The sequence below is a fragment of the Leptidea sinapis genome, chromosome 33 (assembly GCF_905404315.1).
Source record: "Leptidea sinapis chromosome 33, ilLepSina1.1, whole genome shotgun sequence".
Lineage (NCBI taxonomy): Eukaryota > Metazoa > Arthropoda > Insecta > Lepidoptera > Pieridae > Leptidea > Leptidea sinapis.
In genome coordinates this window covers 7,245,566-7,457,471 of record NC_066297.1, presented here as the reverse complement: position 1 = coordinate 7,457,471, position 211,906 = coordinate 7,245,566, and the positions used below count along the sequence as shown (strand labels likewise).

Below are 211,906 nucleotides of genomic sequence, written 5' to 3'. Positions count from 1 at the left end.
ATACTTGCTGGTGTTAGACTAGGCATCTGTAATATAATTCTTGGTTAAAACTTAGTATCCCTTAGCACGAATTTGGATGTAAAAAAATATTGTAGTTGATAGAGCTTTAGTCCACGATTACAATGATACCACTCTTATTACAAGGTAATGCACCGTTTTCGAGAAAATAACGATAAAAAATCTAACCTAAAACAGATAAATCACGTAAATAAACACTACTGACATTGCGGCGGGAGTCTAGAAACTGTCATAAAATGATTTTGGCTTCTTCCTAAAATATTTGGACAAGCAAAGGGTGTAAGCCCATACAGCCAAAAATTGTATGAAAAACAGTGAAATGAAATGTAAAAAATAGTCTATGACAGATTAGACGGCTTCATCAATAATTATTTTTAGATAAAAGGAAAACATTTATAAAAGGGTTTATTGTTCATGTTCATCAATTCCCAAACATCTATCGCCGCTGCCGCGGCACGCTACGCTCGGCTCGTGCGTTAATTTAACTGTTCTAACATAACTTAACCTAACCAATTTTAATCAATTGTAGTTGATAGAGCTTTGGTCCACGATTATAGTGCTACCACTCTTATTACAACGTAATACACAGTTTACAAGAAAAACCAAAATAAAAGTCTACCCTCCCCCCTCCCTAATTTGTTTATGGGGGGAAACGCCTACTATTTGGTTCTGGCACTCGCCGGCCGCTGCCGCGGCACGCTACGCTCGGCTCGTGCGTTGGTTTAACTGTTCTAACATAACCAATTTTAATGAATTGTATATGATAGAGCTTTGGTCCACGATTATAGTGCTACCACTCTTATTACAACGTAGTACACAGTTTTCAAGAAAAACCAAAATAAAAGTCTAAACTCCCCCCTCCCTAATTTGTTAATGGGGGGAACGCCTACAATTTGGTTCTGGCACTCGCCGGCCGCTGCCGCGGCACGCTACGCTCGCCTCGTGCGTTGTTCTAACTGTTCTAACATAACCTTTTTTTTTTTTTTTTTTTTTTAACGAGGAGGAAATACATTTACGTACTACCCCTGTGCACTATGTGGCACAGGGAGTGTGGGACTCAACCACTTAGACCATCTTCTACGTAGCTAGAAGTTGGCCAAGTTTGGTAATACCCACTAAAACCTCCTCGAAAGCAGACAGTTCCCCTTTTTGAGAGGTTCTCCGGGATCTTTGCAGGGCATTTCACCGGAGAACAACATAACCTAACCTAACCAATTTTAATGAATTGTATATGACAGAGCTTTGGTCCACGATTATAGTGCTACCACTCTTATTACAACGTAATACACAGTTTTCAAGAAAAACCAAAATAAAAGTCTACCCTCCCCCGTCCCTAATTTGTTAATGGGGGGAAACGCCTTCAATTTGGTCCTGGCACTCGCCGGCCGCTGCCGCGGCACGCTACGCTCGTGCGTTGTTTTAACTGTTCTAACATAACCCAACCTAACCAATTTTAATGAATTGCAGTTGATAGAGCTTTGGGGATTTATTACTTTTACTAATTTATGGCTGTATGAGCTTGAACCCTTTGCCTGTACTCATATTTTACTAAGAAACCAAAATCATTTTATGACAGTTTTTAGCCTCCCGCCGCGATGGCAGCGCTCATCTAGTGTTTATTTACGTGATTTATCTGTTTTAGGTTAGAATTTTTTTCGTTATTTTTTTGGAAACGGTGCATTACCTTGTAATAAGAGTGGTATCATTATAATCGTGGACTAGAGCTCTATCACCTACAATATTTTTTACCACCAGGTCTGAAGGGCGCCGTAGCTAGTGAAATTAATGGGCAAATGAGACTTAACATCTTATATCTCAAGGTTGAGAGTTTGCGCACTTGTAGTGCCGCTCATAATAATATTTTATAATCCTGAGCGGCACTGCTTTAAAATGGGCAGGGCGTATCAATTACCATCAGCTGAACGTCCTGCTCGTATCGTCCCTTATTTTCATAAAAAAAAAATGTTTCCGTATCCGCTCACACACAACGCAACAAAAGAGCTGGGTCGCTTACCTGCGCTTGCGCCTGTAAGTAAAGCGGTGTATTTGATCAACAATAACTCTTAATTTATTAGACCAAGAGCAATGTTTCACATAACATATATTTCTCAAATGTAATTATGATTTTAGAAAAAAAAAAGATGGCTTAATACTGTAGTTTGGGCACAATTTTTATAAAGTGCTAAAATACTGTAAAAAATAAACATTCTCCTTTCGCCAATCACAAAAAACACTCTTTTACCATCTTTTTTATAGACCTTCTCTACACCTTTGCCTTTAAATATAACAAACATTGAGCCCCTACAAGAGGAAGAAGTTAAACCGCCGTTGTTTTACAAATTAAGGTGATTTTTGATAAAATAAAAATAAAAGTAGCTACAGACTGGTAGATATTTAGAATTGACCCCCTAAGGGGTCGGCAGAAATAGGCATACTTTTGTAGCAAGTAAGAATTAGGGTTGGACTTAGTATCCCTTAGCACGAATTTGGATGAAAAAAAGATTGTAGTTGATAGAGCTTTAGTCCACGATTATAGTGCTACCACTCTTATTACAACGTTATACACAGTTTTCAAGAAAAACCAAAATAAAAGTCTACCCTCCCCCCTCCCTAATTTGTTAATGGGGGGGAACGCCTACAATTTGGTTCTGGCACTATATATTGGCCCTATATGGGGTTTTTTGTCAATGATTTAGTTTAAAGTTACTATTCCTAAAGTTTAACAGTGGGAGGCTCCTTTGCACAGGATGCCGGCTGGATTATGCGCACCACAACGGCGCCTATTTCTGCCGTGAAGCAGTAATGTGTAAACATTATTGTGTTTCGGTCTGAAGAGCGCCGTAGCTAGTGAAATTACTGGCCAAATGAGACTTAACATCTTATGTCTCAAGGTGACGAGTGTCGTTTAGAATTTTTTGGTTTGTCAAGAATCCTGAGCATGGAATCCGGAGCAGAAGTATGGATATTTGAATTATGTGTGTTGCATATTAAAGAAGTAACATCCTCACCTTGTATCACATGGGAGGAAGTGTGATAACCGTTACTCTGATGGGTAATATATTGAACCCATTAGCTTCGTCTCGTGCCTTCAAACCTCACCCCCTACGAATTCATATTCAAATTCAAATTCAAATATTTTGATTCAAAATAGGATTTATAATCACTTATTGAAAATCTATCACCCATTCTAAAGAGACTGCCTCAGACCTGAGAAGAATGGGCGCAAGAAACTCAGAGGGCCTTTTTTTATATAAAATATGGATTACAATGTAATATCGTACAATAAACATTTATAATTTAAGAGCCTGAGGGTGTTCGCTTTAATCCCAGTCCGTGATGTCATTAAGAAAATCGTTTATGCTATAATAACCTTTCCCACACACGTTTTTTAACAATTCTTTTAAATTTCGTAACACATTTGTTTTGTACATTTTCTGGGATTATATTGTAGAAGCAAATACATCGCCCAACAATAGACTTACTAACTCGACCCAACCGAGTAGTAGGCATAACAAGTTTATGTTTGTTCCTCGTGTTAACATTATGAATGTCACAGTTTCTAGAAAATTCATCAATGTGCTTATGAACATACAAAACATTATCAAAAATGTATTGAGAAGCTTACTTTCCCCGCTTGGGCAAACAATGTTCTTATTATGATGTAAAGTATCAGGTATATGCCGGCTGTTATCGACCAAGGAATCATCCGGTACCCATGTTGAGTACTGAAGAGTGAGCTGAGCATGTAAGATGATAAGAGAAAGAAAAAATTGTTTATTTGTAACGCAAAGGACACTAAAAAATGTAATGAAACAATTGACGTTGAAATAAATAAGCTGTGGAATATTGTTACTTACTATCACAAATTAAAACAAAATACAAGTTTTCTGGTTGGTAAATCAGTCGGTCTTGTCAGGAAATATAATACTCACAGTTATAACAGCATTTATTCCACTCTTTACAAAATCAATACTTACTTTTTAAATACGGTATAACTTTATAGGTAAGTTTTTATTAAATTACACTTGTATTTTCATGAGAACCTTTCAGTTCGAGCGCTCGATAAGATCTGCCTAAAAACTGAACCTCTACACCTAACATTGACACTTAAACGAAAATGGCCGCTAATTACCGAATATCAAATCATTTCTTTCGTTACTTTTGCAAATCAAATGAGATACTCTTATTATAAATTAAATTAAAATATTGTAATAAAATTATTACTACCATAAATAATAATGTTTTAATTATAAGTACTATTTGAAATTCATAAGAGTCATAATATATTAAAGCAAATATTGTCTATACATACTTATAGCGTACATAATATTATGTAAGACATGTTTTTATGCGAATAAAACTGAATTGAATTGATCGCTTGCAATTATTCAAATTTTCTTGAATACAAACATCACCGTGACATCCGGATGTCTTATTACGACATAAATTGTATCATAGGCGAGACTTTTGATCGCGGCTACGTCCGCATAGTAATTGGTTCGATAAATCTCGCATGCTAGGGATGTCCTTCAATTTTATTATATGCATTTTCATTCATCATTAGCCGGAAGACGTCTACTGCCTGACAAAGGCCTCCCCAAAAGATTTCTTGGTCTTGCGCTGCCCTCATCCAACGTATTCCGGCGATCATGACCAGATCGTCGGTCCATCTTGTGGGGGACCTACCAACACTGCGTTTTTCGGGTACGTGGTCGAAGACTTTACTGCCTCAACAGCCATCTGTCCTTTGAACTATGTGCCCTGCCCACTGCTACTTTAGTTTCGCAATCATTTGGGCTATGTCGGTAACTTTGGTTCCCCTACAGATCTTCTCATTTCTGATTCGATCTCTCAGGGAATCTCCGAGCATAGCTGTCTTCATTGCCCTCTGAGCGACAATGAGCTCCCTCATAAGGCCTATAGTTAGCGACCACGTCTGCGACCGTAAGTCATCACTGGCAACACACATTAATTGAAAACCTTCGTCTTCAGACGCTGTGGTATATATTTGTAATATTAGTAAGCAGATTTTCATCCTATTTCCTCCATAAAGTGTTAAGAGCAATAAGATATAATTTTTATTTACAAAATTTCGGTCGATGCGTTACTTCGACGGTTGGCTCAGTTGGTAAGAGCGCTCGGACGGAACCCAAAAGGTATTTTAGTACAAATCTAAATTTGTATATTTAATCTCAGAAGTGAGGGATATCACTTAATAATAACAAACGTCTTAGATTTTTAACAACGACATCTCAAGTCAGTTTCCTAATATGCAATTATTGGGGTTGAGCAGGTTATCAACTGTAAAGTAGAATCTGTATATGGAGCCACAACTCGCATTGTCCACGAATTTTGATACAAATGAAATTTGTATAAAATGACAATGTTTCATGTGCCTGTTTTACCATAGACTGTTGTAAGATACCTGATCATCCTGCTTGTACGTTTTGGCCTCAGATTGTCAGTATCATTTTAGATTCGTTGTAGGTGGCTGTGATTCCCACGAGAGCGTATGTTAGTGCAGTATAAGGTTGAGTCGTGACCGATGCTCGATTGCTGCAAAAAGTCGGTAATTAATTGTAAGGCTGAGTACACAACCGATATTGATAAATAATTTATTTAAGACAATATTCAATACGAATCTCCGCTGAGAAAGGGACAGACCGCAATTCGTGACGTTTTTTTCAAACAAACCACTATCCCCTAGTGGGTTAGTGGTTCAGACTAAAACCATGAAGCCTAATCGTACTTTTCCTATAGTATTAAGAGGAAGACACTGTCTCCTTGTTTTCTTTAATTAATCAAATGTTATTTTGTTATGAATTTATTTAATCAATCACAATATCTCTTAACCAAATGATTTTTTTATCTGTGCCGTCAACAGTAGTTTTTACATTTCCCCGCCGCCCGCCTTCGCTGTGTTATAAATACCCTGCTCGAGGGGGAAGGCGCTGTGTTCGTCAAATTTTTTTTAAATAAATAAATTCTTTATTTTGCTAGAAAACATGTAACAATGGGTGTAAGTAGTTTTAATGTATCAATGTTATCGGCCATTTCTGGCATGCAAAATTATTATTAACAAAATTCTAGTTATTATTATAATTGATTAACAAACTCTATATTTTAAGCACTTAGGTTAATTTAAATTATAATTATTATTTTAAATGTCATTATTTAAAGACTAGAATTAATATATATTTTAAAGTCAATTTAATTTAACCTAATGTGTCAACATTTCATTTATGGAATAAAAACATTTATCTATAAGCCATGTAAAAAGATCCTTTTTAAATCGTTGGACGGGTAATACGCGTAAGCTTGGAGGGAGTTTATTAAATATTTTTATACACATGACAGCTACATTTTCCGTAGGATGCATTATGAAATTTGTGTGCAATCACCAGTCTGTCACCGTTTCTTGTATTTCTCGGATAAATATCTCTTGCTTTTGTAAATAAATGGTCATGTTGTTTGACAAAGATACATATTTCGTATATATACATACAGGGAAATGGAAGAATACGTAATTCTTTAAACAGTGGTTCACACGAATCTAAGTAAAAAGCTCCTGTCATAGCTCTTAAGCATCTCTTTTGGGCTATGAAAGCCCTATTAGCCTCGCTAGAGTTTCCCCACAAGATTAGTCCATATCGAAGTACTGATGCGACATAACCATGATAAGCTGCCAGGACTGTACTTTGTAAAGCCGTTTTACGCAATCTATATAACACATAAACATATCTATCAATTTTTTGACATACCATGTCTACATGCTCTTTCCATTTTAGATTTTTATCTAGAAGTACTCCTAAAAATTTAACATGCAGAGCTTCTTCTATTTGGGTATTTGTATAATTTATCTTAAGGCTATAGTTATTAGAGCGGTTACTTAAACTAAATTGCATAAATGAGGTTTTTTTAATATTAACTTGAAGATTATTATCCTCTAGCCAATTTACCACTGTATTAATTTCATTATTAATTTCACTTTCATAAATATCAATCTCATTTTTATTATTACATGTCATAATTATTGATATATCATCGGCAAATAAATAACAGTCATTTTTTGTCACACTAGGCAGGTCATTAATATAAATTAAAAATAATAATGGTCCAAGGACGCTTCCTTGCGGAACACCAAATCTATTTAATTTAAAGTTTGATTGTTGGGCAATTATGGTAGCCTTTTCGTCGATAGAATTGATCTCCACACATTGCTTACGGTCTTTTAAGTAGGACTCCATCCAGTTAAGAGCTGGTCCTCTAACGCCATTTTGCTCCAACTTATCCAACAAGATGGTGTGTGATACGAAGTCAAAAGCCTTGCTCATATCAAAAAATATTACACACGTTGGTTTTTTTGAATCTATATTTTCTGCTATTTTGTTAACCAGTTTAAATGCAGCTAATGTTGTCGACTTGTTTTTTTGAAAGCCAAATTGTTGCTTGTTTATTATATTATTTTTTGTAAAAAAAATTGTTAAACGGCCATACATTGCTTTCTCAAAGACTTTTGAAAAAATAGATACGAGTGCAATTGGGCGGTAGTTATTAAGTTGTTTTTTATCGTCTTTTTTATGTAGTGGCTTGACCACCGATAATTTTAGTGCGTCTGGGAATTCACCAGTTTCAAACGACAAATTGATTAGGTATGTTATAACTGGTACTAGTTCATCTTTGCATATTTTAATAATTTTTGTGAGAATTTCATCATAGCCTACTGCTTTAGTATTCCTCAACAATTGTATTATTTTTAATGTTTCGTTTTCCGTTACTGGATTGAGAAAAATACTACTTCCAGTTTTATTTTGATTTATACAAGGTTTCAACTTTCGCTTTGTCAGACATTTATCACTGCTGTTAGTCAAATTTATCCAATAATCATTAAAACTGTTTGCTATATCTTTAGTGTTATTAATCTCATTATTATTTACTATAACTGATTCTATACAAGTGTCACTATTGTTACTTTTTGTTTCATTTTTAATAATTCTCCACGTCGCATAGCATATGTTTTTACTGTTTGCTACATAATGGGTATTACTCAATTTTTTTGATGTGGCAATACAATATTTAAGTGTTCTTGCATATTTCAAATAATTATTCTTATTGCTATCGTCTTTTTTTCTACATTTTCTATATCTTAATACTCTTTTTATTTTACAGCTTATTCGAATACCTTTACTTATCCATTTGGGCTTTCCATTGGATTCCATATTTTTAATTTTTATTCTCGGAAAACAAAGTCTATATAATAGAGTTACTAAGGAATGAAATTTGCTAAAAGCGTTATTGAAATTTTTTTCTTCATAGACTTCATTGAACGACAAGCTTTTTAGGTAATTTTTGAATATCTCAATATTATAATTACTATAATTACGTTTGTACATAAACATAGATATTTTATTTTTAATGTTAACACTTTCGAAACTTAGAATTTGTGCTGTGTTATGGTCAGAAATATCGTAATTATGTAAAGAACCTATAGCGCCATAAATATTACTTATTATATGATCAATGCATGTGCTATTTCTCGTTGGTAGATTAATGTGTAATCTAAAGTTAAAGTTTTGCACGATTTGCTTTAACTGTTGAGAGATTTTATTACAATTCAGTGTATTAATATTAAAATCTCCTGATATAATAATTTTTTTATTCTTTTTACAGTATTTCTGAAGCACGTTTCTTAGTTTTTCAAAAAATATACTTACATCAGAATCAGGTGTCCTGTAGATACAAATGATAAACAAATTTTTGTCCACTATGTCTATCCCACAACATTCAAATGCTTTCGGTTCACACAAAGTATGTAGGTATTCTAAATTTTTTGATCCTATCCCTTGTGATGTTAATATACAAACACCACCCCTTCTTTTTATTCTACTGTAATTTGATGCTAACAGATACCCATTTAGTTTTATATTACTTTCATGCCCTTTTGGAATGAATGTTTCCGTGAAGCATAGTATGTCAATTTTATCTGTATTTTGCAGATCTTCAACCATGATTTCTATTAAGTCTTTCTTTGCTAGAAAGCCAGCAACATTTTGGTGAAGAACTTTACAAGTGCATGTTGAATTATTAATTTTTGGCACGAAAAAACAGTTTTTCCCCATTTTTGCTGTCATCAACTTTATTTGGTTTAAAATAAAAAGGAATTGTTCCCTTCTTTGGTGCATCCTGAGATGAATTTAAAGTTTGATCATTTTTTGAAGTTACGCCATGAGTCACATTCTTAAAATAATATGGTATCGTTCCTTTTAGTGTGGAACGATTTATGTGTCTTTGTTTTTTGAAATCCAAAAACCTTTTATTGTAGTATATTTGGTCAATTACGAGATTTATTTTATGGCATATATTATAATACGGCGTCTTATTTCGATAAATGTTTTCATCGAGATTAAGAAACGTACAATTAGGAAACTTGTTACATATCAATCGCAACATGTCATTAAGTTTCAGTTCATTCAAATGCCTACTGAAAGTCACACTAGTTACAATAATATGAACTTGTGGTAGAGAATTTATTTTTGTATATAAGTCAGATGATATTTTAATTGGATCACTGTCATTTTCACCTACAGTTAATATTAATTTGTCGTTACAGGAAAAATCATACAACTCACAAGATTTGAGGATGTCCCCTGTCGTTGCATCGGGTTTGATGAACGCTTCAATTGTATATTTTTCATACGGATTAGTTCTTCTCGACTGAATGAGCGCTGAGGATAAATTTTTAGATTGTTGGCTTCCTATAATGTAAATTTTTCTTCCTGATTTTCTTTGAATATTGGTACTTTTTTGAGCGAGTTTTTTATTCAATTCTGAATTTAGTGGTACTGCTGGTGCATTTTCTAAATTAATTGGTATTTGTTCTATTGCTTTATGAGATATTATATTGTTCTGTATAGAGGATTTTACTGACGGTGTGCATTTAGATTTCTTTGTTTTTGTTCGTAGCGGTGTGGAGTTGATTGAAGAATTACCGTCGCTTAGCAATGTTTTAAGTAATTTTATTTGTTTTTCATTTTCTTCAATTAACTTTCTTTGTTTTGTGTTTTCTATATTTAGTTTGGCAATTTCTTCATGAGCACTTTCTAATTGCCCAGATAGGGTTGCTAAGTCCTGTTTAAGGTCTAAAACCTGTGAGCTTTCGACAGTACCAAGATCTGGTAAACTACATGTGCTGACATCTCTGAATGTTTTGTACGATATTGCAATAAATGAATATTGTTTCTAACCACATAAATGCTAGTACTCTTATACTGATAAATAAAACAATTAGCGAAACTAAGCGAAATGATTCCCGAACTATTCCAAAATATTCAAAAATGCACAACGTTAATGTTCAAGTTTTCAATTCAACCGGCACTAGAGGAGAGCATCCCATTATTTTTTTGCGTAGGACCCAAAATTTCAATCATAAATGTCCACACTAGAAACAGACTGCCAAACTGCTTATATGCCAACATTTGGTGTTCACTGATAAGGTACTTTTCAATAAACTAATACCACAGTAGACATATGCACGTCTACTGTGCTAATACATAATTTTAAAGCGGACATCTTACTCAACTTGTTTTTACTCAACTTACCAACTTACTCAACTTGTTTCTAATTTCATACTTAGCTAAACTCTAGTTTTATCTTTATTTTATAGATTCAATTCAATTAGTTTATTTATTCAAAATAGGAATTTGAAATAGTATAATAATGGAACCATCCATTCGAACATGTATGCCTCAGACACGAGAAGAACAGGCGAAAGAAAGTCATTATTAAAAGTTTTTCATCACGTACGCTAGGGGCGCTATATTCGTATTAAGAATGGCATTCATGGTATAGTAACTTACGCTACAATTCCTTTGAATTTCTTAATAAAATGTTATTAAATGTTGTAAATTTTCTGGAATAATGTTGTAAAAGCGTATAGACTGCCCAACAAAAGACTTTTCGGCTTATCCGAGTACTAGGCATAACAAGTTTATGTTTATAAATATGTTTCTAAGATTATCACATATGTTGTGTTGAGAAGCCCTAATATGGAAAATAATTAACTTAATGTTCATATTTATTTATGGAAATTAAAATTTTATGAAAATTTAATATACGTTCATAAAAATCGTCACCGTTTTGCTCTAAATGGTGAAATAACAGATAGAAATTAAACTAACACTAACACTAGAAATAACGGATTGCATATAACTAATTCTAGTAGGCTTCATATGATACCTACATAATAACTTTAAGGGTAAATGTATACACTTTTATAATAAAGTCCCAGCCACTGTTCAGGCATTATCTATAAATATATTAAATGTTTTATTAAAAAATGGGTCTGTCGTAAATCCTACTACTCCACAGCTAGTGAATATTGTATATTTTATTTAAAAGAGCGCACAAAAAGAATGCTGGGAGTGGTTCTTGCGCCGCTTCAAGTCTCTCAGAGCGCCATTTGTTATTTTGTTGTATTAGAAATTACATCAAAAAGAATTGTAATGGAATCAATTTTGAGAAAATGAATGCCTTTTCATACAGTGCAGACTATGCCTTACAATAAGGCGTGCCGCTCATCTCTAACAGCGACCTTCACCTAGTCTGCAGCGTGTACCTTGTCACGAACCGGCGTTACACATAGCTCTGTAGTCAGTACTCTGGTCAAGATAATATTATGTTTGGCGCATTATGAACACACAACTAATAGTGCCCCGCGGTTTCAACTGCTTATGTTTTAAGTCACATTTATGTCACAGCTTTTGGCTAAAAAGCAGTTGTTTTGAACTGGGAACCAGTGGGAGGCACCTTTGCGTAGGGTGCCAGCCAGATTATGGGTACCATAACCGCGCCTATTTCTGCCGTGAAGCAGTAATGTGTAAATATTATTGTGTTTCGGTCTGAAGGGCACTGTAGCTGGTGAAATTACTGGGCAAATGAGACTTAACATCTTGTCGCATTGTAACGAGTGCAGTTTTAGTGCCGCTCAGAATATTTGGGTTTTTCAAGAATCCTAAGCGGTACTACATTGTCATGGGCAAGGCGTATCAGTTACCACCAGCTGAACGTCCTGCTCGTCTTATTTTCATAAAAAAAATAGAACTTAATTTACGACGACCCATATAGCCCAGTGGCTCTGCCCACTGAGCCAGAGGTCCCGGGTTCGAATGCAAATATTTATATGATGAATATGGATAAATTTATGTCTGTTCCTAGTATTAACATTATGGTTGTACCTAACAGTTTTTAGCAAATTCTCTTATGTGCCTATGTACATACATAACATTATCATTATTATGTTTAAGTAAGTATATTGTATTAAATATATCATTTGCCTTGCACGCATAGTACAGGCTATGCCTAGTTTGCGGCAAGATTTCTGTAAAAGTGTGTCAATATTATTATTATTAATTCACTTACTCGACTAAAACAATGAAATAAAAATGGGGAGTCGTATGAAATTGCACTTTGCTACTTCACATTTCGGTATAATAAAGAACGAGAAGTGATGCTAACATTCCACACTCTTAAAATAAAAGTACCCACCTTCCACACATCCGCATTTCGTGGTAACTTTCGCTACGTAGCCACTAAGTGTTGGAAAAACCTGCCACTACCTCTTCGAAATTTGCACTCAAAGGAATCTTTTAATTATTATAAACACTTCTTGTGATGTTTTTCTATCATTTTCTGTGCATTTGGATGAGATGTATTTTTGATAACCAATCAGATTTCGTTATTTCCACATCTCCTCTCCGTTTATCGTCGGTGGAAATGGATCAAGCGGAGAGGAGATGTCTCATTTGTCTATAGAGTTTTGTGTCGCGTCGAGCGATCAAGTGGCGCGGCGGAGTGGAGATGCGTGTACCCCTACGCCTCGCACACCCGAAACCGTTGCTATAAACACAGCTCAATCTCCTCTCCGCTCTGGTCGAAATAACCTGACAGCTTCGGGGCTTATCTCCTCTCGTCTCCGCTTTGGTGGATACCGGGCCTTATGCCGCATAATGCGCTTTTGTGAAGTAATTGGAAAACTACCTAAATGAACACACGGGTAGACCACTACTAACACTAAATATTCAAATTTTCAAATGATATATTTAGGAAAAAAAAAAAATCATCCTTACGTGGTCTCACAACTTCACAAGATGGCACGAAGTAGTTGTCAGTATCTACGATACCGCGCGGCTAATAGATTACTTACAGGTCATTTCGAAATAATATTATGGAAAATAGATTTATTTAGGTGTATTTTTTTTTAATATTTTTTTATGTGATTACAGTTAAGTAATGGGGGTAGTTTAATAGAGGTTTATTTTAAGTCGCCATTGCAGCGCCAAATTTTATATGCTAGTATGTTCTAGTTATTTGTAGCTCTTTCTCTTTCGTTCGACGCGGTATGTTAATCATTTTAGTTAATGGATCACCAATATAAGAAAGAGTAGTCACAGTGTTAATGTTTATATCTTATATCTTTAAACGAGCAATTCTTGTATATATATATATATATATATATAATTTGAATCTCGGAAACGGCTCCAACGATTTTAATGAAATTTAGTATACCGGAAGTTTCGGGGGCGAGACATCGATCTAGCAAGGTTTCAATTTAAAAAAAAATGTTTTATCCGTGTTTTAATGAGAAACTGCTACAATAATATTAGAATACAATGGTAAATTTCGCCACTATATACCAGACTATAATAGCTGGGCGAACCGGAAAGTAGAAGACCCCGGTTCGAGAATCAAGATATTCTATTAGTTTGTTTTTTGTTAAAATTTTGTACTTTCTTAAAAAGCCGAGCAAAGCTCGGTCGTCCAGGTACTTATATTATTTATAAAATCGAACTTTTCCTACAATTAAAGGTAACAGCACGCTTTGTTTTACAAAATATATGAATAAGGAGAACTCAAGAGAAATCTAATATATAAAATTCTCGTGTCACGGTGTGCGGGACTGAACTCCTCCGAAACGGCTTGACCGATTCTCATGAAATTTTGAGTGCAAATTGGGTAGGTCTGAGAATCGAACAACATCTATTTTTGATCCCCCTAAATGGTAAGGGTGGTCCACACGATTTTTTTTGTATTTTTTGACATTTTTTTTTAAATTTGTTTGATTATGGGTCAGCATTAAAAAATACATACAATTTCAAATTTTCACCCATCTACGATCAACACTTACTTTTGTATCGCGATTTTAATATTATTCTAATCCATCCACAGACACGCAATAGAGTTGCAATATGGCAATCGAATATAATGATTATTATAGTACCATAGATTTTATGTACGATATATTTGGTAGGTCTGAGAATCGGTCGTCATCTATTTTTATACCCTATAAATATTAATTATTGAATTTTTTTATTACTTTATATGGCAATACAACGTTTGCTGGGCCAGTTAGTATTGTATATATTAGTAAATTACGAGTTATATATATATTTAATTACAGCGAAAACAGCATTAATATTATTCAGAATTATCTCGCTAAAGTCGGCAGCTTCACTAGCGCTTAAAGGCATCTTACTGTTCATTACATCCGTTAATCCAATCAATAACTATTCCGTCAAAAATTTATCAGCCTGTGATGCGGTGGCGCAATTCGGCAGCACGATTCAAGTAAAACAGACCGTTGGAACACCAGACGCATTGAATTGACGTACACTTAACAACTAAACTTCCAATTGCCTATTGAAAAGTCGTCAAAAAATGTTCGAGCGATTCCTGCCGCCGATTTCCACATTCGCACGACACGTCACAAATTAGGATATCATCAAATCAAATAAATTCATTTATTAATAATTAGATAGTTAGGGAAGTAACTCACTCACATACAACATGTAATAGTTGTTATGTTATATAAAAAAAAGAATATTTTTTACGTATTGTAAAATAAGTGTACCTATGTAAGTATTAAATAGTCAAATAACTGGCATCTTGTAAAACTCTTCGAAATTGTGTCTTAAATACCGTTCTTGATCGTGTTCGGCAGCCTGTCAAAGACAGATGGACTCGTCATATAAACTGATCTCTCCGATTTTCGCAGCTTATGGTCTGGCGTGATCAGTAAGTGTGCGAGATTGTTGCTGCGTAGAGATTTGGGTATATTAACGCCTTTTCGCCGAAAGAGGTTTGTATTTCGAAACGAGTACAGCGCTGTTTGATAAATTCCATCCGCACCATCTGGATGTGTGGTGTTCCTACGCAGTGCGGTTTTCAAAGAACTTTCTTCCCGTACGATCAAGCTGTGGAATGAGCTTCCTTGTGCGGTGTTTCCAGGACGATATGACATGAGTAACTTCAAAAAAAGCGCGTACACCTTTCTCAAAGGCCAGCAACGCTCTTGTACACACTTGCACGAGAGGTGCGAACTCCTACAACTCATCATGATGGGAAAATTTGCCGGAAGAAGAGGCGTAGGTCGCAGAAAAAGGTATTGGCTGCGCAACATCCGAGAGTGGACATAAATCGCGAGTGCGGCAGAACTGTTTCGCCTCGCAAAGAACAAAAAGTTAAATTTACAAAGCTGACTGTCAACCTTCGCTAGTCCTAGAGGCACGTGAAGAAGAAGAAGAAGAAACGCTCTTGTGATTACTCTGCTCTTGCAAGAGAGTATGTCTTCCTGTTTAAAAAAAAGTGTGTGTGTACGTACTTATGTATGTACGCAAAACGTTATACTTCTTAGGCCTAACGAAGTAAAAATCATTAAAATGATTTGTTTCTCGTGCTATTCTAAGTTTTTAGAAAGAACCATTTTGTAAAAATCTTGCCAAGATAGCTTTGACAATTAAATATTAAATAATTAATACGGCTGTATATGCTTGGCCCTTTGCCTGTCCTAATAATGGACGAAAAAGCCAAAAAAAAAAAAATTGAGACGCAAACGCCAGAAAATTGTAGGAACCAACTTCACCATGTTACTTTTGTGTTAAAATCATCGCATGCGCGCATCTTAAAATTTCACTCTCATCATTTCTTCATAACGTGCCTAAAGAAGTATAACTTCAAAAATGGTATGTTGAAGCGTATGCCAAGTTCCATCAACATTCGCTCTTCATAAATGTTCTTTTCTTTCAAATATTAATGTGTACAATTTTATTGCAGCCTGTATAATGTATTGATATCGAGTGCGTAATATTTTTAAAGGGACACGAAGCGATCGTTTCATCACTAAATGCTAAGTTCCCACGGAGCGTCTACGTTCACCGTGCAAGGACGGTGCGATGTCCAACGTGCTCTATTTAGCGCCTTTCTCTTGTTCGCCGTTTGGGCACTTTCAATAAACCACCGAGCGTTTCCTTGTCTATGCTATACAGGGTGTTTGAATTTCATTTAATATTAATTCAACGACTTTGATTGAATGTTTGGATGTTCGGTACCCAATAGCAAGTAGTTTTAAAATTGAATTTATATTTAAATACTAGTTGGTGATTGGTGTGCTTCGCTTCACCTAAACAAATATTTCATATCAAAATTTGAATCAAATCAAAAGTTAAATATAAAATTTCAAAGTGTGGTTGTGGCTTCATCTACAGGATCTACTTTACAGTTGATAACCTGCTCAACCACAATATTAGGAAATTGACTTGAGATGTCGCCCTATCAAATCTTACCTGTTTAACAAGACATACAAGATTTATCAACGATACGTCACTCGAACGGTTGGCTAAGTGGAAAGAGCGCTCGTACGGAACGCGGAGGTCGCGGGTTCGAGTGCCGCATCGTTCATAAATTTTATTATCAAATTTAATTTTCAATCAAATGGAATTCTAAAGGAATCAATTTTGAGAAAATAAATGCCTTTTTTTTTCCGAAGTAATGATCTATTGATTTTACTCAGTCCCTGTATGACATAATGCTTAGATATGCTGTAGACCTAAGGATTAAACTTATAGAACGTATTATACTTTTCACAGACTTTACTTACGTAAAACTTAGCTGAGTGTGATAAAACGCGAACTTGAATTTTACATTTGGCTGTCTTAGCTTAAGCTCAGCATATTTTCAGCTGTTAAATCACTATCTTAATATATTATATAAATTACGTGACACGTTGTTTGTCCGCGATGGACTCCTAAACTAATGAACGGATTTTAATGGGGATTACTTCATGCAGTGCAGTTTGGTCCAACTTGAGAGATAGGATAGTTTTTATTTCGATTTAGGACCCATAATTAATTTATTTCCAATATTTGTTTTGTTTGGACATATTTTCTGTGAGAGTATTTTTGACGCGCGGTTTGACAGTTCTGCTGTGAAACAATTTCATTATAAGAACAAGGAACATATTATTATGTTACAATGAAAAATTATTGACAAATTCATCAAAAATGGTATTTTATTTATTATGTACAGAACAACGTCTGTCTGGGCAGCTAGTATATTATATAAATTACGTAACACGTTGTTTGTCCGCGATGGACTCCTAAACTAATGAACGGATTTTAATGGGGATTACTTCATGCAGTGCAGTTTGGTCCAACTTGAGAGATAGGATAGTTTTTATTTCGATTTAGGACCCATAATTATTTTTATTTTCAATATTTGTTTTGCATGGACCTATTTTCTATGAGAGAATTTAGTGACGCACGGTTTGACAGTTGCGTTGTGAAACAATTTCATTATAACAACAGGGAGCATATTTTGCGAAATAATTATTGAGGTTTTGAAATATTATTGGTAAATTCCTATGAAACAGTATTTTGTTATATAAAGAACAACGCCTGTCGGGGCAGCTAGTAAACATATATATTAAAGATAATGCTAAGCTTACACACTACAGCTCTATAGATCTCAGCCTAATGCCCCGATACTGAAACGTTACTCAAATCAGTCATCAGTTGACGGCCTCTCAGCTTTAAGGCGAAGAGTAAGCAGGAAACACGCAAAGATGGTGTTTTTAGACAAGTTTTGTGGTGAAAGTATAGCATTTCGAGTTATGAACACTACTTAGTCCTGTAACACATATCCTTAAGTCTTATTTGTAGGTTGCTAATGCGTGCTGTTGCTTATAGTTAACACTGCCGAGCCTCTTTGAACTACCACTTTTCTTTGAAGTTAAACAAGTTTTTTGACATGGCGTGACGCATTTTCTGGTACTTCTCTCATATAAGTTATTCTTATAGCTTGTACTTTTTTGTGTAGGTTCATTTATTCAGATTAGTATTGAATAACGAGGATTGTAAGCATATAAACTGTTTTCCACGCAAGAATTTTGAAAATATTGGCTTTCTTACATAGATGGCGGGCCGGCAGCCGTGAACTCATATAACTCAAGGTAGCTGGCATTTAGTGTCGCCTTAAGCGTCCTCTCATTTTTGAACGGGGTACTCGAACATAACACAGTCATATTGAGATCTTGATCTACTGAGATGCTCTCACGCTACTTCATAATGGCAACATTTACGGAAAACAATGTAAAAACCGGTATAAACCTGAATTCTCAATGGTAAAAAGGAAAACTGTCTATGTGTAGAACAAAAAAAAAAGTTAATACATCTGTTGTATATCTCAATTATCTAAATGGTACAAGTAGCGCCATCTAATTTCTTAAAGAATAAACATAGGTGTGATTGGTGGCGTTCCATCTATACTAATAATTTATTAAATGCAAAAAGTAACTGTCTAACGTTTTTCACATTTTGGCCGAATTGCGTTTCCAAATACAATACGAAAGAAACTGTATTGGCTCAATTCCTACGAGAAACATTATTTTCCTCGTCCGGAAAGTGAGAAAAGAAAAGAAAAAGACATTTTTGCCCTTTAATAACACAACGCGACTAAACAAATAAATTTGAGATAGGTCCTCTTAAATTTGAAGGCTGCTCAACTTACATAAGTAGTTCATTTGACAACAATCATAGCAGAGTAGGTGCTAATTTCCTCGTAATTTGAAAAGCCCTGTACTTTCCCCGGGGCGTACAAATAATAGGGGAGTCCCAGGCCCATGGGTGTCGTAAGCAGCGACTAAGGGCTCTTTAGAAGTCACGCTGCCGTCTTTTGACGTAAGCACAATCGGGCCAGACTCGTCCGGGTTAATTACCACACTCGCACAAAATACCGGCGTGAAGTAGCGGCCTAGTGCCGCTATGTTTCGCATAGGTTAATGTCGAGGACCGGTGGCCATCCCATTACGAACCTTAACAGACGGTTCAGTATTCGGGCGTGAGTGTTTTAGGGTAAAAGGAATGTCATGTGGTTTATGCACCCATTCAGCTTTTATCTATTTTGAAGGCATACCCTTAATAATTTATAATTTTTGCTTCAGGACGCAGTAAAGGGCGACAAATGCCCTAGAGATGCCAAGCTGCCAAATACCATGGAAGTAAGTACGCATACCATTACATATTATTATTAGAATACGTCATTATTTCAAGTGTGGTCGGCTAGGAGTCTCGGAGCCGTTAGTGGAAAGATGTATGGTAAATTTTATCAACAAATCATCCCCCATAAGTCGTTGTTCTCCGATAGAAAAATTGTTGCGGAATGAGCTTCCTTGTGCGGTGCCGGGTATTGAGTACCTTCAAAAAGCGCGTAAACCTTCCATAACCGCAAGAGAATGTGGGCGGCGGTGATCACTTAACACCATGTGACGCGTACGCTCTTTTGGTCCGCCTTTTCCATAAAAATAATATTGAGTCATAACTATCCATCAAAACACTAAAGAGGACTCATTAAATAACTTATAATGTAGACATCTCAACAGTCGGGATATAATATTTTCCGGTTTCGGGGGTCAGATTCACAATGACGGTGGAACAATAGGCCTACAAGCTTTCATTTTCACCGGTGGTCAATCGCTAGTTGAAACTGATAACTACCCGGCACAGAAACGTATGAAAAGGCATTGAGAGGAAAAATTAAACTATCGAATATGTATATTGTATTTATTTTATAATTAATCTCTAACGCTGTGAATGGTTGTTTACACTAGGTGAGCATTTGTGGGAAGTGTCGTAAGAAAAGTCGGGTTTATAAAAATAAAACAATATTTTTTTATCTTAAAATAGGTATATATAGAAAATAAATACCCAAATACCACAGTGCCTGAAGCGAAGGTTTTCAACCAGTGTGTGCTAGTGCTGGCTTACGGTACGTAGACTTGGTCGCTAACTATGGTCCCAATGAGAAAGCTCGTGGTCGCTCAGAGGGCTATGCTCGGAGTTTCTCTGCGAGATCGAATCAGAAATGATGAGATCCTTAGGAAAACCAAAGCCACCGACATGGCCCAACTGATTGCAATACTATAGTGGCAGTGGGTAGGGCACATAGTTGACCGACGATCTGGTCAAGTTCGTCGGAGGACATTGGATGAGGGCAGCGCACAACCGATTGTCGTGGAGGCCTTTGTCCAGCAGTGAACGTCTTCCGGCTGAAATGATGATATACCTATCTGAATTAGGTATCTATTAAATATTTTAATCAAAATAATACTCTTTTTAAAGATACTATTAAACAAGATTATTACCCCGAGAGGCGCGGGTTTGAATCCCGCTTCGTCCTTTAATTTTGGTGCAAATTATAAGTGTGTATATAAATGTGTTATACATAATTGCGTTACTAAAAAAATACGACATACTAATTACAACAATGATGAGGAGCTGATTGGGTTGATACCACCGGCCGAATTCCACCACCGGACATAACGTCAAAATGCAAAATACCACCCACATCACGTTGACTTCTGGCATTCCACAACCGCGCGTTTGGCAAGAAATTTCTTGCCACAGCCACTTTGGAGAGTCAATTACCGGCTGCTGTTTACCCAAATCGATATGACTTAGAGACCTTCAAGTAAAGAACATGCTCCCACCATAAAGGCCGGCAACGCATTTCTTGACACCTGTTGTTGCGATGTCCATGTGTGGTTAGCTCCCCCCCATCCCGTGAACCTCTTGCCCCCTCTTGTATAAAATAAAAACAACATTGATAAGCTAATTAAAAAACCTCGCCTTCCTTTGCTCCGCGTGTTTTTAAGGGGTCACTTCAATACAAGGAAATAAACGATGCTTATCTCGGCTCAGACTAACAAGGCATTGTATACCACTCGGACTCAAACCGGCGTTAATTTGACACGAGATGCTTATCCATTGATACCTTTTATCCATAGCTGTGTCGCTTCGATATTTGTATGAATATACTCTATAATCTCAAAAATATGTAGCTAATTATCACTGACATAAATTTATTGAAACAAAACAAACCTTATAACTATATTTACAATACTATGATTCCATTAAATTAAAATTATCATCACGGGGAAGCGTACCAAGATAATTTCCGCGGTAGATAGCTGGGCTGATCCGTTGACTGAAATAGCTGCCAGCGCTTGTAGCCCTATAGAGGTGAGGAGATACTACTTTGTACATTCTCCGCGCCTCTGGGCCCCACGGGTCAAGTGTCTCGACACCAAATGGCACAAAGGTGTAAGACTCACTGAGACCGATATATTTGCTGTCTTCAGCAGGCGAAGCAGCAGCCCCAGCACCAACATTGGACATGAGAAGGAGCCATAGTATCGACGCAAGTACAGTGTTCCCGTGTCCCAGCTGGTGGCTTAAGGTGGTGGGTAATTCCATCAGTAATATCATTTGGCTATAAAACAGCTGGTATGTTAAGAGCGGCAAATACCCTGCAGGGATGACTTCATTAATGCCTGCGTGCCGACTGATACGGCCTGTTGATTTTAGGCAGGAAAGCCTGTAACGCCCAAGAGCACCTGAATGCTGCATCGACATTGATGTGGATCATTCAGTTTCTTACCTAGCCGGAGTGATAAGCATATTGACAGTGTCATATTGTCATGTAGCGTTCCAATCGGCGCAGAAGGCAACGCTTGTTACCAAAAGCCCGACTCATTTTGTGTCACGGCCAAAAGACGAGCACGCTCTGTTCTGTCAGTAGATGTGATCAAAAGCTGACTTACAAAGAATTGCGTCCCATGCTTTTTGACACTTCATTTGGAAAATTTTGAATATTGTGCCAAGCATTGTTAGCTTCATTTATTGAATGAGGCGTTACTTTGCGGAAATCCATAATTATACAAATGATTTAAGTTTTCTTTAGTGTTAATTCCGCCAATATTTGTTTTTAAAACAATTCGACACGTGTTTCGCCTCTACACGAGGCATCCTCAGGACGTGTTGTCTCGCAAAAATCTCCAAAGTCTCGTGCCAGAACTTTGTGCCAGAAAACTTAAATCATTTGTATTGTTAGCTTCGTTCAAATACATAATTTCTGAGTTACCTGGTACATGATCTACGATTATAGTAACCCAACTGCTGCGTAATATGATCTGAAGATAGAAATGCTGGTAAACCGCCCGAAGCTTTACGAGTACCCAAACCACCAAACCGTATCGGTAAAGAGTCAAATACCAATCACATCTAGTAAACTTGAGAATTTTCTTAGACATCTTTACATCTTACCTAATTTTGTTAATTTAAAGGGGTACTTACCCGAAATACGACATTCCATTCGTTATTTGGACAGTTTTTCACTGAACGCTTTGTCATTGCGCGGCCTTGTATTCAAAGCGCGGTCATAACACAACTGAACGAAAACTCTACTAATAGACGCGTAAGCAGAGTTTTGCTTCAGACAATTTTTAAGCGTGATTTTGAGCCTAGTTGTTTATTGTACGTCAATGTATATCTTAGAAAGCGCGTTACGACTACCTTTAAGGGCAGCAGCTGTCATGCCATTCGTCTGGTATCGTAAGAGAGCATGCACACTAGTTAGTCCTCTTCTTCCAAAAAAAAATCATATAAAGAACTTTCTCTAGGGAAATGATTTCTATTATATTTCAACTAGCCACTAGGTGGCACTACAAGTACTACATATTTTTTCATCGTTTTACCAGATTACCATCATTTGACTTCACTATGAAAATGAATGTTTAACTATGGTAAGTGATATATCTTACTCACTACAGTTGCTGCTGAGGATTCTTGCAGACCCAAAATAGTGGTGAGTGATAGCGCGATTGCGTTCGCTTCATTCATACATAGTATGATGTTGTCTTCAATATCGCAGTTAGCCTAAAATGGTGCGAGGAAAGGGTTGATCCGCAGAGCTGCAATACTAGTACTGGACAAAGAGAAAACTAATATAATATACTATGTTTCGTGTTAGATTGCAAGTTGAGCCGGTAAGTATGGAAACATCGGAAGTTACGAAAGTAGACGCGCCCGCGACACGCCTGTTTAGTGACGGGACATAGCTTATCGACTGTCGATGTAAAGCGGCCCATAACAGTAACATTATATTATATCAAATTGTTACACGACTTCTTGTACGTTTATATTATTTAATTAAACATATTCTATATGTGTGTATCAATTTTCTTTGAGATCTATTCGGAAATTTTAGCGTGTCTGAGTAACAAACATACTATAACGTCGTAACATATAGCATACATTTTCTCGTTAATAGTATTAGTATCGATGCGTCGCGTCACTGTCGCAATACGACCTCGATCTGATCATACTGCTCCCGTCACCCTGAAACTTATAGATGTAATAACTACACGTGCATATGCATTCCGCATCTAGAACGGACAGGGAGTGGTAGCAGGCCACAGTACTTTCCTAGCACTAAGCAAGTATTTTACTTGAGTAGCTAAAAATGTGAAGTACAAAAATTATTAACTAAACGTGTGTGAACCAGAATATTTAGTCGTTAAGTAGTAGTAGTCGTTTTACCCCCATATTCATAATGGTCCGCCAATTTTTAAACAGCCGCTTAGGAGTGCTTTTTCTCATTCTGACTTAGGTCAATAGAAGAAGACAGAGAGAATTAGCAATGCTTTAAGGTAGCAGACTATTATGAATAAGGGGTTAGTAGTTAAATAAAAGATTTCTTAGAGATGCGCCCCTACCAGTCAACATGAATTCATCGACTTATCACGGCCCAACATAATAAATATTTTTTCGAGTGGGGTGCATTCGTTGCCGCAAAAATGCATTCCGCTGGAGCGAATATTTAATTTTAAAATTAGCTTCTTAATATGTAGAACATTAATGATTACGGGATATATAACTGAAACATCTGAAGGTGTTGGCATAGATAGATTTAATAACTTTATCATTCGGCTCTTCTAAAATATCCGTCACTATAAGCTTTATCATATAATTGCGTTCCACTCCGTTCATTTTGAAAAAAACACACTCGCTCTTCGATTAAAACACTAGCCTAGTTCGAAAAAGCCTTTAGTTTAATTGCAATTGCTTTTATACCATCAACATCATCGTTTAGTGAAGGATGTTAATAGACGTCTGCTTTTTCTCAAATATATGAAACAATATAATTATGCCTGTTTTACAGAGGACAGGCTGAGATTTCAGGGCTTCCTTAATTACGCGTCTAAGAAGCATAACGCTTCTGTAAACTCTGTAAAGGTAATTTTGTACGTATTCCTTAGAACGGAGTACTGATATGTACAAAGCAACCTGTGGTATATGTAGGTATATTCGTTGGAATATTCTTATAAAAGCATCGGCGGTTAAATATGTAGCATCGGTGACTCTTACAACGAAGCCCTAGGTTTTATTTTTTCGGCTTTCGAATTCTTATGTACGTTTAGCTTCGAATCTTTATAAGGTCGCTCTTGTGATTCCCCTGATGCTAAAAGAGAGTACGGGCCGCGGTGATTGCATTCCATCAGGTGACCCTTATGTACCCTGTTGGTCTTGCTTTTCCAGTTAAAGCTTTCATAAAGCTAAGAAAGTATGTTGTGGAGATGGAGATCAAAAATACTGCAAAACTCTTTTACAAGAGACTAAGGAATTTCGATTACCGTTAATATTACATTAATTATTTTCTGTGCTGGGAGTTTCACCATGAAATTTTAATGATTGCGTCGGTCTTAATCGATACTGCAAATAAGCATAACAACACTACAGACTGTAGTTAATTCAAATTGAACTAATCATTTCTAGACATAAATAATAATATTTTTTGCATCTATAATCTGAGCTTAAGATATCTGTTTACGTGAGTAAAACTAGTATGGTACATTGGCAATATGAAAGTGCCGCGCCCGCGACACGCCTACGATAGTGATGTGTTGGGTACTAGCTATGAATAATATTTTATCGATAATTTATTTTATTGGGGCCGTTATTTGTCAACATAAATACTTCTGACGTAATTGTAGCTTACATTAAAGTAGTAAGGTTTAGTTTTTATTAGTAGATATTTATATGGTATTAATAACTATATGTGAAAACCAATTGAGGACAATATGAAGCGTAATTGTCGACCTATGATTCAGACAGTCTTATATAGTATTATATCAGTTATCCTTAGGCGGCGTCCTACAATTGATGTCGCCTGCGCCATGACACTGCTCGCGAGATAAAAAGTCGTGTAATTTATGTTACAATGTGTCTACTATTGGGCAGTAATTCTGTAATAGCTAATATCATTGAAATTAAATCGTAGAACACACGTATAAATTCTATAAAAACAGAAATTAACTCAGTGAATTTCAAAATCAGTATTACCACGTTCGGAAAGACGAAAAAGACTTAAATGAAAGTTCTTATATCGACAGAAACATTTGATTATTATTGATATTGAATCCGCAGTGATTCTAAGCCTAAATAGTTCGATCGAATCGCATGATCGCGCGACCTTCAATAGGGCATTCATTAGTTATCAGATTCAACGCACGATCGCACGATCATTTTCATCGGATGCACTCAATGGCGCACGAGCGATGGCAATTGGACCGCACCTTAATCGTCTTAACAGTGCTCGGTTATATCACTATTTTGATTTATGTGAGTAATTGGATGACGAAATAAAGGCTCAACTACTACTCACCTCATCGAGGCTATTTTTATAATAATTTAATTGAATCTATCGATAATTAGGTGTCACATTACTACGTGCGTGCTAGCGCCCGGCGGAGTGTGAACGGTACAACGCAAGTGCGAGTAATTTGTGTTTATTATTATACTTATGACATACAGACCGACGTTGGAGAAAATATATAATCACTAACCAGTGGGAGGCTCCTTTGCTCAGTATGCCGGCTAGTTGGGTACAACAGCGTCGCTTTTTATTGCGAAGCTCTAGTCTGCAAGCATTAGTTTGTTTCGGTTTGATGGGCGCATGGGGCAGTGCCGACAAAGCTATTGGCACTGTGAGTTTTTTTTCATCAAGGGTATGCGTCATAGCGCATACCGAGATTGTGCATGCCCTTAACGCATGCTCGTTTTTAAAAGAAGACTGATAACCACTGATGCACAGTGGTTAACAAATAAGTGCTTCTATAGCTTAAATGAATTTTTCAACACAAAATGAATTAGTCTATTTGATAATAATATATGTAAATTAATATACTTTTATGACATTGAATTTGTTAATATTATACTAAATAGGTACTAAATGAATTATTAAGTTATTTACGTCTCATATTATAATATCTTAAAATTTCATTTTATAAATATTATTGATATCATTCTGAAATCCGACATGTTTCAATATAACACTACGATTAGTGTTTAGACAATTTTGTAACATATTTTGCATGTCAATTGACGAAACATATTGGATTATCCATTATATTGTTAACACCTTAAGTACAATGTTTCCTGAAAATAAAATTTCATTTCATTTCATTTCGTAACGCATGCACGATGTCGGTTTAAATCGAAGCGCGCGCTGTGACACCCTTTTCTCCCGCATCGGGTGGATTTCTGTTCTACAAAACGTTAAAACAACAACGACGGTACTCAATGACTATCGGCCGTTTTCAATAACGTATCTCTAGTGACGGATACATTGCTATCACCGTTAAATGACAAGATCTTATCTATCCATAGTTATGTCCAATATAGATTAATTGTTAGTAATTAATTAATTAATTATTAATTTATAGTCCAATGCTTTATGTCGATAGGTTATTGAAATGTAAGTAAGCGTAAAAGGATAGATTTGTCTACTTCTTATAATATAAGTTATTATTATGTTAAACTAATAGACCAGTGCCGATGCCTTTGAAAATGATAAAAAGTGAAAAAAAATTAATAGTAGAATGAAACCCATTGGAAAAGGACGAACATATAACAAAAGTGAAAGGAAAAATGGAAGTGGAAAAGGGCACCCCCCTTTTCCACTTCCCGACATCAGATCGCCCTAAGGGTAAAAAACGGTTTATATAAAAATAAAAAACCAAAATCTTGGTTTTTTGAACTTTTTAGAAAACTTTGAGGTCAAGTGAAAAAAGTGTGAAAACAAAAGTAGTAGATCTCTTTATTACCTACAACTTTGCCATTTAAATTTTGGCCCTAGGACTTGTAGTTTTGCCGGAAATCGAGATAAACCGTTTTTCACCCTAAAACACCCCCCTTTTCCACTTCCCGACCTCAGATCGCCCGTAATTTATTTTTCCTTTCATTTTTGTTATATTCTCTTCCTTTACCAAGGTTTCTACCTTTTTTTTTTTTTTTTTTTTGGTTTCAAAAATTATCGAGCCTGGTCTATAAGGATAGGTAATTGAATACGGCCGTATATTAACGTATAGCGCCAAACGAAAGTTTGGTTGAGATTTTATTGAATTATCGCCTTGATATAAATATTTCTGGCAACCCAACTCAGTCGCTATATATTTTTTAATATAATCAATTTGATATATTATTTTATTTATGTATTTTGTATGTGGATGATGCAGCTACTGTACTCAATAACTTTTGTATTAATTTACATTTACTTTTTTGACTTACTCGTGTAAGACATTCACTATTTGACGTTTGAGTGTGTTTGTTGCATCATTTTACATTTTACTTATTATATTGTAATTGAAATGATTTGTAAATCGATGTAAATGTAAATCTTGATATAATAGAGTGGCAATGAGTTTCTTGCTACTTCTTCTCATTAGCTCAACCCTTTACGAACTAGCGGTAGATTCAATAAGATTTTTTTTTGACATTCATAAGTGTCATTTCCGTGACCTACGTGAATAAACTGATTTTGATTTCATTTGATTTATAAAATACATTTGAACCAGTAAACGGATATGTTAAGGTCTATTTCCATTCGAATCTTAAACTAATAAAGCTTATATAATCTGAGCTTAAAGATGAGTTCTGTCGTAATAGCTTTATTCTGTAGTAATAAACGTGAGGTAAGGCACGCCTAGTGAATGTAAATTTGTATTAGTGTCTGATGGATTTAACATATCGTTTGTGGGATATTTTGAAACGAACATTAATTTTTGAAGTTATATTTGCTTAGGCGCGTAATGAAAAAATGATGAGAGTGAAATTTTAAGATGCGCGCGCATCACTGTAACCTTAAAGTAACAGGATGAAGTTGGTTACTAAAATTTACTGACGTTTGCGACATTCGTTATTTTTTTTTGTTTTCTTCGTCCATTATTAGGCAAAGGGTTCAAGGCCGTACAGCCGTATTCGTTATTTATTAATTGATTGTCAAAGTCATCGTTGCAAGATTTTTGCAATTTTCCGATTTTCGTGATTCTTCTTTAGTTTGATGCGGAATGTTTGCCATTTGGTCCAAATTAATTTTTTTCTTTATTAAGTCATTTTATACTTCTCAGTTCTTGAAGTCGGTTTTTTAAACGTAGTTTTTTTCAACTTTTATGTTAATAGCTCTAGAAATAAGACTATTTATTTGTATTATTATCTTTACAATGAAATCTACTCGAATTCTAGGTAGGATTCGAATTAGAAATAACCCAATTGAGCGATGTTTGAATATGTGTTATGACGGTTAGGCTAATCTGTCGTCCGTTCCATTTACAAAACCAAAACACCGTTGACATTCCGATTTACGGCCGTTTTCAATAATGTATCTCTAGTTACGGATACATTGCTGTCACCGTTTAATGACAAGATCTTATCTTTCCATAGTTATGTCCAATATAGTTTTAGTCCAATGCTTTATCTTGATAGGTTATTGAAAATGTAAGTAAGAGTAAAAGGATAGATTTGTCTACTTCTAGTTAGTTAAACTAAGGACAGATAGGATATTGAAAACGGCCGTAACCCGTTCCGTTGCCGAAGGGTAACGGACAGTAAAAATGTTCGGAATCCTTGGTGTTGCGAATACGACTCGCACTCGACTGGTTTTTGAAGTGAAAACTTCTTTAGCGTCGTTGAGCACTTTTCTTGGGATGGGTAAAAAATGTTAAACACGCGTCAGGACACGTGGCCGGATCGAAAATTCGTAAGAGTCGTTGAAATTATGGATTAAAGATTTATACTTCTAACTTAATATAGTTCGACTATTCTAACGTAATTAGGGAAGGGATTTTTTACTGTATAGACTAAATATTAGGCTATGATATTACCATATTCACCTTATATGTCTGTTTTTGTTCTAGGCCTCCATACCACCGATACAAGTTGAGCCCGTCGACTTAAGTTTGAAACGGTCAAGCGCGGCGCGGAAACTTAACCGATCTGGTAAGTAACTAATTTATATGTGGTTCAAGTTATGTTAAGAAAGGCGATCCTGTTGCCCCTTCGGGAAGAAGTTTACGTAAACTTTTCTGAAAGGCCGGCGGCGCTCCTGTTTTCCCCTGGTGTTGCAAGATAATCTGGAACGCGGTGATTTCAACTTGCGACTAATTCATTCATTCATACACGCCTTGTTCCCGTTGGGATAGGCAGAGATATGAGAATGCCACTTGCTTCTATCCTTACAAACTCTACATACATGCTCGCCGGTCGCGGGTGCTCCGAACCTTTCCTTTTCTCAAAACGTCCCCAATTTGGTCGACGAATGTTCTAGGAGGTCTCCCGCGATCCACTTGCCTTATATATTTGATGCGTCATTCTTTCTTCACTCATTCGCTCCGCGTGGCCAAACCATTTCAGCATTCCTTTTTCAGTCCTTGGCACAACGTCCTCTTTCAAACCACAGCGCGCTCGTATTACCGCATTCTTGCGACTAAGTCTTAATGAATTTCAGTTAGATGGGACATCTTTAATATTTCAGGGTAAAATACAGCGTAATATGTTCATCATAGTACCTTGACCTATAGCAATACTATCTTCTTAGGGAGATGTTATGAAGTGCGAGTAACCTGAGTACAATTCGGTTGTACTATGCTCCCCAGCGATATTTTCTATATATTTTCGAGTTTAGGTTCAGAATATCTTTATTCTTAAAATCACATTTATCACATTAAAACGTGAATCTTTAAACAATATTAATTGCATTAAACGAGTAGTTATACAGTTTCACTGTATTCTAAATGAGCCATATCTTAACCTAACCAAAGGGCATTGACATTGTTAACCTGTCATTGCGAGCTGAAAAGGGTAAACCCCATTAAACCCCTTACCTTCAAATGTGCCTAAACATGTTTTTTAGGGCAGAAGTAATGATATACGAGATTCCTTGCGACTTTCCCTCGACCACCTTTCTTGTCATACCCTGCAGTCCCGCACCACGCAGGTAAGGTCTAATACAATCGATTTACTTAGGTATAACCCCAAAGATTGCCACAAGATAATCCACAGACCACAGTCACTTAATCCACAGAGCAAGCGGACCTTACGTCAAAATGCGAATTTTACCCGCATGATATTGCCATTTGTACATGATACATAGTTCTTTTCCTCGCACATCCACTTTGTGGAATCAATTACCGGGTGCAGTTTTGCCGAACCGTCTTCCCGAAACTCGTATGTCTCGGGGATCTTCAAGAAAAGACCATACTCCCAACTTAATGACTGGTAACGCAACTCATGACACCTGGTGATGCGGATGTCCATGGACGTTTGCTTCACCACTCCCCACCACGTAATGTTACCTCATACCCAAATCAAAACTCGACTGCGGAAAAAAAACCACTTGGAAAGTATAGAGAAACAAGTATTCAGGCCAACAAAAGGTCTGTTTCGGTCGCATCAAAGAGGTTTGTCGGCAACCTGATCAGAGTTTAGAGGGTTGTAAGCAAAATTGTACATATTATAAACCCGCCATTGTCCCTCATGTATGGGATGTATGGAAGCAAAAAAAGCAACAGTCCTTACGAAGTGCAAGAGGTCTGGAGGAACAACAGTCACTAAACTTCCGATCCCCCGCATCGTTCCTAAACACCTACAACATTCTGAAAAAGCTGCTCACTTTCTGGTATGGTCTGGGCTAATTTGAGTATGGAAAAAAGCAGGCACGACCAATGGCCCAATCAAGAGGCTACGGGCTGTATTTCACCGGGACACCACGGTGGCGCAACCAGTCGTGCCCCCGTGGTGTCCGTACGCTACCAAACTAGGCACCATACAGATACCAGAGTCATGACGCGTCCGAGTGAGTCGCGCCACAAATTGATTGCGCAATAAAACGAACACAAGGTGAATAATTCCCTATAGAGTATATATTTTGTTGGTAGCGTGTCCCAGAGAAATATAGCCCTTAGGGCACAACCAGTGGTGTCCGTAAGCTTCCAAACTAGACACCATACATACACCAGAGTCATAACGCGTCCTAGTGAGTTGCGCCACCTTGGTACCCCGGTGAAATACAGCCTTTAGTGTATAACAGTCCAGACTAACTATAGTCATCATTAACCAGTATAGGCGTATAGATTAAATAATCGTTTGTAAAGCCAGGCGTAAGTCGCTCCGTGATATGTCTAGGTTGGCGAGATGTTACGGATACTTAGAAGGATATTGTAAGGTCGAGGCTGTAGAACGTTCCACGTGGACTGGCAATTGGCCATTTATTGCGGATACACTGTATAGGCTACTTCAGCTTGGTTGTGTGATCTCTACCGCATTTACCACTATGAGTTTTTGGAGTGTGCTCCTTACAAACTTAAATTATTCCCGTCCATTCATACGCGAACAAGTCACACTCTGGGTTTTCGTTCAGAAGAGCGTTGAGATTGCTCGGTATTGGACTGCGCATGCGCTACTGTGCGCCTCTACGGAACCGCAAGCAGTTTATGTCTACGGTTATTTACGCTTATCACTTAAATCGGGAGCATCGATCTTACCATGAAAAACTTTACAGGCAGGAGAACGTTGTCGATACTGTCGCTAAACTTCCAATGAATAATTATGTGGAGTAACATCATGCATTGTACAAAAGTTGCATGTTACGTTACTTGTCTCTTTTCGATTGGATATGGGTATTGGTGACAAGGTTGTCGGAGTGTCAGAGAATCTATATATATAAAAATGAATTGCTGTTCGTTAGTCTCGCTAAAACTCGAGAACGGCTGGACCGATTTGGCCAATTTAGGTCTTGAATTATTTGTGGAAGTCCAGGGAAGGTTTAAAAGGTGAATAAATAATAATATAAATTCCTCTGATGTGTCCATACATAATTTCTATGGTAGAATTTATTGACGCACGTTTTGACAGTTCTGCTGTGAAATAATTTCATTACGACAGCAGGGTGCATATTTTACGAAGTAATTTTTGATGTTATGATATATTATTGACAAATTCATATAAAACATTATTTTATTTATTACTAGCTGACCCAGCAAACGTTGTATTGCCGATATTCAAATCGCGATACAAAAGTAACTGTTGATCGAAGATGGGTGAAAATTTGAAGTTGTATGTATTTTTCAATGCTGACTCATAATCAAACAAATTTAAAAAAAAAATGTCAAAAAAATTAAAAAAAAATCATGTGGACCACCCTTAACATTTAGGGGTATGAAAAATACATGTTGGCCGATTCTCAGACCTACTCAATATGCTCACAAAATTTCATGAGAATCGGTCAAGCCGTTTCGGAGGAGTACGGGAAAGACCATTGTGACACGAGAATTTTATATATAAGATATACAGAACAACGTCTGTCGGGTCCGCTAGTATATAATAAATATATTAAATTTGGGAAAGTCCCGGATAGCCGCTACGCAAATATATCTTTATATATATGTCGTTTTCAAGCTTCTTAGGGTGGGGTATAATTAATTTAGGATTAGTTATGAAATGCAAGATGGCGTCGGCGCAAAACTGTCATTGGAACAGTATGGATATTGTTCTCAAGGGTCTCAGGCTGTTGGAGAATGAATTTTGGAATTATTATTTTTGTAATACAGCGAGAAAATAGCACTACTCTTCGTACGTATATACTCTTTTCTGGTTCATGGCACCCTTATATCCGGTAGAACCATTTAAAACGTGCACCAACGCAAAGTTTCTAGAACTGTCGGAGTAATGTGTTAGCATTATAGTTTCGGTTTGAAGAGCGCTATGAAATTACTGGGATAATGAGAGTGAACATCTTATGTGTCAAAGTGGCAAGCGCAGTTCCGCTCATTACAGTTTGTGTATGCAAGTAAGCGGATTTAAAATGACAATTTGACCACAGCATAGAAAGTTAAAACGGTTTTTAAATACAAAACTAAAGAAATCTAATGTCTTGGTTACCATAACCACCTGTTGTTGCTAACAGTGTCACTAAATAATTAACTTGAATAGAGATGTCACTTTACACTATACTAGATGTAGATTAATCGACTAACTGCCAAACATTACAGTCTGAAAAGCGTATCGCTCGCTGTCCGCTAGCATCGAGGTCAAAAATACCTCATAGCAAAATATTCGCCAGGATCTTCCTCCTATATTAAATAAAACAATTAGGAATAGAAGGGAATCGATCGTAAAGCGAACTAACAAGACGACATTTACATATTAAATATCTACATGCATCGGAGATTCGCTAGGGTTGTCAACCGTAATAATTATAATTTATATTGCATGCGAGCTACAAACGCGCTAAGACTATGCTACTTTATTGCCTAAAAATATATCTTATAGTCACAATATACATGCAAATCAGAATAAATTAAACTTTTTACGAGCTTTTTTTTCAGTCGGTTATATTTATAGGTTTTCATACTTTTATAGTACATTGTTCACCAAGCGGAGAAAATTATGGATTACAAACGAAGATATAATTTGAAGTTTGAGGCATAGTAATACATCCGAGTGGAAGTGAAATTGCAGTTTTCCGGAGTAATGCAGGTGCTTTACTTACTACACCTACAGTAAAAAAACAAATTTTCTTAGCTTTAAATGTGCAATTATAAATGAAGAGTATCGCAGTGTGTCAAACATTCATTATCCATATAAAAAATAAATAAGGAAATTTTTGCTAACGGATTTTTATAGAAGCTTTCTGTCCGCTAGAACACGTTAGTAATGAATTTACATAAAAATTTTCAAATCTAAAATTGATGCCGGAGTACGTACTTCCGACCGTGCTTTATAAAGAAAAAGTATTTAATGCTGATGTAAGTGAGGTAGCCCTAGCCATTGCGTACAACTGTTAATTAAATAGAGAGGAGCGAGTGAAAGGGACAGGGCTACGCTGCGGTTAGATATGACGATAAGTCGTTATGGAGATGTCCAGTTTGGTAACGTATTGTTCGCCGTGTTTGGTGTGTGGGATTGTGGATTTTTGCACATGGAATGTGGTGATGAAAGTTGCGCTGTTGTTATCATAAAGTCATCTGGATAGAAATTTTCAATATTTATAATAGTAATATTATGATTGTTATAAAAGTGGTCCTGAGAGGACAAAATCTTTTACTACATACAAAATGAAATTATAAATACCTTCTTCATCCGCCAGTCGCAGTAAGGGATTTTCTGAATGGTTCAAACAAACTATAAAATAATCTTCCTAGGGTGTGTGTGTATAAGGGCTGTTGCTTTAAGTTTTGATGGAGAAATAACAGCCTATGTAATTCCTCTGCTGATAAATATATTGTCGTGTGATTTGGCCGATTCTTTAACTGCAATTCAAGCAGAAATTAGGGACACTTGTATGGATGTATCCCCTAAATTTGTTAATAACCTGGTTAATTCTCACTCAATTTATTTAAGTCGGATTAGAAAAAAATATAAAATAACTTTTAGCCAACATTCAAATCAAATCAAAATCACTTTATTCATTTATGTCCAAAAAATGGCACTTATGAATGTCAAAAGTTTACCAATTATGACCACTTTGGAAAAATTTGACTTTTAATGAGAACTAGTGGCAAGAAACTCATTGCCACTCCTTTAAATCAACATTTACAGTGATGCAACAAACATACCAAAGTGTCAAATACTCCGTCACTGAATAAGTAGGTTAAAATAACAAATGTACATTAATAAAAAAAAACCATTAGAGCTATTGAGTAAAGTAGAAATATCATTCAATTTTAAACTCATGGGATTTGCAAAAATTGTCAACCCGTATTCTTCAATCATTAAAAGTAAGATCGGTAGTCACATTGCTACGAAATATTAACCCACCGAAACAACAATAATTCCAACAGGAAAATATAAGGGAGAAGAAGTGTTGATATGCCGCATCCCAATGATAATTACTGCAATTTTAAGTGCAGTTATAATCATTGGTAATTGCTTACGCAATGACAGGTTCAGTATTTAAGTACTCGCGGAGTTAATCTTGAACACCCATGCTTATCTCATGGACTTTGTTAACGTCAGCTTTATTTGTTTATGCGCAAATTAATCAAACAAACATATGGTATACCATAAAGCATTACAATGAGTATTATCAAGTTTATAAAGCATAGTACTCTACGACATAGAAAACTTATTATTGTAAGTAATTGTCGTTAATTGTTGTGACATAAATAACGGCCCCACTCGACATCATGGAAATATAAATAAATAAATTAAATTTATTAAATTTTTTCTATCAACTTTTGACAGAAGGAAATCTATCCGGGCAGCTAGTTACTAATCGAAACAGATGACATCAAAAATCGTATCTATATTCAATGTTATGGCTGACAACGCTCATATCGGCAACATTTCTCCGATGTTGGATATTGAGATGCGCGGCAATTATCATTTAACATCTAGCGAGGCGTATTTTTGTTTGTCTCCTCCTCTCTATAAAAAAAATAGCATGAAGGGCGGCAACGATTACCATCGGGTGATTTGCAACCTTTTTTTTTATTTTAACTTTGTTAATGGATTAAGATTATTTAAACGAACTATACGGTAATCTACAAAGAACAAAAGGCGAAAGATGGTTCAAAGTAGTAATGAACTGGTACCCTATAAATAGGAAACGTAATCGAGACAGGCGTAGTAACAGATGGAGCGAAGACATAGTAGAAACAGCAGGAAAGATGTGGATAAGAATTGCAAGAGATAGGAACGAGTGGAAATTAATGGAGGATTACCGCTAAAGGCGGTCCTTATATCGAAAATAATGACTGACAATACTAAAACAGTGAAACATTAACACATACTAATATGTACAATTTATAAGTCAATACCTAAATGTATAGACATAAAGCAATAAAGCTCTAAATAAGTAAATAATACGAAAATCCAACCACACTTTAATGAATGGCCATTACAATAACTGCCCGGATTCAAACTTGCGCAACAACATGATTCAGTTGTTGTTAGGCTGTGTACGCACGCATCGACACGAAAGATTTATGGGTCACTTGTATCTTACATGCTTTAGGCCTTAGAGATTGCCTGGACTAGTTTTGTCGTTGTTACTTCGTATAATGGCTAAGTTTTGTGCGTTGTAGGTTCTTGCCTTAGATAATTTATACGTCTAGATAGAGCCTCTTGCTGCCAGACGACCGATGAAAGTCTTGGTTTATTGCTTAAGTGTGCGTGACAAGCTACGTCCTTAACTCGCGATTTGTATGTCACCTGTATAAGTATGCGTAAATTGCTCAAAATAGAAGTTAACTGTCAACCTCAATTTTTTTTTGACGTTTGCACAACTGTCACAGTCTATCTATACGATCATCCAATTTCAAAGTGTGCGTGATAAGCTACGTCTTATAATAGAGAAGACATTCTAAAATTATCTAACACCTGGGATCCAATTATGACACTGTTAGTAAATTTTCCCAAAAACCATCTGTCTACAGCAAATACCACCTCCGAGGCAATAAATGGCACTAAACTTCATAATGACAGCTACCTTTCTTTAATACATATTTGTTAAAGTTACTTCAAAGCTTCAAAGTCATTAGATTCACTTATAATAACATTTATGCGCTAAATATATTTCAAGTTTATGTTTTAATTCCCTTATAGGCCAGTTTCTCACATACTCTGGTAATTTATTATTTAAAATTTGTTATGCCATGCAGATTACACTTTGGCTGAAGACTCCACTCCTTTTCCACAAAAATTAAGCTCTATAACTTCTTCATAAGAAACTCCCACCAAACGCCGAGAGTACGATATACGTACATACAACTGATACCTAGCTTTTGAAGTGTCTTAAAGATGACGGCTGGCTCCACACCCTTTTCTGCAGCTCTAGATAGCCGACAGCACATAATTCTATGACAATAACTAAAGGTTTCACTTCAAAAAAAAAACAGTTTATTTTATTTTTTTATTTTATTTAGTTTTGGGAAACAAACAGTATTTTAAACATTTACAAAAATACATATAAAATTGTACACAAACCAATAATATTTCCACTAATATGCATATCACGTGAGCAGTCAAAAAAAGGATAAACAAAATAAAAAACTTACTAAACTTTAGAAGAAAAAAAACCAAACGGATTATTGCTTACTTAAATGAAATTATGTATACAAGTATTCTCTAATATGTTTCTTAGACTGTTTGATCGAACAAGTATGGAAATCAATATTATTAAATTTTATATTATACTTAATAGCAGCAAAACCCGGCTTTGCTCGGGTTAAATTACATCGCATGTTTAATTATTATTATCAGTTGCACGCATTTTGGAACTTCCCAGATCATTTCAGAAATTTTTAGAATTTTCTAGACAGTTTCGCACCAATTTCATCAATTGCAGACATTTTGGAACTTTCTAGTTCATTTAAATTAAACACTTTTAAAGGATTAAAACGAGTGTAATTGTAACTGGTTTTACATTATATTTTTGCTTTTTAAATTTGATTTTTTCTAGATCATTCCAGAAAGCCTTAGAACTTTCTAGATTGATTACATCAGTTGCACACATTCTGGAACTTTCTAGATCATTCCCGAGATATTCAGAATTTTACAGAAGTTTACATTAGTTAGAGAAGGAACGATGTATATAATTTCACATTTTTGCCACCCACAACCACGCACTTCCATCCATCCTGACCAAAACTCCAGCACCAGGAGACCGAGGGGAATTTGCCATTCCCACGGGAATTTGATCGAAGTTGCGGATGAAAGAGAAAACCGTGGACATACGTACGAACATTAGCATTTTATATAATATATATATTACAATCTTGATATATAAAAGTATTTTGAACATATTTACTACTTGCCTGTTGGTTGAACATAAAACATTGACTTATTTCTAGTGCCAACCTAAGGACATCTGAAGTAAATATTACTTAACAAAAATGGAGAGTATATAAAAAAGTTAAGAATTTTGTACAAATTTCGAAAAAAAAATTTTTTAACATGTCGAGAGTACAGCACTATCTCAACGCTTCGCTAATGGGCGTGAAATAAGTTTCCTATCAAAGTGTCATAACCTTAAAAAAGTCGAAGTAATTCTTTATATATATAATTCTTGTGTGTGTGTGTATGTCACTGAACTCCTCCTAGACGGCTGGACCGATTTTATTGAAACTTTCTGTGTGTCTTCAGGTGGATTCGAGAATGGTTTAGATTCACAATTGAACTACCTCCTGAACGGCTGGACCGATTTTAATGAGATTTTTGTGTGTTCCAGTGAATTTGAGATTGATGTGTGGCTTCGGGTGGATTCAAGAATGGTTTACATTCACAATTGAACTACCTCCAAAACGGCTAGACCGATTTTGATGATATTTTTGTGTATGTATTTATGTATTTGAGATTGGTTTAGATTCTCAATTCCGTCCATATGTGTATTTTAGTGGACTCCTCCTAACCGCTGGACCGATTTTTCATATTTAAGACGTGTGTCCGAAATTTCCGACAGGACAACGTCTGTTGGGTCCACTGTATATAATGATCTCGATTAATTAAAATATTATTTCTATATGAAATTTTCGGTCGATAACGAACGCAATAACGATAAGGCTGATGCCCCATTAGCAGTCGTTTAATTTTAAATTGAATATGTAAGTGTGAAGAAGGGATACGCGTCATGGTCGAATTTGTAACGACTTGCCGTTGTGTGGTACAAGGTACAAGCGATGGCATGAAGTAAAAATTAATTGCGCAAAGGCCTATAAAAGTGAAAATTTTTATAAGGCGCTTAGTTAAGTTTAAGTCGGCTTAATTCGAGTAGGGGATCGCAATTATTTTTTTTAGAGTAAATTTTGCCGGAGTATTGTATTGTATAGAAGTTAATTTATAACTATATATTATAAAAATATTATAAATTTGTGAGTATATACCAAAAATAGTTATATTACGAATTGTTAAACACCCAGTTTATGAATTTCCCCTCACTCGCTTGTATTAGCTTCATGATGTATCTATGTAATGGAATCTTAGAACATGATTTTCATACACTTTATAGCGTCGGATTGAAGTGAAAATTGCTACACGAGTCAAGGACCGATGCAATTATTAAAATAGTCAGTCCCACTTTTATTAGCTTCGTATGTTCGTTTGTTTGTATGTAACGTAATATTTATACTTGAATTTCGACCCCTTCATAACGTTTAAACTGTAACTTTGCACACTTATCAACGAACAGTGAAAAACCAATAAATTAAATAGTATTACCCATTATACTCAACAGCATGTTCAGGAATAGCTATTTTCATGTACGTTTCCGGTAGTCTTTATGCCAAAGAACATAACGTGTGCTAATACGTTTGCACACTTAAAATTCGATTATTCGTTGCAACAAAATTATCTCTTTTTTTAAGACTAACACACTTTATGCTTTTTAATAGATGAAAGTTAAATAAAACACGTTTATCAATAAGTTTAAATTTTGAATAGTGAAATTAACAAAAATATTTGTTTGATTGAAAAAGAAAAAGGATTTTTGAATCGTTTGAAGAAGATTTAGTTTTTCTAAGAATTTTCGCATATGAAAACATAATATTATTTAACCCCACTAACACATTCACAAGATTTCCAAGCCCGGTTTGCTAATGAATATAAAAGTTTGTTTAAACTTCTATACGACCTGTATAGCCGAGTGGTTAGCGATCCTACCTACTAAGCTAGAGGTCCCGGGTTCGAATCCCGGTAGGTGCAAGCATTTATATGATGAATATTGATGTTTGTTTCCGAGTCATGGATGTTAATATGTATTTATGTATGTTTAAGTAAGTACTGGAGAGCAAAAAAATCGACTCAATTCATACTTTCGCACTCAAAGTGCTCTAGGTTTAAAATTAAGACCTAAATCTCAATTTAGGTCATAAATTCTTAAAGTTTTAGGTCTAGCCTTAAAAATAAAAACAATGATGGCAGAGTTAACTTTTAGACAACGTCACAATAGTCGAGGAATGGTCACTGTATGATTTCGTACTCGTTTACTCAGTTAGCATTGCGCGACCTTAGGGCGTACAATGGGTATAAAAGGTGACCTACCCCTGTCACCCTTATCAGTTGACCGTGAAACGTCAACAGGTACACATCGTCTCAATCCCCAAGGAAGAAAATTTCCCGGAAATGGATACAACAGCAGAAGTAGCGGCTCAAGCAGTTACGCTTTTGCAACAGGGCTGGACGACGACAAGTGGCTCGTACTTTGCAGATAAGCCAGTCAGCTGTATCAAGAATATACCGACGGCATCAGGAGACTGGTGGCTTTCACCGACGAAGAGGTTCCGGTAGAATTCGGTCCACTTCGGAGCGAGACGATCGCTTTATCGTCTGTACTTCGCTGAGGAAATCGTTCTCTCACCGGGGTTCAAGTTCAACGGGAGCTTCGAGAAACACGTGGGGTAGTTGTAAGTTCTTGGACAGTGAGAAGAAGACTCAAGGCAGCAACCCTCACTTCAAAAAGACCAGCAACGGGTCACAAATTGACTGCAGCTCATCGAGCAGCCCGGCTACGTTTTGCAAGAGAACACGTCGATTGGACTGAGGACCAATGGCGCTCAGTTCTCTTCTCGGATGAAAGCAGAGTATGCCTACATGGTAGCGACAGAAGGAGAAGGGTGTACAGAAGGCCGGGGGAGCGATACGGACAATGCTGCATAGCAGAAACTGTTGCGTATGGAGGAGGTTCCTGCATGGTGTGGGCTGGCATTTCAATGGATGCAAAAACCGAACTGGTTTTTATCGAAACTGGCCGCCATGTGGGAGGTTTGACTGCAAATCGGTATATTGAAGAAATCTTGGGAGACCACGTCATCCCATACGCTGGTTTTATTGAAGAAAACTTCATCCTGATGCAGGATAATGCCCGTCCACACAGTGCAAATGTCGTGCGTGAGTATCTACGGGACGTGGGTATCGCTGTTATGGACTGGCCAGCTCGTAGTCCGGACTTAAATCCTATCGAGCATTTATGGGATGAGGTAAAGAGAAGAGTCCGGGCTAGAGATCCTGCACCAGATTCAAGAGCTGACCTACAAGCGGCTCTGACCGAAGAATGGGAGGGCATACCACAAGACGCAGTGAAGCACCTCATTGGATCAATGAGGAACCGATTAGAAGCTGTAATCAGAGCAAGAGGGGGTAACACCAGGTATTAAAGCTGTTATCATGTTTAATAAAGTTTATTTTAAAATGTTATGTTGTTTTTTCTTTTAAATATTTATCCTTAATTTTTCAAGTTTCAGTACTCGCAAAGTTTAAAAGCATTTATTCGTCAAAAAAAATTGTGCAAGATAAGAGTATTTGTACTCATTATAAAGCTAACATCTAGAAATTAAAGATTTTAAGACCTAAATTGAGATTTAGGTCTTAATTTTAAACCTAGAGCTCTTTGCTCTCCAGTGTATATTGTATTAAATATATCGTCGTCTTGTAACCCATAACACATGCTATATGCTTAATTTGGGGCAAGATAATTTGTGTAAAAGTGTGTCAATATTATAATTATATGGGTGTAGAGTGATTGACGCTGCGATACCGTATCATAACATTTGGGGAAGCAAAATAAAGTCCCAGTACCGACCTCATAGCCTAGTTACTCCTTAGCAACCCTAACTTTAACAGCTGAAATATTCCCTTGTAGGAATCCTGGTAGGCAGAAACATTCACATTGTGGATATGTTTATTTTCTACTCGTGCTTACATTTATGTACTTAGTATTTTTTTTATTGAAAATTTATTCAATTAGTTATTTTGCAGAATTCCGTAATTATTCAAATGTTTTCTTAAGTGTACATTCCGGAGTCTCGCCAGATTTGGCCAGTCAACATCTCCTGAGGATGCCCCGTGTAGATGCGAAACAGTGTTGAGTTGAAGACAACTCTTAGCGGAATTTACACTCGAGAAGACTCACAACTATATGTTTTATTCATTGTATTGTCGCAAGGCACAAAAGATTGAAAATATTTAATTAACCGCTACTCGCTCATGTTCTGCGCCGTGCGTGAACGGCTGCACTTCTCGTGATATTATCAGCCTCGGCAGCTCTAAACGACCAATTAACATCAATCGATTATCTGTTGAAATGCGCGGCCTGTTTAACTGTTTGTTTTTGTATAATGGCAGCATTTTGCAATTATTTCCACTTTTTTTCGATCTCGTGTTTCTGAGATAGTATGGAAAAATTTATAAAATAGTGTAGAGAGATGATAGTAGGTTAGATGTATTATGTTCTTACGTGCTCAGGCCAACCAGAATGTCTTTATTTTTATTTCTTTCTTTCAGGAAACAAACAGTCATATTCAAGCATAATTTCATAGTATATAGTTCAAACAGAACTTTCATATCAATATCAATTAATATATATATTAATTATTTAGAAGTAAACATTACTTACTTGTTAACTTAAAACATGTTTGATGGCAAAGTAGCAAATGTGAAAATAATTGAACATAAACTACACTGGCCTTCAAAAGTAAGTATCACACTTTTAAAATTGGGATAACGTTTTAAGTTCACAAGATATGCTTTCGAAATAAAAAGGACTCCAAAGAGAATTTAATTTTGTACATAAAAACTTTATAGTCGGTAACCTTCTTTTAAGAATTGGCTGAAAAAAAACTTCAAAACCATTCCTTTTTCAAAGTGGACGTTTCCGAATTACAATATTACCATTCACATTTTTCTTTGTTTTAAATTTTTTTTCAAGATCGATGGGTCTTGTTTTAAAAATTTATGCTAAAAAGCACATAACATTTATTTATCATGCCTCTTTCAGTTGAAAAATGTGCTAGGATCATGGCTTTTCTGGAACTAGGCATCAGTATGCGTCGCACTGCAAGAATGGTGGGTGTGACGTCCAGAAGGTAAAGCGAAGGTACAAAGAGACTGGACACCATCTGAGGAGACCTTGTAATGGCAGACCCAGGTGTACCAGTGCCCGAGAAGATCGTTATATTATTTCCACTGTGTTAAGAAATCGCCACCAAAATGCAGTTGAAGTCCAGCAACAGCTATTTCAGACCCGGAGGGACTACATTAGTGACAGTGCAGTGAGAAGAAGACTTGCTGAAGCAAATTTGAAACCGCGAAGACCAGCGAGTGGCCCAAAACTCGAGAGACAGCATCGAGTAGCGAGACTGCGATACGCCCGTGAACACATGCAGTGGGATGAAGAAGAATGGTCAAGAATTTTGTTTGCAGATGAGTCTCGATTCTCCCTTTACACTTCTGATGGAAGGCGAAGTGTTTACAGGCGACCTGGTGAGCGATACCTTCAAGCCTGCATCTCAGAAAGAGTCCAATACGGTGGAGGCAGTGTACATGTATGGGCTGGCATATCTTCAGAAGGACGCACAGAGCTAGTAGCCATAGAAAATGGCACCCTCACTGGGCAAAGATATGCTCAAGAGATTCTCAATGAGTATGCAGGGCCGTATATAGCAAATATGGGTGATGGATCGATGCTGATGCATGATAATGCCCGGCCACACACGGCTCATATCGTACAAGAGTATATTCAGGAGGTCGGTATCAGCGTGATGGCATGGGCATCAAGAAGTCCTGATCTCAACCCGATTGAACACGCCTGGGATGAGCTTGGGAGGCTAGTCAGAAATCGCAGACCACCACCTACTACCCTCAGGGCACTAAAGCAGGCCCTGGTAGAAGAATGGGAGAATATTCCCCAACATCGACTCCGAAACCTAGTGTTCAGTATGCCAAACCGGCTCGAAGCTGTAATCAGAGCTCGAGGAGGCAATACCAGTTATTAAAAATTAAATAACATGTAATACATTGTTATAGACATTTTAGTTGATTTTTTTTACACTAAACTGAAAATGTCTATTTTCATTGTTTTATCTTTTTTAAGTTAAAAATGTTACTAATGTATAATTTTAGTTTCTAAGAATTAAAGCCTATAAAATTTGCAACAAAACGTTTTTAATCTTAAATCTCTACCTTCTATAGTTAAGAAAAAAATTTAATTTGAAAAGTGTGATACTTACTTTTGCAGGCCAGTGTATAAGCTAAGGAATATAATATTATTTTATTATTTATATAATTATTTACGTGTACATTTTCGTAAATATTTTTTAAAGACAGTCAAAAGAGTAAAACTTATATACATATATATATTTACGAGAGGATGAAAATACATTTACATATTGAAGACCCCGAAACTGGGCCCATATGTGGAGCTCGGGTGTAAACACCCCCAACCGACTAAAAACCTCCTCTGTGCTGATAGCCCAAAAGGCTTTTACAGCGAAGCCGGGTGGGGGCCTTGGAGGCCGGGTAATAATAAAAGGTAATGAAAGATGACATAAAACTGGTTGGAGCAAGTGTTTAGCAATATTGGATATATATTTTGAAATGGGTAACGAAAACATAACAAAGCAGCTTAATGAAAAAGTATTGTAGAGAAATTTCACTTGTAAAATGTATTATATTTATTTATTAATAGATTATGATTTGTTAAACTATTAAATGTATGAATTGTATAATAATACTAGCTGACCCAGCAAACGTTGTATTGCCGATATTAAAATCGCGATACAAAAGTAACTGTTGATCGTAGATGGGTGAAAATTTGAAGTTGTGTGTATTTTCTAATGCTGACTCATAATCAAAAAAATTTAAAAAAAAATCGTGTGGACCACCCTTAACATTTAGGGGGATGAAAAATAGACGTTGTCCGATTGGGTAGGTCTGACAAGCCAAGACACTGAGCCTCGAGAGTCGACGCATGGCCTAACGACTTTATACAAAATACTCGATGGCACAATTTCTACTACCCTCTTGTCAGATATTCATGTAAGAGTTCCCAATCGGTCTTCAAGACATGAAAAGCCTTTTACCATTCCGTTCTGTAATAATAACGTGTCCTTCCATAACCCTATGCATGACCCTACTACTCGAAATCGGTGAAGTACCTAACATCCACAGTACATCTGTTTGTAAGTGGAAATCTAGTTTATATAAATTCCTTAATTAGTTTAAATTATTTAAAAAATTCTAAATATTATTACCATAATTATTAACGTCTATTTGTCCAAATATATATTTTCTCTGTCTTTTTCTTATATAATATTACATTACCTAAAGCTAGTTTTGAAATTTCTATTATTACTGTATTTTAATAGTTATTGATTTATGCTAAACATGCTGTGTACACACCCTCGTGGAGTTGCAGCCTATCTTGTATTGAGCTGATAGTTTTTTTTATTCTGTTATGTGTACCTATTAAATAAATAATATAAATGTATGTAATACTATTAAATCTGTGTATTTATCATGTTTTTGTCTTACATAATATATTCATTTTTCACTTGAACTTAGCAATAGTACATACTGTATAGCTGAGCTATCCTACCTACTAAGATAGAGGTCCCGCGTTCGAATCCCGGTAGGTGCAAGCTTTTATATGATGAATATGGATGTTTCTTTCCGAGTGATGGATGTGTAAATATATTTATGTATGTTTAAGTAAGTATATTGTATTAAATATGTCATTGTCTTGTAACCTATAACACAGGCTATATATGCTTAACTTGGGGCAAGATAATTAGTGTAAAAAGTGTGTCAATACTCAATATTATTATTATTATACTTTCTTAATTAATTTAGAATATTTTTTCACATACATGAGAAAAGATACATCATGATTACATGATGATCTCTCACTATATAGTTGATAAAGCCGTTGTCTGCTCCTATGAATACCAGGTGTCGCTCTGTCATTAAATGACAAGAGACCACCTGATTTGACTGTCTTTGAAGTAAATATAGAAGCAAACTCTGTTTTAATTATTTTAAATAACATACTATACATCTTATTTGGAGTACTGTTATAATTCAATGCAAATTTGACAGTTTTTCCGAAACATTGCCTCTATATTTCTCCATTCGCCTATTGTTTACCGGAACAAACATAAACTTTTTAATTGAAGTACATTTGTCTACTTCAATATTAACAGAGGCTAATTGATCAAAGTGGTCTGATCTCAGTTTATACTAATTTTTGACTGAGAAATAGGTTTATAATTAGTAAAAATATTATCAATACAGCTTTTAGAGGTGCTAGTAGGTTCAAAGAAAATATTTGATAAATTATATGATTTTAACAAAGATCTAAATCTAAACTAGTGGTGGATTTTTCTAATAAATTAATATTAAAGTGAGAACAAATCATAATATATTTCTTAGATTCTGATAATTTTGATAGAACTTCCTCCAATACACTCTCAAATAACTCATATAATGCATTTTTTTATGAAAATAAGGGAGGAGCGGGACGTTCAGCTGATGGTTATTGATATGCCCATAACAATGCAGTGCCGCTCAGGATTCTTGAAGAACCCAAAAATTCTGAGCGGCACTACAATTGCGCTCGTCACCAGCTTGAGATATAAGATGTTAAGTCTGATTTGCCCAGTGATTTCTCTACCTACGGCGCCCTTTAGAGCGAATAACAGTAATGTTTACACATTACTGCTTCACAGCAGAAATACCGTTGTGGTACCCATAATCTATCCACATTCCTGTGCAAAGAAGCCTCAGCGTGAGGGTACAGCGATGCGCATCTAAGTATATGTGTGACACTGTTGGCGAACCACAATAAGTAAATAAATAGCAAAATTGATTGAATTAGGCGTTACTTTGCGGAAATCCATAATTATACAAATGATTTGAGTTTTCTTTAGTGTTAATTCCGAGACAACACGTCCTGAGGATGCCTCGTGTAGAGGCGAAACACGTGTCGAATTGTTTAAAGACAAATATTGACGGAATTAACACTAAAGAAAACTCAAATCATTTGTATAATCAAAAATCAGTTTTTTGACTTTCAATAAGTGATTTCACATCCTATTTTGAATAAAAATATTTGAATTTGAATTTATAAATAAATAGCATACCAGTTTGAACTGGTAAAGTTAAATTATTTCAAGATACAGGCGCGGCCAATACGTAATAGAGAACCGTGTGTAATTAATTATTCTGAGCGGCGATGCGTTGCAAATAATCGGATATCCATTATGAGGTACGTTCTACTTTATGAAATCGTGCAATACTTACCTTATATATCAACTGAGTCCGGTATTTTCTTTTTTTATTGATGTATGCTTGACTCGATAATCATACAATTGAAGTATTACTTCATTATAATTTTCATTATTTTCGAAGTTAAAACTTCGGTATAAAATGTTAAACTCGAGTCAGAACACGTGGCCTGATCGAAAATTCGTAAGAATTCGTTGAAATTATGGATGAAATTTGATTTTTCTGAGAGATAAAATTTTTAGTGTAGAATAATGAAGTCATCCGCAGGGCATTTGCCGCTCTTAATATACCAGCTGTTTTAGAGCCAAATGGTATTACCCGCCGCGATGGCAAGCGTCCTGATGGAATGACGCTGGTGGCTTGGGCACGGGGAAGGGCGCTGGTGTGGGACGCTACTTGCGTCGACACTCTGGCTCCTTCTCATGTCCAAGTTACGTCAGTTGGTGCTGGGGCTGCTGCTTCGACTGCCGAAGACGGCAAGCGTCGCAAATATGTTGGTCTCAGTGAGTCATACATCTTTGTGCCGTTTGGTGTCGAGACACTTGGCCCGTGGGGCCCAGAGGCGCGGAGAATGTTCAAAATACTATCTTCGCGCCTCAATAAGGCTACTGGAAACCCAAGTGCTGGCAGCTATTTCGGTCAACGGATCAGCCTTGCTATCCAACGGGGTAATGCTGCCAGTATTCTTGGTACGCTTCCACGTAATGATAGTTTTAATTTTATGTAGTCGTAGTATTGTAAATATAGTTATAAGATTTGTTTTGATTAAATAATATAATTACAAAGTAGAATAATTGTAATAATTCTGAAGTTTTAATTTTTCTATGTAATATAAATTGTCATTTTTGTCGCGTTATGAATGAATATTGCATTCAACCACAAAAATGCTAGTATTTTTATACTAATTAAGAAAGCAATTCGTACGAAATTTATCCCTAACTATTTCAAAAAATTCAAAAATACACAACGTTAATGTTCAAGTATTTCGTTACCCGTATTTTTACTGAATACCTGAGCCAGTAATGAAGGAGCAAATACATTCATAGAGATATATATACATACAGACGCATACTACGTGTAAAAAATTCAAACAGATCGGCGAAGAACTGCTAGAGAATATCGATTTTGAACAAACGCACATTCGATTTTAATATGTATTGATCAGATTTAGAAATCACTGCAAAGTCAAAATCTACTGTTCATTCTGATACTATATAATATGCATGCATTTATTGAGATGGGGAAAAAACCATTGATCTTGATGACCTGTTACCTCTGTATATAAGTATGTACTTACATGCTTGTTGGTATTTTTTTTTACGAAAAGAGACTAGAAGAGAATGACGTTCAGCTGATGGTAATTGATACGGCCTGCCCATTACAATGCAGTGCCGCTCAGGATTCTTGAAAATCCCAAAAATTCTGAGCGTCACTACAATTGCGCTTGTCACCTTCAGACATAAGATGTTAAGTCTCATTTGCCCAGCTATGACGCCTTTCAGACCGAAACACAGTAATGCTTACACATTACTGTTTCACGGCAGAAATAGGCGCCGTAGTGGTACCCATAACCTAGCTGGCATCGTGTGCAAAGGCTAGCATTAACAAAACAATAAAGTACTTCCTGACGATTCAAATATTTAAATTCAAAAATTCACACCTATGTTTCAAGTTTTCATTTCTGTCCGCACTCTCAGAGTGCCACTGTTTTTCTTAGCAAATTGTTTTACATATCTTAACAAAGCATCAGCTTGATGACAACCTTTTTTAGCGTATTTATAGCTGGGATTGCGTTCTTGATCTTATCCGCTTCTTCTTTGGTCGCATGACTTATTAAGTATAAAGATTGGTAACTGTGTGAGTTCGTTTTGAATGCGCTAGGTACTATGTTCTGTCTGACTGTGGCCCTTGCTAATTATTGTTCCGCGTGTTTCTCTTCTGCTGTCGCCTTTTAAGGCAGCGCTCGCGTATAAGCTTAGCGTTTTAAATATTTCAAATTTCATTTTAGGTATCCAAAAACGAACAGAGTAGTATATGTATGCATGAACGGTCAAGTCTTATGAAGCAGAATAAGTATCTTTCGATACTCCTTTGTCATCGTCATTGAATGAAGAAATCCTCACCATTTGAATACTTGCCTGGCTTCCATCCAGAGAAACGTTTTGAAGTAGGGTTTCCAATCTCGGTATTCTGAGATCGCGATCGCTGGCGCACTGGCAATGTCTGTGTGCGAACACTGCAATAACTGCACTTTTCACCTATCTTCAAAATCCCTGCAGTTACCAAGCGAAACTGTGGTTTCAATCACTACCTCTATATCTGCACATCGCTCTCTAATTACATTATGTCTCAAAGAAACTCCACACATACTTCGCAATAATCTCATACGACTAGTAAGACGTGAGATTTCCTTGAGATTCTGACTACATATAAACGCAAGTTAAGGTATGACTATGTCACTCGGCTGCCCACTTTCTAACATAATAATCATCTTTAAATATTTCCATCTGTGGTAGACATGACTTCCCTGGTTTTCAAACTCTTATACTTATATCCTGTCTCGGTGATCAGACTTGTATTAAATAAAGAGCAGGCTTTTACACATAAAACTCTTCGTATGTACTAATAGCACAACGATTCGAGTATCTTTTAGTTTTCTGATAGAAATTTTCGACGCAATTGATGTGATATAATCTATGTAAAACGCTGCCGCTTATGAACAATGTCTCACCCGAACTCCTTAAGCCGCAATACGGATTAAGTTATAAATAAAATCGAATGACAGCTACAAGAAACGCTATCGAACTGCACTGTTTATCTTTTGTTTGTCGCTCTTTGTGTTACAGAGCCTTATAAGGCTTTACTGGTTGTGTTTGAAAGCTGGAATATTATGTAGGAGATAACGTTAGTAAGGCTTAAGCGAAGTTTAGCGCTATGTATACAAGTTTCATGCAATTTTACAGCTAAATTTCTTATGGCGAGTCTGGGAAAACTTTTTTTTTTTATGGAATAGGAGGACAAACGAGCGTACGGGTCACCTGGTGTTAAGTGATCACCGCCGCCCACACTCTCCTGCAACGCCAGAGGAATCACAGGAGCGTTGCCGGCCTTTAAGGAAGGTGTACGCGCTTTTCTTGAAGATACCCATGTCGTATCGTCCCGAAAACACCGCACAAGGAAGCTCATTCCACAGCTTCGTAGTGCGAGGAAGAAAGCTCCTTGAAAACCGCACTGTGGAGGACCGCCACACATCCAGATGGTGGAGTGATATCGTGACTCGTGGCGTGTCGTGCGAAGGTGAAATTCGGCGGCAGGAATCAGGTTGAACAGCTCTTCGGAACACTCCCCGTGATAAATGCGGTAGAAGACACACAATGAAGCGACGTCTCTACGCAACGCCAAGTGATCCAGCCATTCACAGAGCGCTAGGTCCCCGACAATTCGAGCTGCTCTGCGTTGCACGCGGTCAAATGGATCGAGCTGATACTGGGGTGCGCCAGACCAGAGATGACAGCAATACTCCATGTGAGGCCGGACCTGCGCTTTGTAGAGCGCTAGAATGTGGGCCGGCTTGAAGTATTGCCGTGCTCTATTTATGACGCCCAGTTTCTTCGAAGCCAATTTGGCTTTGCCCTCCAGATGGCCACGGAATTGGCAATCGCTCGAGATTTCGAGACCCAGTATTCCGATACTAGGCGAGGCTTTCAGGGAAGCGTTCTCGAAGAGCGGTGATACGGCAAATGGGGTTTTTTTAGTGGTAAACGCGCAAACTTGAGTCTTCTGGGGGTTAAATTGGACAAGGTTCAACTTACCCCATTCCGCGACCTTCTCGAGAGAGGACTCGATAGAAGACACAAGTTTCTCCCGGCACTGCTCGACGTTTTCCCGAGAGAGACCTGCATGGCCCGTGTATACGGCATCACCAGTGCTGTCGTCTGCATAGCAATGCATGTTGGCGGTGTCCAACATATCATTGATATGCAGAAGAAACAGCTTGGGAGATAGCACACAGCCTTGGGGCACTCCAGCGTTCACGGGCTTGGGATTCGAGCAATAACCGTCGACAACGACCTGTATGCTGCACCCAGTGAGGAAGCTGGAGGTCCACTTGCATAAGCTCTCGGGAAGCCCAAATGATGGAAGTTTTGCTAGGAGCGCCTTGTGCCATACACGATCAAAGGCCTTCGCTATATCCAGACCAACTGCCAGGCCTTCCCCCTTGCTTTCAATAGCCGCCGCCCATCTATGTGTTAGGTATACCAGAAGATCGCCAGTCGACCGACCATGGCGAAAGCCGTATTGCCGGTCGTTGATCAACTGGTGACCCTCAAGGTATACCAAGAGCTGGCGGTTAATTATGCTCTCCATGATTTAGGAGAGTAGGGAGGTAATAGCAATAGGCCTGTAGTTTGCCGGATCCGAACTGTCTCCTTTTTTTGGGATTGGATGGACAAGGGCTGACTTCCATGAATCAGGGACTACGCCTTTTGAATAAGAGTGCCGGAATAAACGCGTTAGCACCGGCGTCAACTCAGGGGCACACGTTCTAAGCACGATTGGAGAAATGCCATCCGGCCCGCTCGACTTCCTGACGTCCAACGAAAACAGAGCTCGCCTAACAGTCTTCTGTCGGAACTGTACTTCAGGCATGGAGCTCTGACATCGCGGGATGGTCAGCGGTGTTTTTCCGTTGTCGTCAAGAGTCGAGTTGGAAGCAAAAAGAGTGCACAGGAGATCGGCTTTCTCTTTTGCCGTATGGGCCAGGGTGTCATTCCTCATGTGCAACGGCGGCATGGACGGCTGGTTAAAGTTACCAAGAGCAGCTATCGACAACGACCAGAACTTGCGTGTCCCGGTCGGGTAGCTGGAAAGCTGCTCGCCAATTTTGACGACGTGCTTCGATTTCGCACGGGCGATTTGCCGCTTAAAAAATCTGGAGGCACGGTTATATTTCCTCTTCAGAACTTTGCAGTTCGGATCCTTTGAGCCCAGCGCCGCAACCCAAGTTCGATACGCCCGTTTTTTGCAGTCAGATGCTGCTTTAACTGACGCATCGAACCTGGGCTGTGATCTGCCACCGATCGGTACTACTACGGAGCTTGGTATAAAAATATCCATGCCCTGCAGTATCACATCGGCTACTGCAACGGCGCAGGCACTAGGATCATCCGAAGGGAAAGAAACCCTGCCCCAAGGGTAGGATGCAAAAAAGGAACGCATCCTATCCCAATCTGCTGACTTGTAGTGCCATACGCGGCGGGTCGCTGGTGGTCTGCGACGTTGGCGTCGGATAGGCACTACACTCCTGACCAGGCAATGGTCGGACGTTCCAAGAGGGGCGTCGACAGAGACCTGGTAACCATCGTGATGTGTAGTCAGCAGAAGATCCAATAAGGACGGCATGTGGCTATCCACATCCGGGAGCCGCGTTGGCGACTCAACCAATTGGGACAGACGCCAATGCAAAATTATGCACAGATCGCCCTGCGTAGTCTGTAGTACGTGATCCAAGCCATTCGGCATTGTGCCCGTTGAAATCACCCAAGACTACGATTTCAGCGGAGGGGATCTGAGCAAGCACGTCATCAAATGCCGCTTGAACGCAGCCCATGAGGTGATCCGTTTCTGCGTTACCACTATGGGACCTGTAGACACACGCATAGATGCGGACGCGGTCCTCTAAATCTACGCGGAGCCAGAGACCGTTCAATCTGTTGAACGTTAAAATAGACACCCTCCTACCTACACGAAGTAAAACAAAAAAACAACCGACTTACAAATTAGAATAGATATAATATGCACTAAAAAGTAAAAAAAATATATTGCATTTTTTTATACAATCTATTTAATCTAATTCTAGTTACATACATTTTATCCCGGAAAAATCCATGGTTCCCTCGAGATTTGTGAAATACTGAAATTTACTTCCATGAGCTATAACTATACCAATAGTAGGTTTAGTTTGGCATAGCAATCTTCCCCGAAATAAGATTCATATAGTATGTTGGGAAGGGGAGCGAAAACGGGAACCGGAACTGGAATAGGACATGAGATAGTCTTCAATTCCAAACTTGCTTATTATTTTAAAAACGCTCATCAGCTAGGTATGGATATAAAATAAAAAGTTTTTTTTTATTATTATTGGAGAGTATGAGATTACGCCGACGAGACTGTTCTGTCACCGACCTATAACGTCGCGTGCATAGTGATTTAAATTAGAAGGTTATAAAAATGTTATAAAACCTAATTGCTTGCGGAACGACCGTTCCCTTTATATACATTACATTGCTGTGTAAACTTGCAACGCTCCGGTCGGACGAGAAACTTGTGCAGCAATGGTGTGCAGAATGACGGTAATACGGATAAATTACGAATCTCACAGTGAAAACTAATTGGCGGGTTAATACAGGGTGAATTTTTCAAGTAGGCGTAAATGGCCAAATCTGAAACTACGAGGATTTTGCCCGATTTTGATGAAACCTAAAACTGCATCATTGGATTTTTAGAAAATCGTTGATTTTGAAAAAATGTACACTGCATTATTGCACCATTCGATAGTGTCACTAATAAGGAACGATCTCACGAACGAGGAACGAGGATTTTTGTATGACTATAAGAGACGAGATGAGCAGGACGTTCAGCTGATGGTAATTGATACACGCTGCCCATTACAAAGCAGTGCCGCTCAGGATTCTTGAAAGACACAAAAATTCTGAGCGGACAAAAATCTTGAGACATAAGATTTCCATCTTATCTCAGTATCAGAGTCTCATTTATCCAGTAATTTCACTAGCTACGGCGCCCTTCAGACCGAAACACAAAATGCTGCACAGCAAAAATAGGCACCGTTGTGGTACCCATAATCTAGCCGGCATCCTATGCAAAGGAGCCTCCCACTGGTACTTGTTTCATGTAAGTAGAACCTGTAGTATTTCTCAGTATATTCTGATGGAGCATCGTTGAAGAGGCATCAAACTCCCATTGAATTGTGGTTTTTATCTGACTATTTTTTGGCCTTGATGTGTCTGTTTTAGTTGCTTGAGAACGCTCAGCATCTCACCAAGCAAGGAAGATTCATAGTTATTTATGCAACTGTTGTGTAATAAGAGGTATTAAAACACGAATGTGTATTTATCTCACGAGGCGAAGCCGAGTGTGATAATAGTATCATATGAGTGTTTTAATACCTAATTATCTACAGTTGCATACAAGACTTTTATCTACACCCAGAATTTGAATCCTCTAAAAGATTCTAATACTGTTAGCTTACTGCAAATAGGAGTGTTGTTATGAAATTCAGTACAACATTACAACACTCGTTTGCATGATGTAATTGTTATTAGAACATTGGTTGTTTTAATGTTGGCAATAAGCTAACTGTTTCAGATTATTTAATAGAGGATTTAAAGCATGGGTGTAGATAAAAAAATTACGAAAGATTCGTGCACTGAGATCCGTTTCTCGACACTATCCTATTTCAAAGTTGTCGGAATGCTACTTTACCCGGTTTTTCACATCGTGACACTAATTCGGTCCGATCTGCCCGTTTGTACCATAGTCTTGAAGTCGATAATGTGACGGTTCAGTACATATTTTTTTCAGTAGAGACAGTCGACTCTGAGCGAAGATGATGGTAGGATTGCTTACTTTAACGCCATTATAAATGAATTTTCTAGTTCTTAACCTGTCTAAGACAAGTTCATATTGTATTTTACTCAAAACAGATTTTTACAATCACTTATTGAAGGTTAGAACTTAGAATCCGGTATCGGTAGGGAAATATCTCAGGGTGTCAAAGCGCCTTAGTATTTATTTTAAGCGCCATATTGGGTTATATTTTAAACTTATTTTATTAAAGAGCCTGGTGGATATCACCCCATTCCGAAGGATTAATTAATGTAACAGGTCCAAATAGAAAGTTTATTTTCTCAAAAATAATTTCACCAAGTCTTACACCCTGTATAGATTATAGTTCTAAATCTTTGCACGTAAGAATCGAATAATGTAAGTACGCGATATGGCTCTTGTTCAAATAAATCGTTTGATTTGTAAGGTGTACGTCCAACAATAGCTATGATATTTCATATAATTTTTCATAATATCAGAGGAGTGTAAGTATAAAAAAATACGGGTTGCACTCCAGAAGTGCCGGCAGAAGTGAAAACTTGAACATTAACGTTGTGCATTTTTGAATATTTGGGAATAATTTCGCACGAATTCCTTTATTTATCAGAATAAAAATACTAGCATTTATGTGGTTAATCACAATATTCATTTATTGCGCTATCGTACACAAAAAACGAGAATTTATATTACAGAAAAAAATTAACGATTTAGAATTACTATTGCAATTATTTTACATTAAAAAGTTAATCTCAGACAGTTAAAGCTTTAGGATATAAAAGCTGGGAGTGGATAGCGTACTTTAAGCCCTTTCTTAAACACAAGCTTCCATCAATATTAACTGCGAAGTCTAAACTGTTGAGTGAGAATTTATTAAACTATTGTGTACTGCTCTCTCTAATACTCAGCTATCTGTTAGATAAACGGTAGATAACGCTAGATAAACTGTATATTGTGACAGGGCTTGTGTGGAGTGAAAGTTGCACAAAGCGAATAGATTTACTTGGAAAGACAAAATGTGGGTTTAGTAATTTTTTATATGGAAGAGTACGGGTCACCTGATGTTAAGTGTTCACCGCCGCCCACATTCTCTTGCAATACGAGAGGAATCTCAGGAGTGTTGCCGGCCTTTTAGAAAGGTGTACTTACGCGCTTTTTTTGAAGGTGCCCATGTCGTAATGTCTTAGAAACACCGCACAAGGTAGCTCATTCCACAGCATAGTTGTATGTGGGAGAAAGTTCCTTGAAAACCGCACTGTGGAGAACGCCACACATCCAGATGAAAGATGATAGATCCACTAATTAAAATTGTTTCTTTTATCAGGTAATCACTGTCGAGCTTCTGCCAGGAGTAGAACAGAAGAAACTGCGAGCCTGACGAAAGAGTAAGTTATTTATTTTATTACTACCGAAATCTTACAGTATATTTATACTAATGCTACAGCGTTGAGGGAAGCGGGTTGAGCTACTGAACCGAAACCATAAAAAATAAATTAGTAAAAAAAGCATAATTCATCAAAATAAATCAATTTTCCATATTATAATTTCGGAACACCCTGTAAGTTATCTAGTAGCCGCGCGCTAGCGTATGCACTGGCGACATAAACGTTCAATATTGGTAGGTGAATAGCGCCAACGTAAGAATGATTATTTTTTTTAAATTAAATGCAATCTTTCGAATTCTCGAGCGATTACCAATTCCGCGGTCATATGGAGGGCAAAGCCAAATTGGCTTCGAAGAAGCTGGACGTCATAAATAGATCACGGTAGTACTTCAAGCCGGCCCATATTCTAGCACTCTACAAAGTGCAGGTCCGGTCACATATTATAGAGTATATAGAATATAAATCATCTCTGGTCTGGCGCACCCCAGTATCAGCTCGAACCATTTGACCACCGCGTGCAACGCAGAGCTGTTCGAATTGTCAAATCTAAATCTATTCAAAAAATAGTTTAAATAAGAAGGTTCTACACAGCTAAATTATCTCTAGACCTCGCTGGAACGTGAAGCCCCCTTTCTGCCCCTTGCGTTCCTCTTTCACCCCCTCGTGTTCCTGTTTCACCCCCTCGCGTTTCTTTTTCACCCCCTCGCGCTCGTCATGTTGGCTTGCAGTTTCATTACCGTTAGGTACATGTCGTGATATTTTCGTGATATCACTTCGTTGTTTTTGAAGTTTTCGTTGTGTTAAGTATTGACTTATCCTAGTGATGCTTGTTTTGCACACCGTATCGACGTAATTAACCGGCCCACATAATGTGGCCATACCTTCTTATTTAAAATTTAATTAATTTTTGAATAGATATTTACTCAATATGATATTAAAATAGAGTTAATAATATAGTAAATCACATTAAATTCTATAGCCTGATATTTATTTGACTTTATATAAAGATAATAAATCATAAATAAAATAAATAATAAATGGTTAATTAATTCCAGATCATATCACGAAGTGCCTAAAGTTAAAACTGAAACCGATCTTCATATTACAAAGAAATTAAAATCGCACCATATTCGGTAAGTATTTTAAACTGTCAATGCCTATAATAGCTCACAGAAATAATTGTTAATACCACGGGTATAGTCATACTTTTGCCCAACAGTTTGCGTGTGACCAAGTTCAAAAGTTATTTATTAACATAGTTCAAAAATGATTCTTATGGATGTCTACAAATTAACAATTATAAAAAAAAACTAATCAGGCCATAAATATTTTTCAAACATAAAAACTTCTTGTTTTTCGAATTCAAATTTGGACTGCCTCAATTCCCGCCATTTCAAATACTTTTCTATTTGGGGTTAATATTGAATCACAATAATGAAGTGGGGTGTTTAAAGAAAAAAGAATTACAGCAATCAACTTGCAGAAAGCGTGTGGTGAGCCGTCGCGTCGGTCATTTCCAAGATACTCAAAAGATTCGACAGATACCTAGGTCGTATATTGGTATATATTATAATATCGATAGATATGCTGAAACTTTCTGTAACGAAGACCATAAAATATCGGGGTGTCCGTGTGCTCTTTAAACTTAGAACGCTGTTAATGTTCTATAACTTAAGTTACGATATCATCCCCACCATTTGGACGTGTGGCGGTCCACCACAGTGCGGTTTTCAAGGAGCTTTCTTCCTCGTACTACGAAGCTGTGGAATGAGCTTCCTTGTGCGGTGTATCCGGGACGATACGACATGGGTACCTTCAAGAAAAGCGCGTACACCTTGTGATTCCTCTGGTGTTGCAAGAGAGTGTGGGCGGCGGTGATCACTTAACACCAGGTGACTCGTACGCTTGTTTGTCCTCCTATTCCATAAAAAAAAACTTTATATAATTCGACGAAATCCTTTCAGGGTGTGGAACAAAATTTAATAAAGTATGTAGATATATTTTATTTATTTATAATAACTCCTACTGATCTAAATGAATGCATTAGATAGATAACAAAAATAAAATAATGTATATTTCAAACTAAAATTTTCCATAGTAATTATTAGGTCTTAAAAATTTGATACCGAACTACATTTCGAGGGCTAATCTTGCTTAAGTGTGTTTTAGAACAGTTATGTCATTCTGTACCAATTCACTTTGCATATGCGTTAGTGAAGCTTAAAAGTGCAATACGCATTTCGGGGATTTACGAACATGTTGGTATGGGATTTAATTTATCAATCTACTGACCAAAAACTGCTTGAAATATCTTAATTCCTAAAAAATTTTTTATTATTATCAAAATTAATAATCAGATCAGGTCAATAAATAAACACAATCTATGAATCTTTGTAAATAAAGTTTTTTGTTTATTCCAGAATAAAACCGACTATCGAACCTCAATCGAACACACAGATGACAATAGAAACATCAAACAAAACGTCATTTTTGCCGCCAACTCTGCCCTTCCCGTTACCACAGATTAAAGACACCATTTCGAAATTTGAAAACTTCATCCTGAACACTGCGGTCCAGACAGCTTTAGACGTCACACTGGCACAAAGAGCATATGCGATGAACGAGGATAGCGACGAAAGAGACCGGAGTAGGAAGCGACTGCATAAGTGTGACGTTGTGGGTTGCCAGAAGGTTTACACGAAAAGTTCCCATTTGAAGGCGCATAAACGCACACATACAGGTAACTTTTTTTAAACTTCACTTTCCCTTTTGTGAGGGCCTGACAAAAACAGTAAAACCAACATTCTGTGAAAAAAGCATTTTGATTACGGTTACCAACTCCAAACGGATGTAAATAAGATATAGACGTTAACAAATGCTCTTATTAGGTACTGTTTCTCTTCTATTGAATTACACTATTATTTTCAACGTTGGGGAAAAGTGTTCACTTTCTTTGGACAATCTAAATTATAACGAATTAACATCAATGTTTCTAAGCTAAGTACAAATTGCAGTCCCTTAATAATTTTATGAATAAATATAGGCGCCGGTCGTTTACTTTGTGCTTCTCAACAGCTGTGTCCCCCGTACCACAACGCACTGTTGCAATTAAAGTTGTGTTTTTTTTATGGAATAGGAGGACAAACGAGCGTACGGGTCACCTGGTGTTAAGTGATCACCGCCGCCCACATTCTCTTGCAACACCAGAGGAATCACAAGAGCGTTGCCGGCCTTTCAGGAAGGTGTACGCGCTTTTTTTTAAGGTACCCATGTCGTATCGTCTCGGAAACACCGCACAAGGAAGCTCATTCCACAGCTTAGTAGTACGAGGGAGAAAGCTCCTTGAAAACCGCACTGTGGAGGACCGCCACACATCCAGATGGTGGGAATGATATCCTAATTTGAGACGTGTCGTGCGAAGGTGGAATTCAGCGGCAGGAATAAGGTTGAACAGCTCTTCGGAACACTCCACGTGATAAATGCGGTAGAAGACACACAATGAAGCGACGTCTCTACGCAACGCCAAGTGATCCAGCCGTTCACAGAGCACTGGGTCCCAGACAATTCGAGCTGCTCTGCGTTGCACGCGGTCAAATGGATCGAGCAGATACTGGGGTGCGCCAGATCAGAGATGACAGCAATAATCCATGTGTGGCTGGACCTGCGCTTTGTAGAGTGCTAGAATGTGGGCCGGCTTGAAGTATTGCCGTGCTCTCGTGTTTAAATTACTCTGGTAAATTGTACTCTGACTTATTGCTGTCTCTTAATCGACTTCACCAGAAATTGTGTTACATACAGCCATCAGCTCAGTCTCGCTCAATGTCGGCATAAGAAAGTATATAATATATGAATCACACTGTGATAATATATTCTAGGAAATAAGATCAAAAAGGGTTATTGTTATAACAAATTTTAATACCCCCGACTAAAAATACAAACAAGCTAACATCTAAATAATTATTGTAAAATTGAATAGCTTTAAAAGAAATAAACTCAAAGCTTCTAAGAACAAATTACGAATACTGTTGAACTGTTAACTCGTCAACGGTTGCAGCGGAAGTGTGTTGACGCCAGAGCTTTACAAGTGGGAGGCTCCTTTACACAGGATGCCGGCTAGATTATGGGTACCACAATGGCGCCTATTTTTGCCGTGAAGCAGTGATGTGTAAAAATTACTATGTTTCGGTCTGAAGGGCGCCATAGCTAGTCAAATTACGGGGCAAATGAGACTTAACATCTTATGTCGCAAGGTGACGAGCGCAATTGTAGTACCTCTCAAAATTTTTGGGTTTTTCAAGAATCCTGAGGTTTCATTACCATCAGCTGAACGTCCTGCTCCTCTCATCCCTTATTTTCATAAAAAATATATCATATACTGAAGTGTTTTTTCTTTCAGGTGAAAAGCCGTATAGTTGTAACTGGGCGGGGTGTGGTTGGAGATTTGCCCGCTCCGATGAGTTGACCAGACATACACGCAAACATACCGGACATCGGCCATTCTCTTGTCCAATGTGTAGACGAACGTTCGCACGATCCGATCACTTAGGCCTGCATATGCGGAGACACTAACCATCACGTGCATTTATCCGTAATCTGCATATGCAGAGACAACCGATCGCATGGATGTACCGAATAAATTTTATACCTATATATTTTCTAAGAAAACTTGTAACATTAGATCCGTGACAATACCTGTTTAAAAATAAATCTAGATACGTAAGGAGATGATTTGCTAAAGCGCTGGCACCAAGTGTCGCATGGATGCATCCCTTTGACTATATGTAGTTCTGCATATGCATGACTAGTTGTCGCATGCGTGTATCTGTTGTGAAATAGACGTGTTTTTATATAAAAAGACTGCCAATTTTATAATCTCAACTATATTTTGGCGCTTTTTTACGACTTCCTATTTTTTTTTTCTGTTCGACCGTTTTGGGTAAAGAATTTAAAAATTCTGATTTGATTGTTACTTCATGAGTGTTTTGAAATATTTAGTATTAGTTATCAAGTTAGTTTAAGCGATGAAATTGTGGCATTATTGTACTTAAGGGCCAGTAAACCTTTACACATTTAGTAGTTTTAGTTATCGATACGTAGGCACATTTTTTCGTGTTGGCAATACTAGGAGTAGTAAGATAATAATAGTATTAATTCTTATTTAAGGAGGTTTTTCCTTCTTCAGACACTATGAGGATATGTTAAAAAATAAAAGGTAACACGTGAAAATATTTGAATATCTTTTTTTTTTGCTTTCGTCGTTGCGTTGGTAATTTTTTTATACTTATATATGAATTTTGCTAAAAATTTAAAAAAAAAACTGAAATAAGAATTACTCGTGAATGTAGTACTTCTTGCCGAGTTCCTAAATTTATAAAACCATCACTGACTGCAAGTAAACATAAAGACACTGACATATTTATGTACGGCATAAAAAAAGAGATGCTAGTTGTAAAAAAATAAATATGTTATTTTTTTTATTGTACAGAAAGTTAGTTTCTCTGTTGTCAATTAAGTATTGTACCTAGAACTTTATTAGTTTATTTTTTTTAGTATCCTCAAAGTGGTATTTAGATTATGCTCAAAAACTTCAATAGTAACAAATACAGGGTGAATGTAGCAATACTGTGTTACTGATAAATAGTTGAAGTTTTAATTTTTATAAATACATTTATAATAGCGTTGTGTTTTTCAAATGTTTATCTTATGTTTTTAATGTTAAATATTGTTCAACATTGGGCTATTTTCGGTGATATTATCTTCATTTTATTCGTTAAAAAATGTAATAACACCCATTTTTTTACTTATTTGGTTGGAGGTTGGCTTGAATGCTCTAAGTAGTGGATGAGGCTTCAAATTTGTTAAGGACACCACACACAACCTACCCCAAATGTTGATCAGCACAATGAGTATTAAAATAGTTACAAAATTTTAAACTTTCACTATGCCTTAACTATATTTGTTATTCTAGGGATTGTACCATAATATGGACCATTATATTATATAGTATTAATAAAGTAAGAAATAGTATTTAGTACGAAACAAGTTATTTTATATTTATAAAATTTTGTTAATTAATTAGTTTAATTAACAGACGATACGTCTGTGCATATGCGCGTGCCACGAGCTTTTGCGATATTTTATATTAAGATATATTAATGTGGGTATATAAGGGCCAGTATAAAGAAGATATTAAGATAAGTCTGTAAGAATATATTTTAGATTTTTTATTAGGTTTAAGCAAAAATCGTTAAACTGTCTGATCTCAAATTTCGGTGATTCATTCCTCTCTTGATTGATCTCAAATCAAAACGATCTTATCAAAATACGACCTATTAAGTGTACTTAAAATTTATATATTTAGAAATAAATAAATTGCAGTGGTTTTCATGCCAATTTCGCTTAGTTTTACTACTGTATTTACATTTACTAATAAATATATTTATTGTGTCTTAGTTTTTAAAATGACTTCCATTCGTTTCATAAAAGCATGCTCAAAGTAAAGGCATAATTTTTTACTATCTTTTGTCATGATATGCAAAAACTGTTTGATAAAAACTCGCAACAATAAGACAAATTATGGCACTTATTATCCGGATCATACGGTCATAAAGCACCGAATTTAATATATCCGAACGAAACAGGACTTTCTTTTGAAACGTAAACTAATATTTGTTTCAGTTTGGTCAAAATTAAATCTTTTCAGTATTTTTGAAATTTATTGTTAAATAAAATTCGTCTTATTTTTTTCACAGAAATTTAAAAAAAATAATAAACTATTTTGATGTATCTGCTATAAAATTAACAACCATTTCATCGCCTCTTGGAACAAATATTTGTCAATCAATTCACGAATGCAAAGTTTTGGTGCGGCCGTAGTTTTGAAATAACCAAAACTTAACATAGCTAGATTTTATTGCCTTCACTTCTTCAACGCCTATTTTGATAAAGATATATTTATTAGGTGTACACATTTGCATTTCATATAATATGTGTCATAGATATAGTCATGATTTGTTTCAAAATAGTTTTTGCAATATCTGTTCGATTGATCGATCGATCAAATAAATTATTAAATCGAGAAATTTTCACGTACACTAAGTTATATGAAATAATTATCAAATAATATAATTACTTAAAAGGAATGTTATTTTTTATATATTTCTCAATGTAAATGTAAAGGGCATTTTGCCGGCCAGTAAATAGATTTTAGAAGTAAGCATAATTTCACAAAATAAATAAATAGATAACTAATATAATATTATAGTTGAATATTTACAGAAAAATACATTCAGGGATAGGTTGATTTTTTTGTTCTTAGTTAAAAGTATAAGGCCTAAACTGGGATATTTACCCTATAGCCTTAATAAATCGCAATACCCTATTTCTTGAGATAGGCTGGTTTTGGGATGAAATCAGTCCCTTCATTACATTAAAAATTGTTAAATGTGAAATAACTTCGTTAAGATGTGATATTTTTATTGCATTATGTATTAAGAATAGTATTTTAATTGGTTTATATACGTAAATGCTCAATTTAGGATAGTTTAGATTTAAATGGTGCTTATATGTAATGAAATTAACAGACTTTGAAGAAATAGTTATATTTTTATATGAATTTTTGAAATTTTATTTTTCAGTATGTTTTAATAAAAATTTAATTCATAAGGTCACAAGGTTTAGTTTGCAAGTTCCGCTGTCAGTTTAACATTAACAATTCTATCAAGCAAGTAATAAAATGAAGGATTTGTACAATAATAGCGAATATGCATTACGTTTTAAATAAAGCCTACATCAATATTTCTGATTTATATCTTGAGCATGAAGTTCACTTTCAAAAAGGGCAATAAATTCTGGGGAGTTATAGTATTTGAAAAGCGTCGCTATTGATCAGAGCGAATTCGAAGTAAAAAATTGGCGACAAATGTCAATTTTTAACCAATCCATGTATGTTAATAACATGAACTATGACGTCACGATTCGTGCTCACCAAGCTCGCAAAACTGGGAGGCGTATAAAGTGTCTTCATCGTTTGGCTATTTTCAACATTTTTAATACTCGGCTTTGAATTCGAATTGCTTTTACGGCGTTTAGTTTTTATAGATTAAATTATATAGTGACGTAAACTATCGAATAAAAACATTGATAAAATATGCATATTCCCTATTCTGACTGAGAAAAAGCGCTTATATTAAAAATCATAAAGTAAATTTTGTATCTCGATTTATAACTCCTCATATTGTCATTGAAACATTTTCATTATTTATGTAGAGTAAAAAGATATTTTTTAATTCAACGCCATTTTGTTACGTCATTTTGTACGTTTGATTATTATTATCAAGAGTTGTCAACGTAGAAAGGTTATATCAGAGATTATTTTAGTGTTAAATTACTTTTTGAATTGGTTTAATAAATTGTTTTTCGTATGAGTTCTTTGATTTTATTTCCACAAATAGATTTAATTTGGATCATTAAATCAAACATACCAAATACTATATGACGGGACTACCACAAATTAATTAAAATTATCAATTTGTCGTCAATCGTCTTCAGTTTTCGAATTCGTATTCCAAATATGATAACCCATGTAGAAAGTACAAATTTTCTTGGTGTGACTATCGATAGAGATCTAAGTTGGCAACATCGAGTAAGCAAAGTTTGTAGCGAAATAAACAGTTTCTCCTTTGCACTTTATAAGTTGACGAAAGTTAGTTCGAGACAAACGGCCTTAATTACGTACCATGCGTATGTTGAGTCCATATCTAAGTCTCATACTGTGGGGCAACTCTTCAATAATAAACAAAGCATTTATTGCACAGAAAAAGTGCATCAGATCTATCTGTGGTATTCAGCCTGACGTTTCATGCAAGCCCTTTTTCAAGTCACTGAAACTATTGACACTGCCCGATCTATACATTTACGAGATGGCAAAATTTGTAAAGGAAAATCACAGTGTGCTATACTTACAGCAAATGCATATGACCCACAGTACTAGAATACTTAGGAAAGCTGATAGGTTAGTGACTAGAGTCGTTCCACATAGCACTTTATTTCAGAAAAATTGCTTCTGGATGGGCATGAAAATTTTCAATAAGATCCCTGATTCATTTAAGTTGTTACCTTTTTCAAGATTTAAAGTATCCTTACACAGTTGGCTTCTTCAAAACACATTTTATTCAATAGAAGAGTTTTTTGACCACAAAGAGTAAAGGATTTTGACATTGCATTGTAAGTGGATTATTCTTATATTGACTTCAATATTGTTTTTGTATTGTATAAAATTATGATTTTGTGTTATATAAAATAAATTAATTTATATTATAATAAAATTTTTGCCCAAGACCAAGTTTGCATGCTATTGGTAATGGCTAAATAGGAGATACTTTAAGCTATTGTAAGACAAATTTGTACCACCCTATTTAATAGCAAATAAATGAATATGAATATGAAATATCCAATCGCAATTTTATTCCTTAACTACACATGACAGCGATACAGCATGTTATGAAACATTTGGATGCATAGACTTGGAATACTAATAGCGTAATAGACGACCTAACAACCCGATAATGGATGACCAATTTTGATTTGTGAATGTTTGCGCAGGTGCATTCCATATAGGCAATGCCTACATTAATAATAACCGAAATTAATAATATACCACATGTATTAAAGTTAATTTAGTTTCCTTATTCTGTAACCCAGTAAGTTTTACCTTATCTAACCTTTGATAGTACAGGTATAGATAGGGAATTCAGTCTGAATAATTGTGATCCAGGGACCACATTTCTCTGAGATAGTGATGGCAGAAGATAGATATTTATAAGATTAATAAGACTGGGTTTCTTAGGATGTAGGCTTCTGGTGTTCTATTGCAGAATAGACACTGGGGCCATGAAGGTTACTTAGGGACTTTGTGATATTTGCTGGGCAGAGTTGGACGGTAAGCTAAGAGTACTTTTTTATATTAGATATGAAATTATGATGGAGACTAGAATCTATAAGAAGTTATGATCCAGTGTTATGAAGAAAAAATGAAATGATGAATTGGTAGGTACTGAACGATTCAGGAAGGTTGAAGGAACATCAGCAATGATAGCCTGGTGAACAGCTCTAACATATGATTTAAATACCTACGTAACTAAGTAGACGAATACGAAATACACCAATAATATACTTAAAAGTTGTATACCAATTAGTAAAATTTTTCATGGACATTTTGGATAAAGTCAGAATCCATATCCGTTTTATCCGAAACTGTTTTTTTTAAATGGTGCATTGTCTTTGACTACAGGAATATCCAATGTGATTTTGATTTTGATCAGGAGTGAAAATTAGTAAGTTAATAGTTAAAATTAGAAAGCACATAACTATTGTCTGAGCAAAATCGCTAATAACCACTCAACAAAGTAAAATGGTATACCAACAATAAGAGAAAAGAAAATTGTTGTATGTAATCAAACTTATAACAGGCTGTAGAAAAAGCCCTAAAAATTATTACAAAAACTTGACTCACGCGTGATAGATACTCGTCTTATTGTAGTATGGTCAAAACTTTAATTGGCTAGTATTAAAAAATTGGAATTGTCAATGACACGTACAATCCTTTTTTTCGAGAGGGAGAAAATACATTTATGTATTTAGATTTTAGGCTCGGTTGCCATAAGTCGGGCTTGACTAAAAACCTCCTGTATGCTGGTAGGTACATAGGTTTTACAGCGAAACGGGTGGGAGAATTGTTCTTGAATTATTCTTGCTGCTCTGCCTTCGCGTTTCAAATATAAGAAGAAGATTTAAAAAAATGTTCTATCACATTTATATCCTCTTTGGTTTGCATTTCGAAAATTGGAATTATTGGCATTTTGTTACACAAAGGTCCTTAACTCTTAGCTACCAAGTCATAAAATTAAAAAAAAAATGCATTGTTGTTAATTGTTATTGTTTTTATACTAATGTTATGCTTGCAACGTTTTTACTATTGTAAACTTTTAAATTAAAAACTTATGAATTCAATATTTGATATATCAGTCTGGAAGCAAAGCTCCAGCGATGAGTGATTCTTGTAGTTCACATTTCTATGTATCGTGATTTATTTGAACGAGTTAAGACACCGGACAACCCCCAAGAGTCCTCCTTAAAATGTCCCAAACTAGGAATGTAAATGGTATTTGCCGATGCTGTCATACCCAAGGTATATTTAAAAGGCTGGACGAGACTTATGTTTATGAAGGGCATAAAGAAGTTTATGAAAACATGTTATTAGAAACATTCAACTTAAACGTAAGTAAATAAAGAAATCCTGATTTACTCCGCTCTGAATTTCTTGTTTTTAAGGCTAATTTGAATTATTTATCTGTCAGTGTGCCACATTTCACAAAAAACTTCTCCGTATGTTTGTTTGTTGCTAGTTAATATTGACTGTGTGATACTTGTAATCAATAAGCTGTATATATTTATTTAAGAGTGCCAATGAGTTTCTTGCCCGATTCAATTTCAACTTTTCATTCAGGCCTTTGTAGTTATCTGGACAAAAGCTATTAAGAAAAAAAAAAATTTAATTGTGTTGGTTCATCCCTGACTTGCTTCATTATACCTATACTAGCTGACCCTGCAAACATTGTTTTGCCATATAAATTGTATTGATCTTTTCCTTTCTAGTTGATAAGAGATGGCGCTAGTTGTATTAATTAGTAACAATCACACTTCTTTTATATTTTGTATAATTCACACTATAGTTTTATAAATTATAGCCTATTTGTTATTCTGGTGTGTAAGCTATATTATTGTAAAGTTTCATCAAAATCTATTCAGTAGATTTTGTGTTAAAGAAGTTCAAACATACATCCAGACATACAAACTTTCACATTTATAATATTAGTAGGATTGTATATTATAATCTTTTGAATAAGATAATAATAATGAATAAGATAATAATCTTATAAAATTTCAGATAGTACCAGTTCTAGACAATGTAAAGATGTTTTATGCAATTTGTGATATGTGCTTACCAAGACTAAGAGATGCTCAGCACTTTAGGAATCAAGTTGTGCTGTGTGAAAATAGCTTTTTGAAGTACTACACTGACTATATGAAAAAAGGTAAGACACAAATATCAGTGGCATAATAACAAGATCCAATGCCAAAGAGGATGTAAATACTACATAATAAGAGGCGGGACTGCCTAAGTAAAAATTTAAATATAGTTTAACGTTAGTTTAATGAAACATGTAGTTATTTGATATGAGTTTGAAGTAGTAATTACAATATGGTGACAAAGTAAAATCCGGCTAAGTTGCTTAAAATATTGTGGATTGAAATAAAATAAAACAGAGATAGCTGACGTGCATGTTTCATACAATCACTTTGCCTTAGAGAGTTTTGCTAGGATGGCCAATGCCTCTAATCTGGGAGGCACATGTTTGATCCCCTCCTTTTATCAATGTGTTTTTTGTTTGACTATGAAATTAATATCACCATGCAATACTGAATGTTGAAGTTATAAGACAGGAATTCAATGACATTGACCAACACATACTGAACCATCATGGTCAGCCAAGCTGTTAACCTTACCAAATTGGCAGTGCGCCAGGGCACCAGATTTTTCAGAAACACCAAAACCAAGTGTGCCATACATTTCCCTACTCCCTCACCAAGTTCGGTCCCTTATTTTGTTTATAAGATGGTTAATTTTGCATGGTATTATAGTTTGTTTAAATAATTCTAATTGTAAGCAATCTACTGCTGCATGTAACATATTATACATTGACAGAACTCTGTGTGAGCGCCACAATAGCGACAATCAGAGTTTCCCGGAATAGAAAAGTTAATAACACAATTACATTCTATAATGAAATAGACACAAATATAAACTAGTAAAATAGGATTTTATATTAAAGGTCACACAGACAGAGAGAGAGACACTATAAGTGAGAAAACAACATGAATGTGGAAGTTGATTGTCATATTTAACAAACACAAAACTGACATTTCGAAGTAATATGGATGATTGTATTTTGAAGCTTGAATTAATTGGATAGTTTTTTTTAATAGTGTTATTTTTTATGTGTGACAAAGCATACATTTAGGACACCTCATAGTATGTGATCACCACATATACTCTCTCTTCTTACAATATAAGAACATGAATAAACATATCAAGTTAAAAACTGAAACCACATTACTATTAGTACTTAGCTGGCCAGTAATATGGTAATATTCAATTATTGGACCGTTATTGTATATCTATATATATCACAATATCTCTGGCACCATAAGGCTTAGAGACCTGAAAAATGGTGGGAATGTTCTTTTTGCTGAGTCAGACGTCAGCTAGGATTGGATTACACGACATTCCAACAAGTGTTGTTTTTTATTGTGAACAGAACAACATCTGTTGAGTCAGCTATTACTATACATAAACATGTAAAATATATTTTTGTTAAATAGGTTGGAAATTCTATTAGTGTAAGTACCAAATTATGTTACATTATTTTTTATTTCCTCTGCATACAAAAAGTTTCTAACAGTTACAATGGAAATTGTATATATTATGTTAAAATTAAATTTACAGAGGATATATTTTTTGTAATTAAAACGAAGGTTGTCTCCAAGTCTGTGGCAAGTCCGAGACTTGGAAAATATGATTCAGTTCTTACGAATATCAAGTTCATATTTTTATTATCTGTTTCAGACATTAAGAAAGAAATCCTTCATAACGAAGAAAATACAGGGAATGACTACAGTGAGTATTTCTGGAGTTTGAAATTATTAGGTAAAACTGGTAAAATTTAAGCATTGTTTAAATTATAGTATTATTACTAAATAGTATTATTAGTAATTATACTCCTGATTATAGTCATCAATTATAATTAGTTCACAGCACTATCACATTACTGAACTGTACCAGTTCTTCTTTGCACATGATGCCATATAGATTATGAGTACCACAACAGCGCCTATTTCTGCCGTGAAGCAGTAATGTGTAAGAATTATTGTGTTTCGGTCTGAAGGGCACTGTACATACATACATACATAAAATCACGCCTCTTTCCCGTAGGGGTAGGCAGAGACCACTTCTTTCCACTTGCTACGATCCTTACATACTTCTTTCGCTTCGTCCACTTTCATTATTCCTTTCATACATGCTCTCCGGTTTAGGGTACTCTTGACCTGGCCTTTTTTCAAGACGTCCCTGATTTGATCTTGAAACGTCCGCCTAGAAAGTATTGGAAGGGGTAGACCCCCTTCCAACACTTTCATTCACACTGGCCTTATACACTTTCTTCGTCAATCGTTCTTCATTCATTCTCTCGACATGTCCAAACCATCTCAGCATACCTTTCTCAATTTTTGTCACAGCATCTTCTTTCAGACCACAACGTTTTCTTATCTCACTATTTCTTATCTTGTCACTCAGTGTAACTCCTATCATACTTCTCAACGCTCTCATCTCAACTGCATTTACTCTGCTTTCATGTTTCTTCTGCCATACCCAACTTTCACTTCCGTACATGAGTGTTGGAACCAACACCCCCTCATGCACAGCCAAGCGAGCCTTATTAGACACCTTCTGCCTGTTCATAAAGGAGTGCAAAGCTCCATTCACCATGTTTCCTGCATTCACTCTTCTTTCAATATCACTCTCATACTTTCCTTTGAAGGGCACTGTAGCTAGTGAAATTACTGGGCAAACGAAACTTTACATCTTATGTCTCAAGGAGACGAGCGCAATAATTGTAGTGCCTCATTATTGGGTTTTTCAAGAATTCTGGGTGGCACTGCATTGTAATGGGCAGGGCGTATCAATTACCATCAGCTGAATGTCCTGCTCGTCTCGTCCCTTATTGTAAAAAAAACTCTACATTCAACTCACACGTTATCTATTCGTATGTTGCTGAAAATATTTCAGTGGTTACATAATTTTTTTTTCTATCAAAGAGCAAACATGTAGTCACCAGTTGTCAGTATGTGATATACTCTATTATAACACTAGAGGAATCACAAGAGCGTTACCGACCTTATAAAGTGTCAAATAAACGTACATATGAATTGGAAAACGGAAAACACATTGATGGTTAGAGCAGGGGCGTGCATACCATAAAGGCATTTAGGCAGTGCCTACCTCGTAAAGAACTTAGTTTTTTTTTATATAAGAGGGGGCAAACGGGCAAGAACCTCACGTGATGGGGAGTGGTTTGGCAACTGTCCATGGACATACGCAATAACAGTTGTTAAGAGATGCGTTGCCAGCCTCTCAGGAGGAAGTGTGCTATTTTCTTGAAGGTACCTAAGACGTATCGTTTAATTGATAAGTTTAATTTGGTTCTGTAATTCTATAACCAAACTTTTATTGAACAACCACTCATAATTTTTTTCCTTACCCTAGATCCTAAAAAGCTACGGTAATATCCAGACTGCATATTCGTTATACAATAACAATATTTAGACCTCAAAATCTAGTATTGTCGAACTAAAACAACGCAACTACGACTAGTTAAATCTAGAGTACCTACCTTGCTAGAAAACCAATCTACGCCCCTGGGTGAGAGTGTAGGGTTCAACCTGTAGCAACACCGACGCTAACTTCTTCAAGTATTTAATGAACACACGGTTAAAGTTAAAAAATTCGCCTAAATAAACCAATTTTCACTTAACATCATTACGGAAAATCCTATAAAGTAATCTAATAGCCGCAAGCTAGAGTAGGCAAGAAAAACTTATTATACCAGCGTAATAGACAAACACTTTCCACATTACGGCGAGACTAAATTTAAAGTGTTCATGTGTGATAGTTTTACAGATGTGTTAGTGAGCTAGTAAAGTGTGTAGTATTTTGTTTTTGGTCAATCCCTATGACAAAATTTGATAAACGGCGTCATATTCACGTATACATTTCATTTTCTCACGCATATTTTTTTAAATTAATATCATCATCATCAGCCGGAAGACGTCCACTGCTTGACAACGGCCTCCCCCAAAGATTTCCACGACGATCGGTCCTGCGCTGCCCTCATCCAACGTATTCCGGCGATCTTGACCAGATCGTCGGTCCATCTTGTGGGGGGCCTACCAACGCTGCGTCTCCCGCTACGAGGTCACCATTCGAGGTCTTTACTGCCCTAACAGCCATCTGTCCGTCCGTTTATTTAATATAATCTTTAGAAAATAGAGTTAGTTAATTACCCCCTTATTCATAATAGCCTGCTAACTTAAAGCATTGCTAATTCGCACTCTGTCTTCTTCTATTGATATGTTTTCTTATTCTTGACTCCTAAGTCAGAATGAGAAAAAACACTCCTTTGCGGCTGTTTAAAGTTAGCGGACCATTATGAATAAGGGGGTTAGTGTTTATGGCGTATATAAAATGTAATACAAAGTATTTTAGGGAAGTTTCTTTATTTGGATTGTTGCTGTACAAAACAACACAATCTAACACAGAACACGACAACATTATATTTTTTGATTAATATCCGTTATAAAACAGAACAAAATACGATAAAAATACTAAAATGCGGTCAAATTTGACAGGAGACTAATGGACACTAAATTGTTTCATAATGGTTTCATGGTCTACATCTATTCCGTCACATTCTCACACCTAGGTTTTTATGTAAGTATAGTTATCTCACTTACACACAGGGTTCGTCTATTACGGTATTATACTAAGTTTATCGTAGGCATTTACACCTACTTTTGCCACGCCGCGCCGCGCGTAGTCGTCAGAACTCATAGGTGAATAGCGCCTACAAGTAAGTTTTTTTTCATAAATGTATAATTTCTTTGTTTGAAAATTTCAATTATTTACTTTATTTTTTGATTTTTTTTAGTTGAAGGTATACCCGTGTGTTCATTTAATGTCGCCATTTTAGCGCCACACTGTATATTCTGGTATGATTGTTTTAATGCATAATTTTAGATGATAGTCAGCACTCAGATATTTGTGATGGAGATGATGATGATGAACCGTTATCAAAGTTGAAGACGGAGGAAATAAAGCCGGATTATGATGGAGCAATGCCTACAAATAATATAGGTATGTAAGTGTTTTTTGTTTTATTTTTGTATATTAAAATTATCTTAAATTAATTTTACATCTAACATAGTAAACATATTAACATTTGATATTTACTCTAAACGTCAATTTTAATGGTTAGATTAGTGAAACTAATAAATAGTTAAATTAAGGTCAAACTGAAATATTTTTATTTAAAATCTATAGAATGTCAAACAGTTTAAAGAAAATTAAATTGAGTCTAGACTCTATATATAATTTATAAATAATTTATTGTTTAGATCAATAAACAATACCCACGAATGTCCAAGTTATATATATGCATTTCGGAAAAGTTTTTTTCGCCTAATGCTAAGTGATCACCGGCTTCATTCTCCTGCAACACTACAGGGATTCTAAAGTGTTTGAAGGGTATCTTGCAAGAAACTCATTCGCTACACTTTCATAGCTGTGCGGCGTCAATCAAGTAATGGACGTTTTGAAACACACATGGCGTGTTTAACAGCACAGTTGTGTTGTACACAATTTACAATAACAATATTATTAGATTTAAATATTTTTCTTTTCAAATTTTATTCAATATAAATATTGCACCTCTCATTTTTTACAAACAGCATTGCATTATCTTCATTTCTTTCAGATGGTACTAAGCCAGATAATAAGAAAACGAAACAGCACAACTGCCACATTTGTCACAAGCAATTCACGTACTTCGGATCACTAGAGATGCACATAAAAACGCACAGCAACGTAAAAACGTACAAGTGCCTCTTGTGCCCTTTTACGTCCAAAAAGAACAAAGATCTGGTGCGACATATTGAAAGTGATCATAAAGTTGACGGGCAATTTTCGTGCAGTGTTTGTCACAGTGTGTTCGATACCGCCCGTCTGTTAAAGAACCATTTCTCTCACCATTTAGATAGGTTTAAGTGTGAATATTGTGGTAAAGAATTTCTGAGAAAGAAGGGATTGAAAGAGCATTTGATAACACACACGGGGGAAAGAAAGTTTAGTTGCAGCATCTGCAGTAAGTCGTTTGGACAGAATCATACGTTGAAATCGCATATTTTGACGCATACAGGTTTGTCGTATTAAATAATACATAAAAATGTGTCAGCATTATTGTTATTTTGATAATTTTCTGTCACGTTTTTGTCCGATTTTGATTCAATTGACTTTAATCAAATGTGTCACCAGCTAAAGCAGAATTCTTTATGACAAGATTTGATCGAAATCCCAGGTCGTCTTGTCACTATTTTGAGTAGATCACACTGCTTAACATTATATACTTCCTATAGCTGTGTTTCCAGGATGATATAACACGGGTACCGTCCGAACAGAGCGTACACCTACCTTACCTTAAACGCCGGCAACGTTCCTGTGATTCCTCTGGCAAGAGTGTGTGGGTTACCCGTTACCTCGCTTGTCAACTTTTCCTGTTCTACTCCATACAAAATAACTTTCAAACAACCTCTTTACCTTCCACGTACTGGATGACTCAGTATTGGTAGGCCGGTAGGTCAATAGTTCGGATGGTCAATGGATCGCTGGAATAGTTTGGATGAAGGCAGTGCAGGACAAATCGCCGTGGAGATCTTTGGGGGATAAGCCTTTGTCCAGCAGTGGGTTTGGTTTTTGGCTGAAATTAATAATAATGACTGTTTATTTATTTCAGGTGAAAGGCCGTATGTGTGCGATGTATGTGGGCGTCGATTCCCACAGCGATCGCATCTGAAGCGACACATGTATATAATACACACGGGCATAAAACCTCACTCTTGCAAAGTATGCAACAAAAAATTCTCAAGTAAAAGCTACTTAAACGTACACGAAAGACTACACACAGGAGAGAAACCGCACGCATGTAGGGTCTGCAAAAAAAATTTCACGGCGTACACAACACTAAAAGTACACATGCGTATTCATACCGGTGTAAAACCGTACATCTGCTCGTTTTGTGACAGACAGTTCGCGCAGATGGCAAGTTTTAAGCTCCACGAACGGACACATACTGGCGAACGACCGTTCTCGTGCGCTGTTTGCAAGAAAACATTCACTAACAACGGTTATTTAAAGATTCATATGCGGGTGCATACGGGTGAAAAGCCGTATTTATGCGAGATTTGCAAAAGGACGTTTAGAGAAAGCGGCCAATTGAAGCGGCATATGCGAATTCATACCGGCGTAAAGCCGTACAAGTGCAAAGTGTGCAATAAACAAATTGGTAATCTGACAAAACACATGCGTGTCCATTCAGACGCAAAACAGTTCAACTGCAATTTCTGCGATAAACAGTTCTCGATTAATAGCAACCTGAAGTTGCATTTGCGTGTTCATGGAGACAAAGCGTTTTGCCAGACTAATTGTAATAGTCAGCTGAGTCAAAGTGGCTTGAAAAGGCACAAGTGTGAGTTAGAGAATAAAGTTAGAGATTTTTCAGCAACCAAAATGGATTAAATGTTCTAGAAAGATCTAAAATAGCTGTGCGATGTCGAGCATGCTACGTTTAAACCAATTCAAACACGCATAGCGCGTTTCACAGCACAGTTGTATTGTACCGAATTAAATTCAAAATCAAATATTTTTATTCAAAATAAGTTATGAAATCACTTATAGAAAGTCAAAAACTACGTACCAGCCATTTTTCACTCGTCCGTGGTTCAGACATGTCAAATAACAGTTGTCAACAAGTGAGTTAAAAGCGATAAAGTTGAAAGATTGCAAAGTTTTATCGAACCTAAATTTGTCTGTTGAGGCAGTTGTAGCAGTTGACGAACTTAATTCGAACATAACACCGCTTACATATTACTCAATTTTATGACCAGTCATCAGCTTCAAAGGTGCCTCGTAAGCGCAGGCCACACCTAAATTGCCACTAGGAAAAAATGGACAAAAATAACCAGAGCCATATTAAGTATATAAAATTGTAACCATAATTTATGAACGATGCGGGACTCAAACCTGCGACCTCTCGGAATCCGTTCGAGCATAATAATTTGATAATATAAATTTACTTGGTTTTCCAGGCAAGATTATTATATTAGGCTATCGCGCTCAGAATACGGAGAAAAACACTATAATATGTGAAAAGCGATATTATTAAAAAAAAGATTACCTATCTACATTTTATTACAGAATACTGTTCTATCTTGTTTATGAATTTCAAACAAATGCGATTTATTTAATGAAATGTTAATAAAAATATTTATGATTTGTATTTGTCGGCATAAAATTATAGCTGACCTGAAAAGTATGCAATTTCGAATTGATACCTTATGCCCATGATAAACAAAATTTGATTCATCAGCATGATATTAAATATTGTAGACTTTTGTGTGGGTATGAATATGAATAGCCATGTTGTGAGAGAGCGAGAGGTCATGATCAGTTCCGCCATTTTGAAAGAATTTTGGCGGCTTTTATGCATAGGTGCAGATAGTACGTAGGTATATTTTAAATTCATTTTAATATTAGAGATGTTTTGTATAATTGTAAATTTAATGTGTTCTTAATTTATTTGAAATAAATTATTTTATAATTATGGTTTTTTATCTTCACGCAAATCCCTGACGCAGTTGGCAAAAAAGACAGCAAGGCTTACATGCTTTTCCAACCGGTAGATGGCAGCAGACGTACGTAATGACATACGCGGCGTAGATCAAAAATATGTACCATCGACAAAATTGATACTTTAATGTAAATAATTATTTTAAAATCGTAATAACAATTATATGTTTATATTTGCACGAAAAATATTGTATGGAAATAATTTGGTTGACTGTCAGTGTCTCATAAAATAGAAAAAATGACTTAGGAAAGGTTTGTTCAAGCGAATTTCAACCTACTTGTTTATTATGAATGTAGGAAAATGAACTTAAGGTGGGTGACGATTCAACTCTTTCGATAGTACTAGATAGATCTACAAGACCACAGAAGTAAAAACGGCAGAATAAATATACAGTCCATAAAACAGAGTGTATCACTATTTGTGTAAAGTATGGTCAAACCAGACACAATATACAGTAATCCAGTCCAAATGTGGACTGGATCATATCGCCCACATTTTTTTAATGGAATACGAGGACAAACGAGCGTACCTGGTGTTAAGTGATCACCGCCGCCCACATTCTCTTGCAACACCAGAGGAATCACAATAGCATTGCCAGCCTTTAAGGAAGGTGCACGCGCTTATTTTTGAAGATACCCATGTCGTATCGTCCCGGAAACACCGCACAATGAGCTTCATTCCACAGCTTTGTAGTACGAGGATGAAAGCTCCTTGAAAACCGCACTGTGGAGGACCGCCACATATCCAGATGGTGGGGATGACATCCTAACTTGTGGCGTGTCGTGCCATTATTATTATTATTCCAGTCATTCAAAAATTTTAAGATCAGTTACACTATGGTGACAATGCTTTCAAGAAAGAAGTTTAGAAATTGTTTTAAAACTGTTCTATTATTACTGTTAGAAGAAATAACTGACGAAGTTAAAAAAGAAAAACAGCTGACTTGAGTGAGACATTTTATAACCGAAAGAAACGAAAAAGGTGGCTTAACGATGCCTTTGTAACAGCTGAAATCAGAAGACGTCTTTGAATACAGATTGGCAATGAGAATAACAGCAGGAAATTTTGAAGTGTTGTTATCATTATAGCGCTATTATAGTTGTTATATTAGAGCCCCCCCCCTAATAAAGATGCTGAATAAGAGATTTCCACCTATGCCCTATTCATCACGATATCTCCGGAATCATCAGGCCCGAAGACTTGAAATTTAGTAGGAATATTCCTTTCGAGTATAGGCCAGCTACGAATTTTACTCGACAGGGTTGCGGGGTCATTATACGTTATACGGGAATCTAAACTGACGGCACTTTTTTAGTGTATTGGCATAGTCTAGTCTATGCCACAAGCATACCTACTAGCAACTACTACAAACAAGAAAGAGAGAGAAAAACATCTCTAACGGAGATACAGTAAAATAGAAAAGAAGAATCTATTGTTACTGTAACCGTTTTTGATTGTCAAGTCGTAAACAGTCAGCCGCGCATTGCATTAGCACCTTAGTACTTTGTATATTACACCGATAGCTCACGCACACGAGATAAAATTCATATATTTTTATTCAAAATAGAATATGGTATCACTTGAAAGTCAAAATCCACCCATTCGAAAAAGTATGCCTCAGACCCGAGAAGAACGGGCAGGATGATCTAAGATTGAGAAGCAACAGTTAAGATGTTTATTTCTTTAAATTTTGCTCTCAGTGATTCTTTAGGACCTAGGTCAGGGGTGCTCAAGCTTGAAGTGCTGGCGATCTACGTCAAAATTGTTAGACTACGATCGATCGGCTCTGAGAGGCTTCAAGTATGTGTGATGAAGGATTGTCGTCTAGGTAGAGTGTCACGATGACATAGATATTAGTTTTGCGCAAAATATGCATTTTTTTAGTCAAGGTAAGTGTAGGTCTGCTCTTAAATGTCAATGAAAAAACTCATAATTATTATTCAAAATTGCGAGTTTATTGGTTCTTACAAAACAAATGCGTTCTAAAGTTCTAAGCTTAACTAAACAGTGACTTTGGATGTTGAAGCGTGACACTGCATATCCTGAGCATACTTTTCATAAGATGGTACGTAATTACCGATTTTAGTTTATTATACCGGATTTTTTTCTCGAGATCGACTCAAAAAGCACTCGCGATCGACCTGTCGATCCCGATCGACCATTTGAGCACCCCTGACCTAAGTAATAAATAATGCGAATAGCACTCTTCTGCAACACAAAGATGGTATTAATATCGGCAGCATTGCCCCAGAGCAATTGACATACGAAGTACTAGTATAAGATTAAAGATTGCTCCAACTAGATGCCGGACTACCTAAGAACAATAGCTTTTTTATTAAGGTAACTATAAGATGCTTGTGTGCGTGGCATCTTGACACTCAATGTGTCATTTTACGTGTCTTTCTCATTTCTTGTAGTACTTTTTTATAAAGTTGTACTACGCAACCCTGCATTTTACTTTCAATTATTAGCAGAGTATAACAGAAAATGTCAACGTCACACATTGTTCGAGACTGGCTCGAGCACGCCCACTAAGGCGTAGTATTAGTTGCCGCACTTTGAGACTATGCCTGGGGTATCTAGTAGGGGCGCAGCGGAGACCAATCCTTAATCTAAGGAAGTAGTATATTCTAACCCCCTTATTCATAATAGTCTGCTAACTTAAGCATTGCTAATTCTCACTCTGTCTTCTTCTATTCACCTAAGTCAGAATGAGAAAAAACACTCCTTAGCGGCTGTTTTAAGTTAGTTGACCATTATGAATAAGGGGGTAAGTCTATCGATTGTAGTGAAGCATCAAATGATTTACAATCAAGTAAAAGCAATCTTTCTATTATAATGATCAATGTTTTTATATCATGGCGTCGACCACGGCGCTGTATAATGTACGCGGTGACCAGTATGTTTACGTATGACACGCTTTCCAATTTAATTATTGTTCTGCGACGCCTGATGGTATAAAGGTAAGCGCTCACAGAACGGTGATATACTCGAACTGACAATTATGAAGTGAAATCTGTAGGTGGACTGAGATCTTTATTTGTAGTGGATATTGAATGAGTCTAGACCAAATCGATACGACTTGAGAGGAAACATTAGTGGCCAGCCATTTCTCTATAAAAATGTTCTCAATTTTTATTCTTCATTTTTTAACCCTATAACAAAATTATTTTCAAATATCAATATCATCATTATCTCTGTTTATTTTTGTCGTTTTTTTTGGATAATTGAGAACAAAACTTAAAGAAATTAACATCTGTTGACTGTTGCTTTTCAATATTGTAGGAGCTACCTATTATATTGAGAAGCAACGGACCTAACTATGGTAGGATAGCCACACATCTGGCCTGGATGATATCCTAATTTATGGCGTGTCATGCGAAGGTGGATTTCGGTGGTAGGAATCAGGAGAAACAGCTCTTCGGAACACTCCCCGTGATAAATGAGGTAGAAGACACATAATGAAGCGACGTCTCTACGCATCGCCATGTGATCCAGCCGTATTGGTTTGGATCTACAGCAGCTGGCACAAGATTCGACAAAACGTACCAGAAAATTTCTTGCTGAGGCGCAGCTGTGGACCTGAACCGGAATACCGGACATGAACATGATGTGAAGTTTGTCTGCTGGTTCCTGAACAGTAAACATATATGTCTACTGTATCGCGGGGCTCCAATGACGTACATGTAGAACGTCATTGCGGAGCACAGATAGTTTAAAATAAATTGAAATTGAATTTAAGAAAGAATGAATTGACTCAGATAAGTTGAATTGAAGTCGACTAAAACTAATTAAGAAAGGTTCTAAAGTCTCTTCATGCGCAACGTGACTGCAGAAACTCAATAAGACTTTATTAGTAAGCTGAAGCTGTGAAATCGTTAATTAGTGGAATCAGCTGTTTATGGTCGCTATCCCAAGAAATCGCCAAAATAACACATAATTGAAACCATTTCTTAAAGGTTTATATAAAGTTTATATTTATATAAAAAATAATTATATGCCTGCAGAATATGAGAAGAAAATTCAGTTTTCCTTACATTTCTATCTTTAATAGACATTGCGAAAAAAATCACCAAAGTACCTACCCTAAGTTTACAGTTGCAGCCATGTTAATCATTCAATTTTCAAAATTTCAAATAGATTTAACATGAAATAGTTTTGTTATTTTTGTAAAGAAAAATATATAATGTTTCTTAATAAATTAAAAATGCTTCTAATTCTTAATTAAAACTATGGCGATCTTATGGCGAGAGACGTAACCTAGCTTCAGTCGATTCCTCAAGGCCGTTGGCTCTGTCACCAGCCTTAACAACAACCCTACAATTCTAGGAATGCAAGTTTTGTAACCTACAAAATATATAAGAGACGCATGACGCATTGTAAGTGGGTACGTAAAATAAAATATATAATGATTAACCGTACTGGCGCAACAGGACGCTTGCGAGGGGGTGAAAGAGGAACGCGAGGGGGCTTCACGTTCCAGCGAGGTACAGAGATAATGTGGCCGTGTATGTAATATATAAAAACACCTCCAACAGTCCATGTCAAGTCACACCATGAACCATATAAATATAGCGTTGTATTCTAACAGCTCGGCTTCCTTGCACCGGATGCCGGCTAGATTATGGGTAACACAACGGCGCCTATTTCTGCAGCGAAGCAATAATGTGTAAAAACTACTGTGTTTTGGTCCTAAGGGCGCCTCAGCTAGTGAAATTACTGGGCAAATGAGACTTAACATCTTACGTCTCAAGGTGACGAACGCAATTGTGGTGCCACTGAGAATTTTTGGGTTTTTCTAGAGTCCTGAGCGGCACTGCATTGTAATGGATTTGATCCATTTCAATGATTGATTCCATAAAAAAAGCCATTTTATCTCGAATTGCATAAGAAAGCTAGGAAACAAAAGTGGCGAGGGAATGAGATCGTTTGTACTGCTTAAAGTCTAAACAAAGGATAGTTTCGAAAAATATAAAAAAAAGATAAAAGTTTGTACTATCTTCTAAAAAAATTTAAAGTTTCTATCTATCTTTTATGTTACGATTACTTAGGTTGATATGATGTTCATGTTGATATTATTATAATATCACTTCTTATATGTCTCCTCGCTTTCTATATTTTGATACTGCGTTGCTTGTCGCGTATCTACAGCACAGGTGTATCACAAAAGTGAAAGCCGCGGCATTTTATCAGTTTTACTATGGGGTAAATTCTGTTCACTATGAACTCCGAGCTCCATCCTAAAATGATTTACATATACTCGCCCAGTTTACTCTATAATGCTAATTGGAGGCTACAGCTAAAATAATCTATTTATAGATTTGAGAGAGACGGTCTACTCTCAATAACTAATTCTAGTAGGCTTCATAAGATACATAATAGCTTTAAGGGTAAATGTATACACTTCTACAATAAAGTCCCAGCCACTGTTCAGGCATTATCTATAAATAAATTTAAATGTTTTATAAAAAAATGGCTCTGTCGTAAATCCTATTACTCTACTGCTGAATATCTAAATGATCGGACAGCCTGGGACTAGATTGTGATTATTTTATAGCAACTGTACAATATTGTATATTTTTATTGAAAAGAGCGCAAAAAAAAGAATGCTGGGAGAGTTTCTTGCGCCGCTTCTTCTCTCTCAGAGCGCCATTTGTTTCCGAAGCGGTAGTAGTATTTAGTAGTATAAGAAATGACATCAAAAAGAATTCTAAAGGAATCAATTTTGAGAAAATAAATGCCTTTTATGCCTTTTATGACATAAAACGTTTAAATTGACACTTGAAAGATAAAGCTTTGGAAAAAAAAATAATACTCTGTGAGTGTATTGTTAGCATGTACAAATGCGATAAATACAAAAAATATGTGTATTTATTTATAAAACAAAAAATTCATCGAATCCTTACTAAAATAAACATAAAATTATTAGATTTTTAGATGATAGTCATAGTGATATTCAAATGTTTTTTTTTGTGAAAACGCAGGTGTTTAAAATTATTTTAATCATTAAATAACGCTAGATTGGAAGGCCTTAATCTAAAAAACTTTCTCTTATAAAGTTAAAAAAATAAAAATATTAAAAGACAACTTACGGACAAATCTTTTGTAACCAAAATTTATGAGCGATACGGGACCCGAGAGGTCGCGGGTTCGAGTCCCGCATCGTTCATCAATCAATATTGGTTACAAATTTAAATTTTTCATGTTTTGTTTTTAAATTATATTTTATGACTCACTGGTCTGGTGGTTTTCAATTTAAGGTTGTTATTTATAATAGGTAGTTTTAAGAACCTTATAACGCAGTTTTGCTTCTTTCTCAGATGCTTCCTTTCCTTATCACATATCTAAGACCTCTAGTATTGCAGAAGTCTTGCCCATTGGCCCCTTAAAAAATAGTCATATGCTTATTGTGATTTTTCGTTTGCTTGTGATCTAAAAGCCCTATCATTTATATACATCTACTTACCACTTTTTCCCGTCGCCTAACCAGAGACAACAGAACGCCACTTTTTTTTAAATGACAGTAAGGGACGAAACGAGCAGACGTTACAATACAGTGCAGCTCAGGTTTCTTGAGAAACCGAAAAATTCGTAAAGACACTACAATTGCGCTCATCACCTTAAAACATGAGATGTTAAGACTCATTTGCCCAGTAATTTCACTAGCTACGGCGCCCTTCTGACCGAAACACAAATATGTTTACACATTACTGCTTCGCGGCAGAAAAAGGCGCCGTTGTGATACCCATAATCTAGCCGGCATCCTGTGCAAAGGAACCTCCCACTGGTAAGATGCACTTGCTTCTATCCTTACAAAACTCACGCGCTTCCTCTACACTCATTACTATATTTCATACATCCTCGCCGATTGCGGGTGCTTTACATGTTACAAAAATTACAAGACGTCAGTGGCGCAATAGGTAGCACTGTTGACTCTCACCACAGAGACCCCGGTTCGATACCCATCCGCCACGTACAAATTTGATTTTCAGTTTTCAATTTCAAATTTCTTGGACGCTTTATAAGATCGGCAACGCTCTTGTGATTCCTCTGGTATTAAGCTTGTGGTGCCTGGTCGACCTGTTAATTTCATATAATTAATAAATCATTGTATTTGTTGGATGCGATTACTAATTATGACAGTAATCACGACCATCATATTCACGAAGCATCCTTACATAAACAATGAGTTCAAGCTCTAAAGGTTGACGAATCTTTTAGTAGTAATTGTTACAGCATGTCTGTGAAAATATATAATAAATTGCCCAATGAATTGAAAGATTTACCGTTCAAAGTTTTTAAAAGAAGACTGCATCAGTGGTTAACAAATAAGTGCTTCTATAGTTTAAATGAATTTTTCAATACAAAATGAATTAGTCTATTTGATAATAATATATATATATATATATATATATATATGTAAATTAATATACTTTTATGACATTGAATTTGTTAATATTATACATAGGTACTAAATGAATTATTAAGTTATTTACGTCTCATATTATAATATCTTAAAATTTCATATTATAAATATTATTGATATCATTGTGAAATCCGACATGTTTCGGTATAACAGTACGAGTAGTGTTTCGACAATTTTGTAACATATTTTGCATGTCAATTGACGAAACATATTGGATTATCCATTATATTGTTAACATCTTAAGTACAATGTTTCCTGCAAATAAAATTTCATTTCATTTAATTTCATCCAATATACGATAATTTATACGGTTTATTATTTACTAGCTGACCCGGCAAACGTTGTTTTGCCATATAAAGTATAATTCACGCGATAGTTTTATAAGTAATAAAATATTGCCAATATTATAGCCTGTACATCATTTTGTTCTATTGTCAATAGTTTTTGCAGCGCACGCAAAAATAGGTTTTCGATTTTACACCTTGTGTTACAAAATGGCAATTTTATTACGGATCCCTAATTTTGAAAAAAAAAACATAGCCTATAGCCTTCCTCGATAAATGGACTACCCAACACTGAAATAATCATTCAAATCGGACCAGTAGTACCAGAGATTAGCGCGTTCAAACAAACAAACAAACAAACAGACAAACACTGCAGCTTTATAATATTAAGTATAGATTACTATTTCTGAAATATTTAATATAATTTAAACACGATTAATTGGCACCGAGCAGCGAATAATACCGGGCACAGAATAGTGGCTCTTCAGTTTCTTGTATGTTCTTCTCACGATCTCTACTTTTTCCGATCATAAGATTCAGTAATTTAAAAAAAAATTGGAAAGAGTTGGATGAACGCTGTCATGGCGATCTTTATGGGAGGCCTTTGTCCAGCAGTGGACGTCTTCCAGCTGAAGCAATTTATAGTGATAATTCATAAGCGCTAAGTTTAAGCTTAATTGAATAAAGTTTATTTGGCTTTGACCCAGAGAGTATGAGTTGCGGTGGTTCACATACACATGTGACCCGTACACTTGTATGTCTTTCTCTGCCATAAAAAAAATATTTGGTTGGTCCTCAGCGTGCCCTCCATAATTGCCTTAAGCAATTAAAATCCGTCATAACACTATTATTGCCAGATATTTTGATATTACAGTAAAAGCGTAAAATCTTGCAACTTGTTTTTACAATTCGCACGACCAGTGAGCGACATTCTTAAGATTGGAAAGTGGTCACTCACTTAGTCTCTGCGGTGACGCTAGCCACAGCGGATGTACGAAGGAGTTCTTAATCACACGAACTGGCGGGTTTTTCAAAAAAAAAAAATCCGTGGCGGGAACATTTGACAACTGTCAACATTTTTCGTTGTGAATGAGAAATTGTTAGTGAATTTATTTGTGCAGCCAAGTGATTTGAGTTGTGAAAGATATTGCGGTCAGTAGTCGAGGTAAGATGGCTTCGTGTGGTTTTTAAGTTATGCTAAGTTAAGTTATGTTAAGTGGATTCTATTTCCGATCGCTGTGCAGTTACTGGTAGGTAGGTTCGTTCACCGTATATTAAATAAATTCCACTGAAGAATTTTATTATTCCAGCTAAGTAAAACAGGATCAGCTCATGTTTTTAAATTGAAATACATTCTGAAGCCGTTATTTTGAATTTTCATATATTAATAGTAATTTGTTTTATATTAATAGCATTGTTGTCATACCGCTTACCTACTTACTGTTATTTTTTGTTAATTTTACCAATTACATGTATATATAATAAGAAAAGCCTAGCGTGGGATTCAATATAAAACTATAATATAGTTATATAAATTTCCGAAATAGACGAAGTGTATTGTATATAAAATTATATTTTAACGTCTTTTATGTAACTTTTTTTATGAATAATGCTTGAGGGCTTAGATAAATAATACGTCTAGATAGACAAGCGATAAAAACAAGTCAGGAATATTAGTTTAGACTGCGTGACAAGCTACGTCTTACACTCGCGATTTGTATGACATTTGTGTTAGTTGCGTGCATTTCTTAAAAATAGAGGTTAGTCCTAAACACAATTTTTTTCAACGTTTTCACAGCTGTCATTGTCTGTCTAGCGCTATATATGATTTAAAGTTTTAGGCATAGAACGGTCCATTTAGTATCGAAATTATTAAGGGTTTTTAAAGATAAATCTTCTATAGGCACGCTAAGCATTCATATTTTAGGAGTATTGAATGAGACTGAGCTGTCAAGGTCGACTATGTAACGCTCTTTAGAGTAAAGCCAACTAAGGTAGCACGATCCTTCAGAGTAAACAGATTTATTTATCTTAGATTGAAATTGAAAAAAAAATGAGTTGTGAACGAACCTCTATTTAGATCAATGCACGCACACTAACACAATGTGACATACAAATCGCGAGTGTAAGACGTTGCTTGTCACGCTCACTAAACCAATATTCCTGGCCTGTTTTGATTGGTTTTCTAACAGCATGAGATTATCTAGAACTAGCTGACCCGGCAAACGTTGTTTTGCCATATAAAGTATAATTCACGCGATAGTTTTATAAGTAATAAAATATTGCCTATATTATAGCCTGTACATCATTTTGTTCTATTGTCAATAGTTTTTGCAGCGCACGCAAAAATAGGTTTTCGATTTTACACCTTGTGTAATTTAGAAAAAAAGCATAGCCTATAGCCTTCCTCGATAAATGGACTACCCAACACTGAAAGAATCATTCAAATCGGACCAGTAGTACCAGAGATTAGCGCGTTCAAACAAACAAACACTGCAGCTTTATAATATTATAGTATAGATTATTAATTATCTAAGTAACTTATTTATACATAGTCAACGATATATATATGTCGACTTAAAGGTAGGTTCCTACTCATGGAACTTTTTGCCGCGTTCAAACAAAATGTGGAATTCAATCTAACATTTGACAGTTAAAATTATGCTGAGATTAAGCCAAGACAGTCCAATGGAAAAGTCTAGCTCGATTTTTATCACACTAGCTTAACAGCTCGATATAATTGGTCCAATTTTGATTTGTCAATTGGTGCGTTTGCTATTAGATATTTATTAGTAAAATCACAAGATGTGACTTCCAATAGATTTTTCTGTTCCGTGGTTTTAAAATACTGCCCCAAACGTTCCCCCTTATCTACTAACGGCCGTTCCCAATATACTGTCTACAGATGGAGATAAATTACCACCTTCTACTTTCAGTAATCCCAATATACCCGATAAGTCATTCTTATCGCCTTATATTGGAACGCGTGAATTGCAATTTCCACACAAACTTCTATCGCTGGTAAGCTATACGTCATCCCATTGACAGACAGCGTGTACGGATAAGGTGAGTTACCGTCGATAAGTTTACTGGGACAGAAAAGTCATCGATAGTTACGATTTTTATCTCAAGTAGGCCACAATAATAATTGTTGTTTTTTTAATTAATGTCATGACAATGGATGTTGCCACCTTGTATTCAAATTCATATTATTTTATTCACATAACTTATGATATCACTAATAGAAAGTGAAATACTACCACCCATTCGGAAATATATGCCTCAGACATGAGAAGAACGGGCGCAAGAAACTCGGCGGACTTCCTTTTTATATAAAATTTCATTACGATCTAATTTATATTGTATAAGTCTGAGGGCGGTCCCTCTATTCCCAATCTGCGGTATCATTAAGAAATTCATTTATGTTATAGTAACCTTTACCACATGAACGTCTTTTAACAATGCTGTTGAATTTAAAACATTTGTTGGGAACATTTTCTGGGATCTTGTGAATACTTACATTGTTTATTTTACTAAAGTTTAAAAACTTTTAAAAAAGTAAGTAAATGATGATATATCTTGATACAATGATAGGTCGATGCGCACTTCCTTAAAGGCCGGCAACCCTCCTGTGATTCCTCTGGTGTTGCAAGAGAATGTGGGCGGCGGTGATCACCCGTGAAGTCGTTTGTCCTCCTTTCCCATAAACTTGACCCGTTTCTTATCTGCCCTATGAAGGAGGCCTTATTTTGGGTTTACGTTTAAATAAATTTATTATGAATCGCTAATTAGACATGGATGTTTTAAAACAAGTCTTTCGAAACCTGATATTAAAAATAGCAATTAGTAATTGAGTTTCGCAATAACAATAATGATTGATTGAACCGGATTCTGTTATAAATTAGATTTGACAACTGCCACCTGGAATATTGCCTTATGTGCATTTTTTTAGGACAAGACGAACAACACTTGGTGGTAAGTGACACCCTGCCCATTATAATGCTATGCTGTTAAGTTGTAATTCATAAAAAGCTGAAATTCCAACTTATTTTTTAATGAAAATAAGGGACGAGATGAGTAAGACGTTCAGCTGAAGGTTATTGATGCGCCCTGCCCATTACAATGCAGTGCCGCTCAAGATTGTTGAAAAACCCAAAAATTATAATCGGCACTATAACTGCGCTCGTCTCCTTGAGACATAAGATGTTAAGTCTGATATGCCCAGTAATTTCACTAGCTACGGCGCCCTACGGAACACAATAATGCTTACACATTACTGCTTCACCCTGTTGTGGTACCCATAATCTAGCCGGCATCCGGTGCAAAGGAGCCCCCCACTGGTATAACTGGCAAAGAGTTTACGTTGGTACTTTGAAACATAAGATTATATTTGATGTTATTATTATATTATATATTCTTGATAGTGTTATGTATGTACAAACGCACATAAGTGTATTCGCTAGAAACTGTCATAGCCATGATGTTAACACCAGGAACAGATATAAACTTATAATGCCGACTACTCGGCTATGTCGAGTTAGTAAGTCTTTTGTAGGGCGATGTATATGCTTTAACAACAAGATCCCAGAAAATGTTCAAAACAAAAGTATTACGAAATTCAAAAGAATTAAAAAAAAAAACGTTTGTGTGGTAAAGGTTTATATAACATAAATGACTTTTTTAATGGTAACACTGATTGTAAATGGAGCGACCGCCCTCAGGCTATTAAATAATAAGTGTTATTGTTTATTGTACGACATTACATTGATATTTTTATGAAAGAAAAAAGAACCCTGTTGAGTTTCTTGCGCCCGTTCTTTACAGGTATGCTGCTTAGATAATTTTTACGTCTAGATAGAGCCTCTTGCTGTGAGACAACGAATGGAAACAGGCCAGGTTTATAACATAGATAACTGTGCGTGGGAAAGGGACAGGAGGATTACCAAGAAGACTAAAGTCAGATTGATGAAATGCCTTGTGTTTCCAATCTTTCTCTATGGAGCCGAAACTTGGTCTCTGAGACTGCAGGACCGCTGTAAAATCGATGCATTAGAGATGTGCTGCTGGAGACGCCTCCTAAAGATCCCGTGGACGGCATTTCACACCAATGTATCCATCCTCAAAGAGCTTCGTATTAAAGACAGACTATCGTCAATTGTGCAACTAAGAATACTGAAGTTCTTTGGTCACGTTTCTAGAAATGAGAACTCGATGGAGAGACTGGTAGTTCAGGGCCAGGTGGAAGGCAAGAGAGCACGCGGTCGATCGCCAACCCGCTGGATAGACGCCATCACAAAGGCTACTGAGTCCACCATAGTCCAGTGTACTCGCAACGCCTCTAACCGTCAGAAATGGAAGCACATCGCCAGGAGATCTACCCTCAGAAAGGATGTTGACCCACCGAACACTCCACCATGTACCTCGTCAGCGGAACCACGACCATTCTGACAAGAGTGTCCGACTAAGAAGAACTGTGCGTGACAAGCTACGTCCTTAACTCGCGATTTGCATGTCATTTGTATAAGTATGAGTAAATTGCTCAAAATAGAAGTTAACCTCAATTTTTTTTTGAAGTTTGCATAACTGTCACAGTCTATCTAGACGTATAAATCATCCAAGTTCCAATCATCACAGTAGTTTTTTACTTTTAATAAGTATTTCATGTCCTATTTTGAATAAAAATATTTGATTTTGAATATTATTATTAAAACTGAAACTTACGAGCGTCGGCTAAACCTACCAGGCTACCACCTAGTAGAGCATTTACATGCACACCCAGCCCTGTGCTTCCCCGGGGTATAAAAAGAACAGGGAGGTCCTAGGCCCAAGGGTGTCGTAAGAGGCGACGAAGGGCTGAAACCTTCAGACCGAAATACAATAATGCTTACACATTACTTCTTCACGGCAGAAGTAGGCGCCGTTGTGGAACCTATAATCTAGCCGGCATCCTGTGCAAAGGAGCCTCCCACCCAGGGGCGTGCATTGGTTTTCTAGTAAGGTAGGTACTGTGGATCTAACTAGTCGTAGTTGAGCTTTGGAATAAGCAAAGATTGCTTACCGTAGGTATTTAGTGTCTAGCGCAAGGAAAACTTTTATGAGTGGGTGTTCAATAGAAGTTTGGTAATAAAATAACGGCACCAAATTAAACTAAATTAACTTTAACACTAGTGCTATATTTATTTAGGTTAAAAACGAGGTAGGCATTGCCTAATTGCCTTAACTATAACAGCTAAAACGATGCAACAATTTTTGTCAGTTTGTTCGATCATACTATTCTAAAAAGCAGAAACGGTTTTCAATGATACTTTGTAAGCAACCCAGCCTTATTGTAAAATTGTGCGGGCACGCTAAATATCGGCAAAAGTGTTTTACAGTGATAATTTGTAACCTACTCATAACACTTAAGTCTTAGATCATACATACGTCTAGATGCTATGACAGCTACTGTGAAAACGTCGAAAATGTTTAGAACTAACCTCTATTTTGAGAAAATCACGCACAATAACACAAAGTGTCATATAAATCGCGAGAGTAAGACGTAGCTTGTCACGCACACTAAACTAGTATTGCAATATGCAAGTGATTCTATCTCGACGTATAAATTATATAAGATTAAGTGTATGTTTCATTTTAATCAAGTAAATAAACAAAGTAAAGTAAATTCAAGTCACGGGCACACTATAATAAAATGTGTTAATGTTTAAGAGTTTATATGCAAAAAAGGCGCTTTAGAGCTAAATTATTTCTATAAATAACCATTTTAAAAGCTAAAAGCTTCAAAACGAAATAAAACATGATGCAAATTAAATGTTTACCAGTTCTACGAAACAAAACTGGATAAATGCGGTTCTGTTATTTTTATGTTATTTAAGCTCGGCAGAGATTCTGCTCGAATGTGAAGTTTTTTGTTATATTAAATAGTTAAATACATATAGTATCTACAACTATATACCCGATTGACTTGAAATTAGGCATACTAACTCATTTCGCGATGTAGAACAGTTTTTATCAGTGGGAGACTCCTTTGCAACTTTGTCCTTTGCAATAAAATAAGTAACGAAAGTACTTCTTTTTACATTAGTGTAACATGAAGAAGTAAAAAACTTCTACTCCCTCAGAAAACCGCCACGTTTTCAAAGACAAACACAACGGTTAAATTTTTATTGAGCATTTAATAATTGTGTAAAATACACAGCACAAACATAACAATATAAATTTATCAACTGTTTTAATTAAGCTGTCGATTTGGATAATAAACAATTCCTTGGAAATGCCCTTTTCGAATCTCGTTTATATTTCCGCTTTTGTAGCTATATTTTGTAGCTATTTCTCACAAGTTCACTTGGCCGTTTACAAATAATATTTTTAACTGCAAAATAATAAAAAACCTGTAATAGCCTTAATGTTAGTAGCGCCAACAAGTATGCAAGACAAACGAAACTAATAAAACGCTACAACTTGTTTCAGCACCACTTTATGTGTATCGAAAGGCTATTTTTACAACACGTATACCTAATAACTTGAGATTGTTTTTTTATGACAATAAGGGACGAGACGAGCAGGACGTTCAGTTGATGGTAATTGATACGCCCAGCCTATTTTATATATATTACAATGCAGTGCCGCTCAGGATTCTTAAAAAACCCAAAAATTCTGAGCGGCACTACAACTAACTGTGCTTGTCACTTTGAGACATAAGATATTAAGTCTCATTTGCCCAGTAATTTCACTAGCTACGTACGGCGCCCTTCAGACTGAAATACAGTAATGATTACACATTACTGCTTTACGGAAGAAATAGGCCCAGTTGTGGTACCCATAATCAGGCCGGCATCCTGTGCAAAGGAGCCTAAAAATAACACCAGTGGAGGATTCAGCAGAGAATTGTTAAAAAGCAGTGCGAAAATTGCAGAAATAACGTCATTATAGTCATATCATAATATTTGGCCCAATTTAATAGCTCTCATTTGTAGAATTTACTTTGGTACGCAGAACGCCGACTAATAGATCAATAGGGATTCAACCGATGAAATTGACCTTAGGCTTCAACAATAAGGTGGCTACGAAAGTGTATCAAATAAGAAAAAGTACCAGGATATCATAAATGTTATCGGGTTTTTTTCACAATTCATGTTAAAGAAACACGTCCGGCGAGTATTTACGTAATGGTGTGTTGTAATGTAACGTGCACAGGTACAGAAGAAAAAATGTGTATTATCTCATATCCATTCTAATTGCCTGGTACTTTTACTCGTAAAACTTTTGTTACTCCTGGAGTCAGGGAGCAAAGGAGCGGTCACTTGCTAGCAGACTCTGAAAAAGTTAACAATTGGTAGCGTTTTCTATAAAAAAAATAGACATACTTATGATCCTGTAAGCCCGAGCTGGGGCGAAGAGCATCCAGACTGTATCTTCATTGCGAATAATCCTGAGCATTCGTCCTCTTCGCCAATTACGGTTCACCGCCAAGTTTGCCTATACGACTGCATTTGCGTTTTCCTAGTGGATTCAAGGCTAGCCAATAATCCACGTATTGCAGTTGATAAGGCTGCCCGTGTTAGTCTTAAACATTTTCTCCCAACTCTCTACATATATATATATATAAATTAATTGGTGTTCGTTAGTCTCGCTAAAACTCGAGAACGGCTGGCTAATTTTGGTCTTGAATTATTTGTGGAAGTCCAGGGAAGGTTTAAAAAGTGAATAAATAGTAAAATGCTCGGAGTTAAATAAAAACAACAAATTTATTTTTCCTTTGATGTCAAAAAACAAATTGAAAGAATAGTTTCTTATTATGAATAACTAATTAGAATTTTTATATCTTTCCTGACTATTGGTAGATTAACTACAGTTGTTAACATAGGTTTCCATTTGTGCGCGCATCATGCATAAATTATTGGATATATTAAAAACATAAGTGTGTTGTTATCTTAATTAAGTAAAATTCTGTGCATGCTGTGATGTCCTGTAAGTGATGTATATTAGTGTACTTGTTGTTGGAAATCCTAATAAATAAAAAAAAATATTAAGTCTTCTTAGTTTTATTCCTTAGACACTTGGCATTTTTCCTTGGCCAGAAATATAGCGATATCTTCATTGAATATAAAGTTAATAAAGTTTTAAGAAATAAAGATTTTTTTAAGTACTACGTGCTTAGTCATGTGTATACGCGGGTATCAGCTGGTAATCATCAAAATATCAAGCAATTACTTAAAAATACTATGAATGCAGTATTTTTTTTATAAATAAAAAAAAGTCTTTTTTGCAGTAAAATGTTATATCTACCATATTTAAGGTACTTCTCCTCTATGTCGCATAGCCGCGGGACACCTGTATGTGTGTACCTACATGCACCAAAAGCAATCATTTACAAGTTTGTCCTTGAGTAATGCTCAAGCAGTTGTTTGCAACCGTTGGAGCATTGAAAGTACTCAGCAGTTGCAAGATGGGTATTGAGAAACAGAACTCGTTCTAGCATCTGGGGTAAATCAATACCAGCCTATTTGCGATGTTCTTTTCCAGATCCTGTTTGAAAAGTTCTTAAAAATATCTCTTGATACACGTTTTCATTTTCTATAAACCATTTTATGCCTAAATCGTTATCTCCAAATAATACTTTAGTATTAATTGATGACGGCTTAACACATTTTGATGGATATTTTTGTGTATTCTCGTATTGTTTAAAATTACAATCAGATCCTGCGGATACTTTTAGGCAAAATTTCATCCCACAACTCATCATTATTTTCTTACTGTGCTATTTAAAGAACAGGACACCTATCGGCATTACATATATTGCAGCCATTTGGTTAATTCAGCCATTCCATTTAAATGCCTGAGCCGTCGTTGACTGGACTAGCATCGTTCAAGGCTTAAAAGTTGACTAATCCCTAGTTAGCCGGTTGGAGATGGACGATTTATGCAGGAGTTCAATAATATTTAGTTTGCTTTTTTATTTTGCAATGCTTTTAACATAACATCATCAATAGTAGACTACCTAAATGGCTAAAAGACGTTTAGCCATCTAGTTCAACGTTTTGTATTTTAGCTAAAACATTAATTGAGTATTTAATGAACTTCAATTGACTGGCCTATTTATTCAGCTGGCTATGATGGATACATTCTTATACTTACCTAAGCCTGTTTAATATTAAGTCTATGTCAAACTAGCCTTATGACACAGTTTGCGGTTTGCGTCACTGAGCGATGGCTCAGGAGATTGTCGCAATGAAGACGCGACCTTAGCGAAGCCTTCATTCAATAATTGTGTGACATAATGCCTTCAACAATCGCTCTAGTATAAAACGGTGTGACATTAATCAAATTATTTTTATTACTCGGTTGTTTATCTAACCCACTGTGATCACACACAGCTGGTTTTAATACAATTGTTCGAGAACTTCAAATTTTGAGGACATTTAATCTTTAATTTCTCGTGTGCGAGAATATTACACTGGACTTTATAAGAAGACCGATTGCTACACACCTCATGCCAAGTGCCATTTTTATTTTAGCCGTATATTCGTCAAAATAAGTCCGACATATATAATATAATATAATATATATATATATATATATATATATATATATATACATGATTATTGTGCCAAATTGCCCAACCCAACTACTTGCATTAGCGGAACAAAGTCGCCGCAGAATAAGAAGTAAAAAATACATTTAAAATAAACCTCTGCAGTACTTCAGACGTCCTGGTACCATAATTACCTGTTGCTATATATTGGTGCTGGGCAGGTCATGTGGCAAGATTCATGGAGAAAAGATGGACAATCGAAACGACAATTTGGGAAGGACCATATGGCAAAAGAAGAAGAGGCCGTCCAAGAAACAGATGGATGGATGAAATAATAAAATGGCAGGAAAATAATGCAGAGGTAGATAACAGAAGAGGGGATACGTGGAGTAAGGAGGAGACCTATACCCAGAGTTAGGTTCAAATAACATAACTTTTATATTATACGCGTAATCTTAAGATAATATTATGTATTTAATTTTTGTCTTACATACATATATTCGTATATAATATGTATTGTGAGTGGAGGGTTAGGATTTTTATCGACTTGAATGTTTGTTGATGTATAACTCAAATGTTTGAATAAACAATAGTTGAGTCGCAATACAGTAATTGAACACTATTTTAACTTTATACTAAAGCTTCTGAATCGACACACTCACACATACACACGATTTACACGGACGCTAAGCAATCTTGGGAAGACAAAACGCCGCCGAGACTGGTCACTGCCCGAGTTATGCGACACAGCAAGTGGCGCGTTGCTTATGTATACGTATATTTATTGTTAAATTTATAGAATTTTATCTTCGACATTTTGAAATTAGTGTGAAATCGTTCAAAGTCATTGAGAAGGCGAGGAAACAAATAGTGTAATTCGCGAGTTATTGATAGCGTGACCTTGGTATGTCTATAAATGAGGTACCGTCGAGCGACGTGAAACAAAGAGCCGCGCAGCGCCGCTTAAATGCTTAAGGCCCGGTTTCCACCACAGCAGGGGGGAGAGGACACGAGAGGAGATAAGCCGCGAAGCGGTCAGGCTATTCCCACCAAAGCGGAAAGGAGATGCGTAGTGTGGAGATGTGAGCTGTGAGACCTCGAAATCAAGGAAGAGGTCATACCATTACAATAGTTATATTTTAATTTGCTTGAGGAAGAAGAAGTTGAGGTTGAAGAAATACAATTAATTCTTCAATATTTAAACTATCGACGGAAACATGTTCGTCATCCAATTGCAAACTTAGCTGAAAAAATTAAAAAAACCGACTTGAATAACAACAAACACTAAAAGTGAAAAAATTATTTAATTTACGCTTTTTTAAATGACGTTTTCGGGTGTGCGAGACGCGGGGAGAGGGGAGCGCGAGCGCGGACGCCGCGCCAACTGACTTAAGTCTTTAAAAGACATCTCACATTTATGCCACCTTCGCACGACACGCCACAAGTTAGGATATCATCCCCACCATCTGGATGCGTGGCGGTCCTCCACAGTGCGGTTTTCAAGGAGCTTTCTTCCACGTACTATAAAGCTGTGGAATGAGCTTCCTTATGCGGTGTTTCCGCGACGATACGACATGGGTACCTTAAAAAAAAGCGCATACTCCTTCCTTAAGGGATGGCAACGCTCCTGTGATTCCTAGTGATTCCAAGTGTTGCAGGAGATTTTGGGCGGCGGTGATCACTTCACACCATGTGACCCGTACGCTCGTTTGTCCTCCTATTCCATAAAAAAAAAATATGCGCTCTGCCGCGCCGCTTGCTCGCTCGCGGCACAAAGTTCTGAACATTCTGTAGAAAAATGAGACATCTCCTCTCCTCTCCGCTTGATCCATTTCCACCGAAGCTAAGCGGATAGGAGATGTGAAAATAACGAAGTTTGATTGGTTATCAAAACGCAACTCCTCTCCGCTTTGGTGGATACCGGGCCTTAAAATGGCACCGTCCGAGTCGTCAATATTTATGTATGTACCAACCCTAACGTTACATGCAAAGTACCATCCGCATCACGTAGACGTCTGGCATTCCGCAACCGCGCGTTTTGTTCAAAATGTCTTGCCTCGCACAGCCACTTTGTGGAATCAACTACCGGCAGCGGTCTTCCCGAACAGATACGACTTAGGGACCTTCAAGAAAAAAGCATACTCCCACCTTAAAGGCCGGCAACGCATTTCTTGTCACACCTGTTGTTGCGGATGTCCATGGGTGGTTGCCTCACCTCTCCCCATCCCGTGAGCCTCTTGCCCGTTTGCCCCCTCTCATATAAAAAAAAACGCTCCGCCCAGATGTAGGAATAAATTTAAAGGAGACCGCGCTGAGTTACGCTTCTGTTCTATTACTTGTACTGTGGTTGAGTGAAGCCTGCCTGTCGACATAAGAAGCGTTTTAGTTGTCGTGTCACGAGACGATTGTAGGTTACGGCCCTGTGACCACGCGACCATTACGAAACGATGTCTCCTCACAAGGTCGCCCATCATTCACTTAGCCTTATATAGACCATATTCTATCACCTTCGGCCGTGCCACATATTTTCATATCATCCTCGTGATCTGGTGTATTTTTTATAACATTAAGGGACGCGATTTCTAAAAGGATCAAATCGCGTGTAATCAACTATATAATTAATATTTTCCCTAATGTTAATGCTAAAATTCAATAGAGCTTCTTCTTGTCCATGAGACGTCAAAAAGATTTTTTTTTGTAAGTAATTTCAATAACTACCGCATAATATCTGCCGTTTCTAGAAATCACGTGGCAATTTTTTTTATGATTATAAGGGAAGAGACGAGCTGGACTTTCAGCTAATGGTAATTGATACACCCTGCCCATAGCAATGCAGTGCCGCTCAGGATTCTTGAAGAACCCAAAAATTCTGAGCGGCCCTACAATAAATGCGTTCGTCACCTTGAGACATAAGATTTTAAGTCTCAATTGCCCAGTAATTTCACTAGCTACGGCGCCTTTACTGCTTCACGGTAGAAAAAGGCGCCGTTGTGGTACTCATAATGTGTACCCTGCGTAAAGGAGTCTCCCACTGGTAATGTTGTTGGGTAATCCTCTCATATCACTGGCAGTGGTGGGAGAAATTGTTGTGATTAATACCAGCAGTTGATAAAATGCAATAGTATACCCACACCACGTTTAAAGTGCTTTAACACACATACACTATGACAGATGTGAGAACGTCGAAAAAAATTGAGACAGGGCTGTCAAGTTCGACTATGTAATTGCTTACTAACTGTTTAACGTTTAGGTTATAAGCAACTAAGGTAGCACGATCCGTCAGAGTAAACGAGTAATTTATCTAAGATTGAAATTGAAAAAAAAATTGAGTTCAAAACTAACCTCTATTTCGATCAATGCAATGAACAGAAAGTGACATACAATTCGAAGTGTAAGACGTAGCTTGTCACGCACAGTAAAGTTTTAACTTTTTTTTATATAAATAAATTTACTTTATTGAAATAAAATACTTTTTAAAGGATTAAAACGCGTGTTTTTGTAACTGTATTAAACACAAACGTTACTTTCGATCAGCAGTATGTGAACACTTAATCAGACCGTCCATACCGATACATCCTCTTCCAATAACCAAAACTTTTGGCAAAGAGAATAGATTTCTTCCAAAAATGGTACGTGAAGCCATTGAAATAAAAAAAAAAACATTCAAATCTCTATCAAGATGGGCTAAATTTATCTAACACTTGGAGTCCAATAATCTCAAATCAAATTAACACCCAAAGGTACACATACAAAAAAGAACATTGTCAGTGAATTTTTCCAAAAACCATCCACACGAGGGGACTTTTTTCAGTCTTAAATCAAATCGAATTCAAATCACTTTTTTCATATAGATTGAGGAAATGACACTTATGAATGGCAAAATAACTTAACATCTCTCATATCTCAAGGTGGCGAGCGCAATTGTAGGGCCGGTCAGAATTTTTGGGCTTTTCAAGAATCTTGAGCGGAACTGCATTGTAAGGGCAGGTCGTTCTAACGGTTCTATCAGCTGAACGTGCTGCTCGTCTCTTCCCGTATTTTCATTAAAATATACACTTTGGAATAGCTTGCGCTTAAATGAGAATAAGTGGCAGGAAAATCATTGCCACTCTTTTAAGTCAACATTTACAGCTTCATCGTTTAAGGAATCATTTTAATTACAATATACATAATTATGTAAAGTGATGCAACAAAATACACAAACCTCAAATACTGAATGGCTTAAACGAGTTATTAAAAAAAATATATATAAATGAAAGAAAATAAATAAAGATATAAGAATTATTGAGTTCAGTATGTTTTGTTCAAACACTGCAAATAAATATAGGTGTCATGCGAGCATTTCATTAGAGATTATAAACAATATTTATATATATATATATAACTATAAATTCGCGATTCCAAGATCATCCAGTCACCATAAGTAGCGCCAGGCATCGCCTCCCGACCATATTTTAGAGAAAGGAATGACCCGACCTACGACGCCGCCACAAGCAGTGGCATTTTAGCGTTGTTCCCTTCGGTCCGCTCCGATATATCGTGGCATTTGTCGTGTCTTAGTTACATCGTATTCAATGTCGAAAAGATGATTGAACGAACGAAACATTATTCGGTATTATCTGTCCTAACCCTACTCTTAGTTGAAAATGTCAGAGACGAATATTCGAATTTGACAAATAATCAAACGTCACTTACAATAATCTCAACGACACCTCCTAGGCTGTCGTTGCTATTATCGTTTCAAGTATAGATATATTTTCCATACAATATACATATTTAATAAATATTATTAAAATAATTATATGTGATTTACTATTCAACCGGATTTTTTTACTACCAAGTAATATAAGTCATTTTGTTGATCGTTTATGCGTAGAAAGTAATGCAAATGGCCGCCTGAAAAACAGGAAGTCGACGAGAAGGGTTGTGTTACTTTTTTTTACATTTGATTATCCGCGAGTTTTGTATTATTAATTCAATTTAAAGTGGTCATATTATATTCATTACATAATTTTTGAATATTTACATTTTGTGTAAATGATATCAAATTGGTGGTACAGAGTCTGGCATGATCCTTAGCGCCTAAACTGTGTTTTGACTTTTGACACTTAACAGCGACATAGCACAGATAATATTTAGTTTTTCAAGGTTTGCGCATAATTCATTCACTCTAACATCGTTAAAAAAATCAAAATATTAGTCTATGATTACGATAAACGATAAGGAATTCCAACATTTGTCAGAGTAGGGTGTTTGTGATATATTCGGAGTATTGTCGTATCGTTCCGAATGTATCGTTGTCGTATTTGCGAGTTGACCTCCAGAGCAATATTCAAGTAATTTTCGTGCATTTTCAAAAATACAGAGCTACATATCCAGTTGTACCAAGGCAAGTCTGCCATAGTAAATATTATTATATCTTGAAAGACACTCAGCTCTTTCAACGTCGCTTTTTCGTAACCGTATGTCAAAATAGTTACGTAACAACCTCCACAGTTACATGTGTATTTAATGTTACGAGAGTTGCACATCTGTGATGTACACGGGCTTCAATGGATGGTGGTAAACTTGTTTTTATGATAATTATGGGGACATTTGCCTGGATATACTTAATAAAAGGAGATGGACAAAATATGTATGGACCTGTGCCCCAGAATGTCTTTACCTACTACTTTAATATTTTGAATGTGAATGTAAGTTTGTTTGTAACGCTATGACGCCGGAGCTACTGTACCGATTTTGATGAAATCTGGTACAGCGATAGACTAGAGCTTGGGAAGGGACATAGGTTTCATTTTATCCCGGATTGTTTTTTTTAATCTGACGTCGACGAGCTATAACTATACCAATAGTAGGTTTAGTTTAGCAATCTTCCTCGAAATAAGAATAATATAATATGTTGGAAACGGGAGCGAAAAATGGAACCGGAACTGGAATAGGACATGAGATAATCTTCAGTTCTAAAAGCGGACGAAGTCGCGGGCGTCAGCTAGTGTTATAAATAAAATTAGACATATTCTAGAACAATAGTAAAAGGGGTTCTATATTGCTTAGCAGTTGTGGACAAAAGCTATGGAGGTTTAAAGAAGTTGTGTAACTACGGCAAAATTGTTGTTATAGATATACTAGCTGACCCAGCGAACGTACGCGTTGTATTGCCAAATAAAGTAATAAAAAAATGTAATACTTATATAAAATTATTGCGGCATAAGAAATATATGACGACCGATTCTCAGACCTACCAAATATATCGTACATAAAATTTATCGTACTACAATAATTATTATATTCGGTTGCCATCTTGCAACCCTATTGCTGATCTGTGGATGGAACAGAATAATATAAAAAGGTAGGTAGGTGTTGATCGTAGATGGGTGAAAATTTGAAGTTGTATGTATTTTTTAATGCTAAATCATAATAAAATTAAATAATAATAAAATAAATTTTTAAGGGTGAACAACCCTTAGCACCCTTATCATGAAAAATAGATAGTAGCCGATTCTCAGACCTACTGAATATGCATATAAAATTTGGTAAAAATCAGTAAAGCCGTTTCGGAGGAGTACCTAAGGTAACTAACATTGTGACACGAGAATTTTATGTATATAAAATTATGTTCTGTTGTTATATATCGATACCTCAGTTTAAAAGAATAACAATTCAGAAAAGTGTCCCAAAAGAAAACAACTCGGGTTGTAAATGTATGAAACGAAATACATTTCTGACATTAGGTATCAACAAAAACATAAATTTACGGCCGTTTTCAATAACCTATCTAACCTTAGTTTAACTTACTATAGGTAGACAAATCTATCCTTTTACGCTTACTTACATTTCAATAACATATCGACAGATAGCATTCGACTATAACTAATAACAAACTATATTGGACATAACTATGGTTTGATAAGATTAAACGGTGATAGATATCCGTAACTAGAGATACGTTATTGAAAACGGTCGTAAGGCAATTCGTATTCATACATAAGTCTTATGGCAAACACTAAAATGTAAGAAGAAACAAAAAGCTTTGAGTTAATTAATTAATTGTGAGTTAATTAATTAATTAAAAATCGTGGACTAATTTTCAATATGCTCTAATTTGTTAATTTCTATAAAAATATAAGTGTTAGGGTCACAATAATTTATTTATCCTGTGTTTAATTTGTTTTCTATCTATAGAGACTCATCAAGATATCTCTGGAAACATAAGGCGTAGAGACTTGAAATTTGGTAGGAATATTCCTATTGCCGGATGTTACGATATTCAACCAGCTAGAGATTTTATTTATGAATAGAACGTCTGTTAGGTCAGCAGTAATTTTATATTGTACTAGCTGGTGCCCGCGACTTCGTCCGCATAAGCACATGACTAAACACGTAGTACTTATAAAGATCTTTATTTCTTAAGACATTATTAACTTTATATTAAATAAAGATATCGCCATATTTTATCAATTTATATAAAAATAATCTTATATATAGTTAACAGCTGTAAGTAACCTACCAACTATAGTAAGCTACAATTAAGTTTCTTTTTTACATCCTGAGAAAGTTGGAAAGATATAAAAATTCTAATTAACTTATTCACTTTAAAGTATTGTTTAAATTTGATTTCGGAACGACGGGGGACACATTAAAAGAAAAACTAAATTGTTGTTTTTATTTAATTCCGAGCATTTTCCTATTTATTCACCTTTTAAACCTTCTCTGGACTTCCACGAATAATTCAAGACCTAAATTAGTAAATTGGGTCCAGCCGTTCTCGAGTTTTAGCGAGACTAACGAACAGCAATTCAATTTTATTTTTATATAAGTATATAGATTATGTATACCTGTTTGTAGTCCTAATTATGATATATATCTAATGATTATCAGAATTCCTAGACAATACATACTTACATACTTTACATTATTAGTAACTAGCTTTTACTGGCGACTTCGTCCGTATTTACCAGTATAACGATATTTGTTGCTATCACGTGCATACTTGTACAAAACAATGGTGTTATATCAGCGTTTGACTGTTTTTTTTTTCTCTCACTTTGCAAATCCGACTACCACATAAAAGTCTTTTCATTTTCCGGTTTAATTTATAGCATATGACACTCGAAAATAATGTGCCTTTTTATTGGTAAAAGAATTTTCAAAACCTGTTCATTACATCCTACAAACTCACAAAGTTTTTTTTATGGAAAACTTTGGAGAAAGTTATTGAATATATAGGAAATTGAATGTATGGTCACCTGGTGTTAAGTGATCACCGCCGCCCACATTCTCTTGCAACACCAGAGCAATAGAGCAATCACAGGAGCGTTGCCGGCCTTTAAGGAATGTGTACGCACTTTTTTTTTAAAGGTACCCATGTCGTATCGTCCCGGAAACACTGCACATCTTTGTAGTACGTTTTAGAACCAGAAGAAATACGTTCTTATAAACGGCACGGTGGAAGACCGCCACACATCCAGATGGTGGGAAGGATATTCTTATTTGTGGCGTGTCGTGTGAAGGTGGAATTCGGCGGCAGGAATCAGGTGAAACAGCTCTTCGGAACACTCCCTGTGATAAATGCGGTAGAAGACACTCAATGAAACGGAACCTCTACGGAACGCCAGGTGATCCAGGTGTTCACAGTTTTTAAATAGCACGAATATTCTGATATCTTACTTTAATTATAATTTGGCCCTTTAAATAACAACAAAACTTGAGATAAAACCTTACAAGGAAGCACAATTAAAGACAACATTAAAACGAGGTTCATTAATTACTGAGGTTACTGTAAAGTCGTGTTTATTTCCGAATCTTATCGTATATCCTTCATTACTTCCGGTTTATAGGAAAATCACTGTTAATGTTATGCCTTGACCGTCGAAAAGGTTATTAATGAAATGCCATAAACATAATAACTTCGTATTGCACTTAAGGTCCATTACGCTTCGTAGATTATTAAAACATAAATGACTTTCTGATACCACAGATTGGGAATGGAGCGACCACCTTTAGGCTATGCAATTATAAATTTAATTGTATGATATTACTTTGTAGCCATATTTTTTATGAAAAATATCATTTTTAAGTCTAGATAGATTATGACAGCTGTGAAAACTAACCTATATTTTGAGCAATTTACGCACACTTACACAGTGTCAAAAAATAATTAATATTCCTGGCCTGTATTTATCGGTTGTTTAACAGCAAGAGACTCTAGATGTATAAATGATCTATGGTCTGAGGCATATTTTTTGGAATAGGTAGTAGTTTTTGACTTTCAATAAGTGATATCACATCCTATTTGAATAAAAATTTTCCAAAATTTTCTATATAGTCTATTTATATAACTATCCGCCAGGGTGTGTATGGTGCTGTAGATGGATTATAGGCTTACAGTTAAGCGCTAAGTTCTGTAGAAGTATAATTCAATAAATGATCGTATCGAGTTGGACGTGTTTCATGAATCTTTATATAGTTTTAATTGGGAGCTTTAGATTTGGGCGCATTTAAAAATTTAGTTTATATCATTGTTATTCAAATGATTTAAGTCTTCTTTAGTGTTAATTCCGCCAATATTTGTCTTTAAAAACTAACTAACTGCTATACTAACTAACTAGACTTGAGTCTCGTGCCAGATTTTGGCGAGACAACACGTCCTGAGGATGCCTCGTGTAGAGGCGAAACACGTGTCGAATTGTTTAAAGACAAATACTGGTGGAATTAACACTAAAGAAAACTCAAATCATTTTAATAATTATGTATTTCCGCAAAGTAACGCCTATTGCAATAAATTTTTTACAATGTTATTTTCATATACCTACCTATATTTTTTAATTAGGGTGTACCTAATTAAAAAATATAGGTAGGTATATGACATTTAATTTAAAAAAACATGAAGCAGCTTTGCTGATAACAGGATAATCTACTCACCTGGGCAAAAACTGGGTCCTTAGTAGTAGCAAATTAGACTTCTTCACAGTCGTTCCCTCATTGCTGAGGATCGTGACTCCGCTTAAGTTCGTCTACAGCTTTCCTCCATCTGTTTCAGTCTGTCGCATGGTGGAGTGCGATGCTGATGGGTTGTTTAGTCTGCTCGGATATTTGGTCACACCAGCGTCGTGGGCTCCGGCCTCTTGTTCTCTTCCCCTCAATTTTCCCGGTGGCCATCAAACGTTCAAGGTTATCAGCACCACGTCGTGCAATGTGGCAATAGAATCTCATGATCCGCTGCAGACATGTAGTGGATAGACGTGGACTGCTCCCTATTTTAAGCTGTTTAAGGATCGAGGCGTTAGTGCGGTAAGCCGTCCATGGTATCCTTAGCATGCGGCACCAGCACCACATTTCAAACGCGTCAATCCATTGTCTGTCAGTGGATTTCAGGGTCCAAGTTTCAGCTCCATAGAGGGCACAAGAGAGCATACCAGGTGCATTTTCGTCCGATTGGTGATATTTCTGTCCTTCCACAAAATTAGACTTAACTACACATAAATACAATGCATACAAGCACAGACAAAATAAATTACAATAAAGCTACGCATTTTGAAAAAGTTCGCTTCAAATTGGGAGGGGGTATCTTTAAGGTCGATCTGTAATAGTTAATAAATGATTGTATTTGTTGAATGCGATTACTAATTATGACAGTAATCACGACCATCATGTTCACGAAGCGTCCTTGTACAAACAATGAGTTCAAGCTCTAAAGGTTGATGCATCCAATATACGATAATTTATATTTATACAGTTAACTCTTTATTACTTTTTATGAAATATTTGATATTATTTAAACACGACTCATATATTGCATGCAGCACCTTCTAAACTAAATTGTTATGTATATAACAGTTACTGTAAAATACTCTATTTAATTGAAAATAGTGGCCGTTGAGTTTCTTGTATGTTCTTCGAGTTTTTTTTTGGAATTAAGGGTCGAGACGTTCAGCTGATGATAATTGATAAGCCCTGCCCATTACAATGCAGTGCCGCTTAGGATTCTTGAAATACCCACAAGTTCGGAGCGGTACTACAACTGCGCTCGTCATTTTGCGACATAAGATTTTTGATTTGCTCAGTAATTTCACTAGCTACGGCGCTCTTCGGACCGAAACAGAGTAATGCCTACATATTACTACTTCACGGCAGAAATAGGCGCCGTTGTGGTACCCATAATCTAGCCGGCACCCTGTGCATAAATAACTCAACTTTTTACGAACATATCGTAAATTCAGTAATTTAAAAGAAATATTTTTAGTGACGATTCAAAGGCGCTTAGTTTAAGCCTAATTGAATAAAGTCTATTTGATTTTGACTTAAATAAACCTCACGTATTTTTGGATGCCCCCTTTGATTTTCTATATATAAACATCTGTATTCCGTAGGCTTAATGAAAGTAGAGGTAGTCTCTATAATGATACAATATTGTATTATAAATTACCCACTATACAAATTATATAATGAACTTTCAAAGGAAAAGCTATTTTAATGTTATAATGGCACAGGGTTATTAGATACTACTTACAATATCATCTGCTTACAATTTAAACAAGCCCCTAGCTCTAAATCCGAGTGCTTTACACCTTTTAATGATAAACGTGGATGTAATTTTGTGGTAATTTTTATTCACAAAGTTTTCAAGTTTCATAGTAACATTTAATTAAATTTACATTTAATTTTCAAAACTTCCGAGTATGACAGTGTTTTTAAGGCTGCCCTGTGCTTCCCAGGGGCATAAAAAGAATAGGGAAGTCCCAGACCAGGAAGGGTGGCGTAAGAGGCGACTAAGGGTATTTACCAGTGGGAGGTTCCTCGGCATAAGATGCCGGCTAGATTATGGCTACCAAAACGGCGCATTTTTCTGTCGTGAAGCAATAATGTGTAAGCTTTATTGTGTTGGTCTGAAGGGCGCCGTAGCTAGTGAAATTACTGGGCAAATGAGACTTAACATCTTATGTCGAGCGCAATAATTGTAGTGCTGCTCAGAATTTTTAGGTTTTTCAAGAATCCAGAGCGGCATTGCATTGTAATGGAAAGGGTGTCATTTACCATCAGTTGAACTTCACTCGTCTGGTCCCTTATTACCATAAAATAAAAGTCTATATATATGAAAATAACAATAAATTGTGATTTTAACATATTGAAAAATTCTAATAATAATAATAATCTTTATAATGACTTTCTAAACAAGTTCTACTTACAAATGTATATCAATAAACAAACATAACATATAACGGTCGAGAGTTTTGGCAACATTATACATTATGGCTAAAAATACTACTAAACAACAACAGAAACTGCAGAACTATTAACAGCAAAAGTCAAAACGTAACAATGAAGACTTCAAAAACAAAGCAGTGATAGCATGAAAATATCACGACATGTACCTAGCGGTAATGAAACTGCAAACCGTACTGATGCAACAGGAAGAGCGCGAAGGGGTGAAAGGGGAACTGAAGGGCGCTTTACGTTCCAGCGAGGTTCAGAGATAATGTGGTCGTATAATGACGTTGCCAATGAATTTAATGAATATTATTTTATAAATAGGAATAATACTGTTTAAAAAAGAAACCCTGTCTATCCTATTATCTATACTATCCTATTATATATATATGTTTGTTTGTTTGAACGCGCTAATCTCTGGTACTACTGGTCCGATTTGAATGATTCTTTCAGTGTTGGGTAGTCCATTTATCGAGGAAGGCTATAGGCTATGTTTTTTTTTCAAAATTAGGGATCCGTAATAAAATTACTATTTTGTAACACAAGGTGTAAAATCGAAAACCTATTTTTGCGTGCGCTGCAAAAACTATTGACAATAGAACAAAATGATGTACAGGCTATAATATGGGCAATATTTTATTACTTATAAAACTATCGCGTGAATCATACTTTATATGGCAAAACAACGTTTGCCGGGTCAGCTAGGAAAATAATAAATTCGGTAAATTCCTCAATTATCTTAACACTCCGTACTAAAACCGAAGCAATCAACTCTCTAAATAAGAGCAAGGCTGTAGGTCATGACAACTCAAAATGTTTTTATCACTTGGGTCGTAAAAAAACATGCAAAAATGCATTAGCTCAGATATTTAATCAGCTTATCATTTGAACAAGGTCAATTCCCTGGAACCCTTATATATATATATGTAAGGGTTCCAGGGGGTTATATATATATATAAAATTATTATATTTATTAATATGATTATGCAATTTGTCTCACTCTCACTTCTGGGTTTAATGACACAAATTAGATATGAAAACAAAATTTATGAACGTTGTGGGACCCCGAACCCGTGACCTCTCGCGTTGTGTGCGAGCGCTCTTCCACTGAGCCAACCGTTCGAGTGACCTAAACTTCAAAAATCTTGATATGTCTTTGTTCAACTCTCAGGTTGTAGCCTCAACTACAGGATCCTGCTGTACAGTTGATAACCTGCTCAACCCCAATATTTGCATGTTAGGAAATTGACTTGAGAAGATCTGAATCTTTTTATGAAAAGTTTGCGAAAAAGATTTCGAATAGCTCTCTACGTTTCGTTCATGTCTTCGTGAAAAAATATTGTATATTCCTCGTAGGTGTTCGTGTAAAACAACACTTCTCGGGTGTATTGAGGCTCTCTACTTCGTCTCGTGCCTACAAAATGCACCCTCGGTGAGCACTGAATAAGAGGTTACGGATAAGGCAAAGGCAGGACTACCGTACAGCCTTATGATAAAAACATTTTGTATTCCCGAAACAATAAACATAAAAAAATCGGAACTGGTAGAAGTCTTCCGCGTAAGAAGAATTATCGTTTGACAAAAGCCTTATCGCAAATATAAATAAGTAAGCTCGATGTCTGTACTCCAGAACACCGTAACCAATATTAAGAAAATTTTCTGGCCATCTGCTGATTGGCCCAGCGAGTGTTCTTCTGATTTTGGCAGCTGTAGTATGAATTATATTATTTTTTTGGTCTTTGGAAAATTTAAACAATATCTTAATTAATTTTAAAAATATTTTTGTTATATCGTCTTTTGTATTTTGTTATAAAATATTTAAAGCTACCAAAAGTTGTGCAGTTTTGATCCCAAGTCTCCAACCTAAATAATCACATATTTTGTAATACCCTTTCTTATTGTACAATAAGAATGCCACATTATAGCGAATTTGAAACTAGCTAGTAGGTAAGTGTTCCGTACTCAAAGTGGTACCAGCCCTAATGTTATTAGATTCATCATCATCCGGAAGGCGTCTACTGCTGGACAAAGGCCTCCCCCTAAGATCTCCACGACGATCGGTCCTGCGCTGCCCTCATCCAACCTACTCCGGCGATCTTGACCCAGATCGTCGGTCCATCTTGTGGGGGGCCTACCAATACAGCGTCTTTCTGGTACGTGGTCCCCATTCGAGAACTTATCGGCTCCACCGGCCATCTGTCCGTCGAACTATGTGCCCTGCCCACTGCCACTTCAGTTTCGCAATCATTTGGGCTATGTTGGTGACTTTGGTTCTCCTACGGATCTCCTCATTTCTGATTCGATCTAAATAAGCCCAATGCAAAAAAGTTTGCATGCTATTTATTATTGGTAATGGCTAAATAGGAGATACTTGAAGCTATTGCAAGAACAAATTTGTATAATCCCATTTAATGAATGAATGAATGGACAAAACATTCAGTTAATCTGCCGAATCATGTCACATAATAGTCAGAACAAGATTATGAAATTACATTACAATGTCATCCACCGGCCAACATTACGTTTTCAATTCAATTCTCTTGTTGAGATGCGCGCGCGCCGATTCGCTCGAGTGATCGCGTTCTAAATTCGAATAGGCGGACGCTATTGGTCCACTTGCGGGGTTCCGTTACACGATTTGTGTTACGAATTATAAATTATGTACATGTGTTGTTATGTATCCGGTTCAAATGTTTTTGTGCATTTTATCTTTAATTATGTAATTGAGAATTAAATATTTTACACAATCTTTTTATATATTAGGGATGTCTGTTTGTCCGTTCGTATGTCACAGCCACTTTTTTCCGTAGATGTATTGGAACCACTCTAGCGCGTTATAGTTGGGGTACCTACACATCGATATTTAATATACCAACTATAATTTAATTAAGAGCCGCGGGGTCCTCTTGAGAGACTTGAGAGAATATAAATAAATCTATATATATAAAAATGAATTGCTGTTCGTTAGTCTCGCTAAAACTCGAGAACGGCTGGACCGATTTGGCTAATGAATTGTTTGTGGAAGTCCATGGAAGGTTTAAAAGGCGAATAAATATGAAAATGGTCAGAATTAAATAAAAACAACAATTTTGTTTTTCCTTTGATGTGTCCCGTTCGTCAGAAATCAAATTGAAAGAATAGTTTAAAATGAATAACTACTTAATTAGATTTTTTTATGTTTCTAACTTTCTCAGGAGGTATAAAATAAACTCATGTTATTTTTATGTACATTGATTGATAAATCTGAAGGTTTACCACAAATTAAATTTCTCAACCTAACCATAATATTGGACATTTGACAACCATTTGTGGATTGACAGTATTCCGATACTAGGCGAGTCTTTAAGTAAGGTGTTATCGAAGAGCGGTGTTTCGGCAAATGTATTGTCGGCGTCTTTTAGAGTACCACTTCAGTCTTCTGCGGGTGAAATTGGGTTGAAAAAAAAAAGAGAGAGGACAATAGAAGACTTATTCAAAATAGTTTTAATAGTTTCAAATTTAAGAAAGGACAACGTCTGTCGGGTCCGCTAGTTTACAATATTTATAATTTTTCTATATAGTGATATAGCTTGTACGATCGTTTAGACTCAGCAATTTCTCAGTAAGCATGCGGAACCCTACTTACAGATATCTTAGTAACCTAATTATGCGTTTCTTGGTCAGCTCTGTGGATGACTGCATTAGTTTGTTTTTATAATCGAGTAACTAGCGCTTATCCGTATGTATCAGTTCACTTTAGTTATTTTACATAGTATTATGTACTATGGTAAGTATATTTTATTATAGTAGGAAGTTTCCATAAAATCCATTCAATTTTACTTATAAGATATACACAGCACTAACGTTGCAACAATACGTCAGCTGTATAGCTACAGATATCCTATTATCCTATTAATATTATAAATGTGAAAGTTTGTATGTCTGGATGTATGTTTGAACTTCTTTAACGCAAAGACTACTGAATGAATTTTGATGAAACTTTGCAATAATATAGCTTACACACCATAATAACATATAGGCTATAATTTATAAAACTATAGTGTGAATTATCTATATATTGAAATAAAATTGGAGTGTATGTTTGTAATATTCCGTTTTTTACTAAATGTATATTATGAATACATATACGTACCGTATATGCACTAAAATAACATTTTTTACAATTTTTGTCTGTCTGCCTGTCTGTCTGTCTGTTTGTTCCGTCTAATCCGGCGACTTTTATTGGCAGGTAGCTGATGTAATAAGGAGTAACTTGGCTACGTTTATTTTAGAAAAATAAAGCAATGTCCAAGAAACGGTCTACTTCTAAAAATAATTTAAATGGCAAAACAACGTTTGCCGGGTCAGCTAGTACTGATATAAGTCTACCAATATATATATATATATTAATTTTTTTAATTATTCATTTATCACATGCGCCATTTATGAGCATGTCAGTGACGCGAACCTATAAGATTTTCCTCTACCAAAAAACTGCCCAAAGCGGCAAAAGAAGTTTTCACTTCAAAAATTTAATTAAATATGCTCAATAGTTTTTGAGATTTGCTCTGTTTACAAACAAAACTTCTGTAAAATAATTTTTGACTTCGTTACAGTGCAGTTTATTACAGTTATACTATATTATGTACTTAACTATATTCATATTCATATTTTTTTATTTCCTATTAAATAGGCTGGCACTAATTTGGTCTTACAATAATATTAATATAATAATAATATTATTGACACACTTTTTACACAAATTATCTTGCCCCAAGTTAAGCATTTATAGCCTGTGTTATGGGTTACAAGACAATGATATATTGAATACAATATACTTACTTAAACATACATAAATACATTTAAACACCCATGACTCGGAAACAAACATCTATATTCATCATATAAATGCTTGCACCTACCGGGATTCGAACCCGGGACCTCTAGCTTAGTAGGTAGGATCGCTAACTACTTGGCTATACAGGTTTGTCAATAGTTAAAGTACTTCCTATTTAGCCATATTACCAATAGCATGCACACTTGGTCTTGGTCAAAAATTTTTTTTAACAATATAAATTAATTTATTTTATATTTACACAAAATTATAATTTGATATAATAAAAAGATTGATTAAATTCAAGATAAGAGCAATCTACTTGGAATGCAATGTCAATATTCTTTACTCTTGGTGGTCAAAGGCTCTTCTATAGAATAAAATGTGTTTTGAAGAAGCCAACTGTTTCTGGATACTTTAAATCTTGAAAAGGGTAACAACTTAAATGAAGGATCTTATGAAAATTTTCATGCCCATTAAGAAGCAATTTTTCTGAAATTGCTATATAATATATATGCTATAGTCCATCAACTCTCTTTACCAGTGGGAGGCTCCATTGCACAGGAAGCCGGCTAGATTATGGGTACCACAGCGGCGCCTATTTCTGCCGTGAAGCAGTAACGTGTAAGCAGTACTGTGTTTCGGTCTGAAGGGCGCCGTAGCTAGTGAAATTACTGGGCAAATGAGGCTTAACATCTTGTCTCAAGGTGACGAGCGCAATTGTAGTGCCGCTCAGAATTTTTGGGTTTTTTGAGAATCCTGAGCGACACTGCATTGTAATGGGCATGGCGTATCAATTACCATCAGCTGAACGTCCTGCTCGTCTCGTCCCTTATTATCATAAAAAAAGGAGGGGACAGGGACTAAGATGTCAGCGGGTAACGGGTGATGTTGCGGGGAAGGGCATCGCGTGAGACTACCCCGCTACCCGCTCTACAAACCCGTGGGACGGTCGCGCACGTAGTTGTCTGACTATACGTACTTATAGATTAATGTAGAAGTATAATATTATATTTATGTAGGTCGGCACAAATCGAGGAAGTATCAACCGACGAATGCCGCCAGATTTCGCAAACAGGACATTGAATCCTTGCAGGCCGGGTATCTCAACAATTAACCCGATAATTGTACAATTATTTGCGAACTTGCAACACTCATCCGTCGAGTCTTGTGCAATCATGCGTTGTTACTTATGATCGATCAATATTTTAGTAAATACAAAATCAATCTATCGCTAACTAAGGAAAGCAGCTTGAAAACCAAACAAAGAATTGAAACCGGTTAACTTTTAAACAGAGAAACTTATATTCAGTTTTTTCTACGGTAAACCAGTTCGTAAGGTCTAGTTTACTTATATAATAAAGTTAAGTAAGCTAAAATTTACTATAATGAAGGTACTAATTACGAATACATATTATTTAATTTGTAAAACCTTGTTCTCCCTTATTGCATTTATAAGCTGTGTATATATATTGAAATAAAATTTTTGTCTGTAGGTATGTATGTCCGGGCAAAATAAATAACGATCTGAATATATATTTAATTAATATTTTAAAATATAATTAACATCACACTAAATGCAGACCAGTATTAGCAGCGAGATAAAATAAGTGAGATGGTACGAAAATAAGTTCTCTCATATATCTCATATATAAGTCAATAGTCCAGATGGGGTGTCAATACCCTATTCGCTTCTTTGGCGAGTCAACAGCTCATGCAGATGCCTCGTATAGAGGCGAAACACGTGTCGAAGTCATTTTGTAAAAGTTAACACAAAATATCATAATCTAAAACATTTTAAATACAAATGGAATTCCGAATTCTTTTACATATTAGAAATTATTTCACGATTTTATATCTGGACGAAGAGAGAAATAAGTGATAGAGCGTAAAAACATTCTTTGGAATTTTTGTCTATTTACGCATCAGGTAATGTACCCATTATGATCAAAACTCTATTAATCTCAGCCTAGCGAATCTCTCTAAGAAAAAAGCGATTCACTCGATTGTATGAAACGTGAAGTCATTGATAGATTGACAGATGGCGGCTATAATCTTGTAAAATACGGAGATAGCCGAAATCCACTAAGTTTGAAGCAACTGTTCGCTTAAAAAACTTACCCGGATTAAACTTCGTCGCCAATCGCCATGCTGTAATTACTACTATTTATTTCAAACTTATGTCAAATGACTGCACGTTTCATACTAAACTAAATTACAATGTATACTTAGGCAGTCCCACCTCTGATTACGTAGTTCTTACATCCTCTTTGTATATATCGTTCGGGTAACCTTTTGTGTTAATTTAATGAAAATCAATCTTTACAATCATAAGACATTAATTTTCGAAATTTAGAAAACACGGCGCCGAATGTTATGTTAGTAACGTGTGCTGTGAGTCGGTTGGGGTGAAAGTAGGTACATGACGGCACTGTGCTAAGAATAGCGGTCAAAGTCCCGGGTACAACTAGTCTTAAATATTTGTGTTAAAAGTTATAGGTACTTTTTACTATTTCGGAGATGGTAGAGCAATAATTTTTTTTAAACCTAGAAATTTCAGCATCGTCGATCTCCAAATTATTTTAATTACAATATTTGTAAAGTGATGCAACAAACTTATGAGGAAACTCGTCACTCAGACGGCAATGGAGAGTTGCTCGGAGCCCTGCGAGATCGAATCAGAAATGATAGGAGATCAGTAGGACAACCAAAGTTACTGACATAGCCCAGATGGTTACGAAACTGAAATGGCAGTGGGCAGGGCACATAGCTCGACGGACAGACAGGCCGTTGGGGCAGTAAAGTCCACCAGGTGGACCGACGATCTGGTCAAGATCTCCGGAACACGTTGGATAAGGGCAGCGCAGGACCGATCATCATGCCAATCTTTGCGGGAGGCCTTTGTCCAGCAGTGGACGTCTTCCGGCTGATAATGATGATGCAACAAATACTGAAGCGTCGTTTATGACTTGTCAATCAAAATCTGTGACAGAAATATTCACTATCCGTTTCTATTTTACTGTATCTCCGTTAGAGATGTTCTTTTTCCCACGCTGTTTTTGTCTATACTGTGTCTTTCACAGTAGTAGTGCTTTCGCACTACGTCCGATACGAATACGATCCGTACCCGTTAAAATACGGTCCGGTTTAGTCGTAGCCGATGACGGAAGCCGGATCTAGTGATTAAACTACCATAGAAATAGTTCCACGACTACTTCGGACCGTGCTTTTTTGGGTACGGATCGGACTCTGATCGGACGTAATAAACGACTTAGTCTATAGCGAATGCTACACGTTCGATAATTATTTCGATATTTGGATCTCGATCCAGAATCGCGATATTTATCGAGTGTGTATTATAATATAATGTAATCGCTGCATTTGTAAAAATCCAGAAATCTTCGATTTGTATTAAGTATCGTCGAAAAATATCGAGCATCTAATCTCTGATCGATATATTATCGTGTACCAATCCTGTTAGCGATGGAGGAGGAGGTGCTGAACGATCATCTATTTCTTCGTATAAACAAATCTAATTCAACAAGTTAACGTTTTTACGTGTGTCAATATATCTCTGTCTTGAAGCCAATATTTTGACCATTTCTTTCTCTTCGCACGCCTTTCTAATGCTAATGCTAATATAATATGATAGTAAATCAAGCCTTTTTATATTGTCACTATTTGCAATAATCACCAGTCCTTAGCACAGAACGTCGGCTAGATTATGGGTACCACAACGGCGCCTATTTCTGCCGTGAAGCAGTAACTTGTAAGCATTGTTGTGTTTCGTTCTGAAGGACGCCGTAGCTAGCGAAATTACTGTACAAATGAGACTTAACATCTTATGTGTCAAGGTGGCGAGCGCAGTTGTAGTGCTGCTCAGAATTTTTGTGTTTTTCAATAATCTTGAGCGGCACTGTATTGTAATGGGCTTTGGTGAATCAAATTGATCACCGATCTGTTGCGATCCGTATGGAACGTGTAGCACTTGCCTATGAATCAAATATTGTTAGGAGTGAACTGTTACTTTCTTTCGATGTAGAAATACTCAAGGTTAGCAGTGCTGTGATCAGAATGCTGATAATTAATGCGAACCGATCCACTGTTGCTACACTTTGGTTCCCATAACGTTTGCGTAACGTAACTGTTTTCGTTGTACACATTCATTAACTCTAGATGGAGCTTAGAAGTTTCAGAGGAAATATTATCTGCTTAAATAATTGATGCTGCTAGACAAGCCATGAAAACAGGCCAGGTTTAATACTTTAGTGTGCGTGACTAGCTACGTCTTACACTCGCGATTTGTATGACAATTTGTGTTAGAGTGCGTGAATTGCTCAAAATAGATGTTAACTCTAAAGTAAATTTTTTCGGACGCATTAATGTTCTAAGTGATTATGCTGTTTCAAGAATATTTTGAAGTAGTTACACTAGCAGTTATACATACAAAAGTATCAAAAAAGGAAAACAGACAGACACAGATAATGATAATATTAATATTTGATAATTAATAATTTTGAACTACGTATTAAATCTAAGCAGAAAAGAGTGGAGATATTAAGTTGAATCATACACACACAAACACACACGCGAACATAATTGTGCATGTAAATATATATATAAATACTAGCTGACCCACCAAACGTAATGCCATATAAAGAATTTAAAAAATTATCAATAATTAAAATTTTTGGGGTATAAAAAATAGATGCTACCGATTCTTAGACCTACTAAATATATCGTACTACAATTATTGTATTCGATTGCCATGTTGCAACCCTATAGCGGATTTGTGGATAGAACAGAATAATATAAAAATAGTTGTAGATCGTAGAAGGGCGAAAGTTTGAAGTTGTATGAATTTTTCAATGCTGAATCATAATAAAATAAAATAAAAAAAATTGCCACAAAAATTAAAAAAATATGTTTAGGGGGTTTTACTCATCATTTAGGGGTATGAAAAATAGATGTTGGCCGATTCTCAGACCTACCTGATATGTACACAAATTTTCAAACAAATTTGTTTAGCGGTGGAGTTTGGTAATAAACACCGGGACACGAGAATTTTATATATAAGATATACTAATAGCATCTGTCCGAATACAATCAAGGTGTTTTACTTAATGATTGCTTAAAATTCAAGCTTTTCAAATGTTAATGCCCTTTTGGCTTCCTTTTCTATTACCTAGGTTACACCGAAAAACGGCTTAATGTAAAAAGTTGCCAATACTTTTATTGATTTTCGAAGTAATCTCCGCTCCTCTCTACACATCGTCGCATTCGATGGAACCACTGAGAAAAGCAGCGGGCCCATTCTTCCTTAGGGGTCTCTTCTATGGCATTTTCGTACGCTTTCACCGCATCTTCAGGGCTCATAAAACGAATACCTCTAGTTTTACCTTTAGTCCTTCAAATATTCAAACAGTCCGTCGTGCTTCGAGGGCGCTGCTGTCGAATTTTTTCCAAGACAACAGGCAAACAGCGATTGACATACCAGTCTGCAGTAACTGTCCTTCCATCTTCTAGCACAACTGTCGCGAAATGACCTTTCCGACCAAAGAATGAGGCAATCATCTTTTTTTCTTGACTTCTTCCTTTCTTGACTTTAGCTGGCCGATCCTCGAAAGGAAACACCCACTGAGCTGATTGTCTTTTATTTTCGGGTTCGTATCAATATCCAGCTTTTATCACCTGTGACGATGTCAAATACAGCATTTGAGTCACCGCCGTTGAAATTATCTAACATTTGGCGACACCCGTCCATGCGAAGGTGTTTCTGGACTTCAGTTAAAGTATGGGGAATCCATCTGGTACAAAGCTTCCTGACGCCTAAATGTTCATGTAATATTTTTTAAACTTGACTCATACCAATGCCTAGGCTTGCCCGTATCTGCTGATAGGTCACTCTCTTATCTTCCTCTATCATGTATCGCACAGCACTGATGTTTCCTTCAGTAGTCGCTGTTTAAGGACGTCCCTCACGCGGATCATCATTAAGATTGCTACGTCCACGCTTAAACTCGTTAAACCAATTGTAAATAGTGGCACGAGATGGGGCTTCCTTAAGAAATGCTAATCGCAGCCTATCATAGCTTTGTTGTTGAGTAAGCCCACAACGAAAGTCATAATAAATCATTGACCGAAAATTTTCTCGCGTTAGGTTCATTTTCACGTGTAACAAGAGTTTTAGATTTGCCGCCAATTCACAAACACAAATGAAAAATGAATGCAATATACTAAATAAAGTAACCAAAGAGTTTTTAAATAGAAATGATAAAAAGTATTCATTAGCAATATTTCTAACTGGCCAGTTCTAAACATTTTCAGTGTTAGCCACGTATATCTAAGTCACATGGGATCTCAGCACTAATATAAACTAAAATAACTGTAAGTTAATTCTGATCAAACAAATTTACTAAGTAGAAAAATTTATGGATCAGTATTTGCATATCAGGAAATATACATTTTTAGTTAATTTTGATAAATTTGTATATTTAATCCCAGAAGTGAGCAATGGTTTTCCGCACAATAATGCTAATTCTATTAACAAACTTGAATTGGACTTTGAAGTGGTTTTTTTTTTATAATTAGCGTATAATAAAAACTTGTAGGTTTTTTTATTTTTCTGATTGTTCTGTCTCGTCTAATTCAATACTAAGCAATGTTTTTGCCACTGTTGTCTAGACGTTAATTTTTGGGAATATCATTTATCTCATTCCCACAATTACGTTTGACATTAGAAACGAAGGTGCACGTTGCATTGTGTTTAAGCGTTTTCGCTTTGTTCCTTTATAGCTGTTGAGAAAATATGAATCTATTGATAATATTGTATAATTGTAAGCCCGCCGTGTCTTCACACAATTTACAGTGTCTCTGGACGTGTCGTCGATGACGTCACTAGGTCGCTTTGTTACGGTGTGCAAAAAAAGCATCACTAAATTAATGTTCTATTATTATCACTACATATTATGAAACAAAGTTGTCCGCCACGTCTGTCTGTCTGTCTGTTTGTTCTTATCGCAAACTAAAACCAAACTACTGAACCGATTTTCATGTTGTTTCCACCAATAGATAGCGTGGTTCTCGAGGATAGTTTGAGTATATAATTTGTTAAGTTTTTGTTTACATTAATGATATTTGTGGTGCAGAATGAGCTATATGGTTTAATAGGTTTATAACATTTTTATTTATGCGATTTATATTTTTTTTTGTATTTTTTAGTATTACATATTGTTGTAAATAAAGGTGTTGCGTTGTGATGCTGGTTGTAATAAAGAATCTGGGCTACGTAAAAAAGTATTAATTTTTCTGGCAGTACTAATATAGCGACACAGACCAACAGAAATTACAGAACTAATGAAAACAAAAGTAAACACGTAACAATGAAAACTTGAAAAACAAAGCTGTAAAATTAATAACAATAATAATGTGGCCGTGTTGTACAGTTGTTTATCAAATGTAAAATGGTATTATGGATAGTCCTCTATTAAGTTTGATAAACTTTAAAGTGCCAACACGGTCTGTGCGTATTCCATGTCTATTTTCGATCAATTCTTCAAATAATAATGTATCGCCCGATTATGAGAATTTGCAGAGAATTTAATGAAGTGTGTGCTGATTTTGATATATTCTTTACAAATATAAACTTGTTTAAAAATACTATTTATAGGACTTGCTAGTTTACGTAAAATAATTTAATGTTTAACTTAAATTTCGTCATAATGTAATTTCTGTTGTGTCCACTTATTATTTTTTACTGTATTTGGTGAATGATGAGATCCAATTTTAATTGGATCTCAGGATCATAAAAATATGCTGTACTTGTTATTAGATGATAGTTTTATCTTGTTATCTGTTATTGTACCTACTTGTAAATAAATAAATAAATAAAAACACAATGTCAGATTAATATCCCAAGGAAATAGAAACTCTTACAATTATTTTTCAATTCACAATTGTATTCATAAATAGCTAGTTCCTCACCCCGCGCATCTTTTCCCCGCAACGTGCAACCACTGTAATATAACATTGATTTATTTTCATTAGTACGATTATGTCCATGATTTTATTTATAAATAACTGCATACTTACGATCTCGTTAACAGCTATTCTGCATTGCCTGACTTTATTTTTGGGAAAGACTCTTCCGTATTAATTACCACACTCGCACAGAATACAGCGCCGCTATGTTTCGCATAGGTTAGCGTCGGAGATTTGAGCCCATCCCCCCCTCTCCTCCACCAGAAAATGACAGCGGTCCTGAAAGGGTACCGGCTCTACCAGCACAGCATTCTCTTATTATGGGGAGGGAAGGAATGGAAGTCAGCTCTTGTCCATCCGATCCAAAAGAAGAAGACAGTTTGGATCCGGCAAACTGCAGGCCCATAGCTATTACTTTCTGCTCACCAAAATCACGGAGAACATAATAAGCCACCAGCTCTTGGTATACCTAGTAAGTCACCAGTTGATCAACGACCGACAGTACGGCTTTAGCGATGGTCGGTCGGCAGGCGATCTTCTGGTATAACTAACATATCTGGATTAAACGAAGGCCTTTGATCGTATATAGAATAAGGCGCTTCTTTAAATACTTCCATCTTTTGGACTATCTGAGAGTTGATGTAAGTGGACCTCCAGCTTCCTCACTGGGAAGGACATACACGTCGTCGTCAACGGTTATTGCTCGAAACCCAAAGCCCGTGAACAATGGAGTGCCCCAAGGCAATGTGCTATCTCCTACACTGTTTCTTCGGCATAGCAATGGTGATGTCGTATACACGAGCTATGCAGGTCTCTCTCGGGAAATCTGAAACAAAGCTAAATCTGAGACTGAAACATCGTGAAGAACGTTTGTTAGCTATAAATGACAGGTAGTCTAAGACCCACTTTTCGGCAAATGGGTTAATCATAATAATATTATATAATCAAACTAAAGGAAAACTCCTAAAAATAATCGTATCCTAATAACATCATCCACTTAAACAAAAATATTCATAAAAAATATAAATAAAATGTAAACTACTGGGCCAAACTATGGCAAATTTATGGAACCAAATGGCAAACTATTTGCATCAAACTAATGAAGAATCAAGGAACAGATTGTATCATAAATCTCAGCGTAATCGGTGTACATACATAAAAAATATTCCAATCGAATTGAGAACCTCCTCCTTTTCGAAGTCGGTTAAAAGAGCAAATCCGATAGACACAGATAATGGTAATATTGATCTTATTTGTAAATAATTACGGGTTAAAATCCACGGAGAAGAGTCGAGAAACGTATGAAAAAATTAACACTAATGTACACAAACAACACAGTAATTGGGAAATTTATGCACACTAACACAAAATGTCATACAAATCGCATGTGTAAGACGTAGCTTGTCACGCACACTAAACTAATATTCCTGGCCTGTTTTCATCGGTCGCCTAGCAGCAAGACAGGTAGAGCCGTCCAGACGAATATAATACTGACACACTTTTACATAAATTATCTTGCCCCAAACTAGGCATAGCCTGTACTATGGGTACAATACAACGATATATTTAATACAATATAGATTGCACCTACCGGGATTCGAATATAATATTATCTCAGGTTTTTACTTATGTCGTGTAGTTAAAAAGCGCACACCATTTTTTGTTGTTTAATCACATTGAGCCCTAAGACCGCGACATTCCGAATCTCTACCGGAATGGTAGCACTGGCGAATAATTAACAGCATCGGACACGATAAGGTGCATTATTGCAACAGCAATAAGCGCGATAATCGTGTGTCGATTAAATTGGGTTATGTGAATACTTTCACGTGGTTGAGTAATACTAATATAACTAGTTTGATGACGCGGAGTTGACTGACTGGGTCACTTGAGTAATGGTTATATATTCTCGTCTGTCACCCGGAGGGGCAGAAAATGTACCAGGCTGACATACATTGCTGACATCTAAGATCATTTATACGTCTAGATCACTGTTCCATATGTTTGACAGCAAATTTTTTGTGCCCATTTGAAGCGCCACTCGCGAGCGTCCAGAGAATTAGAACTAATTTAGACTTATAATACAAATGGCTGCAAAGAAACGTACAATACTCTGAAGTATTTTTGCATTTTGAATTACTTTCTTTCGTTTTCCGTGTTATTTATACTTCAAGAATCAACGTTATAAAGTGCACATTTTTTTTAAATACTTTCACACCATCTATCGATGTTTGCTGAGGTTGTCATCACTAGTTTTAGTACCGCAGACTCTCGCTACATGGCCAACAGTGCCAAAATGCCGAATATCAAACAGGCACAAAAGCACTTTGAAAGCCGCCAGTCCAGTGGTTTATAACAGAGGCCAGTGGTCTAGAGAGATTATGACAGCTGTGAAAATCTAAAAAAATTGAGTATAGAACTAACGTATATTGTGAGAAATGCACGCACAATAACACAGCGTCATACAAATCAAATCAAATCAAAAAACTAATATTCCTGGCCTGTTTTTATCCGTTGTCTAACAGGAGGAGACTCTATCTAGACGTATAAATTATCTAAGGCTGTTAAATTTCACCCACAAGGAGGTTTGCGGGGGCGTTAATTGTACACATAATGAAATCGTCACAAATTAAAATATACCATCGACAAATTGAATCATGACCAGGGTTGCCATTTAATAATTTGAAAAGTCCTCTCAACAAGCCGGACATTCGATAAAAGTCCGGGCATTTCGTTTCTCGTAAAGATTAAAGACTTATATGATACCAGCTGACCCGACAAACGTTGTTCTGTATATTGTTTCTTGTGAATTTGTCAATAATATTTCATAACATCAAGAATTATTTCGTTAGATGTGCTCCCTGTCCCTATGGGTCCCAAATCGAACTAAAAACTATCCTAACTTGAGGGAAGTTGGACTAAACTGCACTCTATGAAGTAGTCCCCATTAAAATCCGTTAATTAGTTTAAGAGTTCACTGGAAACAAACATCAGGACACTGGAAAAAACGAATAAGTTAGAGAGCCGGACAAAATACGAGTCTAGAATTCCGGAAATATCCGGATTAATCCGGATAGATGGTGGCCCTAATCTTGACCCATCTTAATTTCATTTTCCTATAGAAGAGACAAACAAGTAGGTCGAAATCAGTTTGAACGTTAATTTTCTAAGTAACTGTTATCATTTTATGAGACAACTTTATATCTCAAAGCCTTATTTTTTCCGACACCTCCAACAAATATCGTTAATGTGTACTAGCAAATTGTATACGAGAAAAGAATATACTCGAGAGATAATACTCGAGGAATAATAATTTGGTGGTTTTACCACCAAATTATTCTTCTCGAGAACCACGCTATCCATTGGTTAAAACAGCATTTAAATCGGCGCAGTAGTCTGGAAGTTTCTCGCAAACAGACAGACGCGGCGGAGGACTTTGTTTTATAATATTATGTAGTGATTAAAATTGTCTTCTTTTTAGTGCAAATATATACTGTTTTTACGATTTTAAGAGAATTATCAGCAAATTAGGTGAAGAATAAATTTTGTCGATGGCACGCCGTATGTTTTTTAAAAGAATACTTGCTGTGTGTTCGACTTTCTTATTGTATATGTTCTAACTATTTTGTCGGTTTGTTTGTATGAATGTTCGAGCAAATCGCAAAAACTACAGAAGAGTAATTAATTTAAAATTTGTGTAAATATTGACACGAGGTCGGGACATACAACATATGTTCTACATATTATGTAATGAAAATAAGAAATAAGAAAAAATTATTCCATCCACATACATAAAAATACAATCTAAATATTTACCCCCTTATTCATAATGGTCCGCTAACTTTAAACAGCCGCTAAGGAGTGTTTTTTCTCATTCTGGCTTAGGTCAATAGAAGAAGACAGAGTGAGAATTAGCAATGTTTTAAGTTAGCAGACTATTATGAATAAGGGGGTTTATATAATATATTCTTAATCCGAACGCGAGGGGGTGAAAGAGGCACGGGAGGGGGCTTTACGTTCCAGCGAGGTCCAGAGATAATTTGGTCGTGTAGTAATAATTATAGATGAAATAAAACTTAACCCATTTCAAGGTAAGCTATTGCTTAGTATAACACACGTATAAACTTGTCTGCCTTGCAAATACAAGCTGAATCTTATCTATCTGACATACATTTAAAACAAGAGTTTTTTGTTCGAATTACGTGTGTGTTAAACGTAATTTATCTAAATTAATATAAAAAAAAAAGGCTAAAGATAATGAACATGGCCGGAAGTGACAGACAGAATGGTTTAAAAATATTTATACAATTTCATTTTTCAGCTGTAGCATAATAAATCTAGTAATTTGATTGAGGACTTGTCACCGCTGCGATCCAACTATACTCGCAAATTGCGGCAACTAAAATTGCGCCCAAGTGGGCGTACTCGAGCCAACTCGAACAATGTGTGACGTAGACGTGCCACATGTTCTGTTAAACTTTGCTAGTAATTGAAACTAATATGCTGGGTTTCGTAGTTAAACTTTGTAAAAATAATACTATCTTAAGTAAGAGAGACATTAGGATCTATATAAATTAGGATACTAATTATAATAAGTTAGGAAAGAGTAGAGTTCGTGAGAAGAACATACAAGAAACTCAAATGCCACTCTTTTCAATAAAATAGAGTATTTTATAATGTCTGTAATATACATAACAAATTATCTTGTAAGGTGCTGCATCCAATGTATAAATCGTCTTTAAATTATTTCATAAAAAATTATATACTATAAACTGAATAAGTATAAATATAAATTATCGTATATTGGATGCATCAACCTTTAGAGCTTGAATTCATTGTTTGTGTAAGGATGCTTCGTGAATATGATGGTCGTGATTACTGTCATAATTAGTAATCGCATCAAACAAATACAATGATTTATTAATTATAACAGGTCGACCAGGCACCACAAGCAGCACCCGATCATGAGTTGACGCATTTACATGGACCAGCCATCGTTGGTTAGCCTTGGCGTATGGAACTCTACAATAACAATAATACCAATGATTTCCAAACATACAATAATGTTTGTAAAATCGCTAACAATTTCAAAATTGAAGCTTATATCATTAAAAATAAAGGTGAAACTCCTGCAGCTCTACTCAAAGATCATGGCCGGTTTCCGGGTCTACCTCCTTGATAAAACTGACATTGACAGACACGTGTCATGGACGATATGATCTTAAGTGGGCAAAACAGCTATTTGCTTCGATTAAGTGGGCAAAAAATTACCTTTAAACTACTCACCTTTTTAGTAAATAATATTATTAAGAATTTAGATACAATTTTCGACGATAGAGTTCGTTCTATTGCGATATAAATTACATAGAGAACTTTTTTAGTTTAAATTTAAAAAAAAACTTAGTTTTTCTTTCTTAAACTACATCTTATTATTTAGGTACTTTTTATGAGTAACAGGAAAGTGCTTATAATTAAAAATGTGTTTCAACATTTTTTAATTAATCTTGATAGTAAGATAATTTATATATCTAGAATTAAGATATATTATGACAGTTGGCTGTGAACACGTCGAAAAAAATAGCGGTGAACTGTTAGACTCTTATTTTCAGCAAACGCACAAACACTAAATCAAAGTGACAGTATAAGTAGGGGAAGTCAAAGTATCGCGATAGTAAGACGTAGCTTGTCACGCACACTAAAGTAATAAACCTGGCATTTTGTCATTTGTTGCCTAAAAGCAAGAGAATCTATCTAGACGTATAATGTATCTAAGAAAGAGTCATTGAGAGTAAAATTTAAAGAAATTAACATCTTAATTTTTGCTTCTCAATATATTCTTGATAATGTTATGTATGTACATATGGACATATTACATAAGTGAATTTGCTAGAAATTGTCATAACCATAATGTCAACCAGGAACAGACATAAACTTATAATGCCTACTACTTGGTTAAGTCGAGTTAGTATATGCTTTTACAACAAGATCCTAGAAAATATTCAAAGCAAAAGTATGACGATATTCAAAAGAATTGTTAAAAAACATTTGTGTGGTAAAGGTTACTATAACATAAATGACTTTCTTAATGATAGCACAGATTGATAATTGAGCGGCCGCCCTCAGGCTATTGTACGACATTACTTTGTAACCATATTTTTATGAAGAAAAAGAAACCCGCTGAGTTTGTTGCGCCCGTTCTTCTCAGGTCTGAGGCATACTCTTTGGAATGGTTGGTAGTTTTTGACTTTCAATAAGTGATATCACATCCTATTTTGAATTTTAATAAGCTTGATAGAATATACCTAATGGCAATGTTATGAAAATATTGCACTGTCACCAGTCTTTGATGGCAGTGCAATATTAACTTCAAGCCTCCACTAGTGACAGTTACGGACAAAGATTTCGTTACATACATACAGAAGTATTATCTTCAATTTACCGACCACTGGGCCCAATGACGTTCTATAGATATACCCCCTTATTCATAATAGTCCGCTAACTTTAAACAGCCGCTAAGGAGTGTTTTTTCTCATTCTGACTTAGGTCAATAGAAGAAGACAGAGTGAGAATTAGCAATGCTTTAAGTTAGCAGACTATTATGAATAAGGGGGATAGACTATGCACGTCGTATAAAGAAAGCCGAAATATGGAACATGCCACAAATGACACCATAGTAATTAATCTACGAGTGCAGCTATATATAACTATACATTGCCGCATTTACTCCAGTTGTTTAAATTTATTGTTCAATAAGCAGCAATGTAAAATATAGTTTCAGTTTAGGTTCGATTCGGACAGTCACACGACTATGGAGAAAAGTGTGCTTATATTGGCTTTAAGCACACTTTTGCCGTTCCGATATCAGACTGCGAATGATATGTCTACGCATGTATATTGTATTAAATAATATATCGTTGTCTTGTGCCTATAGTACAGACTATGCCTATATTTGGGGCAAGATAATTTGTGATAAAAGTGTGTCAATATTATTATTATTAGTTAGAAAATAACATAACCAGTGGGTATTCGTTCAGTTCAGGGCAGCCCTATATCACTGTGACCAATGTGATCTATTGTGATAGCCACTCTTAATTTATAGTTAACTGCTAAGATTGATTCTTTTCATGAATCTATTATATATTTTGCAGTGAGCTGACGTATCTCAAGTGCTTGAAGGATTGCACTTCCCAAAGAGATAACTTTACTATACATAAGACCACATTCATAGAGGATTTGTCGAATCATGTTAGGCTGAGGTTTATTTTATGAAAATAAGGGACGAGACGAGCAGGACGTTCAGCTGGTGGTAATTATACGCCATGCTCATTACAATGCAGTACCACCGCTCAGGATTCTTGCAAAACTCTAAAATTCTGAGCGGCACTACATTTGCGCTCGTCACCTTGAGACATAAGATCTTAAGTCTCATTTGCCCAGATATTTCACTAGCTACGGCGCCATTCAGACCGAAACACAATAATGTTTACACATTATTGCTTCACGGCAGAAATAGGCGCCATTGTGGTACCTATAATCTATCCGGCATCCTGTGCAAAGAAGCCTCCCACTGGTAAAGTCGGAGCAAAGTCTAAGTACGCTCTATAGATCTCAGCCTTAATGTGAACGAAACTATCTAAGTAGACATGCGTATTGTATAATAACCACCTTTTCTGGGCTGAAACTCGTCATACACAGTCACGTACCGCAGACCATAGATCATAAACATTGAAGAATCCGAGATCCGTGACCTTACAGCATATCTCTTGTTGCAGAACTATCACACGGCAGTACCAGGCGTCACCAACTCGCCACTCGCGCCGCAGTCGCTACTCAACCGTCGCGCAGGTCACACGTGCGCGCGCGCCGCTCGTTGAAGATTTAGTGTATTGTGTTTGTGTGTGTGTGAAGTGAAGATGCAGGGGCGTGATAAGCTGTGCGCCAAGTTGACCAGCGCGTTCCTCAGGAAGTGGTGTAAGTAATTATTAATAATAATGATTATTAACTGTAATGTTATGATGTGTTTGTTAAAACAATTGGAACGGTGTGTTTGCCTGTGATGTGTACGTAAGTTAAATAAGGATGGTTTCGTGGTTAGTAAAGTCTGTTGGCCTTTGCTTTATCTCGATTCTAGACTTAAACACAACCAGTTGTACCTTGCAAGATCAACCGCGTATAATTAAATCTAAACTAGTACTGTTGCAAACAGGTTATAGGGGATAATCTCTGGATCTACTGAACCGATTTTGAATTTTGTTATCAATAGAAAGCCATATTATTTGTGAGTGACATAGGCTCTAAACTTTTAACCTGAAAAATGAAAAGAATTGCATGGAAACGTTCCTTACGAACGTTGCCTTTACGATGAGATATAATATAATTATTGTTTTGTTCAATTATATGGCAGCAATTAATTGAACACTCACTAAAATCGCGGGTAACAGTTAGTGTTGAATAAAATACATCAATTTAGATCATTTACACTAATAGGCAATGCTGTAAAATGTTTTAATTCATAAGATTAATGCATTATACTCGGTTTCAAGGTATTAATTGTTTTCGGCATATAATGAAAATTGGTATATCGTGTAGTATATTTTTATTGCCTTCTAAAGGCTAAATTATTGTAGGCAAAACCAATGTGTTATGTTTTTGAAGTGTTATCCCTCACTTCAATTTTTATTTGTGTAGACAAAACCGCCAAATAGTGGTATGTACTGGCCATATAAACATATTTCAACATACACAGCATGAGTTAAGTAATGTTTATTTAAAGTTAAATCGTATTTAACCATTTTATTCCGAACTACATTTTAATTAAGAGCTTTACTACTTTTATTTGTATCAGGTTATATTTATACTACAGTTATACTATTTATAGCTGTCACTTTTACAGCATATCTTTATGAGGGTACCAAGCTATATTTGTGTATAGAAAGCCCTTTAATGTCGTATATAAATAGAATTATAAAACTGTCGTATATAAACACTGAACGCACCGTTTAAACTGGAATGCTCTACAACACCGTACCCTTACTAATTAATTGGTAGCCTACCTCAACCTGACATTGGCTCAATTGTGGTGACCTTTCCGCAAAAGCCACAATACAAAGAATAGATAGAATAAGAAATAATAGCAAAACTGTAGTTTCTATTAAATTTATCTCATCTTTAATATATATAAATCTCGTGTCACAATGTTTGTCCTCAATGGACTCCTAAACTAATGAACGGATTTCAATGGGGATTACTTCATGGAGTGCAGTTTAGTCCAACTTAAGAGATAGGATAGTTTTTATTTCGATTTGGGACCCATAATTATTTTTATTTCCAATATTTGTTTTGTTTGGACATATTTTCTGTGAGAGTATTATTGACGCGCGGTTTGACAGTTCTGCTGTGAAACAATTTCATTAAAACAACAAGGAGCATATTATTATGTTACAATGAAAAATTATTGACAAATTCATCAAAAACGGTATTTTATTTATTATGTACAGAACAACGTCTGTCTGGTCAGCTAGTATCTTTATAAATACTTGTATTTACCTATGTCTGACCTTCTTCTGGTCCAAAGGCTGAAGCTGTTTTCCTTTGCACAGCAAGCCGGCTAGTCATCATCAATCACTTTATTTATTTCATCTTAATAAATATAAATCCAGTGTCCTGATGTTTGTTCCCTGTGTACTCCTAAACTAATCTACGTATTTTATTGGGGATTACTTCATGGAGAATAGTTTAGTCCAACTTGAGAGATAGGATAGTTTTTATTTCGATTTGGGACCCATAATAATTTTTATTTCCAACTAGCTGACCTGGCAAACATTGTTTTGCCCTATAAATTATATATGTTAACCTTCCTTGAGCTTCAACGAATCTATTACAAAAGATTTCATTGAGATCGGTCGAATAGTTTACGAATTATTAGGGAACATACAAACATACATTCTCTTTTACATATATATATTTGTTTTGTATCGTCCTATTTTCTTTCAGAGAAATTATTGGCGCACTCTTTGACAGTTCTCCTGTGAAACAATTTCATTATAACAACAGGGAGCATATTTTACGAAATAATTCTTTATGCTATGAAATATTATTGACAAATTAAAAAATTAATAAATAAATTCACGTCTGTCGGATCAGCTAGTATATTATATTGAATCTGATCTGGATTCTCTTATACATTTTGGTGCCCGAGTTCCCTGATCTGTTTTTGTTTTTATGTGATTTTGGCAAAACATATCTTTTGCTGATTAGTTTAATTAATTACTTCAATTAGGTATTATTATATACAATCTAAAATAGTCTCTATTTTATCAAATATAGTCATTATTTATTTTATTTTTTTAATTTTAGAGAATCTTACAGTCTATAACGAATATTATTTAACTTTGTTTTTGTTTTTGCTTTTATTATTTAAGTTTCCAGGTTTTCACAAAAGTTCAGGGTTGAAATCCTGCAATATCCATTAAATTTCGGTATACACAAATAAATTGTAGTCTATTTGTTACGTCATCGGAAGGATGAAGGCATATTGGTAGTTTTGGCAGCAGTGTTAATATCGGTAACGTTATCTTTATTTTTATTATACTGACTCAATAACGATAGAATTACAATTATAAGTAGGTCGGTGATAGCGTGTGAAACGCTTAATTTACTTGAATTGGAGCTAATGTTTTTTTGTTCCTTCATAATGAAATCAAAGGGTATTTTTTACATAAGAGGGGAAAACGGGTAAGACGTAACGTAACTTGAACGTACGTAAACGAGGAACGGCCGTTCCCAATATACTATCTACAGATAGAGAAAAAAATCCACCTACTGTCAGTAATAAGCTGTCAATAATCTGAAGCTGTCCCAATATACCCGATAAGTCATTCTTATCGCATTAGATTGGGACGCGTGAATTGCAATTTCCATACAAATTTTATATCGCTGGTAAGCGATACGTCGTCCCATTGACAGACAGCGTGCACGGATAAGGTGAGTTACCGTCGATAAGTTTATTGGGACAGAAAAGTCAACGACAGTTAAGTAAGATTTTTATCTCGAGTAAGAGAAAGACTGAATGTTGGGAACGGTCGTAAGATGCTTTCGTGATGGGAATTGGTGATGAGGCAGCCGTTCAAATACATCCGCAACACCATGCTGAAGAGATGCGTTACCGGCTTTTAAGTAGGGAGAAAACAATCACACACACACACACGCCTTTTTCCCGTCATGGTAGGCAGAGACAACAGAACGCCACTTACTTCTATCTTTCAAACCACGCGCTTCCTCTACGTTTCTTTTTTTTTCAAAACGTCCCCAATTTGGTCGAGGAATTTCATTTTCTACGAGGTTTCCCGAAACCGACTTGCCCTACACACTTGCCTTATCTATTTGATTCATTATTCTTTCTTCACTCATTCGCTCCCGTGTCCAAACGAACGGAACGGCTGGATCACATGGCGTTGCGTAGAGATGTTGCTTCATTGTGCGTCTTCTACGGCATTTATCACGAAGAGTGTTCCAAAGAGCTGTTTAACCTGATTCCTGCCGCCGAATTCCACCTTCGCACGAAACGCCACAAGTTAGGATATCATCCCCATCATCTGGATGTGTGGCGCTCCTTCACAGTGCGGCTTTCTTCCACGTACTACAAAGCTGTGGAATGAACTTCCTTGTGCGGTGTTTCCGGGACGATACGACACCACACACGACGGATACCTTCAAAAAAAGCGCGTACACCTTCCTTAAACGCCGGCAACGCTCGTTTATCCTCCTATTCCATAAAAAAACCATTTCATAATTCCTTTCTCAATCCTTGTGACGACATCGTCTTTCAGACCAGAGCACGTTTTACTTGCATTTGGAATTCGGGAAAATGGCAAGCGGTAATTGATTTCACAAAGTGGCTGGAAGGTTAGAAGTTTCTCGCGAAACACGCGATTGTAGAATGCTAGACGCCTCCATGATGTGGCTGAAATGTATAAAGAAGTCTTATCTAGGACTGTACATAGATTCAAGAAATATATTACAGCTTCTTTTTGACAAAGAAGTCCGTGTACACTCGTTGTAAACCCTTGAACCGAGTGCACTCGCACGACGACATTAGATACGGGAATCTCAGCACTGGGGTAATTTTTTAATAAACTTAAGCAATGGCGTCTTTTACTGGACGTGATTTTACAATAAAAATAAATTTGCTTGAATATTACATTAAGTTTTATTAAAATCAAGAGTGCTTTTTTGCACTCTTGATGTATGTATGTTTGTTTGTTACCGACTCATTTGGGCTCTCTAAACGGCCAGATTTTATTCAAACTTGTAGATTTATCGAGGACCGACGACAATACATTAATTTTATAAAATTATTCCATTGTTCAATTTGTAAAATAACATTTTTGTTATTTATGTTAATTTTTTCATCTATCGTCAATAAAGAATTGATGATGTGTTTTTTTAGTTTTCTTAAACTATTTTTATATTATTATGATAAAAGATTCTCGATGTAATTTGAATAATAGCAAGTTATATAGCGGCCCGCGTTGATGACGCAAACTTTGAACGTACATCTTCCTCAAACGAGTATCTGTTTTTGTGGTGTTTTTTTTTCAAACACATGCATGAATTAAATCAATGATCTTTTCCTCATCCATTTTTATTTGGGAATAAATTATTTCTGCACCAAGGTGTGTCTTAAAACTTAATTGCGTGTCCACAGTTTCTGTTTTCCTTTTAAGGTTTTTTGTATTTCACTTGCCTATTCTATGTCTCGCAAGAACAAATCAGCTGTTGTCATATAAATATATATAAACATGTCATAGTCTGACGAGAAAATCCCTAGCGGCTTAACAAATGAACTCGGTATAAAGTAATATCTGAGAACAAACCAAGAATATGCAACATGTTCACAAATAGACATCATGCTTATGATTGGTTTATTCTCAGGTATTACTTTATACCGAGTTCATTTGTTAAGCCGCTAGGGATTTTCTCCCTATTCCCTCTTTAATTTTGTAGTAGGGTTTTTTTTATGAAAATTAGGGACGAGACGAGCAGGACGTTCAGCTGATGGTAATTGATACGCCCTTGGTAGGGACCCATTACAATGCCGCTCAGGAGTCTTAAAAAAGCAAAAATTCTGAACGGCACTACATTTGCGCGCGTCACCTGGAGACATAAAATGTTAAGTCTCATTTGCCCAGTAATTTCACTAGCTACGGCGCCCTTAAGACTGAAACAGTAATGTTTACACATTACTGCTTCACGGCAGGAATCGGCACTGTTATGGTACACATGATCTAGCCTTCTTCCTGTGCAAAGGAGATTGGTAAGTTTGAACTCAAATGTGTGTAAACTCAAATCCGTGTGTACTCATGAAAACACCGCTTAGCCAGCTATAATATAGTTACAAATGGCGCGTAATTTACACAGGTTTTAATTAACTGTACAAAGTTTAATTATCTTATTGTCTAACGGCCATTTAGTGACTATTTCACATGTCGTTTTTGTGTGACTTATTTGACCTAGTGGCCATTAGTCGGTGTATTTTGGGAGTTAAATATCTTACGGCCGTTCCCAATATTCAGTCTATCTCTTACTTGAGATAAAAATCGTAACTATCGTAGACTTTTCTGTCGCAATAAACTTATCGACGGTAACTCACCTTATCCATGCTCGCTGTCTTTCAATGGGACGACGTATAGCTTAACGCTTACCAGCGATATAAAGTTGCGTAGCGACATTGCAATTCACGCGTCCCAATATAAGGCGATAAGAATGACTTATCGGGTATATTGGGACAGCTTCAGATTATTGACAGCTAATAACTGACACTAGAAGGTAGTAATTTATCTGTAGATAGTATATTGGGAACGGCCGTTAATGCGATGGATAGCTGTAATTCCCTGGTACCTGCACTATATGCACTTTATTCTGTGGTATTCGGTGACCGCACTTTACTTGGTGTATGTCAAGGCACGTGTGTAATAAAATACATGAGTCAATTCTTTTCTGTTGCTAAATACCTACACCGCTTTTCGACGTCTAGTCTAGCCTTAAGTGGAAAATATCCTCATGCTGTCTTGACTTATAAACGCGAATTATAGTTATTTAAACTTATTCCAAATTTAAAACTTTATCAGCCTTACAAATAAACCTGGTATCAAGTTATTATACCTGAGAATAAATCAAGAATATGCAAAATGTTTTCATATAGTTTCCTTTGCACAGGATGCCGGCTATTTCTGCCGTGAAGCAGTAATATGTTAACATTATTGTGTTTAGCTAGTGAAATTACTGGGCAAATGAGACTTAACATCTTATGTCTCCAGGTGACGAGCAAAATTGTAGTGCCGCTCAGAATTGTTGGGCTTTTCAAGAATCCTGCGGCACTGCATTGTAATGGGCAGAGCGTATCAATTACCATCAGCTGAACGTCCTGCTCGTTTCGTTCAGTTTTTTCATTAATAAAAATAGACTCTTTGCTGATGATTGGGTTCTTCGGACGTATCGTTTCCCACGTTTATTTGAAAGGCTGCTTGGCATTCTGAAAACAGTCAGAGATATAGTCAATATTTTGCATGTTTTTGGGGTATTCTTAGGTATAACTTTCAAGTTTATTTGTAAGGCTCTTTATATTACCTTTGCCATAACAGAATTATGACAACCTGTAAAGGCTGGATTCATTGAGCACAATTGCAAGCTAAAAGGGCACACTAGGCGTGCCCTTTTAGCTTGCAATGTTCAAAAAGGGAACCTTTTTTTTATGGAAAAGAAGGACAAACGAACGTACCTGGTGTTAAATGATCACCGCCGCCCACATTATCTTGCAACACCAGAGGAATCACAGGAGCGTTATCGGCTTTTTTTGAAGGTACGCGTGTCGTATCGTCCCGGAAACACCGCACAAGGAAGTTCATTCCACAGCTTTGTAGTACGTGGATGAAAGCTCCTTGAAAACCGCACTGTGGACGATCCCGATGGTGGGGATGATATCCTTACTTGTGGCGTGTCGTAAGATGGTGGAATTCGGCGGCTGGAATCAGGTGAAACAGCTTTTCGGAACACGCCCCGTGATAAATGCGGTAGAAGACACACACTGAAGCGATGTCTCTACACAACGCCAAGTGATCCAGCCGTTCACAGAGCACTGGGTCCACGACAATTCGAGCTGCTCAGCGTTGCACGCAGTTAAATGGTTCGTGCTCGAGAACTCTTATTTAACTTGCTTACCTACTTTTACTTGCTGACATTAAAAGCATCCTATGTGTATGCGATAATCATTTCGTTGCAGCGTGATTTTGCGATGCCTTAGCTGGAGGCAAACCACTAGTTACTAAATTATTTTACTTCAATTAAAACACGTTTTGATGACCTTCGATATAATTCTTGTAATGTTTGAGTAAATGTTATGCTTATACGGTCGCTGAGGTCGTGAAATATTTCCTTGTTTGTGGCGACTGTGATTAAGTTTCAAGACTCCTTTTAATTTATTTTCAACACGGCTGCCTTACGTGTCTTAATGTAATCTTATTACAATGCCTTAAAGTTCATAATCCAGGATATTACCGTTTGCTCTTTACTTAACATTACCACACTAGGTCAGTAAAAAGTTTTTTATTATATTCCTTTTACGTTTGCGTCTCATTGCAGGCTAGCAATGTATATTTCTTTTTTTGGCAGTAAGGGACGACGAGACGAGCAGGACGTTCAGCTGATACTAATTGATAAGCTCGGAAAAACCCAAAAATTTTGAGCGGCACTACAATTGCGCTCGTCAACTTGAGACATAAGATGTTAAGTCTCATTTGCCCAGTAATTTCACTGGCTACGGCGCCCTTCAGACCGAAACACAATATTGCTTACACATTACTGCTTCACGGCAGAAATAGGCGGCGTTGTGGTACCTATAATCTAGCTGGTATCCTGTACAAAGGAGCCTCCCAGGCCATATTATTAGCTTTATTATTCTACAATTATAAGCTTTTTTTTCTTCTCAATTCAGTTGAAAAACTACCGCTTCAAAAATCATCAAAATCAGTCCCACCCAGTCGTAACTTCTGAGATAACATACATTAAAAAATACAGTGAATTGAAAATCTCCTCCTTTTTTGAAGTCGGTTAAAAATTATAGTCCTAAAAACAAAAGACTACTTGACACTAGCAAGCGCAAAAAATTGACCTCGTTATATCTTAGAGATAATTTAAATATTAATGTATTTTTTTCCTTAAAACAACAGGCGCCATCTTGCCGTGAAGCGCCTTGCTATCATTAATGTGTAATCAAATTAATGACAATTTAATGGGTGCCTAATCTGACATAGTTTCTACATGAATATGCTATGCAGATACCTGGCCATTACCTCTGTTACAAATAAAAATGTATTTTTTGACGTAATGTTATATTAATAAATTTACCTTACTAGTTGACCCGACAGACGTTGTTCTGTATATAATAAATAAAATAATGTTTTTTATTAATTTGTCAATAATATATTATCATAACATCAAGAATTATTTCGTAAAATATGCTCCCTGCTGTTGTAATGAAATTGTTTCACAGCAGAACTGCGTCTGCGAACAAACCGTGCGTCAATAAATTCTCTCATAGAAAATAAGTCCATACAAAACAAATATCGGACGACGGGGGACGACACATCAAAGGAAAAACAAATTTGTTTGTTTTTATTCAACTCCGAACACTTTCATATTTATTCACCTTTTAAACCCTCCCTGGACTTCCACAAATAATTCCAGACCAAAATTAGCCAAATCGGTCCAGCCGTTCTCGAGTTTTAGCGAGACTATCGAACAGCAATTCATTTTTATATATATATAGATTACATGGATCCCATGGCCATAAACCGAATTATATCTCGCACTTGTATAATAATATTACAAACAAGTGCATAATAGAATTATCCCTACAAAGTTAGAGTCAGCAGAGCATTTTAATTTAACCGGGTCATACAATTTTTTTTTACACCAAAGAGGTTATTGCCACTGTAAATCGATTTACGTTTCTGGAATAAATAAATGTGTCTCTGATTAGGACGAAGAAGCATAATAATATTATCAAATTATTTATAATTCACGTTAATTTGGTAAAAAAATATGCATTTTATCACTAAAATTATAATTTAGAAGTAGGCTGTATGCTACATGTAATCAAACACCATTTCATTTGTCGAGTGCAAAAAAAAACTTGCGCGCCTTTTCCCTTTTTTTCCCTGTGTGGTAAATAATTGTAAAAATATCAAGATTTAGTAGGTACAGAAGATTAACAATAGATAGAATTAACAGAAAAAATATTGAGGAGATATTTTTTTAATGAAAATAAGGGACGAGACGAGCAGGACGTTCAGCTGATGGTGATTGATACGCCCTGCCCATTACAATGCTGTGCCGCTCAAGATTATTCAAAAATCCAAAAGTTCTGAGCGGCACTACAACTGCGCTTGTGTCACCTTGAGATATAAGATGTCAAGTCTAATTTGTAATTTTACTAGCTACGGCGACCTTCAGACCGAAAGACAGTAATGCTTACACATAATTGCTTCAAGGCAGACATAGGCGCCGTTGTTGTACCCATAATCTAGCCATCGGTGCAAAGAAGCCTCCCACTGGTAAAATAAAATATATAAATCTTACCTTTTTATAAGCATAGTAAATAAAAATTACAATAAGAATTTATTTGAATGTTCATCGAAGACGAGATTATGTTAGATTTTAGTAATGCAGAAAGATAAGTGCAGGTATTGTTTCAAATGCCCTTGCGGCAGTGTACCTATTGTACGAACTTCTCAACATAAAGGTACGCTCAGACAGGGGTGGCTTACGAGAAAGCTTTATTAAATTTGAGTCAGAAATTTTAAGTTTTATTTATTTATTTTGTTTCAATTTTTAGAGAGCATTATTCTAACATCAAGTCATACTGCATACTGATATGAGGTTGTCTATCAGCAATTCTTTCTTTTCAAATATAACAAAACCCAGCAGCTTTCTTCCACGTACTACAAAGATGTGGAATGAGCTTCATTGTGCGGTTATCTATCAGCGGTATTTCCGGGACGATACGACATGGGTACCTTCAAAAAGGAAGATGTCTTCAAGGCAGTTGACGCTCCTGTGATTCCTCTGGATCAAATATAATTAATGCCCAGCATAAGTCACTTGCCCGTTCTCCCTCTAATATAAAAAAAACATTAAAGAAGGTCCCTGGTGTTCGTTTACGCTTTATGACTGAAGAACAAAGTTTTTTTAAGCCCATTGTGATAAAATTGATATACAGTTAAAGTTTTTGGATATACAATGATCGTTTCATGTACTGAAAACACCTCCATTAGTTAGTGCTGAAATCTTCTCTTTTAGAATGTGTGTAAATAGAGGATGATCAATAGAGAGTTAACACTTTGTACTCGTTCTCTCTCACACAATTGTAGGTTCAGGTGTGCCAAACAATTACACCATTTAAGCTATAGTTGGCCATACTATTTGATAGTTAGGTAATAACTACGTCTCCTTGTCTTGTGCAAGTTAGTACCAGTCTTAACTACTTGATATGCACTAAGATAAAGCCCAGCAGTATATCAATCGTCCAATAAGACGACAATATTACCTATTCAAGTATAAACTACTTTCCGTTTGCTGATCAAAACGTTGCTTTTTGAACGCCGCTTCACAGTGTCCCGTATGAACATACCATTATAATAGATGACGCAAGATTTACCCGCGCTATTTGAGTTTCGCATTATCAGTTGTGATTTGTGGTTTGCAAACGGATCTATACTTAATTTAATTGTACACTAACTTAACTCAAAATCGTTTTATGATAGTAAAATTCCTGGATTCATTAGACTAGAAGCGATATTGGTACTATTCGTCCCAACTTAATGTCTCGTTGCGTCTTCGATTGCGATCCTGAGGAGTAGATTAGGTTTTAAGAATACTGTGCCTGATAGCTGATCCTACAAATTGGCTGTGCGTGTAAAGCAGATTAAAAAATTATGTTAAAAACAAATATATTACGAAATTCAAAAGAATTGTTAAAAATCTTTTGTGTGGTAGAGGTTACTATAACCTAATTGACTTTCTAAATAATACCACAGATTGGGAATGGAGGGACCGCCCTCAGGCTATGAAATAGTAATTGTTTTATTGTACGATATTACCTGTAGGGAAGAGAAATGTGGGCAGACCGCATAGCCGGTGGTCCGGTGACATTATAGAGATTGGGGAACTAACTGGCCCGAAAAAGGGAAAAATAGAAAGGAATGGAGGAGGCCTTTACAAAAATTAGCTCAACTTACATTATATTATATCTAGTTGATATATAGAATAATAACTAACATAAAAAGTTTAGTTAAAATAAAATAATCATGTTTGTCGACTAACCGTACTAACATACATACTAACACTAAAATGTAAAAAATCAAATGGAAAATTAATAAAAGGCTTCATTACATTATTATAGGTTTTTCAAGAATCCTGAGCGGCACTGCATTGTAACGGGTAGGGCGTATCAATTACCATCAGCTGAACGTCCTGCTCACCTTGTGCCTTATTTTCATAAAAAAAGTATTAGTATCAATATTAATAATAAAAATATAAATAACTGATATTCCATGAAAGAATTCCAATCTTGTTTATGTTAAATTTTATAAAACAACTAAATCGCTGTGTGGTTTCTCGTTGTGTTCTGAGAACTTGTAAGTTTTTGTGCGTCTTGTAATATTTTAAAATAAAACGATAATTCAATATGTTATATGAATTTACATCACGGACACAAGTGTTTTTTTGTGGCAAAAAAGCAAAGGTGATTTAAATCACTAAGTGTGTGATGTTATGTTTTGTTATTCATTTTTGATATTGAAAATGGTGATGCGAGATAATGTTTGGTACCACGCTGCTCCTGCAACATTGAAGCATGTATTTTTAAATAACAATAAGGAACGAGACGAGCAGGACGTTCATCTGATGGTATTTATTTATTATTACAAGAAAACATCACAAGATCTACTCAATATAGGAAGAGATACAAAATATAAATACAGATGTGTCCTAACACACGTTTCACAGATACAAAAGAAAAATCAAAGATATACAGTCAGAAACGCAAACATTCACAGAAATAACTAATTTGATTAAGCGCATTGATACTAAAGATGTTAACAAATTACATTAAATGGAACTTGATGATAACAACGATTTTAATTTTCATTCTAAACCATTCTAAACGCAGCAGGGGAGCACGAAAATATGTCGATGTAAAGAAAACAATTGTTATAAGATTTACACATCCTGTGTAATGGCGCGCGAAACCCAATGTTTGTTCTTGGGGACGATAGTTCAAAAGTAATGCATGAGCGGTGAGACCTGGCTGGGCCGTGAAAGCTTACGAGACTGAGGAGCTCAGAGGAAGTCAGCTCACCAGTACATATCTTCTTTAAAGTTACACAGTCTGTTATAGTCGGCGCACACAGCTGAAGAAAGTTATATTCAAGCAACAAGTCTTTGTAGTGGTCTAGGTTTCCTGTCACGAAAATTTTGAGTGCATAACAATTTTTTTGAACTCTGTTTTCGTGGATCGAGCAAAAAGGATTTCATATTGGGCTTGGATATTCTAGTTGGGGCCGCACGAGGCAGTTATATAGTACTCTTAAGAAAAGCCATTTTAAAATTAGCCATCTTATTTTTTTATGATAGATGTGAGATGACAGACAGACGGGCAGCACTAGTAATATTCTTCCAACTAGTTAACTTTCTACTGTTGAACCCTAACTGTACTTAATTTTATTTTTTTCAATAATTACTTCTAATATATTGTTTTTTATTAAGTTTTATCGGCCAAGAATGTACCAGGCAACCAGAAGCCTTAAGAAGTTGTTAATGCAAGTTGATTTATTCCACATATAATAATACGCGTACCATCAGATGAGGACTTTGCTCCCTCGCTCGACCTCGAAAGCCTGACTGGTTTGTGCGATGGCTCACGGGCTTACAAGGTAAGAATATCTAAAAAACTGCATTTGTCGAGGAATGTGTGTCTTAATATGCGAAATCGTTTGCAAAATTAGACAATTTAAATAAAACATTATCATAAAATTAAGACTTGTGTAATTATTACTAAATACTAATGTATATTATGTCGAGAATTAACATTGTTTTATTATTCATTCTGACATTTCGAGTGCTTTAAGTACAGCTTGCATGGTCACGGGTGAATAAAATATGACGCTATTTTATTAGTATTTTTTGCAAATACAGATGCCATTGAGGGCATTTAACAAAAGGTGTAAATTGTAAGGAGGAGGAGGAGGACCAAAAAACGATTACATGGTTAAGAGAGAGAAGAAGGTTCCTGGCACAAGAAGTATGGCAACCCTGGGGCGGAAGTGCCCAATATGAAGATAGCAACTGCGGTACAAGATCGTCATACATGGCGCGCCATTATTTTAGTAAAAGAAACAACTTGACATTGCTCCTTCCCTCAAATATATGTGAAGGGAACGATGGCTAGTCCATGCGTCAACTCGTGAATGGGTAGTGCCAATTCAACCTGTTATAGTTAATAAATTATTATATTTGTTGGATGCGATTACTAATAATGACAGTAATCACGACCATCATGTTCACGAAGCATCCTTACACTAACAATGAATTCAAGCTCTAAATAAAGGTTGATGCATTGAATATACGATAATTTATATTTACACAGTTTTTTTTTATTCGTTTCTATGAAATATTTGATATTATTTAAACATTATTCATATATTGCATGCAGCACCTTACAAACTAATTTCTTTTGTATATTACAGCCATTGTAAAATACTCTATTTGATTGACAGACTGACAGAACAGATTTTATATATTCGCTTTATAATTGCCAACTTTTTAAAGTATTCAAATGGATAAAAATCTATTAAGAGAAAGACATATGCCATCGCGGACTTTATAGTAAGTCTGTAGACTTATGTAAGATACAAAATTCGACAATACATTATTTTGTTTTATCTCAAAGAGACAACGTTTTCGTTGAAAGCTCCCAGACGGCTTATTTTTTTCGACACCTCGAACAAATATCGTTAATGTATATGAAAAATTATATAATGAAACCTTCCTTAAGAACCACGCCATCCATCGCTGAAATCAGCATAAAAATCGGTAAAGTATTTTTTGAGTTTATCGCGAACAGACAGACAGACAAACGCGGCGAAAGACTTTATTTTATAATATGTAGTGATTTTATATATACTCATAGATTTTAACATGCAATACTATATAGGTATATATAATTTACATACAAATAATGTGTCAGCCTTAATATTTTTAGAAGGATATCATTAACGGCCGTTCCAAACAGAGATAAATTACTATATTCTACTGTCAGTAATTAGCTGTCAAAAATCTGGAGCTGTCCCAATATACCCGCTAAGTCATTCTTATCGCGTTATATTGGGACGCAGGAATTGCAATTTTCATACACTTCTATCTCTGGTAAGCTCTATACGTCGTCCCGTTGACAGACAGCGTGTAAGGATAAGGTGTGTTACCGTCGATAAGTTTATTGGGACAGAAAAGTCAACGATAGTTGGATTTTTATCTCAAGTAAGAGATAGAATGAATATTGGGGACGGCCGTTAGTGCATAGCTTTCTGCGTTCAATTTGTTAAATTGATATTTGAAATCATTAATGTAATGAAGGATTGTACTACGTTTGTATTCCGACTTTCCGATTGTATTCCGAAAAAAGATAGCGGGCCAAGTCCTTTGACGTGCACATTCATTCATGTCCCTCCTTACAAATAAACCTGGCATATTTGTAATGACGTGAACGAATTTTGGTCGCAATGTCGTATCGTCAACAGTTAATCGATAATTATAATTAAATTAAACGTGTTTTAGGAATATTACGTTGAACTTAGTGGTGAAACGTCACTTGTGTTTCGGTGGCATATTTTAAACAAAACCCAGCACTCAAACGCGTGTTGTTGCTACAAACGCTTAGCATAGACTAAATGTGTTGAATACAACTAGCCACAACTTATGTTGAATGTTGTTATTGATAATTAGTTAACGATGTTACCTCTCTTTTTAATGACACGTGTTCTCTAGTACCTACGTTGTACGTTTTATTACCCCAACGTTTGCAAGAAGTTTACAAGCAACAAAAATTCAACACCTTAAATTAACAATATTAATAAAAAATCTTAAAATACTGGTAGCTAAACGGTAGCTAAAAATATTTTACATATATTTGATGATAAATTTGTAATAATTTATTTGTATTTTCTTACTAGGTGTAGTGTAAGGCACTATTTAGCACTCGGAAGAGAGGTAGATTCCATTACTGCTTGGTTGACAACGAAATATATTTGTAAATATTTAAAAATGTAAATGAATGGCACATCACTACTTCTACAAAGTAAATGCGAACGCATACATAACAGATTGCGTACAATATTACTATTACTTTGAATTACATAAGCTGCCGGAGAATTACTTCATGTTATTACAGGCTTTTATCATTAGTTTGTGCATTACTAGTATAACATATAATATGTTTGCAGTAACAGATACGTGTATTATAAAATTATACTCAAAGAACCGCTCAAGTGTGAGTTGGACCAAGTCACCAATTATAGACCAAAAGCCATTTTTAAATACTTTTAAAGTGAAAACTTCTTTAGCATTGTTGTGATTTGATGGTCGATGAAACGAAAAAGTGACAGTAAAAAGAGACAGACACATAAATAAATTTATAAGATTTAACGTGGGAGAAAATGAGACAGAAAGCATTATATAGTGTTTTGGTACCAGGCGATCATAGTTGAAGAAGAGATTGTCTTATGTATGACGCGAGTATACCTTAATATATATATTCTGACGATATGCACACGACGTATTACTAAATAGACACCAGGAGAACATAAATATGTTAGCGGTGATAGTTATGTCTTTCATAGCGGTTGAAATCATGTGTCATCCTAGCAACATGTACCAGGACTTCATATGTAGTTTAGAGGTTCATGCACAATGCAGGTTTCACTTCTGATAAGTGAGTAGGAAGTACTTTGTATGCACGTATATGTTTTTTATATAACAGAGAGCAAACGGTAAAGGACTCACGTGATTCGAAGTGGTGAGGCAACCGCCCATGGACATCTGAAACGCCAGAGGTCACGAGGAGCGTTGCCGGCATTTAAGTTGGTAGTATGCCCAAATCCTGGAGGTCCCTATGTCGTATCGGTATTAAAGAAAATTTTATGACAATATTAAGTAGTACTTTTTGTATTTACTTATTGTATTGAGATCTAATTTAGCATCATTTAAGGTTACTGGGTTGTATGTGGAACAAATGATTGCGAAACTGAAGTTGCAGTGGGCAGGGCACATAGTTCGACGGACAGATGGCCGCTGGGGCAGTAAAGTCCTCGAATGGTGACCACGTGCCGGAAGACGCAGTGCTAGTAGGCAGTTGCCGGCTGATGATGATGATGAACAAATATTATTTTCTATAACTACCTACATTAGTTAAAATTCGAGTTGGCCACTCAAAGCGAACGTGGAAGTCGTCTGCGATGTTTACAAAACAATCGAAACAAGCCTTCGTCGTGTTTGTTTTCAATCCGTGACGTACAGACACTCCGTGATACTCTGTTTATACAAGCCAGTGTAAATATTTATTTGAATACAGTGGGATGATATATAGTGTTTTGCCAACTTTGTATTTGAGCCGACTACAGTAGCGGCCAAAAATTTAATAATTCTTTTAGATCATTTATATGTCTAGATAGTCTCTTGCTGCTGGACTTAAGTGTGTGTGACAAGCTACGTCTTACACTCGAGATTTGTGTGTCGGTTTTTGTTAGTTCGAGTGCATTGCGCAAAATAGAGGTTAACTGTCAACCTCAATTTTTTTTACGTTATCCCAGCTGTCACAGTCTATCTAGACATGTAATTAATGACCTTAATAATTGAAAATTGGTTGAATTCTCGGTTCATCGCTGTTTGATCATCAGGGTGAGTGTAGGGAGTTCGCGGTCACGTCCCGTCTCGCACTACGAATTTGTGCTCGTAGTGCGCGCTTTGACAAGGTTGGGGGCGCGGGGTGCGCCGTTGGTGATGATACGTGCGGTACGAACGGATTCACAAAATTTACTCACAATGACAATTAAGTATAGGTACGGCGGTACTATTGGTCTTGTTCCGAGATGCGTTTCAAAGCAAAATTTTATTAAATTATTTCAAATTTTATAGCGATAGAAATGACTGTACAATATTGTATATTTTTATTGAAAAGAGCGCAAAAAAATAATGCTGGGAGAGTTTATTGCGCCGCTTCTTCTCTCTCAGAGCGCCATTTGTTTCCGAAGCGGTAGTAGTATCTAGTAGTTATTAGAAATGACATCAAAAAGAATTCTAAAGGAATCAATTTTGAGAAAATAAATGCCTTTTATGCCTTTAAAGTAGGTGGCAGGGACCGCCCCTTGTCTCTATTAAAATTAGGTCGCCCGCAGTTCCGGATTAGCCACATAGCATAATGCGATTGAATACTACTATATATACTACTGGCCGGGTAATTTTATAAGTGAAACTTATTTAGATGTTGAATATTGAATTCGGAGTGGCAAATATAGATGGGCTGGCCATCTACAGAGATTTCAAACAGTGGTGTCCCTTTAAAATAATTTGCACGGGCCCCGCGCTTGCCAATTCTGGCACTGGTCGACTATATCCATTTAAATACTTAAAAAAATTGACAATGCAAAGCGGTAATGTAAATTCTGTTTGCTTAAATACGATTTTTTGTTTCATTTTTAACTCATTTACTTAGATTGCACATTTCCCATGTCTTTAGCCTACATTATTCCCGAATAGTTGTATCTTTTTTTTTTCTATTGACAGAACTGCATCTGTCGGGTCAGCTTGTATGTAAATATAATATAATGAAGATTATTACATACACGTACATATGAAATTATTTTAATAAGAAGCATATTTCTCGTAAACGGGTGTGTCATGAACAATGACGCACGGACGCATAAATTTAATAATAACGAGGAAATACTTGTATTTTTGTGTGTACGTGTAGGTACTTATTGTAGTTTTTACAATGAATAAAATCAAATAGTACTCAAATGATTTTATTTTTTTAATCATGCACCATTACCAGGGTCACTGAGTAACATGACCTGTATTCAAATAAAATTTGATAACTAAATTTTATGAACGATGCGGGACTCCAACCCACTACATCTCGCGTTCCGTGCGAGTGCTCTTCCAAGTGAGCTAGCCATTCCGTTGAAGCCACAACCTGAGATCAGTTGCAAGAGAACTCGCACGGAACGCGAGATGTCGTGGGTTCGAGCCCCGCATCGTTCATAAGGTATTAATCCTAGAAGTGAGGATTATCACTTTTATAAAACATAACAAATTGTTTACGACCTGTATTTAAAAAAAATCAAGAGATCTTAACGTAAATTGCAATAATGTAAAAACAGGTAAACATCGTAGCAAACTTTGCTGTTATTAAGAGCAAGGTGCTATATTTTAACTTGTAATTATCAGTCAGCCTAAACTAAGTCAAGGCGGTTCAAAATAGTTATTTATAAGTAGTTGTTTTTATGAAAATAAGGCACGAGGCAGACCGGATTTCCCAAAAATTCGTAGCGGCACTACATAAGCATACACTACATAATACTACGGCACACATTTTACTACCTGCGGTGCCCTTAAGACCGAAACAATAATGTTTACGCATTACTGCTTTACGGCAGAAATACGCGCTGTTGTGGTATCCATAATCTAGCCGGTGCCATAGCTATGCTATGCAAAGAAGCCGCCCACTGATAAAAAGTATTCTGATAATTTCATTTTCCTCAATTACCGGCTGCTGTTTTCCCGAACCGATATGACTTAGGGACCTTCAAGTAAAGATCATATTCCTACCTTAAAGGCCGGCGACGTATCTTTTAACCCATAGTATTGTGGATGTTCATAGGCGGCTGCCCCACCGCTTCCCATCACTTTGGACTCTTGCTAATTTGCCCACTCTTATATAAAAACTGTCTCCTATTTGTTTGGTTAACTAGGTTCTTGTAATATAATGGTTTTCCGCAAATATCGCGTAATTCGAGGGTATTTTAATATTATTAGAGATATTATTAGACATAGATAATTTGAGCTTCCTTTTCAGCGTGCCTAATAAAAAATCAATTAGCATCAGTGACTGATTATCTCATTTATATGACGAATAGATTAAAGAATGACGGACAGACGGCACTGTAACCTTCGGAGATGATGACGCAAAAAATGGTGAAGATTCGTATAGGGCTGCCACATGTAGTGGGAGGCTCCTTTGCACAGGATGCCGGCTAGATTATGGGTATCACAACGGCGCCTATTTCTGCCGTGAAGCATTAATGTGTAAACATTACTGTGTTTCAGTCTGGAGGGCGCCGTAACTAGTGAAATTACTGGGCAAATGAGACTTAATATCTTACGTCTCAAGGTAACGAGCACAATTGTAGTGCCGCTCTAAATTTGTGGGTTTTACAATAATCCTGAGGGGCACTGCATTGTAATGGGCAGAACGTATCAGTTACCATCAGCTGAACGTCCTGCTCGTCTTGTCTCTTATTTTTATGAAAAAAAAAACGTTGTGTACTTATGTACACGCGTTAGAAGTTATACTTCTTTGGCGTATGGAAAAATAAATCAAATTTTAACAAATAGTTAAGATGAAAGATAGTATAAACACTCAGCATTTAAGGTTAATATAAACAAGTATAGATTATTTTTTTATTAATACATAAAATTTGTTAATATACCAGAAATAAAACAAAACGAAAAAAAATATTTTTTATATAATAATGTAATAATTTTTAATTAACGATGTAAATAAATTATTTATACCGACAATTAACCTCAAATCTATAAATGCACTCAAAACAGTTTATTCAAATCACTTTTATAACTAATAATCAATATATATAGATATACTAATAAATTATTAGTAAATACTATCACCGTCGTATATGAAATTGATTTCATAAAAACATCAAAGTAATATTTATTTATTCACACTGTTTAATTGTACTGTTACGAAGCACGTGTTCTAAATATAAAAAAATACTAGAATATACCACTTGAATATAGTTATCAATTTTCATGCCACCTAGAACTAACTTCACGATGTAGAATTCAGATGTCGGTGTGCGCGCAACCTGGTACAAGGATACCTGGTACTTATCAGTTATATCAGCTGACTGTCAATATATCTTGCGGCTTGTAAGGAAAGCTATGAAAAAACACCGTAAAATGTAAAATGACTTAGATGTCTCGTATAGGTACATATATCGTGATCAAGAGTGTTTTGTCACTGCTTTCATAACTGTGCAGAAAAGAGACAAAATATAACACTTGGTCACATATTTTGTATTGAGACGCCTTCTGGATTACGCGATTAAAAATTTTTAATATTATTATTATTATATTTTGTACTTTTCTTTTACTTAAGTGACAGCCCTAGATAAAAATACAGTAGGTATGTACAAAATATATTAATGTGCCTGATGGAATTAACATTACGTTAATCGCGGAACAGTGAGTTGTTTTTGTTTATTTAATATCTCACTTGTTTATTATTTAGCTTTATATATTACTAGCTGACCCGACACCTGCTGTTCTGTCAATAGAAAGAAAAATGATGAACCTACCTAAGTATTCGGTTATTAATAACCATCGGAAAATTATTATTAAATAATAATCACTACATAATAGAAAACAAAGTCCTTCAGCTATCTGTCTTTCTGTTTCGTGATAAACTGAAAACTACAGTACCAGTTTCGTGATATAATGGATTCTAGATACAATTAATAATTATAGTATGAAAAAAAAAATTTAAAACCTTTTTTTATTATTTATGTATGTGTATATAAAATAGGGATGTTTATATATTATACTAGCTTTTACCCGCGACTTCATTCGCATTGAATAGTTACTTTAGCTATTTTTTTTTTATTTTTTTGGATTATTTTCAAATTATACATATTCAAACTTATATATACAACTTACTTCTACGATACAACGGATTTCCAGATGACAGTCTCTTTAATAGTATTTCCCTGTGAACTTTAATCTCCTATTTCATCTTCATGTAGGTCAAAGTTTCAAAAATGGTCGAACAATTGTTTATTAATTATTTCTTATCAAGTGCCTTAATACAAAGTTTCATGGTGTAATTTTTGTTTGATAATGAATCAAATTTCAATACAAACTGCCATCCCCTATTTCAACCCTCCATTTACTTTTGTTTCAATAAAAGGTCGCCTATGTCCTTTTTCAAGCCCCAGTCTATCTCTGTACTAAATTTTATCAAAATCGGTTCGGTGGTTTAGGCGTGAAATCGTAACAAACAAACTTACATTCACATTTATAATATTAGTAGGAATGTATATAAAATATGGACATTTGTATATTATATTATTTTATCGTTGCACTCCAACACAGTTCAAACTAATCAATCACCTTGAAAATTGTCAAGATGTAATTAGTTCTCGATTGTGTGCGATACTAATTTAACATAACACATTGATACAGTCGGGTCGTCTATACTCTAGAATGTCTTAAGTCTATGGTTTCTATTTTTCAGGCAATAATTTTCAGATTAATCAGTATATTTTATAATTTGTTAGGTTTTAAATTGATAACCCTCACTTCTGGGATTAGTTACACAAATAAAATTTGATTTTTTTTTTATTTAAAAACGATGTGGGTCTTGAACCCGCGACCTCTCACGTTCCGTGCGCGCGCTCTTCCAACTGAACCAACCGTTCAAGTGACGTATCGTTGAAAAAATCTTGTATGCTTTGTTCAACTCTCAGGTTGTGGCTTCATCTACAGGATCTACTTTACAGTTGATAAGCTGCTCCACCTCAATATTTGCATATTAGGAAATTGACTTGGGATGTCGCTCTTGCAAATGACAAACAATTTGTAATGTTTTAAAGTGATAACCCTCACGTATGTGATTAATTTCACAAATAAAATCAGTTGCAACCGCGCTCGTACGGAACGCGAGAGGTCGCGGGGTTCGAGTCCCGCATCGTTCATAAAATTTTGTTTTCAAATTTTATTTGTGTAGATCAATCAGTTTTCCCTTCTTCAACGTATCTCATTCTTCTGTTCTCGCAATAGGGACGCTAATCGCTCAGCTTAATGCTACGTTTATCGCAAATACGAAGCCCGTATCCATTAAGTTAGTAGAAAAGACATCGACGAGCGCAAAGCTTGGAGATTTTTTTTTTCAGTTTATTCGTGTAATGAATATAAAATAAATGTTGCCTTTTAAATGTTTATTGTCTTTATATTATAAAAAAATCAGCATTAAGTTGTTTTTCCGCTATGAACTTTAAATTACTACATCCATTTTAATTAAATTTTGCACACTTTGTACAGTTTAATCCAAGTTTTTAACGCTTAGTATTAACAGTTCTGCTTTTACATTATTTTATTACAAGAACAGCGAAAAATTAAATAGTTATTGTAATGATTTTTTTTATAATATTTATTTAAAATACAATATAGTTATAGCTTACAATATAATAACACACGCTTAAACTTTAGGAAGCTTATCTGTGTGTGAAGCCGCTTAAAATTAAATAACATAATATTTAACAAGAAAAGAACAATTATTTTCAATTAATACAGTTATAACAAGATGTTATTTTAAACAAAGTAGTATAGAAATGAATAAAATGCAAAATAAAAAATAATTATCAACTAAATGTTAGTAATTACAAATTAGTTGTCTATGTTTATGATTTTTGTATATAAAAAACCCCATTTGCCGTATCACCTCTCTTCGACAACACTTCCCTTAAAGCCTCGCCTAGTATCGGAATACTGGGTCTCGAAATCTCGAGCGATTGCCAATTCCGTGGCCATCTGGAGGGCAAAGCCAAATTGACTTCCAAGAAGCTGGGGGTCATTAATAGAGCACGGCAATACTTCAAGCCGGCTCACATTCTAGCGCTCTACAAAGCGCAGGTCCGGTCACACATGGAGTATTGCTGTCATCTCTGGTCTGGCGCACCCCAGTATCAGCTCGATCCATTTGACCGCGTGCAACGCAGAGCAGCTCGAATTGTCGGGGATCCAGTGCTCTGTGAACGGCTGGGTCTCTTGGCGTTGCGTAGAGACGTCGCTTCATTGTGTGTCTTCTATCGCATTTATCACATTAAACATTTATAATAATTAAAAATAAATAAATATTGAAACTGGACCGAGATTTCTTTATGAGAATTTTTACATTATACACAATTTATAATTCGGTCTTAGTTAACGGAAACATATTCCAATGATTTTTCTTGTCTGATAAGCAAGTCTTTTTTTGAATTAATATGTGACTTTTGTTACGGTTTTTGTTAAAGGTATTTTTTATAAGGCTGTGGACACACAAACTCTATTTAGTGTCATCTTTAATTTGACTTTTTTTGTAGCCTCATTTGGACAATGATTTAACTTTCCATAAAAAAAAAATATTATATATATTATGCATGTAGTAAATATACTTAGCCTTTTTTACGTGTGTTTGTTACTCAGCTATGATTTGATTGAATCGAGTTAGGATATAGTTTGATTTAATTAGCTTACTTAGTATATGAAATTCATATAATTACAAAATCAAACTAATATTGGAACGAGCTAGCGTTAAATACTAACTGATTAAAAACATAGTTACCTGTTTTCTATAAGTATATAATATGATACTAGCTGACCCGACAGACGTTGTTCTGTACATAATAAATAAAATACTGTTTTTATGAAATTTGTCAATATTAATTCATACCATCAAGAATTATTTCGTAAAATATGCTCCCTGTTGTTATAATGAAATTGTTTCACAGCAGAACTGTCCGTGCGTCAATAAATTCTCTCAAAGAAAATATGTCCATACAAAACAATCTAAACAAGTATGGAAATAAAACTAATTATGGGTACCAAATCGAAATAAAAACTATCCTATATCCTATCTCGAGTTGGACTATACTGCACTCTATAAGTAATCCCTATTAAAATCCGTTCATTAGTTTAGGAGTTCACTGGAACAAAAATCAACAAACTGGTTAAAAAAATCCAACTTAACATATAAACATATTAATATTAAGATAAAATGTTTTGTTATAGATATGAAATGAATATTATATTATTTCTTTACAAAACTGGTTCGAAAGGTTGTTTCGATGAAAAATTTATGCTTAATGTCACTGGTTGGCAAATGATTACCGCGTCATACTGAATTTTATAGTTGTAATTATGTATTTTCTGACGGAAGTACTCAATGGCTGACATATTTTAGAGTTCCGTAGGTACTGTTAAAAGATGAGAAGGCCAAATAAATTATTTATTTCATTGTATTTGAAAACACACATGACACAATATGGTTTCATTTACGAAGTAAAAAATACAAGCGGAATTGCCACGCAGCTTCGAGTGTGTAACAATTATGCGGTGGTCCGCAACATTGGCTCAGTCGCGATTAGCGACTTCCTGTGACATGACGTCTCGTTATTACTCTTATTGGAAAAATTATGATATCTAATGAAATCCAAACAATTTGCTGATATTTAAAATGTACTTCTCTCTTCTGGGATTAATTAAAGTAAATTTGCAACCAAAATTTATGAACGATGCTGGACTCGAACCTGTGACCTCTCGGGTTCCGTTCTACAAACTGAGAGTTGAACAAGACATACTAAGATTTACGAACGATACGTCAGTCGAACGGTTGACTCAGTGGATGAGCGCTCGCACGGAACCCGAGAGGTCGCGGGTTCGAGTCCCGCATCGTTCATAAATTTTGGTTACAAATTTAATCTATTTCAATTATTAGTATGCTGAATTGGAGTTAATGTTACTGCGTCCTCTGGCATTCAAAAGTCGATATGCATTTTATTCTATTATTTTTACTGTAGATACTATTAATAGAAATTTATAAGAGTTTTATGAAAATAATATGACATCTACTTAAGTGATTAAGTGTGCTTATTGTAGATTAATTTGGTTACCCTCTAGCATTGAATAGTCCACTAGTTGCATGCGATATTGGCTCCCCTACTAAAGGCTGTTTACAAGTTATCTCAGGCTGTAAAAAACTAGTTCCACAATAACCATGTGCCCTGCCCGCTGAAGTGGCAGTGGGCAAGGCACATAGTTCGACGGACAGATGGCCGGTGGGGCAGAAAATTCCTCGAATGGCGACCACGTACCGGAAGACGTAGTGTTGGTAGGCCCCCACAAGATGGACCGAATACGGTAGATGAAGGGCAGCGCAGGACCGATCGTCGTGGAGATCTTTGGGGGAGGCCTTTGTACAGCAGTGGACGTCTTCCGGCTTATGATGATGATAACACAATATACACAACAGGAGTTCTTATTAATTTGAATACTTACAGATTGCGTCCATTTCCAAATTGATAGTACCGATCAAATTGTATTTGAAGACTCTTCAGTTTTTTGTATATGTAACACAACATTTCCTAGCTAACCTTTAAAAAAACTCGAAGCCTTAAAACAACAAATGACACAATCCATGGTAATTGGCGAACGCTTTGCGAAACCCTCTCGAATACAACGCAGTGGTTCGCCTTGAACTAATGCCGCGAGAAATTATATGAACTCGTATAAAAAGCCGAGGTTTATGCAACGACTGATGGTTGGATTAGTGGCTGATACAGATACCAATAATCTTATTCAAATTCAAATATTTTTATTTAAAATTGGATAGAAAATCACTTATTGAATATCAAAAACTAATTCCAAAAGGTTTTACCTCAATAATACCTACCTTAATAAAATAAATTACCTCAGACCTGAGAAGAATATGCTTCTTCCTTTTTTATTAAAATATTGATACAATGTTACAAAATTGTACAATAAAATTTATTATTTAATATCCTGTGGGCGGTCACTCCATTCAAAATCTGTGGGATCATTAAGAAAGTCATTTTTGTTAAAGTAACCTTTACCACACAAACGTTTTTTAACAATTATATTATTATTTTATAACAACAAGCGAGAATCCTGAACGGTACTGCATTGTAATCGGCAGGGCGTATCAATTACCATTAGCTGCACGTCCTGCTCGTCTCCTCCCTTATTGTCATAAAAAATGTTTCTTTGTTATTATTGCAAGCATTAATACTCTACAAGTTGAACAAGTTTCTTTGTAAAGGTAAAAAGTACATGAATATAGTTTGTGAATGTCCGGGTGGAAGGAATGTAAAATATCTCTGACTGTTTGTCTGTTTAGCTTTTTATGGTATGGAGCGAGAGAGAAAGAGTATGGCTGTTTATCTCTCGGTCTTGTTTATTGGTTTATCTCTATATATTCGTATATTTTTAACATTGGGAGACCCGCTAGAGACCAAACTTAAAAATATATACGTCTAGATAGAGCCTCTTGCTATTAGGCAACAATAGGTAAGTTATATTATTTATTATTATTATTTATTTATACTATTAATCATTTACAGAAAGAATCTTAAAAGCTTAAAATAGTCCCGCAAAACTGTTTGGATAGTTTGTCTGCAGGATCAAGTCTCTTGTTATACATTAATGCTTATTAGAACATTGATTTTATACAAGTGTAATTAATTAATTTAGTGTGCGTGTGTATGCTGTAAATAGAGGCCAACAGTTCGCCAGTATTCGACGTGTTCACAGTTATCGGTATCTAGACGTATAAATCATCAAAGGTAAATAATAAAAAAAACATATTGATTTCAAAGTTATTTACATTTTACCTCATGATAACCAACTACTTAAATTGTGCTGTAAGTCTTTTTTTTATGAAAATAAGGAATGAGACGAGCAGGACGGCTACTAAGTTTGTCGAGCACCGATCTAGTTGACCAGCTACGGTCAGGGTGCCGACTTTACGTGACGGGACTGACGGGTGTACGCGCGCATCGGAAAATTCACTAATAGCTCATACCTAACGCGCCAAAAGAAGTATAACTTCAAAGTGTTTTATCTTATTGAATGGAAGGGAATTCTTCACTGTTGTCCAACTATTTGTTATCAAATGTCAAACTGGGTGAAGTCGGGGCGTAACTAGATTGGCAAAAAGTTAACTGCTTTTTGGTTGAGTTCCTCGTTTCCGTTCACATCATCTGAGCAATGTACTCTCGAAGGCGGTCGGTATGTATTGTATTATGAAATCTATTACGCGAATCGAGTACCAGCTTATAGGGTTGGCACTCGTCATAAATCAGTGATGTTTCCGACTTTGAAAAAAGCCGTTATCAAGTCGAGTGGATTGTTTATCGGGTTCCTATTTCTGTAAGGAGTTTCTATTCTCTAGATTGGTCCCATTAGAAAGATTCATTACTAATAAAGGGAACTTATCAAATTTTAAATATACATAATAAATCTGTGGTATGATTAAGAATGTCATTTATGTTATAGGAACCTGTACCACACAAACGTTTTTTAACAATTTTTTTGAATATCTTAATACTTTTGTTTTGAAAATTTTCTGGGATCTTGTTGTAAAAGCATATACATCGCCCCACAAAAGACTTACTATCTCGACTTAGTAGCCGCCGAGTAGTAGGCATTATAAGTTTATGTTTGTTCCTGGTGATTATTAACTTTAACTAGCATAGCCTGGTTAACCAGATTCCTGCCGCCGAATTCCACTTTCGCCCGACACGCCACAAGTTAGGATATCATCCCCACCATCTGGATGTGTGGCGTCCTCTACAGTGCGGTTTTCAATGAGCTTTCTTCCACGTACTACAAAGTTGTGGAATGAGCTTCCTTGTACGATGTTTCTTGGACATGGGTACCTTCAAAAAAAGCGCGTACTCCTTCCTTTAAGGCTGGCAACGCTTCTGTTATTCCCCTGGAATTCTCTGGAATCTTGCAAGAGATTGTGGGCGGCGGTGATCACTTAACACCAGGTGACCCGTACGCTCGTTTGTCCTCCAATAAAAAAAGCCTGTGATATGGGTGACGCACAACGACATATTGAGACAAATATCAGATATATAAATCACCCTGATATTAACATCTTTAGTATTTTCTATACATTCGCAGTACTGTGGAATGCGTACTGTAAGGAAGTTGTAGTAATTAAACCTGCAGCCAATAATAATGACGAAATATTATAATGAATCACGCTATATTTTTCCGTTCGTTAACATAATACATACAATCTCAATTAATTACATTTCTTGCCTCGCACAACCGCTTTGTGTCATCTGACTGGCCGGCTAAAGTATTCTTTTGTAATAAACTTTCTTGACTTAGTCAAATTCAAATTAATTTTATTCAATTCGGCTTGAACCAAGCGCTTTTATTTGCCACTATAAATATTTCTTTTAAATTACTGAATTTACCATATGTTCGTAAAAAGTTGAGCTCGTGAGAAGAACATACAGGAAACTCAACGGTAACTCTTTTCTATCAAATAGAGTATTTTACAATGGCTGTACATAACATATTAGTTTGTAAGATGCTGCATCTAATATTATATTAATGGTGTTTATATAATATCAAATATTTCATAAACAGAATAAGGAATAAACTGTATAAATATAAAATATCGTATATTGGATACTTCAACATTTAGAGCTTGAACTCATTGTTTGTGTAAGGATGCTTCGTGAACACAATTAGTAATTGAATCCAACGAATACAAATACAACTGAAGAGGGCCTTTCGTGGTCATGTCTGTAGTCAACCCGAACATGATCGAAAAGCATGTTGTTTAATCCAACTCATACCGCATGGTGACAGATAGATACAATGCACTAGATACCTATCAGTAATTTTTTTAAGAAATATGAATTACAACGATATGTCGTTGTATGAATAATTCTATGAAATAAATATTTCACGCATAGTTTGACAGTTCTGCTGTGACATTACATACATCCGGCTCGAAGGACCACGATGTACGATGTTATGGTTTCACTTAAAATGTTTGTATGAAAATAATAATGAGCGCCCTTAAGGAATAACCGATAATATGTCCACTCGATGCTATCTCTCCTTATCTTGAAATTGTATGTTCTATTTTTCATTTCTATCATTCATTTTTTATGTAATTTAAGGCAGCAACAAATAAAATTTAATTGGGAAAATATTTAATCATCATTCCATGGATAATATTCGAGAAACGCTGCTTTATCTATTCATTTCTGGACTAATTGGGCTACACTGTAACTGAAACATTGAAATATGTCAAAATATCCAAACTACGTCATAAGGCTTTTTCGTTACTGTGACTATATTGGCTTGTTCACTCTACTGTTAGCGTAAAAGAACATCCTTCCAAAAACTGTAAACCAGAGGTGCTCAAACGGTCGGTCGCGAGTGCTTTTTGAGTCGATCTCGAGAAAAAATCCCATATAGAACTATTCATAGATTTTGTTTTAGGTAACTAAAATCGGTAATTACGTACCATCTTATGAAAAGTATGCTCAGGACATGCAGTAACATGCAGATTCGATAACCAAAGTGACTCTTTAGTTAAGTTTAGAACTTTAGACACTAGAACGCGTTTGTTTTGTAAGAGCCAATAAACTCGCAATTTTGAATAATTATGAGTTTTTTGACATTGACATTTAGAGCAGACCTACACTTACTTAGACTTAAAAAATGCACATTATTGTGCGCAAAACTAATATCTATGTCATCGTGACACTCTACCTAGACGATATTCCTTCATCACACATACATGAAGCCTCTCAGAGTCGATCGACCGTAGTCTAAAGATTTTGAGGTAGATTGCCAGCTGTTCAAGCTTTAGCACCCCTGCTATAAACTTCTTGAGCTGTTGATGTGGGAATGACGATGTTTTCAGTTGACAGATTTGGATTTTTGAAACACCTTTTATGATTTTAATTAACGAAATATTTTGAAGACCAGAACCAAATATTACATTACATTTTCTCGATAATTGTTTTATTTATTTGAAATCTGATGCTTCCCGTGTGGTCCCATTATAATTTGGTCCAGATCTGACGATGGCATCCACGACAAAACGATAAAACCGATTCCAAAAATAACAGTAATCGTAACTAGAATTAGATTGTATAAAAATTATTAGTTTTATACTTCTTAGTGCATATGATATCTATTGTTTTTGAAGTTGGTCGTTTTTTTGTTAAAATTTTTAGTAGTGAATATCCCAATCTGTAGTTAGTAATAAGTTTGGCAGAATTGTACCATATTTTACTAATTCTTACCAAGAAAATAAATTTATTTAATTGATTAATATTAGCACAAATTGAATATGTTATATTAGCTTTAACGTTTATTTCTTTAAGCCGTGTATGCGCACTTGCTTATCTCCTTTGTGTGGTATTGGGATAAATAGAATTTCCGCTTACTTAGGCCACGCCCATGCAGTTTCAACATATTTTAAATGTTATACCCTTAATTTCAGTGATTGCCTGCTTAAGGCATTTTAATATTTGATGGATTATAATGAAAAAAAAATTTAAAAAAACCCAACCGACTTCAAAAACACTATTCCAGAACATTAGATATAATATGCACTATAACTCAAGCACATCTCACCTATAACTATGTATGTAGTTACAAACCTATCTTGGATGACACTACACGGGAAGCACCAGATTTCAAATAAAAAAAGAATTATCAAAATCAGTTCACCTAGTCGAAAGTTTTGAGGTTACAAACATATAAAAAAATAATATAGCGACGAATTGAGAATCTCCTCCTTTTTTGAATTCGGTTAAAAATCGTACCCATTTTTATTTTTAGTATGTTACATTTATATGAATTTGACATAAGATAATTTAAAATGACATATATTCTGTTTACTATACGGATTTGATTTAAGATAATTTATACGTAACTTAATAGAGCCTCTTGCTGCTATACAGCACCGATTAAAACAGGTCAGGTTTATTACTTTAGTGTGCGTCAGAAGCTACGTCTAACACATGCGATTTGTATTTTTTTTATGAAAATAAGGGACGAGACGAGTAGGACGTTCAGCTGATGGTAATTGATACCCTCTGCCCATTACAATGCAGTACCGCTCAAGATTATTGAATTAGTCTCATTTGCCCAGTAATTTCACTAGCTACGGCGCCCTTCAGACCGAAACACAATAATGCTAACACATTACTGCTTCACGGTAGACAGAAATAGGCGCCGTTGTGGTACCCATAATCTAGCCGGCATCCGGTGCAAAGCAGCCACCCACTGTAAGTCACTTTGCATTGTTCAAAATAGAGGTTAACTGTAACCTCAATTTTTTTTTAGACCTTTTCACAGCTTTCACAGTCTATCTAAACGTATAAATAATCTAAGGATCTGGTAATGAACATTTACGGATGAAATTAAATCCGGATTCCAAATAATCTTCTGCCTTGTCCACATACACCGAACGAAGGCTAGCGAAGCGTCTCCCTTATCTTTCCACTCGCTTCACCACACACACTTTCTTTTTCGTTTCATAGCTTTGCTACGCCATCGTTCGTTACTTCTAAATCTGGCCTTAAGCTGGGTTGCATCGTATTAGCTGTTATAGTTAAGATTTAAGTCAAATTTAACGTTAACAGCAACGCTGAGTTTAACATAGACTGCGAAATGTGTTGCACAATCATATTCTTTGGCATAGTTTAAGTTAAAAAGTGAAATATCAAGTCAAAGTCCAATATTTATCTGAAACTTATGACAGGTCGCGATTTAGCTATTTAACATTAGCAATAGCTTTAACCGGCGAATATTGGACGGTTACGGATAACAGTTAAAGTTATGACGTCATATAAAAATTGTCAAATGGTCCAACTTATTTTTTTGGCTAAACCGGTACGGTTTAACATGTTTATTATTGCTATAGTTAGTTGTTGCAACCCAGCCTTACATTAGAGATGGCATATTGAAAACGCCGGTTACCAGTGAAATATGGAAAAAACATAACTGCGTAAGAAATAACTTTAAATTGTTAAACATCGTAATAATAGACCTATCTATAACACTGTCTCGACGTCTATTCCATTAAAAATATGCAAAGAAAGCTTTGAGTTATGATAAACAACTAGACTCACTTTCTCGCTAAAAAAATATCCAAAGCAAAACTCTGCCTACGCGTATATTAGGCAGAGTTTTCGTTCGTAAACTTTGAACATTACTACCACAAGATAAGGTGTTAATTTGAATGAATGTTTTAATGTTATCTGTATAAGTTAATGAAAGAAAGTCATAAAAAACTTGCTATAAGATGTTGACGCACGGCCAGTAGTAAGCATAATTTATTTCGTATACATACTTCTAAATACGAGTACCGGTTCGCATTGGAACGAGCTGGTACGACCGAGACCACGCTTACAGGAGGGGGTTGCCATTCTCCCCGATACTCCATCTTTGCAGTCTAGTGCCCGATTCATGCTGTTTTATACGGATATTTAGGCTATAATCTATATTACTGAATATTCTACGTATGTGAGACCACTTTTAAGATATCCGACTCAAGTTTACTTGAAAATTTGCTCATCAAACAACAATCGTTGGGAACAGCCTTTGAAAACGATTTTATTTTCATATTGAGTACTGAGTATTGTAATCAGTGACAACCCTAGCTAAATTGTTGATTTCGACGAAAAAACCGTTACATTTCCACAAAAGTGGCCGAGTTTCGCGGCAATAGCGGCCGCGCCAGTCGCAACGCGCGCGTTACGCTGCTTGGATGCGTGCCCGGCGTGTCTCTCCAAGATGGCTGTCAACGTCTGGATTCTAATTTCGAACGCGCGCCGGGGAATAAGTTAGTGTTTTGTTTTTTCTTAATTTTTTCCTCGATTGTCTTAACCGTTGAGTGTTGCTTCGTTCGAAATAGCCTTGATCAGTGAAATCAGTCAGATTCAGATTTCAGTTGTATATAAAATGGCTTACTTTCACGAGCACAAAAAGTGATTGTGTTCTTAACTAGTTTCTGCCGGAGACTTCTAGCTGTTTGATTTTCAGAATGTTATTCAGGCGTTATGGACCGGTTGAAAAGATCATCGAGACCTGTTATCAAATATGGTGATATATAGGGTCCAAATCTTGGCGGTTTTACTCTCAAGAAAACTCACAAAATTGGATTCGATTTTTGGAGTGGAGTGTTATGGATTTCCGCAAAATATTGCCTAATTCAAAAAATTTTTGTTATGTATAGGGTTCCAAGACTTTACTTATGTTTAATGGACAACTCGCACATAAAATAAAATTTAGTAGTGCCTAATTTGGACTTTTTACCATCTAAAAAGTCTGCTAACTTATTGTTAGTTTTCTCGTGCAATTTTCTCTTACAATTCAAATTAAAATTTATTTAATGTGGGAAGAAATGACACCTATGAATGTAAATGGCAAATATTTCATTGTTTAAAATATGAAAAAAAGTCATTTCGAAAGTATCTATATTATAAAAGCACCCCTCGCTTTTTAACAATAAAATACTTTTCATTGTTAATCACACTACTACTTATTTAAAGTTATTGAAAATTATTTTCCTCTTTTTATATTGGTTTTTATTTTTCTTATAATAATTATTTATTTTTGCTTCCTTGCTCTTAAATAAAATAATTTCGTAACAACAAATCGACTTTTTGGTGTGCGCTTGTCTGATCTTTGCCCAAAGACACAACCGGATATTTAATATAAGACATCGTTCGTCCTGAAAATACCGGTAAGGATAAAGGGATCATTATAATCAGTCCTTGATAAGTGTACTAAATTCCAAATTAATCCGATGGGGTCGGAAGTTACTTTAAAAGATTCCGTTACATACAAACAAACACACATAACAAGTTAAAGTATTTTATTTTCATTGGTCCTTGAGAAGTTTCAATTCAGTTCGCCGTTTTTGAGTGGGTGAAAATCACTTTCAAATATTCCATTATATAGATACAGAGTACAGACTAAGCTAATAAAATCGTGCTTACAAAATACATGTTCTAATAATTCTTCAAAACGTAACTGAGTTAAAGTTTCCTAATGCTTTGCGCCTATTTTTGCATGAAAAGGCCCTTTTTATGAAAATAAGGGACAAGACGAGCAGGATGTTCAGCTGATGGTAATGGAAACGCCCTGCCCATTACAATGCAGTACCACTCAGGATTTTTGGAAAACCTCAAATTCTGAGCAGGACTACAATTGCGCTCGTCACCTTGAGACATAAGATGTTAAGTCTCATTTGCCCAGTAATTTCACTTGCTACGGCACCCTTCAGACCGAAACACAATAATGCTTACACATTACTGTTTCACGGTAGAAATAGGCGCCGTTGTGGTACCAATAATCTAACCGGCATTCTGTGCAATGGAGCCTCCCCTGCCCGTGCTATTCTCCTAATTTCATAGTCGTTGACGTTAAGTTTCGATGCTATGCCTATCCACTTTTTGCTCTAAATTCGTAGTCTCCTATCATTCTCCTGAAACGTTAATTGAACCTTACCTGCATCGGAGCCGCGCGTCAATAACATCTGAACGACAAGCTCGATGTTCAAAGAGGATGTAAATATGACGTAATAAGAGACGGGACTGCCAAAGTAAAAATTTAATTAAGATTAAATAATTAAATGTCTAGTATAAAACGTGCAGTGATTTGACATAAGTTTGAAATACTGTAGTAATTACAGTATTATGGCGACGAAATAAAAGCCGGCTAAGTTGGGAAACGAAAAGTTGCTTAAAACATAGTGGATTTCGGCTATCTCCCTTTTCTACAAGATTATAGCTGTCATCTGTTAATTTATCATGCTGGACGTTTCATACAATCGAGTGAATTGTTTTTTCTTAAAGAGTTTCGCTAGGCTGGCTATGTTACCAATATTGTTCTTCCAAATCTAAAATATTGTACTACTAAAAGGGTCATATATGCTCTATTATATGATGTTTTAAGTTGTCGACTCAACCAAACGTCAAAATTTTGCAAAATAAGCATCTCCCAACAATAAATGACGTTCGATATTGCTACTAGAACTGCACGTATCATACGATGAACTCTGTAGGTGCAGACGAATAGGAAATTTTACTATTTGACATGAGGTCGCTTCGGTCCTATGCTCGTTTTGTTAGGAGAATAATGACCAGTGTAACCGAACGTCGAATAAACGTTATGAATTCGGAGAATACGTTGGCAGGCGGCGGGCGGGAATCGAACCGTCGCCTCTCGGATGAGAAGAAACCGCTCTAGCCTCTGCGCCACCGATGTGTATCCATATCCGTATTCGCTGGTCTAGACACAATATATTCGAATCTGCGGATACAGACTTAAATATGCGGTTTTTCCAGGGCAATATGACATGGGTACCTGTAATGTCTCACGTTCGGTCACGGGAGAAACAAAAAACCGATGGCCGATTTGAACTGCTGTTCCCGTTGTGCTGTGCATTTTTTAAAGTTGGCACTTAATGTCACACATGCGGGAGGCTCCTTTGCACAGAATGCCGACTTGATTATGGGTACTACAACAGCGCCTATTTCTGCCGTGAAGCAGTAATGTGTAAACATTACTGTGTTTCGGCAATGAAGGCGCCGTAGCTAGTGAAATTACTACGCAATTGCGACCTAACATCTTGTGTCTCATGGTTACGGGCGCAATCGTAGTGCCGCTCAGATAATTTGGGTTTTTCAAGTATCCTGATTGCAACTGCATTGTAATGGGCAGGGCGTATCCAAATACCATCAGCTGGACGTCTTGCTCGTCTCGTCTCTTATTTTCATATAAAAAAACATATAATGTCACTGTCGATGTCATGACAGTGACAATGTTTATTAACACATATTTAATTCAGACTAGATGTCAAGACAATACAGTACCTACCATAAAAAAAAACGCGTTCACGTTCAGCTTACATGATTCCTCTAGTATTGCAGGAGGTTGCAGGTGTTTTTTATATTATTTGTTTGATATTAATTTTATCTGTTTGATATTATTTATTTATTGTTATAAAATTAAGTGTATGACTGAACTTAAGCCATTGTTAATCAATGCTATAAGTTAAATAAACGTTTTGATTCGATTTGATGTGGGCGGCGGTCATTAGATGACCCATACACTCGTTTGTCGCCCTCTTCCATTAAAAAAAAGTATACAGCACATCACTAGTCATCGAGTTTGAATATCAAACTTGTATCGATCATATCTGTATATCATAAAACATTATTATTGGTTGCAGTTTTCGCAATAGCAACCGCAATGCGGTTCATTATGTAGATCGTTTCTCGGTCCGCCGCAGTATCGAGTATTCGGCCATTTTGTTGTGCAATCTAAACGAATGACGTATATATTTTGTCAGCAGATGTTCTAAACTGTACAATTGCAAAAATATAACCGTATGATTAATATATTCATTGGTTCAAGGCTATTTATTATTTCCTGTATTATAATGGAATTGGAAGCCAGCCTAGCTAAATTCTCTAAGAAAAACTCGATTGTATGAAACATGCAGTCATTGATATATTGAATGAATGAATGAATGAATGAATGAAAACTTTATTAATAACAAACACAAACCACACAGAATAATACAACTAAGAAAGACTTAGAGGTAAAAAAATAATAATTAAAAACTTATACTTAGCATAAAAATATACAAATGATAAAAAAAAAAAAAATGAAACAAATGTATGCATAATATTATAGTGATTATCTTAATTTAAAAGTACTGTGTAGCAGTCATTGTTATCAAAAGGAACTGACTCAGCGTCATGCTGCATTGGAATAATACCAACACAGCGCTGATTTTCAGCAGCCCACAGACATATACACAGACATACACATATTGACAGATGACGGCTATAATCTTGTAAAAAACGAAGATAGCCGAAATCAATTACGTTTTAAACAACTGTTCGCTTTCAAACTTGCCCGGATTATACTTCGTCGAAATAATATTGTAATTACTATTTCAAACTTAGTCAAATGACTGCACGTTTCATACTAAACTAAATTTCAATTTTTACTTAGGCAGAGCCGCCTCTTATTTCATAGTATTTGCATCCTCTTTGTTGGAAGGTAGTAGGGAAACGTTCATCACCTAAAGTTAAATGTTCACCGTCATTCGGTAAAATATTACTACAAGAGCTGGCAACGGTATAAGTTTTTGAAGGGTTGTTAGGGGACAGAACTCTAAAACAGCAAAACTCAGCTGTTAGTTTTTTGGTGTTAAGTGATGACCGCCACTCACGTTCTCTTGTAACACCAGAGGAATCACAGGAGCGAAACATAAGGCTTACCCTCCCTTAAGAAGCTGTCACATATAGTCCAGTAAAGAAAAGTTTTATATCGACATTTTTTTCGGAAGTTTAAATTCTCGATCATATTTTCAGTTTTTTATGTAAAATAAGGATACAGAGTCAAATAATCGAAAATGAGCTTCCAGGGGTTTGTAAAAACAATAAAAACTACCCTTGAAACAGCTTTTTGGCGATTTTCTTCGAAAATATAATTTTTAGCGAAAAAACATTGAAACAAAATCGATAGATAACAAAAAAAATCTACAAATTTGTCTATTATCACTTTCCTCGTAAATGCTAATCATGAAAAATAGAAAAGAATTAAAAAAAAACATTAAAAAATGTTAATTTGTTAATTTTTTATGAATTTTTAAACATTAGGGTACTTTATCAGTAGCAGCAGGCTCAATTGCAATTTTTGGATGCAAATATCTCTTTTTCTATTGCATTTACGAGGAAAGTGATAATAACAAATTTGTAGATTTTTTTAATATCTATCGATTTTGTTTGAATGTTTTCCCTAAAAATTATATTTTCGAAGAAAATCGCCAAAAAGCTGTCTCGGGGTAGTTTTTATTGTTTTTACAACCCTTTCAAGCTAATTTTCGATTATTTGACTCTGTATCCTTATTTTACATAAAAAACTGAAAATATGATCGAGAATTTAAACTTCCGAAAAAAAATGTCGTTTTAAAACTTTTCTTTACTGGACTATAAACCTGTCGTCATTACCAGAGAGGCTGCTTTGCACAGGGTGCCGGCTATATTATGGGTACCACAACGGCGCCTATTTCTGCCGTGCAGCACTAATGTTTAAACATTATTGTGTTTCGGTCTGTAGGGCGTAGCTAGTGAAATTACTGGGTAAATGAGACAACATCGTATGTCTCAAGATGACGAGCGCAATTGTAATGTCGTTCAGAATTTTTGGGATTCTTCAAGAGTCCTGAGTGGCGCTACATTGTAATGGGCAGGGCGTATCAATTACAATCACCTGAACGTCCTGCTCGTCTCGTCCCTTAATTTCAATAAAAAAAAAAACTAAAAAAATATAATCACAACACTCCGATTGACTTTTCCGCAAAAATGAGTGAAATACTACAATGAGATGGTGTTTTTCAACACGATGACGTCACGTGTCACGTTCCCAGCAAGTGCACGCGATATTCTCCGAACTGATGATAATTAATCGAGCAGGAAATGTATTGTTATGTAAACATGTACTGCGGTATGGTTTTACGTGTGTTTGTTAAGGTTTTAAACGGTTTGACAGGGGTTATAACTAATAATTTGGTTGCGGAGCCGTCGTGTGCCGGGTCGTCTCCTTCCCTCAGATATGTGCGAAGGGACCGATGGCTGGCCCGTCAAATCGTGAACGCGTGCCGCTTGTTGTGTTAATGAAACATTGTATTTGTTGGATGCAATTACTGATTGTGACAGTAATCACGACCATCATGTTCACGAAGCATCTTTATACAAACAATGAGTTGAAGCTCTAAAGGCTGATGGAACCAATATACAATAATTTATATTTGTGTATTTTATTATTTATTACTTATGCATGAAATAATTTAAATTATTTAAATACATAATATCCTACACCTTTAATTTATCTACAATAGGTTTATGGAAAAAATACCCATATATTGGATTCAGCACCTTACAAACTAATTTTTTCTTTATATTACAGCCAGTATAAAATACCCTATTTGATTGAAAAGAGTGGCCGTTGAGTTTCTCATATGTTCTTCTCACGAGCTCAACTCTTTACGAACATGTGGTAAATTGATTAATTTGTAAGAAATATTTATAGTGACGATTCAGAAGCGCTTAGTTTAAGCGTATTTGAATAAAGTTTATTTGACTGTGAACCTTAGATAATTTATATGTTTAGATGGACTGTGACAGCTGTAAAAGCGTCGAAAAAGATTGAGGTTAACCTCTATTTTGAGCAATGCACGCACTGTACTTCTCACGAGCTCAACTTACGAACATATAGTAGATTCAGTAATTTAAAAGAAATATTTATAGTGAAGATTCGAATGCGCTTAGTTTAAGCCTGATTGAATAAATTTTATTTGATTTTGACTCTGAGGCTTCGCTGAAGTCATTTGTAAAAGTTTCATGAAAATCTATCTAGTTCCAGAGATTAATGTTAACGAAAACAAAGTGATTGAGAGAAACGGATATTTGTTTAAAAAGTGTATTTTTGTGTTCAGCTAAACTTTCCTTTTCATCATCATCATCTTCAAGACAGCCGGAAGACGTCCACTGCTGGACAAAGGCCTCCCCCAAATACCTCCGCGACGATCGGTCCTGCGCTGCCCTCATTCAACGTATTCCGGCGATTTAACCAGACCGCCGGTCCATCTTGTGGGGGGCCTACCAACACTACGTCTTCCGGTACGTGGTCGGTTCTTCACTTTCCTTTTACCGCCGTTTTCAATAACCTATCTATCCTTAGTTTAACTTACTAGAGGTAGACAAATCTGTCCTTTTACGCTTACTTACATTTCAATAACCTATTGACAGATAGCATTGGACTATAGTCTATAACTGTATTGGACATAACTATGGATAGATAAGATCTTATCATTAAACGGTGACAGCAATGCATCCGTAAGTTAAACTAAGGATAGAAAGGTTATTGAAAACGGCCGTTTTTGGAAAAAATACCCAACGTACAGACACGTCTACTCTACAGTTTTATTGTAGTATGTATATGTACGTACAAGGTGTGTTTTTGTTTTGGACAATAAATGGAAAAGTACCTCAACCTTTTACTCGTGAAACTTGTCAAACTCGAGGTGAACCTTGGTAGTTGCAAAACTGCATGTGTTATTTATATTTGCTGGTATTAAGGTTGTTTTCTACTTCTCTACTTTTATCTGTCATTTAAAAAGCCACGATAAGTAATTGAAATTCAAATATTTTATTCAAAATAGGATTCAAAATCACTAAGTTTTTGTATTGTAGTTTTACCACCCATTCTAATAGACTGCCTCAGACCTCAGAAGAATGGGCGCAAGACACTCAGCGGGCTTTTTTTTTTTATAAAAGTATGGATTACAATGTAAAATCGTACAATAAACATTTATAATTAAAGAGCCTGAGGGTGTTCGCTTCATTCCCAGTCTGTGGTATCATTAAGCTAAAAATCGTTTATGCTATAATAACCTTTCCCACACATTTGTTTTGTACATTTTCTGGGATCATATTGTAGAAGCATTTACATCGCCTATTTACATTCCTTATTAAGTCTTTGAAAAAGTCTATACGCTATGGCATAAAAAATACATTGTTTACAGTATTTTCATGGTTAAATCATTCAGTCAACTTAAGAAAACAACTTGTTAATATAATTTGCCAATATGCTGCTAGGTATATTTTGTAATTTTAAATTCTCCCGCGTTGGCTGTATGGGTGTACCTTTGCCATCCCTTGAAGAAAAAATGAAACCACTCACCAGAGCTGAGTATGTATATACTACATTTCCCGCCTATTTAAGCGGGAGCTCGAAAACTTGTGGTATTTGTTTGTTTATTTATAAATTAAATTACCAAGTCGTAGAAAAAATATTGTATGTATGCAAAACTTTGCATCACTAGGTCATGTAACACTCGCGACCTTTCGGGTTCCGTCCGAGCGCTCTTTCCAACTGATAAAACTTTGAAATAACAAATTGTTTAGATTTCAATTGGGGTTAAAGCAGGTTATCAACTGAAATGTAGATCTTGTAGATGGAGCCACCACTTGAGAGTTGAGTGTTGAACAAGACATACCAAGATTTACTCCCCATGCGTAACTCAAACGGTTGGCTCAGTTGGTAAGAGCGCTCGGACGGAACCCAAAAGATCATGGGTTCGAGTCCCGCATCGTTCATAAATTTTGATTACTAATTTAATTTGTATAATTAATCCCAGAAGTGAGGGCTATCACTTTAAAATAAACAAATTGTTTAGATGTAAAAACAAGTCACTTGATAATGTTCTCCTTTAGTAAACTCGCTTCTAACGATGATGATGAACTAATGACATAACAGCGGTTATAAAACATATAACACTAGCTGTAGAAAACTTATAATCAAAGTTAAATTATTTATCATTCATTTATCTATCATTAAAATTAATATGTCGTGTTTGCATCAAGCGTCTCGCCAACACAGTCAGTTCCACCAAGTTGCACAATGTCTCGGCTCACTGCACACATAATAACTATTGCGTCGTATGTCCATCACAAGGCGACATTGTCCTCGATTCAGGCGTGTCCCTATAAGTTTCGCACTACATCCGATCAAAGACCGATCCGTACCCGTGAAAATACCGATCCAGAAATATCAGGCCGAATGCGGTTATTACCTATGCACTAGTCCGATCTACGATCCAAATTCAAGCAATTCAGGGGACACTTTTTGGCTTACGGCCTTTTATTTATTTATTTTATTGTTATGAAAATAAGGGACGAGACGAGCAGGACGTTCAGTCACAATGCAGTGCCGTATCAATTACCAACAGCTGAACGTCCTGCTCTCGTCCCTTATTTTCATAAAAAAAAGATGACCTGACAGTCCGATAATGTGTGATCATTTTGATTTGACTGTGTGTGCGTTAGTGGTGGTTTAATATTCAAAATATTAAGGCTGGGCTGCATTATATTAGTTTATATAGTTTAGGTTTAAGGCAAATTTAACGTTAACAGTAACTCACGTACGCAGACTATGTAAAAGTCAGCGACTTTAACATAGTCTGCGGTATGTGTTGGAACCTTTATATTCCTTGCATAGTTGAAGTTAACGTGTCAATATCGAATATTTATTTGAATCTTTTGACAGGTCGCTATTCAGCTATTTGACATTTACAAGAGCTTTAACACGCGAAGATTGACGGTTTACGGTTTACAGTTAAAGTTATGATGTCATCTAAATATTGTCGAATGATGGAACTCATTTATTGCTTAACCAGTACTATAACATGTATGTTATTGGTAAAGTTAGTTGGACATAGTATTTTTTTGGTTAACGCGAGTGTTAAACATTGAAATAAAACACTTTTAAAGGATTAAAACGCGTGTAATTGTAACTGTGTTTTTACATTAGATTTTTGCGTAAAAGTTATATTTTATTATTATTTTAGTTATCCCGACGTTTCAAGACCTTTTCAGATCTCGTTTTCAGGGGGACTGCAGATGAAATGAGTCAAAGATAGTATTTGTCATAGTTGTCATTATGAAGTTTAGCGCCATTTATTGCCTCGGAGATGGTATTTGTCTCTGTCTATCTCATCTGTCTACAGACAGATGGTTTTTGGCATAATATACTGACAGTGTCCTCTTCTTTTTTGGTATGTTTAGTGTAAATTAAAAAACACAGTTACAACTACACGCGTTTTTATCCTTTATAAGTGTTTTATTTAAAAAGTCAAGCGTGGCTGACTGTTTATTTATTTATTTATTTATTTATTAAGGCTTACCAACTAGATACATAATTTTACATATACGAATAAGATAAATATTAATAAGTGTTACTATTTACATATCTAAATTAAAGGTATGCACATTGTTACTAAACTAAAAAACAAATGCTAAAAACAAATTAGAAAAATAACAATAATTAATTTACTACTAATACTAATTACATAGTTACTAATCTATATTTAAGCCTTTTAATGACAAGGACTCCTGTTTTTTATAAAAGTTAATATTTGAAAATATACCGATGTTATGATCTAATTTAAATATTTTATTATAGCTTACACATATGAGTTGAATGGGAGAGTTTAATCCGTAGTTATTTCTATAAAATTTAATAAATATTGGGGAATAAGTACCTATTCGACAATTAAATGACGGTACACAAATGCCAATATTTTGAAGAATATCTGGACAGTCTATTAGGTTGTTTATGAGTTTGTAAAGAAAAATCAACTGGGCCGCCTTTCTACGCGTTTCTAGGGAATCAATTTTTAAGATTAATTAGCCTTTTTTGATAATCATAGATATGATAAGTTTTATCGATATAACTGAGTCTAGACACGAATTTTACGACTTGTCAATCAAAATCGGTTCCAGTAACAATAGATTCGCTTAACTTTTCTATCTTGCTATAACTGTGTTAGAGATGTTCTTTGTTGCACACTTAGGTTGTCTATACGATAATATATCTTAAGCTTAGATCATTTATGCGTCTGGGTAGAGCATCTAGTTGCTAGAAAACCGATGAAAACAGGCCAGGTTTATAACTTTAGTTTGCGTGACAAGCTACGTCTTACACTCGCGATTTGTGCTCAAAATAGAGGTCAACTGTCAACCACTGTTCAGGCATTCTCTATAAATAAATTTGAATGTTTTATTAAAAAATGGCTCTGTCGTAAATCCTACTACTCCACAGCTGATTATCTAAGTGATCGGACAGCCTGGGACTAGATTATAATAATTTTACAGCAATAGCAATGCATTACAATATTGAATATTTTTTTAAAAAAGAGCGCAAATAAAGAGCTGGGCGAGTTTCTTGCGCCGCTTCTTCTCTCTATTCGTATCTAGTATATCAGAAATGACAATCTAAACGAATCAATTTTGAGAAAATAAATACCTTTTATGCCTTTAACCTCAATTTATTTCATCATTTCACAGCTGTCACAGTCTATGTAGACGTATAAATGATTTAAGATTGTGAGTATGTAGTATTATTATTTTTGTGGCTATGTACGTTGCCAATAGATAGTGTCTACTTAAGCATAACTTTCCATGAGTCAAGGTGAAGCACCGCTATGTTATTGACTGACACATCGTTTAAATTCATAATTAATAATATTGACACATTTTTACACAAATTATCTTGCCCCAAATGAGGCATAGCCTGTACTATGGGTGCAAGACAACGATATATTTAATACAATATACTTAGTTAAACATACATAAATACAGATAAAAATCCACTACTCGGAAACAAACATCCTTATTCATAATATAAATGTTTGCACTTACCGGGATTCGAACCCGGAACATGAAATAAATTATTTTTTGTTACCACGCAAGAAACTGACCAGTTTCTCTTCTGTTTGTAATTATACGCCGTTTTTAATATATAACAACATTGTATTATTATATTCTATGAATATTACAGATATTTGTCTGTAATATAATATAATATACATGATTCCGCAATACCATTTGCACAATTAATAATGTTATAATTGGAAAAGAGGGCTATGCTTGGAGTTTCCCTACGAGATTGAATCAGAAATGAGAAGATCCGTAGGAGAACCAAAGTCACTTACATAGCACAGATGATTGCGAAACTGAAGTGGCAGTAGGCAGGGCACATAGTTCCAAGGACAGATGCCGTTACAGTAAAGTCCTCGAATAGCGACCACGTAACGGAAGACGCAGTGTTGGTAGGCTCCCCACAAGATGGACCTACGACCTGGTCAAGATCGCCGGAATACGTTGGACGAGGGCAGCGCAGGACCGATCGTTGTGAAAATCTTTGGGGGAGGACTTTATCCAGCAGTGGACGTCTTCCGGCTGATGATGATGAAAAGACACACGGACATATGAACACCTAAAGTCTTAAGCTGAGATCTATATTGCGTACTTAGACTTTGTTTACACTACACGAGACGAGCAGGACGTTCAGTCACAATGCAGTGCCGTATCAATTACCAACAGCTGAATGTCCTGCTCTCGTCCCTTATTTTCATAAAAAAAAAGATGACCTGACAGTCCGATAATGTGTGATCATTTTGATTTGACTGTGTGTGCGTTAGTGGTGGTTTAATATTCAAAATATTAAGGCTGGGCTGCATTATATTAGTTTATATAGTTTAGGTTTAAGGCAAATTTAACGTTAACAGTAACTCACGTACGCAGACTATGTAAAAGTCAGCGACTTTAACATAGTCTGCGGTATGTGTTGGAACCATTATATTCCTTGCATAGTTAAAGTTAACGTGTCAATATCGAATATTTATTTGAATCTTTTGACAGGTCGCTATTCAGCTATTTGACATTTACAAGAGCTTTAACACGCGATGATTGACGGTTTACGGTTTACAGTTAAAGTTATGATGTCATCTAAATATTGTCGAATGATGGAACTCATTTTTTGCTTAACCAGTACTATAACATGTATGTTATTGGTAAAGTTAGTTGGACATAGTATTTTTTTGGTTAACGCGAGTGTTAAACATTGAAATAAAACACTTTTAAAGGATTAAAACGCGTGTAATTGTAACTGTGTTTTTACATTAGATTTTTGCGTAAAAGTTATATTTTATTATTATTTTAGTTAACCCGACGTTTCAAGACCTTTTCAGATCTCGTTTTCAGGGGGACTGCAGATGAAATGAGTCAAAGATAGTATTTGTCATAGTTGTCATTATGAAGTTTAGCGCCATTTATTGCCTCGGAGATGGTATTTGCTGTAGACAGATGGTTTTTGGCATAATATACTGACAGTGTCCTCTTCTTTTTTGGTATGTTTAGTGTAAATTAAAAAACACAGTTACAATTACACGCGTTTTTATCCTTTAGAAGTGTTTTATTTAAAAAGTTAGTTCGTGCAACCCGGCTAATGTCAAGCGTGGCTGACTGTTTATTTATTTATTTATTTATTTAGTAAGGCTTACCAACTAGATACATAATTTTATATATACGAATAAGATAAAACATTAATAAGTGTTACTATTTACATATCTAAATTAAAGGTATGCACATTGTTACTAAACTAAAAAACTAATGCTAAAAACAAATTAGAAAAATAACAATAATTAATTTACTACTAATACTAATTACATAGTTACTAATCTATATTTAAGCCTTTTAATGACAAGGACTCCTGTTTTTTATAAAAGTTAATATTTGAAAATATACCGATGTTATGATCTAATTTAAATATTTTATTATAGCTTACACATATGAGTTGAATGGGAGAGTTTAATCCGTCTATAAAATTTAATAAATATTGGGGAATAAGTACCTATTCGACAATTAAATGACGGTACACAAATGCCAATATTTTGAAGAATATCTGGACAGTCTATTAGGTTGTTTATGAGTTTGTAAAGAAAAATCAACTGGGCCGCCTTTCTACGCGTTTCTAGGGAATCAATTTTTAAGATTAATTAGCCTTTTTTGATAATCATAGATATGATAAGTTTTATCGATATAACTGAGTCTAGACACGAATTTTACGACTTGTCAATCAAAATCGGTTCCAGTAACAATAGATTCGCTTAACTTTTCTATCTTGCTATAACTGTGTTAGAGATGTTCTTTGTTGCACACTTAGTTTGTCTATACGATAATATATCTTAAGCTTAGATCATTTATGCGTCTGGGTAGAGCATCTTGTTGCTAGAAAACCGATGAAAACAGGCCAGGTTTATAACTTTAGTTTGCGTGACAAGCTACGTCTTACACTCGCGATTTGTGCTCAAAATAGAGGTCAACTGTCAACCACTGTTCAGGCATTCTCTATAATTAAATTTGAATTTTTTATTAAAAAATGGCTCTGTCGTAAATCCTACTACTCCACAGCTGAATATCTAAGTGATCGGACAGCCTGGGACTAGATTATAATAATTTTACAGCAATAGCAATGACATTACAATATTGAATATTTTTTTTAAAAAGAGCGCAAATAAAGAGCTGGGCGAGTTTCTTGCGCCGCTTCTTTTCTCTCAGAGCGTCATTTGTTTCCGAAGCGTTAGTAGTATCTAGTATATCAGAAATGACAATCTAAACGAATCAATTTTGAGAAAATAAATACCTTTTATGCCTTTAACCTCAATTTTTTTCATCATCTCACAGCTGTCACAGTCTATGTAGACGTATAAATGATTTAAGATTGTGAGTATGTAGTATTATTATTTTTGTGGCTATGTACGTTGCCAATAGATAGTGTCTACTTAAGCATAACTTTCCATGAGTCAAGGTGAAGCACCGCTATGTTATTGACTGACACATCGTTTAAATTCATAATTAATAATATTGACACATTTTTACACAAATTATCTTGCCCCAATCAAGACATAGCCTGTACTATGGGTGCAAGACAACGATATATTTAATATAATATACTTACTTAAACATACATAAATACAGATAAAAATCCACGACTCGGAAACAAACATCCTTATTCATAATATAAATGTTTGCACTTACCGGGATTCGAACACGGAACATGAAATAAATTATTTTTTGTTTCCACGCAAGAAACTGACCAGTTTCTCTTCTGTTTGTAATTATACGCCGTTTTTAATATATTACAATATTGTATTATTATATTCTATGAATATTACAGATATTTGTCTGTAATATAATATAATATACATGATTCCGCAATACCATTTGCACAATTAATAATGTTATAATTGGAAAAGAGGGCTATGCTTGGAGTTTCCCTACGAGATTGAATCAGAAATGAGAAGATCCGTAGGAGAACCAAAGTCACTTACATAGCACAGATGATTGCGAAACTGAAGTGGCAGTAGGCAGGGCACATAGTTCCAAGGACAGATGCCGTTACAGTAAAGTCCTCGAATAGCGACCACGTAACGGAAGACGCAGTGTTGGTAGGCTCCCCACAAGATGGACCTACGACCTGGTCAAGATCGCCGGAATACGTTGGACGAGGGCAGCGCAGGACCGATCGTTGTGAAAATCTTTGGGGGAGGCCTTTATCCAGCAGTGGACGTCTTCCGGCTGATGATGATGAAAAGACACACGGACATATGAACACCTAAAGTCTTAAGCTGAGATCTATATTGCGTACTTAGACTTTGTTTACACTTTACTTAAACTTTGCTGAGTGAGATAAAACGCGAACTTGGATTTTTTATGGAAAAGGAGGACGAACGAGCGTACGGGTCACCTGGTGTTAAGTGATCATCGCCGCCCACGTTGTCTTGCCGGCCTTTAATGAAGGTGTACGCGCTTTTATTGAAGGTACCCATGTCGTATCGTCCCGGAAACACCGCACAAGGAAGCTCATTCCACAGCTTTGTAGTATGTGGAAGAAAACTCCTTGAAAACCGCACTGTGGAGGACTAATTTGTGGCGTGTCGGGTTTATTTACTTGGGTTTTGCATTGGGCTGTCTTAAGTTCAGCATAATTTCAGATGTCAATCGAATATAAAAACTTAATCAAAGAATACTAAAAGATTATAAATAGAAGCTTAAACTCGGCAAAGTTATACGTAAGTAAAGTCAAGTTCGGTCTATAGCTCAGCTCAGCCTTAGTAATATTGAGTAACAAGACACAGTTATGTCTTAAATGACAATATGAGTGAGCTAAGTTTACGGATCAACCTATCAGACGTAATAACTGTTTCTAACGTAAAAACCACCCACAAGAGTTTGCATATTTTAAGCAGATATGGCAAATCAAAATTGCAAATGTTTCGTTCAAACGGTATTATTTCCTAATTCGTTTCGTTAATGGCCATAACTAGAAACCTCTTAATATATTTTACACGGCATTACTCACGGTTTGTCGGTATGGGTAACGTTAAACTAGTTTCGGATGATTCGGAGGTCCATCTGGAGGTCTACTCGCAAAATTGACAACGATACATTCGGAACGATACGATAATACTCCGAATATATCGCACCTACCCTATAGGTACTCTTATCTAACAAATGTTCGAATTCCTTATCGTTAATCGTAACCATAGACTAATATTTTGATTTTTGAAATTGAAAAGACTCAAGGACTGACTCCACAATCACAATAAAAGCACAACTAGATTTGGAAACGATAATAGCAACGACAGCCTAGAAAGTGTTGTTGAAATTATCGTAAAAGTGACGTTTGATTATTTGTCAAATTCGAATATTCGTCACTGACATTTACAACTTAGTGTAGGGTTAGGACCGATAATATCGAATAATGTTTTGTTCGTTCAATCATCGTTTCGACATTGAATACGATGTAACTAAGAGTCTGATTCGACACGACTAATGCAACGAATATTTTAGGAGTACGCCCCCTGTCCGTCTTACACTGCGGATTTGCGCTCGCAGTGCGCGGCCTGATAGCGCGGGGGGTAGAAGCACTGAAACGGTTGTATCATTATTGGTTTTCACGGGTGCACGAAATGTACTCACAATGTGCTCTAGATACAAACCTCTAGTGAGCCAAAGGAAATGAATTATTTATGGGGAACTGCATATCTGCTTTTTTTTTAAATTGCTAAAAACGTTTATGTGTTTAAGGTTACTATAACATAAACGACTTTCTTAATGATACTACATACGAAAAAGAAAGGAGCGAACGTCCTCAGGCTTTTAAATAATATGCTTAATTGTACGATATTACTTTGTACACCTATTTTTATGAAAAAAAGCCCGCTGAGTTTGTTACGCCCGTTCTTCTCAGGTCTGAGGCATTCTTTTTGGAATGTGTGGTAATTTTTGACTTTCAGTAAGTAAATGTTACATCCTATTTTGAATCAAAATATTTGAATTTAATTCTTTACAACGTAGCTAAAGGCGATGCATTAATATTAAAACAAATGACAATCTCACTAACTTAAATGAACTGTCGGTGTGTTCCATTTTCAAATGTCGTTATTGTTTTTTTAAATAATCATTACTAATAAATGGAGAGTCACTTTAGTATATTGCGGAAACAATTGAACCGATCGGAATAATATTTATATCATAAGATACAGCGTGTTTCGGAGAAGGTTCTAGTGTATGATATGTTGGTGATTACTTATCTGGAACCTATATTTTTAATTTAGAAGTATATATATTCGCCACACAAATAATATAGTCATTGCCATTTCCTAACATAATATGACAATTCATACAATGAACGGGCGCGGGGTACTTAATTTATATCACAAAACGTCTGCCCGGCCAGCATTTTTTTTCTATAAAATACCTGTCCAAAAACTTTCCTTAGATCATTTATACGTCTAGATAGTGTGACAGCTATGAAAACATCGAAAAAAATAGAGGTCGACTGTTAACCTCTATTTTGAGCAATGCACGCACACTAACACAAAGTGACACACAATTCGCGAGTAGACGTAGCTTGTCACGCACACTAAAGTAATGAACCTGGCATGTTAGCAGCAAGAGCAATAAATTATCCTATAAACTTTCAGTATTTTATTATTTATTAGATTCAGTTTGAGTTCCACGTGTGTTTATGAAAAATTCTCATAATTCTTGCTTCGCTTTGAATTTTTTGGCTTCTTCTTTCCAACTATACCACAAAAAAATATCATAATCACATTTATTCGATAAACTGAACAAAATTCGGATTGGTGTTCAGCGGCTTTGCACCTCTGACCCTGAACAAACAATGGGAAGATGGGACAATGAGCTGTGGTGGTATTGTCACCACAGTACACGTGACAAGGTCGTGGATTTTTGTAGTGAACCATGAGTCAATGACTCAGGATGTTTTGTTCGACATAAGATTATTATCTTTATTGACTTGAGATGTCGCTCTTGCAAATCTAAATAATTTGTTATTTTTAATGTCTCTTACTTCTGGGGTTAATGCTTATTATCTGTTTTTGTTTGTCTCCAGGGTTCGTGTTAGCCTCAGCAGTGGTACTGCTGCTGGTGGGCATAATCTGCGGCATATTCTTCTCTTCCTGGGTCCGGCTCGTCATAGACCATGTAAGTACCCACAAGCGCAATATCATCTAAGTTACTCTGCATTGAAACTAATAAATAGTTAATGTCCGGACGACTGAGCCTTGCTCGGATTTTTAAGAATGTATAAAACTTGAACAAAAAATAACTAATCGGAAATCTGGATTCGAACTGGGGTCTTCTGCTTTCCGGATCACCCATCTGAGCTATTACAGTCTTGTATATAGTGGTGAAATTTATCTTTGTAGTCTAATGTTATTGTAGCTGTTTCTCATTAAACCACAGATAAAACCACATTTTTTAAAATTGAAACCTAGCTAGATCGACTTATCGTCCCCGAAATCCGCTGTATACTACATTTTATGAAAATCGTTGGGGCCATTTCCGAGATTCAGATTATATAGGATTGCTTGTTTAAAGATATAAGATTTGAAGAATCTATTGCTGTCGTGTGTGCACGGCCACGCGCTGGTGTAAGTCTCAATTTGTATCGAGGTAAAGTGACCCCTTAATGGATGAATGACGTGAATAAGCAACACTTGGAAGCGGTACTGGTCACTAAAAGAAATATTTAATAACGAAACAATACCAATGTCTGTTAAAAGTAAATTGTACAACACCAGCATCCTCCCTTATCTCACATATGGGAGCCAAACCTGGCCTGCTACGAGCAAAAACAACCAAAAGCTATTAATATTATTACTAAAAAGTCTGTCAACGTAATATGGAACGAATTATGTTAAAAATTTGGCTAGGGCATCGGTGGACAACCTCAAAAATAAGGAAAAGGACAAAAGTGAGCGATGTATTGGAGAAAATAAGAAAACTCAAATGGCACTGGACTGGACATAGGTCGGACAAAGGAAAATAAACAAAGGATGTATTAGAGTGAAATGAAAAAAAAGAAATGGGAAAAGACAAAGAAGATGTCAAATAAAAAAATGGGAGGATGATTTACCAACAGGATGGAGAAGGTTAGCTCGAGATAGAGATAAGTGGAAGGAACTGGGAGAGGCCTATGTCGAAAGACAACCTGATCAAAAAAGTGGTTGTTGAACATTAAAATAACTTTATTTAATTTTACTTATAGATTTAGGAAAACATTTTTATAAGTAGTATATAAGTTTTTTTTTATTTTTTGAAAGTATATGGTCAGTGAATAAAGGCTTTTATTATTATTATAAAGTGGCCCCTTATAAAATATTAGCATAATATGTGTGATAAATACAAATAGGTATGTAGTGAGTTTTGTTTTGCCGCGAAATATGTACAGGGCTGTCAGGTCAAATTGCAAGGGTTGTCGCAAAAACTTGCCGAGAGATTTTTTATGACAATAAGGGACGAGACGAGCAGGACGTTCTGCTGATGGTAATACGCCCTGCCTATTACAATGCAGTGCCGCTGAGAATTCTTGAAAATCCCAAAAATTTTGAGCATGACTACTATTGCAATTCAATTTTCATATCATCCCCACCATCTGGATGTGTTTTCAAGGAGCTTTCTTCCACGTACTACAAGCTGTGGAATGAGCTTCCTTGTGCGGTGTTTTCGGGACGATACGACATGGGTACCTTCAAAAAAGCGTGTACACCTTCCTTAGAGGCCGGCAACGCTCCTGTGATTCCTCTGGTGTTGCAAAAGAATGTGAACACTTATCATCAAAAGAAGAATATCGAGGAAAACCTCTTGGTTCTTGTTCTTCTGTTGTTGGCGTATTAGGAGTATTAAACGGGATGACGAATCCTATTAAGCGTTAGAAAATGTATAAAAACATGTCTTAAGTTGCAAGGACTGGCGTAAAATCGTATTAAGCGGGTTCTACTGTACTTTAAGCCTTTAAGTTGCTATTAGCCATCTAGAAGACGACGTGTTTTCTTACATTAAAATATAATTATGAGTGATGTAATCGTCCATTATTGAATGTCTAGTGCACTTTGCGAACCTGCGAAGCCTTCACCACCGTCTGAAATGTAGTAAATCGGTGTTAATTGCTTGTAAAAGTCGGCATTGCACGTTTCGTATGCGTATGTCGCAACAGTGTTGGCATGCTTTATGTGCATAATCATTGTGCTTTTGAACGGTTTTAATTCGAATTCAAATGTTTTTTATTTAAATTAGCATATGAAATCACTTATTGAAGGTCAAAAACTACTAGCCATTCGAAATTGAATGCCTCAGACGAACGGGCGCAACAAACTCAACGTGCTTCGATACAATCAAATGATAATTTAACAAGCATGACGTCGGTCGTTTCATTCCCAATCTGTGGTATTTTTTTTTTACTTTTAAATTTAATATTGATAAATTTGTAGTTATTTAATTGAATTGTTATTTTACAGTATCTTCAAAATTTGCCATAGTAATGCCAATGATAACTACCAAGTTAAATGGTTTACTGTTAGTCTAACTCTATTTGATCCCACGATGCAGTCTCCGACTAGTGTGGCGATTCAAAGACAATCACAATGTATTGTAATTTAATGAAAATGCATATGTAATAAATAATTTATTCTTATTCATTAAGAAAGTAATTTATGTTATAGTTACCTTTACCACATAAACGTCTTTTGACAATTCTTTTGAATATGTTATCGCATTATGTGGCCGCAGCATAGTAATCATAAGAGGCATTAACTGTTACAAAACTAATTTTTACGTAAGTGTAAACTATAGAAATCTAAATGACTATGAATACTAAAGTTCCTTCCTATATAGCAACAAGGAATTTTAGTATTCATAGTCATACCTATATAGGTATATACATGATACATTGCTACGTACGCTTGCAACGCTTCGGATATTGAGTGACTTGCAGTTCAATCGACAAATAAATTTAGAATCTTATAGTTTTCATCTCCCTAAATGTTAAAGGTGGTCCATGCCAATATTTTTTTTTTAAGTTTGTTTGATTATGAGTCAGCATTAAAAAATACATACAACTTCAAATTTTCACCCATCTACGATCAACAGTTACTTTTGTATCGCGATTTTAACATCGGCAATACAACGTTTGCTGGGTCAGTCAAAATTTGTCATAAAATCTTCTATGCTTTGTTCAACTCTCAGGTTGTAACTTCATTTACAGGATCTACTTTACAGTTGATAACCTGCTCAACCACAACCTGAAAGTTGAAACAAACCATACAAGATATTATGACACTCGAACGGTTGGCTCAGTTGAAAGAGCACTCGCACGGAACGCGAGAGGTTGCGGGTTTTCGTGTCCCGCATCGTTCATAAAATTTCGTTTTCAAATTTTATTTGTGTGTCAATTGAATCTGTCATCAAAATACGAACGAGTGAAATTATATCCTCAGAACTATTTCATCTTATATCAGCCCGTGCTACACGCTCTAAAAATTTATTACATAATATCTCAAACAAAAGGACGAATACTGGTATACGTAAACCACTGCACAGAATGTTTACTCTCTAAAACTCGAGATTTAATGATGTAGATATGTTTTCGTGTTCTTCTAAAACTTACAAATTCAGAATAAAACAAATCTTGGCACAAACAGAGGAGTTTGAAAACACCAAATTTCACCTAAATTGTAAGAACGTCTACAATTACGTGTGGGAGGCTCCTTTGCACAGGATGCCGGCTAGATTATGGGTACCACAACGGTGCCGGTTTCTGCCGTGAAGCAGTAATGTGTTTCGGTCTGAAGGGCGCCGTAGCAAGTGAAATTACTGGGCAAATGAGACTTAACATCTTATGTCTCAAGGTGACGAGCAGAATTTTTGGGTTTTTCAAGAATCCTGAGCGGCATTGAATTGTAATGCGCAGGGTGTATCAATTTCCATCAGTTGAACGTCCTGCTCGTCTCGTCCCGTATTGGTATAAAAACATTGGATTATGTCAGATTTATTTATTATTTTGTATAATTTCAAGTTCTTCGATTTTGTTAACTGGTTGTTTGCTTCTTGGTTTAATTTAAGTGTTAGATAATTTAAATATTACGTGTACTCAGTGAAACTGTTTATGGAGACATCCTTATATTATTCTTATTTCTATTTCAGTATGCCTTTTTTATTATTATTGAAGGATGTGTCTGTATTTGTATCCAAATAAATCAATAGAAAATACCACCGTCTTCTCCTAACGGGCTGCTCGAGGACGGTACGAGACGAAGTAGATCAGGAGAATCCGTAATTGTACATCGCAAATCTATAATCTTTTACAACAAGATCCCAGAAAATGTTCAAAATAAAAGTATTACGTTATTCAAAAAGAATTGTTAAATAACGTTTGTGTGGTAAAGGTTGCTATAACATAATTAGTGACCTTCTCAATGATACCACAGATTGTGAATGGACCGACCGCCCTCAGGCTATTAAATAGTTTTTAGTTAAGTTTAATTGTACAACATTACTTTGTAAACATATTTTTTTGATAGAAAAAAAAAGCCCGCTGTGCTTGTTGCGCCCATTCTTCTCAGGTCTGAGGCATTCGTTTTGGAATGGGTGGTAGTTTTTGACTTTCAATAAGTGATGTAACATCCTATTTTGAATCAAAATATTTGAATTTGAAAATAAACTCCTGTACCTAATGGCTGATTCTTCCTTCAGGTAGTACAAACTGGTGAACTTCTTTGTATCTGGCTGGTGTCTATATTGTCATCAATGTTTTTTTTCCTTTTTTGGAAGGGCTGCACCTTGTATTATACAAGGTGTTAAGAAGCAAGGCAGGCTGACTCTAGTGCATTGTTTAGCTCCTAATATGGGTAATGTACAATAATAATGACACATCTCGATGCCAATTATTATTCATAAGTTCAACGGAATAGTTTACGAGGTAGACTTCCCTGCGGTCACGATGCCAGTGATTCATAGTTCATACACACATCTGACAGGAATTTATTTACGCTCAAGTCATTGATAGCGTCATCTCTCAAAGTTACCACTTTAAGTTTCAGTCACTCGAAAATCGACTAAATATAATAGATATTATGAAATTATATAAAAATTATTAATGGAAAATTAATATGTCCACACCTTTCAGCAAATATTAATCAGATTGACAATTCCTCTTATGTATCACACAGTAGAACGAAATTAGGTATAAATTCGCCTCTCATTAGAATTAAACGATCTTATAACAAATTGCAAGCTATATCTAATATTTTTTATTTAATTTTCAATATTGCTGTTTTTACTAACGTGTTTTTTTTTTTCGTGTATATACTTTTAATAGATGTTACACTTCGAACTATAGTTAGTTATGATTAATTATTTTAATGTTTAATGTAAGTTCAAAAGCGTATTATAATTAATAAATCAGAAACTGCTGTAGGACTCTTTTACTTAAGGTAGAATAGACATGTATTTATTTACCGTAGGGAGTGACAGTAACTTAACACATTAGAACAACACTTGGAACAAGTCATGAAGCTACATCAGTTTGTAAAGGGGCTTTGGCATGGGGAGAAGAACTGATTAGAATCTCCCAGCCACAGTAACTATACATTCCAGTACAATAATTACTGAATAAAATAGAAAACTACGTTCGTTCACAGTTTAAAAATAAACAGTTTATAATTGTATTACTGTAGATCGGGATTTCACTGTTTGTAAAATGTTTTTCTTAGATCATTTATACGTCTAGATAGACTATGACCTTTGAAGACGTCGAAAAAAATATAGAGTTAACCTATATTTTGAATATACACTTAGACAAAGTGTCATATAAATCGTGAATGTAACATAGTCACGCACACTAAAGTAGTAACCTGGCCTGTTCTTATCGGTTGTTTTAAAGCAAGAGTCTGTATCGTGGCTTGTGAATGATCTAAGCTGTTTTAAATAAGATACTGTAATATATTTATTATGTTTCCAATATATATTATTAAATGAAAAAGGTGTGTCCGAATAATACAACGCTATTTGTAAGACAGTGGATGTATTTGATGACAAATTACTGGAATTCAAAAGAGCTGTTTCACATTGTTGTTTGAGAATGGGTGAATTCGCGTTCTCCAAATTCTATATAATTCTTTACACCTAGATATCTATTTTATTCCTTTTACATAAAAGTCATGCTCAGTTTCTTGCGCTCTCCCCAGGCTTATAGATGCTTTCGTGGGTTGTAAATTCTTATTTTCAGTTAGTGACTGTAAAATCAAATTTGTTTAAGTATGTGTGAGCGCGTTGAAGTCTTCTGTACTGGTAACATGAATTTGATTTTGAATTAGTTTTATAACAAAGTTATTAACCTATTTGAAGTTATTACTGATAATTACTTGATGACTATATTGATTTGGTATGCTAAGGGACCCTTCATGGTTTTCAAGTAACTTTCTTCCAGGTACAGCCAATATTTGGAACGAATTTCCCTGAGCGGTGTTTTAAAATTGATGGCACAGATACTACCATTAATCTATATGTACATAAGAGATTTCCACTTATATATTAACTTATCATGATATCTCTGGAAGCATTAGGCGTAGACTTAAAATTTGGTAGTAATATTCCTTTCACGGATTAGAGGTCAGTATATCTAGTCTTGCCACAAATACTGAAACAAAAAAAGAAATATCTGTTGCAAATAACATTTATTACTTTTACAGTGTGTTAGTTTAATCTATATATCTTCTATATATATAAAAATCAATTGCTGTTCGTTAGTCTCGCTAAAACTCGAGAACGGCTGGACCGTGTTCGGAATTAAATAAAAACAACGATTTTGTTTTTCCTTTGATGTGTCCCCCGTCGTCCGATATTTGTTTTGTATGGACATATTTTCTATGAGAGAATTTATTGACGCACGGTTTGACAGTTCTGCTGTGAAACAATTTCATTACACCAACAGTGCATATTTTACGAAATAATTCTTGATGTTATGAAATATTATTGACAAATTAATAAAAAACATTATTTTATTTATTATATACAGAACAACGTCTGTCGGGTCAACTAGTACATAAATATAAAACAATTTAAAATATAAAAAGCTTATTTAAAGTGGTCTCCATTGTCTACAATATAATCCTTTAAACGTTGAGGCCAGTTATCAATTTCTTAAAAATTTATCAAAGCACGCACTCTTTCCATGGGAAAATTCTTGACTGCCAATCGTACGGATTCTTTTAGGGACTCCAAATTATCATGGCGTTAAGAGCAAGCGGTACTCTCTAAAATTGAGCATAAATCATAATCCAGCGGATTAAGATTGGGACTAGATGACGGCGAGACTTCAGCTCTGATGAATTCCGAAACGTTCGTTTCCAACCAAGACTGCGTAGACCAAGCTTTATGAAACGTTGCCGAGGCTTGCTGGAGGGACCATTGGTTATTGAACATGGTGTTGTTAAGGGGCTTCACTTCCATCTAAAGAATGGTATCTTGATACACTTGTGCCGATAATTTGATAGATTTTTCACAAAAGTATGGTCCAGTTACCCCTTCATAGCTGATACGCCACCAAACCATCACTGAAGTCGGATAGCGCCCCCGTTGCACTCTGTTCACTAATTGGGAAGCTTTCTTAGAGCTTTGAGCCTAAATACGGTCATTTTGTTTGTTATATGTTGCTCAATTGTAAAAAAATTCTCATCATGTTTTCTCAGTTCTGTTCTTGGTTCCCCCCGATAAATCATGCCATAATTAATGCCTGTGCAACCGTGAAGATTACTTATATTATATCCGGAACTAGTAATTACTATGAAATGAGTGCCCTGTGCTTCCCCGGAGCATTAAAAGAATAGGGAGGTGCCAGGCTAAAGGGGCGACTTAAGACATGTATCAGTGGGAGGCACCCTTGCACAGGATGCCAGCTAGATTATAGGTATCAGAATGGTGCCTTTTTCTGCGGTGAAGCAGTAATGTGTATGCATTAGTCTGAAGGGCGCCGTAGCTAGTGTAATTATTGGGTGAATGAGACGCAACAATCTATGTCTCAAGGTGACGAGCGTAATTGTAGTGCCGCTCAAAATTTTTGGGTTTTTCAAGAATCTTGAGCGGCACTGCATTGCCCATTACAATGCACGTAACAATTACCATCAACTGAACGTCCTACTCGTTTCGTCGCTTATTGTCATAAGAAATGAGTTTTAGGTCCATATTCCTGACAGCGTCTCATTTGTAAAACGGTCATGTCTTCATAAATGAGACGATATTATTAATAGCAAGTTGGCTAACATTTATCGCTCAACAAGAAATATCGAATGAACGCGCTCAGACGGATTTATTAAAATCTATTCAACACTGGTAGCCAAGATGGCGGAAACTAAAGAATTCCTGCAAGATGACGTAATAAATATTTGTGGTGTTTTTTATCTCAAAATAAACTTGTTTTTTATTCCTCTTACATTATTTGATTAAATTATATCATTTTATGCCTTTATTAATCTTGTCAGTAACAAGTAACGACACACAATAAAAACGCCACTTTAATGTGTTTAGAAATATTAGATTGAAGTTTGAAAGACTCCATTATTTTCCTTCGAAGTTTGGTCAGACTTAATACAGTTAATATCGCATACGATTTATCAGATTGGACAGCCTGTGATTGGATTATGATAGCTTTAAAACAATTGCAAATGACTATATATATGAATATAAATCATATGTATACAGGACAACGTCTGCCGGGTCGACTATATTTTATTCTTAGACAATTCTTGAACATGTACATAAGAATTTTGTGTATACAGGGTGTCCCAAAGTTATTGGACATGAAGGGAAAGTACCTTAAATATAGAAGATAGGCTATTTTACTGAAAGAAGACTTTATGGTATTTTTAAAAGTTAGTAATTCTGCATTCAAAGATTTTCTAAAAGAAGAAGAGTTATTAGTTTTTGGCCATTCTTTCGATTGGCATTATAAAAGTAGGGGTGTTTTTTTTTACATTTCAGTCGGTTCGATTCCCAGACGAGGCAAGTAATTTTTAGAAAATCTTTGAATGCAGAAGTACTAACTTTTAAAAATAAAGTCTTCTTTCAGTAAAATAGCCTATCTTCGATATTTAAGGTATTTTCCCTTCATGTCTCATAACTTTGGGACACTCTGTATACATCATTATTTAATCCTATAAAAACACAGTATCTCCTAACTCACTCTAACCGATTGGCTAGAGTAGAGAGCCTACTGCTGCTGTATTCGTGAGAGAAAGAGAAGTTAGACAGACTGGCGCCGTAACTCGTTACGTTGCAAAGCGGTTTACTCCCATAAGAAGTTATACTCGTACCTCAATACACAGAAATCTAAACGATCGGACATCTTGGGATTACATTATGTTTACTTTATAGCAATAACAAATGACATAGTACAATAATGTACAAATTGTATTTTTTAAGATCGCAAATACGTAATACTGGGTGTCTTGCGCCGTTTCTTCTCAACTATAGAGGCATTTTTCGATTTATATACTTCGTCTGGCCATAAATACTGTTACAATTAAAAATAAACAAAATATTACATTTGAATTTGGAATCTGTCATTTTGCTATGATTGTTCATTAAGCTTTTTCATTTTGGCAATGTATTGGACATTATACAATATTTTGCGATATTAAAATGGAGTGGCGTGATAAAGAGAACCGAATCGCAGTGATTGCATTACACAAAGTCGGTATGGAGCCTATATGCTTGGTATTAGTAAAATGTTTGTATACCGGACTACACAGGTACAATGAGACCGCCTCTGGTTGTGACAAAATATTTTTTTTCCTTTGTTTTAGTATTTATGGCAAGAATAGGTATACGGGATTTAGCCCTATAGGCGTAAAGGATCTGTCTCTCTGTTGATACAACAATGTGTTTATCGTATCGAGGTGAAGGTTTAGGCGTGTAAATCTCGATTCTCCCACGAGGTTGCAACATCGTTGTGATCTTTGCGGTACGATATGGGTGAGGTCTTGTTGAATATTGTTTCAAATAATGCATTATCATTGTAATATTGATTAGTTAGTATGTGTTAACAAGCGCTACCAATATCGTGAAGCCATAAGATATCCCAATTAATAAATACATCTATATAACTACTGTTATTTATTACTGTGCTAGTAATGTTATATATACTGTACCTATTTTACTTCAAATGTCACGAAGGGCTGCTAAAAACCAGTGGTGTGTTGATGACTCAAGCACAAATGCGTCTGTGTACTGAGTCAGCTCCTCTTAGCACGCCTCATTTTGAATAACAATATGTTGTTGTTTATTTATTATATATTATATACTGTTTCCCGCGGCTTCGTCCGATTTTACCAAAGTTTGTTGGTGTTTCAATGCAGCCACATGTATTTGTACAAAACAATCATATATATCTCATCGTTAAGGCAGGGTGCGTATGAAACGTTTTCGTTCGACTGTTTTTTCTATGCAAATCCGACTGCCAGGAAGTTTTTTTCGGGTTATAATATATATAGTAGATATAGATACAGATATAGTATAAATATACTCGTATAGAGTGTAATTTTGAAAATCGATTCAGTAGGTCCAGAGATTACAACCTTACAACCTTTACCTCTTTATAATATTAGTATAGATAAAAATCCGTAAATTCTAATCTAATTACCTCAAAATACCGCAGTGTCTGAAAATAAAGGTTCTCAACCAGTGATGACTTACGGTACGCAGACGTGGTCGCTAACTATGGGCCTGATGAGAAAGCTCATGGTTGCTCAGAGGACAATGGAGAGGGCTATGCGGAGTTTCCCTACGGGATACACCTTTGTCCAGCAGTGGACGTCTTCCGGCTGATGATGATGATGAGATAAAAATAGGCCCACTGAGTTTCTTACGCCCGTTCTTCTCAGATCTGCGGCATATATTTTCGAATAGGTGGTAGATTTGGACGTATAATTAGTAATTTGAAAGTCCTGTTCTGAATAAATATATGCATATTATATTATAGCAAATTAATTGCAATATTTAAACATGATGATATTGTAGCTGCCAAGTAATAAATACCTAATCAGCACTTCCGATGTAGAAATGTTTGTCTTCCGTACAGCGTCATCTGTTGAGTGTTTTCAGTACTTTGTGTGTTAATTGCATGTGTATTTGTAGGAGTTGGTCCTTCGACCCGGATCCATGACGTTCGACTGGTGGGCGAGGCCCCCGGTGCGTCCCTTCGTGCGTGTCTACGTGTACAACGTCACCAACGCTGATGAGTTCCTCAATAACGGCTCCAAGCCGATCTTGGATGAGCTGGGACCATACGTCTACTCGTAAGTAATTGTATTTTTTTATGGAAGAAGACAAACGCGCATATACACGGGCCACCATGTATGTGACCACCCCTGCCGATACTTTAGGGGTTGCCAACGGTCTTGTGACTCCAGAAGACCTTAAATACCATCCTTATTTACTGGAAACAGTAGAGAGTTAGAGTAAAATATGCAATACAGGAAAGTACTGGTAATGCATAACATAACACTCGTCCGGTACGAGTGTTTTGGCTTCATGAAAACTACGAGGCATCAAACGAAGTGGTAACTGGCACCAATCCTCCTCCAAAACTCCTCTTGGTATGGGGGTACCACAAGGGTCTATTCTTGGACCCTTCCTCTTCCTAATTTATATAAACGATCTACCAAACCTTGTAGAAAAATAACACAAGGTGGTATTGTTTGCGGATGACACTTCACTTATATTCAAAGTGAAACGAAGCCAAGTTTTATATGACGAAGTAAACAATGCTCTATCTGACATCGTGTACTGGTTTAGCGCCAATAACTTATTGTTAAATAGTCATAAAACCAAATATATTAAATTCACCGCACCAAATGTCAAAAATGTAGATGCGAATATTTTATTGAATGGAGAGGTGGTAAAACCAGTGGAATCTGCTGTATTTCTTGGCATTACTCTTGATTCCAAATTGCAGCGGGGCCCCCATATTGAAGGATTGGCGAATAGGCTTAGTTCTGCAGCATATGCGGTTAAGAAAATTAGACGGTTAACTGACATAGATACGGCGAGATTAGTATACTTTAGTTATTTTCATAGTATTATGTCCTATGGTATTTTGTTATGGGGCAGTGCGGCCGATATTAACACCATCTTTGTGCTGCAGAAGAGGGCTATTCGCGCGATTTATAACCTAGGTCCTAGAGAATCATTAAGAGAAAAATTTAAAGAAATAAAAATTTTGACTGTAGCTTCTCAATATATTTTTGATAATGTTCTGTATGTTCATAAGCACATTGAGGAATTCTCTAGAAACTGTGACATTCATAATGTTAACACGAGGATCAAACATAAACTTGTTATGCCTAATACTCGGTTGGGTCGATTTAGTAAGTCTTTTGTTGGGCGATGTATATGCTTCTACAATATGATCCCAGAAAATGTACAAAACAAATGTGTTACGAAATTTAAAAGAGTTGTTAAAAAACGTTTGTGTGGGAAAGGTTATTATAGCATAAACGATTTTCTTAATGACACCACGGACTGGGAATAAAGCGAACACCCTCAGGCTCTTTAATTATAAATGTTTATTGTACGATATCACATTGTAATCCATATTTCATATAAAAAAAACGCCCGCTGAGTTTCTTGCGCCCATTCTTCTCAGATCTGAGGCAGTCTCTTTCGAATGGGTGGTAGTTTTTGACGTTCAATAAGTGATTTTTAAATTCTATTTTGAATAAAAATATTAGAATTAGAATTTGAATCTTATTCTTATTATATTATTATATAACATTTTATTTATTGTTGTAATTGTATATTGTAGGGTTTTTTAGATAAGGCCAAATTAAATATAGCATAATTGATTTATGGAATATTTTCATGTCTGTCAAGACGAAACATGTGCCTAGTTTTAAATTTATAACAACAACTTTAGCTGTAAATGTTTCTTGCAAATTAAGAACTTCGACTCTCTAAAATAAGGTACGTCTATAAAAGCAGCAGTTACAATCAAGCAATTGAAGGTAGTGCCTCGCATCAATTTACTGTATTTCTGTACCTTACTAAAAAAGCAAAAAAGAAAGTCCGCTGAGGTACTATAGACCATAATTTTAAAATTTCCAGAAAATCTCATCAAAATCATCAGGCACCAAAGAACAATGCTGTAATTATTGTTTTGTTGCAGAGAGGAGTGGGAGAAAGTAAACATAACGGACAATGAGAATGGTACCCTGTCCTTCCACTACCGGCGCAGCTATACCTTCATGCCAGAGTTGAGCGCGGGGCCTGATGATGACTCCGTCGTGGTGCCCAATATACCCATGCTGGTGAGTAGCCCAATGGTGTTATTTATACAGGCTGATGTGTAAGGAATGGTGAAGACCAACGGTGAAGTAATGATTGAGGGGGTCATTGATATATATGTAGTCTGTGGTCCTCTATTATTGTCTATGACTACAGCTTGTGTCTATGTTCTTTCTTTCTCAGGTGCGTGTGCTCTATGACTATTATAATATATGTCATTAAATATATTATTCCTTTAATTGTAATTCAGTCTTTACCTTAATAGGTAATCCTAACGGAACACCAAATTTTTATTTTAATATCTAATATATAGAAATATTTGTTCTAATATATATATAATAGACCAGTGTTGAAGCCTTTGAAATGATAAAAAGTGAAAAAAAAAATAGTAGGATGAAACACATTGGAAATGGAAGAGAACATAACAAAATTGAGAGGAAAAGTAAATTACGGGCGATCTGAGGTCGGGAAGTGGATAAGGGCAGGTGATTAAGGGTATAAAACGGTTTACCTCTATTTCCGACAAAACTGCAAGTCCTATGGAACTAAATCAAATGGAAATAAACAAGTATGTAGGTAATAAAAAGATCTACACCTTTTGTTTTAAGAATTTTATCACGTAACCTGAAAATTTATCTGAAAAATTCAAAAGACCAAGTTTTTGGTTTTTTATTTTTATATTTTCACGAAATTTGGTGAAAATATATCTTTTTATGTCCCAAATACAATGTAATTTATTAGAATTGAAATATTTATTTTTTCACCTTATTTTCAATCGAAAATTCCGTCAAAATATCAGTTTTTTTAAAGAAAAATATAAATTACAATATTATTATTTATTATTATATATTTATAGTTAGATTTGATTTTCAACTTCCCGACTTCAGATCGCCCGTAATTTATTTTTCCTTTCATTTCTGTTATATTCTCTTCCATTTCCAATGGGTTTCATCCTACTATTATTTTTTTTGGTTTCAAAAATTATCGACACTGGTCTATTACGGGACACTCTATATACAGAGTGGAACGTATAAACGCTACCTAGAGAGAGTTGTTTGTCAGGCATTTTAGTGAAACAAAATTTTGAAAATATTGTTTTTTTAACGCATTTTTAAATTTGTAAACCAATGTTTAATCGGTTTTTATAAAACAGAAGAGAGAATGAGATTTAAATTGATATTTTTTTTAATGAAATTTTGATATTACAATTTTGATTTATTTTAAATAAAGCTAAAGAACTAATAACTCAAAAATGATTCACTTTTGCACAACGCATATGGGGGTTAAAATTATGGCAAATAGTCAACCCTATCATCTCCTTATATAAGTCGAATTATGTTTCTGAAATAAAAATAAATAAAATCAGTAGGTAGCGCAGATTGGTACGGCAAATTTGTGTAATACAAGTCATTCTTAGATTTAGGATTGGTCTCCGCTGCGCTCCAACTAGATACCGCACGACCTAAGAGCAATAGCTTCTTTTTTACGGTAACTATTAGATGCTTGTGTGCGTGGCATCTTGACGCTCAATGGCATCTTTCAAATTTTGTACATACGCTTCGTGTTATTTTTTTTATAAAATACAAAATACTTATTGATGATATGTGATCCCAGTGTCTTTCTTAGTTCTTGTAATATTATTTTTATAAAGTTACTACGCAACCCGGCATTTTAGTTTCAATTATTAGCAAAGTTTAACAGAACATGTGGCACGGCAACGTCACACATTGTTCGAGACTGAATACTTTGCGACTACGCCTGGGGTATCTAGTTGGAGCGCAACGGAGACCAATCCTTAATCTAACGCTTATTACATACCTCGAGGTTTATGTAAAGTGTGCCATTAAAACCATGTGGTTTTAATGGCATATTATCAGATATCAGTACAGATAATTGAAAACGGGGTTTAGTATAATTTACGATGTTATTATTCGAAATTATCATTTCGAAACGGGTAATTAGGTAGACCGCGACAATATAAGCGTATTTAATAAATATTTACAATAGAATAACGTGTAATGTTATGATGTACAAGTAGTAATTGTTATGGTAATTATTATAATGGTGTTTCATTATACGTACCTTGAAAAAAATATGACTACAAGAGCCTTGACTCACGCATTAAGGATATTTTGCAAAGATAAGTCAGATTTTAGTCGGGGTTTTTGTATATATAAGAAGGGGCAAACGGGCAACAGGCAAAGAGGCAATTGGAGAATAGTTGCCTTATTTTTTTTTTTTTTGAGAGGAGGAAAATACATTTACTTTTCGATAATTCATTTGCCGGAGTGAAGCTTCCGTATTTGTACTATTATAATATCTAATATATATAATTCTCGTGTCGCGGTGTTTGTAGTTTAACTCCTTCGAAACTGCTTGAGCGATTCTCGTGAAATTTAGAGTGCATATTGGGTAGGGCTATTTTTCATTCCCCTAAATGTTAAGGGTGGTCCACGCCAAATTTTTTTTTGACATTTATTTTTAAATTTGTTTGATTATGGGTCAGCATTAAAAAATACATACTTACAACTTCAAATTTTCACCCATCTACGATCAATAGTTACTTTTGTATCGCGATTTTAGTATCGGCAATACAACGTTTGCTGGGTCAGCCAGTTATAATATATTCATGGCCATAGTATTATTTGTATGAACTCTCGCGCACTGCGTCCGAAACGAATCCGAAATTCCTACCCTACACCACCATCAACAAGGACTGCTAATTCATTGCTACCGCGAAAAAAAAAAAGAATTAATCCAGTTGATGTTGAAATTTTGAAGACAATTCTATCATGTGAGATTTCTAGATCTGTTTGTGAACGAGTACGGATCGGATTCCGATCGGACGTAGTACGAAAGCGCTCGTATAGCAATGAGTTATATACAAATGATTTAAGCTTTCTTTAGTGTTAATTCCGCCAATATTTGTTTTTAAACAATTCGACACGTGTTTCGCCTCTACACGGGGCATACTCAGGGCGTGTTGTCTCGCCAAAATCTGGCACGAGACTCAGTCGAATTGTTTAAAAACAAATATTGTCGGAATTAACTCTAAAGAAAGCTTAAATCATTTGTATAATTATGGATTTCCGCAAAGTACTACTACCGCTACTTCAATATTTTTTTTTTCAATGAGTTATATTACTCGGGTAACACGTTGGTACCTTCGATAAAATTTTATGATTCTAGATCAACGTAAAGTGTGGAGGTTACGATATTAGCATACTTGAGAATTTTTTTATTGATTAACTTTTTTTGTTGCATGGCTTATTTAAACTACTTGTAAAATGATGAAGCTGTAAATATTGATTTTGTAAGGATTGGCAATGAATTTCTCACCCCGTTTCTTTTTTTCCCCGTTTCACCGCTTTTCCACAAGATAATTGTTAATTGGTAAACGGGTAATTGGTAAAATGTATAGCATTGTCCCACTTCCAGTGGGAGGCTCCTTTGCACAGGATGCCGGCTAGATTGTAGACCACAACGGCGCCCATTTCTGCCGTGAAGCAGTAATATGTAAGCATTACTGTGTTTCGGTCTGAAGGGCGCCGTATCTAGTGAAATTTACCGGGCAGATAAGACTTATCATCTTATGTCTCAAAGTGACGACCGCAGTTGTAGTGCTGCTCAGAATTTTTGGGGTTTTTCAAGAATCCTGAGCGGCACTGCATTGTAATGAGCACGGCGAATCAATAACCACCAGCTGACCGTCCTGCACGTCTCGTCCCTTATTTTCATTAAAAAAAACTTATTTTCATAAAAAAATCATTAGTGTAATTTTTGACCTAAATGAATAAATGAGTTTGAGATTTTGAAAAAATTCAAAACGAATGTTGATCATGTATATAATGGAACATGGTATAAACCGGTACTTGAGACGAAAACATTGGACGGTATTCGTCAGATATAGAAATGAAAGTGTATCTCCGAGACAGAGAAAGTATTTTGAATGCAGTTTATGTTATATTTGAGACGCTTTCGTCACACTCAATGCGTACGTTACACGTTCAAGTTACAATGTCGTATGTTTATATGTGTTTTATCAATGGACGGATAAGTGGGGACCTGCTCCTTTATCGGCTTAGATTTTGTCATTAAGTTATGGTAATAAATAAATAAACTTTTATTCTTTTATGTCGTACTAGCTGACCCGGCAAACGTTGTTTTGCCATATAAATTATTTTTAGAGTTAGACCCTTTCTTGGACATAGCAACATAACTTTATTTTTCTAAAATAAACGTAGCCTAAGTTACTCCGTATTACATCAGTTACGTGCCAATAAAAGTCCCGTCAAAATAGGTCCAGCCATTTCAGAGATTAGCAGCAACAAACAGACAGACAAAAATTGTAAAAAATGTTACTTTGGTATATGTACCGTATATATAGTCATATACATGTAGTGAAAAACGGTTATTCCAATAATATTACAAACAGACACTCCAATTCTATTTATATGTATAGATATGGCCTTCACGCTTTTTTTTTAAAATAACGAAATAATTTTAAATATTGCAACAATTTTAATGATACTTTTTTGTGTTTTTTTTGTTTGTAGTTTAAATTATTTTTTTTGTTTCTCCACTGTTTTCTTTTAAATGTACTTTTTGTTATCACTGAGTTAAGGAGCGAAACATCTTTTTTCTTTGTTTTTAATGTTTTTTTAAAAGCAGAATGGTCACCTTTTCTTGTAATTGAGTGCATTCAAATCAAATAAAATCAAAATCACTTCATTCATGTAAAGGAAATTATACTAATGAATTACGAAAATTATTATTTTTATCATTTACCACCACTTAAGAAAAGCTCAGCTTGAGAAACAGATAGAGATAAATTATTACTACCTTCTACTGTCAGTAATTAGCTGTCGATAATCTGAAGCTGTCCCAATATATCCGATAAGTCATTCTTAGCGCCTTAAATTGGTACGCGTGAATTGCAATTTCCGTACAAACTTCTATCGCTGGTAAGCTATACGTCTTCCCATTGACAGACAGCGTGTACGGATAAGGTGTGTTACCGTAAGTAAGAGATAGACTGAATATTGGGAACGGCCATCAATCATTAGAAACGCTGCCCTCGCGTTTGGTTTATAGAATATGTACATAGAATGTCAAAACTCTCTAAATCCTTAGCGTCGCGAGACGGTTAGAAACAAATTCATACTCGAGCTTTGCAAGCAAACCTAGTGCGCAGAGCTAGTCAACATAGCAACGCAGACTGTTTATATATTCATCAAAGTTCAAAGACACGGCGTAACGGTATGGTGTATGAATAAGACAACTGTTCGATCCGCGCTCGTGTTATTGCAAAACTATTGCGGTCTTACAAATAAAATTGGCATAAAGTTATACCTGAGAATAAACCAAGAATATGAAAAAAAATTACAAATAAAAATTTTGCTTATGATTGGTTTATTCGGACGGATCACGTTTCCCGCGTTTATTTGCAAGGATGCTTGACATTCGGAAAATTTCAGAATTACCCTTTTTTTTAATTTTTTAGCGGCACGGGATGCCATTCCATAGGCCAGAAGTATCATAGGCCAGATCTCACTCAAAGATGTGGAGAACGGAAAGGCTTGGAATCGGTTTTAAATGTATTAACAGTTACTACCGGTTATGTCGGTTTTTATCTATTAGTTTCTTATGAGTGTAGACGTTAGGAGACGTGTTTTATAATCTTCATAGACGTGTTTCTATCTAATTAGCGGGATAGTTCCGGAAAAATTGATCATATATTTTTATTGAGCACAATCTACTTAATTAACGTAAAATAGGTACCGTAAAATTTCGGTTAAAGATAGAACAAAACAGAATGGAGGAAGTTGAATGAATGAAATGAACCTCGTTCGTCTTCTTCGTCGAAAACGTTCCAGCGAGGTCCTAAGATAATGTGACCGTATTGTAATTATTATGTTATTGAGACAGTATATTGTACCAATGCTCTTTTGTACTTCGCTAAGCAACCCCGCGCTTTGTGTAATAAGCCTTTTTAATTAAAATGTTCATGATTTGATTGCGGTCGTCACTCTGAGACATACGATCTTAAGTCTCATTTGCCCAGTATTTTCACAATAATCCCTACTAATATTATAGATGTGAATGTAAGTTTGTTTGTTACACTTTCACGCCTGCACCACCGATGAGATTTAGATAAAATTTAGTACCTACAGAGATAGACTAGATCTTGAAAAAGGAAATAGGCTTCCTTTTATTGCATAAAAATAAATGGTGGGGTTGAAATAGGGGATGGAAGTTCGTCATTATCGAAGATAAAACCATGAAACTTTGTTTTTAGGCAAAGAAATAATTCATATACATTTTTTCGAGCATTTTTGAAACTTTGACCTACAAGGGGATTAATAGGAGAATGAAGTTCACAGGGAAATACTATAAAAGATACTGGAGCCCTATTACCAAAATCGAAATACGAAGTTTCGGTTGACGGATCGTGTATTTTCGTATTACGAGAGTATTTCTAATCCGAATATCGATACGAAGTTCGCGATTAGTCATTTCGTCTTTCGTTTACCTAATTCCCAAATTCACTTGACATTATAATGATCGTAACTACAACTGCGCTTTATATGGTTATGTCTATGGTTCCGATACGAAATCCGTCCGCACTATTCGGATCCGAAGTACTTTGGTAATAGGATTTAATTCGAAGTTCGTCGTTCTTTCGTTTCGGACCGATACTTCGGCTTTCGATTTTGGTAATAGACCTCCTGTCCACAACGACGAAGGATATGCGCTGCATCATAGAATTGTTGTTTGAAAAGTATCCTAAACAATAAAAAAAGTTGGCCAAACTATTCAACGCGGACGAAGTCACGGGTAAAAGCTAGTAATAAATAAGGCTAAATCAATCTGTAGTTGAAGTGGCATTTTGAGGCCAAAACATACGAATAATATTAACCTCGCTTGGACTAGTTCTGCTGAGGTGTACAGGAAGTCATCTGCAACCTTACACCTGCTGCCGTGGCCTTAGGTGACACCGACCTTTGGAGTAGCAATGACCCTTGGCGCCGAGGTGAACCTCTTTATCGGCTGTAGTTTAGATGTGTTACACTATTTTTCATTTGATATAATCGTTTTAGGTTTGAGTTAACTGTTCATACTATTGTTCAATTAATAAAGTTTTTATTGTTTTTTTTTACTAAATATGAGACGAGACGAGCCGGACGTTCAGCTGATGGTAATTGATACGCCTTGCCCATTTCAATGCAGTGCCGCTCAGGATAATTGAAAAACCCCAAAATTCTGAGCGGCACTACAATTGCGTTTGTTACCTTGAGACATAAGATGTTAAGCAGATCTCATTTGCCCAGTAATTTCACTAGCTACGGCGCCCTTAAGACCGAAACACAGTAATGCTTACACATTACTGCTTCACTGCAGAAAAAGGCGCCGTTGTGGTACACATAAACTAGCCCGCATCCTGTACAAATGAGCCTCCCACTGGTATGGTTGGTTACACTTGGTTATGACATATTGACAAAAGTGATTATAATCAAAATCATAGACAAAATATTCTAGGGAAAGATTTTCCTTCTCTGTCTCTCGCTGCGCCCCACCATAGTACGCATCAAGCATCCCGTTTAGTACAGGCGAAACAGAATAGGCAACGATAAAGGCTGTATTAACCTCCGATAAAAATAATGAAATAGAATTTGTGAAATAATTAAAAAAATGCAAGCAAAGGACGGAGGCGGTATCTCCTTCTGACGAATTCTGCAAAATCTTAATAATTAAAAAATAAATACTCATTTTATTAATTTATTCTAAAATTAAATATTAATATCGGAATGAATATCTAGAGACGGGAGAGAAAAAGAGGAGAGGTGTATGAATAAAATGCATTGAATGAAATTTGTCAATTCGCTATAATTGTGAGATAGTTCAGAAGCCTCCTGTAACTCGAATTTTTTCTACAAATGTAAAATAACACCAGGAATATTTTTTTTATAGATTATTGTTTTGTTTCGCCAAAGAAGTATAACTTCTTGCGTGCGTACATAGGTTTCACACACACCTTTTTTTCAGATATCAGAAATTTCACATAACACCCAACTCTGTTTCAAAAAAAGGAAAAATCTTTGCATAATTACCAGGATGCTAACTGGGCACTGTAGCCCAAACAACACCTTAGCGTGGTAGGAATAAAAAACGATAAAACTTGCAGATTTTGCCTTGGGGCTGATGAAACGACTCTTCATCTCCTCTGCGACTTCGGCTCACTAATGTATAAGCGTACCGCCTGCTGCAAACTATTTTGATGGGGAAAATTGCTGGGAAAAGATGTGTTGCAAGATGAAATAAGTCTTGGCTCAGAAATATAAGGGAGTGAACTGGCAACAAGACAGTCCAAGAACTATTCCGCTTAGCCATGAACTAGGAAAAGTTTAAAAAGCTGACTACTGACCTCCAGTAATGGAGAAGCATGTGAAGTAAAAGAATGTAAAAGTGTAATATCATCCTTGGCGACTACACCCTGCTGCTGGTGCTGTTTGTAATACTCACGTCAAGAAGATACTGCGGTTCGTAAAGGCGGCAGGGCTTGACGACGAGCTATATGTAATATGAGTCGCGAAAACAATAGTTTCTTCATATTAATGAATAGTTCTGGACGCGGTGTTACTAGGACTCGTTAGGACTAGACAAATAGCCAGCCTATCCAAATAAATAACTCTTGTTTCAGAGTGCAACGTCACAGTCGAAGCACGCCGCGCGCTTCTTGCGTCTGGCGATGGCATCCATAATGGACATCCTGAAGATCAAGCCGTTCGTGGAAGTGTCTGTCGGCCAGCTCCTTTGGGGCTACGAGGATCCGCTGCTAAAGCTCGCGAAAGACGTGGTGCCCAAGGAGCAGAAACTGCCATATGAGGAGTTTGGACTCTTCTACGGGGTAAGTTTAAAATAGCTTGAACATTTTAGTGGTCGAGGCTTTCCAGTAAATTGTCTTATGACTCTTATCTACCTCTTTTATGACCCTGAGGGATGAGACGAGTAGGACGTTCGGACTGCCCATTACAATACCGACCTGCCCATTATAGTACCGCTCAGGATTACTGTAAAACCTAAAAATTCTGAGCGGCACTACAACTGCGCTCGTCACCTTGAGACATAAGATGTTAAGTCTCATTTGCCCAGTAATTCCACTAGCTACGGCGCCCTTCTGACCGAAAACAATAATGAGGCTTCGAGGCAGAAATAGGCGCCGTTGTCCGTCCAAAATCTAGCCGGCATCCTGTGCAAAGGAGCCTGGCACTGGTAAAATTGAACCTGAGTATACTTAAACCTTACACTTAATTTCTAAGAGTAAGACAGTTTTTTGTTTGGTCTTTTCACAACTCTTGCTAATTTTTGGTGTTTGCCTGAGTAATTGTATATTGAAAACCTTTGCCGTTTAGCAGTGTGTCTCATTAAGGCTCATGTTTTCTAGAATTTTATACAGAAACGGGCAATAAATGAATAGTGTTAAATGTCAATGTTTAATGTTTAGAAAAACGGCACGGCACCCGAGGAGGTGGTGATGTTCTCCGGTGGTAGCGACATCACGAAGTACGGCATCATCCAGCGGTACAACCACCGCGACCGTCTGCCGCACTGGCTCACGGACCAGTGCAACAGCATCGCGGGCTCCGACGGATCTATCTTCCCGCCGCACATTACCAGGAACGACACGCTGCACATCTACGACAAGGACCTCTGCAGGCTGCTGCCGCTCAGGTCGGTTCACCATCACCATCATCATTATCATCGTCAGCCGGAAGACGTCCACTGCTAGACAAGGGCCTCCCCCAAAGATCTCCACGACTATCGGTCCTACGCTGCCCTCATCCAATGTATTCCGGTGATCTTGACCAGATCGTCGGTCCATCTTGTGGCCCTATCAACACTTGGTCTTTATCGTATATCGAGGACTTTACTGCCCCACCGGCCATCTGTCCGTCGAGCTATGTGCCCTTACCACAGCCACTTCAGTTTCGCAATTATTTGGGCTATGTCGGTGACTTTCGTTCTCCTATGGGTCTCCTCATTTCTGATGCGATCTCGCTGGGAAAATCCGAGCATAGCCCTCCGACCATGAGGTCGCACAGAGGGCAATGGAGCAATAGCTTTCTCATGTGGCCCATAGTTAGTGACCACTGTTTTTGATGACCAGGGTTTCGAGCTTAGATAAGGTTGACTCGAGCTAGTAAGTCTTTTATTGAGCGATGTATAAACTTTTACAACATGATCCCAGAAAATGTACAAATCAAATGCGTTACGAAATCCAAAAGAATTGTTAAAAACGTTTGTGTGGTAAAGGTTACTATAACATAAATTATTTTCTTAATGATACCACAGAGTAGGAATGGAGCGAACGCCCTCAGGCTATTTTAATTATATATTGAAAATAATGTTCAATAATATTTTTCTTCTTTTCTACTTTTATCTGCCGTTTTATAGCTTTGACCTCAAAAATGCATTATTTACAATACTAAAATGTCGCCAAAAAAGCACAGTTGTTTGGTGCCGCAGACTACTAAATCTAGGTTAGGTATGTTAGGTTCATAGAAATATTAGATAGTACATATACTGTATTGCATACATAATATTGTCATGTTTAAATCATTTGACTAAACATTTCAATGTCAACTTTAGAAAACAACTTGTTAATATTATTTGCCAAGAGGCTGCTAGGTATATTTTGACTTTTTCCACTTGGCTGTATGGGTGTACCTTTGCCATTCCTTCAGAGATAAGTATTCAATGCATTTCCCGCCCATTTAAGCGGCAACTTGAGAACTTGTGCTATTTGTCTGTTTATTAATAAATTAAATTACGTAGACAAATTATTGCATGCGACACGTTGTATAAGCAAGTCAAAAAAGGTCTTGGCGTCATTCATTACGCTTATTTTATCTTATTTACTATGTAGCATGGATAGTCTTTAGCATTGCAATTTGCAAGCGTTTCCTCCTAGTATATTATTTACGAACATAGCAGTCTTGCTTTATATTTCCTCATTTGATCGCAAGCGGCAACGGTACATCATCATAAAATAACAGGGAGCGTCAACAACGGCTGAAGACAATGATGTTTTGTAACAAAACTATCGCTGCTCGAGCCATTGTGCAACTCAATATGCGGGCGTCTATCACACCGCGATTGCGCCGAATAAGATGTTGCTCCGTTGTATTCTGTCCAAAAGAAATGATTCACACCTATTTTTTAGGCGTTATTGGGCAATATTCGACTTCAGGGACGTGATAACGTGCGTGTTGTTATTTTTTTGGATTATACTTTTATTTTAGGAATAAGTTAATGAATATATATATATATATATATATTTCGACTATATTAATATAAATTTCGGCTGATATAAATTATCATAGTGTAGTCCCAGGCTGTCCGATCGCTTAGATTTTCCGTTTTTGTCTAGTAGTATTGAGCACAGATTTATTTAATAATACATTTTAATTTATTCGTTAATTGTGGTTAAATGACTGACTAACTGGGCTAACTAAAAATGACAAGTGTACATTTTCTGCAAATCAAATTAGTCGCCTAACAACCATTGTAAAATAAACTAACGGCCGTTTACAATAACGTATCTCTAGTTACGGATATATTGCTATCACCGTTTAATGACAAGACATTATCTATCCACAGTTATGTCCAATATAATAATACAATAAATATAATAATAGTTATATTATTAGTAATATAGTCCAATGCTATCTGTCAATAAGTTATTGAAAAGTAAGTAAACGTAAAATTATGGATCTGTCTACCTCTAATCAGTGGAACTAAGGATAGATATGTTATTGAAAACGGCAGTAAATAATTTCTAAACTTCTTGGTAAATATCAAAAGCTCGTCTGAGTAACTACCTATAACTATGAATATAATATTTATTGTTTCAATAGAAGAACGTCTGCCGTTTCTATAAACAGCGAACAGTTTGGATGGTATTGAGTCTCAATTGCATCGATTTAAATTGTATTAATAATTTTTGAAAATTTATTAAATTAGGCGCTACTTTGTTTCCGTTTTTTGTAGTAGTATTGAGCACAGATTTTTTTAATAATACATTTTAATTTATTCGTTAATTGTGGTTAAATGACTGACTAACTGGGCTAAGTAAAAATGACAAGTGTACATTTTCTGCAAATCAAATCAGTCGCCTAACAACCATTGTAAAATAAACTAACGGCCGTTTACAATAACGTATCTCTAGTTACGGATATATTGCTATTACCGTTTAATGACAAGACATTATCTATCCACAGTTATGTCCAATATAATAATACAATAAATATAATAATAGTTATATTATTAGTAATATAGTCCAATGCTATCTGTCAATAAGTTATTGAAAAGTAAGTAAACGTAAAATTATGGATCTGTCTACCTCTAATCAGTGGAACTAAGGATAGATATGTTATTGAAAACGGCATTAAATAATTTCTAAACTTCTTGGTAAATATCAAAAGCTCGTCTGAGTAACTACCTATAACTATGAATATAATATTTATTGTTTCAATAGAAGAACGTCTGCCGTTTCTATAAACAGCGAACAGTTTGGATGGTATTGAGTCTCAATTGCATCGATTTAAATTGTATTAATAATTTTTGAAAATTTATTAAATTAGGCGCTACTTTGCCCAAATCTATAATTATTCAAATGTTGTGAGACTTCATGAATGTAAACTCCGCTAAGTGACAAATTTGGCGAGTCAACATCTCCTGAGGATGCCTCGTGTAGACGAGAAACACGTGTCGAATTAATTGAATCTTAGCGGAATTTACACTCAAGAAGGCTCACAACATTTAATTATTTTTTACACCAACAAAGTAATATGGACAAAAATACAAGCTGAGTGCTACTTCAATTATAGGCGCAAATAACATTCACAATTAAGAAGCAAGCTAGTACATTAAAAAGAAAAAAAAATGTTTTTATATATTTGTATATTTAAAAATTTTACCTCGTAGTTTTGTATAATTACGCGACGGTGTGAGAGGCGGCCGCTTCAAGAAGTACACGGCGTTATGTTTGTTGTTGACACACCGGGCAATGCGCGGAACTGATTCGAATTATATCGCCTGTTAAGCCATTGTATTCACTGATTCAGTGATTTTGTATTCCGGTATTCTACTATTGTCTATTTATAGAAACATATAAATAAAATCGAAATGTATGTCTGTTTGTTCGGACTAGATTTCAAAATTTTAACACGACTTTCACTGGTATTTAGTTGACATGTCAAAAAGGAAATCGTGTCAACTTCCGGCCAATTTGTATATTCAAACGGAATCCTAAATTGCCGTTGAAAAATAAATATTATGTTAATAATTATCAGCTTCTGGCGAATTTATGGAACTTTTTTTTAATGCATCATCAATTTAATTATGTTTTGCTATTTTTAACTTGATATTTGTATGCATGCAACAGATGATGAAAAGTCAATGAAAGCATCTAGGTTAGGTGCAAAGAGTATTTATTTTTCTGACAGAACTATTATAGCAACACAGAACAACAAAAACTACAGAACTATTAACAACAAAAGTCAAAACGTAACAATGGAAACTTCAAAAACAAAGTGATAGCACGAAAATATTACGACATGGTTATGAAACTGCGAACTGTACTGACGCAACAGGACGAGCGCGAGGGGGTGAAAGACGAAGGGGAGGTTCGTTCCAGCGAGGTCCAGAGATAATGTAGCCGTGTAGTACATCCTCGTCAAGAAAGCTTTTTTAAATATTAATTATCCTCGTCAGATATCTGAAGGATGTGGAGTCGGCTGCTGGTGTGGAAGGGTTCCGCTTCACTCCTCCAGAGGACGTGTTCGCCAGCGATGAACACAACAAGTGCTTCTGTCCCGCCGGACCGCCCTGCTCCCCTAACGGACTGTTCAACGTATCCCTCTGCCAATACGGTTAGTAAAACTTAAAGATATACAAAATGTCACCTATCTTGTGTCAATAAGGGACTGTAATAGGGGTGGGGGGACACAGACAAGTAGTAAGCACCAGGTGGAATGTTTATGCCGAACATTACACCATTAAGACAGGAGGAGGTCTACAGATGCGTTTTCGGCCTATGAGATGGGAGTATGCTTAAGACTCAAGATCCCGAACTAGTATCTTTTCGGGAATACAGCATGCAGCGATGACTCCACAAAGTGGCCGAGGCTTATAATAAAGTTTCCAGTGAAATGTTTTAGATTTATGGGTTTGGAATGCCAGATGTCAACGTGGGGCGGGTGGAATGTCGCACTTGTTTTAGTAAGCCTTTCCAATTTTCAGGATCAACAACTTCTAATATTAATAATTTCATTATCAAACCTTTTAGTTATATGGATATGAGAATTGATTCACTTTATTTTTATTATGATTTGATACTTAGCAATATGTCTTATGTTTCAGACTCCCCTATAATGCTATCCTTCCCTCACTTCTACCTTGCTGACGAAAGCCTCCGGGAAGCTGTTGAGGGCATCTCTCCTCCGGACCCAGAGAAACACAGGCTCTATATCGACGTTCAGCCGGTGAGACTAACATGCATTTTTTTACATTTTTGTAAATGTGACATTGACATTAAACTTTTTATTTTACTATTAACGTTCGCAAACGACACAAGAAAACAGCTATACCAATTTTGATGAAATTGGCAATCAATAGATAAGCTCAACGATAGATCATTAGGAGCTTGATAGCATTCAGAGCAAGCGAAATTTTTTTGCAAGGGCGCTGTCTTTAGTTGCGACTTTATATTTACTTTATAACCGACTTTACGACCCATATAGCCCAATGGTTAGTGACCCTGTGTTCAGAGCTAGAGGTTCCCCGCTAGGCGTTATCGTATAAGTAGGCTGTATCTAGTTTGAGTCAAGATAATTTGTGTAAAAAGTGTGTGATTCAGAAAATATAATTAGTACAGTGTTTAATTAAAACGTGTTCGGTTTCAGGAGATGGGCACAGCGATGCAGGCCCGCGCCAGGATTCAGATTAACCTGGCCGTCTCGCAGGTCGTGGACATCAAGCAGGTCGCCAACTTCCCTGACATCGTCTTCCCCATCCTCTGGTTCGAAGAGGTGAGTCTCCAATTTATCTCAATTTTTATCCTTAATAGTTCAATCTTTTTTTATATTAATTTTATTGATTCAAATGGAGATGGGCTGGCCACATGGAATAAGAAAGTGACAAGATGGTATCCCAGAGAAGGTAAAGGAAAAGAGGTAGACACCAGAAAAGATGTGATGATCAGGGAAGTGGCAGGAGTAACGTGGAACAGAGTAGCTCAAGAAAGACACGAATATAAACGTTTGGAGGAGGTATTTGCCGATTGTCAAACAGATAAAATAAAAATAAAAACAACTACTAGAATAAGCTATTTTGTTAAATTAAGTTATTTTTTTTTGTGTTTTAGCGTAATGTTAAATAACCTAAGTTAGTCAAGATCTGAATAAAGGCTATATTATTATTATTTTGTATTTAAAATTGGTCTTGCGGCCAGGTTCCGATCTATGTGAGCACTAATTGGGCCCCATGGATATAAAAGCCCCAGCGCCCAATGAAATCAGACAATATTATAAATACTAAGCTTGTCAGATTGGGCTGTCTTAGATTAAGCTCAGCATAATCTCAGCTGTCAAGTGACTATAAATACCAAATTTGAGTTTTATATCTTTGAGCCTGAGTACGCTCTATAGACCTCAGCCTGAGAGTCCCACAGAATCCTGACACTTCCATCAATCAATCGTTTCGCGAGTTTTCATCTGTGACATCTTTGGTCCAGGGCAGCCTAGCGAAACTCTAAAAAATGTATATAAAACGTGCAGTGATTGATAGATTGACAGATGACGGCAATAATCTTGTAAAAAAAGGAGATAGCCAATAACAGCCATAATCCACTACGTTTAAAGCAATGTTCTTTCAGACTTGGCCGAATTATACTTTGTCGCCGTATTGTTATTATTATTTCAAACTTAAGTCAAATCTCATTGCACGTTTCATACTAAACTAAATTTTAATCTATACTTAGGCAGTCCCGCCTCTTACTACGTATTATTTACATCCTCTTTGGTGCAGGGTATCGACGAGTTGCCCGACCAGGTGTCGTCGCTCCTCCGGCTGGCGACGCGAGTGCCACCCATCGTGCACTCTGTCCTAGCCTGGGGCCTCTCGGCACTCGGGGCCCTGCTTATACTGCTGGCGGTCACTTGCCTCGTCCGGTAGGTATCACTTACATGACTCGTGTTCAGATCCAATGAGGTTATACTAATAGTCGCTATACATGAGTATATGCAATGATGCTAAAGGAGGAAAAATAGTGTATTACTCACCTAGGGAGAAATGTAGGTCATTCTCACCCGCGGAATATTGACAATCGCGGGTGGCACTGTCTTAATTATCTCACCTTGCGCGTTTACGATTTTTTTTTCCACGTGGATGACAAGTCCCTGGTACGAGGGACAAAAGTCATCTTGGCGAAAGAGAATCGGCCACTTTTCTCCCTCGTACCAAGGACTAAAAGTGAGCTTTTTCATTGAGGTGGAAAAAACTAGTGAATTACGTTTAACGGAGTCGTAAAGATTTTATGCAAAAGTATGATGAATGTGTTAGGTATTCGTTCAACAAGCAAGCAAAGTTCGTTTTTTTTGCGAGTGCCGAGTTTTAATCACGAACTTATCTAGTGATTCTATTCTATTTTAAAATCCAAATTCTAGTGAGGGATTCAAGAGAATAAGCAAAATAAATTGTTCTCGTGTGACACAACTTTTCACCTCACTAACGCAAAAATACAAGATAATATTTATTTAAACGTTTTGTTAGTATACACTATACATGTTTACATTTATATTTTATTTTAATAAAGAATTCCATAAACTAAATTGTATGTTTCAGATCATCACACCGTCAAAGTACACTCAGACTCGAAGGCCACGCAGTCTCCAAACCGCCTCCCGCCAAAACGCCGAGCAAAGACAACGGTTATGAACTGAACAATAGGAGATAATAAATGTGACATTGACATTACAGTTATTACAGCGCCATCTGTGTTTGAAGCCCTGGACGACAGGCTAAGTGAACATTTTACTGTGATTGTTTGAATCTTGAAATGTCATTTACTTAATAACTCAATCCATCAGGTTGTGTAACTGTGAAAGTTTTCATATGTCTCATATTTTAAGCGCAACTAACTGCGTAACTGGCAACGTTTCTATAAAAGTATTGACCGCATTTCATGACAATACTTTTTCCACAACAATTTTGAGCGGTGTTGTTTTCTCTTTTGAGGGGAAATTAAAGGACACATACTGTGATCATAACAATTAAGACATATTAGTTATCACAACCCCAAACGTTAATATGAACTGGTATTAAAAAAATGCTATCAGGTTTGAAAATAATTTTGCAGTTTGTAATTTTATGATTCAATCACTTTCAGAAGTTATGTTAGCCTGTCGATCAGTGCCTTAGAATTTATTTATGTTTAGTGTTTGTCGCTCTCACAATAATAATTTGACAGCTTGACGCTGACATCTGTAATTTTGACATCATCCCTAGAAATAGGATATTTTGCTTTAAAGCGTCAATTGTTCCATTATTAATGATATTTTAACAAAATGCTCATTTTGTATTATGAAAATTGGTGGGTGATTATAAATTAATGATATTATATAATAATCCTAAGTTTTCTGTGTACGTTATTTTGTTGCCAGGTGCAATAATAGATTAGTGATGACGTGGGGAAGATTACTGTGTATTTTGGCAAAATTTACCTCGAGAATCGCAAATATCTATTTTGGAATTAATGATACTTCCGTGATGGCAATTTGTCCTTAGTTTGAAATTTAATGTAAAAGGTTTCTATTCTAAACTTTAATACTACTTTATTGAGAAAGATTATGTTTTTTTGGAGAAAATCAAAAATTTCGTAAAAGGCTCTTCGCCTAAAGTGTGCGTAAAGATTCATTTCTCATCAATTAGTTAGTACAACACAGAGTTTCGCAGATATTTTTTGGTGGTTATACTAATATGAATATTTATTTTTTCTGTCAAGGTGACACAGTACTCTGACACAGATCTGGATAATAATACTACTTTAAATATCTTGTAATAAAATAATATTAGCTGAAATATAGAAAGTAATCTAATTGTGCACTGCGCTTCAACGAATCTTCCAACGATATGTGATAAATAGTTTTCTTTTTATACAAGTTTTGAACAAATTTTAGGGTAATTACTACTTATACTATGTTGGCAAAGACATTCTGTATATACGATCTTTTGTCTATGGGCTTTGGGTTGCCATTACAATTTATCTTTTTTATGAGAGGTGTATAAAATGTATTTTTAAATCGTTTATTACCGTTAGTAACTAGTCTATGTGGGTCCGTCCTTAGACCTCTAGGTGAACTATTTTTACCATTTATATTTCCTGCTCAATGGGCGGTATGGTTCGTAGGTTTAATATATATGTTTAGTTAACTAAAATCTTTATAAGCATCACGGTAATCCTAAATATCATTCTTATTACAATTTAGACATTATTATTTTGTAAACAATTAGTTATGACTTATATTTTAACCATAGACAATGGTTAGTTGGAATCGTTTGACAATAAATATTTTATATGGTTTTAATTTTTTTAATAGTGGGTGAAATTTACATTGTTATAGTTTTACTCAATGAAATATCTTACAGAACAACGAAAAAATTTTTTTTTAAATTCAGGCCCATAAAAATCGTTTTAATTGGAAATATAGTGTTCTGTGAGCATATTTCTTATATTGCAACACAGACTAACGTCAAACGGCTGTAAATAAGTTGACAAGAATTAATATACATTTCGTGGCGCAAGCAAACTAGAAGAATGTGAATCTATAATAAAACACTTATATTACAAGACTGATTGCATTCGTCCATTTATTAATATAAAATATTTGTTGGGTTGTTGACGTTTACTGTGTTGCCAAATGACGTACCAACGACTTGCTCAAATTTGCGACTTAAATGTACTCTTTTTAAAATATAAAATGTAAATATGAATAAAGGTTTAAGTTTATTTATTTTTGGTTTTACTTAAATTATCACTCATCATGCTAATTTTGGTATTTTTAAAATAACAGTTAATATAAGTATGATAACACTATGGTCCTCGCTTGGCTTCTAACTTCTTGGCGAGTTATACCTACAGGATCTACTTTACAGTGTTGATAAGCTGCTCAACCCCAATGTTTCCATATTAGGAAATCGAGATGTCGCTCTTTCAAATGTAAACAATTTGCTTATTTTTTTTAAAGTGATGAGTCCTGCATCGATATCGACAAATTTTGTTAATTTGTGTAATTAATCTCGGAAGTGAGGTTTATTATTTAAAAAAAATAGCTAATATGCACGAATTTTTAATTTGTTTTTTTTACAAAACAAATTTAAGCATTTTAATTTTTTTTTTAATTATTTCCCGGCAATATATTTCGGCTATTCAAACACGCCATTTTGCGCGGGGTTTCTGTGACGTCAGAGTCTATCCTAAGT

The 211,906-nt window shown here is 35.8% G+C and overlaps 2 protein-coding genes across 3 annotated transcripts; both read left to right on the top strand.

Annotated features, from left to right (window-relative positions):
* The first annotated feature begins 67,453 nt into the window (after positions 1–67,453).
* On the top strand, positions 67,454–76,771 carry LOC126974622 (zinc finger protein OZF-like). The gene is made up of 7 exons (XM_050822128.1): positions 67,454–67,798; positions 68,469–68,616; positions 70,209–70,259; positions 73,434–73,550; positions 74,170–74,610; positions 75,205–75,637; positions 76,768–76,771. Exons 1-7 carry the CDS (start codon positions 67,658–67,660, stop codon positions 76,769–76,771), a joined length of 1,335 nt encoding a protein of 444 aa, XP_050678085.1. The 5' UTR covers positions 67,454–67,657.
* A 9,012-nt stretch (positions 76,772–85,783) lies between these two features.
* On the top strand, positions 85,784–211,437 carry LOC126974719 (scavenger receptor class B member 1). Of its 2 annotated transcripts, XM_050822311.1 has the most exons (12): positions 85,784–85,972; positions 128,111–128,309; positions 179,139–179,230; positions 190,217–190,377; positions 192,246–192,387; positions 201,066–201,272; positions 201,870–202,096; positions 206,141–206,298; positions 206,789–206,910; positions 207,331–207,456; positions 208,454–208,596; positions 209,270–211,437. In XM_050822311.1, exons 2-12 carry the CDS (start codon positions 128,252–128,254, stop codon positions 209,379–209,381), a joined length of 1,548 nt encoding a protein of 515 aa, XP_050678268.1. In that variant the 5' UTR covers positions 85,784–85,972; positions 128,111–128,251; the 3' UTR covers positions 209,382–211,437. The 2 variants fall into 2 exon arrangements, with proteins under 2 accessions (XP_050678268.1, XP_050678269.1); XM_050822312.1 differs by lacking the exons at positions 85,784–85,972; positions 128,111–128,309 and adding an exon at positions 161,048–161,136.
* Positions 211,438–211,906: the final 469 nt, after the last annotated feature.

Bases quoted from the DNA above. Each gene is read 5' to 3' on its own strand.
- LOC126974719 (XM_050822311.1), top strand. From the start codon at position 128,252: ATGCAGGGGCGTGATAAGCTGTGCGCCAAGTTGACCAGCGCGTTCCTC. The intron at 190,378-192,245 runs GTAAGTAATTGT...GTTTTGTTGCAG, and splicing joins CTGGGACCATACGTCTACTC to AGAGGAGTGGGAGAAAGTAA. The intron at 192,388-201,065 runs GTGAGTAGCCCA...CTCTTGTTTCAG, and splicing joins TGCCCAATATACCCATGCTG to AGTGCAACGTCACAGTCGAA.
- LOC126974622 (XM_050822128.1), top strand. From the start codon at position 67,658: ATGTCCCAAACTAGGAATGTAAATGGTATTTGCCGATGCTGTCATACC. The intron at 70,260-73,433 runs GTGAGTATTTCT...GCATAATTTTAG, and splicing joins AAATACAGGGAATGACTACA to ATGATAGTCAGCACTCAGAT. The intron at 73,551-74,169 runs GTATGTAAGTGT...CATTTCTTTCAG, and splicing joins AATGCCTACAAATAATATAG to ATGGTACTAAGCCAGATAAT.